Source organism: Camelus ferus, chromosome 6, assembly GCF_009834535.1.
Source record: "Camelus ferus isolate YT-003-E chromosome 6, BCGSAC_Cfer_1.0, whole genome shotgun sequence".
NCBI lineage: Eukaryota > Metazoa > Chordata > Mammalia > Artiodactyla > Camelidae > Camelus > Camelus ferus.
Window position 1 is genome coordinate 90,898,033 of NC_045701.1, and position 228,111 is coordinate 91,126,143.

At 47.9% G+C, this 228,111-nt stretch overlaps 1 protein-coding gene and 1 long non-coding RNA gene across 9 annotated transcripts; one reads left to right on the forward strand and one right to left on the reverse strand.

Annotated features, from left to right (window-relative positions):
• Positions 1 to 80,709: 80,709 nt before the first annotated feature.
• Positions 80,710 to 201,407, forward strand: PPP2R5C (protein phosphatase 2 regulatory subunit B'gamma). Of its 8 annotated transcripts, XM_032482659.1 has the most exons (16): positions 80,848 to 80,981; positions 81,916 to 81,981; positions 97,047 to 97,209; positions 152,047 to 152,246; positions 170,407 to 170,517; positions 171,540 to 171,632; positions 171,712 to 171,842; positions 175,932 to 175,991; positions 177,964 to 178,072; positions 179,312 to 179,365; positions 184,571 to 184,741; positions 185,571 to 185,698; positions 186,340 to 186,441; positions 188,250 to 188,322; positions 193,112 to 193,228; positions 198,656 to 201,407. In XM_032482659.1, exons 1-16 carry the CDS (start codon positions 80,955 to 80,957, stop codon positions 198,785 to 198,787), a joined length of 1,737 nt encoding a protein of 578 aa, XP_032338550.1. In that variant the 5' UTR covers positions 80,848 to 80,954; the 3' UTR covers positions 198,788 to 201,407. The 8 variants fall into 8 exon arrangements, with proteins under 8 accessions (XP_032338551.1, XP_032338550.1, XP_032338553.1 ...); XM_032482660.1 differs by lacking the exon at positions 193,112 to 193,228 and having other exon boundaries at positions 80,710 to 80,981; XM_032482661.1 differs by lacking the exons at positions 80,848 to 80,981; positions 81,916 to 81,981 and adding an exon at positions 117,976 to 118,099 and having other exon boundaries at positions 97,096 to 97,209.
• LOC116664412 lies at positions 87,172 to 113,147 on the reverse strand. Its single transcript, XR_004320948.1, has 3 exons — positions 112,655 to 113,147; positions 96,590 to 96,592; positions 87,172 to 87,182 (listed from the first exon to the last, which is right to left on the reverse strand). It is a non-coding gene; the product is annotated as an uncharacterized LOC116664412 (long non-coding RNA).
• Positions 201,408 to 228,111: the final 26,704 nt, after the last annotated feature.

Below are 228,111 nucleotides of genomic sequence, written 5' to 3' on the forward strand. Positions count from 1 at the left end.
GTTGCGGGAGGGAGGAAGATAGAACGTTCTGTGTTATTGCTGTTACCATCTCTCGGGGCTGTTCAGACACCAGCTAATTTGTTTCAATCCTGCCCCTCCCTTATTGATCAATGCTTTAACCAGAGCGTTGTGTTACAAGGCTTGTTCCCATAGCAACCATCAGATTAACGCACGGATCTGATGTGTCTGTTTCCTGAGCCAGATCTCTTCCTAAGAGCTCGCAGGGAACAAATCTCCTTTCATAACCGCCGCTGTTTTCTGAAAGCACGGGATATTCTTCAGAACAAGTCATTTTTAAAAACAATATTAAAAAAAAGAACTTAACCAGGGTTCCCAACAGATATAAAGTTGTTTCATAAGGTGCATCACACTTAAGAAATATGAAATTAGATTTTTTTTAAAAATCTTTGACCAAGGTCATCTTTCTTCCGAAACTCTCTCCTTAGGAAATAAGCTGAAATCTGTAAACAGCTCTCTGCATAGAGGTATCAGCCCATCATTTATAAAGAGAAAAATTGAAAACAGCCTGAAAGTTCAACAGCAGAAGATTCAAATAAACTGTGGTTCGCTCACTGGCAAGGATATTATTGAGACGTTTAAAATGTTACCTGGAAGAGGAAAGCCTGTGTCAAATGATGTGAAATGAAAGAAACGGGATAAAAACTGCGTCTGCCCGAGAGACCATAATGAACGTAAACAAACCTCAACCATGTCGGGAAACAACACTCGGAGAAAAACACACCAACATGTGGGCAGAGCCGGTTCCTGCTGGCGGACTCGCTGCTCTGCTCCTCGTGCCTTACTAACAGAGACTCCGGGAGCACCTGTTCAGGGCACTGGAAACACCGCAGTTATTTCTACTTTCTGCAGTTTCCTAAATGTGTTTAATAAGGATATGCTGCTTTTTAATAGAAAAACCGTGACTTTTTTTAAACACAGGGTTTATGTTTCATCTATCAGGTTATCATCAAAATAAAGATAATATATTCCCTTGGCAAGGGGAGGGTGTGGGGACACAGGCACCCTGCTGGCAGAAGTAGGAATTACAGCTACCTATTTGGAGCGAAATTACCCGTCCCCCCCACAAAAAGGCATCTCGGATTGAAGGGTCCCATTCTTCACTTCAGGTAATGTGGAGGCAAAGCACCCCAAATTGGCGTTTACTTCTCTCCCTGGAGAGCCCCCAGGAGCCCCCTCTGCAGAGGAGGAGAAGAAAGGGCTGGAGAGGGGGCTGCTGCGTGTTTAACCTCAGGGTGCGGAGGCTGCAGAGGTGGGTTTTGGCGGATTCCCATCCCAGCCTGACTTACCTGGGTGTTCCTGGGCATGCCCCTTCGCCTCTCTGGCCTCAGTTTCCTTACATGCACAGGGAGTGCAGTGACGCCTCCTTGGCAGGCTCCCGGTGCGGATTACAGGACATATGGTGAGGGACATGCCTTCCACAAGGCACTCATTTTTTTTTTCTCCCTGGGATTGGAAACAGCATTAAAAGTTAATTCCCGATCACCCACGAGCTCCTTCCAAACTATGACCTCCCTCCTCTTTCCCAGCAGACCTCTCAGGAGCCTAGCAGGAGGACCCCAGATGAAGGGCTTTCCCTGTGAGGGGCTCACAGAGCCTGCCTGGTGCTGCTGGTGGTGGTGTTTTTGTTTTACAGCCAGCGAGCAACTTAGCCTGGCACTTTCTCATTTTGACGTACAGGATCTCAGGGAAAATAGTGCCTTTTCATTTCCAAGGCTGCCTTCTTTTCCTCGGGTCCCAGATCCCAAGCCCAGCAACTTCCACCCCAAGCCTCTGTCCCCTTAAACCCCACCAGCAGGGGCCACCCCAGGACCCACTTTTGTGCTGAGTTTGTTCAGCTGCTCCATGGTATTTTAAAACTGATAAAACCTTTTCTTTAAAAGAAAAAAAAAAGCGAAGTCCTGTCTTTAATAGGAATCTAATGTTTTCTTAAAAGCCCTAACTCAGCAGCCAGAGGAATTTTCCAGATCTGAAAAAAGAGAGGAGAGTGAAAGCAAAAAAAAGCAAAAAAAAAAAGCTCATTTCTGGTTTCTGACAAACATGCTTAATCCTGGCTGGATTCTAGAGTTAGAGCAATCGAGAAGGGGGGAAAGGAGAGACATTCCGGCTTCTGTGCCAATGAGCCACCCTCGAAGTCGTAGGACAGCCTCCTGAGCCTGGCTGCTGGCCTCAGAGGGGACCCGCCTGGGAGGGACAGCATGCGCATGGGCCTTGGAGGAAGATGGGGGAGGTGGTTCTTTGCAAGTCTGTTCCACATACCTGCATGCCAAAGATGCAACCCAGATGGGTGGGGGGGGGGGGGTGCCAGATGTGGACCTGACTTTGCACTTGGAGGTGATGTAAGTCAGCAGGACCGGAGTGTGGGTTCCTCTGCCCCTCCTGGAGGGCTCTGGCACCACCAATCCCAGGTCTTGCACGCCACCGGGCTCTGCAACTCCACCTCACAGGAAGTAAGTATAGACGGGCAGAGTGACTTAGCTCCTGTGTTTGTTGCTACAATGTTGTGACCAGGTAAAGCACACCATGCCTTATGTTCACAAGAGGGGCTGAGATGAGCAAATTGCCGTTTGCTACACCCTGGAATATGAATGCAAATATTATCATAGATGATACTTTGAAAAGATGGTTTCCAGTGAGAAAAGCAGATGATAAAGCACGATGGATAGCATGTTGCCAACTGTGTTCAGTAGAATAGTCGGGACATCAAAATCTATAACTTACACAGTAGCATGGAAAAGGGTCTAGGAAGAAATACACCAAAATGTTAATGGTGGTCATCTCTGAGTGACTTCTCTCTTTTAATTCTGTATTTTCTGATGTTCCCTACAATGAATAAATATATCTTTTTGCTTATCGCTGTTCATGACCTGGGGGATAGACTGCCTGGGTCCAGCCCTTCCTTGAGCAAGTTCTTTAACCTCTCTGTGCTTCAGTTTCCTCTCCTAAACATGAGGGCTGCACCTGCCTCATGGGGTTGCTGAGGTGACAGCAGAAGGCTTAGCTCACTGCCTAGAGGATAATAAATACCCAAAATGCTAGCTGTTTTTATTATTCGCTTGTTTTTCTACATATAAACATGTCACTGTGCTGGGTGCTGAGAATTCAGCAGAGACAGCTGAACTCCAGTAGGGAAGAGACATTAAGCCAACACTCACACACGATTAATTCACTGCAACAGGGCAATGATTAATTCATTACACTGAGGAGCGATGTTGCACAGGCACTTGGAGAGCACTTACCAGGGGGACCTTGTTGAGGATTTTGATCATTATCTTAAGAGCAGTGGGAAGCCTAATATTGAAGGGTTTCAAGCAAGGTGGCAAGATGAGAAGTATTTGGTTTAAAAACTCCCCGTGTTGTCCCTGTAGACTGAGAGGGACCCAGGGGAGGTGCCTTCCCACACGGCTGCTCTGGGGGTGCGGCCCAGGGAGAGAATACTTTTTGGATTCCGCTGGAGACCAAGGCAGAAGGAGCCAAATGGACCAACTATAGCACTCCTGAGGAGGTGGTGTCTGAAAAACCTGGACACAGACCTTGATTGATGCCTTTGATGTGGCATGATGTTGGGGTGATCCCAGGCTTCTGGCCTGAGGGACTGCGCAGATAGTTCCCAGGTGTAGGGGACACTGGGGGAGGAGCAGGTTTCCAGGCTGCAGAGTGTCGTGATTCTGGAGACACTGAGTTAGAGTTGGAGGGGTTCCGAGGCGGGGAGGTCCTGGAGGCAGTTGCTTTGAACTCGGGATTCCACGAGAGGCCAGGTGCAGTCACCGCTGCAGAAAAGAGAAAACCCAGGTTCTGGGAATGCTGCCTCGCCAGAGCCAGGAGGATCATGATCCCAAGTCAACTGGCCGCGCAGAATCTACTAGGGCAGGTGCGGCCGGGCGGGGGCACAGGTGGGACCCTTCGGACGTGGCAGGGGGCCGGGGCGAGCGGGGCAGGCTCCAGGTGCGCAGGTGCAGCATCTCCCTAGGCCTCTAAGCCAACCAAGTGGGTCCCTGCAGGTCCAGACCCCTGGGAGGAAGAGGCTGCCTCCCTCTAAGGCAAGTGGCCCTCATCCCACCTATTCTGAGAGGCTGTCTCCAGAGTCCCTGCCCTCTGCGCACCTGCGTGCACCCTGGGAATCCGGTTCTCTGCCCCCCCCAGCCCCTTCACCATCTCTCCCACCCCCTCCCCCTTCTCCAGGCACGGGGGCGCTTGCTGCCCCCCAACCGCCAAGCGCATTTGCTCCTCAGGTCCTCTGCCCGGGCAGCTCCCTCGCCCAGGACTCTCTTCTCTCAGGGCCTCCCATGGCTCCCTCCTGCCCTTCAGATCCTGCCGAGACGCTGCCTCCTCCGACTGCCTGCCCCACTCGGAGCAGCCCCCCGTCGCCCACCCCCACCCTACTCCGGGGCGTGCCTGTGGACCAGTGCTGTCCCTGTCCCTGCTTCCGTCCCCTCCCTCTCCAGCCCGAGTCCAGGAAGGCATCAGGGGAGTCAGCGTCTGGGACACAGGAGGTGCTCAGTAAACGGTGGGTCAGCGGAATGTGGTCGACCCAGGAGGGACCCTGAGATGGGGCGAGAAGAAAGCCGGAGAGGAGGCAGCGCACAAGGCCCCCACACGCCTCTCAGGGATGTGATGAGCAGTTCTATGTTCTAGCTTATCCGCTTCAGCACCTTCCAAATTTTCCACAGTGAACTGGCATCTCTGTTGGTGTCAGAAAAGGTGATTTTTCAACCATTCTTTTGAATGTGTGTTGAATACCGACTGAGTACCCGAGGGCTCTGGGGAGGGGCTCTAGGGCCACACCGTCAGCGTGTGACCTCCCGTTCTGTCCCTGAGACATTAAGAAACATCCCTGTAACCCCCAAGTCTTCTTGTCTTCAGAAGGGACCAGCCCCCTGTGCCGCCCAGAGTGGTTATAAAAATGAAGAGTCAGATACTGACTTGTGTATATAAAACAGATAAACAAGTTCATACTGTACAGCACAGGGAAGTATATTCAATATCTTGTAGCAGCTTACGGTGAAAAAGAATATGAAAATGAATATATGTCTATTCATGTACGACTGAAGCACTGTGCTGCACACCAGATACTGACACAACACTGTAAACTGACTGTACCTCAATTTAAAAAAAAGGAATGGTTGGCAGAAATCACCAATAAAAACCAAATTAAGTTTCAAGAGCTCGGCAGAGCGCTGGCACACAGTAAGCGCCCAGTGTGGGCTGGTTGTTATTCTTGGTAAAGTTCTAGAACCAAGTGAATGAAACTGGATTAAGCACTGCCCGTCCTTTCTCCCCCGGTCCCCGCTCTCAGGGTCTGTGTGCCTTCACATTTTGGCCTGGCCAGTTTGGAAGTCACTGAGGGTAGCATATATCCCGTGGAAGGACGTCTGTCAGGCCCTGAGACGGCTGTGACAAGTTAATGAATTCTGCCGCGGTTACCCAAGGCACACGGCTGGGCCACGAGGCCCGCCTGTCTGTGTACTGACCTTTAAAGGTGAGCTTTTAATACCTACCGATCATTCATGATCTGATCGAATGTTCGGATGATGAAACCTGTCTCGGAAAAGAGTGATCACTCATTTCTCTCCCGCCCCCACACCAAAACACTGCCGCTCTTTTCTGAGTCACAATAAAACTTTGCAAAACTGTTGGGTTCTCTCACCAGCCCCACTGTGAAAGCTGAGGCACTTTCTGACACACCGCTGCTAAGTGCCGGGTGGGCAGGGCCCCGTCACCCACCAGGAGCCACTCCAGCCTCCTCCTGGGGAAGGGGGACTCGAGCCCTCTCTCTCCATACAAAGCTTATACTTTAATCCCTTAATAATCTTCTTCTCATTCACCTTCCCATCTGTCTATTGGAAAAACATTCATTGAGGACCACCTCCATTTAAGATGTCTTTGGCTACAAGGAACAGAAAACACCCTGGCTCAAGCTAAGATGACCAGAGCACATGTTGCTTCACAGGAGAGTCCAGAGCTTGAGCGGGTTTTGGAGTGGGTTGATTTAGCAGCTCAGGGCTGTCTTCAGAGACCCAGGTGCTGTCCATCCCTCTGCTCTGTGTTCCCATCTCTCAGCATTGGTTTGGTCTGCAAACTGGAACCCAGATAGTGGTTGCCACCCCAGTCATTGTACCTGGACCTGACATCTATTTCAGCAGCTCCTTTTCTTTGGGAGAAATCGAGGCTAGATTCAACGTAGCCTAACTTCCTACTTCAGTCCCTATTATTCTGGAACCTAAGATTGTATATATAGCCCCTCCTCCTGAGAGCACCCCTGAGGCTACACCCAATGGCATGACCGTGGCCATCCCATCAATCAATCAACAGGTCAGATTATGACTTCGGTCACCACTGTTTATCAGTGAATTTGTTTGTTTTGCAAAGGTATGAAAGTATTTAGTTTTCCTTTTTGTTTTTGCTTTTTAAAACAATTTTACTGAAGTACTGTTGATTTACAATGCAGTGCTAATTTCTGGTGCACAGCATAGTGATTCAGTTATACATATACATGTATTCCTTTTCATATTCTTTTTCATTATAAGCTATTATAAGGTATTGAATATAGTTCCCTGTGCCATACAGGAGGACCTTGTGGTTTATCTAATTTATATGTAGTAGCTAGTATCTACAAATCACGAGCTCCTAATTTATCCCTCCACCCCTCCTTTCCCCCCGGTAACCACAAATTTCTTTTCTATGTCTGTGGGTCTGTTTCTGTTTTGTAAATAAGTTCATTTGTGTCATTTTTTAGATTCCATGTACAAGTGATATCATATGGTATTTTCCCTTCTCTGACTTACTTGACTTAGTATGACAACCTCCAGGTTCACCCCTGTTGTTACAAATGGCATTATTTTATTCTTTTTTATGGCTGAATAGTATTCCTGTGTGTGTGTGTGTGTGTGTGTGTGTGTGTGTGTGTACCACTTCTTTATCCAGTCATCTGTTGATGGACATTTAGGTTGCTTCCATGTCTTGGTTATTGTAAACAGTGTTGTTGTGAACATTGGGGTGCAGGTATCTTTTCCCATTAGAGTTTCCTACAGATATATACCCAGGAGGAGGATTGCCGGATCATATGGTTAGTCTATTTTTAGTTTTTTAAGGAATCTCCATATTATTTTCCATAATGTACTTATCCTTTTAGTTTGCTTTTATTTGCACAATTTTTAATTCTATCATTGAAGGTCTACATGATTTTTTCCATTTACCTTGATGGAGGTGGATCTTGGTGTTAGGTTGTTTCCAAATAAAGCATGATCGGCTTTGCCAGTTTTCCCAGTTGCTACTTCATTTTTAATTTACCTTTTTAAGCTGATATCTACAACTGGCCAAAGTCTGATTCTTACTGATATTTCATAATGAATTACTAGTTGGTTTTGGCTATTAAGAAACAATGCTTACATGTTTAAAAAATAATACTTTAACAAACTTTAAGCAAATCAGTTCATTACAGAAGATGATGGGCATTTACAGGAACAGGAAATCTATCTTTTCAAAATGTATTTTATTATACATGTATGTAGATAATTGTCACATTTTGTGAATTTCTTTGAAGTTCAATCCCTAAATTAAATACAAATCAACATTTTAATACATCGTATTTTGTTTATCACATGCTTAAGTTTATTTCAATTTTTGGTTTTTAAACATTTAATAATGGCAGACAACATTTTTTTTAAACCCTTGGAAAATTGATTTTCAGAAGCTGCAAAGGCCTCAGGTCTCCTTATGCATTTCATATCTAAAGGGATGTACTTTAACAGATATTTATATTTCCTCCATAACTGACAACTGTTTAATTAAAGCCGGGAAGTTACCGTAGTCACAAGACAAGCGCTTATTCCCCACAAAAGTCTGAATCGTTAATGAGGCAACATAATGAGAATTGTCGCACATTGGGATGCGTGTGCCCTGACAATTATCGCCCCCTCGGCCTAAATGTCTTATTTGGCTGGAAGAATTATCCAGTGAGGAAGAGAGCCAAGCAGACCTCGCTAGCACCTCACCATGCACCAGGGGTGTTGTGCAGAAAAAAGCTGTGACCTTTTATCAGCATCCGCAAGCACGGATTAAGGAACAAAGTTCTTTGCCGAGATCGATTGCCCCGGTACCCGATGGAGCCCAAGGAGCTGGTTACAAGGTCGAGCAATTAAGAGCTAAAGCCGAAATGACTCACATAATTGCAGAATCGCTCATTTTAACAGCCTGATTGGAAATTGTCAACACTGTGTCTGAGACTAATGAAGCAAAGGAAATGGAAAAGGTGACATTTTCGAATAATGTTATTAGTAAACGAATTGACGACATGTCAGATGACAAAGACAACTCTGATCCAGGGGTTTATTAAGACCAAAAAAGTTTTCATTGCTGATTGATGAACCTGTATATTAATGCATTACTAATTGGACTCAGTTAATGGCATTAACTGGAATCCCTGAAGGAAAGAGATGAGGGAGACAGGATTTGCTCTTTAAAACAGTCCCAAAACAGATTACTGGGAATGAAACATTCAAACTGGTAAACTGAATACTTTGAGACGGAAAGCTCATTCTGGAGGCCCTGCTGTGTCGTGCACAGATGTGCTGTAATGATGGAAGGTGTAACAGCTCCACACCAAAAGTTTGTTCTGGAAAAAAGCCCTGAGATTCAAGTAATGCACGGAATTACTCGCAGCCTCTTAGATCAAAAGTTTGCATGCAGATCTGACTTCCACATTAAATGACATGATCAAACGGGTGACACTAATAAAATCCCAGCTGTGACAGCTCTGTCTGTTTCAATGTTATGTCGGGGGAAAAAGAATGGCATCAGAATCGCAGGATTGACTGTTGCATATCGAAGCGGCTGTCCAAAGAATGAGATTGTCAAGAGTTTAAGAGCTAAGAGAGGAAATGGAGGCGGAAAAGTGTAAATGACTCACTTAGCAGATCGTACTTGGCATCAAAAAAATGGTGTACTTAACCTGACATCGCGGGACACCTGAATGAACTTAATGGGAAATTGCAAGGATTATCAGGCTGAGCTGTCCTTCAATCATCCAGGCTATGAAAAACAGTTTCGAATGGCCAAGAATCCAGGAAATAGCATGCTCTCAAGCTCTCCCCCAGGGACTCTCCTAGAAGGCTGGTGGTGAGCATTAGATATGTTTTAATTGCATAGCTGAGACTAACATCAAGACAGAGACCAGAGTGGAAGGGTACCCAGAGATGTCGTATGTCCTGACAAAATAGAAACAATGCAACTCAAAGGGGGAAGAATAGGGAGAGCAAAAGGGGGAAATGGAATAAACTCATTGATTGTCACATAAATAATGGGTGGGAGACGTAGGATGTCACTTAACGCTGACAAACCAAATAATCTTGGTTTGCACCACCTCAGATGACCAATATCTGACCATTTTTAACCTACAGAAATACCAGTTCTGTGTGACTCACACTAATTAAATATTATAAAAGATACTAGGATAAAGACAACCAACCAAACCAAAACACAGGCTCCCCTGACTTGCAAAGGAAATGCAAAAATAGAACCATGTTACGATGAGGATAAACCTGGGAAAACAGCACGCGGAATGAAATGAGGCAGACAGACCAGGACACATTCTGTGCGATTCCACTTATGAGAGGTAAAGAGGGCGGCTGCAGCCACGGGGACAGAATTTCCTTTCAGGGTAATGAAGAAGGTTTGGAAATAGTGGTGACGGCTGAACAATATTGTAAGTGCAGTTTATGCCACCGCCACACATTTTATACATTTTGAAATGGTTACAATGATCCATTTGGGGGGGTGAGTATAGCAGAGTGGTAGAGCGCATGCTTAGCATGCATGAGATCCTGGGTTCAGTCTCTAGTGCTCCATTTAAAAAAATGATAAATTTTATATTCTATATACTTACCACAAATTTTAAAAATTACTAATGTAAGATACCAGAAACCATTGAATTGCACACTTTCAATGGCTATATTGTACAGTGTGTGAAATAGATCTCAAGTAAGCTGTTTACAAAAGGGAAAAAAATATACAAATAAAGGAAGGTGTGCTTAAGAAAAATAAGAACAAAGAAAACAGAACACAGAGAGAAAGAGATAGAATAAATGGAACACCTTACACACAGTAAATACCACACACAGCAACGCAGCGCCGTGGAGACCAGCCTATCAGTCACGGCAGCGAGTGTGAACCGACTTAACTCACCTATTAAAAGAAAAAAGGGTTTCAAGTCGGCTTGCAGAGCTGCAAGCCGTGACTCCAGACAGGGTGCTTCAGAAAGACTGGAAATCACAGGACAAGCAAATGGAAACAATAAACAAGCAGGGGTTCGATTCTGGTGTTAGACGAGGTAGAATTCAGGCCAAAAATGCATTAAATGCGACAAAGGTGGTATGTTATTAGGCCAAAGGGGATTTAACAGGAATGTCTGTGCAACAACTAGCACAGCGACCACCTCTATAAAGCACAAGCTACAGGAGATGTAAGAAGAAATGGACAAAATCGCAGTGCTCACAGGGAACTGAACACACCACTCTCAGTCAAGTGAACAACAACAACAACAAAACAGGAAGGTTATGAAATAACTAAGCAATGTAATCCATAAGCTGACGGTGAAATAAAGACATTTTCAATTTTCAGACAAACAAAAGCTAAGAGATTTTGTCTGCAGCCAACCAGCAATGCAAGAAATCATAGGCAAGATTTGCTGTTGTTTTTTTTTCAGGCCCAAGGGAAATAGCCCCAGATGGAAGCACAGAATCATGGGAAAGAAAGAAGTGTGTGGGAAAAGCACATAAGTAGTTAAAAATGTATTTGCAGTGTTTTTATGAATGTGTGTTGACTGCTTAAAACAAAAATAATAATGTGCTGTGGGGGTTATAAAAGAGAAGTAAAATTAGATGTAAACATTAAAATAAAGGGCAGAAGGGGATAAATGTAGCTAAACTTTTGTAAGATTCTTGCACTGTTTGGGAAATGATCAAAGAACTAAGGTGAGGCAGATTGTGATAGATCAGGAATGCACATTGAAATCTCTAGTCCACAGAAACCACTAAAATGATATTAAAACGTCTAAGTAAAGAGCTAAATAGACAAACGTACAAATACTGGATTATTCCTAAAATAGGAAAAGTCAGCTAAGGATCAAGAAACAGACGGAACATACAGAAAACAGAGCAGGATGCAGCCTCACACCCAACAGCATCAGTTCATTTTATTAAATACAATGGAATAAACATTCCAGGTAAAAGACAAACACGACAGAGTGGATGAACATCAAGACCCGCTGTATGCTGTGTACCAGACGCACACTTTACGTATAAGATAACTGACGGACGCAGAAAGGATAAACGTGAAAGGATGGAAGAAGATGCCCTGCCGTCACGAACCAAAAGAAAACTGGAGTGACTGTAGCATCAGGCCAGGTAAAGTTTAAGGCCGGAAGTATTACTAGAAACAAAGAGGGGAAATCCATAATGATTAAAGCATCAATTCAACAGGAAAACCTAAAAAATCCTAAATGTGTATGCACCTAATAATGTAACTTCAAAATAGACAAAGCAAAAGTTGACAGGAAGAAAAAGAGAAAAAAACCTCTGCAATCCTAATAGATGATTTTACCACTCCTCTCACAGAAATTGACAGAACAAGCAGACGGAAGAAATAAATGCATAAGAAACAACATGACTAGTAACCTAATTGACAGACACACACCACCACTTCCTGGAACCTCCAAATAGATGTTGTTTTTAAGGAACATGTGGGATATTTTTCAAAATAGTCCATATATTGGGTCATAAATCAAATCTTTATAAGTTTCAAATGATTAAAATGTTACAAAGTATGCTGTCTGATCACCATAAAACTAAACCAGATATCAACAACAGAAACATGACTAAAACCCACCAAGTGTTTAGGAATTAAGCAGTGCATTTCTAAATAACCCATGGATCAAAGAATAAACCACCCTGAAAATGAGAAAATACTTGAAACTGAACAATAATAAAAGTGCAAGCACAGAACTTTTGGAATTCAGCTAAACCAGGGCTTACAGGCTTTCAGTGTATATTTTAGAAAATGAATGATCTAAGCTTCTCAAAGTATAGCATCAAATTAAATCAAGAAATTAAAAAAATAAAATTCCAAAAGTAAGAACTGAGATCAAAAAATATAAAACAGACATACATACAGAACAGACAGCAGACATAAAACAGAGAAAACCAGCAAAGCCAAAAGCTGGTTCCTTGGAAAGATTAAAAACAAACCATTAACAAGGCTGAGTTTCAAAAAGGGAGAAAACACAAACAATGAATTAAAGAAATGAAAAAAGGACACCACGGCAAGCCCTACACAAATTAAACAGATAGTATAAAATATTGGGAACAACTCTGCACAAACTTGAAATTTTAAATTAAATGAATAAAATTACACAATTTGATTGCTTCTCGGCCTTTTGGCTAAGATCAAGTGTAAAATTACACAATTTGTAAAACACAACTTATCAAAAATGACCCAAGAAGAAATATAGAATTTTTATCTATTAAAGAAATTGTATCCATAAAAAAAAAAAAAAAAAAAAACTTCCCGCAAAGAAAACTGCAGTCAAGAGGTTTCACTCCAGAATTCTTCCGAACATTTGAGGGAGAAAACACCAAAACTGGACAAACTCTTCAAGACAATAAAGAAGGAGGAACATTTCCTGATTCTTTCTGAGGGCAGCATAGCCTGTATACTAACACATGAGAGGGATATTCAAAATGAAACTCACAGCTCAGTACCTCCCGTAAAAACACATGAAAGAAACCTGCATGTGGCTCATGGTTGTAGATCCCAAGCTGCAATTCTTTGCTGACCTCATATAAACCCATCTTTGCTGGAGGAAAAAAAAAAAAAAAAAAGGAAAGAAAAGAATTCTAAAAGAAATATTAGCAACCCCAAAAAACTACTATGTATTTTTAAAGGGTAATACATCAAGACCAAATGAGACTTATCCCAGGAATGCAAAGTTTGTTTAACATTCAAAAATCAAACAATGTAATGTGATTCGTTGCATTAACAGAAAGAAGTTGAAAACCATATAATCATCTCGATAGAAACATAAAAGGATTTGATAAAAAACCAAATACCTCTTTATGATTAAAAAAAAAAACTCTCAGTAAACCGTAAGCAGGAAGGAATTTCCTCATCCTGATAAAGACTATCTACCCAAAAACCTATAGATAACATCACTCTTACCAGTGAAATACTGAATGTTTTTCCCCTATGGTTGGAAACAAGATCTGAGTATTCACTATTGCCACTTCCGCTGAATGTCATTCTGGAAAGCCCACACAGTTGGCCCTAAACCAGAGCTGAAGGCTTGTAATGGGCTGAAGAAGAGCACCCAGATGTTATATATGTAGCTCCAACCCCAGAGCAGTCTGCCAAGCCCATCCAGACAGAAGGTAAACCAGTGGGTAAAAGATCTGAACAACACGGCAAACCAACCACACTGAACGGATGGACTTCACAACACTCCACCAAAAGCAGCGGAATACACATTCTTCTTGAGTGCACGTGGAACATTGTCCAGGATGGGCCGTACGTTAAGGCCATAAAACAAACCTCAATCAATCTAAAAAGATTGAAATAATACAGAATATGTCCTTTAACCTCAATGGAATGAAATTAGAAACCAGTGAGAAAGAAATGTGGGACCCTCACAAATGCATGGAAATTGAACAGCACACTCCTAAATAACCAACAGAAGAAATCACAGGGGAAATCGGAAAACACTTTAAGGTGAAAATGAAGACACAACATGCCCAGACTCATGCAATGCCACTAAAAGAGTGCTTAGAGGAAAGTGTACAGCTATAAATCTATGTTTTTAAAAGAAAAAAGAAAGATGGCAAATAACCTTCCACCTTAAGACACTAGAAAAAGAAAAGCAAACTAAACCTAGAGCAAGCAAAAGAAAGGAAAGGATAAAGATCAGAGAAGAAGTTAATGCAATAAAGAATAGAAAAACAGAGAAAATCAACAAAACCCAAAACGGTGTCTTTGAAAACATTAGTGAAATTGACAAACCTTTAGCTAGAGTGACCAAAACAAGAAGAGAAAAGACCCAAATTCTGAAAATCAGAAATAAAAGAAAGGACTTTACTACTGGCACTACAGAAATAAAAAGGATTATAAAGTAATACTATGAACAATTGTAAAGTAGACCAATTTGATTAAACGGAAATTTTTCTATAAAGGTACAAACTAACAAAACTGACTACAGAAGAAATTTTAAAATCTGACTATTCCTGTAACAAGCTACGAGATGGCATCAGTAATCAAAACACTATCAACAGAGACCAGCCCAGGCCCAGAAGGCTTCACTGGTGAATTCTACCAGATATTTAAAGAAGAATTAATACCGAGTCTTCCCAAAAAAGAGAAAAGAGAACACTTCTAACTCATTCTATGAGTCTAGTCTTACCCAATAGTAGACCAAAATCAAAGACATCACAAGAAAATTACAGATTTATATCTCTTGTGAATATAGATGCAAAATATCAACAAACTGAATCCATCAATATATGAAAAGGATTATAAACCATAACCAAGTGGAATTTATCCCAGGAGTTCAAGATTGGTTTAACATACAGAAATCAATTAATGTAGTACACCATATCAAAAGAATTTTTAAGACCATATGGTTATCTCAATAGAGAGAATAAAAGCATTTGACAAAATCCAACACCCTTTCATGATTAAAAAAAAAAAGCACTCAGTAAACTGGGAACAGAAAAGAAGACGCTCAATCTGGTAAAAGGCACCTATGAAAACCCACCTCATACCAAGTGCGTCACACCTAACGGTGGAAGACTAGGTGCTGGCCGCGAGCTCAGGAATACGACGGGGTAGCCGCGCTCACTGCATCTACTCAGCCTTGTGCTGGGCGTTCCAGCCGGGCAATTCCGCGGGAAAAACAAACCAGAGCGCTCCATACTGGAAGGAAGAAGTGAAACTCTCTCTAGTTATGGATGACATGATCTTGCACATAGGAAATCCTAAGGGACCACTAAAAAAAAGAAAGTGGTGTTCTAAAAGTTCTGTTGCTATGTACTTGCAATGAACAACACAAAAATGAAATTAAGAAAACAATTCCATTTACAATAGCGTGGAAAAATAATTAAATGCTTAGAATAAATCTGACCCTAAAAAATGCAAAATTTCTCCTCTGAAAACTACAAAACATAGATGAAAACCATTAAGCACAGTCTAAATAAATGTTCATGGATCAGAAGACTTAATACTGTTAAGATGGCAATGGTCCCAAAACTGATCTACAGATTCAATGACATCTCTGTCAGAATCTCAACCGGCTTCTTTGTAAAACTTAAGCTGATCTTAAATTCCATATGGAAATTCAAGGGACCCAAAATCGCCAAAACAATAGTTGCATATAGAATTATGGGCAAGCATGTATTTTCTTTCAGCTATGTAAATATGCCTTTCTTTTTTTCTTTTCTTTTTTATTGACGTGTAGTCAGTTTACAATGTTGTGTCAGTTTCTGGTGCACAGCACAATGCTTCAGCCACACACACATACATAAATAGCCTTTCTCTTGTCTCTGGTTTCCATCATTTCTGTGGAGAATTCATATTTCAGTTTCACTGACGCTCTTTGGAGGTAGTTGGTCTTCTGTTCTCTCACACTTGGCTTTTGGAAGTCTTCTATGATTTGCCTAGGTGTAATTTTTTCCTCTTTAAGATTTGCAAGCTTCTTAAATCGATGAATTCTGTCTTTCATCAGTTTTAGGCAAATTCTTAAGCAGTATTACTTCAAATATTACTTCTTCCTCGCTCTCTCTTCTGGGACTTCAATCAGTTTACACCTTTCATTCTCTCTCACATGCCTGTAATTCTCCTTCTGTTTTCCTTTCTTTTTTCCCTCCTCTGTGTGTTTCAATTTCAGTATGTGCTATTGATCTTTTTTAATTTATTAATTCTGTCTTTTGTTTCATCTAATCCTTTGTAAAATCCTTCTAGTGAGTTCTTTCATTTCAGATACTGTATTTTTTTCAGTTCTAGAATTCCTGTTTGATTCTTTCGATGGATTTCATTTCTGTCTTGAAACTCTCCACCTTTTCATGGGCTTTTTGGATCTGTTTTTCTGTTTCCCGGAGCATACTGATGATGATTATTTTAAAGTCCGTATCTGCTAGCTCCAGTGTCTAGATCAAGTTTGATTCTGTTTCTGTCCAGGTTTTGTCTTGGTTCCCAGTTTAGAAATATTATAAATAATGTTTTCATCAGTATATGTATACATGTGTTTAAAATGCTCTTATCTTTCTGGTTTAAGGTAGAAGCTAAGATTACGGATTTGAGACCTTTCTTCCTTCCTAATTCATATGTTTACTACTATCAATTTTCCCCTAAGCTGTGCTTTCACTGCGTCCCACAAATCTGTTATTTTCGTGTGCATTCAGTTCTCGGTACTTTCTAATTTCCGTTTTGATTTCTTCTTTGATCTACAAATTATTTACAAGCTATTTTGTTTCCAATTATCTGGGGATTTTCCAGAGATCTTCCTGTTACTGATTTCTAATTAAGTTCCATTCTTATCAAAGGGCATATTTGACGACTTGAATCCTTTTGAATGCGTTGAGATTTGTTTTCCAGCTCACAATGTGGTCAGTCTCAGTAAACATTCTGGGTGCACGTGAAAAATATGTGTGTTCTCCAGTCGTTGGGTAGAGTGTTCTATAAATGTCAAGTAGGTTAATTGATAGCACTGTTCGAGTTTTCCATGTCCACACTGATTTTCTGTCTAATTGCTTTCATAAATTATCGAGAAAGAGGTGTTGCAATCTGAGTTTCACTGTATCTATTTCTTTTTGCAGCTCTGTCAGATTTTGCTTCGTGAATTTCAGATCTCTGTTATTAGGTGTATAAATGTTTAGGATTACGTCCTCTTGAAGAATTGAAATCTTTCTCATTATGAAATGAGCTTCCTTATCCTTGGTAAAATTCTTCCGTCTGAAATCCGCTTTGTCTTCTACTAATTTAGTGACTCCAGCTTTCTTTTGATTAGCAAAGGCACAGCATAATGCTTTCCATTCTTTTCCTTTAATCTATTTGTGTCTTTACATGTAAATGAATTTCTTATGGACAGGAGATAGTTGGCTCTTGCTTTTTTATCCAGTCTGACATCTCTGACTTTTAGTCAAGTATTTAGATGATTAAGATTTAATGTGATTAGAGTTTTGATTAGGTTTAAGCTTACCTGTTGTTTGTTTTGTTTGCTCCGTCTGGTCTCTGTTCTCTTAACCTCTTTTCCTGCCATCTTTAGGCAGAAATACTTGAGTATTCTTCATAATTCCACTTAATCTCCTTTTTTTGCTGTTTAGGTCTCTCTAGTATTTTTGTGGTTGCTTTAAATACTACAGATGGATCTTTAGCTTCCCATGATCTACCTGTAACGATATACTGCTTCATGCATAAAAATAAGAAGCAACAGTAACATACTTCCATTTCTCTGCTACTGTTGTCACACATTTTTCCTTTGTAAATGTATAAAACCAACAACATATTGTTATTATTTTTAAGTTGTAAGTAATTTTTTAAATCTTACATATTTACCAATGTCATTATCATTTCAGAGACTATTCGTTCCTTTGGTTGAGGTGCATTTCTATATGGTACCATTTACCTCTGACATTTCCTGTAACATTTTCTGTAATACAAATGTGCTGCTCGTAAATTTTTTCAGCTTTTGTATTTTTGAAAAGGTCTTTATCTCACTCTCATTTTTGAAAGACATTTTCTGTAGATAAAGAATTCTAGGGATTTTTTTTTTCCTGTACTCTAAAAAAATGTTACTCCACTGTTTTCTTCCTTGTTTGATTGCTTCTGATGAGCAATCTCATTTTTAGCTTTCTATCTCTGTACGTAACATGTCTTTTTTCTCTGGCTGATTTTCTTTTTACCACTGGTTTTGAGCAATTTAATTATGATGCACTTTAAGGTAGTTTTACTCAAGTTTGTTGTGCTTGGAGTTTGTTGAGTTTTGTAGGGGGTGTAAGTTTATAGTTTTCATCAAACCTTGGAAACAAGTGTAGCTATTATTTCTTCAAATATCTTTTATGTCTCCCTCCCCCTCCTCCCCTTCCAGGATTCCAGGTACCCATAGATTAGGCCACTTGAAGTTGTCCCACAGCTCTTCTACAAGGTCCAAACTTCTGTGAATACCATTCAGTGTATTTTTCATCTCACAAACTGTTGTTTCATCTAGGGAAGTTGGACTTGAGCCACTTATATCCTCGATGTCTCTACTTAAGGTTTTGAACACATGGATACAGTTATAACCGCTCTCACGTCTCCGTCCGCCGGCGCTCACACCTGCGCCCGTGCTGGGCTGCAGTCGCTGCTTTGTCTCTCCATCACAGGCTGTATTTTTCTGCTTTTTTGCACCCCTGGTCATTTTTGTCCTCTTGTGTCTTCCCTTTGAAGATCTGTTAGGTGGGGCTGAACAGTGCTTGGCCTGGGATTAATTATTTCCCACAACTGAGACAAAACCCCCAGTGGAGTCTACCCACTGCCCCGCGCGGCCCTGAGGTTTTCCAGCAAGGCTGATTGAAACGCGCTCGGAGGCGATCACCGAGGACTATCGCCTCTAATCCTTCGGTAGCTCCTTCCCCAGACTTCAGCTTCATATGCCTGCACTGCTCACTACTAAGCTGAGCCCTCGAGGGGGACCCTGTGCAGCTCTCTGGGGGTCTCTGTGCGTCTCTCCTCCCAGGTTGTCTGTCTTGCAAACGCAGACTCTCAGCTCCATCTCCTCAACTCAGGGCGCCACCAACCTTCACCTCGGGAGCTATCAAGGCAGTGAGCTGGGGCAGCAGGGGCTTCCCTCCGCTGCTTCCCGGACCGCGGCTCCTTGCTGCCTGGTTCTCTGCGTCTTAAAACCCATTGTTTCACATATTTTGCCCATTCTTTAGTTGATTCAGATGACAGAGCATATCCGACCTGTTACCCGTGTTGGTTAGAAGTGGAAGTCTCCAGCCGCTCCTGTAGAATGTAATTCCTGACGTCCTGTAATTATTGGCATATTGACATATTGATGATGGATGTATTTAAGTTCACTAGTCATGCTGACATATTGGGCTTAGTGAGCCCTTAATGCTTGCTCTGTATTCCTCTCGCTCTGTTTTATTCTCTACTTCTGGATGCATTATTTTTTATTATTCCTTTTTTTTTTCCACTCTATGAACTTAGAAATCATGCAGTCTTTTATATTCTTTCAGGAGTTACCCTAGAGATTATAACATGCTTCCTGAACTCATCAATGTCTAATATTAAATGCTGTTTTCATGAACACTGCAAAAACCTCAGAACATTTAACTCCATCCACCGTCTCGCAAACCTGAGACCAATGCTGCCGTGCATTTTCATCCTGTCTGTATTTTTAACCCGAAGAGATGCCACTGCTGTCCTGTACGCTCCACACGGGGCTGTACTTACCTGTGTACTTGCTGCTCGGTTGCTCTTTCTCTTTATACCTTCCTGTGCCTCTAACCTTCCTTCTGAGTCCATCCTTTTGCCTGAAAAATACCTTTTAGTATTAATTTTCTTTAGTCTGAATCTTTTCATGCCAGACTCTCTGTTTTGTTCATATGAAAATATCTTTATTCTACTTTAAGTCTTTTTTTAACTGAAGTATAGTTAGTTGACTTACAATATTGGGTTAGCTTCAGGTTACCTTTAGTCCCGAAGGATAGTTCCTTTCCTAGTTCGGCTGCTGTTTTTCTATTGCCTCCGACTTCCTTTCTTCTATTGAAAAGCAGCTGTAAGCTTACAGGAAAGGGGCAGAAGTCCAGGGCCCACCAGGGGTAGGGCTCTGGGACCTACTCCCTTGCTTTGGGTGGGGGACCGGTGGTGCGGTGTAAGGGTAACCCAGAAGCGTTCGGCCTTTTTCAGGTGGGGAGATAAAATTCACATTTCCCTCTTACTCCCTGCAACTAGATTAAGGTGCTCATAGAGTTCTGGTGCCCCCTGGTGCCTGGCAGAGGCAAATCTCCATCACATGGAGGAAGACCTCCTATATCTTAAAAGTATTTCTATCACATAGTAAATACAAGGTCCATAATAAGCCAACGAGGAGACAAGACAAAATACATGGGAAAAGAAGAGAAAATGCGCCAACAGGCACCCAGACATTTAAATTATCATGGATTATCCTGTACAGATCTCAAAATAAATATGTCTTCTCTGTTTAAGGAGGTAAAAGACAAGAGTGAGTATTGGGGCAGAGATCTGAAAACTGGAAAAAGAAAAAAATAGAATTGTTATCACACACCTCAAGACCAGTGCATTACTCTACACCAGAAGTTGACACAACATTGTAAATTGACTATACTTCAATTAAAAAAAAAAAAAAAAGACCAGCGCAGGTTCTCTTGGCCTCCCCCCTCCCAGAGTCGTTGGCCATCTGCCTGGCTTCAGCCAGCACGGCTGTCACCGGTTCTAGGTGGCCCCTGCAGCACTGCACCTCAGGCCCATGCTGGGGCCACCTGCTCTGGCCCAGTCTTCCCTGGCACCACCGAGGCATGGAAAAGCCCCAGGACCTGCTCAGCACTCACATATGTGTGGGGAGTTAATGTTCCCTGGGGAGAACCATTGATGAACAGGATTTGGGAACAGACAGGTAGATAAACTGTTCCCCGAACCTCCTCCTGAGCAGAACGTGCTGGTGCCAGGCATTTTGCAGGAGTTCTTAATCAAAGATCACCGAGCATGTGAGGAGACATGGGGGTGAGAGCAGAAGGAAAAAGCAAGCAGCACATTCAGATTCCCAAAGACACTGGTGTCAGTTATACCAGCACATAGAAAAACACGTGCAAAAGGTCTAAAGCAATCAGGGTGTCGTCACAACGAATCAAGAATACTTGAACACAATAAAGGTGTTTACAAATACTAAAAATTAATTAAGTAATTAAAAATTTTAAAAATAGTGAATTGCATGAATGTGCAAAAAATAAATAAATAAAAATAAAAGTGAATTGGGGAAAAAGGAGTAATTGGTGGAGAGGGAGCATCTCTGCGGCAGCGCTCATGGTCAGTAGCAGGCACAAGGTCCTGGGTTCGATCCCCGGTACCTCCGTTAAAAAATAAACAAATAAATAAACCTAAATCAGTAAATAAACCTAATAAACCCACCAAAAATTTTAATCAAGAATAATTGCAGAAATATCAACACAAGGACCAGGGAAAGACCGCCAGCAATGGTACCTCAGTTACGGTGAACACACCAAGCATCCAGACCTTGGTTTCTAAACACCATTTCCCTCCAAAGGGAACCTCCTCCAAGCCGTGACTGGTTGGAGGTCTAGGGTGGGGAATGGCAAGATGAGGCTGGGACATCTGTGCTAAAACCAAGGAAATGCTCGAAGATTATTAGATTCCTGCCAAAAGACAAGGAAGCCAGCTTCACACAACACTTAATTAACATTTTGAGTCAATAAAAAGTTTATGTGTCCATTTTGACATTCAAAAAAAAAAATAAGAAAGAAAGAAAGAGGAAAAATGGGAAGCAGCTTCTTACAGAAGAATGCCAGCCAATCCATCTAGAAGAAATAATGGGTTTCGGAAATCACAACTTTGAAACCACCAATAACTGATAAACGATTCACTCATTGGATTAGGAGTAGTAATGACTGATTCAGGTGAGAGTCTTCAATGAATAATAAAACCACTAGGTGAAAGGCTGCTGAGTGGAGCAAACCTCATCATCGCCCATCCGTTTGCCGCGGACGTTGCATTTCACCACGCTGCAGGGGACCTCCACTGCCACTTCCTGCATCTTCGCCCCAGGGGCCCTCTGCCCACACCTGGGACAGGCCAGGAGTGGAGGCACATTGGAGCCAGGATTCTCCAAAGAAGAAGAACCAACAGGTGATAGAGGGTCACTCCTGGGATCTTCCCACCAAAGATGCATGACCCGAATGTAATCATGAGGAAACATCAGGCAAACCCACACTGGGGACATTCTACAAAATGACCGGGTTTAGCGTGCAAAAGCGCAAGGAAAGTCTGAGGAACTGCTGCAGACTGAAGGAGACCAAAAAGACATGAAAACTAAATGCAGCGTGTGATTCCGAACTGGCTCTTTCTACTTTATTAGGAAAACCGTCAAATGGGTGGGGGTCGGGGCAGGGAGTAGACGGCTACAACATACCTGCGATCACTTCCTGATTTTAATTGCTGCATTGCAGTTATGTAGGAGAATGTCCTGGTTTGCAGGAAATGTGCACTACGCGACTGGGGTGATGGGGCATCGTGTCAGCAACAGACTGAAACGGTGCAGAAAACATTTAGAACATTCGTATTGCACTATCAGCTGGGCACTGAACAAATGTCTACCTGCAGAAGGGTCAATACATCAGTTACGCTCTGGTCACACAAGGCGATACCACACAGAAAGAAGAAAGAACAAAATGCAATGACACACAATATGAATGAATCCCAAACCAATGGTGTTGCAAGAAGACAGATGTAGAAGAGTATGTAGAAAACGGTCCTATTTAAGGAAGGTTCTAATCTGACGAAACTAATCTGTAATGTTCAGCATCTAGAGAGGTCACCCTTTGTGGGGGTTAATAACAGAAGATGGCATAAGGAAGGCTCTGGAGGGTTTGGTAATGTTACCTTTTTTGATCTGCATGCTGTTCGGTTGGTGAAAATTCATCGGACTGAGCTGAGCACGTCTGACAGGTAGCTTTTTGTATGCAACACTTCCATAAATACTTTTCTCAGGGAGGTCCTTGTGTTTAATGTGTAATGACTTCAAGAGAGGTGCCCCAACGTGATGATGAGACGCACACGCCCAGAGCTGGCCTCTCTAGTTTGAAACCTCAATTCTGTCCATTTCTAGTCACATGACTATGGAAAAGCTTCTTAAACTCTGCATGTCTCACTTTTTTCATCTTGTGTGTGTGTGTGTGTGTGTGTGTGTGTGTTTTAACCATTTCAAACATTGTTTCGAAGATTAGGTTAGGTTTCCCGAATGATACGTGGCACGTATTTGTTTATTTGCTAACATTTCATTATTTCTAAGACCAATTTTGAATATTCTCAATAGGGAAAAAAGGTGCCGTTCTTCCTGACTGCTCAGCAGCTGGTCCAGAAAGGCAGTATTCATGAGTTATAGGGCCATTTATTCATTCACAAATATTTTTCAATCATTGGTTATTGATCAGACACTGGACTGGGTCCAGGAGGTCCACAACTACAGGAGTCAAGCATAGTAAAAATTTAAACACTCCTGTTCATTTTTTAAAAACAATTTAATACACTTCTGAAGAGCTTGTGTTTCCAAGAAATGATCATGGAAATTTTAAAAATTAATATTGAACTGTAATTACAACACTACATAGCAAAACTTGTGCAATGCAAAAAAAAAAAAAGCAGGAGAGAGAAATTTAAAGGCTTAAGTGCATATATTAGCAGCAAAGAAAGACTGTCCGTTAATGAGCTAAGTGTTCAATTTAAGGAGAAGAAAAGGGACTACAGAATAAGCCAAAACAAAATAAGGGAAAATAATAAACATAAGAGATTAAATTAAAAAGAAGGAAAAAGCCAAAAATTGGTTCTTTGAGCAGATTAATAAATAAGACAAATCTATGGTGAAAACAATATCAAAGAGAAAATGAACAGATTTTTTTTAATGTTTAAAAGGTAAAAAGAGCCAGCCAAGCTAAATAAAAATGAAATACAACACATCAGAGTTGGTGGGATATAGTTAGTGCAGTGCTTTAAAGGAAATTTATAGCATTACATTCTTTTATTAGAAAAAAAAAAAAAAAGAAAGCCCTCCAATCAATCATCTAAATCTCTGCCCTAAGAAACAAGAAAAATAAAAGCAAAAATAAAGTCAGAGTAAACAGGAAGAAAGAAATAATAAATATAAGAACAGAAATCACCTAAGTTGAAAACAGAAAAAAATGATAGGGAAAAAAAAATCAATGAAACCAAAAGCTGGTTCTTTGAAAAGATCAGTAAAGTTGATGTAGCGGTACTCAGACTAACAAAGAATAAAGCGGATAAAAGATACAAATTACCAGGATCAGAAAGGAAAGGGGAAGCTGCTCCACCCACCACACACGAGGGGAAGACGAGAGGGACAGACAAACAGCTCTGTCCAAACGAGTCCAGCAGTTTAGACACAACAGACCAGTTCCTCAGATGACACAATCTACCAAACCTCACTCAACAAGACACAGGTGTACGGAGCCCCATCTTACATATTTTAAAGCTGAATTTGCAGTTTAAAACGTTCCAGCAAAGAGAACATCAGGCCCGGTGCTGTTTCACCGGCAAGTTCGACTGAGCTTTTATGGAAGAAATAGCAGCCATCCTACAGCCTCTTCCAGAAGTCAGAGAAGAGAGGAACACGTTCACATGCACCTTATGAGGCGAGCCGTTACCCCCAGTATAAAAAAAAAAAAAGGAAAAACCAGACAAAACTGGTACGAGAATGGAAAACTAAAAACCAATAGCCCTCATGAATACAGACACAAAAATCCATAATGAAATATTAGCAAATAGATTCCAGCAATATATTTTTAAAAAATCACAACCAAGTCAGTTTTATCCCAAAAGTATAAAGCTGGTTCAGCTTTGAAAATCTGAAAATCAGTCAGCGTACTCTGCCGTATCGTCAGACTAAAGAAGACAAATGACTTGACAAATATCTAAGTAGTGACATCAATCAGACTGTGTCCTCCAACCACAGTGGATTTAAATTCGAAATAAATTATGTAATGACAATCAGAACATCTCCAACCATGGGTTGAACAACATTTTAAAATAACCCTTGGGTCAAAGGAGACATCAAAATAGAGATTAGAAAATGCCACGGGTGAGGAGGGCAAAGCTCTGAGTGCGTGCTTAGCGTGCGCGAGGTCCTGGGTTCAATCCCCAGCACCTCCATTTAAAAAAAAAGAGAAATTAGAAAATGTCTTTGAATTAAATTATAATAGAAATAGAGCATCTCCAAATTTGGGGAATATAGTTAAAGTAATATTTAAAAATAAATGTATAGTTTAATTGCATACATTATCACTTTTAATGGGCTCAAAGGCAGTTATTTAAGTTTTAATCTCAAGAACCTGGAGACAGAAAAACAAACTGAAAGAAAGTAGATCATATGAGCAGAAATCAAGGAAATAGAAAATTCACATATAATCAATTAAACCAAAGTTGATCTTTTGGGAAAAAACAAATAAAATTTTAAACCCTATGAAAAGCGATTTAAGAAAAGAGGGGAAAAGTCAAACTGTCAATATCAACAAAAGGGAACACCTACAGACCATACAAACGCCAAAAACAAAATGAATACCATGAACAAAGTGCCAATAAATTTGACAAGCTAGATTAAACATATTCTTCAAACAATTCACCTAATGGGAAACATTTCTATTTACAGTAAATATAGTTAATATGTAAATAATGTGCATATATACTGATTTCTGGAGTGTGTGTTATTCTATGTATATACTCTCACAATTTGCATAAAGAAATATCCTGTATCTGTTGATATTTTGTTGTAAAGTGAATAGTAAGTAAAATTGGAGGGTGTACGGCTGTCAAATTGCAAATACTGTGTTCATTAAATAAAAACACATTGTTAAAACCAAAAAAAAGTAAAAGAAAATAAAAAATCTGAATAGTCCAAAAAGAAATTGAACTCATTCAACCTTCTAACAAAGAAAGCCCAGAACCACGTGGCTTCACTTGTGAATTCTCCCAAATGTTTAAAGAAAAACTGACACTAATATTACCCAGTTTATTCCAAGGAATAGAAAAGGAGGAAGCACTTCCCAGCTCTTTATGAGGCCAGCATAATCCTGAGAATGATATTAAAGGAATTTTTTTAAAGACATAAAGAGCAATTATTTTCATGAACAGAGATGTAAACATTTTAAGGAAAGTTTTAACAAACCAAATCCAGCAATAAATTTAGAAGGGGCAACATGTGGCAACCAACCAGCAAGGGATAAACTGTGACAACAAAGCAGTGTTCATGCCAAAAAAGCAAAAATGTTTCAACGTCTTTAAAAAAGAGTGATTCACCCCTTGTGATGATTAATTTTATGTGTCAATGTGACTGGCCCGCAGGTTGCCTGGTATTTGGTTAAACATGACTGTGGGTGTGTCTGGGAGGGTGTTTCTGAGTGAGATGAACATTTGAACTGGTGGACCTAACATGCCGGCCCCTCATGCAGTCAAATGAAGACCCAAATGAAACAAAAAGACTGAGGAAGAGGAAGCGCCTCCCGCCTGTTTGAGCTGTGATGTGGGTCAAGGCTGCTGATTCTCACACTGGGACTTACTGCCGGCTGTCCTGGTTCTCAGGCCTTTGGACTCAGACGAGAACAAGACAGCATCTCCCTGGATCCCCGGCTGTCAGACGGGAGAGCTTGTGACTTCTCAGCCTCCATCACCACATGAGTCAATTCCTTATAATAAATCCCTTCCTATCTATACATTCTACTGCGTCTGTTTTTCTGGAAAACTCTGACTAATAGAGCACATTACAGGAACAAAAAAAAAAAAAGAGAGAAAGAGAGAAAGAAAATGCTATGGTCACCTCCGTAGATGCAGAAAAAGTACATAACAAAGCAAACAATGAAGGCCCACAACAAACTCAGAATAGACTGAAACTTCCACAGTCTGAGAAAGAACTCTGTAGAAACCATCACACAAATCGGTAAAATTTTGACAGCTTCCCCCCAAATTCAAGGACAGGATAAGGATGGCCACTGTCACCACTTCCATTCAACACTGTGCCAAAGGTCCTATTCTCAGCAGCAGTAAGTCATGGAGAAGACAAAAGGCATCCAGACTGAAAAGGAAAAAGAAAACCTGCCATTATTTGTGGACAACGTGGTCGTGTATTAGAAAACCCAAATGAACCTACAGACAAAGGACTTTGCCTATTCAGGGAATTCAGTGATGGTGCCGATACAAGGTCAATGCACGAAAATCAGCTGTGTCTCTCTACGCCAGCAACAAACAGAACATGGTATGTTAGGAACATTATCTTTTTTTAATTTGAAAACATAAGACACTGAAGAACAAATGTAACAAAAGATGCACAAGATTTCTGCACTGAAAGCTTCAGAGCCTCATCAAGAGAAACTGAAGACAAACAGACAGAAGAGTATAACCATTCATCGGTGAAGGGCGACATGCTAACTAGCTGGAAGTCTCCATTTTTTTTAATGTCAGTTCTCACCAAAATAATCTAAAGGTTTAATACAACCACAGCAAAATCCCAAAAGAAACCATTTTTGGTGGAAAATGACAAGCTAGTTCTGAAATGTATATGAAACTGCAAAGGGCCAAGAACAACCAAAGTGGCCTTGAAGGAGGAAGAGGAGGAAGAGGAGGACGAGGAGAGAAGGGAATGTAGTCAAGACACTGATGCCTGTGCACGGAGAGAAGAACAAAGCAGCACAGACTCTAGAAGCAGATTCGCAGCACGGTGACACAGAGACGCAGCGGCGAGGCGGCATCGGATGGTTCTTATCAATAAATGATGCTGGGTTAACTAGATATTTACTGGGGGGGAAATTGTCTTTACCCCCTAACTCAATCCATGCCCAGCAACCAAGTCCAGAAGGATGGCAGATCTAAATGTTACGGATGAAATAATAACGCTTTTTTTTAAAAGTAGACTTTCTCTGTTTCTTTTCTGTTGTCCCTTTAACTGGTTTCTACATTTGCATGATTTCCTTCTTCCTGTCTGATTTGGATGTAGGTTATTCTTCTTTACATAGTTTCTTTTCTGTTTTTTTAAGTTGAAGTAGAGGTGACTTACAGTATATTGTTAATTTCTGGTGGACAGCATAGTGATTCAGTCATACATATATATATTCTTTTTGCATATTCTTTTTCATTATAGGCTATTACAGGTGTTGAATATAGTTCCCTGTGCTCTACAGTAGGACCTTGTTGTTTATCTATTTTATACATATTAGTATGTATCTCAAAATCCCAAACCCCTAATTTATCTAGTTTTCTTAATGCAGAAGCTTAGATTATTTATTTGAAACCTGACTTTGGTTTTAATCGAGGACTTTAAGGCGATACAGGCTCGGAGGGAAATTTATAGGAATAAAGTGTCATGATGTCTACAAATTACTTTCCAATGGTTTGGGGGAAACGTGTGTGTCTAAAATGAGGGAGCAGAAACGCAGCACAGTGTGCAGAAGCTAACGATCACAAAGAAGTATGAAGGGCATCCAGGCGTTCCATTTTTCTGTGGATTTAGAATTTTTTGTACAGTCCCCAAACATAACATGTGGCACACACACCTTTCCCTGTGCAGGTGGCCTGTGCTCATTCATTCACACAACAACCCTTCAGGGAGCAACTAGAGCATCCAGACCGGGTTGGGCACTGCAGAGAGGGTGGTGCACAAAGCAGGACCAAGTCAAAAGCGGGGCGCAGAGGGGCCTCAGACTCCGTCCCCGCAGAGAGGGGGACTCACAGCATCTCACCTGCAGCTCCCAATGGTGCATCCGCAAGCTCGACCCCAGAGGCAGAACATTCACTGCCAGGGACTCCAGGAGCGAATGTGGCCCCAGAGGCCCAGGGGAGGAGCCGGGTCCTCAGCCCACAGGGCCACCATCTTTTTCATGCCTCCTTTGGAGGCCCTGGCCCCTGCCCCACCCTCAGTCTCCTCCTGCAGCCGGTCCCCCAGGCACCACCGCGAGGCTTCATCCACCAAGTCTGGGGCCTGCACCCCTGGCTCCAGCTCCAGAGGGGCCACCTGGCTCCAGAGACACAGCCAGGACCAGCAGAGGCCGCTCATACTGCCCACCTCTGCCTGCTCACGTGCCCCCGAGATGGCGACAGGAACTGGGTCGCTGGAGAGGACCTGGCTCCTCACAGAGACAGTGGACAAGGGTGAGGCCTGGCTTCCCAGCCTGGCATCTTCCTCTTCCCACACTCAGCCCGGGGCTCATCCCCGATGCAGTGAGGCAGTGTGAACGCCAGGAGTTCTGCTCCTGAATGATGCCAGAGGCCAGGACAGGAGGTTTCCAGCGAGTAGGGAGGGGCAGGAGGGGGCAGTGGGAAGAGCCCCTGGGACTGAAAGGTCCGGCCAGGGGCCAGAGGGCAGAGGGAAGAGGGCCTGGCCCCTACCTCCCTTCCGCCCGGGTTCCATACCCCCAGAGCCAGGGCCCCTGTACTTGCTGCTGCCTCCGGCTTTGCCCACCCCGGCCCCTCAGCCGTCTCGGCCCCTTGGCCTCCCCGCCAGCCCTCCCCCTCCCCAGGACCCAGGCCAGCATCTCCAGGCCCCACCCCCTCCCTCCCAACTTCGCACCTGCCCCCACCTCAGCCCTTCTCACCATCATCGCCAAGTCACACCCAGTCCACAGTCCTACACCTGCAGTCTGCAATCCAGAAGAGTCTGAGAATTAAGAAGTGGTTCCTAAGTTTGACACCCAAACTCATTTTTGATAAAATCTGACCTGGTGTGAAACCGTTCATAGGTGCTGCTGGTCCCGTTTAGCACAAACAGTCACACCTCTGTGCTGCGCTGGGGGCCCCAGGCCTTGCGGAGGGCCGTTACACTGTCCAGGCAGGGGCTTCAGGATGAACCTGACTGACTGAAAGGAGGCCCCCTTTTACACTCGGCGCGGCGCTGAGCCTTTGCACTGCACGATCTCGCTTCCTCCTGATGGCCCTCTGAGCAGGTGCTGTTCTAAGCCCATTTCACAGAGGGGGAAACTGAGGCACAGCATGAATGAGTTGCTTGCCTGATCTCACAGGGCTAGTGTGCAGCCAGGCTGTGCCCCGTCTGCCCCATAACCTGCTGGCCTTTCACTCTGTTCTGTCCTCTGGCGTCTGGGTTCTGCACCACGCAAGTGGTCATGGTCACGTTTATCGTGCACCTACTGTGGGTCTGCCACTGTTTACACATGTTCTGTGTCAAAGCCAACTTCTCTGAGGAGCAAAACCCCACCTGCCCCGCCCGCCCCACCGCGCTCAGCCCCTTTGTCCCCCCAGACCACAGATCACGGGCCGGACGCACTTCTTTAAAGGCAGCAGTGGGCGCTGTAGGTGGTGAGGCCTAGTCTGCCCAGGCCGGTTCAAGTTAGACACGCACCAACCACATAGCCCAAACATCCCACATCTAGGCACTTACTGAGAGAAACGACAGTACACGTCCACACCGAGATTTATACACGGATGTGCAAAGCAGCCTTGTTCTAACAGCCCAAAGAAGGAAACAGACAGGACCAGAATGGCTTCACTGGTGAATTCTAACAAACACTTAAAGAACTAACATCAATTCTTGCTCTCTTCCAAAAATCTGAAGCAGAGATAACACCACCAACCTCATTTTACAAGGCCAGCGTTACCCTGATACCAAAGGCAGATAAAGACACTGCACAAAAAGAAAACTAAGGCCAATAATCCTGATGAATAGACACGCAAAAATCCTTAACAAAGTTCTAGCGAACCAAATTAAATCACACATGCCAGTACTGTACTGTGCCATGACCAAGTCGGATTTATCACTGGGATGCAAGGATGTTTCAACACATGAAAATCAATTCATGTGATATACCATATTAACAAAATGGAAAAAAATTTTAAATTATACAATCATGTCAATAGACGAAAAATAAGCATTTGACAAAATTCAACACGTCTTCATGATAAAAATTCTCAACAAACTAACTATAGAAAGGATTTGCCTTAACATAATAAAAGTCACATATGAAAAGCCCACCGCTTATGTCATACTCAACAGTGGAAACGTGAAAGCTTTGTCTCTAAGAGCAGGAAGAAGGCAAGCATGCCCACTCTCACCGCTTCCACCTAACTTCGTCCTGGCAGTCCCGGCCAGAGCAGTCAGGCAAGTGAGAAAAATCAAAGGCATCCAAATAGGGGAAGAAAGAAGTATCTGTTTGCAGTTGACATGATCTTCTATGTAGGAAATCCTAAAGACACCACACACACACACACACACACACATGCGCGCACTGTTAGAGCTAATCTATGAATTCAGTAAAGTTACAGAACACAAAAATCAACAGGGAAAAAAATCAGTTGTGTCTCTGTACACTAACAATGAACTATCCAAAAAGGAAATGAAGAAAACAATTCCGTTTACAATCGCATCAAAAAGAATAAAATATTAGGAATACATTTAACTAAGGAGATGAAAGACTTGTACACTGAAAACTGTAAAACATTGATGGGGGGAGGGTATAGCTCAGTGGGTAGAGCACACACTCAGCATGCATGAGGTCCTGGGTTCAATCCCCAGCACCTCCTCTAAAAACTAAATAGATAAACAAATAAATAAGTGAACCTAATTACCTCTCCTCCCAAAAATAAATAAAATAAAATAAACTTTTAAAAATTGATTTTTTTATTTTAAAAAATAAAATATTGATGAAGAAAATTAAAGAAGACACAAATATTAGGAAACAGAATAGAAGGTGTCCATGAAATAGAAGATTTAGTATTGTTAAAGAGTCCATTTACCCAAAGTGATCTGGAGACTGCATGCAATCTGTATCAAAATCACAATGACGCTGTTTACAGAAATGGAAAAAAAAATCCTAAAATTCTTATGGAACCACAAAAAACCCTGAATAGCTAAAGTAATCTTCAGGAAAAAACAAAGCTGAAGGCATCACACTTCCTGATTTCAAAATATACTACAAAGCTACAGTAATTCAGACAGTACAGTACTGGCATAAAAACAGACATCTAGGTCAACAGATCAGAATAGACGTCCAGAAACAAACCCATATGTACACAGTCGCTGATCTTCAATGACGAGGCCAAGAACACACCATGTGGAAAGAACAGTCTCTTCAACAAATGGTGTTGGGGAAATTGGACAGCCACGTGCCAAAGAATGAAATTGGGACCCTTACCGTCCACCATTCACAAAAGTCAGCTCAAAATGGATTAAATTTAAAGGTAAGACCTGTAAAACTTTTAGGGGAAAACTTCATGACACGGCCTGGCATTGATTTCTTGGATATGACACCAAAAACACAAGCAACAAAGGCAAAAACAGACAAGTTTCATACATCATGAAAAGCTTCTGAACAGAAAAGGAAACTCAACAGAGTGGACAGGCAAGCTACGGAACAGGAGAAGATATTTGCAAACTAATGTCTGATACGGGGTTGACATGCAAACTATATAAGGAAGTCCTGCAGCGCAATGGCAAAAAGAACAAACAGCCTGATTAAAGAATGGGCACTCCTCCCAAAAGACACACCAGTGGCCAACAGGGGTATGTGAAAAGACGCTCAGCGTCACTGACCATCATGGAAACGCAGATCAAAACCACAATGAGATACTGCTTCTCACCGGCTAGAACGGCTGTCATCAAATAAACAAACGATGACAACTCTCGGCAAGGATGTGGGGAAAGGGGAACCCTTGTACACTGCTCTATGGAAAACAGTATAAACTTCCCTCAAAAAATTGAAAACAGAACTACCATGTTATCCAGCCATCCCACCTCCGAGCATATATCTAAAGGAATTTAAATCAGTATCTCAAAGAGATGTCTGCACCCCGTGTTCACTGAGGCATTATTCACAATTGCCAGGATGTGGAAGCAATCTAAACGTCCATTAATAGATGAACAGGTAAGGAAGAGGTGGTATACACCTGCCTTAGGACACCGTTCAGCCTTTAAACAGAAGGAAATCTTGCCATTTGTGACCACACAGACGAACCTGGAGGAAGTTATGCCAAGTGAATAAGCCAGTGAAACACTGCATGACTCCATTTATATGAGGAACCGAAAATAGTCGGACTCAAAGAAACAGAGGGTGGAACGGTGGTTGCCGGGGGCTGGGAGGAGACGGAAGTGGATTCACCAGGTATAAAGTTTTAGTAACAAAAAATGAGGAAGTTCTAGAGACCTGCTGTACGACGCTGTGCCCACAGTTAACAATGCTGTGTTGTGCATTTAAAAATTTGTTGCAAGTGTAGCAATTTTGTTCTTATCAATTTTTTTTTTTAAAAAGCTCCCCCCCACCCCCGCCCAAGTCTCAGCTGCTGGTGGACCATGGACTGAAGAGGCAGGACGGAGCCCACGCGTGCAGGTGGTGAGCGTGGCAACAGGGAAGGTTTGGGAGGTTGTAACCAGGGAACGGGGTGGGGGTGGCCCAGGAGCCTCACCTAGCGTCACCCCATCCGCCTCTGCCTCCACTCTGACACAACCCCGGTTCCTCTGCCTAAGAACAGCCTCTCCCTGCTCAGCCCTCTTTCCCCCATCCAAACACACACACACACACACACACACACACACACGCATGCACACGCACACGCACACGCACTCACAGCCTCTGCAGCCTGCAGCTTCTCCCCTTAGATACTCCTTCCTTTGTGTTCAATTCTCAGCCCCTCTCAAGCACAGCTCTCCCTGGGAGTGGCCCACATTCAGGCTGCCATTTGCAGAGCTAGGGGTGGGAGGTGGGGTAGAAAAGCAGAAAGGGCCCCCCAGGGGACCCAGGGAGGTCAGGGCACCTGGAGGGAGAGTTTCCAGGCGGTCACAGGTCCCTGGGGAGAAGGCCAGCAGGATTTGGGGCCCACAGTCAGGTTCCCAGGTGGTTTGGGGCTTGGGAGACACCCCATCCCCTGCACTGCCCCCGCCCATACCACCCGGACCCAGAAGAAGGGTGGTTGGGGTCTCACTCTGGGACTCAGAACACGCTCTGGACGAGGGGGCAGGTTCCCGAAAGGCCCAGCTGCCTCAGGCCGGCCGCCATCCAGGAAGCCCTCTCAGCATGGCGGCCGCCAACCACGGGGCAGAAGGGGGCATGTCGGCCTCAGTGAGGGGAGACCTCCAGGCCCTGGTGGGGTCACCGCCCTCCCCCGGGACCGTTGGCCGCCCCTGCCCTCCCTCTGCTCCCTGATCGGCCAGGCTACGGCCGAGCCCCTCGTTTCTCTGCCCCACCCTCTCCCCAGGGTTTCCTCTCTCCTTCCCTCCAGCCCCTGCCTGACCTCCCTGGGACCCTACCATTTAGTCTAGACCCCCCTCCCCCGCCACTCCAGGGCAGGCCCTCTGTCCCATGGGCAGGATCTGGAGGTCACAAATGGAATCCTGGCCCCCATCAGCCTGGGGGTGTCCTCCCGAGGGAGGCTGTGGGCCTGGGGTCCATGTAGGAGGCATGACTGCAGCAGATGGGCAGGGGTTGGGGGTAGTGGGACAGGGGAGACTGGAGGGAGGGGTACCAGAGCACCTGGGGAAACTGAGTCTGGGAACAATAAGGACGCCCCTGCTCACTCACAAAAGTTCACTGACAATTCCTGGGAGCCAGGCCCGGGATTGAGTGATGGGGACAAGGCAGGGGAGGGTGTCATCAACAGGGAGGGACAGACTGGAACACAGACTTCCCTTAAGGTCAGAAGGTCCAGAGGAGGATTGCCCTGTAGGGAAAGCAAGGAGGTCGTCCTGGAGGAGGTGGCACCTGGCCGGACTTTGCAGGATGAGAGCAGTTTGGCCATGATTATTGCTGTTGTCGCTGTTGTTTGCCAGGCACCGGGCAAAGCACTTCCTCCGCATTGCTGTAACCAGTCCTTCTGATGACACTTTGGGGGCACAGTCACTGCCCCATTTTGCCAAGGAGGACAGTTTGGCATATGCAGGACCACAGAGCCAGAAAGCATGAGCCATGGACCAGGTCGCTGCTCCAGGGCCCATAGTGGATGGGGGCTTCTAGAATGTTCTGCCCACCCAGCCACTCTGTGAGCAGTAAGGGGGTGTGTGGTCTATAGAGTTTAAAAACAGTAACAAAATTGACTAAAAGTCCCTCCGAATTCTAATCCTCCAGCCCCACTCCGGCCCTCAGGCTGCATCGGATACAAATGGTCAGAGCAGAAACTCGGGGCTCAGGGTCTCCGTCCGTAGCTACCTGCCTGGCAGGTAACAGTGATGATTCTCCCGTCTCCACAGAAACTTCCCTTTCAAAACATAAGCATCAAGCCCCACGTCCCCTGCTGTCCCTCCCAGCACCCAGCGCAGTTCCCAGCGCACAGTAGGACTGTTGCACAGTGCAGCACAGTAGGGACAGGGTGTAGGGAACCCACAGAGATACAGCAGAACTGCAGGTTAGCCTCACCTGGGTTTAGAAAAATCAAGAAGGAGGGCCATGCCAGAGACATGAGGGCTGGGTCTACCACACACACACGGACCCTCACAGCAGACCCCCGTCTCTAAGGCCCCTTAGCCACCCGCAGTCCTGGCCGGGCCGCTGCAGGGACCCACTTTGTTAATCAGCCCTGTGAGGACCTCACCGAGGCATCAGGGAAGGGACAGAAGTTAGTTCTGAAGAGCCCAGGAGAGGGTGGGAGAGAAGAGGCCTGTCCAGTCAAATCCTCCTCTTTCCTAAGGAGGCTTCCTCTTGCAGGGGCCAACGTGTGGAGATGTGGGGAGGAGGACAGAGGACCAGCAGCTGCTGGTGGGTTCATAGATCACAAGTGAAAAATTACCCTCCTGTGCACAACCTAGGGTGTAATGATGAACTTTGACCACCAGATGGCGGGCAATGATCATCTTTGCTTTTAGTATCACAAAAATTATGGTGTATGTACATGGGGGCCAAAGAGAAACAAGGTTTACTTATTGATCATTCAGCTCACGCAAGACACTAAACAAGTGTGTTTCTTTATTAACTCAGTCTTCACAACCACCCTATGAGATATTGTGCCATTTGACAGATGAAGAACACAAGACTCAGAGAGTTTGAGTAACCTGCATGAGGTCACACAGCAGTGACTCATGGAGATGGGATCACACCCAGGCCTTGTCTCCAGTCTGCACTCTGCATCCACTAGACTGTTCTCCATTTGCCCTGTATGCTCTTTTGGGTGTTCAAGTTCATGTTCTAGCAAATTCTCTCCCTAAGATGCCAAACTTTAACTTGAAATGCAAAAGGGCAAACATGGTCCAAACCAGAGGAAGGGCCACTGTGCCCTGGGGCACACAGAACCCTCCAGGCTCCCTCTTCCCCACCAGTGTTTGCAGGTTCCTGATTGCGAGGAGAGAGCAAGGAACAGAGGCAGGGTGTCCGGGACAGAGGGCAGCAGGAGCGAACACAGCAAGGTCCTTTTGGGGACTTGCACGTGGTTCCAAGGAGCTGGCCCCAGGAGTAGCAAGTTTGGTGGGAAGTGTCTCTGTGACCAGCAAGGAGCACAGGGGGAAATGAAGGGGAGGAGTTTGGGGTTTTCCTCCAGCTGTGGGGTGCTTGTCCCAGCTCTTGACAAAAGCTGACTACAGCATTTTTAGGAATTTCGAAGACAGGTTTTTAACCTACACATTGTTAAAAAGTAAATTATATAATAAAATAGATAAATAAGGATCCACTGTATAGCACAGGGAACTATATTGAATTTCTTGTAATAACATACAATGGAAAAGCATGGGAAAAAATATATATCTATACGTATGTGTATAACTGAACCGCTTTGCTGTACACCTGAAACTAACAATGTAAATCGACTACACTTCAATAAAAAAAATAAAAATACAGAAAGAGAGAGAACTCTGAGGCAAATAATGGGGGCTTACTTTAGAGCCTTAGGTATAAAGTGAATAAATTTTGGTTATTAAAGACTAACTTTTTTAAAGTAAATTATGTAAGCTTACAAGTAAATTACATTGAAAACAAAAGTAATAAATATCCAGAACATCACCTCGTCATTTCACTACACTTCGCCGCGTTCTGTGCTCTTGAGGTCCCTGCCGTCTGTTCATCTGTAGACTGGAAACACCATAGACCAGTTTACTGCTGTGTCTCCCTGCCCCATCCCAGTTCAGTGACTCCAGGTATGTCGTTTGAAATTGGCCACGGCCGGTGTATTGACGCCAGGGAAGCTGGCAGACGCTACAAATCAGGGCTTGCCACACATTTACGCGCAAGCGCACCCCTAAGAGCGGCACTTCACAAAGATCTTTAGGGCAGGACAATGAGACACGAAGTTCAAAGAGGGAGCGCAGCAATCAAAGGGTCAGCCGCTTAGCCAGCGGGCAGGGACACATTTGAAGTCCCCAGCACTTTATGAGAGCCACTGGCCGACTTCCAGACACGGGAAACTAGGCCACCCCAAATCAGGGCTGGGCGCCAAGGAGGCAGTTGGGACAACTGGTTGGAGTTTGAAAGACACGTGTCCCCACCATCCTCTGGCCCCACTGTCCTCAGTCTGCAGCTTCAAAACACAGAGCTCAGCCTGGGGAGGGTGCACTGAGCACCTGCGGGCAGCGGCACAAACCTCTGGGCAGAGGTCCGAAGCCCGTGAACGCTTCCTTCTGCTGCCCCGATGTGGCCACCTGTGCTGGCCAGCAGTCGCAAGTGGATGCCAGGGTCTCCGTTGCACAAGGACACCTGCCAGGTGCCCACGCTGAGATCCAGTCCGCCGCCCCGGAGGGCAGTGCAGTGGGGTCACCCCAGCTGGCTTCCCCCAGGGAAGCAGATGGCCATCGTGTGGAGCTGAGGGAATGGCCAGGACCCCAGGGCGCACTTCTGGGGTGCAGGCAGGCCCTCGGGGGCAGTCACTGAGTCCCCTTGTCCCCATGGAGACTGGAGGCTAGAAAGGGCAGCCAGGCAGGGTGGGACTTGACCCCCTCAAGGAGAGAGCAGAGATGTGGACGGGGCATCATCTCCCCAACTTTGGCCCTTTTTTTAAAAACAGACTTTATTTTTTACATCAGTTTCGGTTCACAGCAAAGTTAAGCAGAAGGTACAGAGATTTCCTAAAAGCTCTTCACACAGGCACAGCCTCCTGCATTATAAACGTCCCACACCAGAGGGGCACGTTTGCTACAGTTAATGAACCCACACCGACACCGACCCATCATAATCACCCCTAGCCCACCGTTGACATCAGGGCTCACTTCTGGTGCTGTGCATTCTACGCGTCTGGGAAAGTTGTAATGACACGTACCCATCATTACATTATCATCCAGAGTGTTTCTCTGTGCTAGAGGCCCTCTGTGCTCTGCCAGCCCTTCCCTCCCTCCCCCGAACCCTGGCAGCCACTGATGTTTTTACTTCCTCTATAGTTTTGCCTTTTCCAGGATGTCCTCTAGTTGGAATCATACAGTATGTAGGCTTTTAAGATTGACTTCCTTCACTTAGTGAGGTAAATTTACATTTCCTCTGTGTCTTTTCATGGCTTCACAGCTCATTTCTTTTTAATGCTGAGTAATATGCCAGCATCTGGATGTACTCAGCTTATTTATCCATTCACCTACTGAAGGATATCTTGGTTGCTTCCAAATTTTGGCAATTATGACTAAAGCTATTGTAAACATTGTGTGTACATAAATGAAAACTGTGGGTAAGTACCAAGGAGCATAACTGCTTGACCGTAAGGTAAGAGTATGTTTCATTTGTAAGAAACCAAACCATCTTCCAAAGTGGCTGCACCATTGTGCACTCCCACCAGCAGTGAACAAGAGTTCCTGTCGCCCGCGTCCACACCAGCACTCAATGTGGTCAGCGTTCTGGATTTTGGCCTTTCCACTAGGTGTGTAGTTTATCTCATTGCTGTCTAAATTTGCGTTTCCCTGGTGACATATGATATAAAGCAACTTTTCATAAGCTGATTTGCCATCTGTGTATCTTCTTTGATGAAATATCTATTAAGACCCTTGGCCCATGTTGAATTAGTTTGTTTTCTTATTGTTGAGTTTTAAGAGTTCTGTGTATATTTTGGATAACAGCCTTTTATCATATATATATTTTTGCAAATGTTTCTCCAGGTCTGTGGCTTATCTTTTCATTCTTTTGATAATTTTTTTTAAGTATAGTTGATTTACAATATGATGTTAGTTTCAGGTATGCAGCATTATGATTCAGTATTTTTACAGATGATACTTCATTAAAAGTTATTACAAGATAATGACTATATTTCCCTGTGCTATATGCTATATAATGTATCCTTGTTGCTTATTTATTTTATACATTGTAGTTTTTAGCTCTTAATCCCATCTTCTGATTTGCCCCTCCCCCCTTCCTTCTCCCCTTTGGTGTCCACTAGTTTGTTTTCTGTTGTCTGTGAGTCTGTTTCTGTTTTGCATGTATATTCATTTGTATTATTTGTTAGATTCCATATGTAAATGATATCATACAGTATTTATCTTCCTCTGTCTGACTTATTTCATTAAGTATAATACTCTCTAGTCCATCCATGTTGTTACAAATGGCAAATTTCATTCTTTTTATGACTGAATAGTATTTCTATATATATATATAAGCAAATATATAGATATATAGTATCTTTTTTATTCATTCATCTGTTGATGGGCACTTGGGTTGCTTCCATATCTTGGCTATTGTAAATAATGCTGCTATGAACATTGGGGTGCATATATATTTCTTGAAAATGTCTTTTGTTTTTTAATTTTAACAAAGTCCAACTTATCAATTCTTTCTTTCATGGAGCAAACCTTGGTGTTATATCTAAAAGTCATCACCAAATTGAAAGTCATCTAGATTTTTTTCTGTGTTATCTTCTAGGAGTTTTATAGTTTTGCATTCTACATTTAGAATCATGATCCACTTTGAGTTAATTTTTGTGAAGAATGTAAAGTCTATGTGTAGATTCATTTTTTTTATATGTGGACGTCCAGTAGTTCCAGTACCATTTGTCAGAAAGACTGTCTCTGCCTTATTGTATTGGTTTTGCTCCTTCGTCGAAGATCACCTGACTGTATTTATATGGGTCTATTTCTAGGCTCTCTGTCCTTTTCTGTTGACCTATTGGTCTGTTCTTTCCCTAGTGCCACACTGATTACATAGCTTTATAGAAAGTCTTGAAATTGGGCAGTGCCAGTCTTCCAACTTTGTTCTTCTTTTTCAATATTGTGTTGAGTATTCTGGTGGGGGGTGTTGCCTTTCCATATAAACTTTAAAATTTGCTTTTCAATATCCACAAGATAACTTGCTGTGATTTTTATTGGGATTGTATCAAATCTATAAATCAAGTTGGGAAGCATTGCTAACTTGCAGTATTGAGTCTTCCTATCCATAAACTTGGACTATCTCTCCATTTAATCATGTGATTTCTTTCATCAGAGTCTTGTGGTTTTCCTCATGTAGATCTTGTACCTAATTTTTTAGTTATAAACCCAAGTATTTCATGTGGAGGGTGCTAATGTAAATAGCATTGTGTTTTAAATTTTAAATTCCATTTGTTCGCTACTGGTATATAGGGAAGTGAGTGACCTTTGTACATTGACTTTGTATCCTGCAACATTGCTGTAATAATTTATTCCATTTTATCAATTCTTTCATACATTCTAAGTAGATAATCAAGTCATCTGCAAACAAAGACATTTTTGCTTCTTCCTTCCTAATTTGTATACCTTTGTCTTCTTTTCTTGTCCTACCGCAGCGTTAGGCAGGACCTCCAGCACGAGGGGAAGGGACGTGAGAAGGGATAGCCTTGCCTTGTTCCTGATGTTAGTGGGAGAACTTCAAGCTTCTCGCCATGAAGTATGATGTTGGCTCTAGGTTTTTGAAGATATTCTTTATCAAGTTGAGGAAAATACCCGTCTATTCCCAGTTTACTGATTTTTTATCATGAATAGGGTGTTGGATTTCGTCCAGTGATTTTTCTGCAAACATTGAAATGGTCGTGTGATTTTTCTTCTTTAGGCTGGTGGGGTGATAGATTGTATTAATTGACTTTCAAATGTTGAATTAGGCTTCCATTCCTGTAACAAATCCCGCCTGGTTGTGGTCTGTAATTCTTTCTGTACATTGTCAGATTTGATTTGCTACTATTTTGTTGAGGATTTTTGCGTCTATGTTTATAAGCAATACTGGTCTGTAATTTTCCTTTCTTGTAATGTCTTTGATTTTGGTATTAGGGTAATGCTGGCCTCACAGAATGGGACAAGAAGTATTCCCTCTCCTTCTGTCTTCTGAAAGAGATTGTAGAGAATTGGTGTAATTTTTTCCTTAAATACTTGGTATGACACCAGTGTACCCATCTGGGCCTGCTGCATTCTGTTTTGGAAAGTTATTAATTATTGATTCAATTACTTTAATAGATACAGTCTTTTTTGAACATTTTTTATTGAGTTATAGTCATCTTACAACATTGTGTCAAATTCCAGTGTAGAGCACAATTTTTCAGTTATACATGAGCATACATATATTCATTGTCACATTCCTTTCCCTGTGAGTTTCCATAAGATCTTGTGTACATTTCCCTGTGCTATACAGTATAGTCTTGTTTATCTACTCTACAATTTTGAAATCCCATCCATCCCTTCCCACCCTCTGCCCCCTTGGCAACCACAAGTTTGTATTCTATGTCTATGAGTCTGTTTCTGTTTTGTATTTACGATCTGTTTGTTTTTGTAAATCTCTGTTTTTTTAATTTTTACTTAAAGTGGATTTCTTACAGAAAACATATAGTTGGGTCTTGTTTTTTGATCTGTTCTGACAGCCCCTGTCTTTAATTGATTCATGCAGACCACTGAAGTTTAAAGTGATTGCTGATATGGTTGGACTAACACCTACCAAGTTTGCTGCTATTTTCTACTTATTGCTCTTTTTCTTTGTTCTTATTTTTGTCTTCCATTCTTTTCTGTCTTTTGTGGTTTATTTGAGCATTTTATATGATTCTGTTTTCTCTCCTCGTTTAGTGTATCAGCTGTACTCTTCTAAAACTAATTTTAGTGGTTGTCCTAACATATGTAATATACATTTTCAACTAATCGAAGTCCACTTTCCAATATCACTACACCACTTCACAGGTACTGCAAGCACCTGTAATAACAAAATAATTCTAATTCCTCCTTTCCATCCCTTGTACCATTACAGTCATTAATTTTGTTTATACATAAGCACACATTATGGCAGAGGGAGGGGAATAACTCAGTGGTAGAGTGTATTCTTGGCATTCAAAACGGTCCTGGGTTCAATCCCTAGTACCTCCATTTAAAAATATGCAAAAAATATACATTATGCATCAATTAATAAATTAGGAAGTAGATCAATTAAGAATAAGAGAAATAAAAGATTTTATTTTCACCTTCACTGTTCCCTGCCCCACACTCTTCCTCACTTTATGTACATCCAGGTGTCTGACCTATATTATTTTCCTTCTCTCTAGAATTTCTTTTTAACATTTCTTGCAAGGCAGGTCTACCGACAACAAATTCTCTGTTTTGTTTGTCTGAGAAAGCTTTCACTTCTTCACTTTAGAAGGATAATTTTGCAGGGTACACAATTCTAGGTTGGTTGTTTTTTTTTCTTTCTGGACACTTCGGAGTATCTTTTTTTATTAATATTTTTCATTTATTTATCATCATATTATTTAATTATTTTATTTTGGCCTGGGTGTGGGGTAATCAGGTTTGTTTATTTTTGGAGGAGGTGCTGGGGATTGAACCCAGGACCTCATGCGTGCTAAGCATGCACTTTACCAATTGAGCTACACCCTCCCCCAGACACTGTAAATATTTCACTCCACTCTCTTCTTGCTTGTGTGGTTTCTGAAGAGAATTTGGGCTTAATTCTTACCTTTGCTCCTCTGCAAGTAAGGTGTTTTCCCCTTTGGCTTCTTTCAGGATTTTTTTTTCTTTATCTTTGATTTTCTGTAATTTGAAAATGATACGCCTCAGCATTGTTTTGGTTTTGGGGGTTTGGTTTGGTTTTTTGGGGTTTTTTTTTTTTTTTTTTTTTTTTTTGGTATTTATTCTACTTGATGTTCTCTGAGATTCCTGTATCTGTGATTTGGTGTCTGGCATTGATTGGGGAGCTTCTCAGTCACCACTGTTATTTCGGGTTTCTTGTCCCCTTCTCTGTTCTCCCCGGTGTGGTGTTCCTGTTATGCATCTGCTGCACTTTCGTAGTTGTCCCGCAGCCCTTGGATATTCTGTTCGATTTTTTCCAATCTTTGTTTTCTTGGTTTTTCATTTTTGAAGGTTACTATTGAGATACTCTCAAGCTCAGAGTCATAAGCCCTCAAAGGCTTTCTGCATTTCTGATGCAGGGTCTGATCTCTTGCATTTCTTTTTGGTTCTTTCTTAAGACTTCCATCTCGCTGCGTACATTGCACACCTGTTCTTCATGCTGTCTGCTTTACCCATTAGAGTCCTAGCGTATGGCTCACAGTCATCTTAATTTCCTGGGCTGATCATTCCAAACTCCCTGCCACATCTGAGTCAGTTTCTGATGCTCACTCTATTTCTTCAAGTCCCCCCCCCCCACTCTCTTTAGTGTGTCTGGTCATTTTTTCTTAGCAGCAGGACATAATGTCTTGGGTAAAAGGAACTTCTTGTAAATAGGTCTTAAGTAATGTGATGGAGAGGTGTGGGGGAGGGGAAGTGTTCCACAGCCTGTGAGTAGGTCTCAGTCCTGCAGTGTGCCTGTGCCTCTGGACTGCGAACTTCACGAGTGCTTCTCAGTTTTCTCTGCCCCACCCTACCTCCCCACCCTTAGGTGGGACAGGCTGGCGAGAGTGGGCTGGAACTGGGTGTTTTCCTTCCCCCAGGTCAGTTAGACTCTGATAAAGCCCCGGCAGGTTAGGGTCTTGTTAGCCGTTTCTCCTGAGGGCAACGCAGTGTCTGGCGTATTTCAAGATGGTTCACCTTCGCCTCCTCCTGCCAGAATCATGAGGGACTTTTCTCTGATATTAACTGTGAGAATCAGTTCAAGCTCCTGGAGGTAAAACTTACAAAAGAGTAGGGGTCCTCCTATGACTGGGTGGTCTGGGTTTCAGCTCTCAGATCACCCACACAGAGCTTCCAGAAACCCATGCATCCCCGTTCAGGTTTTCCTGCCCGGCACTGGTCCTCTTGGAGGTGTCTGCTCACAGGTTTCTGCTCTGTGAGTCTCTGTATTTACCTGTCCGTGGTTTGCCCTGTGACCTCACTTCTCTGGCAGATCAAGAGTTGTTGCTTTTGCAGGTTTTTTCAGCTTTTTATTTGTTATTAAGACAAAGCGGCAACTTCAAGCTTCTTACATGCCAGACCAGAAACCAGAACCGTTTTCTCATTTTTTATGCATTCTGACTGCCCCCTGTGTTTATTTGAAGAGTGTGGAGTCAACTAGGGGTGCTGACACCCCTAGAATCAGTCATCTTATTGGTTCCAGAAGGATAAATATGGGGGCACCCATTCCCACCTTCTTCATCCCTTCACACCTTGGTGTCCTTCTGGAACCAATGATATGACCAATTCTGTTGTCCCCTAAAAGTCTGAAATGCATCAAAATAAGGCAACCATTATCTTACTTCTAAGGCACACCAGAACCTCGTCTCCAGTCTTACCCCCACCCATTCTATGTCCTGTTTGAGTGATGCTCAGCCCCGGGGCCAGGCAAGCTCATGGAAGAGCCGGAGGAGAGCCCAGCCCAGATTGTTCCAGATCCAAAACGATGCAAGATGAACCCCTGTGAAGCCCTTCCCACTGGTTAGTTACCATGAAGAAGTTAAAAGCCAAAAATCTCCCATAGGAATTGAAGTTTCAGTGGAATGAAAGCCCCCTACCCCTGCCAAATTCTGGCAGACTCGCCTGTCAGACTCTGCATGTGGCCAAGGCCAGTCGGGGCAGGGCCTCCCCCAGCATCACTTCCACAGGAGGAACTGACCAGCCTTAGGAGTCATACACTCCCCGAAGGTCCGCAAAGTGGCCAGGATGATAAAGGCAGACCCTCACACCGCAGGTCAGCCGAAGGAAAGGCAGGGTCTCCCCACTCCCTGCACCATCGCCCCCCCACCCCCTGCAAGGGGGACCGGGAAGCCGCCTTCCTGTGGCTGCTTCTCCCGGAAAACAGGATTCGACACATTCCTCCTTCTTGCCACCTCATGTCCTACTTTATCTCAAGTCCTGGGGGAGGAGCGAATCTTCTGCTTTGTACCCCAACGTCCATCCTCCCAGCAACTGGACCTCATTTTCCTGGGAGGAACCCCCCTCTCAGCCATTCCTGTGGTGAGGCCACCCCCAGACTACAAGGGGGTGATGACCCAGGGATGACAATCTAGAACATCCTGTTGGTTTGGGAAGAGAATGGGCACCCTGGGCTTCAGTGTGTAAGAGCCTGAAGCTCCAGGACCACATTCCGGTGGCAGAAGGAGCCCAGCTGAGAGCTCCGCTGAGCTCAGTGGGGCCAGATCTGGGCTTTCCAGCTCTTGTGACCCCTTTTCACCTTAGTAAGGCTGCGTCAGATTTTCTGAACCTCATATAACTAGTGAAGCTTCTTCCTCTCAGAGTCCTGGACATTTAAAAACTCCTTGTTTTTATTTCCACTTTGACCCCACCCCATGCAGAGGGCACCACATACTAGTGCACACACAACAGGAAGGTCTCCAAGGGAAGTTCTAGACGTCATGGGCCCTGAAGCAACGGCCTGCTATAGCCCAGCTCTGCCCTGGCCCTGGGGCTGTTGCCACATCCTCTCTAGAATGTTCCTTTGTGGATGGGACTGCTCCCAGGCAGAGTCCTCCCAGCTCCCTGAGCTCATCCCAGTTAGGAATGACCCTCCGTGTATGGCTACTTACTCCTCACAACCTGTCTGGTCCTCAGCTCCAGAATGTCCCTTGAGTCTCCCAGGGGCCACCAAAGCCTCTTCCCTCCCCTCCTTCTTCCTGCAGCCCTGGGGCTCTTCCTCTTGCTGTTTGTCCCCCTCTGTCCCCAGGCCCCCTGGGGTCCACTGCCCATCCTCCTTCCACCCCTGGGCCGGCAGAGTGGGCAAATGAGGTTGGAGGGAACAGGGTCTCGCCCCTCTGTTCCCGTCCCTGCTTTGCTTGCTGGAGTAACTCCTGTTTTTAAACTCAGCCCAGGTTCCCTGAGGGGCTGAGGTCCTGCTCCCAGCCTCTTGGGACACCTGATCCAGAGCCCACAGGCTCCAGCTTTGGGCCTTTAAAATTCCTTTCTTCTTTTTTTTTTTTTTTTAATCTTTAAATATAGACAACTTTATTTGTCAATTATATCTCACTAATGCTACAGGGGGAAAGAGTTTCCTAGTGCATCTCACATTTGCACAATGATTTGTTGTTTTTCTTTATCAGTGAAAATAGGAATCAATTGCCTTAGAGATATTCTTGTTACTAGTTTGGCTGCTCGCTGCTCAAAAGCCAATACTGGAGAGACACGTGCTGACAGGAACGGAAAGGTCGCTTTGTTCGGGAGGCCGGCAACTAGCAGCCGGCAACCTGGGGAGATGGCAGACTGGTGTCCAAAACTCAGCGCTGAAGATTCTGCTGCGCCTGAAAGTGTAAAGGGAGTAGCATCTGGGGAGGGGGTCAGAGGCTTCGTTACCTTCCACCCTGCGCAGACTTTCTTCTGACTGGTTGGTAGTGAGGTGCTCCAGGAATCTTAGGCCCAGCCTGAATTTACCATCCTCATCCTAAGTGGTGGCCTGAGTTCTTGATTCATTTGGCCATTCAGTCAGCATTTCCTTGTGGCCCCGCGTTCACAAAGAGCTGGGAGGAAAGAGCACAGGCAGCCGCAAACCAGGAAAAAGCTCCATTTAAATGCAAAAACCCGCCGAGGGTCTGGTCGCTGCCGGCCAGCCAGCGGAGGCTTGCTCAGCAGAGCTGAAATTCTCTTCTTATCTCCTGAGATGTTCCTCCGTCTCAGCCCAGCCCGAAGATGAAGTGTCAAGGTTGTCTTCACCCGGTCCTTAAACTCCCACCACCACTGTTGAGAAGTGTCGAGGGGCAAAGGCAGAAGCCAGGACCCCAGGGAGGGGGCTGCTGTGGGGCTGCAGGCGGAGACCACGGCGGCAGGACCTTGTGGGGGCTGCAGGGCCGGTGAGTCCTGGTCAGATTCTGGACCTATTTTGAAAGTGGATCCAGTGGGTTTCCTGGTGGCTTCCACCCAGGATGTGAGAGAGAGAGCCAGCAGGGTGACTCGGGGTTTGGGCCTGAGCACACGGTAGGGTGGGGTTGCCATCCATTGCCCTTCACTGTCAGAGAGCAGGGGGCTGCAGGAGAAATGGGTGGGGGGAGGCAGGGGCAAAAGACAAGGGCTGCGTTCGGGGCTGGAAAGTTAGTGACGCCGTCAGCCACGTTGAGCAGCCGCAGGGGGTGGCCGGGAGGTCTGTCTGGGCCCAGTTGGCACGTGGATGAGACCTCCAAGGGAGTGAGTGTAGGTGAAGACAGGGACCAAGGATTGAGGGTAGGGAGAAGCTGGAGCATGTGCTGAGGACACGGCTGGGAGCAGAGGACCCCACACACACACAAAAACGCAGCGCTGTCCCTGACTGGGGACGGGCACCAAACAGAAGGAAGGACTTAACGGGGGGGGGGGGGGCAATCTCACGCCACTTACACTTCAGATTCCAAAAGCCCCAAATCTCTTGTTCTTGGGCCCACAGATCACAGGGAGAATGGGGCCTGAGGGTAAAATCACAGCAGCTGTGACAAAAAGTTCCACTCAGCAGACAGCCCACACTCAAGCTCTGCCTGTATTGAAATTATGTGACATGCCTCCCCCACAGTCTCCACTACTCTGGTTCGACCACCGGAGGCCGCAGCCGAGGGCTGAGTGGGAAAGGATGCTCTGCCCAGTTCCGCAGCCGCGCTGGCCCGGCTGCCAGGGCCTGCCCATAGCCCTCGGGAGGGACGGCAGCCTGGCAGAGCTGACAAGTGGGAAAGGCCAGGCCAGCTCTCGGGACCTGCTTCCCTTCCACCTGTCAGCACGGGATCCAGGAAGTGAGTGACACCACGAACTGCAGTGTGACCAGCCCTCACTCCCACCAGTGTGGTCAGCATCTGCTCCCCGCTGGGAGGCACTGGGGTGGGGGAGGTCGGCTCAGAGCTGAGCTGGAATTAACACTTCCGCCTGCGCCCTTCCCTTCCCTTCCCTGGGCACCCACCCCCGCCACCCCCACCACTGCCCCAGACACCTCCGGTGGGACCCACACGCTCAGAAGAGACAGAAGCAGAGCTGCTCTGGCTGAAAGGGTGGGGGGCCCAGAGCCCACCTGTTGAGCCTTCCCCTCACTCACTCAGACTAATAGGTGTGCCCTGCCTACGAGAAGGCTGGGAGCCCACTCAGTCCTTAAAATCACCCTGTGAGGCCAGAGCCATCATGGGGCAGAAAAGGAAACCAAGGTTCGGAGAGGACCCAGGGCCCTGGAACAGCGGCCTCCCCAGCCTTCCACGTGGGGGTTGTTATCTATGTGCTGTGGTCTTACTGAGCCTCCTCCGCTCCCAGGCTGGGCCAGAGCTGCACTGTACTCGTGTGGCTTTCCAGCCGGTTCTGAACCGAACTGAGCTGTAGATACAAAACACATCCTGGAAAGTAAAGAAAGTTTAAAAAAAAAAAAAAAAAGAATGCAGAAGATCTCATTAGTATGTTCTATACTTATTGCATGTTGAAATAATGCTTCAGATGTATTGGTTAAATCAAATATATATTAAAATTAGTGTCACCTGCTTCTTTCTACTTTTTCAGTGTTGGTAAGGGGACATTTGAGGGGGGTCCTTGATTTTTTTAATTTTATCTTTTTTTAATGGAAGTACTGGGACCTCTTACATGCTAAGCACCTTTTATCACTGATCTATACCCAACCCCTATGGAAACATTTTAAATTACATATATGGCTCTCACTCTATTTCTGTTGGAGGGCACAGGTCTAGAGAGCTCCGGGGCCCTCTGGTGTGAGTGCTCTGCGGGCGCTGTGAGACCTCTCCCCTCCCCCATGCACGCCAGGCTGGTGGATGAGTTACACAAGTGTGACACCAGGTGGGGCGGGCCAGGCCACCTGCGGAAGCAGGGCTGAGAGCCAAGTTTCCGGAGGCTCTGGCTTGGCTGGGATGGGCCGGGGCTACTTGCCTTCTCTCCCAGGTTTTCCAAAGCTTGTCTGGGAAAGAAGGGGAAGGGCTGGGAACACCAGTGAGGCTGGAGCAGAGACAATGTCCAGTTCTGGGGAAACTGCCGCCCCCAACAGCCCTCACTTTTCTCTGGGGGGCGGGGGGGGGGGGTCAAATGACTTCCTCTTCCCAAGATTCCAGAGAAGAAGGGGAGTTCCAAGAAGCCACATCCTTCCTCGAGTTCTAGAGCGGGGACGCTGCCAGCAGCTCCGGAGTCGCACCTGGGCTAAGCCGCTGCCCGGCCAGGGCCAGCCTCACAGGGGCTGCAGGTTGCGGCCCATTAGCCCCAGGATTCGTTCATCCCAAAGGAGGCCGGCGGCAACGCTTGACAGACACACATCCCCAGGTCACAGTGACCCAGGAGTGCTGGCAGGAAGTGGATCCATCCCTGGGGAAGAGCCCCCCCAGTGCAGGGCTCAGGGACCAGGGTGTGGGAGGACCCTCTGTGAAACAGGACTGGCTAGGGAGGGGGTCTAGGGAGGAGGCCCAGGGAGAGGCTACAGCCTGTCCTCTCCATGCAGGACTGTGGTCCTCTCCACCTCTGGAGCTGCGGAGTACTGGATTTACAGCAGGCTGCGTGGAACCATTAACAGGTCACTTCCCTCCCAGACCCCTGCTGGACTCAGCCCCTCACCCCCTCACGGGAGCTGTCCTCTCCCCCCGTGGTGCTCGGGTCCGCGCCGTGTCTCCTCCACCCCTCCAGAGCCCTGGTCCGACCCAGGCCTTCAGCTCTCCCGCCACCCCTCCTTCCTAAGTGCCCCGTCAGCACCCCAGCTGCTTGCTACCACCGGGCAGGTGCCCCAGAATGAGACTCAGCCCAGGGCCCCCCCCTTGGGAAGCCTCCCTCAGCTTTCAGAATGCCCTCCTGGCCCCGCCCCTTGGCTGGCCTACTCCGAGTCTCTGCCCATCAGGAAAAGATGCCCCCTGGATGGTGGCAGGTGAGGGGTGTAGAGGAGGGTGGGCTGGGTGTCAGCCCCACACGGTGCCCTCTGGCAACAATTACCACACCATCTGCGATCTGTTCTTCACTTGTCTGACTTCCCTCTCAGACCGTGAGCTCCACCAGGGAGGGATGGGTCTGCTGTGCTGAATCCATAGGTGCCCGATAAGTGCTTCATTTATCATGGACGTGAGAAATGGGGACGGGCAGGCACCTGTGCGTGGACCAGCCTGGGAGGGGCTGGTGTGTGGCGGGGCTGAAGGGAGAAGCTGGGACGGAAAGGGGCCCGTGGCAATGGGGGGACAGGTGGACAGCTGCCCGGAGGTTCTGAGTGGAGTGGAGACGCCAGAGAGCCCTGCTGGGACTGCACACAGCTGGGACACGTGCCAGCCATTGAGATACACAGGTAAGTTAGAGACCGTATTCTTTCCGAGGGCTGCTGTAAAAAGTGCCACAAACTGAGGGCTATTTGGACTGAACTGTGTCCCCTGAAATCCATATGTTGCAGCCCTTACCCCAACGCCTCCAAAGGTGACTGTTGGGAGACAGGACCTTTAAAGAAGTGATTAAAGGTAAATGAGTCCACACGGGTGGGCCCTAATCCCTGTGCCTGGTGTCCCTGTAACTAGAGGAGATCCGACCTGCAGAGAGACACCAGGAATGCTCGAGAACAGAGGGGAGAGGACGTGAAGACACGGGAGGAGAAGGCGGCCGTCCACAAGCCAAGGAAGGAGGCCTCGAGGGAACCCAGCCCCGCCAAAACCTTGGTCCAGGACTCCCAGCCTCCAGAACTGGGAGAAATAAACACATGTCGTTTAAGGCCCCCAGTCAGTGGCATCTTGTTACGGGAGCCTGAGCAAACCGACCCAGTGGCTTAGGATAGAAACGCCTTGTCCCACAGGCCTGGAGGTTGGAAGTCGGAAGTCAAGATGTGAGCAGGGCCGTGGCCAGGCCTGCCCCCAGCGCCTGGCGGTTCCCTGCCTGTTCTCTTCTTCGCATGGTGCGCACCTGTGCTCAGCGTTCCCCTTCTTCTAGAGACCTCAGTGAGAGTGGATTCAGGGCCACGCTAATGCAAAGACCCTCCTCCTAAGCAAGGTCACACTGAGGAGCTGGGAGTAAAGATGTCAGCACGTGCGCTTGTGGGGAGACACGGCTCAGGTCCTGGCTGTGGGCTGCGCTGTGCTCCCTTGCCCTGACATGCATGTGTTGCATCCCTAGCCCCAGCATGACTTTATTTGGAGTTAGGCTGTTAGGGAGGTAACGAAGGCTAAACGAGGCCATCAGAGCAGGGCCCTAATCCTACGGGGCTGGTGTCCTTAAGAAGGGAAACAGAGACCACCAGCCTCTCTCCACACCCAGAAAAAGGCTACGTGAGAACACAGCAAGGAGGCAGCGTCTGCAACCCGGGAAGAGGTGTCTCACCAGAAACCAGCCCCGGTGGCACCTTGACCTCGGACTTCGAGCCTCCGGAACTTAGAGCAAATAAAATTTTGTTGTTTAAGCCAATCTGGGTATTTTTTTTTTTTTAATGGCAGCCCAAGCAGATTAAAATACAGCCCATAACAAAGCCTTACTGGTTAAATCATTTTGTTATAAGTGGCAGAAACTCAGATAAAACCACTTTAAACAAAAAGAAAATGTCTTAGGTTGATAACAGAGCAGTCCAAGATCTGGGTACCACAGGACCCAGGAGTTCTTTCTTTTTTTCCGTCTCTGCATCTGCCTCTCCTGGCTCCTCTCTCCACAAGGTGGTTCTGTCCTGGCTAATTTTCCTCACTGGCACGGGTGCTGCTGGCCACAACAGCAACTTCCATGGAAGGGGACCATCTCCGGCAGGAGGTCAGGTCCAAGGTGCTGAGGGGCTGAGGCCAAAGTAACACCTGGGGTGAGGGGTGGCCAGGGTCACCCCACCCGAAGAACACAAGGCCTGGACATGAAACAGGGAGCTCAAGAAAAAAAAACCCAACAATCACAACAAAGGGACCCTGGAGCCGAGTGAAAGCACCCAATGGCCATTGCTCGAACAAACTGAGCAAGAAAATAAATAACCTAGCATTGGATTATGGCCCAAAGGAGAACATAAAGACCCAGGAGTCCATACGGATACAAATGATTGAATAAATAAATAGAAAAGGAGCAGGAACTGGGGAGGGTGTAGCTCAGTGGTAGAGTGCATGCTTAGCACGCACGAGGTCATGGGTTCGAGCCCCAGGACCTCCATTAATAAAAAAATAATAACAAATAAGCAGGCCTAATTACCTCCCCCTCCAAAGAAAAACAAAAAATATTTTTTTTAATTTAAAAAAAGAAAAGATGTAAGAATCCATAGAAAAGAGAAAATCACAATTGGAAACTGATTGAGATCTTGGCTACAATGAATAGCAAAAGAAAGATATCAGAGGACAGGACATCAAACTTGTAAAATGTGGGCAAGGGGAGTGAAAAATACTGGAGTGGACAGCGGGCTCAAAACAGCAGGGAGAACCGTCTGACTCACGCAGACCCACAGTGTTGGCTCAAAGCTCATGATGTTCCCAGAAGGGAACGGCTGGGAAGCCTGCTAGGTTGTTACTTGGCCTGTACACGCAGAGCATTTCTAGGTCACGTGAACAGAGTTCTGCCCACAATCATGAACACAGAGTCACACCCCTCAATCCACTCCTGGTCTTGAGCCAGTTTACAGACTCAGGGCCCCTGAACGAAGGGGAGGCCAGGTCCCCGTGAGGAAGGACCCCGTGCACTGCTGGTAACGTACAACGCGAGTCCTCCTCGCAGCCTCCCCCCAGGTAACGGTCTGTGGGGAAAGGGGGAGAATCAGCTCGTTCGAGGACTGCTGGGTTCTGGGTCTGAGCTGACACTGGTTCCAGCGGCCCCCGAATGCCACTGTGCCCTCCAGTCAGAGCAGGGGCTTGTGGAGGTGGTCCATGGAGATTTAGCTCCAGTCTGTCTCACAGTGGGTCCAGAGGGTTCCCTAACCCACCCTGTGGTTATTCTCCCGGTCCCCCGCATCAGTGGAAAAGACACATTCACCAGCAGGCAGAATGCCCAGGTTGGTCCCCTGACCTGCTGTTAGAATGGGAAATGCCACGTGGAAGCCATTAGAACTGCCCCTCTCTAGGAAAAGAGTGAACGAAAGCAACACCACATCCCCAGAGGGAGGCAGAGACTGGTGCCGTTAGCAAAGACGGAAGAGCCGTCGGAGGGGAGATTCCCACCTCATCCCATGTGACTCACCTGTTTGGCCTGTGCGAAGACAGATGGACCTTGAGAATGGCAGTGAATTATTGTTCGCTTAACCAGGCAGTGACTCCAATGGCAGCTGCTGCACCAGATGTGGTTTCATTGCTTGAGCAAATGAACGCATCCCCTGGTACCCGGGATGCAGCTGCTGATCTGGCAAGTGCTCTTCCCTCCATCCCCGCCCAGAAGGTGTAGCAGAAGCCAGATGCTTTCCGCTGCCAAGGCTGACAACACACCGCCCTGTCCTACCTCGGGGTGTGTCAGCTCTCTGGCCTAGATCAGAGCTTAGTTCACAGGGACCTTGACTGCCCTGCCTTCCACAGGACATCACATCGGTCCATTTTATGGATGACATTATGCTGATTGGACCAGACTTACTGGTAAGACATTTGCACATCAGACGGTGGGAAATAATTCCAACTAAAACTCAGGAGCCTTCTACCTCAGTGAAATTTCTTGGGGTCCAGTGGGGTGGACCATGTTGAGATATCCCTCCAAAGGTGAAGGATAAATTGTTCCATCCGAGCCCACCTACAGCCAAGAAAGAGGCACCATGTCTAGTGGGCCTTATTGGATTTTGAAGGCAGCATATTCCTCATCTGGATGTGCTGCCCATTCACTGATGGACCCGAGAGCTAGTTTTAAGTGGGACCCAGAACCACAGAAACCTCTGCAGCAGGTCCGGGCTGCCATGCAAGATGCTCTGCATCCTGGGCCACATGGTGCAGCAGGTCCGATGGCACCAGCACTATGTGCAGGCTCCACCAGCAGCGGGCGGCCGCACACTCCAGCCCTGCCTGGGACACCCTGCAGGACAGTGGTGAAGGGGAACCCTCCAGTGGGCAGAGCCTCCGGCAGCGAAAGCACCTGGCTATGTACTTCTCTTGGAAGGAGAGCTGTCCAGGTGTGTGGTTATATTCCAATTCCTGGGCTGTGGCCAGTGGTTTGGCTGGGTGGTCAGGGACTTGGAAGGAATGGGACTGGAACATTGGTGACAAACTTGGGGAGGAGGTATGGGCAAAATGCATGAAGACACTTGTATCTTCTGGGAATCTCACCAAAGGATGCCCTCAGCGACATCTGTCACCCCATCGATCACCAGAGTTGATTCGGCTGACCTGGCTGGCTAGGCGAGGGTCCCATTCCTCCCTCACAGCTCCATGTGCATCCCTCCTGAAGCTGCGCGCTCGGTCAAAGAGGACAGCCACCCCCGAGAGAGGAGGACCGTTCTTGTAGGTCAAGGGTATACGAGTAGCTGCGCTCCCCTGCTGGAACCTCCAAACAAGCTCTCAAGGGTGCCTCAGCAGAGTTTTCATTATCAAGTGGACAGACTAATAACCAAATGGCGGTCTCTTTCCCCAACCACCCCAGCCATCACCCAACAGGCTCGTGAACAAAGTGGCTGGGGTGGCAGGGATGGCGGTTCTGTGTGGGCCCAGCAACACGGACCTCACTCACCAAGGCTACAGTCCGGGAGAATGCCCCATCTGCCGGCCACTGAGCCCAGCGCTGAGCGCCTGATCTGGTCCTATTTCCGGGCGGTCAGCCAGCTGCTACCTGGTGGCCGGCTGACCACGCTGATCACTTTCACTGTGGAAGGGGCAGTGCTTTGTTCTTACTGGAATACACCCTTACTCTCAATATGGATTTGCCTTCTCAACTTGCAGTGCTTCTGCCAAAACTACCCTCCGTGGACTTACAGGGCGCCATATCCACTGCTGCGGACTTCCACCCAGCACTGCTTCTCATCAAGGAACTCACTTCATAGCAAAGAAGTGCAGCAATGGGCTCGTGCTCCTGGAAGTCACTGGTCTTCCCGTGTTCCCCGCGATCCTGAAGCAGCCGGCTTGATAGTGGGGCGGAATGGCCCTTTAAAGCCTTGGTTCCAGGGCAGCTAGGTAGCAGTACTTTGCAGGGCTGGAGCGAAGTCCTCCAGAAGGCTGTCTGAGCTCTGAATCAGAGTGGTGCCGAGCCTCTGACAGCCAGGATCCACGGGTCCAGGACTGAAGATGTGGAAATGGGAGCGGCACCACCCACTAGACCTCTCGTGACCCACCAGCAGAAGTTTGTTCCCTGTTCCCTTGACTTCACGATCTGTGGGCCGAGGGGTCTTACTTCCACAGGGAGGAAGGCCTCTGCTGGGAGACACCATAATGAGGCCATCGAACTGGAAGTTAAGACCGTCGTGCCGTTGCTGGGGCTCCTCCTGCCTCTGAAGCAGCAGGTGCAGGAGGCAGTGTTGGTGCTGGCTGGGGTGGCCCACCCTGAGCTCAAGGGGAACTTGGACTCCTACCCCGCAAGGGAGGTGGGGGAGAGTACGCCTGGAATGCAGGAGACCCCTAGGGCGTCTCTGGGATTAGTGTAGCTCATGAGAAACTATGACAGCCCCACCCAGGCAGGACTGCCAGTGGCCCAGCCCCTGCGGGAATGAGGGTTTGGGTCACCACATGAAGAACCATGACCAGCCAAGGGGCTCACTGAAGGCAAAGAGAATACAGAGTGGGTGGGGGAAGGAGGCCATTATGAATACCACCTACGATCGTGCGACCAATTATGGTGACAAGGACTGTTACTGTCATCAGCATTTCCTCCATATTTTGCTGTGAATGTGTATATGTGTTTTCCTTCCTCTCCTACGCCCTTATCACATAATGTAAGATATGTTGACTTTGCATCATGGCAGTTAAGTGCTGTTCATTCTACATCATGGTTTTAAGTTACAGGATATCAAGGAGAAGAGTAAACATGATTCAAGGACTTTACCTCCCCTCCTAGGGAAGGAGTTAGTGTTGTTCTGTTGTACGCAGGGTAGCTATCTCGTGTTAGGCAGAATTACGATCTTGTGATTGTGTATCTGGAGCTAAAGTGTGATTTTAGAAGGTTTGTATGGTGCCAGGTTGACAAAGATGGGACTTGTGATGGCTAGCTCTGTGTCCGCTTGGCTGGCCATGGGGTGCCCAGATTTAACATGATCTCCAAGGGTGACATGAGGGTGTTCCTGGGTGAGGTTAGGATTTGAATCAGTGGACTCGATAAAGTAAGTTGCCCTCCGTTCCGGGTGGGCACCTTCCAATCCACTGAGGGCCTGAACAGAACAAATGGTGGATGAAGGAGGAAATCCTCTCTGGTTTCCCTGCCTCGCTGTTGAGCTGAGACGTCTCCTACCATCTCTTCCTGCCGTCAGACTGGGGTTTACACCATTGGTTCCATGGTTCTGGGGCTTTCAGATTCAGACTGAGCTGCACCACCAGTTCCTTTCCTGGGTATCCAGCCAATTTGGCGGTTCCTAGTCTCCAAAATTAGGTGAACCAAGTCCTCATAACAAGTCCCCTTTTATATACACAATTATCCTACGGTTCCATTCCTCTGGAGAATACTAATAGAGATCCTTAAAGGAATGTTGGGCAAGAAATACGTGTCTATACACAGTCTTAAGCCTCACATCAGAATACATTCTGGATTTTGGATGGATGTGAGATTCAAACATATGCATACGTAAATGAAACAAAGTACTAAAAGGAAACAGTAGTAAATACTTATATAATCTTGAAGTTCTTCCTGAATATCACTCCAAAGGCAAAATCCACAAAAGTTAGCTACATTTTACTGCATAAAATGTAATTTCTATGTGGCCAATCAGAAAAATATATATTAGATACTAATAAAAAATCAAATAATTACCTCATATTCCAGGCACTGTCCTTAGCATGTTATTCACTCATTCAATCCCCATAATAAGCCTAAAGAATATTAGTTTTATAGATGAAAAAATAATCGATGAAAATTACAGATTTCATCTATAGATGAAAAAACAAAGCCTCTGGTAGGTGAAGGAATGTACCCAAAGTCACAGTTAGGAAGCAATAAGGCTTTGTGACCGAGTCTGAACTCTTAACCACAAAAGAACACACATCACAGACTGGGAATCTTGAGAATATTCTGTGAAATGTATACGGAAAGCAAAGATGAATATCTTTATGACTGTAATACACATAGGCATTCTTACCAATAAGAAAAAGACAAACACCTTAATAGAAAAACAAGCAAAGGAAGCAATTCAAAAGGCAATCCATAAAGGAAGTAATTCAGTCAATGCCTATAAAAAAAAAAAAAGGTTCCACCCCAACAGTTATCAGAGGCAAATTCAAACAAGGCACCTTTCCACGCTATCAAACTGGCTCTTTTGAATTTGTCTCCTTGGGGTAAGCGTTGCAAGTTGGGTTCTTTAGGAAGTGGTATGAGATGGAATTAGTGACAATGGGATTGTTTATTAGGGACTGGCCTTGGGATCGACACCTGTGGAAGGGAGGGGAGGGAAGCATAGGGCAGTGGGAGGAGGGAAACTACAATCCAGACCCAGTGGCGGTTCCTACAGGGTGTGCGGGACCTGGTATCATCCTCGAAGAGTTGTCCTGAGTTGGGTGGAGTTGGCTGACCTTATCACCCAACACGGATGTGTCCTGTCATGAGGCTGCCACGGGAAGGGTCATGACTTTGGGTGAGGTGGCTCTGCAGCTGAGCAATCCTTGAAGGGGCTGAGCTGAAAGCACTCCCAGCAACTGGGGCAAAGGTTCTTCCCAGAAGAGGGATCTGGGTGACTCATAACAATGATACAGTGAAATGCATATTAAAATCCTATTAAATATGCGACCCCTTTCTCCAAACTCCACAACAGAAGTTAAAAGGCTGCTCGAGTTCTCCAAGTTCTCCATCCTTCTTATAAGACCTCCATGTCTCCCTCCCTCACCTCCAGTCCCTGTTCTCACAGCCCAAGTCAGGGAGAACCTGGAGAACATGTGTGGACCAGAGGACCCCTTCTTCCTGGCTACCGAGAGGACTCGGAAATCCTACCACTCTTCCCCCATACACCAGCCACAATCTCAAGTCAAGTGTTTTAGCCTAAGAATGATGAGTTTCTCAAAGAACTCCTTAAATTATCATTAGACTACGGTTGCTAGAATGGACTCCTGTTCTCCCCTCTTCTTATTACCTAGCAGATGGTACCTCTTAAGAAAGATCAGATTAATTAAGTAGAAAAATTAAGGAGTTCTGTTTTCTTTGCACATCTGATGAATTGTGAGTGGTTTTGTGACCCTGCTACATGCACACATATGCACAGAATAAAAGATGACAGAATACAGACCAAAATATTAACAGTGTTTATGGATAAGTGAAGACATTAGGAGCAATTTTTTATTTCCTTCTTTATATTTTTGTTATTTTCTGATTCTTTTCAATGAGTATGACCTAATTTTATAATTGGAAGAGTATTTTCAATTTTAAAAGAAGATGGAAACTTTCACTCCCAAACAAGATGGAGTAATAGAGACTGGATTTACCCTCCTGCTTGAAAAAAACAAAATAAACTCGACCAAATACATGAAATCAGAGTTCTCAACTCCTTGGATTTCAGGCAACAAAACACTGTAATCCTTGAGAATGTGAAAACAACTGAAGTGAACTCCACAATTATGCCAGCTTACTTCCTAGAGAAGGTTTCCAAGCCATGGCACAGAGAGGGGTACCCAGGTGGAAAGAGACAGACTCCTTGAGTTGAGAAGACAGAGTTGAGGGCCAAGGGAGACTAAGATGGTAAGAACTCTTAGGACAGAATATGAAAGAAGAGAAAGTTGCATATAAACCAAACCCAGAGATCTGCAGAGAGTCTCCCTTAAGCATTCAGCAGGGAATTGATCAGCTCATGCTTCTGAGGAAATGACCCAAGGCTGGGGAAAGAGCCATCTGAAAGAATTAGTGGTGACAGTGCCTGGCATAGGGCTAGGAATAGTGTCTGTTCCAACCAGCCAGCCTGGAAAAGCTCCAATTCATGGGGCATTGATTAAAGTACTCAGGAAGATCTCGCCTCAGTAGGGGGAAATAATTAATCCTAGAATAAAAGCTACTATGCACTCATCTACCATATCATAAAAGCAAGCCCAGAAAGGATCAAACTGTATCTAAGCAACTTAACTGTATTCCAAAGCAAAGCTCAAGAATGTTTATAGCAATACAAAGTATCTAGCACTCAACAAGATAAAATGGACAATACCTGGCACCCAATCAAAAATTTCCAGACTTGGGAAAAAGCCAGAAAATATAAGGAGAAGAGTACTTAGGCAACTGAAATCAACTCAGAACTGAGATGTTAGAATTAGCAGACATTAAAACAGTTATTAAAACTGTATTTAAATATTATGTAGAGACATGAAAGACACACTCAAATCAACTTTTTAGGGATGAAAACTACAATGTGTGAAATAAAAAGAACACTGGGTGAAATTAATGGAAAATTGACATTTAAAAAGAAAAGATCAGTTCACTCAAAGACATAGCAATGGAAACTACCCAAAATAAAACACAGAGAGAAAAAAACACAATTTTCATGTGGGAAGAACATCAATGAATTGTGGGACAACTTCAAGTGGCCTAACATACATATCATTAGAGTCACTGAAAGACAGGAGATGTTCCAAAAATATTTAATAAAATAATGACCCCAAGTCTTCCAAATTTCATAACTATGAACTCACATATCCAGGAATCTCAACAAATCCAAAGTCCAAAGAACATAATGAAAACTCTATCAAAGCACATCATCATCAAATTGCTCAAAACCTGTAATAAAGAGAAAATCTTACAGCAACCAGAGGAAAATAAGCACAGCATGTTCGCAGGAACAAAAATAAGAATGGCAGCAGACTTCTTGCCGGAAACAATGCAAGCAAGAGGACAGTGGAGCAACATCTTTAAAGTACTGAAAGAAAAAACTGCCAACCTGGAATTCTACACCCAGCAAAACTAATTCTTAATGAAAACAAAATGATCAGATGTACATACAAGTTTAAAGAATTTATGAGCAGGTATGCATTCTAGGACATGTGAAAGAATGTCCTTTACACAGGAGGAAATGATATTAGACAAATATATGAATCTACAGAAAGAAATGAAGACTACTGGAAATGTTAATGATGTGGGTTCATAGTTAAGTTTTATTATCATTTAAACTACATTAAAATGTAATTTATTATCTAAGCAAAACCAAAATGATGTGCTGTGAGATTTTATAACATAGGTATAAATAAAACGTTTGACAACATAAAGACCATGAGGGGAGATTTGGTGGTATATTATTAAAAGCTTCTTATAATATATGTGAATATACAAGAGATAAAATCACATGAAGGTAGGCTGTGATAAGTTACATATGTACACTGAAAGCCCTAAAACAGTCACTAAGATAACAAAACAAAGGCTCATAGCCAAAAACAAATCAACAAAGGAATCAAAATGGACTTATAGAACCAGAAACCAACCCTAACAGCACCTTGATCTTGGGTGTCTACCTCCAGAACCTTGAGAAAATAAACTTCTGTGTTCAAGCCTCCCCCAGGCTGTGGTATCTTGTCATGGCCACTTGAGCTGACAAATACACCATCAAAACAGTACTTTGGGGAAAATTTATAACATTCATGCCTATACTGGAAAAGAACAACAACCTCAAATTGATGACCTCAGCACCTACTTTAAGAAACCAAAGAAGAGCACATTTAACCTAGAAAAAAAGGAAATAATAATGGTTAAAGTGGAAGTCCTCAAAACAGAAAAAACAGTAGATAAAATCAATAAAACCAAAAGCTGACTCTTTGGGAAGAACAATAAAATGAATAAGCCTCTTATCAGACTGCTCAGGAAAGAAGAGAAAAAGAAAGAAAAGAATGGGAAAGAAAGAAAAAGAAGGAAAGAAGAGAAAGAAGAGAAAGAAGGAAAGAAAAGAAAGAAAGAAAGAAAGAAAGAAAGAAAGAAAGAAAGAAAGAAAGAAAGAAAGAAAGAAAGAAAGAAAGGAAGGAAGGAAGGAAGGGAGAAAGGAAGGAAGGAAGGAAGGAAGGAAGGAAGGAAGGAAGGAAGGAAGGAAGGGAAAGAAAGAGAGAGGAAAAAAGAGAGAGAGAAAGAAAAAGAGAGAGAGGAAGGAAGGAAGCAAGAAACAAGAAAGAAAGAAAGAAAGACACAAATTACCAAAATCAGAAATAAGAGAGATGATATCACCAAAGACTACAAATATGAAAAGGATAAAGAGGAAACATTATAATACCTTTATGCCCAGAAATTAAATAATTCAGATAAAAATGCACAAACGCCTTGACTGACACAAACTATCAAAGTTGTCTCAAGAAGAAATAGATAACCTGATTAGGTTAATCTATTCTCTATCTACTAAATTTTTATTACCTTTATCTATTAAAGAAATGTGCTTATAGTGGAAAACCTTCCCCCAGAGAAAACCCCAGGCCCAGATGTCCTCACTGGTGAATTCAACCAAACACCTAAGGAAGAAATAATACCCATTCTCCTGAAACTCTCCCAGAAAATTGAAAAAGGGTATTTCCCAACTTAACACTCATAGAAGTTTTGTATTACAGAGAAGATCAATATTACTTTGATACTAAAACCAAGATATAAAGAAAAGGAAAGAAGAAAGAAAGGAAAGGAGGCAGGAAGGAAGAAAACTACAGATCAGTATTTCTCATGCAAAAAATTCAAAGACCAAACTCATAGGCCAAAAAACTCAAACAAAATTGTAGCAAATACAATCCAACAGCAAATGAATGGGATGGTCCATCGGGACCAGGTAGAGCTTATCCCTGAATATTAGTTATATTTTTGATACATGTGGCAACATGGATGAATCTCAAAATCATGATGCTGAGTGAAAGAAAGCAGACATAGGAAGGGTTCACACTGCGTGATTCCATTTGTATAAAATTCCAGGAAATCTATGTAATGTGTAGTAACAGAAAGCAGATCAGACTATGCTGTTCACCAGAATTTGACACATTGCAACCAACTATACTTCAATTAAATAAATAAATATAAATAAATAAATAAAACCACAAAGGTTAAGTAATAAAGATTTTTAAAAAAGAAAGAAAGCAGATCAGTGGTTGCCTGGGGGAGGAGCACCAGGGAAATGTGAGGGAGGATTCCTCACAGACACAGGAAACTTTGGGGGTGCCGGGTCTGCCTGTTCCCTGGATTATGGTGATGGCTTCACAGTTGTGTGTCTGTGTCGAAACATATCGAACTGTACACTTTAATTACATGCAGTTTATGGTATGTCACTGGATTAAACCTCAATACAGCTGTTGCAAAAATAATATGAAGACTCCCACACGTGAGGAGGTGCCCTTCCCTCGTCCTGCTCCCCTGACTATGTGCTCTTGAATGTTGATGCCCTGGACAGGCTGATGTTGAGACACCCACCCGTCCCCTGTCCTGAGGATGCCCGCCCTCTGAAAAGTTCAGCGTTCCCTGGGGGATGGGCTTGGGGCGGGGGACCCCTTGGGACCCAGCTGCAATTTGGTTTAAAAAGCCAGGGTCACTTGTTTGTAAGAGGCCCCGAGTGGAAGGCTGCCCTCCGCTCCTTGCTCCCTGTGCCTTCTCCTGGTGCTTTGCACTTCCTCCCAGACGGTGCTTTTTGGGTAGGAGGAGCCAGAGGAGGACAATGCTCAACAATAAAAGAAAGAGCTGCTTTCACGGAGGCATTTCAAGCACGATCCATGGACCAGGGGCGTGGATGGGGAGGGCGTGGGAGGAAGACGGGCTTCCCCCGGTGCCCGTGGTGCCCAGTGGGGACCAGACAGCCTCGGCCAGGCCAGATGGAGCCTGCTTCTACTTTCAGAAGGAAGAGAAGGCCACCTGTCAACAGCAGAACCATCACGTTGTCCCTACCTTCCTCGTGTACATGCTTTCTGAGGGCTGGGAGGAGAGGACTAGAGGCTGGAATGAATGTCCTTTGCCCGCCTGTGGTAGCTGAACCCTGGGATGGATGTCAGGGGAGTAGCTGGAGCAGTCCCCAAGGGGAAGCCACCTACCAGAGGGCCCTGATGATGGGGCACGTGCCCTGGAGCTGCTGGGATGCTGGCAGCAGCCGGCCCTCCTGCAGCAGGCACACTGACAGCCAGACAGCTTGCACTGACCTTCCTGCAGCCCTGCTTCCTTAGAAAGTGATGCATTCCTAGTTTGGATTTGGTGGCCTGCTGTCCCCCATCATTCAGGAAGACTGTCGATGCACAGAAATACCACGGACTTTGTGCCCAACAGACTACGGTCCAAATTCCAGTATTATCATTTATAAGCTCAAAGGTACATTTACTGGGAAGCTAAACCGCTTACCTGCAGGGCCCCTGGCTTATATGCGGCCTCCCAAGGCTCTGGACCTCACTTTGTATTCTAAAATGTATTCTTTCCCTTCGAGGAGCCATCCTAACTTAAAAGGTTTAGGATTCACAAAACTGGACCCACCCCTAAAAGGGGCCACAGTGACTAAAACAACCATGTTATTGTCTAGGGATTTAAAAAGCCATGGCTGTGCACCCAGGAGGTACCTGGGTGCTGGTGCCTGGAACCCCCACTGGATGGCATCACCCCTGACCACAGGGACCTGGGTCATCTGGATTTCTCTCTAAAACTGAGGGTTCTTGGGAGAAAAACATGTTGCCAGTACATCTTAGCAACTGTTTGAAGCAAAGCATCTCAATATTTAGACAGTGCAGTTTTCTGATTGGTGCTGGGATCAAAATTTAAAAAAAAAAAACACACAGTCTGCAAAGGGAGAAGAATAGAAATCAGCAGATTTATTGTTTCACAGGGTGTTCCTCTCAGGTAAACACACTGAACAACATCTTCCCCACTGATGAACACTGCGTTGCCTCTGGGCGCTCCGGCCCACCGCCGTCCTGCATCTCTGCAGCAGCCCGCGCCCACGCATCCCGGAGAGCTCTGCCCATAATTACGTGGCAGGTGTAATCACGCATCTGATGTCATGTGTGCACGTTCAAGGATGTCAGGTGTGAGCAACAGGATGAAATCAGTTGTGTTATCTGGGTCGGCTCGCTTTCTACGCCATTTTCATCTCCCCCAGTTATTTATTGCTGCCTAATGAATTACCCCAAAACCTAGTGGCTTAAGCAGTAACAATCATGCCTCACTGTACAAGTGTCGCATTATCAGCCCCCCGGGGCCGGTGGCTCCCTGGGCGCAGCTGGGCAGTTCCTGCTGGTGCGGTCCCAGGCAGCGGCTTGGGGCGGGGCTCTCTGGCCGCTTCCTCACTCACACAGCCAGTCGTGGTGCTCCTGTTGGTGGCAGCTGTGTTCTAAGTATGAACGTCGGGACAGAAAGCCTTTTATGACAGTGCCTCAGTGGTCACACAGCATTACTCCCACCACAGTCACAGACTCAGCCCGTTTCCAGGGAATGGAGCATATATCCCACCTCTGGGAGGGAGGCATGTCATTGTCACATTGTCAAAAATAGCACGCGGGCCGGGAAACCTTGTCGGGGCCCCAGTGGAACAGGCAATCTGCAGCACATACCTTCCAGGTACAAACAGTCAATCATTCCATTTCCCTTCAGTTTGGTCTCTAAGGAGGCCCGCTGGGTGATTGTTTGTGAACCTGGGGGTCATCATTATCCATATTATGAACTTACAACTAAGGAGCATGAGTTTCTTTGAATGATAATAATCTGTAATTCTGACTTTGCACCATCCAATTTATCTTCTTCCCACTATTTCCAGAGAGAGCAGTTTTGTCATAGTTTGGGGCAGATTCATCCCCCACATACCCGCCCCACCCCAGGAGCTGCTGCTGCTTCAGAGGCTAGTAGATTTGTCCCACATAAGAAGGCTTTTCCGCCATCACACAGGTTAGTGCTAGTCTGGACACCTGTCCCTGGAAACATGGGAAACAGACCACAACTGGGATTCAGTGGCAGCAGCACTGGGCCTTTGCCTATTTGAGAGTCAAATCAGCAGAGATGGGAAATGAAAGAAAAGCAGGAGGGCCGACGGCGAGCCCTGCGGCCCCGAGGCCGACCCGCTCCAGCAGCAGCAGGTGTGGACAAGAGTTGCAACACGAGCTCTCCCGGAAGCAGTCTCGGGACTCTCACGTTGATCCCACCACCGGGCCTCCACTCCACGAGGGTCATGCTCCCCACACACACAGCCTTCTCCCTCCTCGTGACCTTAGCTGGAGATCGGGTCTTTGCAGAGGTCATCACGTTCAAGCAAGCTCATTAAGGTGGACCATAATTCTTTACAAGCAGTGTCCTCTGAAAAGGAGAAAATGGGATGTAGACCCACAAAGGGAAGACAAGACGAAGACACCATCAGCAAGCCCAGGAGAGAGGCCTGGCTTCCCTCACGGCCCTCAGAAGGAAGCCACTCCGACTCTGACATCTTAATTTCAGATTTGCGGCCTCCAGACCGTGAGGCAATGACTTCTGTTGTCTCTGCCTCCTGGCGCGCGTTTCTTAGGACACTAATAGGCCTGTCCAGGCGACTTCCCAAACAGAGATAGGCCCACGGAGGTGCTGTGTGAAGGGCAAGTGTCCTGATTCATTCATGCCATGAGCAACTATCAAGTGCTTACTGTGTGCCGTGGCCTACTGAGTGCCAGGGGTCTGTGTGACCACTGTTCGCCAAGTTTTCATTTGCTGCCTTTATATGAGTCTCATTCCGGTCGTCACCTTTTCAGTGGAATCTGTCTCCAACGCCCACAGTCCTCACAGCTCCTAGCTCACCACTAAGCACACAGTAGGTACTTCATAAATGCTGATAGGATGCATTTCGTATAGATTTGTAATAGCTGCAAATTATTTAATGTACGAGTTTGTACGTGGGCGTGCTGAATCTTATCTTGTCTTCAGCAACATCCTGAAAACACTTATCACAGTTTAGGTCCAAAATAGCCTCCTATTTCTCAGCACGACAGGCCTACTTTGTTCTGGGCGGGTGGAGGATATTGGCCCAAAGTGATGTTGTCTCCTTTGCTTTCCCAGCCTTATCCCACCTTGCATGGGTGCTGATCGTGGCTTTGGAGGGGGTTTTGAAATGAGGTTACATTTTCTGGGGGTAGCCGACTGTAGATAGAAGGCACTTCATGCAATGCATCATTCAGAATTTTAGTTTTTATAACCCTGTAGGTCATTTAAAACTGGCCGAAGGAAGGGAGGAAGGAAGGAAAGAAGAAAAAGTGCACAACAAATTTGGGGCAAAAGCAGCCTCGGCAGTGTGTGGATGTTGAGTGACGCTGGGCAGAAGGGTTTTCAGCAGGACAAGGAGAATGCCAAGCGCATAAATTAGAATGCCATCTTTTCCCTGCAAACACTGAATAATTATAGATGCCAGTGTCTCAGGGAGAATCTGCTGGGCATACGGCCCCTTTGTGCCTTCGTGCACTTTTCTTTGTTTCTCAGGGTCCAAAGAAACCAGCATGAATTAGCAGCTGGCCACAGCATCCTGAGCCATGAGAAGTAAATAAGGACACAGTTTCAAGTTCAGTCCAAAAAGCATTTACTGAGTGCCTACCATGTACCAGGGCCGGTGGAAACACAGGAAGGGTCCTTCACACAAGAAGCATACAACCTTGCCTGACAGTCCAGCTCCATGATCGTATTCCAGGCATTGCGCTCAGCTGGGGGCAGGGAGGAAGGGAGCACTGAGGAAGGGGGCACCAAGGTAAATACACCATGATTCCTGCCCCTAAGGAGATTATAGATTCACGGGGAAGAGAGATTCATAAAGAGGCAGGTATTTTCTCTTTCACTCACAAGCAATCTATAAAGGAGGCACAATTCCTACGCCCACTTTACAGATGTGGCAACTGTGGCGTGAGGTTCAGCTGCTCCCCTGCGGTGGGCGTTAGGAAGTGGAGGAGGAGGAGGGCGGACCTGTCTGTGCTCTGTGCACCAGGCTAAATGGGAATCTCTACAGAAGAGATAGAGGACATCTCAGGTAAGAGAAGAGGGGGCTAGACGGGTAAGGAGCCAGCAGGAATGCTGGAGGACGAAGAAAATGTTTCTCTGGGGGTGCTGAGACCGTGTCCTTGGAACCCAGAGAAGAGAGGTGGACTTTGCGCTGAGTTGGCAAAGCGAGGAGGATTTCAGTAGGCAGGGAGGTCGGGGAAGCAGAGAGCGGATGGAGGCAAGAGCAAAGGCAGGGTGCAGGGGAAGCAGAGGCAGGGGCTGAGCTCAGAGGGCCTCCCGGCACGCTGGGGAGTCAGATTGGTCTTGTTGGTTCCAGGACAGTCTCTAAGGGGGAATGTGATCTGATCCAGCCCATGTTTGAGGAAACAATGGTGTGCAGAATTGAAGGTAAGAAAGTTGGACATCTGGGGGCCATTTAAAAGGCTACTGATGCTCCAGCTCCTTCTTACAGGGAGAAGATGACCCAACCAGGACACTGACCAAGGAGGCGGGGGCCAGGCCCCAGGGACCAGGAAGACAGCGGATGTTCCACCCAAGGCAGCCAGTGGTGGAAAGACCCAGAGGGAGGGCCCAAGGTGAGCTTCTCAGTGGCCACCAAAAGTTAGTCAGGGAACTCACATCTACTAGTCTAAGGATGAAAAGAGGAGCCCTGGCAGAGTCAAAAGACAGGCAGGGCTGGAAAACCTCCCTGGACAAGATCCCCACATGGGCTGGAGGGTCTTTGCCCTGTGCTTACCGGTGCTCGTCAGCAGCAGTGGGAACCCCGTCAGGAGTCCAGGAGAGAGAGGGTAGGGACTCAGACCAGGGAGGGGGATGAAAAGGGTGGCAGTGACTCTCACATGGGGAGGGACTAAACAGAGAGACCAATTTCCTGGCAGGAGCATCCAAGAGATATGCACAGGAGCAAGTTAAGTTGCCACGACTTATAACGTGGTATAACATTAAATGAAAATCAGTTATAAAACTGCAGGTTTCAGGGAGGAGGGTATAGCTCAGTGGTAGAGCACATGCTTAGCATGCATGAGGTCCTGGGTTCAATTCCCAGTGCTTCCATTAAAAAAATAATAATAATAATGAATAAATAAGCCTAATTACCTCCCCTCCAAAATAATTTAATATAAATAAAATAAAATAAGATTAAACATTTTTTAATCTTTTAAAAAATTGTTTAAAAACTTTGTAAAAAAGATACATGAACCCCAATGTTCGTAGCAGCACTATATACAATAGCCAAGACATGGAACCAACCTAAATGTCCATCAACAGATGACTGAATGAAGAAGTTGTGGTATATTTATACAATGGAATACTACTCTGCCATAAAAAAGAATAAAATAATGCCATTTACAGCAACATGGAAGGACCTAGAGACCGCCATTCTAAGTGAAGTAAGCTAGAAAGAGAAAGAAAAATACCATATAATATCAGTCATATGTGGAACCTAAAAAAAAAGAAGAGGACACTATGACTTCATCTACAAAACAGAAACAGACTTGCAGACTTAGTAAACAATCTTATGGTTACCAGGCAAAGGGGGTGGGAGGGGATAAATATGGGAGTTTGAGATTTACAAATGTTAGCCACTATGTATAAAAATAAATTTTTTAAAAAATGTTTCTTTTGTATAGCACAGGGAACTAAGTTCAATATCTTGTAATAACCTTTAATGGAAAAAATATATGAAAATGAATATATGTATGTATATGCATGACTGGGACATTGTGTTGTACACCAGAGATTGACACATTGTAATTGACTGTACTTCAATTAAAAAAGAATTCTTTTTAAACCTACAGGTTTCATTGACCCTATTTGTGTCAATGAAAAATATAAACATGTATGTATATGCATAGAAAAAATGGAAAGATACACCAGAAACTAATACATTGTAAATCAACTATACTTGAATGATATATATTATATATATGTATATGCAAGGATATAAAAAATGGAAAGATATACACAAAGCTGAACAATTGTCTTTAGAAGATGAGATTATAATTTTTTAAAAACTTTTCTTTCTTTTATTTACCTGTGCCTGCTAAAATCTGTGCCATGAATATTTTACCTTTGGACTGAGTGAGATTTTGGAAAATAAAAAAAAAAGGAGAAAAGACACACACCTGTCACCAGGCCTTCCCCACCCTGTCAAAGCTGAGTCAAATAACCATCTGTGAAACACAGTATTATCATGCTGGTCAGTGTCCTGTCAGGAGCAGAACAGCCCAAAAAGTAAGGAGAATATGTCATTATCCAGGTCAGTACAAGTGGCAATTTGTGATGGAGGAAAAAGCCCAGGTCAATTTTATGTCCAGCCAGGGCCACTGTGAAAGCTGCCAACTAGCATCTGGCTTCCTCTGCCCACCCCACCCTGCCCCTACCCTTGCATACATCTACCCTCATCCATCAGCCAGAGCAGTCCTTCCACAGTCTAAGTCAGACTGCATCACCAATGTTGATTTATGCCTCAGGGCCTTTGCACCAGCTGATCCTTAGGCTGCAATGCTCTTTCCCAAAGTTTTACATGGCTAACTCCCTTGTCAGGTCTCGCTTCAAATGTTGCCTTCTCAGAGAAGCCTTCCTTGATCACTGTAGCTAAAGTAGCCACCACTGCCCCCTGACAGGCACTTAACTGAGTCTAATCTAGTTAGCACTGTCCATAGAGCTTTCTGGGACGATGAGAATGTCCTGTATCCATGCTGTCCAATGTGGTAGCCACTAGAAACATGTGGCTACTGCATCCTTGACATATGGCTGGTGTGGCTAAACAGTTGAATCTTCCATTTTATTTCATTCTAATTAACTTAAAAATAAATGCCCATGTGGCTAGTGACCACTGTACTAGACAGCATGGGCTAACCCATTCCTCACTTTGTTTCGGGTTTGGTTTCTTCATAGCCTGTCAATATCTGAGATGGTCTCACTCATCTGCTTGCCTGCAAATGTGTTGTGTGTCTTCCCCCATTAGGGCGCAGGCTCTGCAAGGGAAGGGCTTGTTTTCTTATCTGCTGTAAACTCAGCTCCAGAGACACAGACGAGGAGTGTAATAAATGATGAACAAATAGTAGCAGGAAAGGTGGACTCGGAAGGTTATTATATTTCCTTTGATAGTTTGGTTAGATCTTGTATCATGTAGCTTTGCCAAATGGGCTGTGTAACAAAAACATCCCAAAACTCAAAGACTTAAACAAACATCTTTTCATCTCAGATCTGCGGGTCACCTGAGGGTTACAGGATAGTCAGCTGATCCAGGCTGGGCTCGGTGGAGATCACTCCCACACCTGTGGCTGCCTAGGGGTGGCTAATGCAGGTGGAGTTGGCAGGGAAGGCCTTGCTCCAAGGACAATGTGCCACCAAGAGAAGCTGGTCTGGGCACATTTACCCCAAGGCGAAGGCAGAAGCACTCCAGCCCATTGAAGCTTAGGCTTGGAACTGAAACACCTTCACTCTGCCTCATCCTTCTGGCCATCACAAATCCTTGGCAGAATCCAAGGTTACAAGGCTAGAAGCATGCTCCACCCACAGAGGGAGGGCCCTGCAAAAATCACATGATAAAAAGTGTGAGGAGGGAAGAACTGAGGCCATTAATGCAATCTACGTGTATTACTACTGCGGCAGTTTGGGCTGCTACAATGGAACACCAAAGATTGGGTGGTTTAAGCTACAAACTTATTTCTCACCGTTCTAGAAGCTGGGAAGTCCATGATCAAGGTACCAGCAGATCTGGTGTCTGGTGAGAGACCGCTTCCTGATCGACTGAGTGGTCACATGGCAGAGACAGGAAGAGACACAGAGAGAGACGCCACAAGCTTTCCTGTGCTACTGATTAGAGCACTAATCCCAGACCGAGGTCCCCACTCTCCTGCCCTAACCACCGCTCAGCGGCTCCATCTCCGGACACCGTAAGTTGGGGATTAGAGTTTCAACATATGAATTTGAGGAGGATACAAACATTCAGTTCACAGTGCTTCCATGAGACCTTTCGGCTGACAGGACAGACACTCAGACTAGCCCAAAGCACAGTCCACTGTAAGGCTGCCCAGAGGTCAGAACCATAGGGAAAGCCAAGGGCAGGAGCTCTGATGGGGCCTGGCCTCTGGGAACTGGGGGCTGGAGGACAGGGGAAGCTCTGAGCCATCTCTGACCTCTGCAATGCTGTTTCCAATGTGTCTGGGGTTTTCCAGTCCCCCTGCCCCTGGCTTCCTTGATCTCTGATCTCTGATCTCTGTATCTTTCCTCTCACTTCCGTCCCTCACAAGTTCAGCTTGACTGCGACCAACATGGCCTCCCCAGCTCCCCGTACTTCCTAAGTCTTCAGCCACAGCCCTTCCGACTTTGCCGCATTCTCTCCAAATCACTCAGTTCAGATGGTCCAGCAAAACTTCTCACACCAGGATGCGTCCCACACTGCTGCCCAGACTGCAGATCGGCTCCCCTTGTGTGGGTCCCCTACCTCTGGGCCAGCTCGCTGTGGCTGCAGGGAAAGGTGGTACCAGACGTCTCTGAGAACAAGGCAGGCCCCGTGGAGGACAGGCCCAGCGCTCACCGTCAGCCAGATGAGCGCTCTGGGTTCAAAAGGCCAGGAAAACGGCAAAGTGTGGCCCTGGGTATCTGTCGCTCTTTCGTTTGTCCTCTGATGAAATTCTCCCTCCCTAATTTCATGTAATTCAGGGGACTGGGGACTGGCTGTCAAACACAGCCCCCCTTCCCCATCCCCCAACTCTACAGAGTCTGAGCACCTGGGTGGAGAAGCAGGAGCTGGGTCCTGCAGGGAGGGGGCTGTCCCCAAAAGACTGCCCAGACCTCTTAATGTGGGGGTGCCAGACTTGCTCTCATTTCGTGTTCATGCTCCCCAGAACCCTGCCAGCAAAGCTCCAGCCTTCACTCAAGTTAGCATGGAGTGGTTCTTGTTAGCTGAAACCATGGAACCCTGAGCAATACTTTGCGCATGCTTGGGACAGAGCTCATTTAGAATGAAAGAGGCAAAGCACAGAGAGAGTTTTAAGTGGTCATACTTCTATCTTGGTGGGAACAGTTATAAATCCTTCCCATAGATCAGGTTTGCATTAGGGCCACTTAGGTAGGTAAGAAAGGAGCAGAAGGGAGACTAGGGTCACCCAAAGAAAACTTTCTCAGCAACGTGGATGGACCTAGAGATGATCATACTAAGGGAAGTGAAGTTGGACAGAGAAAGACAAGTATCATATGATATTTTTATCTTGTTTTCCGTGTCAGTCACTCACACACACACACAATTGGTTAAGTGGCAGCTGATCTTATTGATATTGTGACTGAGTTCCTTAGGCAACTCCTAACCATGCGCCAGGCATATATCGTTTAAGCCTGACAGCAGCCTGGAGGGGTGGCTATGATCATTTCCATCTCACATGGAGCAGGAGGCCTAACTTTAGGATAAGTCACTGTGATACTGTGGTTCAGATGTGCTCCCACAGGCTCAGACCCACAGCCTAAGGAAAGTAACAATCAGAAATGCTTCTTCCCAGATTGTGAAAACGAATACATGTATGTGTATGCATGACTGGGACATTGTGCTGTACCCTAGAAATTGACACATTGTAACTGACTGTACTTCAACTAAAAAAAAAAAAGAAACGCTTCTTCCTTAGAATCACTGTGAGATCTGAGGAGCCCCAGGCAGAGAAGCAGCCCTGCTCTGAAACTGGGGAGCAGGAAAAAGGGCAGTGAAAAGAGGGGGCTGGGGTTCTCACCACCCCAGGCAGGGTGCAGGGGATCCAGGACCCCAGGGCATCCAACGTCTGGGCGTGTACATGTCGTGACTCAGAGGGCAGGTGCAGGCCACGGCAGCTGGGGGATGCCCTCTCATGTGCCTCCCAGGAAGCCTCCCAGGACTCTGAGGGCTCCAAGGGGAGGGGCAGGAGAGGACATGGAGGTACCAGGTGGTTCAGAGAGGGCAGGAACAACCACCATCTCCGTGGCCACACCCCAGACACAGGACTGCGATGACTTGGGGAGCCCAGTGCAAAATGAGCACATGGGTCCCCTTGTTCAGAAATATTAATAATTTCAAAACGATAATGTCTGAGCATCAGACAGCGTGAGGCCTTCGGCACATGGGCCTCATGTGACCACACAGGCTGCAGGCCTGTGAAGCCTTGAGCAGACCCCTTCCTGGGAACTTTATATAAATGATTTCTCATCTTACAAAGCTACAGTAAACAAAACAGCATGCTGCTGGCAAAAAGACAGACATAAAACCATGGGATAGAATACAGAGTGGAAATAAACGCTCACATATTTGATCAAATGGTTTCCTACAAGGGTGCCAAGACCACTCATGGGGAAAGGCAGTCTCTGCAAGAAACGGTGGTAGGAAAACTGGACAACCACATGCAGAAGAATGAAGCTGGATCTCTATCTCACACCATATACAAAAAATTGATCAAAATGGATCAAAGACCTAAACAGAAGAGCTAAAACTATAAAACTGTTAGAATGAAACATAGATGACAAACCTCATGACATTGGATTTGTCAATGATTCCTTGGACATGACACCAGAAGCAAAGGCAACAAAAGGAAATAAAGGATAAACTGGACTATATCAAAATTTAAAATTTCTGTGCATCAAAGGACACAATCAACAGAGTGAAAAGGCAGTCTATAGACAGGGAGAAAATATTTGCCAATTATATCTCTGATAAGCGGTTCGTATGCTAATTTTATAAGAAACTCCTACAACTCAACAGCCAAAAACAAAGCACAACCTGATTGAAAAATGCCCTTGACTAGATATTTTTCCAAAGAGGATATACAAGTGGCCAACAAGCATATGAAAATATGCTCAACATCACTAATAATTAGGGAAATTCAAATCAAAAGTCTAATGAGATACCATCTCACACCAGTTAGGTTGGCTACTGCCAAAAAGGAAAAACACATGGGTGGACATAGACATCATCAAACTGAGAAAAGTCAGTCAGACAGAGAAAGACAAATACCACGTGGTATCACCTACATGTGGAATCTGAAATATGCCACAAATGAACTTATTTACAAAACAGAAACAGACTCGCAGACATAGAAAAGGAAGTTACAGTTACCAAAGGGGAAAGTGGGTGGGAAGGGAGAAATTAGGAGTTCGGGATTTGGCGATACACACTACTATATATAAAACAAATGAACAACAAGGTCTTACTGTATAGCACAGCATTGTAAGTTACAATGGAAATGAATCTGAAAATATATGTGTATATAGTATATATATATATGTGTGTGTGTGTGTGTATAACTGAATGACTTTGCTATACACCTGAAAGTAACATTGTAAATCAACTACACCTCAATAAAAAATAAAATTTTAAAAAGTAAGTTTTATTTTTTAAAAATCTTGTAATAGCCTCTAATGAAAAGAATATGAAAAAGAATATCTATCTCTAACTGAATCACTACGCTGTACACCAGAAACTAACACAAGATTGTAAATCACCTATACTTCAATAGAAAAAATAATTTTAAAAATTAAATTAAATTTTTAAAAAAGTGTTGGTGAGGATGTGGAGAAGTTGGAATCCTTGTGCTCTGCTGGTGGGAATGTAAAATGATGCAGCTTCTATGGTAAAAGTGTAACAGTTCCTCAAAAAGTTAAAAATAGAATTATCATATGATCCAGCAAGTCTACTTCTGGGTATACATCCAAAAGAAATGAAAGCAGAGTCTCAAAGAGATATTTACACATTCATGTTCATAACAGCCTTATTCACAATAGCCAAGAAGTAGAATCAATCTGTGTCCATCGAGGGATAAATGAATAAATAAAATGTGGTCTATCCACACAATGGACTATTACTAAGCTTTAAAAAGGAGGGAAGTTCTGGCATATACTGTAACATAGATGAACCTTGAGGACATACTGCTGAGTGGTTTCACTCTGATGAGGTAACCACAGTAGCCAAATTCATGGAAACAGAAAGTAGAATGGTGCTTGCTGGCCAGAGACTGGGGGAGGGGACAATGGGCAGGTGTATCAGGTTTGCAAGATGAAAAAATTCTGGATGTGAATATGTGAGTATACATAACGGTACTGAACTGTGTATTTAAAAAGGGTTAACATAGTAACCTTTGTGTTGTGTGTCTTTTCACAATTAAAACAATTTTTTTGAGAGGCCTCGTTACCTTTCAGTTAAAACTTAGATGGCAGTTCTTTCAGAAAGGCAGTCTTTTCAGGTCTCCAGGGGAAGGGTCGTTGCCTGGAAGGGAACTCTGCTCACTAGACAAGGCTGAGTGAGCTCATCTTTCTAAGACATAGTTGAGGTTTTTCTCTTTTCCACATAAAGGGCAGAAAGATGATGGCAACGTGTGTGTGTGTGTGTGTGTGTGTGTATTTGTGTGTATGTGTCTGTAAGTGCATTCAGCAAACTGTAGAGTTCTGTCCAGGTGGAGAATTTCTTAAGTGACATCTGTGGACTCAGTTCTGGCTTTCACGCCCACTATCTTCCGTGGTGCTCACAGTACCCATGGAAGGAACAGGGCCGGCGGTATCATATCCCTTCTACGGGGATTTAGACCAGGGATTCTCCACCCAGCAGTGTCAGCATTTGGGGCAGGAGGATTCTCCATTGTGCACGGTAGGATGTTTAGCAGGATCCCTGGCTTCTAACCACTAGGTACCAGGAGCACCCCCCACCCAGTTGTGACAACCAGAAAGGTCTACAGACATTGCCAGATGTCCCTGGAGGAATGTGGGAGTGGAGAGTCAGAATCATCCCTGTTTGGAAACCGTTGGTTTAGAGGATCTGAGCCAAGATCACATAGACCCGAGTCTTCTGATTCCAAATCTCTTATTCCACCAAGATACAGGGTTATTCTCCACTTAAGACCCCTCCAGAGATGTCCCACCCCACCCACTTATCTGTCCCACTCCATGCCCTGGAAAAGGACATTCAAGGAACACATCACCATTCCCCGGCCCTCTGGTCCCAGGTGGTTAGGCCAATGGGAAGCACTGGGGAGAGAGATTCTGGGGGCAGGGTAGAGGCGGAGGAAAGGAGAGGAGAGAGTTTAGAGCATTTACTCCCCCTCCCCAGCCTCCCTCCCTACACAGGGCTCTGACAGTGACTCTACCAGGCTCTGGGAGCACCACTGCCTCCCTCTGCCCGGGTGGGCGTAGGACAGCTCCCAGGGCATCCTCCCAGGGGTGCTTTGCTCTGCCTCAGCCATTTGCTTGGCCCCTGCATGTCTCTATACATAGAGCTTTCGGCTTTTGTTAATTTATTTCTAGTAGACCTACTTGACTGGGCCGTCTGTGTCCTGCCTGTTAAAGCCAATAACCCCAAAGTTAGGACAAGAACCCAAATTCAGCACTTGAGTGCACTCCAGCTTTCACCAATGCCCTGCCTTCCAGCAAGCTTCCTGCTTCCTGCCGCCCCATGAACGCGCCCTCCTCTCTCTGAACCCCCTCACCCCGGGTCTCTAATGCTCTGGTAGCATGCTCTCTCCAGCTCAGGTTATCTCTGTCCTGTCTGATCTCCCCCACTAGACTTAGGGATTTGGGAGGAAAAAAGAAAGGGATTGTATTCACATGAAAATGAAATTCTATTTTGTCTTGTTGCCCATTTTCCTTCAATATTTAGATATGAAATTTACTAAAAATATTTTTAGAACTTACTTTATTTTTAGAACTTTCACAGATTGTTTTAGAGCAATTTATGAAACTTCAGGTTTTTAGAACCTACAGAAATTTCTCACCTTTTGGCTTTCAGAGGGTAAGTACTCTGGGCATGCGCTGCAGGATTGGGTGGTATTTATTCCCAGATGGTGGGACCAACTGGCCCGCGGCATTTATCAAAAGCTCTTTGGGGGCTAAGCAAGAGGCTTTCCTATTTGCACCTCTTGGGGAGTAGTGGAAGTGTTAGCTATCTTGACTGTGGTGGTGGTTTCATTGGTGTATACATCTAACAAAATTCATCAAGTTGTATAGTATGAAATATGTATAGTATGCTGTACAGGAATCATACCGCAATAAAAGTGTTAAAAATAAAATAAAATAATAGAATAGAATAATGTTTTTAAAAAGAGGCTTTCCTTAGTCTCATAGAGTGCTTGGGGTGCCCTTGGGCCTAAAGTTGGTAACTTTGGGGTGTGTCCTTGGATCCCCAGAACTGAACAGCACCTCACATCAAATCATTGTCCACGTGGTGGCGATTAAACTTACTGAGTGCGTTATACACCAGGCACCGTGGTCAGTACTCTACGTGGGTATGTCCTATCCACGTAATCTGACTTAAATGTAGACCCCACCCTCCACCCCAAATCTGCAGGCAAATTTGCAGTGCATGAAGGAATCAGATCCAAGCTCAACAAGAAATGAGTGTGTAATGACATACCTGTGGAAATGAACTGAGGAAAGGGTGCGGGCAGTAAGTGAGTTGAGCTTTTAGGGTGGGGAAGGCCTCAGGGTGGCCTTGAAGACATTACTTCCAGTCCGGGCCAGGCCGTGGGCAGTCCTTCGCCAGAGAGGTGAGGAGTGGGGGCTGATAGGCATACGCCAGGCTGAGGGGGAGACAACAGCCAGAGAGAGGCAGCAGGAGACCGTGGAACAGTCTGAGATGGCAGCCAAACCACAGAAGCAGGGCAATCCGTCTCTTCCACAAGCACGAGGCACTGGGAAACACAGAAGGCCTACGACACGCTCACCGCCCCAGGAAGCTCAGCCAAACTCCAAGTGCGCAGCACCGCCTCAACATCCAGGAGCCCAGAGGGCAAGACGGACATGCAGAAACTCAGGCTAATGTCCAGAGAGCCAGGAGATGGGGCTCTGGGTCAGGGAGGTCAAAGCTGCAGCCTGGCAGGCAGGACCAACTTGGGACCAGCCTCAAGAGGACCTGGTGAGGGCGGGGCCACCGTCATGGACACCTTCCAAGACAAGCGAGTGAGCAGAGCTTCTGAGGGTAGACGGCCAATTCCAGGTCAAGGGCCATCTTCTCTCTGCCCTGCTAATCTGCACCACCTACTCCCCAGAGTGAGTGAGGCCACAGGACTCTGTGCCCCTGTGGCTGGTGACTGCAGTGCAGCCAAAGACCTATGTCCTCTGGGACCTCTCTGAGCCTCAGAGAGACCTCAGGGGCACAAATGAAGCAATCCATTGTACAGAGAAGCCAGACGTAGAAAAAGCAATTCTCAGTTACTACGGGCCATCTCAGAGAAGTGCTCCAGAAGGTGGGGTCTGAAGAGAAGGCACTGTGTGTAACACGGGCAGGGCCTATATGAACATGGAAGGAAGGTGGGGCATCGCAGAAGAGGTAACCCTCAGGCACGTGTGCACACACTTACAACACACACACACATCTGAGTATGAGCACACACACACACACGATCTCTATATCCCATTGACAGTCTACTTTGAATCCCTTCTTCTGCGAGCAGAAGCTACATGTACCTTAGCGTTCCTGTAAATGCTGCAGCAGCCAGGACACCGCTCGGTACCCAAGGTCCCCTGTGAACATTCTGTAACCAACTGCTGGTTAACACTGGATCTGGGATAGCCCTCGTCAATGTGGGCAAATGAAAACCAGTTCAATGGCCATTGAGGAACACATGTGCCAGGCGACAGTGTTGATTCCAATTTCTCTGTTTACTACGGTTTCAAGGTCATTGGGTGGTAATGAGGCAGCTTTTCTGGTATCTTGTCCTAGACTTTCCCTTAAAGTCAAATTGAGCTGATAAATACCTTCCCAGACATGCACTGACCCTCTGAGCGTCAGATCTGCATTTCTGTTTGCCAGATAAGACACCTTGACTGGTAGGTAGCAGATGCAGCTCAACTTGACATGCCCCACGACTGAAATCACACTCCCTCAAAAGCTCACGGTCCACTCGTGTCCCTCATCACGATGTTGCCCCAAATACAAACACGGGCATGAGCCTCTTATCTCCAATGCTGGCTCCCTCCCACAAGGAGCAAGTCGGCCTCCTGAGTATTTGTGATCCTTCCTCCTGTTACTGCCACACATCTGGACCACAGTTAGATGCTGGTTGCTCCTCTCCCCCAACATTCCTGCCACGGATGTCTTCAAAAGCACAAATGTGAGCAAGTCACTCCCCAGTGTAATATCCTTCGGTGACCTTGAATTGCATTCATTCAAAAAGAAAGCCAATTCCCCGCCAAAGCCTAGGAGTCTTAATTGGAAGTCTTTGTTCCTTCACTCTCATCTCCGGCCATAACAAAATAATCCCATGTTCTTTCATGCTCCCAAGCCAGACCACTCTCACCCCAGTCGTCACAGACTTGTCGTGTCGTATGTCACGTCTTCTGATTCCTGACTTTCTTCTGTCTCCACCCCAAGGATGTGTTCTGATTCCTGACTTTCTTCTGTCTCCACCCCAAGGATGTGGAATGCTTGCAGACAAGGGTAGTGCCTTGTTCACCATGGAATTCCTTGCACCATGCTTTGCACACAGTGGGCGTCCAATAAATGTTGAATGAATGAACGATGCACAGCACTGCATTAAGGGCTATGATATAAGGATATTGGCGGCAGAGACTCATCTTGGGGGAGCTCCTCAGCCCCCTTAGAACTCCTTGGCCATGAACTAATAGTTTGAAAATTATCCCTTTTGATATAGGTTGATACTGGGTTTATTAAATTGTCAGCAGATATTTTATTTGCAAAATGAAAAGTTATTGCCTAGAAGCATTGCTCTACCCTCCTCCCACGGTTTTTTAAAAAACTATTTGTTTTGGAGAAACTACCAACCCACTCAAAAGACTAATCAAAAACCATTTCTTCTGCACGAATAGCTGAGGCTGTGCAGTTTACCTGCAGATACTCATCTAAAGGCGCACATTCAGACACCTGCAGGCAGAACTTACTTTCAGGACCTCCCACGATACACCTCACTTCAGATCTTTTTTTTCTTCTTCTTGTCTTTTAGCTTTTAGCAGAGCAGCACAGAAAAATCGAAAATGCTTTGCCAGGAAACTTTCAAGAGTGAAAACCGCGGCCTAAGAGAAGCAATGCTTCCCACACCTGAAATTCGCTCACATCTAGTCTTAATACCTAATGTATTTCTGCAATAGCAAGACTGGAAGTAGTATATCAAAAAGTTTTCTTCCCTTGAAAAACTTCCCTTCAATAATCTCCCCAGAGCTACTAGAGAGGGGAAAGAAATCACGTGACTCCTGGGCATTATGCAGCGGATCCCTCATATGCTTATGATCAAGCCAAATTAAAGAATAAAACAAAATCCCATTGGCGTAGCTGGAGCCTGATCTGCGGGGCGGGAGGAGGCGGGGCGGGCCTCGGTGGGCGGTGCCGACGCGGGAGGAGGCGGGGCGACTTCCCCAGTGGGCGGGGCCTAGCAAGGACGCGCGAAACCGCTGCTCGCTTGGCTCCTGGGCCCCGTCAGCCGCCACCACCGCCTCAGAAGTCGGCAAGTGCCGCGGCGGCGAGGGGACAAGGCCAGAGGCTGCCGTTCGCGCTGGGCCGCGCCCCGCCGGCTGCAGAAGTTGTTGCCATCCGATTCAGACGTGCCTTTTCCACGCCTCACTTGCCCCCTGCTCTCTTCGTCCCGAACCTCCACAGCGGTCACCGGCCTGTCGCCTTAGGCTCAGCCCCACTCTCGCTCCCCAGACTCGGCTCGTCTCCCCCAGCCGGTGCCTCGCCGCTGCTGCCGCCACCGCCGCCGCCGCCGCCTCTGCCCAGCCTGAGACGGACTCGAGCCGGAACGCGGCGCGGTAGAACTAGGCCGCGTGCAGGGACTGGGATGCAGGAGAGCGTTAGGGCACGTGAGGACGCCTCGGCCTATGGCGGGGCGTCTGGGGGCGGCGGGGCGGGGCCAGAGCGGGGCGGGGCGGGGCTATGACGGGGCGGGGTCGAGGGCTGGGGGAGGGGAGGGGCGGGCCGGGGGAGGGGCGGAGAGACTCCGCCTCTGCCGCTGCCGCCGCCGCCGCTGCAGCCGCCGCCGCCGCCGCCGCCGGCGCCGCGGCTGCCGAATCCTCAGGGAGCCTGGTAAAGGGGAAGCGCGAGCGAGCGAACGACTCAGTCCCCGGGCGGTGGCGGCGGCGGCGGCGGCGGCGGCGGTGGCGGCCGGGGGGGCGCGACGGCCGGGGCGGGGGCGCTGCTGCTGCGGGGGGCGGGCGGTGGGGGCGGCGGCGGCGGCGGCCCGCACCAGCCATGCCGAATAAAAACAAGAAGGAGAAAGTGAGTCGGGGCCCGGGCCGCCGCACGGGCCGGGCGGGGAGGGAAGGGGCCGCGCGGAGGGCGGCGGGAAACTGCCCGGGAGCGGGGCCCGGCGGGGCTCCGGGGTCTCGCGGGCGCGGGGGCGCTCCCTGCCAGTTCTGGGGTGGGGCGGGGGCGGCGGGTCGCGCCGGGGCCGCGGTGCCCCGGCCGGGACCCGGGTCCTGACGGCCGGGGCGGGGTTAGGGGGCGGAGTGGGCGCCCGCCCCCGGGCAGCGCGCGGTGGGCGTGAGGGGGCAGGTGGGGCCGCGGAGGTGGTTGACCCAGCTTCACAGATGCCTGGGCAGGGGCTTGGGACGCGGGGTGCACACCCTAGCAGGGACCCCCCGGCCGGGGAGAAAGGGGGCAAATGGACCCCCGCTAAATGCTTAGGTAGAATTGTCTGCTCCCCAGAAGGACGTTCTGGGGCTCTGAAATAGTATTGTTATTCTGGGTGGCAGCGGCGGCGGCGGCGATGGCTGAGTGCGCTGCGTTTGCATTGAGGGGGAGCGCGGGGATATTTTTTGCTTCAGGTGGAGCTCTGTAGCGTCTCAGAACCTCCCCAGAAATCCTCTCTCACAGGGTTTAGGATGGGAAGGAAAAAAGGCACGTATGTGGATCTTTCGAAATGCCAAGAGCGCTGTATAAATGTGGGTGTACCTGTTTCTGCTTAAAGTTTTCAACGTCAAATAATGCAGACGAAGAAAACGAGGTTCTGAATCGGGTGGGTGGGGCGTCACATCACAATATCGTTCCTCTAACTAAACAATGTGATGTAGAATTTTTTAATGGTATTGATTACGACTGTCAAAAGTCATAGTTAAATTGTATCCGTAATTTAAAAACTGCATTTTGGTTTATCTGATGTTTAGCAGTCAAAAATTGAGAAGCCTATTTGATTTTGCTTGATCTTTCCCAGGAATCACCCAAAGCAGGGAAAAGTGGGAAAAGTTCAAAAGAAGGACAAGACATAATAGAATCAGAGGTAACTCTTACTAAATATTCACTTTCCATTTTTTCATGAACACCTTTTAATTTTGGGGGTAGGGAGGTGCTGGGGGAGGTAATTAGGTTTATTTTTAGAGGGGGTACTGGGGATTGAACCCAGGACCTTGTGCAGGCTAAGCATGCGCTCTCCTACTTGAGCTACACCCTCCCCTTCATGAATCCCTTTTAATGGAGGGTGAGAAAACCTGCGGTCTTCTAAAATGTTTCTATGAGATTTTTTTCCCCTAGTGTCTTGTATAACTCTCCATTTTACTTCTTTAGGTGTTCATTATTCATCTTTGGGGCAATATGAATGTTTTTGCAAGAGTTGTGCCTGTCTGGGTAGCTGGTATTTTCAAGTACATCATCCCTCTCCCCAGCCTCACCCCTACCCCGCCCCTTAAATCTAGCAGCCCTCCTGTGAAGACTAGTTTCACAGGCTCTCTCCAACTGGAGTGAGTTGTTCAAGTTCCTTTTCGCTTTCCCACCTCCCCCTTCCTTTGCAGGCTGCCAGGTCCGTCTGCATCGCCCTCCTCCGATCACCCTTGCTTTCCTGGGTGCAGCCTTTGCTGCTGGTACCCTGCGCTGGCTCCTTTTCTCTGTTGATGTCTGATCACCTAAGACTCTTCCCCCATAGTGTTGGTAGATTTTGGTTTATCTAGTTTTGGTATTTTTATGCAATCTTCTAGCCTCTTTCACCTTTTTTTCCCCCTCTATGTGCATTGGCCAGTTCTGACTTCTTTTGCTTCTTGACTTGGATTCACCGAGGAACAGCTGGAATGCTTCATGAGGGTTGTGTCTACCTGGAGGCATTGTGTTTTGAGAGCATTTGTGGAGCCAGGACTAGACTCTGCCTTTTGTCCCTTGTGCCTAGTTCTTGACCTGGAGCATCTCAGGCTAAGGGTCCGGGAGCTGCATGGACCCAGGCAGAGCTAATAGGCCCTTTATCAAATCGATGGTGGCAGAGAAACTGCTGGATTCGGTGTCGTAGTTCTCCATAGCTAGATCATTGAGGTCCCTGGTCTTATCACAGATGACAGTAATTTTCAAGTGTCAGACCTTTTCCTGTAAGCCAAATTAGAATAGAGTTCATTCAGTTTCATCTGGGAAATAAGTTTAAAGGCCGTTATCTGCAGTTGCCTGATTTTTTTTTTAGCCCCAGGTTATCTTTTCCTTATCATTTGGTACATCCTAAGCCTCCCTCCTCTTCAGCAGGTGGTTTATTCCAGCAGATCTGTTGCCCTCCCCGAAGCAAAAAGCAGAAATCCGAAAGGTTCCTTAAATATGAATACTTTTGTGCCAGCCTTGCCCTGCCCTTTCTTTGTAGCAGACAATCAAGATTTACTGTGGCATCTTGCAGTTGATTTGCTTATTTCTGTGTCACTCTTTTGACTAAATTGATTTAAATGAAATTTAGTCACTGTGCAAATGTGTACCTTTTCTTTCTTTTTTTTTTTTTTTTTTTTGGTTTATTGATCTTTCCTTAAAACTGCTAAGACTTCCCAGTGCGCCCCCAGCCTCTCACCATTAGTGTCACACACACAACAAAATTAAGGTGTATGGTTCGTTTATTCCTGTTTTAGGGGCAAGAACCTGGCTGGCTGTAAGGATGGGTAATGTTACGTTTGAACTGAAAAAAATCTGTCAACTCAAAAGATACCACAGCCACTAATGAGTAAATGTGTGTTTCAGGTGGATTGGGGTCTTAGACTGTCAGTTGCGTAAGACTCTTGAAGGGTGGCCTGCAGCGTCTGAGTGTGACGCCCCGCTTGTCTTTCTGTGTTTATTCTAGCGTTACTGTCTAGGAGCTGGAGCTACGGAGCTTGAAATTACCACTGCCATGTTGGGCCTCTTACCCCGTCCTCCTAAGGGTCCCAGGGGCAACATGGCATATTAAGCATGGCCCTTGGCAGGTCTCTGTGTGAATCATTTTGCAGGAGCACAGATCAAGACACTCCGTCCCTCTGAACTTTGAGTTCATCCTTGCTTCTCCATTGTTGTCTCTCTCCCCTTGGTCTTCCTCTCCCTTCTTCACTTCTAGTCCCACTCACTCACCGAACACGCTTGAGTCAGGCAAGTGAACTAAACTACTAGACCCAGTCTCCTCCTCACCTGTCTGCCGACATCACTCCAAACTTGAATGTGTTCACCTGAACCATTCAAATAGGTCTGCAGTTCACCTGCTGCTTTTTAGACCTTCCTGATGTCACGTCACCATCCCAGACAGCATCGGCTTAGGTGACACTTGGGAGGCACCTGTGTGAAGACAGCACATCTGGGGCCTGAGAGAGGGGCCGAGCAGGTGCTTGTCCAGGGCCGAGCAGCCAGGTTTGGGGAGTATTCCCAGCAGAGAAAACCTTAAAGAACCTGGCCTGCCCTTCATACACCACTTCACATGTGGGGAAGTCCTTGTACAAAAGTCCTGGCCGGCAATAATCTGGCCTCATGGAAGAGAACAGAGCAGGTGGCCCATGTTGCAGACCACTTTGTGGCTAGAACAAGGGAACGTTTGATGGCATGGGTTTTTAACAAGAGGATGAAGCCCTGCAGTAGCGGATAGAGTGATTAGGGGGAAAGTGCTCCAGCCAGGCGGGTGGCTAATAAAATGCTGACCCCTGATTGCCCTGCACGATGGCCCCTAACTTCTGTGGCCCTGTTCCCGCATCTCTGCAATGACCCAGGGAGTTTCGAATTTGGCCATTTTTGACTATATGGGATAGATTAGGCACGATCCCCTTGGAAGGAGCTTTCCTTGCAAGGTGGATGGCAGGGTGTACCCTTCCACGTAGCAGAATATAACCAGAGTCAAACTGCTGTCATGCAGCTTTCGTCTTTTAGCAGAAATTTCTGCTTCTTGAACAATGTGCATTAATACATCTTTCTTTTCTTCACTTCTGTTTCAAATGGAATGTTTAAATTTGACTTGCTTATCCACAAGTGTCCTGGGAATCCGGGTTTCCACCCAGTACTTCCTGCTGATTTATTTCATAGCACATTTTAAGGAGTGAGGCTGCCGATGGGCTCACGGTAACTGGAAGTGAGAGAACTGTGGAGGTGGTCACATCTCTGAGCAGCTGTTCTCCGTGCAACGTGCAACTCTGTAGAAACGTAGCTGGGCTCATTGGGTGAACATTTAGAACCTTAGTACATCGCTCAGTGATTGCTGAAGTCCGTTTAGGAGGGTCGGACATGCCGTCATGTTTTTTGTTATTGTTGTTTTAATTTATGTGCTGTGTCCACAGTTATGTTTTTAAAAGTGCTAATGCTTTGTCTAAAGCAGTTTTTTGTTTTAAGCACATTAAAGGCTGTTGGAGTGTTGTTCTCCAGTTGTGTGTCTTACTTCTCCTGCTTCAGTGTAGTTTTGTTTGAAAGTCCCTACAGCAACTCTTACGTAACATCTGTTGCTGAAAGGAAAGCTGATCAACCTCTCTCCAACTCGGCTGATTTTGACACCGTCCACCTTTAGTAATAACTTTTCTTTCTCTTGATAATCTGTCCCTTTACGTTCCCCTGCCCTCTCCCCCGGGGCTCCGGAGACGGAGAGCCAGGCTTGCTGTGGTCCCAGAGGTGTAGGTGGTGGAGTCGTGTTTTAGAAAGTAAAACTGAAATTTTGGAAATATTTATTAATTCATCTAATAATAACAATAACACCCCTCACATGTTTTTATGAAAGTTACCTTTACAGGAAAAATTTTTTGGCCTTCTAGTCACTTGACTGTAGCGGAGTTTTCACCTGAGTAAGTTGGAGGAGGACACTGGCAGTGGTTTTGTTGGTGCCTGTTTTCTGGGGAGGCAGCCATGATTGCCCCCTTCTGAGGAGAAAGTCCCCGATTCCCCTCCCCAAAACAGCAAAGCTGCTGTCTGTAGGCTGAACCCTTCCCCTGGGGCCTCCCGTGCTACACTGTCATCACTCTCTTCTCGACTTTTTCCAGTGCAACCCTAAACTGGACTCAGTGAAACTCAGAGAGGACTCAGAGGAATAGCACTTAAAACTTTTTTGAAATTCATGTGTAATTATTATGTAGGAAATGGAATTTCCTGCTTTTAACTGCCATTCTTCCCAGTCACAGCGCATTGTCTTTGCTTAGAGCCCCAGTGTAAATTTAGGAAGGATGGAGGCTCTGCAAAGAGAAGGGTCTTGAGGTTAGGAGGTGCCCTGAGTTCACTGCCCTCCGGGTGGGGGAGTGAGGTGGCAGGTGGTTGTTCTGAGCTGTCCCCTCGCCGGCGCCCACTCCTGTCCTGTTACAGGCTTGATGCCCGATAGACCCTGAGTGCCTCCCACCTGAGACCCACTACCCTGAGCGGGCAGCGCACCCTCGGCACCAGGGACGTGTGGAGCCAGGTGCCTGCTGTGGGGCTGCCTTGGGTTCCCCGCATCCTTGGCCTTCCCCACTGGTGTGGTAGCTTCCCATCCCCACCAGTGGTAACAACCACAAGTGCCTCGGCGCCACCCAGTGTCTCCTGGAGGGCAGAGCGACCGCTACTCTAGAAAGACCCTCCACAAAGCAGGTGTGTCTGCTCGCGAATCACACCTGCACACGTTGTGAGCGAAGTGGTCCCTTTAGCACAGAAGGGACATCAGCACTGCTCTGCGCTCTGAGAAAGTCCTGGGTCTCAGAGGGCTTTCACTTAGGTGGACTGTAGCTCTGTGGTATTTTCCATGTTAGAAGCTAAAATTGAAAATTTTAAATATTCGTTAAATCATCTAATAATAACACACCCATTATGTGTTCACATAAATAGATTGTTTTTGTGAGAAATAACTATTTACAAAAATTCACTGAGAAAAATGGCATAGGTCTATGTTTTTGCAAATCTCTTCAACGTCTGGCCCAGCAGCAGAGTCCGTGCCCGCATTCAGTCCCTTTTGATATCACGTCTGGTAGCCTGTGAAAAATCATCATAATGATGGTTATAAAGGCAGTGTGTGTCTTAGTATAGCAATAAGTAAATAAATAATACATAATCAATCAATAAATAAAACAATAGACCCAGAAGGTGCCTGAGGGACCCCACTTTGAGAACCATTATGGAACACTCTCCATCCTCTCCTGCTTCTCCGAATCCTTTCATCTGTTTAACTCCAACTCGAGTTGATTTATTCTGAAACTTACGGGAAGCTTTTTCTCACCATCTTGGAACATATATATTTTTTTTTTACCATCTTTTAAATTTAATAGTGATGACTTGCTCTTCCAACTCCTTAGAATATCTTCACTTACCTGTGGCTCACCTCCTGAGCTGGAAGGCGCCTGAGGACAGCACCTCAGCCTGACCCCTCTTTGCACTTGCCGTGTACGTTAGGGCCTGGAGTCGAGAGGCAGTAGTTGTTGGATTTTAAAAGTGCCCAGCAAGGAGCAGAGCTCCAAACCAGTCAGCTTGCTGGTTTTCCTGATACTGTCAACTCGAAAGAAAAAAAAATCTCTCTTTGCTAAGAGGCTTATTTTATTGCCTCTCTGATCCTCTAAGAGAATTTTAATGCAGAATTTTCATTCAGTATAATTTATTTCAAATAAATAGCCTTACACTAAAGCAGAAGATGATAGCCTTATGTCTTTCTCTAACGTTTTGTGATAGTTTTTTTTCAACATTTGAAAAACTTTTTTAAAAACATTTAAAATTGTTTTGGTGGGGGGCCAGGGGGAGGTAGTTAGGTTTCTGTATTTATCTTAGATAAAGGTAGTGGGGACTGAACCCAGGACCTTGGGCATGCCAGGCATGCACTCTACAGTGAGCTACACCCTCCCCTTGTGAAAGCTTGAAGCAGAGTACGGCTGACCCTCGGGCAGCACGGAGGTCAGGGTGCTGGCACTCTGTGCAGTCACAATCCGAGTGTAATTTGCGGTCAGCCCCTCCTGTCCAAGGTTCTTCCGTGTCTGTGGTTCTGCCTCCAGGCGTTCAGCCCACCTTACTCGTTGAACACCTTTTTGTGTTGTCCTTACTCGTTGAGCACCTTTTTGTGTTGTTTGTGAAGTGTCACCCCTTTTGCTTCTGGATACGCAGGGGACTTGGGAGTAACTTGGCCCTGTTCAGCCGTCCCCATCCCTGCGGAGCAGGTGGGACAATGTGGACCAGGTTCTCGGCTCTCACAGGTCCTTGTGCAGAGCCCTGGGAGCTGCGGGGGAAGAGACGGATATTCTAAAGCATCTAAGCAAACAGAGGTCACGTTAAATTATGGGGCTCCCGAATGCATGCTGAATGTGGGGGTGTGTTGTGGGTAAAGCCAGCAAATAAGATCAGTCATCTTCCTCTCCCTCCTAAAAAAAAGCTCCATTTCACAGTGTGTAATTCTAGAGAGACCTCTTCAGGCGACTTATGTGCAATAATCTAAAGTGTTGCCAGTTCATGAAGGCAGCAGAGAGTCCCCATGGTACCGCAGGTGCGGAGTGAGTGCAGGCCCAGAGCCAGCCCGGTGATGGGGCCACCTGCGTGCGGCGAGCTGGGCCAGCCAGCCCGCAGCCACATCCATCACCCACGTCCACCATGAGGGTGCTTTCCTGAGTCACAGGGAGAGGCCTCCTCGGAAAGATTGCAGCTATAAACAGTCTTCAGTATTTCCTTAGATCCTGGGTACCTGCCAGGGTCAGGGCTGGTGCTCTGGTTTGGCCAGCCCTGCGGTGACGGCCCTGCTTTTTCTGGCTGGGTGCTGTGGTGGGCACAGGCTTCGGGGTCGGGGGGCTGCTTCTTGGTCAGATCTGAGAACAGCCGCTGTGGGGAAGTGCTGCTTCCCGGGCCCCAGCCACCGTGTCTTCCTAGTTCTCTCCACCTGGGGGCGTGAGAGAGCAGGCGAGAAGGTCCACTCTCCATGGGGGAGAGACAAAGCTTTATTAGTTTGAGGACTTTGCATTTTCCTTCACCATCCGTGTTTTTAGAGGTGAGCTTTAGCAGCGCTGCAAAGGGGTGTCAGCTCCGACCTAAAGCAGCTTCTCCCAGCGGGAATATCTAAGTACCTGGCAGCCCTGAGCCGGACCTGCGCTGTCCCAGATGCTAGCCATTAGCCACAGGTGGCTATTTAAGTTTAAATGAATGAAAATTAAGTTGGGTTGAGGAATTCAGTTCCGCATTTCAAGTGCTCAGTAGCCACATTGGACAGCAGCTAGAGAGCATCTCCCGTTTCACAGAAAAGTTCTGTTGGACAAGCTGCCTTGGACCCTGGCAGTGTTTTTCAAAATAATTCTAACGTGAGTGCATTTAACTTAACTTCGTTAGCTATCACTCTTCTTAATATGAAATATCAAACTTCAGATTAAATTGAAGGGGAAAGAAGACATATAGACTGGCACAAAAAGAAGGAAGTGGATAAAATTAGGGAAAAGAGGAAGGTGAGAAGAAAAGGGAATTCATTGGTGAGGTGGGAGGAGGCCCCAGTGACCACTTGTTCCCAGACCTGCCCAATTCCTGCAGACCCATGCCCAGAACAGACGAGGCCACGCCGCCCCCTAGGAGTGGGCCCAGAGAGGCTCCAGGGACGCAGCAACCTCATGTCCCTCCTGTCTTTCTTTTTAGACATTTTATGTTTATTTTGGGGGAGATCAAAACGTACATAGTTAAAAAATGAAACAGTTCAAAAGTCTGTGTTTCCCTCTTTACCTGGCCCCCCTCAGCCCTGCACCCCGGGACAGACCTCCCGGGGCTGCTCTGATGTGCCCCATAGCCCAGACCCAGGGGAGGCAGCACCAGCATTCCGGGGAGGACGGGTCTGGAGGAGGAGGTCTTTCTGCTCCGGCCATGGACTTTGTCTGTCCTGGGTCGCCTTCCTCCCTTTATCTTGGCCACTCTCTTGCACGCTGCCGGCCTCCCTGCCGCAAGTTCACGCGCTCTTGGGCACCTGGCTGTGTGCTGAGCGCCGCCCGGGACACGGCGGGGCCCCTGCACGTGTGCGCTGTGCTTTCTGTGAGTGCTACGTGCACTCGTGTTTCTAAGGGGCCCTGGGAGCATTGGTGTGAGATCGTCTCAGAGGAGTGGGCAGAGGAGTGGCCCTGGGGCTCTTTGTCACACCAGAACTGGACTCACACGTTTCCAGACACCCCTGGTGAGGCAAGACCAGCTCTGGCAGCCCCCATGCCAGAGACCAGTAGGTTGCTAGCGCAGAGGCCCTGAGTCAGGTGTGAGCTTGGTGTGTCCTCCAGACAGAAGGCCATTTGGCTGGAGGGAAGTGAAGCGTGTCGAGTTGGAGGGATGAGGTTGGAGAGATGCTTGCGGGCCAGGCCCAGCGGGGTCTCAGCTGCCATCGGCAGGGTTGGGGATTTTCACTCTAAGGATGATGGAAGCAGGGAAGTGAGACGATCTGACTCAAGTACAGGGCCTGCGAGTAGGGAGACAGTCTCCGCGGGAGGCTCTCCTGGACGCGCCCGTGCCCGCGGGCCTGCTCCCGGTGCGCTTGTCAGCCCACGCTTGCTTTTCAGGCCTGCGCTGAGAGCTGGCCCTTGAGGCTGCCGACCCCTAAAGGCCAGAATGCAGCCGGCTTTGCTCTGAGGGCCGGCTCCAGCACTTGCCACCTTGGTTTTTCCCAGACAGTCTGGTTTCTTTGGCGCATACCTTTCTTCCCTCAGACACCTGATTCCCCGGTGTTGTGCAGACACGGTCAGTGGCTGTGGACAGGTCAGTGTTCAGACCAAAAACTAATCTCCTTTTCAGCCGCATATATTTCTCCTGCTGCCACTGTACCCAGAGTTTCCTAGTCCTGGGCCTGCTGGGGACCCAGTGGAAGAAGGTCGCCTGCCCTCTCCCTCCAGCCTCCCTCTCTTTGTGGTTTCCAGATGGAGGTGGCCTCTGTCTTGCTCCGTGGGCCCCACACCTCTGTCTGCTTTCCACTCTGGAGACGTCTGTTGAACACTCTTGTCCTCAGGTGCAGCAGCGACTCCCGGTGGCGCTCATTGTGACTGGAGGGTGTGACTTTCCCATCCTTCACCGTCGCTTGTAATGGAGGCTCAGGAGTTTTGCTGATAATGTGAGTGCATGGCTGACCGCAATCCGGAAAATCTCTTCTGTTCTTCCTTTATTTTCACTTCTTAGCCAGGGATTGATGGCCCTAGGACAGGGGAAACTTTTTCTGTGACGGGTAGTTAGTAAATATTTTAGGATTTGGGGACCACATGGTCTCTGTCGCAACTGCTGAATTCTGCTGTTGTAGCAAGTGAGCAGCCGTAGACAGGATGTCTATGGGCCTGGCTGTGTTCCAGTAAAACTTTATTTGTAGAAACGGGCAGGGGGCCAGATTTGGCCCGTGGGCCGTAGCTTGCAGACCCCTGGCTTAGTGGAACCCAAATCAGAATCAGTACTGAGAGAAGCCCTTTGGCCAGAGACTGGGAACTTTTGCTGTCCTGTGGATCTCTGGGCTCTTCTCCGAAATCGGCAGTGGCTGTGCTCCGGGAAGGAGATATTCCTTTTATTGACCCCATTCACCGTCCTGAAGCTGCTGAGAGACCAGCGATTGGCCCTGCGCAGCTGAGTACAGACGGCGTGCCTCTAGCTGTGAGCGTCCAGAACCACAGTGTTCGGGTGGAGGGAAGGAGGCGCGTGTTTCCTGAGGTCCCTCATGCGGGAGAACTTCTAGGAGAGAGGCTTGGTCACAAGTCCAGTTACCTGTTTTGTTGCTTGAATGAAATATCTCAAAACACAGAGAATCTAACAAACACCCATATATCTGCTGCCCAGATTTGTTTTCCACTCTGGGCTTGTAGGGGTGCAGTGTGGCTCAGTAGGAGGTTGGGGTCTGGGGTACCGCTGGGCACAGGGACTTTCAGGCTCGTCGCACTGCATGTTGGAAGCCACCGAGGGTGAGGGAGGCCGGGCAGTCTTGCTCTGTCTACCTTCCAGGGTGCAGCCATGGTCACGGCTGCCATGGAAGAGCTGGGGGCCTCTTCTCTGCACCTTCCTGTGGGGGGCCGCTCCACACCCTGGCGCCCGACACGGGCTCCAGACTCCCCCTCCCAGCCCTCCCAGACCCCACTGCCAAGGCCCTAGGATCCCAGCGCCCCATGGTGACAGGCCCGCGTCGAGAGCCCACACAGCCCTGGGAAGGGCAGAGCACGGCACCTGCTTCACCGACAGGGTTTCAGTGAGTCTCAGATCATCCTGAACCCCCCGCCCCAGCTCCCACCTGGAAATGCAGCTTTCCCCAGATGCTGGGGTGGGGGGCACACACTCGCTTTGAAATGTCTAGGGGCTGCCGACTTCCAGGGGCTGCCGGTGGAAGGCAGAGGGCAGCACTTTTGACAAATGATACTGAGTTTGATCACTTCCCGCCACTGAGCCAAAAATAAAGAGGCCTGAAGTAAATCCTGGGGACATCTCTCCCCTCGCTGAGTAAATAGATGAAAACAAAACCATCCAGGGCCTCCATTCCAGGAGAGACAAGAAAGGGAAGCAGTAAGTCTGTCTGAGGTCTTACCCAAGTCAAGTAGCTAGATGGTGTCATTCTTCTTTACAGAAATTTCTTGTAATCACAAGACAGAGAATCCATTTGTTGTTTTGTGAGTTAACACCAAACCCCTAAACCAGGAAGCACGCCCCTTGTTTGCCCCTCACCATTGGGCCAGCATTACCGCCTTCCCGTCCCAGAGCGCAGGCAGCCCTGGAAGGGACAGTCAGCCTGGAGGGGCCAGGGCCCTTCAGGAGCCGGTTTAAGCAGTTGTGGCCTGGATTTGTCGTTCTGCACTGGGTCCTCCCTTACTGCGTGCCCGGCACCGTTCTTGATGTGAACCCAAGTTCATGGTTAAAAAGACAAGCTCTTTCAAAATGCTCCCAGTCTTGTGTTGGAGAGAGACCCGCCATCCCAGTGCCAGGCTCCGTTTAGAGGTCTGTGGGGTCACAGGAGAACAAACTCCGGGTTCTGCCTGGGACAGCAGGGCGAAGGTGGGGAAGTTCTCCCTAAATAAGCTGAAAAGGAACAGATGAAACACTTTCATGTGCAGTAAAACGTACATGATACAAAATTTGCCATTAGTGACCTTTAGTACACTCACAGTGCGGTGCAGCCATCACCTCCACGGAGTTCCAGAGCGTTTTCCTCACCCCAAAGGGAAACCCCTGACATCAGGCTGTCACTTTTCACTTCCCGCTACCCCGGGCCCGGCAGCCACTCATCTGCCATCTCTCCCTGTGGATTTTCCTGTTCTGGTGATTTCATGCAGACGGAATCACATAATATATAGTCTTTTCAGTTTGGCTGCTTTCATTTTGCAGATGTTTTCAAGGTCCGCCTGGTGTCTTGTATCTGTGCGTCGTTCCCTTTTCATACCCCGTTGTTGGGATCTGCTGCATTTTGTTTCATCATCTGATGGGCATGTGGGTTGTTCCCATCTTTGGTTATTTTGAATGGTGCTGCTTTGAATACTGGTGTACAGGTTTTTGGTTCAGCTCCTTTGGGTGTACACCTGGGAGTGGGCTTGATGGGCTGTGTGGTAATTTTGTGTAACTTGCTGAGGAATCGCCAGGCTGTTTTCCGCAGCAGCTGCGCCCTTTTGCATTCCCACCAGCAGTGTCTGAGGGTCTTCGTTTCTCCACATGCCCCCTAACACTTGTTTTCCTTTTTTTTTTTTTTAATTATAACCACCCCAGTGTGTGTGAAGCAGTAGGACACTGTGGGTTTTATTTGCATTTCCCTAATGGCTAAAGATGGTGAGCCTCTTTCCATGTGCATATTGGCCATTTGTCTTCAGAGAAATGTCTGTTCAGGTATTTTGCCCGTTTTTTTAAATGAGTGTTTTTCTATTGCTAGAGTTCTTAACACAGGCAAGGCACACCTCGATTTATTGTGCTTCACTTTGTTATACTTTTGCACAATAGTGTTTTTTATTAAAAAGTTGAGCTATGGAACCCTTGTTATCAGATGATGGTTGGCATCTTTTAGCAGTAAGTATTTTTTAATTAAGGTATGTGCATTTTTTAATGTAATGCTGTTCCACACTTAATAGACTACAGTGTAGTGTAAACATAACTTTTATGTGCACTGGGAAACCAAACAATTCACGTGACTCGCTTTATTGTGGTATCTGTGTCATTGCAGTGGTCTGGAGCAGAACCTGTAATATCTCCTGTATCTCTGAGCTCTGCCTGTATATTCTGGGTCCTAGACCCTTGTCAGATGTATAACTTGCAAATATTTTCTTCCATTCTGTGGATTGTCTTTTCATTTTCTTAATAGTGTCCTTTGATGCACGAAAGTTTTCAATTTTTATGAAGTCCAACTTAGATTTTTTTCTTTTGTTGCTTGTGCTCCTGGTGTTATATCTAAAAAACCATTATCAAATCCAAGGTCATGAATATTTATCTCTGCGTTCTTCTATGAGTTCTATGGTTTTAGCTCTTGTGTTTAGGTTGTGAGCTGATTTTTGTAATGTGTGAGGTAGGAATCCAGCCTGACTCTTCTGCATGTGGTCATCCAGTTGTCCGAGCACCGTGTTGTCTAAGAGACTGTCTTTTCCCATTGAGTGGTCTTGGCTCTCAGTTCTGTTCCCCGTGTCTACATATCTGTCCTCATGCCAGCACCACATTACTGTGATGAAGTGCTCTTTTAAAGACCTCAAGAGGCATGCAGAAACGGGTGTCCATAAGCAGCGCATCACTTGGTGTCGCGGAGTCTCCGGCATGCAGTCATGGTAGTGTGGTCCATCCCTCTTAAGGTCGCAGAAGCGGAGAGGTCTGCAGGACACCGGAGAGGAGAACTGCTCGGGTGTGGATGAGGGAGGTGGTGTCTAAAGTCCAGCGACCCAGCAAGGTCCGGCCCCGTCACTCGCTGCACGATCCTGGGGATGGCCCTGTGCTCCGAGCCTGGGTTCCCTTGCCTGGAGAGCAGGGCCCTAGGGTGCCCTGTGGGACTGAGGAGGGTCACAGCTGCTCCCACTCTGCTTCCCACCTGGACACTGCTTGGGACAGCTGGCTGTGGGTAGGTTGGGGGGGTCACAGGGACTGTCAGGGGACATCTGGAGAGTTCCGTGTGGGCAGTGCCCCCCTTTGAGTGCTAATTTACTCATCCCAGTGGCCGCTGATGTTTGGAGCTGGAGAGAAAGATGTCTTCAGAGCTTCTCCATTTCTCCAGGCCCCTCACTTTTCTCTGCTGCTCCACGACCCCTTTGGGCCCTCAGTTCCTCAGGCCTTGCCTCCCACACATACTCGGAGGCCATCGGATGCACAGCCCTGGCCTGTCAGACCCGTCCTTTTCTTCCTCTGCTTTGTTGTCCCTGCAGGTGGGCCCAGTTCCCTCCCCTGTGGCCTCCCAGTCAGCATTCAGCGTGTTTGGGCCCCTCGTCTCCCACCAGCCAGAGAGCCCACCTCCACCTGCTTCTTCCCCCGACGTTCCTTTCTTCCCAAGGAGTCACGGATACTCCGGGTCTTCCTGCTTCATCCTCAGCCCAAGGGCCTCCCTGTGCCTCACCCGCCTCCAGACCTGCGCAAGGCCGAGTCCAGCAGAGCCCTGCCCTTGGTGGCGTTAGACGGGTGGGCACTTCTCCTCCCTGGAAGGCTCTGTTCCCTCAGCCCGGGTGATCCCCCATCCCACCTTCATCCTGTCCTGCGTCGCTGGCTATCCCCCTCTTCCCCTCCCTCGCCTGCCTCCTCTCCCCCTGCCCTCACTCACTCGTTCCTTGATGTCGGTAACCATTCGATAGGTTGACAGTCCCTGGGTGCCAGCTGTGTGGACACCGCCTGTCCAGCCCTGGGTCCTGGGCTGAAGGACAGACGGGACAGGCCACTCACTGGTCTCACTGCATGCAGGGCCGGGTGGGACAGGCAGTGACCAGGAAAACAGAGAGTTTCAGTTGCTAGGAGCGTGATGCAGAGACAAAACTGTCCTGGAGGGGTGGAGGGACTGGAGAGGCGGGACTTCAGGCTCTTCGTCTCCCGCGTGTGGCGTGGCCACACGGGTACTGCAACTCAGTGCTTTCTCAGTTGAGCTTCCTTCCTTCCCGTGTAGATGACTCATCCCACTGTCCACCCTCTGCAGAGGCCGGGCTCCAAGGCTCGCCATCCCACCTGTGGGCTCCGTCCGCCCTCACCCCAGTCCCCCTGTCCTAGCCTCCATTTGATTCTCTGTCTTCCTGCCGGGGTCCAGGGGAACATCTTCACTCCCATCTGGACAACCAGGAAGGCCTTCCTGTGCATCTTGGGCTTCCATTCCCCCCACAGTCGCCAGCCACCCTGAGCCTGTGGGCCTTTTAAAGAGGAAAAATCACTTTTTGTGTCATCGCCCTACCCAAACCCTCTCCTTGGCTTCCTGTCCCTTCAGATAAACATCAGACTCCTCAGCTGGGGCACCTGGGGTCGAAGGCAGGGAGAGAGGCTGGAAAGAAGAGCCTCTCCTGAGGCTCAGGGGAAGCTGTCACTCACCAGCCGTCCAGTTGTGCTGGCGTCCTGTTGCCGCCGCTCAAGCGGCCACAGACTGAGCTGCTTGAGAGAGCGCAAACTCCTTACCTCACACTTCTGGGGCTCAGAAGTCTGAAATGGGGCTGAAATTAAGGTGTCTGCCGGGCTGGTTCCTCCTGGAGACTCAAGAGGAATGTCCGTGTCCTGGCCTTTCCCCGGCTTCCGGGGGCCACCTGCACTCGTGGAGCAGGGCCCCTTGCTCTGTGCTCCAGCCGCGTAGCATCTTCCAGTGTCTCTCTGACTCTCTTTGTCACCTCACTGCCTTTTCTTGTCTTGCAAAGACCCGTGTGATTACCTGGGGCTCCCCTGACAGCCCAGGATCCTTAACCTCATCACACGGGCAAAGCCCCTTTTGCCAGGTAAGGAAACATCCACAGCTCCCAGGAATGAGGGTGTGAACATCCCTGGAAGGTCACTGTCATCACATACACATCAGCCCGATATTCAGAGGTTTGAAAGAAGATAGGAGATTAGGTGTGTCTGTGAAATACGTCGGAATCTAGCACGACTAGAAGTGGGATGTAGCCTCGGACTCCAGCAACTATAAGGAGTTAAGTTGTTCACAGTAGAATGAGCGGGACTGTCCCAGAGTACAACTTTTATGTTTATGTGTATTTTTTCCTGTTCTAATGGTGCTATGAGGTACCATATGTTGACATTTGACGTATTCATTTGTTTTTGTTTTCATTTTGGAAACAGATTCCCAGCAGGAAAAACAGCCTTGTTGCTGCCCCGTCTGCAGTATCTAGTAAAATAAAAGTGCCAGTCCCTCAGCCTGTAGTGAAGAAAGACAGACGGCAAAATTCTTCCAGGTTTAGCGCCAGCAATAATAGAGAACTTCAAAAACTACCGTCTTTAAAAGGTAATTTTTATTATTTGTCTTTTAAAAGTTCAAGTTTGCCCTTTTCGGGGGAAGGAGTAATGTTTTGATAGTTTGCTACCTTCTTATCTCGCTGTATTTAAATTCTGTTGGCTTCTTTTTTCTTCTTTGTTGAGTTTTTTTTTAGATTGAATGCCACTAACTTACCCTACTAATATTTCAAATTCCAGAGCTATTTAAGATAAAAATGTAATCGTGAGACTATCACAGGCATAAAACACTTTAAAAAAAACAGAGGAAAGACTTAAATCTTCTCATGTTAATTGTAATTGCGCTAGCCGGCTTTCTCTTAACATGATTCTAGTCTCTCCTTTGTCTCTGCACTCTAACAATTCAGAAGGAAGTTACTACAGGTAGAGCAACTGTGAAAACCGCAGTTAGAGCCTCTTGGGTTCGCGGGAGTCGGAGAAGCCAGGACTGTGACCAGTCTTTCGTGGGCCTCCTGCTTAGGAGTCTGTGGGGGTGGCCTCCACCCAGGGTTCCTATTTGAGATTAGTCAGGGAGCACTGCTCTGTGCTTCAGATTTCCCCCAACACAGCACAGCCACCCCTTTCCACCTGAGGGTGTTCAGTCCCACTGGGAGATTTTGAGGTTGAAGTACATAAAACCTTATCTGGGGAAAAGAGGAAGGACCCCAGAATCAAATGTGAACCCCTGAAAACCTTTACATTTACCAAAGTGTAAGACGAGTGTAATGAAACATCAGACATTTTGCACACCTTACATTCATGAGAGCGGGTCTCTACAGTTAATTCTCGTCACGTGTGAGCTCGGAGCAGGTGTGGGCGGTGTGTTCCAGCGCCTTCCCCGCGGCGGGGCAGAGCCCAGTGTGCCGGCCAGCACGGCCCGGGGCTGGGAGAGCGGGTGCGAGGAGGCATGAGGGCTTCAGGACCACAGGCTCTCCTCTCGCTGCCTTTTACAGAGCTTGCTTCTGGCCTGTGTTTGGTTTAGCTTGTGTGTAGGTAACACGCACACCAAATTGTGTTTGAGGAGTCTTCCCCTCCCAGGTGGTCTGTACCTTCCCGCTGTTGGGGAGGAGCACCTGCCCCGGGTTCTAGGGGTACCGCCTCAGGCCAAACCAGGGGCCTGCTCTGCTGGCGCCAGCATCCCCCGTTCCCGCGGTGGGGAGACCACCTGTGAGCAAGCAGAGGGTCACCTGCCTGCCGTCACCCCTCCCAGTGCCCTGAGGGCGCCCGGCCGGAATACGTGAATGTCTGGGGTGGAAAAGGCTCCCGGTAACTACCGCTGAGCCTTCGTGGCGCAGGTCCATCCCTCGTGCCCGTGCCGGCGGCAGCTTGGCCCCTGCCTGTCGGAGGGAGGTTCTGTGTCGCACACCCACACAGCCGGGGGGTTCCACGCCGTCGGGCCGGCCCTCGCTGCTCTCGCTGGTGCGTCTCTCTCGGCTGTTCTGAAGCATCAGAGCGTCTGATGCACACTCGGTAATTTCAGCTAGCCCAGAAAAAGTGGGAATCAGTTGGAATTACGTTAAAGACATATTAATTTGGGGAAGACTGATCTTATTAATACTCTTTTCCCATCTAGGAAGAGGAAGCATTGCCTTCATTTTTCTAGGTCTTGTTTCCTGACTTTCTGTAAGATTTTATGATATTCTTGGGAGTCTTCACCTTTGCAGTAAATTTATTCCTAAGTGCTTTATAGTTTTTGTCACTCTTGTGACATGGTCATATTTTTTCCATTTCTGCTTCTAAGTAGTTCTTGCTAATCTAACGGTTGGTTTTTTAATGTTCTCTTATTCTATCACTGTTACCAAATTTCCTTGTTAGCCTTAGTACCTTTTTTACTAGAGTCTGCGTATATAGTCCTGTCCTTCATAATTAGACACTTTTATCACTCTTCTAATATTTATACCAGCATGCGCTGGTTATTTTCACTGTATTACACCGTTAGACAGGACCAGTGAAACAGGTGAGAAGGTGAGAGCAGGCCTCCCTGGCTTCTCCCATCCTGGTGAGAGGCTTCGGCCGCCGCCGCTGCACGGACCACCTTTGCTCGGCTCTGACCCGCACCGCCCTGACTGGTTGGTGTCGTGTTAGCACCACTGCTGACTTTTATCAGATGCCACATGATTTTTCTCCTTAAGATGTGGCTGTAGTAAGTGCCGTGTTGATAGATCTTGTGGCTTTGAGCTATCCCTGCATTGCTGGGGTAAACCTCAGTATGGTCACAGTATATTACACTTTTATATGTGCCAGGTTCAGTTTATTAATTTTAGTTCGAGTTCTTTTCCATACTTACTATGTGAAGCTGGTCTGTAGTTGTCTTCCTTTCTTGTACCCCTGCATTTTATAAACTCTAAGATGTGCTGATACTGGCAACTGTGGTCCTTCCTGAAGGTGGTCTATAGGTTTTTATGCTGCTCTCTCATGCTCCCATTTGATGACAGATTTTAAGGTGCACCTGGATTTTTAGCAAAAGTCAAATGTGGAATAGCGTGCCGTCTTACAGTCCATGACGGGGTTACAAGGTTGACTTAGAACCCAGCTGGGCCTCGTGCTTTGCTCAGTGAGTAAGTCTGCAGATTCCTTCCACGTTGGGTCAGCGTAGAGTAGGTCATGTACTATCACGTTACGTTCTTTGATGAGTCTTTAATTTCTTCCGTACCTTTGGTGGCAATGTCTCCGTATAAGTTCATTTATTCTTTTGATATTTTGTTCTCAATATGTTTCATTTCTACTTTTATCTTAGTTACTTAGTCTGTTTTCTTTTGTTTTTTTCTTCTCCTCATTTATTGAGTTAAATACAGAGTTCACTTAATTTCAAGCCATGTATTCCTCTGATATAACTTCAGCTTTATCAATAGATTTTTCTTTCCCAAATCATAGACTTTTCTAAAGAGTTTTATTGAGTTATAATTTTCCTACTGTAAAATTCCCTCATTGTAATGGGAAAATTTGATTATTTTAATAAACATGCAACCATTACCATAATACAGTTCTAGGATGTTTCTGTCAACCCCCACAAAAAGTTCCCTTATGCCCATTTGCCATCAGCCCCCACTCCCACCCCTAACTCCAGGCAGCTGCTGATCTGCTTCTGTCTCTGGATTTGCCTTTTCTGGATGTTTTATGTAAATGAAATTGGCAATATGTAGTCTTTTACATCTGACTCTAAAATTAATGTTTTTAAGTTCATCCACGTCGAGTAGTTTGTTTCTTTTTAATGCTGAATGATATTCTCTGCTGTATGAATATCCCACATTTTATTTATTCATTCACCAGTGGATGGACACTTGAGTTGTTTCTTAGCTATTATGAATAATGCTGCTCTGAACATTCAAAAACAAGTCTTTGTTTGGAGGGGAGTGTATAGCTCAGTGGTAGAGCACATACTTAGCATATGAGGTCCTGGGTTCAATCCCCAGTACTGCCATTAAAAAACGAAACAAAACAAGGCTTTGTTTGAACATACATTTTCATCTCTCTGGGGTGGATACCTAGAAGTGGCGCTACTTGCCTGGGAAGTTTATGTTCACTTTTTAAAAAACAGCTGAACTGTTTTCCAAATCATTTTATGTTCCCAGCAGCAATGTGTGAGGGTTCCAGTGAATCCACATTCTTGCCACTGCTTTCTATTGTCTGTCTTTTTGACTATAGCCTTTCTTACGGGAACGTACTGTTACCTCCTTATGGTTTTGTCGTTTCCCTAATGACTGCAGGTGTTGAACATCTTCTCATGTACCTCTTAGCCATTTGTGTGAAATGTCACACTAGATCTTAGGCCTATTTTTAAATTGGCTATCTTCTTATTACTGAGTTACAACAATTCTTCATATAGTTTGGATGTAAGTCTTTATCAGATATATTTTTAAAAATTTTTTATTGAAGTATAGTTGATTTACAATGTTGTGTTAGTTTCTGATATACAGCATAGTGACTCAGTTATACATATATATTCTTTTTCATTTATTATAAGATACTGAATATAGTTCCTGTGCTATCAGTAGGACCTTGTTGTTTATCTGTTTTATATATAGTAGTTAGTATCTGCAAATCCCAAACTCCTAATTTATCCCTCCCCCTCCCTTTCCCTTTTGGTAACCGTTAAGTTTATTTTCTATGCCTGTGAGTCTCTTTCTGTTTTGTAAATAAGTTCATTTGTATCATTTTTAAGATTCCGCGTGTAAGTGATATCATGTATTTGTCTTTCTCTTTCTGACTTACTTCGTTTAATATGATAATCTCTGGGTCCATCCATGCTGCTGCAAGTGGCATTGTTTCATTCTTTTTTATAGCTGAGTAGTATACCATTGTATAAATATGACTATATCTTCTTTATCCAGTCACCATTTTATCACCTCCATCTGCATGCCTGCTTTATGCCAGTACCACACTGTCTCCTTATTGTTTTAGTTTCCATTTCTGTGGTGAGGTCAGGTACTTTACAAATGTTTATTGACCCTTTTCCATTGGACTGCCTGACATTTTTAATTTTTGTTTAAGAGTTCTTTATTCTGAATGTGAACTCTTTTGGTTATTTATATATGTAATGGAAAACCCCTTTTCCGTTACAGTTTGTCTTTCATTTTAGCCATTCTGGCGAGCTGGTTTCAGAGTTAACTAGTGATGAATGAAGTTAAGCATCTCTTTGTAGGTTTATCGATTGTTCAGATATATTCTTCTGTGAAGTGCCAATTTAAGTCCTTCTTTCTATTGAGGTTGTAGGATTTTAAAAAAAATAGATATGTAGGAGTTCAGATATAGGTCCTTTGTAGATATGAGAATTACACATTTTCTTCTACTCTGTATCTTGAATTTTCACTCTCAGACGTTAGCACTTTGAGAGAACTTTGCCCTGTTTAATAAATCTTTGCTTCCCACCAAGTAATGAAGGTGTTAGCCTAGGTCTTTTTTTCCTAAACCTTTAGTTGACCTTTCACCCTGAGCTGTGCAGTCCACGTGGAGTTAAGTCTCGTGTCTGCTGTGATGTCAGAGGCCACAGTTCGGTTCCCCGTGCGGTTCCCCGTTCGGCACAGCAGCCTTGTTGAAAAGACCTCCCCTCGCTCGTCGCCACACCCCTCTGTCATAAATAAGGAACCGCCAGAGTGCGGGTCCACTTGCGGGCTCCGGCTCACCCCATGGCTGTCTGCGCTGTGTCCGGGCCACATTATATTTTCAGGAAAATCATACCAACATTGTGACCAATATAATGACTGAAAGGTTAAGATGTCTGCGTTTTTCGTTTCCTCCCTTTCTTCTTTTTTCCTGGTTTTCTGCTCTCTCTTCATTGTCGGGGCCCTGGACCCCCGCATCGCTGCCCGCACTAGCCGCCCACCTCCAGGCGCGCTGGTGCGACGCTTCCTCTCCCACAGGTTCTACGTCAGGCTTCAGAGATGTCTGGACAGAAAGTCCTGGGCTTGTGTTGTCTTTCCACGAGCACCTTAAGATTGTTGCCCCACTTCCTTCTGTAATAAAGCGTTACTGTCAGGCTCCAGGGTCAGTTCACTTTTCCTTCCCCTCCAGGCTGCTTTGTCTGCTTGCTTTGATGCCTAAATAGCGTTTTTTCTTTAAAGGCCCATCATTTCAGACTGTGTCGTTCTGGGCTGACCTTCCCACGTGCGTGCTGTGTTCTCCCAGTTTGCAGTGCCAGGTCTCCTGTTCTTGGGCTGTTGTTTGGAGGGTGTGTTCTGCTCCTTGCTGTGGCTGCCTCCTGCACAGACTCCTGGTGCATAAATATTGACTCTTCTTTGCCTGTTTTTATATTTGTTGTCTCTCTCTGTGTTTTTATCATTTCTTTTTGATTTAATTTTTTTCTCTCTTTCATGGACTGTTCCCTGTAAGGCATTTTATGTTGTGATTATTTGCTCTTGTTAATCTTCATTTCTGAAATCATTCTTGCTTTTATTTTTAATTCTTTACAGAGTTACTCCCTATTTCTGAGTTTTTCTATTTATATTCATGTAGTCCTTTGACACACTGTGTTACTCCTTTAATGCCTTGTGTCTCATTTTGAAACTCCAGTCGTGTTGTCTTTGCGGGGCATGTCTGTCCTGCTCCCACAGCCGTGGGGCTGTCATTGCTCCCTTGCGCGTTTTCCTTGGAAGAACTCTGTGGGGCTCAACTTCCATCCTTCCTTGTGCTCGTGTGTGTGAGATTACAGAAGAGAGACTTGGGCTCTAGTTTCAGTTATTTTTGTGAAATTTTCAGAAACGTGTCACTCACCTTCTGAGCACCCTGATCCTCCCTCTCCCTGCTTCTGTTTTCCTGTCCCCTTCCCCTGTCCCTCTGCCGTTCAGTCTGGGCCCTTCCCACCAGTTGCCCCGCAACGGGACCTCCAGGGGCCCCTTCCGCTTCCTGCCGCCGTGCTCTGCCCGCTGCTCCTCTGCCGTCCTCCCTGCGCCCCTGAGAGCACACAGGTCTGTGCTGCTGATGGTCCGTCCCCCGTGCCCACGTGCCCGTGGGGACACATTCCACCTACTTCTGCTGTAGGTGTTGGCCATGGGTGTTTGGTTTTGCCATCTTAGTTGTACTGCATGATTTTATGCAAGAATTTGGAGTAATTAAAAAACTATGGCACACTTTTCATAATATCCAAAACTTGGAAGAAATCAGGGTGGCCTTCAGTAGGTAAATGTTCCTTTTGCATCTCAGACTGTCCATCTGAGGTCAGATTCTTCTGTTTGAATACATGATTTAGAATTGTCTTTAATAAGAGTCTACTGGTGGCAAATTATTTATCTGGAAAATGCCTTCGTTTTGTCCTCATTCTTGAAAGATAATCACCGAATTCTAATTGTAGATTCTTACGTCCCTTCAGTACATTGAAGATAAGGATTTCATTACCTTCTGACTCCCACTAGGGTTGAGAAGCCACCTCCATTCTTTCTGAAGGTGCCGTCTGTGATTTCTGACCCCTTTTCTGACGGCGCTCCGACACCGACGTATCCGTGATTCCACTGCTGGGTGTCCAGGCGTGGGCTTCTTTTGTGTCTGTCTTTTTTGCAGCTCTTTTTGAATCTCTGGGTTGTCACGTTCCCTCGTTTGTGGAAGGTTCCCAGCCATTGTTTCTTCAGTTATCTCTGTATTAGTTTCTTTTTCTTCTGTTTGGCTCTAATCAAGTGTGTATTGGACTTTTTCATTTTCTGTCTGTCTTTAATCCTCATCTGTATTTTCAGCCTTTTTGTGACTTACCGTGCTGTTTGCTTGATCAGAGTTTCACGTGATCCATGGGGAAGGGCCAATTTTCTTCTAAATTTTCAACCCTTCATGGACTAATACTTTAATAAAATACAGTAAAAATTAATTACTATAAAAATGAAATATAAAATATAGCCATAAAATTTTAAATTTCAGATATACTCTTTCATTTATGGAAATTCTATTTTTAATCTGCAGTGATTTTTTTTAATGTTTTACTCTTCTCTTGAAGATACCGTCAAATTTATCATTTCTTTAAGTATAGTAAACATAGCCACTTTATAGTCTGTATCAGAAAATACCAATATCTGAAGTCCTTGTCATATTTTGCTCATGGTGTCTTATTTCCCCGTGTACCTATTTTTTTAGTATGTGCTGGTCACTGTACTCAAATATTTTAAATCAGTTGAAACCTAAGATGAAAGCATCTTCTTCCACAGGGATTGGTTTCTGCTTCTGCCAGACATCTGGGGTCACTCCTAGTCTGGGAGTGCATAGCCCACAACATTAGTTTATGACCTGTTAAATAAGCCATGCCATTGTCCAGTTAAATATCCCCCGATTCCCTGTAGTTCCTGAAAATGGAAGCTTTCTTTGGGTAGAACATGTCAGAGGTGATGCTGTGTGACTCAGGAGGTATTGTCTTTCTTGTGAGATGCATCCCATCTGGTAACTCTCATAAGTGGCACTGGATTTTACTGCAGTGTTGTATCAGTGTGGTGGTGGGTTGATCTCTCCATTGTCCAGTGACATCCCCTTTGCAGTTCAGAAAGCACCAGTGGTAGTCCTCAAGGATGGTGGTCCACAAGGATGGTGGTCCACAAGGACAGTAATCCACAAGGATGGCGGTCCACAAGGATGGCGGTCCACAAGGATGGTGGTCCACAAGGACGGTAATCCACAAGGATGGTGGTCCACAAGGACAGTGGTCCACAAGGACTGTGGTCCACAAGGATGGTGGTCCACAAGGATAGTATTCTATAAGGATGGTAGTCTAGTCTACAAAGATGGTAGTCCACAAGGATGGCAGTCCACAAGGATGGTGGTCCACAAGGTGTATTTTGGCACCCTACCACTGTCTGTTCCCCATCAGCCATATGCTAATGCTTTGAACACCACCTGATAATCCTTACCTGAGTCAGTAGTTTTGATAGAGATTTCAACATTTAATCTGGCATTCTTCTAAGAACAGAGAGATTTCTTACCAACTGGAGATATTTGGTTATCTTGACATATAGCTCCTCCTGGAAAGTGAGGATAAGCTTAAATTCTTTGCCTTTTTGTTACCAATTTCCTTCAAATGGTGAAAACTAAAGGTTTTGGGGGTCTCCTTTTTGAATATCATGACTAACTAATGTGTTTCATTAATTTCAGTTGTTTTAGTCTACTGAAATCGTCGTCTTTCTGATGTGCAGGTGCATGGTTTTAACCTCGGGGTGACATTTGGGCTAGCTCCTGTTATCTTTCGGCCTGGCCACGTGTATTTCTGATTCCTTGACTTATGACACAGCAAGATGTTCCCCAGGCTTGTTTGTACCTTCCCTGCCTCAGGCTTGGAATCAGCCATTTTTCAAAGAGCCCTGATTCTTCCTGGTAGGGAATGATATTAGAGACCAAAATCTGGGTGCCAGGGGTGCTTATTGCTACCGGACTGATGTTGCTTTTGGGTGCTTTCAATGGAGAGGGCTAGAATATAAATATATATTTGTATGGATATTTTCAGTTCAACCTCAACGTTATAGTGTTTTCACTTGTTTCTTGAATTGTCGTAGTTTTATCTATCTTACATTGAAAATTCTTGATTTCTAATATCAGATACAATTATTGCTGTATTGTATTAAAACAATTCACAGCAACAGTGATGTTATTATAGGCAGCAGGAACTTTGAGTTGGCTCATTTCATTGCGAAAAAAGAGCTGTTGGTATATTTGTTGAGATCCCATCAGATTTTTTAATGTCCAAGGACATTGGCATCTTCAGGATATTCTCATTCCTTTTCTAAGAGTGTGCTGGCTTTCTGTTTGTTCAAAGCCACTTTCATTTCCTTTTGGGGTGTTTTTAAGTTTCCCTCGTGTGGGTTTTTGCACATTTCTTTGTAAGTGTGTGCCCAAATATTCCATTATTGTTACTGTTGTAAATGGGGTCTCCTCTTCTGTTATGTCTTCTAAGTCGTTGTTTATTGTTTGTTTGAAAGTTGTTGGTTTCTCTGTCTTCGTCTCCTTTACTGAATTTCCTGACGGTTTGCAGTAGTTTTCACCTGATTCTTTTGGGTGTTCCAGGTGTCTACCTAGATCCACACGTAAAAGTAATCTCACCTCTTTGTTCCCAGCTCTTATCCCTCCAGTGTCTTCCTCTTGAGTCGACTGCAGGTTCCAGTAAGATGTTGTGTGTGGTGGTGTAAGCAGGCATACTTGTCGTGTTCCTGACCTGACTGGGAATAGAAGCGTGGTTTAAATGGCATCTATTACTCCCCAGATCTTCAGCTCTTACAGACTGTGCTGTAATCTAAGTCTCTTATTGTTCACATCTTTGAACCCTTCTTTAAGCAGAAATCAAGGAAGGGAGGTGCTGATCAAAGACCACGCATTTTCAAGAACCCTTCACAGATGCTGTCCAGAGAGGGGCAGCAGGTGCACGTGCGCCCAGAGCGTGGGAGGCGCCTGTCCCGTTGCGCCTTCCCAGTGCTGGGGCTGTTTAAGGGCTTTAGTCGTTTGTCAGGTGGAAAATACTATTTCCTATATTTATTTATTTAACCATGAGGCTGAATATAGTCTTCAGGCCCAGTTCATTCAAACATTTCTCTGAATGAGTCCCTTCTTTTCATATTTTTGGTCTGGAAGATAGAAGCGTTAAATGAAGAGACAATTTTTTAGTTGACTGATGGATCGTGGACGTTGTTTCTTAAGGCCGTTCTCTCTGTTTTAGAGAAGAAAGGCCTGGGGAGAAGTCAGTTATAGTGAAACCACTAGAGCTTAGTAACAACAGGCTAGAGCCCCTGGGGCAGGAATCTGGAGCTGCTAAGTGTCAGGGCTTTTGCAAAAGAAGTTGTTATGTTGTTGTTAGGAGAACTCACATGAATTTTTAAAAATTGGCTTTTGAATGGCAGTTAAAATTTTATTTTATATTTGTTGCCTTCTTTGTGAAAATACAATACCTCGGGCTCATTCAGAGCAGTTCATTTTCTGATACAGTTGAAAGTCATGCCATACGAGCGGGTCGTTTTTACTGCTTGAAGGTGAATTAACATCTGTTTAGGGGAGCTTTGCCTCTTGCCCTTTAGTTGAAGAATAAAAATGGAGTGTGAGAAGTTAGCAGAGTGCCTGCTCTCCTCCTGGTTCAGGACCTCTGCTTTCATCAGTCTTCTCTTCTGTGGCGAGTTGGACTCTGTCTTCTGCTGACTGCCCACGATAACAGGAGGAGACAGCTTGGTGAGGCAGGCACCAGTTCACAGCAAATGTTTACTGACCTCCTGAGTGGTCTGAGCATGGGGAGGCAGTCAGGGTGGTGACGATGACACAGGTGGCCCTTGCTCTCAGGGAGATCCCAGACCCAGACCCACTGAGTTTCCCAGCTCCAGCCCCTCTTGGCTGCATTCTTTCTGCAGCTGGGCCAGAGAAGGCCATGGGGAGCTGCTCTCCTGGCAGCCGGAACCCAACCCCAAGCTGCAGCCTGGTCCCTAAGCTGCCATCCCCTCTCCTCAGGCCACAAACGTGGCTGCTACCCCAGGGTTTGTCTCGGGCCTCTGCCTGTCATACCTTGCGAGTCCCTTCTGACCAGAACCGGGCTGTGTGGTTTGAACTGCAGCTGAATCTCACATGTTGTGTGAGCTCAGGCCTCCCCAGCCCTCACCTGGGTTCTTCCCAGCACCTTACATTCAGCTTATCACGCACACACACTCGTGCACACTCACGCTTATCCCAGGCCCAAGTTTTCTCCTTGCTCTGCCTCCGGGGCAGCCCCCATCCCCTGCTGCCTCTGCCTCCTCCAGTGTTTCCTGAGTTACCCCTGGCTCAAGCCTACCTTATCTTTTTTATTAAATTGTGGTAAAATATACATAGCACAGTAGTTATCGTTTTAACCAATCATAAGTGTAAAGCCTAGTGTTGTTAAATCATGCAGTATCCCCACTGTCTGCTCAGCACCCCAGCAAACCCCGTGCCTGTCATCCCTCCCTCCCCCGCACACAGCACCCACCTTCTCCTTCCTGCTTGTGGTTTTGACTCCTCCAGGGACCTCAGATGAGTGGAAGCATACTGAATTTGCCCCCTCAAGCAATGTCTTCAGGGTTTGTCCATGTTGGAGCATGTGTCTGGTCATTGAGGCTGAGGAACATTCCACCATGTGGATGGACCACTGCCGATTGATCTGCTCATCGTGATGGACACCAGGTTGCAGGACGTGTTACAGGTGGCTTCACCCACTCCGGGCCACTGAGGGCAGAGGCTGTTCACACGTATTTCATTGCCCAGCCCAGCATCTCCCAGGGACCCAGGAGACACAGGCTTGCTGAAGAAATCAAAAGCCCCCTTCCTGTCCTTCCAGCCTCCTTCCGTTTTCTTACTGAGAAATCCCAGCCTCGCCCCACCTGCGCCACAGGGTCTTGATGAAACAAGCTTCGCTGCTGACAGGTCACCTCTGCTCCGCACTTTGTGTGGGTCTCCTGCCTTCTCAGAACGGGGAAGGGCGGTGAGGACTTGCTCGGGCTCTGAAGGTCTTCCAGCCCAGCTGCGGGGAGAGCAGGAGTAAGCCAGGGCCCCGGCTGCGCTCGGGGCGGGCTCTGCCCCTCCCAGGTCCTGGCCACATGCTCGCCAGCCTTCCCAGGACGGGCTGCGCCTGCCCCTCCGACCTTGCCCTTGGCCGCAGCGGCGCTTGGCAGCCTCTGACTGCTGAGTAGAAACTCTAAGGTGCTGAAGGAAGAAGTCTGTTTTAATCTGTAAGTGAAGCCAGATTTTTTAGGTTATGTTTCTTACCCAGCAAAGCACATGACTGGTGCCTGCGTGTGACGGGTGCCCACTCGGTCTCCAGTTAAGAGTCTACTCTGCCGACAGCATCGCAGGCAGGTCGTGCAATTCTCTGTGTTCAGAACACAGCCTTCTTTTAAAGAAAGAAACTGCAAAACGTCTGCACCAAAGTATGAGCATATTTAACTTGCCCATAAAATTGCCTGGGAGATGAGAAATAAAACCTTCAGCTGAATTTAGAAATGAAAATTTGAAAATTTTATTCTGAAGTGCTGCCTGCACACGGAATGTATTTACAGGTGGTTTGTTTTTAAATAAAGACCCAAACAAAATGGTGGAGGAAGCAGACAATAAAGAGTTAACTCCTTTTTAAACCATGGTCTTTGTGCGGGACAGCGATGCTCCTGTGTATGGTCCTTGGTGGGCCCACGCATGGAGAGCGGTGGTCTGTCCGCTGTCAGTTCTGGGAGGAGCCTGCGCAGCGGTGGCGGGGGTTAGGGGGCTGGTTGTCAGGGGAGGGTCTAGAGGCCATGGAGGCAAGTCAGCCATCCGGAAGGTACTGGAGGGCGTGGTGGGGGCTGGATGGGGCTCCGCATTGTGGGTGGACAGTGTCGTTCTCCAGGTGATGGTGTGGCATGTCCCTCTTAGTCCAGGGAGGAGTTGTCTAGCAGTGCGGAGCTCTGTGGGGTCAGAACTGGGTGTTAACTGCTTGTCTCGGCCACTCACTCAGTAGAGTTGACAGAGCCCCGCTGGTGCATCCTGTCCAGGGAGGGAGAGGACGCCTGCCCGAGGGGTGAGTCAGGGCCGTGTTCTTCACTTGTACCATGCGGGGGGCCCCGGCCTGGGTCGCAGCTGCGCCCTCCTGAGCTCCCCTCTTCACCAGGGGCCTTTGCGCCTCGGAAGAGCTAGGAGTTGGGGAGATCGCAGACGCCTCCTTTGCAGTGAGGAAAGAAGAACCAGCCTGGGGTTACTCGGGGCTGCCTCACTGCAGCTTACGCCCAGGCCGGTGAGGGGGCTGCGCCGAGCCTTTTCCGGGTGCATTTGCTGAGTGCTTACTCCTCGGTGAGTAGAGTCCTCCGGGGCTGAGCTGAGCCTCAGGGCTTAGATGAGCCTGTAGAGCGGTGCAGGCTCGCAGCAAGAATTTTCTTTTGCCCTTAATGAGGCTCTGGGGATTGAATGCAGGACCTCGCACACACCGAGCCCCGACTCCACCACTGAGCTGCACCCCCACCCCAACAGTGAGAGTCTGAGTTAGGACACAGCTGATTCTTTGAGGCAGGGAGTCAACATCCTCTGATTTGGTGGTTCGGTTGTCTTACCTAATTGAGGGTCATTTTGCATGCGTGTTCTTACGTGCTTGATCTCATTTACACACCACGCAAACCTGTTGCATTGTATTTCCTGGGTTCCCATCACAGCCCTTTCCCTGTTCGTAGCCTGTGCCTGAAGGGCAGCACTCAGGGAGGGATTCTCCCTGCTGTAAATTAATCTTTATGTCTTTTTTAAATTGTTACTTTTAATTTTCATGAAAGTATTGTGTGCTTATTTAGCAATACCAGAAAATACAGAGAAGTTCCAGAAAGGGAAACCGTCCACCACCCATAGCTGCAACCGCAGCGGTGATCACGGCTGACGTTTTGGGAATGTTTCTTTTTTTTTTTTTTTTCTTTCTTCCCATTTATTTGTTTATTTATTTAACTTTTTTTTCATTGAGTTATAGTCATTTTACAATGTTGTATCAAATTCCAGGGTAGAGCACAATTTTTCAGTTATTCATGAGCATACATATGTTCATTGTCATATTTTTTTTCGCTGTGAGCTACCACAAGATCTTGTATATATTTCCCTGTGCTACACAGTATAATCTTGTTTATCTATTCTACACATGCCTGTCAGTAGCTACAAATTTTGAAATCCCATTCTGTTCCTTCCCACCCCCTTCCCCCTTGGCAACCACAAGTTTGTATTCTATGTCTATGAGTCTGTTTCTGTTTTGTATTTATGTTCTTTTTTTTTTTTTAGATTCCACATATGAGCAGTCTCATATGATATTTTTCTTTCTCTTTCTGGCTTACTTCACTTAGAATGACATTCTCTAGGAACATACATGTTGCTTCAAATGGCATTATGTTGTCGTCTTTATGGCTGAATAGTATTCCATTGTATAAATATACCACATCTTCTTTATCCAGTCATCTGTTGATGGACATTTAGGCTGTTTCCATGTCTTGGCAATTATAAATAGTGCTGCTGTGAACATTGGGGTGCAGGTGTCTTTTTGAAGTAGGGTTCCTTCTGGATATATGCCCAGGAGTGGGATTACTGGGTCATATGGTAAGTCTATTCCTAGTCTTGAGGAATCTCCATACTGTTTTCCACAGTGGCTGCACCAGGGAATGTTTCTTTTTATAGTCATACTGTATATGAAAAATTATATACTGTCCTATTCACTTATATTTTTTACAAATTTATAAAATTTTTTGATGGACATCTAATATTTCACTGTATGGGATAATCCCTTTGACTTTAAGATAGTTTCCAGTATTTTTAGAATCATAAATAAAAATGTGATGCTTCAAAAAGAAAAAAGTGCTTAGGAATTAACATAGGAGGTGAAAAACTTGTATGCTAAAAACTACAAAACATGGCTGAAAGACATTTAAGTAGATACCAATAAACAGACAGATATGTGTTCTTGGTTTGGAAGACTTAATAGTATTAAGACATCAGTACTGCCCAGACAGATCTACAGATTCAATGCAATCTCTATCAAAATCCTAACAATTGTTTTCCCAGAAGTAGAAAAATCCATTCTAAAATTCACATGGAATCTCATGAAGGGACCCCAGATAGACAAAGCAATCTTGAAAAACAAGAACAAAACTGAAGTCTTACATTTCCTGGTTTCAAAACTTACTGCATAAAAGGTATGTTTAACGTTTTTTTTAAAACTTACTGCAAAGCTACAGTAATCAAAACAGTGTGGCACTGGCATAAAGTCAGACATACACCAATTGAGTAGAGTAGGGAGCCCAGAAATAAACTGTCACGTATATGGTCAAATGGCTTTCTACAAGGGTACCACCCATTCAGTGGGGAAAGAACAGTCTTTTCAACAAATGATGCTAGAATAAAGGGATTTCTACATGCAAAAGAATGAACGTAGACCCTTATTTTACTCCATACACAAAAGTTAACTCAAAATGGATCAAAGACCTAAATATAAGACTAAGACTGTAAAATCTTAGAGGAAAACATAGAGGATAAGCTTCATGACATTGGATTTGTTAGTGATTCCTCAGATATGACACCAAAAGCACAGGCAACAGTTACATCAAATTTTAAAACTTCTCTGTGCCGAAGGACACAGTCAACAAAGTGATAAGGCAACCAACAAAATGAGAAAAAATATTTGGAAATCGTTTATCTGATACAGGATTAATATCCAAAATGTATAAAGAACTCCTGCAAGTCAACAAGAAAACTATCCAATTTTAAAATGTCCAAAGGACTTGAATAGACATTTCTCCAAAGATATACAAATGGCCAATCAGCACATGAAAACATGATTAACATCATAAATCATTAGGAAAATGCAAATCAAAACCCCAGTGAGTTACCACTTAACACCCATTAGGATGGCTATTGTCAAAAAAACAACCCGATCCAAAAATGGGCAGAAGACCTAAAATAAACAAGCAGTTCTGCAGTAAAGATACACAAATGGCCAATCGGCACATGGAAAATGCTCAATATCACTAATTATCAGAGAGATGGGTATCAAAACTACAATGAGATGTCACCTCACACCAGTCAGAATGGCGATCATTAAAAAGTCTACGAACAATTAATGCTGGAGAGGGTGTGGAGAAAAGGGAACCCCCCCCCCATACTGTTGGTGGGAATGCAGTTTGGTGCAGCCAATATGGAAAACAGTATGGAGATTCCTCAAAAAACTAAAAACTTACCATATGATCCAGCAATCCCACTTCTGGGTATATATCTGGAGAGAACTTTAATTTGAAAAGATAACATGCATCCCAACGTTCATAGCAGCACTATATACAATAGCCAAGACATGGAAGCAACCTAAATATCCATCGACAGAGGACTGGATAAAGAAGATGTGGTATATTTATACAATAGAATACTACTCAGCCATAAAGAAGAATAAAATAATGCCATTTGCAGCAACATGGATGGACCTAGAGATTGTCATTCTAAGTGAAGTAAACCAGAAAGAGAAAGAAAAATACCATATGATATCACTCATATGTAGAATCTTAAAAAAAAAAAAAAAAGAGCTGGGGGAAAGAACACTATGAACTCACCTACATTTTAATAGAAACAGACTTGCAGACATTGTAAACAATCTTATGGTTACTGGGGAAAGGGGGTGGGAAGGGATAAATTTGGGAGTTTGAGATTTACAAATGTTAGCCACTAGATACAGATTTTTTTTAAAGTTTCTGCTGTATAGCACAGGAAACTGTATTTAATATCTTGTTATAACCTTTAATGAGAAAAATATGAAAATGAATATATGTATGGTATATGCATGACTGGCACATTGTGCCGTACACCAGATATTGACACATTGTAATTGACAGTACTTCAATTAAAAAAACAAGACAAAACAGAAAATAACAAGTGTTGGTGAGGATGCAGAGAAATTGGAACCCTTGTACACCTCTGGTGGGAATGTAAAACAATGCTGCCGCTATGGGAAACAGCATGGCAGTTCCTCAAAAGATTAAAAATAGAATTACCATACTTAGCATTTTGGGGTATTACCAAAAAGATTTGAAAGAAAGGACTTAAATAGATATTTGTACACCCGTATTATAGCAGCAGTATTATAGCATATTATAGCAGAAATAGCCCAAGGGGTATTGTATATATATATATCAAGGGATGAATAGAACAGTGTGCTGTATCCCCGTACCATACACTTACTACTCAGCCTTAAAAGGGAAAGAAATTCTGACATCTGCTACAGCATGGATGAACCTTGAGGACATTACGCTGAGTGACGTAATCCAGTCACAGTGTGATTCCACTTACATCAGGTACCCAGAGTGGTCATATTCAAAGAGACAGAAAGTAGAATGGTGGTTGCCAAGGGCTGGGGGAGAGGGAAGGGGAAGAAGTGTTTAATGGGGGAAGTTTCTGTTTTGCAAGTTGGAAAGAGTTCTGGGGATGGATGGTGGTCATGTATGTACCTAATGCACTTAGAGCTGTACACTTAAAAATGGTTAAGATGGTAAATTTTATGTTATATGTGTTTTAGCACAATGTTTAAAATAGATGTTTTAAAACACGATGCTCACTTATGGCTAGTAGATTCCCAAAAGTAAACATCCTTAAACAAAGAATCTTGGTACATAGTCTCAAATTATTTTTCGAAAGGATCGGAACAACTTACAGATTTGTTGGCAGGGTTACAATATGCCTTTCACCAGTACTGAGTAATTATCATTTTAAAAATTATTGCTGATTTGATAGGCAAAGAAATATTTTTTTCACTCAATTATTGAACAGTTATAGTCCTTTTGTAAACTGAATCATTTAAATACAGAGGTCTCAGTTTTTTTCCCTCATTACAGCATAATATTAATTCGTACATATAACGTTTATGTTTCCTTTTGATTTTTGAAGGGAACATAGAGAAATTCGTAAATTTTTTAATGTGAGGAATATCCCTTAAGGGTTTGCCCAGTGTTTTTTAAATGGCCTTTTCTTGCTTGAGAATTTCCACTTCCCTCTTCTAAAAGCTGTGGGGATTTGGGTGGGGGTGCGGAGAGGGCGGGGCATGATTTTGACTTTTAAAAATTTTAACTATTTGTCTTTTTTTTTAACAACTTTATTGTGGTATAATTTCTGTGCAGTAAAGTACGCATATTTCAGATGTACAGCTGATGAATTTTGATAGATGTGCACACCTATGAAACCACCGCCACAATCAAGATAGCTAACATTTCCATCACTCCGCAAGAGGGGCAAATTTCGGATTGCATTTCAAACTGTATTTGTCTTTTATTTAACCCACCTCAGGTTTTGTTTTGGTGTGAGGTGAAGACTTACATTGACTTTTGCTCACGTGTCGCCAGCCAGTTATCTGACTGAAGCTCCCTTCCCATCAATTGGAGTTCTCTTCGTTACGCTGTTACACTTGTGTGAACACACTCACTGGTTTGGGGCTGTTGCTTCTGCTCCGTGACGTGCCTCTAAGCCCCTGTCACACTGCCCTTCATTCATCAGCTTTATAGTTGGTAGGACCTGCCTTTCTCATAAGAAGTGTTCTCGTTCTTCTTGCCTTTTATTTTTCCAAGTGAACTTTCAGAATTATTTTGTCAGATACTCAGAAAAATAAAGTGACTCATCTGAATTTTGACTAGAATTGCTTTAGAACTATAAATCAATTTGGGGAAATATTAACATCATCATACTTACAGTATGTGGGCTTCTAGTCCAGAAACACACCTTAGCTTTATTTGTTCAAGTCCTTTTTTTCCTCCATATTATTTATCTATTTGTTTGCTTATTTTGTATTTTAGAGTATGTTTCATCAGTGACTTCCAGATCACAGACTTTGAGTTCTTTAAAGAACTACTTTATATGCAAAAGGCTTCAAAAGAGCAGGGGGCGAAAATCACTAATAAAGTTGAGAGCCTTTGATGTGAGATCATTAGGAAAAATACATCAAGAAGTGTCTTCACTTTTTCTTTGACTTTTATCTCTATATTTTATATAAAGATTCTAGGAGTCTCTCCCTGTTATTTCGGCATTCCACTCATCAGCACAGTCTCAGGACAGACACGTTTCCCATCCCATCTCCTATGAGACATTAAATTATTTGAAGGCAGCTCCCTCTCTCTTGTTAAAGCACAGATCTGCAGCGAGCACTTGCTTCCTGACCACTTTACCCAGCCCCCTGCACGCCTCGTTCTAACTGCACTTAAGTCTCAGTTCTTCTGGCATCACTCCCTGAGTAAGATGATGGGGAGTCCAAGGAGAGCCCTCTCGAGCACCTGACGAACTCATAGGGTCGGCGGCCAGGATCCAGATCCCCAGTACCTGACCCAGAGCCCAGGCTGTTCAGACAGCAGAGGAGCCAGGCAGGTGTGAGGCCAGGCGTGCTCTGGCAGTGAGAGCCCACTCCCCTCCGTTGTAATTAAATTCATGGCCAGCTATGGAACCCAGCAGTGTCCTTCAGCTCTGTGGAAGGAGGGGGTGGGGTAGAATTGGTTTGCTTTTATTTGATTATTTTTTAAACGGCTATTGATACACATAGTAAAAACTACATTCTTTCTAGTGCGGGGGACTGAGTTCATTCGCTCACTGAAATGTGTCGAGTGCCAGCCACAGATGTACCTGCCAACCCCGCTCGTTTCGGGTGTTTCTTATTCTTGTGAATTATGTTTGAGAACCAGAGAGCTTTTGGTTCTTGTTCACAAGCTGGGGAAGTGAGGTGTGGGGGTGGGGGGTTGTGTGAGAAATTATAAAAAGAGGAGATGTGGTTTGGACAAACTTAGTTGTGTGTGTGTGTGAAGTGAGGAATTTTTTCAGTTCTCTCGGGCAGAGCTGTTTTTCTCAGAGCTTACTCGTTCTCTTTTAGAGATGGTCATCACTCTTCTTTCTGTGGGGAGTCCGCTCTCCAGCACACACTTCCGCCCCCCAGGATATTCCAGCTCAGAGATGATGTCCTTCTCCCTGAAACAGCTTTTTACATTAACCTTATTGAAGATAGGAAACTAAGATTCGAATAATAGCTTTTAATACCAGCCCCATAAAAATAAGTGAAATATCTCTTTTTAATTAAAAAAGTTTTAATTTAAACAAAATATGAAAAATTAAGGTAATATGTTGACACCGTAAACATTTACATTTCATTTTATGGCTTTTTTAAAATTTTTCCCAGCCAAGTGGGATAAAGACTTTAATCTGTAGCACTTTAGCTATTAAAGAAGCTTTCATTTTCAATACAATTTTTTAACTGAATATTTCCAATAATAAAGTTAGACCTCGAGAAAAGCCAGTGTTTGAGGATCATTAGTTTGTAACTGGGTAGTAAGGAGACTGAACGGGAGCCCAAACTAACAAATTGGGGTTGTCATGTTTGAATAGCCATTTACTTAAGAAATACTGGGGTGTCAAAATGCTAAGTATGATGCAGGCAGCACTTGCAATAGAATGTCGGAGGTGGCCGGGTGGGTATAAAGTACCATTGAATTTGGGGTACCACTTAGGGAAATGCTAAAATTTAAAGTTCACATAGACACATATGCACACTTTTTTTTTTGGTGGCTTTCTGAGAATCATTTGTTTACAGTCTGGCCCGGGTTGTGGCCTCAGTCCTGCCCCTTCAGAGACGGGATCCTTGCCTAAAAGTTATTGAGAAAGGAAGACTGCAGAAAGCCAAGAAATGTCCAGGCTTTCAATGCACACTGACAGCCAAACAAGAGCGCTCTTTCCATTTGCAGTTTTTTAGTGTCATTTTAAGTTGCAGCTTTGGGCCAATCAGCGGCTGCGTGCCTGCTGACGTCACGAGGCGGCCAGCTCCCTCCAGCTGCAGAGAGCTTCAGTGTGTCTTTTTTTTTAACTAAAATGGAGGCTGGTTTCTTGCCTTAAGGAGTACACTGCCCTTCCCGCTGGAGTCTAGATGTTGACATGTAACAGAGCGGGCAGCAGGATGGTGGTGGACGCGGCCAGCTCCAACGGGCCTTTCCCGCCCGCCGCCCTTCTCCACATTCGAGGTAAGTTATTGTGTGTGTCACTGAGACGGAACCTTCTGTGGTTAGTTAATAAATGGCTATTGTGCTTCAGATAAGAAAAGCAGGAAGTCCTTTCCAGCAGAACTCCCCCCGCGTGGTGGCCGAGCTGACCCAAGGAGGTTGGGTGTGTCGCTGCAGTTTGGCATTTTACGAACTACTTACAGAATTTGAGTCTTGAGAGAGGCCTTGCATGCATAGTTGAAAGCTGGTTTTTCTGCTTTCTGCTCGCTCTCCCATCCCCCTTTCAGAGCCGTGCTGATGTCAAAGGATGTGAAGTCACTGCCCGGGGAAGGTATTGGGTGGGGGGAGGAAGGAGAGGCGGGCCGCCGGCGCCTGGCCAAGTTGTCCGCACGCAGAGTTTCTGTTACATCTGCGTTGCTTAACACCCCGCAGGTTTCACCGGGGACACAGCTCTGAATTAAAGATGAATCGCAGCCCGAAAATATGCAGAAGTGCTTAGAGGAGAACTTCCTTTAGGAGGATTGTTTTCATTCTTGCCACGGAGCCTGAAAGAAATATACTTCTGCTTTGAAATATTGAAATCCATTGTGGGTCATAATTTCTGAGATGTTAGCGGTTTCATGGAACAGTAGGAAACAGTTGGCATTTAAATAGGCTCTGTATTGACATTTGATTTAAAATTTTAGTGGCAACAAGTTTTCAATGTATATATAGATCACTTTTAATTATTACAGTTTGCTGCTTGTAGTTTATACAAAATTTGGGTTCAAAATTTAGTCTAAAAGCACAATTACCATAGTAATTAATAATTATATTAAAATATACATATCAGGGTAATCATATGCTTATTCTTAGCGTTTAAAAATATCTGTTCTACAAATTTTTTGTTCACAATTGGGTGAAATAGAAAATGCATGTTAAGCTTCATCAAATCACTTTAAAATTTATATCATCATAGCTCTGCCCTGTTAGAATCTCCTTTAAGGACCCATGTTCAGGAAGGGTGGGGGCAAGATTTTTAGGTGACTAATAGTCTGTATGACTAAAATGCCAGACAAGATTTTTCAGATCCTAGGGTGTACCCAGGGACGATAAAACCACATGAATGCCCAGTCTCTTGGAATAAAATGGGTGTTGGTTTTCTCTCCAAACCCTCTTTAATGAAGCTGGTGGAAATTAATGTCCACGATGACCAACCTGTAGGTCAGGCTACAAATTCATTGTTTTGCAGCGCACCCAGGAAAAAGCAAATGTTGACCACAGATAACATTTAGGTATTTTAGTCGCAGGAACTGAATAGACCAAAATAGAATGTAATTGTTAACGTTTAAGTTGGTTCTTAAACACTAACCAGCTAGGAATAAGAAAATTTTATTGCATGTAAGATGTATACTTTTATACTTCTAAGTTATCTTCTTATAAAAGATTTTTTGTGCATTTTCTGATTTTATTAGACAATGTACTAGTCATTTTCTGAACTATGAATTTATTCTGCAGTGGAATCAGTTGATTTATATCTTATACCACATTTTTAAAAATTTTAAGGCTTTATTATGACCCGTTTGGATTTTTTTTTTGCTGTCGGTTGAGTGGTTGGTTGGTTGCTATCTAATTAATTCTGGAGGGAAAAAGTAGGGAAGTGTATTTATCTAAAAGAGCCTTGAGTTTTTAAGAAAGGGCAACCTTTAGGGCCTAGAGCTAACTTCTAGTTCAAACAGTGGAGGTAATTCCTAATTTTTGAAACTTGAAGAATGCTTGATTTACTCATAAGGACTTTTTAGAGCAAGCATGTTAATGTGCAGTTCAGCAGAATTTATTTTATTTATATTGGCTTTTTAGAGTCTTGATCAATTTAATATCCACTCAGCAGCTCTGCTGTGTGTCCCGTGCTGAGGGTCCCCGCCCCAGAGAAATGGATGGTTTAGTGAAGAAACCCACACAGGGGCCCTGGTCCAGGAGGCCCAGGAAGAGCTGCCCCCGGGCAGGTGCTGGGAGAGCAGGGCTGGTGTAACAGTGATGCTGAAAGGTGGGGGTGGGCAGCACAGAGGCACAGACCCATTTCTGGGACACTGAGTTTCCACTCAGGGAGGAGGGGCCTTCCGCACAGGGGGAAATACTGGCCCAAGGTCACACACTCTGTAAGTGGTGGGGCCAGAACCCAGACCCAGGCAGTTGTGTTGTTTTGTTTGGAATCTTTAAAAAAAAAATCATTTTTAAATAGAAATTTTGGCTGTCTGTAGAACCTTTGCCACAGGGTTATGTTAGCGGTTTTTCACCAGTGCCTTATCAACATCCATCTGTCTCAGTGGCCTCTCGTGTGTGACAGCTTTTGTGCCTAGGGTGCAAATTTTTACAAATTTTTGTCGAGTCCCTACCACCACATGCCAAGCAGGTTCCTAATTTGGAACATGAAGCAAGCACTAGGCCCAGCTTTCAAGAGTTTACGTCCCCCGGGGGGTGGGGCAATCAAGTAAACAAACAAACCAGTAGGCTCACTCAGCTGGTCAGTGGTCCTTGGTTTGATAGTCATCTTCTATTAAACAGTCTAGAGTTTGCAGTTAATATAGTGAATTCCCACATCCTAAAAAGTTCAAGTGCAAAAACGGCGTATTGTTGAAACTTGGTCTGAACTCCCCCTGTGGAAGGAGAGCGAGTCACCTGGAACTTGATGGCTGTAAATTTAGCTCGATGACTTCAAGCCTGTGCTTCCAGTGCCGTCCAGGACAACTGCCTGCGATGGCGGGCATGTCCTCCATCCTGTCCGCTGCGGTGGCTCCTGCTCACGTGTGACTGTTGAGCACTTAAGATGTGGTCAGTGCAACTGAGAAACCGAATTCTAAATCTTACTTCATTTTAGTTATTTTAAGTTTAAATAGACACGTGTGTCTAGTGGCTGCTGTACTGGACAGCACTGTTCTAGACCAGGATTGACAAACTTTTTCAGAAAAGTCTGGAGAGTAGATGTTTCTGACTGTGAAAGCAGCCACCAACAGTAAGTAGATAAATAGGAATGACCATGTTCCAGTAAAGCTTTATTTCCAAAAACAGGTGGCGGGCCAGACTTGGCTCATGGGACATAATTTGCCAAACCCTATTCTAGACTATTCCTTGAGTTTTTTAATTGCCTGTTAAGTAGAGTAAAATAAATGTCACTTCCTTAGCCAGGTTTAAGGCTATAAGAATAGCCAAGCCAGAACGATGTTAATGGCCAGAGAGGAAGAGCGCGATCTCCATCCTTTTCCAGCTGGCTTTTATTCTGGCCTTGAGAAAGTTGACTGCTCTGATCTTGCAGTCGTTAGTAAACACACTCGGCTGATAAGTCTGTCTTTGGAAGACTGAATAGCAGCTGCAGCCTGGTGGGGAGCTGGAGAGCAAATTCTCCTTTTCCTGGGCCCCTCCTGGACCAGGGCCCCTGTATGGGTTTCTTCAGCTTTCCTGGGCTAGAAGGTCTGTTGATAGAGAACTTGTTTCTCATGAGTATTCCTGAGTCACCAAGTCAATGAAAGTCTTTACCTTTCCAATAAAAATGTAGGGACCAGCCTGCAGGAGGCCGTGGGGAAGGCAGACCCTAAGGGCTCCTCTCCCTCCGCCCATCCAATGCTTGGCCAGTGCCACCAGGCATGCCTTTGTGCACGCGCACGTGGGCCACCAGGCGTGGGACGCTCCTGCCTGATGCACATCTGTAGATGCCGTGGGGATTGAGTCTGTCCTCATCCCCCAGAATTAGGAAGGAAAAATATTTCAGTGACGACCAGAAATAAAAGTGCCCTCAAAAGATCAATCCGGGGACTCCTCTCCAATAGGGTGTCAGCGCAAGTCAGGGATTTTACTTCACTAAAACTCCTGTGTGCTGTGTACCTGTCCCTCTGCAAAGTGACTTTTTAGAAATACAGCTTTAAAGCCTACATGGAGGGATCCTCTGTGTGAAGTTGTCCCTCATGTCCCCACGGTGAGGAATGTAGCCAGGGTAACAAGAACACTCTGGGGACGCAGCACACCTTTGTTAATGCATCTTCCCTGAGCTGATCAGGACTCCTGCCCGGCAGCAGAAGCTAAACTCCTAGAATTTTTTCATTAAAAGATGTTAATTGTGTAGAAGAATAAGACAAAAATAAAGAGGTGAGGATAGTAGCCAAGAAGAGGGGGTGTGTTTTTAACCCCGGGGACAGGACGGAGTCCTGGCAGCCGGAGCAGTTGGGGTGCCTCACACCGGGTTCTGGTGATCCTCTTGCAGTGGGTCCTGCAGCGCGTGTGACGAGCCCTCGGGAGCCCTGCCTGACGTGTCTGTCCCCCCAGCACCTGCCTGGGGGGTGAGCAGGCTGCGTCCATGTCTCCGGCCCCGCGCCAGATACGTGTCCCCAGGCTGCAGCTGGTGGCCATCCCAGACGGAAGGAGGGGCCACATCAGGCTGTGAGGGCCGAGCCGATCCCCCGCCTCTTTTCTCGCACTGAATCCGCCCTGCACCGTGACCTGGTCATTCCCAGTCAGTTCTGGAAGAGGAGGGGGCCTCCTGGCCTGGCCCCAGGAACGAATGAAATGGGTCTGAGGCCCTGTGCTGTCACCTGGGCCCAGTGCTGGGAGGTGGCTTCCACGTCCCGTGAACCTTCTGACCTGCCCCGTTTTCTGTAGCCTGTGTGTTTGAGTGTCTGGAGTTCAGTTCATCTCGGGGTTCCGTGAGTTTGCTAAACTCCATGATGTGCTCTCGGTGTGGAAACAGTTGATCGTCTCCTTCCCCGCTGCCCCAGTTCACTTACCAGGTCTGCCAGGTGTTAGCTGTTGGCTAATTTTCTTGTCTCCTCCCTGAATCGTAAGCTTGCTGAGGAAGGTCATGGTCAGCTGGGTTCTCATGACATCATCCCTAGAGTGTGAGCACGCATCGCCGGTGGTGAGTTGAAAGTAAAGTAACGTCCCTGAATGACCACTCAGGTGGTAGTTATTTGGTGTGTTCCTGGCTAATCACTCGATCGGTCAGTCGTCCTGGTCAAGCTCACAAACACAGGTCACCGGTTGAAAACATGGACACAGGTAACCACTCTGTTCTGGGCCTGGCTTCAGGCTAAGTCTCCTCTTCCTGTCGGATGGAAGTAGTACCACCAAGGGTGTGAAGAACTCAGAAAAAAAGAAATGGGGCAAAATAGTTTCTCTCACTAATGTGCTTAAGGAAGAGAATTCTCATTAATCTCAAGAAGACATTATGGCTCAAGTCCACAAGGACAAACTACTACAGCAAGTAAAACCTGGCTTTGTTTTAGGCCCTTGAATTATTCATAAATCAAAAGCCGTTCTGGTTATTAAAAAAAAAAAAAGAATAAAGAGATGTAGCAAATATAGCAAGTGAATCTGTATCAGATCTTTGTTCTTTTTTTTTTTCAACTTTTTTTTGAGTTATAGTCATTTTACAATGTTGTGTCAAATTCCAGGGTAGAGCATAATTTTTCAGTTGTACATGAACATACATATATTCATTGTCACATTTTTTTTCTCTGTGAGCTACCACAAGATCTTATATATATTTCCCTGTACTATACAGTATAATCTTGTTTATCTATTCTACATATGCCTGTCAGTATCTACAAGTTTTTGAAATCCCATTCTGTCCCTTCCCACCCTTCTCCCCCTTGGCAACCACAAGTTTGTATTCTATGTCTATGAGTCTGTTTCTGTTTTGTATTTATGTTCTTTTTTTTTTAGATTCCACATATGAGTGATCTCACATGGCATTTTTCTTTCTCTTTCTGGCTTACTTCACTTAGAATGACATTCTCCAGGAACATCCATCTTGCTGCAAATGGCATCACGTTATCGGTTTTTATGGCTGAATAGTATTCCATTGTATAAATATACCACATCTTCTTTATCCAGTCATCTGTTGATGGACATTTAGGCTGTTCCCATGTCTTGGCTATTGTAACTAGTGCTGCTATGAACATTGGGGTGCAGGTGTCTTTTTGAAGCAGATCTTTGTTCTGAAACAAAATCGAACCTGCAGAAGACATTCTTGTGGCCTCTGGAAAGTTGAATACAGAACGATGTGGAATTATTCTAGTTTTACAGGGACTGTGGCAGTGTGGGAACTGTCCTCATTCTTGGGGACTGCAGATGGAAGCATCTGGGGGCGAAGTATCATGATGTCTGCGACTTCAAATAACAAAGAGAAGAACCATTGCAAAGCAGATGTGCTGATACCAGAGTAGTCACTGAACCCAGGGACACGAGTGCAGGTACAAAAGCTGAATCCAGGGATTTAGCTTCTAATGTAGGTTTAAACTTTTTCGTAACGTTTGAGAGAATCATCTTTAAAATGTTCCGCTTTAGAAAAAAATGTGCAAAGGAAATGTGATTACTTAGAAATCATTTCCTAAATAGAGAGTAGTGGTCTTTTATGTTCAAGTTTTGGCTTTTCCTTTGTTTTTCCTTTTATTCCACTGTTGACAAGTTAGTGGCCATTGGTGAAATAACCTGGCGGGGGCTTGGTCGTCATGAGTGGGGTGAGGTGGAAACCCTGCAGCCCAGTGCCTGGTCGGTGGCCCCCTGCCAGCCAGCATGGTCCCCTCGCGGCTAACTCAGTGGCCGCACAAACAGCTGCACCATTTTACCAAATGGGATTTTGGGGGTGTACACCTTTTTTGATGTTTATTGCCATTTTTATTGGTCTTTTAAAGTGTAACAGCCTTTGAGACACACTCTAAGGTGGAAGCAAGGTTCTCTCTGACCTTGAGAGACAGGATGCTTAGTGGTTAAAGGCGGGGTCTGAAGCCACAGGGCCAGGGTCCGATCCCGCCCCCACCCCCACCCCACGCAGGCTGGCTGCGCCTCCTCGGGCAAGGTTGCTCGCTTCTGAGCCTGGAAACGGGAATGGGGTGGCAGTAAAAGGACGTACCCCTCTGGACTTTATGTGGGTTGACTGAGTGAATACATATAAAACGCTTAGAATGGTGCCCAGAATGTCGTAAGACGCTGGCAGTGTTAGCGGTCGCCGTGGTTATCGGCCCCTTTCTAGGTCACTGTGGTAATTCCGAGCCAGCATCTTAACCACAGCTTGTTTTATTTTTCTGACGCTGTGCTCCCCGTGTTTGTTCCTCTTGCAGCTCACCTGTCTCTGTCTCTCTCTCTGCTCTCCCTCCCCCGTTTACCAAGCCTCGCAGTTTGCTTGTCATTTCACCACCTGAAAGAAACCGGCATCGTCTACGACCCGGAGCGCACGGGGTCCCGCTGGTGCACTGTGCACAAACTCAGCGAGTCACACTGTCCCAGGCGCCGTCTCCGGGCCGCTCGTTCAGCGTGCTTACCGAGTCCCGCTCAGCCCTGCCGTTCTCATGGACCCGGCTGTTCAGCACAATAAGAAATCAGCACTTTTATACATCCTCACCCCCTCTTTAACTCTTTACATAACATTCATAAGGAATTCTATTTTTAGAAGTTAGAGATTTCATCTGTGATGAGTCCTAGATGGGGCGACCTCACTTGTCATTTCCCTGGAGTTGTTTTTAAGTGCAGGTGCTGCTTGGTGAGGCTTCAGCCTTTTGACTTCTAAACATTTACTGTCTTATTGTCAAATCTCATGACCTTAAACTCCTCTGAATTCCTTTTTTGTGTTGGGGTTTTTTAATTGAAAGAGTATTTGAGCTATAACTTTGTTATAAGTTTTAATATTGTGGTATTTTTAATAGCATTTGAGCGGTCACTCTTCGATTAGGATTTTCCCGTCCCCTCTTTGTCATCGATGTGTGTGAGCTGCTTACGCTGCACTTGGATTTTTGTCTGCTGGGTGTGTTTTTCATGAGCAGTGTGTTCTAGTTACAGTATTTTGACTTACAAAGTTATGAGAAGAGTGATGTTTCGCTCTAGGGAACAAACCCAGTTTTTCCTAAACTCCCGGTCCTTTGTTCGTGGTAGGCTTCAGGGAGGAACGGGTGGGGAGAATGTGTGTGTATGTGTGTATTGGCGTTTGTAGACCATTTTGGTACACAGACAACTAGAAATTGTTTTCTTCCCCTCCAGGTAGTAAGCCAAGCTTATCAAGGCTGACATATGATAGCCATGTTTCTAGAACTCTGGAGCTGTGGGGGAGTCCTCGGTCTTTGCACAGGGCAGCCTTCACAGGTGTGGTCGGTGGGCCCCTGGAGTCCCTGAGATGCTTTCAAGGGGCCTGCAAGGCCAGAACTGTCTCCTTAAGAATACAGGGCCACCTCTGCCTCCTCCTCTGTGTGGCCCTTTGCCCAGTGGTGCAGAGGCAGCGGTGGAGAGCCGCTCCTTCAACCGAGCAGACAGGGTGTCAGCTGGAAGCCACCATGTGCTCCACCACATCACGCCATCTGATCTTAGAGTGTCCCTGATGGTGCACGAGATGGTTGGTTTTACTAAGTCTCAGTCCTTGCAAACACTCCCTTCATCCTCCTGTGGATGACCTGCAGGGCGCACGTAAAGCCCCTGGCCAAGCGCTGTGTACAGGGGCCTCCCCAGGAACGCTGTGCGGTTGTGTGCGTTGCAAGCCAAACCAGCCACTTTTTTTAGGAACATCATTTTTACTTGAAGGAACAAAAAGCAGACAGATTGAATTATTAAGACCTGAATATCTGTCAGACGTTTTCTCAAAAAGGAACGAGGGAACCCTGTTGATTCGGGGGGAAACAGCAGTGACACTGTTGGCCATGGTAAAATTCAAATTGCAGGCAAAAATGTGGGTTTTGGAAAACATGTATCTGCCAGCATGAGCTAGACAGCTCCTTGTGCTGACACCGCCTGGTGAGGTTAACAGACCGGGCGTACTGATGAGTCCACCGGCAGGTCACAGCCAGGGTGCTGCAGACGCGCGTGGCAGGGGGACATTCAAGGTGCAGGGCGCACCACGGGGTGTGCTGTCACCAAAACACCCACCAGGCTGACTTCAGGTTGCACATTGCCGCCAGTCTTTTAAGAAATTACCACTTATTGGATGTTAGCATAGAATCAAAGAAAATTATCCACAATTTTTTGAAAGTCATTGAAACACCCTTCTTTTTCAACTAAACAAGTCAGGTGAGGTTGGACTTCTCTTCATATATTTCAACCAAAACAGCACAGCAAACAAACTGAATGCAGAAGCAGAAATGCAGATCTGCCTGGCCTCTGTTAAGTCACACCTTAAAGAGGTAGGCTAAAATGTAAACCAGCATATTTCTTCTTGCTAATTTTTTTAAATGCAGTTATTCTCGTGATGATATTCAAGTTAACATGACATGAGCCCATTCCTATTTGCTTCAGTGGATTAGTAAGCAAACATTTTCCGCATTCTCTTACCTGGTCAGTATCAGTAGGTGGAACCCACGTGATCCAAGCTCTCTGGGGTCCTCCAGATGTTTTTAGAGGACACAGTTCTGACACCAAAAATAATTGAAAACCCTTGGCCTAGGAAATCTCTCCCACATGAGCTGGATACTTTTTACCAAGCATCTGTGTTTTTTTCTCTTCCTCCATCCAAAAAAAAAAAAAAAGCCACTTGTAAATTTTTCTAAATAAATGTAAATTTTTCTAATAAAACTAGAATTCTCCATAGCTTATCCCCCAACTCAGTCTTCTACCTTTTCTGGCGTCTCCGAGTGAATTGTTTTGAGTTTGCTGTATGTCATTCCACTCCTGTGTGTGTGTGTGCACGTGTGCGTGTGTGCACCCACATGTGTTTATGTAAAGCCAAATATCAGCTTACAAAAACCATTTCAGTCTCATCTTGTTATTTAGTATATGGGCTTCATCATTGGCTTATTTGAGAAATTTCTCTATTTTAAAAAAGGAGGAGAGCCTTTAAGTGAAATGTAAGCTAAACTTGGAGCCCCTAAAATAATTTTTAACACTATACATCATGTTTAAATGTTAAAAATAGAAAGGGAAGTTTAAGGCGCATATTCAGTGCAGTGTTCTTTGGCAGGAAACGGGCCTGCCAGCCAGGTAATAGCCTTAACGATGGCATCCATGGTAACCAAACACGCCGCCCGGGTAAATATTTGTACCAGTCAGGAGTGTGCAGAGCCCGGGCAGAGCAGCCCAAGAGCTAGTGGAGCTCGGGCGCCCGCCATGGTGCATGCATCCCTGCACACGTCTGGTACACCGTGCGCCGCTGCCCTTCGTTTCTTCCAGAGTTTGTCAAGATTGTGAGGCCTTAAGAGAGGTCGTTTAGGAAGACCAGTTTGCTCGGGGCGGTTTGGTCCTCCCCGGCTACCGCGTGGCCGATACCCAGAGGGGGATGGAGACTCCTCGTTTGTCATTAGCGCCCGGAACCTTTTTCATCTCAGAGCTCTGCACAGGTGTTCATTAACCACCTCCTCCCCACCAGGCAGTGAACACGTATCATTAGCCCCATTTTTACAGCTGTGGAAGCCAAAGCCGAGAGGTTCCCCGGCTTGCTGGAAGTCAGAGGACAAGCCTTTGGGTTTTCTGACTCACAGCCCTGGGCTCACACCTCCCTGGACGCGCACAGGCCGCGTGGGCCCTTTATCACAGGGATCTGTCTACGCAGAACTTTCTGCTCACAGGTGTTCACAGTGGCGCAGAGCGCAGTGCAGCTGAAACCAGGTTAGTTGATCTCATGGTGGCATCTAGAAAAACAGGAGATGCAGATTCTGGGTCATGAAGGTAAGGCTGTCCCATGGGGCTTTGTGGGTGTGGGTGAGAGGAACTCAGCGGAGCCTTGAAGGGCCCCCCGCCTTCCCCCAGCAGAGCCCGGACGCGGCCTCCAGGGCTGCTTTCCACTTGATTTCAGGGCCCCGCACATCCTGAGGGGCTCACGCTGAAGCTGCATTTTCAGCATAGTTGACAGGAGTATTTCAGCGCTAAACATAAACTTACTGCTGGTAAAGATTCCTCGTGAGTAATTCTTAGAATTTAGAACAAAATGAGCTATATTGTTGTGTTGGTAATACTAGAACACGGAGCTCTCGGGCGGAGAGGCAGACTTTGTCCGAAAACTGGCTGTTTTCATGCAAGCGTTTGTCCGAGAGGGAGCGGTAGCGAAGACCGCTGCCCCGTGGTGATGTGCACAGTTGAGGGGATGTTTACTTTGCAGTTTTTAAAAGCCTGAATCCACGTTCCTGATTTTCACAAAGCTCTGTGACGTTTCCCTCCCTGTCCCTGCTCAGAGCGCCCTGCCCACGTGCGCCTGGCCTCAGCGCCGGTGGGGGGCAGCCCTGCATCCTCTGTTGTGCCAGATAAGGTTGAAATCAAGGCAAAAACTTCTTAGTTAATTGAGTTCATTTCAAAAAGAAGGAAAACTTTATGGAATATACCCAATAGAAAGGAGAACAAAATTTAGTCTCGACCTTCTGCCTTGCAGCCACCTAAAGCTTTGTTTCCTTCCTTTGACAAATATCTGGAAGTCACCGCCTTGGTGACTGGCCCTGTGCCGGGTGCTGGAGGTGCATGTCAGCTCGTCCTCAGAAGGCACCAAGGAGGAGGGCGTGCCTCACGGGAGAAGTCAGACTGGAAAAGCTCCCACTGATCCCGGGACGCCAGCAGGGACCGGGGGTGGTCCCTTCACATGCTGGGGAGCGTGCTGTGGGTGGGGCGTGGCGGTGTGCTGAGAGAGATGCTGGGAAAGTGTTTATATCGAGTCAGTAGCATCTCTGTGTGGACTGATGAGTGGAGGTTGTCAGAGAGCCCTCAGGGGAGAGGCAGGGAGCACCTGCCTGGTCACGGCTCAGGGACTGAGGGCCGGGGGCTTCCATCCTGGTTTCCTAGTGAGCCTCGAAGACCGGCGGGAAGCTGGAAGTGACACCTTCCGATGGGAGGGGCAGGCAGGGTTTTTACCGTGTGTGCATGTGTGTGTGCGCGTGTGTTTGAACTGTGAGAACATATTACCTATTCCAAAAAGTGACAGAAAGGCATAGCATTAGAAGTGGCGGGCACATACAATGACAGCTTCGTAGTCAGAAGAGGGGTACTGCTGCCTTTCTGCATCTTTGAAGTGACTGCTCTTACTCTGCATGGCTAGAACACAGTCCTGAGAGCACCGTTGTGGGCCTGGACCTGAGACATGATCAGAAATTCACTTTGCCAGTCCCTGTCCAGCGTGCGCCCTGCAGCCCTCACCCAGTCGGGGTGACTACGTCCTCACTCGCCAGGGCAGCGGGCAGTGTGCAGGAGGCAGGCAGCTCATTCGCCCCCACTTCCCGGCCAAGGCCTCCTTCACTCACACCGTTGGGTTCTGGTTGAACTGACCTTCGTTGTCGTCTTTCCTTTAGTTGAAGGAACCAGTTTTGCTGTATTTTGAGCACTGTCACTGTGCGGTCGGCCCTCTTGCTTTCTGCTGTGGGAATGGTAAGGCTGTCAGAACCAGACCTGCTGAAAACCAGACGTTCCGTGTCATCCTCAGCAGAGAGAGAGTTTTCAGAAATTTCCGGGGCAGGAAGGGGGTTTAACAAGGAGGTTGGGGAGGGTGAGGCCCAGTGACTCTGGTTTTCCTGGTGACACACGAGGGGAGGGGAGGTCCTGCAGAAGACTGGAGGCTGTGGCGAGCTGGGAGCTGAGCGGGGTGAGAGGGAGCCACAGGGCCGCTGAGTGTGGGGCGGCCTGCAGGGCAAAGTCGGGGTGGCATCGTGATCCACTAGCACAGGCAGCTTTGCAGACGTCTCCCAGGCTGCGGGCTGTCCTTTCACTTTCCAGCCAGTATCACTTGCAGCACAGGAGTTTTTACTTTGGGTGACGTCCAGTTCATCTAATCTGTCTTTTATGGCTTGTGCTTTTTGGTGCCCTGTCTCAGAGATCGTTGCTTAACCCGCAGACTTGTTCCTGTTTTCTTCTAATAGTTTTACCATCTTAGCTCTTAAATTTGGTCTTTGAGCCACTCCGAGCTCAGTTTTGTCCGTGGTGCAAGGCAGAGGTGCACCTCCGCCCTCTGGCATGTGGATGCCCAGTTTTCCCAGCGCTGTTTATTGAAAAGACTGTTCTTTCCCCGTTGAGTGGACTTGGCAAGCTTGTTGCAAATCAGTGGACCATAAACGTGAGGGTTTATTTCTGGGCTCTCTGTTCTGTTCCGTTGGTCTGTGTGTCTGTACCGCCATCGTGACTGCTGTAGCTGTGCCAGAAGCTCTCCAGTCAGGAAGTGGGAGTCCTCCAGCCCCGCCCTTCCTTTTCCGAGTTGTTTTGTATTCCGGTCCCTTCATTCCCATGCAAAGTTTAGGACCAGTTTGTCAGGCTCCCGGCCGCCGCTCTGCGTAGCCCTGTCGGGCTAGAGTCGGTTAGGTCAGGGCGGCGTGCTCCACACTGCTGGCAGCGCCTGTGACAGGGAGAACCCGCCGTGTTGGGAGTCTGGGGCTGCGGCCTGGTGTAGTCTAGAGAGAACCCCCAAAATGTTCAAGTTTCTGAGGCCTCGGATTTTGTCACAGAAAGCTGTTTGAATTTTGTATTCTTCTTCATAATAATCACAGTTCAAGGTGTATGTTTCACATGACTCAGTTGCTTTGTAAAACTGATATTCCAGGAAGTGGGTTGTGTTTATTCTGTGACTCCCCCAACCCGGCCCTGCTCAGAGTGCTTGCCCCAGTTTAAAAGGCCGAGTTGGGGGAAGCATGCCTGTTTCAGCTCTGGTGTCTGTAAAGGTTGTTTCTTGGACCATCTGTCGTGTAACCTCCCCAGATCCGGGGCTGGCCCTCACCCACCTGGGTGTAGTGGAGTTACCTGGTTGTCAGTACGCGGTGTCTCTTGCAAAGCTGCCGTCCTTTTCTGTTGGTTCTTGGGATAGGTGTAGACCTTGTCAGTCCTGGCCATCAGGAAGAGTCCTACAGGGTGAAACCCCTTTCATCCCTAAGTTACCTTTGGAAGGTCAAGTTCTTAGCCAGGAGCGTACAGCTTAGTATTTCTAGGTTCAGAGGTGTTGACACTGACCGCCCGGGGTCATTTTCAAATGCCTGTGCTGCTCTGTGGCAAGGCTTTTACCTGTCCCGGCAAAAATAAAGCTGATGTGGTGTGAGTTTTTCATAAAGCTAAATTTATTTGATTTGTAGGACTATCCTTATTCTCAGATTGTCCTTTTTGGTATTAAAATATCTTTTATGATTTTTTTTAATGTTCTTATTTGTCACTTAAGTAAGCCAACCTTAATCTTTAAGATTCCTTGTGAAATTTTACTGGTCTGTCAAATCCTGACTCCAGAACATTATTTTAAGCCGCAAATCCCAGATTTATACCTTGTTTACATTTGGAATTACCACATAGTATTTCAGACAATTTATGTAACTTAAAAGCCTGTTTTTTATTTCTTTTATATGAAATGTCCAGAACAGGCAAATCCATAGAGACTGAAAGCAGATTAGTGGTTGCTGAGGGCTGGGGGGAGGGGAGGGGGAGTGACTACTTAAAGGGCGCCGGTGTTCTTCTAGGGCATTCTCTAGGGCGGTGAAAAGGTTTTGAAACTAGAGAGAGAGGTTGGGTGCACAACACTGTGAATGCACTGAATGCCACCGAACTATATACTTTAGAATGGTTAATTGTATGTTATGTGCATTTCCCCTCTGTTTTTGTAAAAGTCTATTTTATTCAATGGTATAATTATATATAAGGCTAGAAGAGGGGGTGTCTTATCAGGTTACATGAATCCAAGTGAGCACAGGATATATGCTTACACCCAGGTATACATTATTAGTTTGCATCTCTAAGCATAATCATTAGAAGCTAATTAGGTAGACAAACTGTCTGCTCTGGGAGAGCAGAAAAGTTTGTTTTAACCCTCCCTTGAAACTCAAAGATATTCTTTATTCTCACCTCACAAACAGTATACATTCACCAACTTTTCCAGCCTGGAACATTGGAAGGTTCAAGTTTGAAGTCACCTTCAGGAGAAATCTGAGTAAGATTCCTCTTCCTGCTGTGTCCCGTGCCTCTGTTGCTAGTGTTCACCGGGACGCCGGCCACCGGCTGCGGGCCGTCCCTGGACTTCTGTCCTGTAAGCCTTGGAAGGGGGGCGTGAGCTTGTCCTCCCCTCCCCCCGAAGAAGAAAGGAGGGGAAAGGAAAAGACTCCACGTAATTTTTAAGTAAGAACTCTTATTATGGATTCTGAGTACAGCCTTGGGTCTTGTTAGACGTTCTGTCCTGCTGCTTCGAGAAGGAAGCCCACAGGAGGGAGAGGCCTGGTTAGGGCCCCGCCTGGACTTGGGGTTCTGGGTGCCCTGCACGATCAGCACTGTTCAGCTTCCAAAGTCTCCTGAGGTAACTGAGCTCAGCTCACCTTCACGCATGTCCTGATTGTGCTTGTGTTTTAACAGAACGTCAGGCTCTCGTATCCGCGAAGGGGTGTTTTCAAGAAGGCAGTTTTCCATTTAACTTTGACTCTGTGAACATGTTGCGTTTTGTCAGCGCTTGGATGGTTTTCTGTGCGTCTGCCCTGATCACAGAGGGAAGGTCTCAGCACACAGGGGAGGATGAGACCCAGCGCCACGATTGTGGGGCAGGTCCCTCCAGCCCCCACCATCACCCTGCAGTGGCACCTTCCAAATCCAGTTCCTCGCAGGCTAGCTGCCCAGACCCACTTGTTGTCTGCTTGCTGCTGTCAGGGTTGTTCTCTGCTTTGCAGCATTGAAATTGTACTCGAAACTGAACACTGATTCAGTGTCCCTAGTGACAAAAAAGAAAAGTTTCAGAAGTCGTTTCTGTTTTGTCCTCTGCTGCCACAGCTCAGCATCCTTGCCTCTTTGGAGCTAGAACTGAAATGAGGGCATGCTTGGTGGTATCTGAACCTCAGGGTCTGTGAGTGTCATTCTGTAAAAAGAATGTTACTTTTGTAAAGAAAACATCTGCTTTGTTCAGGCCTGCCGTCAGGGCAGAGGTCTTAGCTAGATGGCTTTGTGACTCAAAGGAAAACTGAAGTGTAAGCCCTAAAAATGCCACCGCTGCTGCCTCGTCCTCCCAGTGGGCTGCAGTCCCCAGGACAGGGGGTTTCTGCACCCATCAGCTCAGGTTCTGTTAACAGGTCGTATTTTACATGCCCTGTAACCATGCACGTCAGTGACGACTGCAGTTATCACAGGTGGAATTGCATAGGGTTGATGCGCTGCTGTCTCAAAACCAGACCAGGGTTTCGCCTAAACTGATGAGGGAAGGTCTGCCTCGGAACGGTGCCCAGTTCTCAGCTGTGGCGTTGGAGGTTCTGACCTGGTGCGCTGCTGCTTTGAGAGTTGGCCCAGATCAGCGGGAGCAGCAGGGATAACCAGACAGGAAGTGGGGGCCCTGCCTCGGCCGAGCATCCGTCCAGTGCGATTCGTTGTGTCTAGTGAAGGAGCTCAGTTCAGGTTTATCACGGCTGTGCTTGATTTCTATCCAGTTGGATCAGATTATAGCTCTTGTACCTGAATCTTGAGTGGAACGGCGTAAATGGATGAAGCAGGGTACCCCAGATCCACACAAGGGCCTGCGTTCAGCGCGTCTGTGGTCCCAGAGTGATGGGAAGAGAGCTGTACACCTCGGGGGGTCTGCGGGGGGACGGTGGAGACAGACAGAGTGAGCCCGGGGGCGTCTGCCAGCCGGCTGGGCTCGAGGCAGCATGGGATGGGGGACTCGGCAGAGTGAAGGGCAGGAAGGTGAGGAAACGCAGGAGTGCGGGTAGGGGTTGGGCAGACGGCTGCGGTGGGGCCTTCTGGAAATGCGCTCACCCAGCACAGGTGCCCAGGCACTTCTGTGTCCCCCCATCGTCCCGGCTGAAGGTGACAGTCCCCGTGGGAACCGCCTCAGGGAGTGCACCATGTCCACTTCAGTGTGTTTTGTTGGTTTTACCACAAATGAAGTATGACCCCTCCTGTTGGTATTTATGCTAGTTTAATGTATAAGACATGCTTGCATTTTATATAGACATTATATTGTTGATATTTTTGCTGTTTCCAAAAAAGAACTGGATATGGCCTAAAATATTAGAACACATACAGCAGTCTATTAAAGAAAAAAAAAGTATTACAAGCCAGTTTTGAGGGCCAGTTCAACCTTTGAATGGAGCTATTCAGCACAACCTCAGAAAAAACTTCGTGCTGCTAGTGGGCCAGTGGGCGTGGCAGCCTTCTCAGCAGCCTTCTGGCCTGTGATTCCCAAACCATTGCAGCAGGTGCAGAGGAAGGTGCTTGCCTTCCTGCTTGTTCTGTGAAGTCGGACGTGCCCCCCTATTGTAGCACATTCCTTAAGTAGAAGAATTCATCGTTATTTCCACTGGTTAAAGTTGAGTTAATTTGTCCAAAGACGTTCCTATTTTAGCAGCAACATTATGATATGGATTTGAAGGCAAAACCTAGAAGAACTGATAGCCCAGGATCCGTGGGGAGGTTCTAACACTGGGTTCCTAAACAGTGATTTATTTATAGACCACAGCCTGGCCACGGGTCAGTGGAGACCGAGAGGAATTGTTTATTCTCTCAGTGAGAGAAGTAGACTGTCGGGTTGGGATTGAATGATCTTGCTTCTCGCTGCACGTTGTTGGGTGTAAGAGCCCACATGGAGGGCGTGAGCTCGGCCACACAGGAGCTCCTGCTGTGTTCTTTATACCGTGTGCAGCCCAGGATCCCTCCAGGTGCAGTCGGCACCCACCATGGGTGGCACGAGAGATGATTTTAAGTGATTCAGAGCTGATCATCCTTTAATAATTATGTATCGATGAACATTAAAATATATAATTAGCCTGTCAAATCCACGATGCCTTGGGTTGTCATTGCCTAGGACAGGGCTTCGTAAAAAGTGTATCCAAGTGGATGACAGCACGACCGCACAGATGCAGCAGCGTCCGGAGGTGCTGGTGAGTTTCTGAGGCCCCGCAACCTGGGATGGGCCCTCTGAGTCCAGGAGCCCACCGAGAAGGCCCTTCTCTCAGGTTCTAGCTCCAGTTGGAGACAGGGTTTGGGCCACGGCCGCAGCTGTCTGCTCACTCCCGTCCACGCTCCGGCGCGCGGGCCCGTCCTATCCGGCCTCTCCGGCGCTGCCGCTTTGTGCCTCATCTGCCAGGCAATTCCTCTGAGTGTCTCTGAGCTTCTGCTTGGGGGTGGAGCTCAAGCAAGTTACTCACCCCGCCAAGTAACTGGTTCTTCACTTGCAAATTGGGGTAATGATATGTTGGCCTCACAGAGCAGTTGTGGGGCCCAGGGAGGTGAGGGTGAGAGCACCTGGCCCAGGGTCTGAGACATGCCACCATCAGTCATGTCAGCAGTGGCGATCGGGTCATCAGACTTGCCCGGTTCTTCCCTTGCTTCCAAATTCCAATTCCAACTAGTGAAAACTAATGGTTGGTACTTCAGTTTTCAGGAGAAAAGCTTTGACTTGGCAGAAGGTCACCCTGGGATCAAATTGTTTACTTCTGGCCCAGGCTGCCCAGAGTGGGGTCCGGGTGTGAGAGAGGTCAGCCCACGTCTGCCCCTCTGGCCGACAGTGGGCCTGTACCAGGGTCCCCACTAGCCCGAGACGGCGCCCGGCCCTGCTGGTGACCCAGCCCTGCTTGGCCAGCATGGTCTGTCCAGAGCAGATGTTTTAAGGAGATGGGGTTACTGTAAGTTGGCGAGGAGATTCTTACACTCTCTAAGTTTGGCACAAGTTGTTGTAGGATCGCAGAGTTGCCTGGAGTGCCTGATCTAATAAGTCTGTGGCATGGTGGAAGCTACCACCATGGGTGACCATTGTTAATTTTACAGTCATTCCCGGCTCCGATAATCTGGCCTGAGACCCCTTCCGTATATTCACTTGCTTTCTGTTTGCGAGGACACAGTGTCCTGAGTAGAGGGCCTGGGTTCGAGTTCTGTCTCTCCCCGCCGATCGTCAGGGCGAGTAACTCATCCAGAAGAGATCCTGTGGGATTGTCAGGGGCCAGGCAGCATAATGTCTATAAATAACTGTCAGAAACATCAAAGCACTATAAGTATGTTTGTGTTTCAAATTTTCTAATACGGTTTGGAGTGCTTTGGTTTTGATTTCCATCTTCACTGAACCCAAATTTTGTTCCTCTGTTCCTCCGATTGACCACATGTGGCCCAGCGAGGACAGTGGTATCCCTTTTTGCAAAGGGTGGGCCTGCGAGCCTAGGCAGGGTGCTTGTTGGCATGGCCCCCGGAAGCCTTTCTGGGACGGGAAAGCCTCATCTCCGTGCTCCGGCCTGAGGTTGTGTGTGATGACAGCAACATGGAGGCCAGTTTCAGAAGGAAGTGGTCTTTGTGGTCTGGACCAAAAATAGTCATCTCAAAAAAAGGAGAGGAAGAAAGATGGTGACATTAACTGATCCCTTAATTAGGCATCTGAGTGTGGCTGTTGACATCCCACAGGCTGCCAGTAATTGATCTGAGTAAGTGTTTCCCTCTCAAGCTCAGGAGGCTGTTCCAGAGAAATTCTCTTCCCAGACTCGGGTCCTGTAGGTGAAACTTCAGAGCCTTCGCCCATGATGAGGTCACAGAACACACACTCAGTGCCCAAGGGCTGTCAAGTTGCTTGGCAGCATTTGTACAAGGGATTTATGCGTTAAGATACCAATTTGGTCTTATCGGGACTCTGGTTGGAGATTAGAGCAGTGAATCTTTACCATATGCTGGGACAATCAAATAAACCCTCCACTTGACCACCTCTGCCCTTTCCTTTCCCAAGATGACTCTGCCAGAAATCTGTGAAAAAAAGTGCTCAAATCTTGGAGATTCACTTTCTTAAACACAGCTCACTTGTAAGCACAAGATATTAAAAAAAAAAAAAGACTCAGGGAAAGGTTAGACGGTCTGGCAGGAGCTTCTATTTTGCCTCCCTTTCTTGCCAGATTCCTGGAGAAGCATTTTACTTTCAGGAGTGTATTCAGAGCACATTCACAGTAACAGGAAAATGCAGCCTCTTCAGGGCTCGGGTCTCCGATTGCAGCCTGACTGGTGGCCCCAGAACTGTTCCTTGGACAATGTGAGGAGCACAGCTCCTTAGCCAGGGCATCTAAGGAAGACTGGCAGGTGCTGTGACAGCGATGTTTCCTGGCCACGAGTGGGCTGCGGGATGCGGGGGTGCCTGAGGTGTGGGCATGGGCTGAGAGCTTGTGGGTGAATTACAATAAGGAACTGAAACGCTCTGTCCCCTTGGTGACTTCCAGCTTGGGGCACATTTTACACTCAGCTAAGTATTCAAGAGAAGGAAAAGTTGATGATTTGGATAGTTGGTCGGTGGTAATGTTACTAGGTCAGACTTGGAGTTAAGGCAAAAATCCCACATTTGACAATTTGTTTAAAGGATTCCTTAATTACACCCCTGCCCACCTCCCCCCCACCGCAATCTAGGATATTAAATAATGGGGACCTTGGCCCACACCAAAGTTATTTATATTAGGCACCACTGACTTTTTAATTTACATATTTTTTGAGGAGCTTTTAAGGTCTTAGAAATAATATTTTGTTAAGGTTTTGTTACGATTTACAGGCTGGGGGACAGATTATCCTTATCTTGACCAAGGACTGCAAGGCCACGCTTCACCCTGAAAGGAGAAGGTGGCATGCGGGGAGCCAGCCTGGGAGGTTTGGAAGGGCTCCTGGCCAACTGGACGGTCCAGCGTGGACTGGAACTGTCCCCTCACAGGCAGGCTGCTTGTTCCCACGGGCCATCGAGAGCCTCTGAAGCCACAGTGTCCAGGCTCAGACAGCAGCCCTGTCACTTCTGAGCTGTCACCTTAACCTCTGTGCATCTGTCTCCTCATTTGTGTAGCAGGATTTGTGGGCTTAGAAGAGTTACAATAATACCTAGCGTATAGGAAGCACTCAAGAATGGTCAGCATTCCTTAAAAGAATTAAAAATGAAGATAGTATGGAAAATTAGCAAGATAAAGTACAGTAGGAAATTAGATTTTCAAAGTTGTTTAAGGAAATTCTTCAGTCCCCAAGGGAAAATAAATAGGATCAGATTTCCGGCAAAAACGCATCTGAAACGCTGTATGCAATGGAGGCCAGCAAGTGGACGGGGTTTCAGCTGAGCTGCGGACGGGGCGCTCAGGCTGGGCGGCCCGGGACCTGCGGCCGCGGGGACAGGGTGGCCCCAGGCGCAGCCTTCCCTCCTGGGCTCCCGACCGGCCAGTTTGGGACCAGAATTACAGCTTCTAGGATCACACACGTTTACAGCTAGTTTTATTGTTCCTGTAAGTGAGTCATCCTGTTATTCTGAAAAGTTATATTTCAAGGATTTTATCTCAAGGGTCTGAAGGTAGTTCTTTTCAAAATGCTACGTAAATTAAATAAATTTACTTAAATATACTATTTCATGTTAAACATCTGGCTGCGGTGTTGCATACATTTTTCTAGACTAGCAAAATTTAAGGATTATTTCTGTAATTTTTAAAGTTACATTCACCCTTATATGGGTACTACTGTATGTAACAAATTGAACAAATTTGATTCTTCTGACTTCCACTTTAAATCCTAAAATGTGATGGGTAATACATAAAAGGATATTTTTAAAAAGAGAGAGTAAAACTACGTTAGGCAGATACAAAAAACAAGGGTCATGGCGGTAGTGGTTCAGTGAGACGGAGCTGCTTCATCGCACCGAAGCACCGTCGTGGGTGACAGACCTGCCATGGGCGTGTGTGCTTCTCCCAGACGATCTGGCGTCCAGGGCTAGAGGGACAGCAAGACAGAGCTGAGAAAGCTGGTGGGACGGGGGGCCCGGTAGGGGAGCCACCCCCAGTCGGGTGATGACCACAGGTTATCTCCGCGAACCAGAGAGGCTTAGACGACAAGTGCTCAGGAAGCCCTTACATCTCACATGTAAGGGTGCATGGGGGACACCTGCTGAGTTTCCAACAAGATGAAATAGTAGAAGCCTTATTCTCTCCTCAAAATGCAGTAAGAACAAGGATAAGTATGAAGGTAGAAGCCAGGCCTCCCCAGGAGGCCCTCAGGGCAGAGGGGGCGGTGCTGCTGGCCTGGACCGGGTGGCGTGTCCCTGGCTGGTGTGGCCTAGCTGGATCTTGCCACCGCTGCTTCCTCCTTAGCATGGCCAGGCCTCCCCACCCATCTATCCCATCACTAGGGTTTCTTCTTTCCTAACATCACTTTGTTTGTGGGATTTGGGGTTTGGGGTTGTATTTGCTTGTCTCCCCAACTTGAGTTAAACCATGAAAGAGGACCTTCCAGCCTCTTGGAAGCTCCATCCTCAATGAACGGCCATCGGTAGTAGTAAAGCCTAGCTGCAGGACTGCCCTGAGTGCATCCCATCTGTCACCTGTCCCTCCTGACGCCGTCGCTGTCCCTGGTGATGTCCTCGGTGACTGCTGGGGCCAAAGCACAGGCTGGGCCCAGGGAGGCAGCCAGCGGGTAGGAGGAGGGGCCGGCCAGGCTGGACCAGGATGCCCTCAGGGAGCCAGTGAACGAGACGTGTGACCACTTGCGGAGGTGACGCGTGACGTGGTTGTTAAATGAGGATGAGAGGGAATCATCAAAACACTTAAGAAGAAAGAAAAGGACCAAAATAAAGAATCCTGAATTCTGTAAACATAGAAGCAGAAACGGATTAATTGGGCAATTGGGGCAGGGAGAGGGATGAAACCTGAGAGCAGGGTTTGGAAGGGCACCCAGCAGAGGAAGGAGCAAGGAAAGGGGAGAGACACCTCTGGCCAGCCTGGTGGGAAGGAGAGGGGCGAGGTGTTAACAGGTCAAGGAAAAGGAATGCAAGCATCTGGACAGACCTGAGATGGCATTTGGTAAAACTCAGCTTCCATTCCTGATTGTGCTTTGTTGACTTTTAACTTTCTGAAATAATTCTGAATTTATAGAAAGTTGAAGAGTGATACAAAGAATTTTCTTTTATCACATTTCACCCACAGGTCAGCGTTTTGCCACATTGGCTCCGCCGTTTGTCTCACGTGTATGTGTTTATCTGGTGAGCACGGGGGTCTCGCCAGCCCCTCCCCGCCTCCCGGGCCCTGGGTCCAGTGTTGCCTCGCTCCCCCTAGGAGGTGACCCCTGGTGCAGGGCTCATCTCTTTGGGTTTCAGTGGTCCGTCCTTGCTGGTCCTGTAAATCCTCGCTATTTTATGAGCTCATTCATGCCCTTAAACAGGTTTTTAAAAAATGTTTTCTCAAGCTTTTTTGCTGCCACAGTGAGAGGTTGGCTATTACTACTCTGCTGATTCCAGAAGGAAAGCCCAGCTCTGCAGAGAAGAGACCTGTAGTTTTTGCGTCAAGGGCAGAGGGGTCTGTGGAGGACGACATTAAGCACCTTTCCACCAATCCCCCAGTTCCCCACTGTTGGCCCATCTACACCCCTGCTCTGTGGCACCTGTGGCCGTCCTTCCTGGGGCCTTTCGGGCTCCCCCACCGTCCCACAGCCATGCCACTGTCCGCCACCCCTTTCTCCCGGGCATCCGGCCAGAGCCCTCCTCCACCTGCTCTCCAACCCAGCATCCCTGTTGCCCTGAAGGCGTTAAGTCATTACAAAATTCACTGTCCTTTCAGTGAGCCTTCAGAAGGGAGCAGAACTAGATGAATGTGTTCTGTCTTTAATCATAAATTAAAGCATTTTTTATAATGTTATTTTTAAAAACCACCATGAGAAGACTTATTCTTATAAGGTTTGATTTATTAAATTATAGCACACATGGACAGTGGAATACCAAACAATTAAAGATATTGGTCTCTTGATCTACGGGACATTCTTGACAGAGGGTTGAGTAAGGTAAAAAAAAAAAAAAACAGAGAAGTGAAGAAAGCACAATTTCAGCGGCTCGTTCAAACGTTTCAGCACATCTGTGTGCACAGAGAGACCCCCCCCCCAGGCAGGTGCGCATCACAATGCCAACAGTGCTGCTCTCTGAGTTTTCCTTTCTTATGTTGTTTGGGTTTTATTTATTTTACAGTAAGTATGTATTGTTCTGAAAACAAAATTCTCCAAAAATGTGTAATATATGTTAGTGCATCATTTGTTTGCAGTTGAAGACTGTGAGTTTCATTTAAGGACCTTGTCGTTGGTTTTCGCAGCACATTTGTCGACCACCTGTTCCTTGCGGAGGGTTCAGCAGAGGTGGAGGATGCTGTGTTCCCTCTTCATCTCCCCCATCCTCCCCAAAGGAGGCCAAGTTCAGGGTCAGACGTCAGAAAGCCCCCGAGGGGAGCGGTCAGCTCCCTGTCCCTGGGAGGACGTGGGCCACTCCCGTCTTCAGAGCGCACTGGGCCGTGGAGACAGAGGAGCGGTCGCTCTTCACTGGCTGCTGTCCTTACTGTGACTGGCCTCTTGGCAGGGATGAGGTGGTGGGCAGGTGAGGTGAAGACCAGAGCCGCGCATGGGTTAATTATTAACACTAGTTAATTAGTCCTGGACCTGAGGGATGGGCCCTGTGAGCAGACGGGAGGCCGGCAGCCCCGAGGAGGGGACCAGCGGGGCCAGCGCCAATCTTTGCTCAGACTCCCCAGAGGGTGGACGCATGCCTGCACCCAAGGCCCCCGGTATCTGGGTGCCTGTGTCCCCTTAGGGCCCTGAGTCCCGGACTCGCTGTCCAAGGGTCCTGTGCTTCCTGCTGCGCCCTGAGCCAGACGCGGTGAGGAGCCAGAGTCCACCATAAGGGAGCCCGTGTACGGAAAGAGCCACTCCTGTCTATCCGAGATGCAGAGCAAGGGAGCTGAGAACATAAAATTGGAAAAAACTATACGTATTTTTTCAGCATCTCCTTCTCCCAGCTCTGTTCTGTCTGCAGGTAAACATATTAAAAGTTCTGGAACCTTCCTTTGGCCATCTCTTATTTGTCAAGTGTAATAAAAGCAGTTGTTTTTCCTGAAACGATCCCTGCCCTTGGGCTTTAGATAAGAGCAGCTTTCCGTTGCTGGAGCCGGTTGGGCACCAGGTGCGGTAGCGCTATTTAGTATTTCATCCGAAACGCAGTCTGAGTGAAGGTGAAGCAGCATGACCAGAGGTGTCGGGCGCTTGCTAACTTGTACTGACGGTGAGTCGATTCATCCCCGACGGGCGTTCTGGAGCTGCGTTCCTCAGCGGGAAATGTGGCCCCTGTCCTCATATCACACCGTTTGGGAATTTGTGTCTTTATTCCTCGGAGTTTGACTTGTCTTGGTCTTTCCTGGCTTTAATTCAGCCGGCACCCTGTGTGTCCCCTGCACCAGGAGGAGGCAGACAGTCCTGAATATCCGTGTGTGTGCGTGTGCGTGTGTCCACCGGAGGTTTTGCAGTTGAGGGAAGCTGAAGCTTAGAACCACGTCCTGACTCCCCTGCGTCCTTACGGTGGAGCCCAGGCTCAAAATCAGTTTGATCCTTCCACGTGGCTTTCTTCACTGAAAAACTCACTTGCTGTAGGCAGGAGCTCCTCTGAGGAAGCTGTCTCTGTCCGCCCGCTGCCATCTGTCCCCGCCCAGGCCCTGCCGAGGCTGCCAGTTCTCAGGGCAGAGAACTGAATGAGTGGACCGTGGCTTCAGCCGCCGCTCACTGAGATGAAAATACCCGGCTCCCAAAATGACACTGTAGCTTCAGGAGGGAGGGGTGGTGGGCTGGGGTGGGTGACGGAAAGTGAATGTTTCTCTGTGCGCAAATAAAGGAAGCAGAGGAATCACAGACCAGCCAGAGGAGGGAGGATCTCAGGCTGGAGGGAGCAGTGCCCCAGGTGTGTGGGGAAACCAGAGGGGGTGGAGGTGGAGTGATTTACCTACTTGTCCTGAGCAGACTCCCACCCCTGACACAGCCCGGGGTGGCAGGTCCTTCCTTGTGGGAAGGAGCGTGTGAACTTGTGATGTGTGCAGCCAAGCCCATAACCTACGGAATTGGGATTTGAAAAGGGAGCGTTCATACTGGATTTTGAGCTACAGCTTGTCACTAGCAAAACGTGTAAAACGAGAGTGTTGGTGTTGTGGCTGCTGGGCAGTCTTAGGTCGTCACCAGATTCACACCCAGGTTGATGCAGCGGGCAGTGCTCCGGTTTTGCCCGAGCACTGGAACTCCACGCAGGACTGGGGGGGGGGGGGGGGGCAGCACTGCAGACAGGGGCTAGGGCGTCTGCCTAGCGTTGTCACCCTGGGCCCACCACCAGCCAGGGGAGCTACAGGTGCGCCCACTGGACGCTCTGCCCCCTTCGCACTACCTGGTGGTTACTCAGCTCCTTGTGTTCATGTAGACGGAGCGTGAGGCAGGGATCGCGTGGGCTGTGTTTGAATGAAGCACTGTCCACCAGGAAACCTGACCAGGGGCACAGGATGGGTGAAGCTAAACTACCACGTCCCATCAAGTCTAGGACACTGGTGATTGTAGGTCAAACCATGTTTTAAGGATGGCCAAGAAAGAAAGAGAAAACCACTGAGAGACCTGCAGACTGCTTTGTGGGACATCAGGTGGGAAATCTGATATTTACACTGGAAACCTTGAATACAACAGATAAACTGTGATACTTGCATTTTGGCATTCAGAAAGATTTATTGTAATTTTGAAATTCATCAACCAGAGAAAGAAAGAGAGGGTGAGGGAGAAACTTTGTATCATTAGAAAAAAATTAGAGATGACTTAAAACTTCGTCTTGGTTGGGAATTTTTTTCGATTAAAAAAAGAGATACTCAGAGCTTAAATTCTTCAACATAAATAGCACGTGGAGGGACGTTAGAAAATGCGTTGGGATCGTGCGTGTGCGTGTGCGTGTGCGCGTGCCAGTCCCAGGTAGGTCAGGGTCAGTCTGGAGGCTGTCCGTGTTGACTCCTCGAAGCCGTCGGGGAAGAGGCATCCCTGTCTGCATGCGCGCAGGGCGGCTCGGGGCTGCAGGCACTGGCCCCGGTGGCTGCCTTTGGGAGGAGAGTTGGAGGCAGAGGATGGGTGTAGAGGGTGTGGAGGGAGGAGGTTCACGTCTCACTCTGTGTTCTTATGTGCCCTTGAGGTTTTGTTGGGGGTTTTTTTTGTTTGTTTTTTTGTTTTTTTTTGGTTTGGTTGTCTTAGCCATATGCATGTATTCTGTAGCCTTTTAAATTTGTATTGTAACTCACAGAAGCATAGACAACAAATATAAAGTGTAATGAATAATTGCAAAGCAAATACTCATATAACCAGCCACCCCCACCGAGCAACCCCCAAGATGACCTGCAGGTCCTGTGTGTGTTTCAGAGACACCGGTTTCTAGATTCTGCGTGAATGGAGTCATACTGAGTCAATCCTTTCTGTCTTGCTTCTTTCGCTCAACTGTGTTTTGTGAGGTGTGCCCGTGTTGTGTCGCTGTATTCCGTTCATCTCCGTTGCTTCGGAGTGTGATGTCGTACCCACGACTGGTGGACACTTGAGCTGTTTCCAGCTTGAGCTCCAAGTGCCGTGGGGCGGTGGCGGGTACGTGTGTGTGAAGTTCACGGGTTCGGGGCCCACGAGTGCAGTTCCCGGCGCGCAGGGCAGGTTTGCCTGCGGCTCTGCTGGCGCTCGGGGTGGTCAGACTCTCCGCCCGTCAGTTGGGTGCCGCAGGAGCCTCGCTGCGGCTTCGCCTTGCGCTCCTCTGGGCGTTAAGGAGCAACGGTCCTTTCAGGAGTGATGAGCTTTCGAGCGAACTACTGAAGCGCCTGGTGAAGCCTGTTGCCTACTTTTCTGCTGTTCCACTGGGTATTTCTCACTGATAAATTAGAAATATATGTATTTACTGGACATTAATTCACTGGCTATACGTATTCAATAGTGTTTTTTCATTCTTTGTGGTGTCTTGATGAAGAAAAGCATTTGATTTTCCTTAGTTCATGTGTCTGCCTTTTAACGATGACTGTTCTTAGGGCTCGAGAGGTCCTTCTCTCCTCTCTCTACCCGAGTCTTATCTGCCAGAGTCTTGTCTTTCAGGTTGAAGTGCTAACCTTCTAGGAGCTGATTTTTTATTTTTGTATACAGTGTGGTCCAGTTCCTTCTTTCTTTCTCCTTCCACCCTTTCTGTCCCTGGGCACCTGCTTGTCCCAGAGCTGTATTGTTGAAGCTGACCTCTCCTCGCTGTTCCATAACCGGGTTCTGCAGGAGTCGGGTATCCACACCTGCACAGGCCTGTCCAGCCCCCGTTCTCGGCCACAGTACTGGCCTGGACTGTTCTCACTCATGAAGCTTTCCAGGGGGTCTCGATACTGGAACAGCGAGTTCCCCCCAACATTGATCTCCTCCAGGGGTCTTGGTTCATGGCGACCCTTTGTATTTCCACATACCTTGTAGAGCCCACGTACCCAGTTCACAGACGTCTCTGTTGGATGTGGGTTCGGATGGCGCTGAGTCTGTATAGCAACCCGGTTCCTTAACCTAGTCGGTGTTAATGAGGGAGTCCAGCAGAAGCGTCACACTGGGTGGTGACCCACTGAGGGCCTCCCCATCCCCCCAAGGTGGAGGGAGCAGGCGCTGCACTCACCACTTCCTAGCAGCCTTGCTCAGGCGGGAAGAGCAGTGTCGGAGCTCCCAGGGGAAGGGATGGCACAACCGGAAACAGGAGGGACTGACAGATACGTCACTAGAATTAATAAGAGGTAGCTAGGTACAGAAGTAATGCCCCGAATCATTCTCTCTGTCACAGTGGCCATTAGAAAACTCTTGTGTCTTTTTAAGGAAACCATTTGCAATAACACCAGAACATAACAAATACCTAAGAATAAATCTAAAAAATGATGTGTAATACATTTTTAGGAGAAAATTGTAAATTTTTACTGAAAGGCATTTAAGGAAAAGAGTAATTGGAGAAATATTCCATATTCATGGATTGACAGAGTCAGTATCACAGAGACATCCGTCCCCCCCAGTCAATAATGGAATTGAAAAGATCCGTGAAGAGTCAGATAGGAAGCAGCACAGGGTGAGGGACTCCGTCTGACGGGCACCAAGGCTCATTCGAGGCTCTGAGGCTCCGGGCTGTTGGCGCCTTGAGAGGCGCTGGTGTAGCAGAGGGGCCCTGGCCCTGGTGTCTGTGGACACTTGATCTGGGACAGAGGAGATGCAGGAGGCACTGGGGCAAATGGTCTTTCAAAACACGGTGCCTGAATTTTCTCCCTCAAAACCAGCCAATGTTGTTGAACTTTTGCTGGTGGGGGCACCGTGCCATCTATTCAGTGTCCTCGTAGGGGACCCAGAGCTGAGTGGAATGGAGTGCGCCTTGATGATGAGTCCCACATTTACTCCAGACCGTTGGTCGTCAGAGTCAACATTAGTCCTGCCCACTTGGCACCAAGAGTAAATACTTTAGAAAGACAAGAGGACGCCACAGCGGAAGGTTTGGCCCTTTCCTCTGGGGGAGATCACTGGTTTCCATTCTGGATAGGGCGTCTCTTGTCTGGGGGCGCAGGCCCAGCCATGATCATAGGCGCCGGGTCCCACCCGCTGGGCCGTCAGGATGCGCCAGGGTCTCTGAGCATCAGGCTGCTGTATGAGCTGCTGGGTGGGTGTCCCATGGGTGACCTCAAAGTACCCCCACCCTCGTGGCTGTGCCTTGGGGGTCCTTCCTTGCAGTGACCGTCTCCAGGCCTGCAGTCTGTGCAGCTCTGCCTCTGTTTCCTTGGGGTTGAGTTTACTTGGAAAAAGCCATCATCAACGTACCAGAAAGGCCTGGTTCTGTCATGTCTGCCACTGCCAGGGAAGCTGGTCCTCTTTGTGTCTTGGAGTGTTTCTTCACCGCCAAGATTATCACGTAGAAGTGGGCTTGGCTTTTTTTTTTCCCTTTAATAATTTTTCTTCCCACAAACAATTCACATGCTGCCTGTTCGCACACAGTGACAGCTGAGTGGTTCAGCCTCGTGTCCTAGCCGGTGGCTCGGTGGTTACCGTTCATCTGGCCCTCCTGTAATTGAGGGGCGTGTGCCGGAGCCACCTCTGAAGCTGGCTGCGCTGCGGTCAGTGGCTCAGGGCTCTCCGAGGACGGCCGCAGGCCCTCCCTGCCCGGCAGGGGCCTCCAGACCCTTGACCGCACTTGCCCAGTGGCAAAGCAAGTACACGCCTCCAGTGTGTGTCAGCCCCTGTGTTCAATATCAGTGCATCTTACTTCTCTATTCTTTGTGGAAGAAAATGCAAGTAAAGGTTGTATTGCTATCACCTTGGGTGCCCCCAGGGCTCAGCCTCACTTTGGAGGCTGGGGTTAGTGGAAGGTACCCCCCCATAGCTTGCTCTGGGGCCACTGGAGTAAAAACACTGCCCTCCGTCACTGTGGGACCAGGAAGACTCACAAAGCCAGAAACAGGGCCCCCGCCCACTCTGACGGTGGCCTTCCTTAGGCATCTGTACTTGTCATGAGCTAATGACAGGCTTCTCTGTAGGAAGTGTGCTTTCAGAAGAGTGATGGATTCTCATCTCCAGATCCATGGGGTAGGGTCTTCTCTCTGCCCCTCGCCCCTGCAGGTTTTGCACAAGTGAGTCCATACAATTAGCTTCTGGTATCATCAGGGGCTTACCTTGAAATCGTTGGGAAGTATCCCAAGTTCACAATGACGCATCAGTGAAAATACTTGCGGAGGAGGAGGGGGCGAAAAGATACACAGACATGAGATGCTTGTGATATTGTATGTGTGGAAGAATGTGATAGCCCTTAAAAAACAGCAAAAGGAAGCAGTAATAACACTAAGAGTGTTCTCCAGCCAAACCTGTGACTGCCTCTTTCGTGTCCCTCTGTCTCTTAAGCCAGCAGTTTCATCAGGGTTGGGCGTTTTGGTGGTGTCCAGGGACTTGTACTGGGCGGCTGTCCTCTTCACACCCCTTTCTAGTTAACGAGGAGCTCACGGGGGGTCCTGGCAGCACCAGCAGGCTGCAGGGTGTTGCCTCATGTCATGCCGTTCAGTTGATACTCTCTGTTGGGCTCAAGACTGCTCAATAGGACGTCCTGAAACAAGTGTTATTAGTCTGTACATAATTTAAAATTAAAGTCAGCCACTGTTATTCATGGGCAGAATTCAAAATCCATTCTTCTTCTTTTTTTTTTTATTCTGCTTCATAGAAGTAACTGTAAGATTTGGGTCAAGTTCAGGGTCGTGACTGATCACTTAAGAGCCCGGCGATCCTGAACGCTGAGTGCTGAAGCGTGGTGCACAAGCATCAGTCCTGGTCGGGCTTTAACATTTGGCTCCCATTAGGTGATGATCAGAGAAATCAAGTCAGGCACGGGCTGTGTTCTGTCGGACCTTTTTTCTCCTGAAAGGATCAGCAATGCTGACTTCGTAGTTTTTAAAGACTAACAGACATAACTCACACTGTTAAAAAGTCAGAGTACATGAGGTGTGAAGCAGCCTTCCACCCCCACTCATTTTTATCCCCCAGTCGACAGTCCTAACACAGCAGAAAATTAAAGACATTTCCGATGTGCTGACCAATAAGAAACTAAACTAACTTGCATTCAGAAAACATGGAAATGTTTGATCGGGGCTGTGGATGCAATATTTTTACTATTATACTCAATTTGACTGGTGCACCAGATTAAAAACAAAAAACAGTGAAATTGTAAAAATAGCCAAGTGAGGTTTTAAAAAAAATTTTTAAGAGAGTCCATGAGTCTATACTCACAAACTTTTTTATAAACTATAAACAAAAATAGTACGGTAACAGCCGAACTGTCTGGAACTCTGGCGGAATTGACATAATTTCTGGAAAGGTGAGATCTTCTTGCCTTTTAGAAGAATTTTAGGTAGAAATTTTATGGGAAAAAAAGGATTTTACTGTGCTCTTCCTTCTTAATCATAGTAGGTCATATCTAGGCTCTTAGGGGTAAACGCGGGCTTCTCGGGTCTCTGCAGCACCAAGAACATGAGAATGCCAAAAGGTTCCAGATACACAAGCTGTGACTACACGACCCACTCATTTAAGGTGATCCTGGCAAAGTGGAGGGTGAGCAAAGGTGTAGAATTGAGTGAGGACTGAAGTCAAGCAAGGAGGTAATTCAGAAAATGAAAGCTTTTCATCAAAAAAGGCTGGATATTTGAATGTAAAGGGGCCCAAATATTGTAGTACCTACTATCCACTTAAGTAACTGGGCAGTCTCCAAGGACACAGAATGTCTCTGGACCGCATCTCGGTCCCCGTGGTCCCGAGTCCCCTCCAAACAGCAAGTCCATCCTGTGGCCCAGCTGTGCTCCACTGACCTCTGCACGCCTTACGGAACCAGACACCTTCCCAGGAAATGGGCCATTTGGGTGCTGTGCTCAGTGCCTGCTGTTTGCAGGGCTCACCCCTCGGCTTCAGGGGGCACAGAGAACCAGAAAACCATCTCCAGGCACCTGCCCCCAGAAAGCAGCTAGTTGGGGAAGAAATGCTCAGCAAGGGAGCTAACTGTTTGAGGCAGCAGGAGCACTAACCAACCACCGGGGCCGGCCCCATCTGGCCACGACGTGAGGGGCCTGAGCTAGAGCCCCCACAGGAGGCGGGGGGCCAGGGAGGAGGAGTGCGCGGGCAGGCGGGCCCCCGTGTGGAGAGAGGCCAGTGGAAGCAGGGGAGCCAGGGGCTGCGGTGCCAGTGGTGCAGGGCAGGGGCTCAGACGCTTTGGGCTCCGGGCCCCTTCACACCCCTAGAAATGATGTGGGACCTGGAGAGCTTTCGCTTGTATGGGTTTGGCCACCAGTATTGTCCACAATCAAAACTAAACCAGAAAAATGTGTTTATTAATTCATTAAAAATAATAAACCTATTACATGTTAACAGACATAACACATTTTTTATAAAAGTCATATTTCCTAAAACAAAAATGCAGTAAGAGGGTGGCGTTGTTGCATAGGTCTGCGAGTCTCTTTCGCGTCTGGCTTGGCAGGAGACCGGCGTTCCTGTCTGCCTCTGCGTTCCGTGTGCTGCCAGCTGCTGGGCTGGCGTGTAGGCGGCACGTGCTTGGGGGAAAGAGGAGTGTTTCTACAGGCTTTCCAGGTAGCTGTGGACATCTCGCTTGGCATTACACCAAAGCTTGACAGATGAGAAGTTTCCTGAAGAAACCTTTAAGGTAGAGTTGGAAACCAGGCCATCAAGCCGCCTGTACGTGTTACAGCGTTACCGTCCAGTGCGCGGTCTGGCGCTCTGAGTGGCTCTTTTGCCTTCGACTGATACTGTGACACCATTTGTTGATCACATGGAAAATAGTGGTTCACTGAGTTATGCAAATCTCCTGAAGCATTTCACAGATCTTGGACACGTTTCAGTCAATGTGTCAGTAAAGCCCAATCCTTGATACCACCACTGATCTCCTCCTCACCCAGAAAAGCTGTCAAGCTCACCCTGGCAGAGGGAGGCTTTCAAACTCCCCAGAGTTCTGGAGAGTCATCCAGAACTCCACCACTTTCTGGCTCCACACTGAACCTCTAGCCTGTCTTGTCCCTGATGTGTCATTGTGAAGATGACATGAGAAGTCTGTGTAAATACATGTAAGGCTTTTAGCACAGTACCTGGCCCAGGCGAGCACTCCCGGAATCACACTGAGTGTGGTCCCTGTTTGTACTTTTCTTTATTGTTGTCGTCCTGTGTGTTGACCGTAGCCCAAAGTGAGAGATGAAATGTGCTTCGTGGAGGACCACGTGGAGACCTGCACTGTGCGTGGATGACAGCACACAGGCTGGTTCCACTTTCTGCTTGCTGGCCAGCCGGGCACGGCCACCGTGTCCTCCCCTGACAACTTAGAGCAGCAGCAGACTGGAGCGAACGTCCTTCCCGTGCCCTCCCCTGACCTCGCCTGTGCCTCTGGCCGCAGCTGTCACGCGGTGCCTGTCCCTGCCCCTCACCCCGCGCTGGGCCGTGCTCTGCCTCCTGTTCACTCCCAGCGCAGTGCCGGCGCATGATCGCTGGTGCTCAGATGTGTTTGTTGAATGAGTGCACTTAGAAGGGGTTTGTTTGGAACAGTACTCTCGACGTGGCTTTGGAGAGTTAAAAAGTATAGAAACTTTATCATATGAAGCATATGATCTGAGCAGCGACTGTTTTTTTTTTCCTTTCGTTTTCTTTAACAAATTATTAAACCTCTGTTCACTCCTACCCCTTCTCTTGTTTCTTGAATCTCCATTAATTTGAAATAAAAATAGTAGAAGTCTACACATGTCCCACAGTAATTCTGGGTTAAGCATTTTCGTAGTCAATATACTTTGCTTTCTCCTCTTCAGATGTTCCTCCTGCTGATCAAGAGAAGCTTTTTATCCAGAAGCTACGTCAGTGTTGTGTCCTCTTTGACTTTGTTTCCGATCCACTAAGTGACCTAAAGTGGAAGGAAGTGAAACGAGCTGCTTTAAGTGAAATGGTGGAATACATCACCCACAACCGGAATGTCATCACAGAGCCTGTTTACCCAGAAGTGGTCCACATGGTGAGTGGTTGCGGTCCAGCCCGCGTGTTCAGCCCTGACTTCCAGACAGGACTCTGGTGTTCTTAGTTAGCGTCTGCTGAGACATTTGAGCCTGACACTTGCCACAAAAAAAATCCTCCTGTTCAGAAGTTTGTACTTGCACCTTACAGAACGCAAATCTCTGTAACATGTCCTGGCTTACAGAGATAATACCAGTGAGGGAAGTCAGTGCCTTCCAGGGACCAGAGTGCCCCATGTGTGTTAGTTCGTTTAATCTGCACAACTCCTCTGTGGGGTAGAAGTGTTACAATTTTCATTTGTTCTTTAAATTTGTTTAAGATGTATAACATTAATATAGTGCCCGTACGTAATTTAGAAGTAAACATGTTGTTCATACATGTAAGGGGAGATCGTAATGATGAGGAGGAGTTAAAACAGTGGTGGGACCACGCTGGCGTCAGGACAGGCTACCCCAGTTGGCTGGGGCACCAACCCCGTCATCCTGCAGGTAGTTCGCAGCTGCTTCCATTCAGCCCCCAGGTCTCTGTCTTCTTCAGGCTCACCCTTCACAGTCTGTGTCACGTCCGTTGCAGGTCCCACTGTGACCCCAGTCAGTCCCACCTGGAAACGTTTCACGTGATGCCATCACTAAAACATTTACTGTTTGACCCTGAGCTCCAGTTTCCTGTCGTTTGAATTGCTGGTGTTTTATCTGCCTTTGAAACTAATCCCCCTGTCGTTAGGCAGCCCTTGTCGCCTCAGACAGGAAGGTAAACCTTGATTTCCATTGATCTCAGGTTCTTGATTTTTTCCCCAAAACTACATATTTCAGAATTGACTAGACTTGTTGACCTAAAATATGTTAATTTCTTCCCTTAGTATGTTTTCTTTGGAAAAAGAAGTGGAAGTCGTGTTAATTTTGTTAGTCCACAGCCTGTTGCGCCAGAAGTTGAGATGGACTTGGTTATCGCTGACTCTGGAACAGCAGACTGGGGCTGTGAGGGCCCTGAGGGTTCCCCCCAGAGTCCCCCTGAGGAACAGTCACAGGCGTGTGCTGGGCAGTGAACGTTCTAAAACCTCCCCATTCAGTCCCAGGAAAAGTGGGACGTATCTTTTTTTCTTTACTTAATTTCAGCTCTCAGTTATTCCGGAAGGCCTTCCAAGCCCCAGAATCGCAAAGAAAAATCTCTCATATTTTCTCCTAACATTCCCGTAATGCTGTTGCTCACAGTCCACTTTGTAGCCCTCCTGCAATCCACAGGGCAGGGATATAACTTTATTGTCTTCTGAAATTGAGAAGTCGTTAGCCCCTATATCATGTGTTGAATATTCCATTTTCCCCATTGACTTTAAATGTTTCTTTATTACATATTAAATACATCCTGTTTTTGAATTCAATTTATTAATATGTTATCTATTAACTTTACAGACACATAAATTATTCTATATTAAATAACACTTGTGGAAGGTCTTTCTGCTTCGAAGGAGGCTTGGCTGCCGAAGTCCCCGAGTCCCATCCTAACCTGGGAGGGAGGGGCCGCAGAGAGCAGAGACCTGGGCTGTCTGGGTTTGGATCGAGCACCTGCCACTGAACCAGCCTCTCCTGTGCTTCACAGAGGCAGTGCACGTCACCAGAGCCACTTAGAAAACCTACCGCCCTTGAGACTTTTTAGATTAAATAATCCTAACTTCTCATCTCCCTGTTAAAACCGTGTGGTAACTGCGTTCTCCTCCCGCCATCTTAGCTTTGTTCTGGAAATTCAACCCGTCTTCCGACTACTGGGCTTCTTTCCTGTGAAGCTCGCAGCAGACCACACTGTGCGTCCTCTGAGCACTTTTTAGGCGAGGAAATGGAGTGTGAACAGGACCTCCGCCCGGCCAAAGCTCCCACCAGGAACGCGTCGTTCTGGGTTACGGTGATGCGTGAAGGAGGCTGAAACGGGAGGCGGGTAGAGGTGCAGGCCTGCCGGGTGCCCACGTGGGGGAAGGAGGCGCGGAGAGACGTCCAGCGCGAGATGAGTTCGGTTGTCCCGCGCAGCTCCGTGCGCGGCGCTGAGAGCGCAGGGACAGTGCGCTCCGTCCTCTGCTCCGCGGCAGCGGGTGCCGGAGGGCACGGCCTCCCCCTTTACCTCGAGTTTGGATGAGGGGTTGGGGGGCAGACAGGATTTTTGTTTTATGTTTTATTTGCTTTTGTTTTGTTTTATAGACAGAGGGCTTTGATGAGAGGTATAATGAAGAAGAAAGAGTGTGGTGGGGATGGTACTTGGCGGTGGTTTCTGACCTTCTCCAAAGTGGGGAGTGGGTGCAGAGTTCCGGCCGCCGGTGCGAGGCCTGGACCCAGCGGAGCAGGTGGAGATGTGGGCCCTTCGCGGTTCCATCCAGATGTCCCTGGTGCGCCTACCACCGAGGCCACACGCGGCCGGCTCGCTTGAAGGACTGGTGTGTGTGTGTGTGTGTGCGCGCGCATGTGTGTGGGTGTGTGGGTGTGTTTTGTCGTAGTATTTTTAAAGACATTAATTTCCACTTACTTTGAAGAATCCAAAGCGGTACAGATGTTATGCTCTTTATATTTACTTCTTTCAAATAATAAGCCGTCATCACGTCTGTCTTCCTAACACTGTCGCCCCTGAAAGAAATCCCCTACCCAGAACCAGTGGCCGCCAGCCCCTGGTGACCACTCATCCGCGTTCTGCCTGTAGACTTGCCTGGCCTGTCTCACAGAAATGGAATTATACCACGTGTGGCCTTCTCTCACTTAGCAGAATGTTGTCAAGTTCCATCCGTTTTGCAGCACGTGTCAGGATTTTTTATTGCTAAAGAATGTTCTACTATATGGATAGAAACCACGTTTATCCTCTCGTCCACTGGTGGACGTGCGGGTTGTCTACTCCCTGGCGGTGCACACTCACAGACGAGCTTTTGTGCGCATCCCCGTTTCTCTTGAGTGTCTGCCTGGGGGCGCAGCTGCTCAGCCGCGCATCCACGCTGTGCGCCCCGCGTTTGGAGGAGCCTCCAGGCTGTTCTCCAAGGAGGCTGCACACCTCACGCTCCCGCAGCAGTGCCTCTTCTTCAGCACTTGTTACCGTCTGTCTGTCTGACAGCAGCCATCGTAGGGGGTGCGCAGTGGCATCTCCCTGTGGCTCTGATCTGCATCTCCCTCTTGACTAACGACGCAGAGCTTCCTGGGTGCCGTCTGTTTCTATGCTTCATAGACTTTAGTCCTGGAAGTTAACAGAACGGCACAGATCATCAGCCAGATTACAGAACTTAGGTTCAGGAAGATGAGGGTGAGAAGGAGCAAAACCCAGGGGAAGCTCCTGGCTGCTAGATGCTCAGGCCTAAATCGCATAACCTCCTTATCTCTTAATTTCTGCCATTTTAAAAAATATAACCAGCCATCTGTTTTTTTCAATTAAATTATCTAATTAAACTCTTTTTCAGCCATTGGCATTTTTCTTACAGTCCAAACACTGATAGCAAAACCAGGTGAACAGCATAGCCACTTTTTTCACGGAGCACCGCTCTTACTTGAACAGTGACTGACAAGCAGGTTATTCAGACTGGACTGTTTAGCATTTCCTCAGAGAATAAACAAAATGAGAATGTCACTTCAAGGAGAAGCACTGACACTGCTTGTTGTCAAGGGTAAAATTGAGGTTTCGGGCAAAATTTTGAATCTTGGAAAACTAGTACCTGCCAGGGCACGCTTGAGCTTCCCGGTGCCCAGGCTTTCCTGGTGTCGGTACAAACGCAGTGGGTCTCTGCTGCACGTGGTGACATGAGCCCACGCAGGCACAGCCGCATGACGCGGTGCACCGGTGACCACGCGTGGTGTCACAGAATCATCTGGGGGCCGCAGAGCCTTTCAAAGTGCAAGACACACCACTAGGGTAGCGACCCCTCATTGATAAGCCTGGAGATTTCCACCGAATCGCTAGCCCTTAGTAAACTACCACTTGCCCGGTGTGGGGTGCTGCCAGAGAGGCCCACGGTCACCTGAAGGGCTATTAAGCACTCCTCGCTTTCCGCCCGCATGTCTGCTGCAAACGGTTTTCTTCATGTATTTCCACCAAACCAACATTCTGAACGTAGAGGCTGTTTTTTATTAAGCCGGACAGTAAGGGCATTTGCAGAATGTGAAACAGTGCCGCTGCTCGCTGCATTTGTGTTTGTTTTGGGAGAATGAGTTATTTTATGAACTGATATTCATTATTATGAAAAATCAGTTGTTTTTTATACATTTATGTTGTTTTGACATAGTGGATTTATTTTTTTAATGAATGAATGTTTTTTAAATTTCCCTGATTTAATTTCTGATAGTCATGTTGATAGCTGTAACTCTCATAAATGAAAGTTCTTTGGGGTCCTCAATAACTTTGAGGGGCATAAAGGGGGTCCTGAGACCAGAAAGTGTGAGAACCACTCTTCGCAGAGTATGCTCCAAGATGCAGCCCCAGCACCGCCTGGGAGCAGGGCCGGACGGCATTCCCTGGGTCTCAGCACTGGGCCTGCACCTGCTCTCCAGGTTCTGAGCGGCCTGCCTGCCCTGCTCCTTACATTAAACCCTGACACACCACCCGACACAGCTCTAACTTCCCACACCCACCTGATGGTTCCCTGCGCTTTTGGGGGCACTGAGACTCGTCTCGGTCACAGACATACGACCTGCACGTCAGAGAAGGAGGTGGTGAGGGCCATGGTTGAACGAGCTGGTGCTCAGAAGTGCTTCATGTCAAGATGGACCTCTTCCGAAACACCCATGTCTGTGGTGCTGGGTTACCATGTAGAAGCTGATGAGAAAGAGGCAGCCTCTGCCCTAACACGGTCTACCCCTGCTCGTCTGCCTGGGGGACCGCGTTCTAGAGGAATTCAGAGCAGACCGTTGATGGTAGCTGCCTTTGAATGGTGTGATTATGCAGACTTTCCACTTTTGCTATATTTTTGTAATTTTAAAAAATCTTAATAATGATCATGTATCACATTTGCCATCATCAAAAATCAATAAACATGTTTTCCAAGAAAGAAAGAAAGAAAGAAAGAAAGAAAGAAAGAAAGAAAGAAAGAAAGAAAGAAAGCAAGCAAGCAGAGCCGAGCAGAGCCGAGCAGAGCTGAACAGAGCTGAACTCTTCGTGTGCAGCATAATAGCAGTGCTGTGCTCCTCGAGACCCATGCTGAGCCTCCAGGAACATGAGTTCCTCACATTATTTTCATCTGTGCTGCTTATAACTGACTAGACAGTTTGCCTTACAAGTTTCCTTTTCTTTTCTGCTTAGGTTTCAAGTCAGTGTTTTCTGTTAAGGGCAGAGGAGTTTTTCTTGGGTACTTGGGGGAAGTTTCATGGCCAGATCCCCGGGGTGATTGTCCTGTGCTTCACTGAAGGATTGACATTGAACACTCTCTTCTATTTTTATATCTGATATTTACAGTGTGCTCTGGAAAGTATTACTTGTTTTAAGGGTAAAGATAGTTCGGAAGTGAGAGAGGAAAGAATGCTTTGAATTAAAGAAGGTAGTATATTAACCAGCGAAGCTTCAGATAGTCTACAGATTTCTTTCAAGTGCTGATTTAAACCACACACTCCCCTTTTCACTTAGTTGTTTTTGTTTTGCCGAAGTCACAGTCACGTAGGGTAAAGATGCACTGACATCACTGATGAGCTAAGGGATGATTAAAGTGCTTTTTGAAATCCAGGGAATGATTTTTCTTTTTTTTTTTAAATTGAAGTACAGTCAGTTACAACGTGTCAATTTCCCATGCACAGCACAATGTCCCAGTCACGTATACATACATGTATTCATTTTCATATTGTTTTTCATTGAAGGTTATTGTAAGATATTGAATATAGTTCCCTGTGCTGTACAGAAGAAATTTGTTTTTTGTCTATTTTTATATGTAGTGGCTAACATTTGCAAATCTCAAATACCCAGATTTATCCCTTCCCACCCCCTTCCCCCCAGTAGCCATGAGACTGTTTACTATATCTGTGAGTCTGTTTCTGTTTTGTAGATGAGCTCATTAGTGCAGGGAATGAGTTTTCTACTTTAAGTATCAGTGAGCTATTTCTTGGAGATTTGTTCTTATTATTTTGAGAGAATTTCCCTTTGTTTTGTTTGGTGTTTTTAATTTATTTTTTAAATGCATGCTTATTTTAAATAAGTGAAATAAATACAAAAACACAGAAAGGAAAAGTTCATCTCCTTCCTTACTCCACTTCTCCCCAGATCCACCTACACCCACCCCTACCTCCAGCCAACTAACATATATGTACTTTTTTTTCCAAAAGTCTACTAAGAAAGTTTGGGGATGATGGATGTCTGTTACCTTGATTGGATGGTGGTTCTGCAGATGTGCACGGATGCTGAACGTATCAATTGTACACTTGAAATGCTTGCAATTACATATGTCAGTTATACCTCATTAAAACTCAGGTTTTTCAGGCTCCTAAATTGATGAGTATTTCTTCTGGTCTAGGAGCACAGTAAGACACAAAGGGCATTGTGAACCAAGAAGGTTTGAAAACGTACAGCCTAGTAAATATCCTTCCGTAACATTTTTAAATCAATGTTTAATCGACATATGGCAAAGTTAACTTTTTAGTGAACAGTTCTCTGAGGTTGGATGAAAACTTACAGTCATGTAACCACCACCACCACCAAGACAGAGAACAGTTTCAGTACCTCCCTCCTCAAAAAAGTGTCTCATGCTCCTCCTTTGTAGTCAGACCTTCCTCTCCCCCATTTCTCTGGCCACCACTAATCTGTCCTCTGGTGCTTCATTCGCCTCTTCCAGGGTGGCATGTAGGTGGACTCATACAGTATGTAGGCTTTTGAGTCTAGCTCCTTTAACTTAGCAGGATGTGTCTGAGAGTCAGCCTGTCATTGATGTGTCAGTGGTTTGTTCCTTGTAATTGCTCAGCAGTTTCATTATAGAGGTGTCATGATTTATCCACTCCCCAGCTGAGGAATATTTGGATTGTTTCCAGTTTTTGGCAACAAAGCTGCTATAAATATTCATGTACAAGTCTTGGACGTGGGTTTTTATTTACCCTGGGTAGACACGTAGGCATGGGACTGCTAAGTCGTATCGTGTTTAACTTTCTAAGAAAGTGCCAGACTCTTTTCCAAAGTAGATGTGCCCCTTTTTTGCACTCCTACCAGCGTGTGTGAGAGTTCTGGTTGCTCCACTCTCTGTCAACATTTGGCGTCCTCATCCTTTTATCTCATTTTGACTTTGTTGCATTTGCCTGGTGACTAATGACCCTGAGCACTTTTTCCTGTGTTCATTTGTCACTTGTATAGCTTCCTTGGTGAAGTGTCTGTTCAGATCATCTGCCCATTTTTTATTGGGTTATTTTCTCATTATTGAGTGTGAGACTTCTTTACATATTCTGGATACAAATGCTTTGCCAGATGTGTGATTTGCAAATATTTTCTTTCACTCTGGGACAACATGAAGCACACTAATATTCGCATTACAGGGGTCCCAGAAAGAGAAGAGAGAGAGAAGGGACCTGAGAAAAATTTTGGAGAGATAATCACTGAAAATTTCCCCAACTTGGGAAAGGAAACAGTCACCCAAGTCCAGGAAGCGCAGGGAGTACCACACAGGATCAACCCAGAGAGAAGCACGCCAAGGCGCACAGTCATCAAACTGACAACGATTAAGGATGAGGACAAAATACTTACATTAGAAAACACTTACAGAGAAAAGCAACAAACAGCACTCGGGGGAGCTCCCATCAGGTTATCAGCTGACTTTTCAGCAGAAGCTCTACAGGTCAGAACGGAGTGGCACGACATATTTAAAGTGATGAAAGGGGAAAACTTAAAACCAAGAATATTCTATCCAGCAAGGCTCTCATTCAGACTTGACGGAGAAATCAAAAGCTTCACAGATAAACGAAAGCTAAAAGATTTCAGCACCACCAAACCAGTTCTACAGTAAATGTTAAAGGACCTTCTCTAGTCATCAAACCATAAGAAAAGAGAACAAAAAGAAGAAAAGGGGGGAAAAAAGACCTACAAAAGATTGCTTTGGCTTTTCAGGGTCTTTTGTGGTTCCTTACAAATTTTGGAATTGTTTGTTCTAGTTCTGTGAGGAATGCTGCGAGTGTTTTAATGGGGGTTGTGTTGGATCTGTGGGTTGCTTTGGGTAGTGTGGCCATTGTGATAGTGTTGATTCTTCCAATCCAAGAGCACAAGAAATCTTTCCATTTGTTTGTGTCACTTCAGTCTTCGGAGTATAGGTAACCTCTTGGTTAAGTTTATTTCTAGGTATTTTGTTGTTTTTGATGTAATGGAAATGTTTACGCCGGTTATAAAATTCTGGTTTTTGAAGTGGGGGAAAAAAAGTGAATGAAGGGCCACATGTGGCAAAATATCCTTTCTTATGGGTGAGTTGTATTGCATTATACATATATATGCTGCATCTTCATTATCTATTCAGCTACGGATGTGCACTTAGGATGCTTCCATATCTTGGCAATTATAAATAATGTTGCTGTTAAAAAAAACTTTTTTTTTCAGTTTGTGGCTTGTCTTTCTATTTTAACAGCGTCTTTACAGAGTATTTCATTGAGATGAAGGCTAATTTGTGTTTCTTTCATGGATGGTGCTTTTGGTGTCATATGTAAGAAGTCTTTGCCGAGCCCAAACTCAGAAAGATTTTCTCCTGAAGTCTTTATAGCTTTACATTTTGTCTGAGGTTCATTTTTTGGCATATGGATGTCCAAGTATTTGTTGAAAATCACTTGTTAAAAAGACTAACTGTTCTCCATTGATTTGCCTTTCCACCTTCATCAAAAATCACTTTGCTATACTTGTGAGTCGATTCCTGGGCTCTGTGTTGTGTTCCACTGGCCTAGGGTTCTGCTTGTCTACACCACACCGCCTTCATTATTGTCACTTTATGCTAAAATTTGAGTCAGGTAATGTGAATGCTCCAACCTTTGTGTTCTTTTTCAAAATTATTTGGCTTTTCTAGGTAATTTACCTTTCCATATAAATTGTGGGATCAGCTTGTCGTGGTCTACAAAGCATCCTTCAGGGGTTTTGATTGGAATTTTATAGAATATATGCATTTGGAGAGAATTGATATCTTAACGATATTGACCCTTTCAAGCCGTGAACACAGTGTTTCTCCCCGTTTTGATCATCTTTGCTTTGTAGTTTTCAGCATGGTGATCCCAGATGTATTTTTTTAGTCTCATAAATAAGTATTTGATTTTTTGGTGCTATTGTAATTGAGGTTTTTATTTTCTGTTTCTGTTTGTTTATTGTCTGTTTCTTGCAGTTTTACCAAATGCTTCATGCTATTCAGTGATACATTTCAGTAAAATAATAACTTAATAAAAATTAGTCAGATGGACTCCTTTATAACTGTAAGATGCTCCTTTTGTCACTGGTAATATTATTTCCTCTGAATCTGCTTTGCACGATATTAAGAGCCACTCCAGTTTCCTTCTACCTGAAGGCCTTTCCTTAATATCTCCCGTAGTGCAGGTCTACTGGTGATGACTTCTTTTAGCTTTTGTCTCTCTTCTGCTTTGAGAGCTCTGCAGGCACACCTGGTTTTATCATGCTTCACTGTAATGCACTTTGCAGATACTGTGTTTTCACACATTGAAGGTCTGCGGCAAGCCTGCATCGAGCAAGTCTGTCGACACCATTTTTCTGACATCATTTGCTCACTTTGTGTCTTTGTGTCACATATTGGCTAGTCTCGAAATATTTCAAACCCTCTACCAGAAAGAAGATCTTGATTTACTGAAGGCTCAGATGATGGTTAGCATTTTTTAGCAATAAAGTATTTTTTAACTGAGGTATATACTTTTTTTTTTTAAACATAATGCTGTTGCATACAATAGGTTACAGTATAGTGTAAACATAACTTTTATATGCACTGGGAAACCAAAAGCTTCATGTGACTTGCTTTATTGTGGTACTCACTTACATTGCAGTGGTCTTAAACAGAACCCACAACACCCCAGGGTGTGCCTGTGCTTGCTAGGTACAGAGCGACAGGTCGAAGTTTTATCCCTTAAAAATTCTGCTCCCCAGCTTCCTGCTCGCATTGTTTCTGATGAGAAATCGGCTGCCATTCCTCTGTCTGTTCGTCCAGGCAGAGCGTGTCTGGTTTCCCTCTGACTACCTTTAAGAGTTTTTATTTTGTTCTTTTTAATATGATGATGGCGTGCCTCGGTGTAGTTTCCTTCTTTCTCTTGTGTTTGGAGTTCGTTTATAGCTTTTATCCAACTGGGGAGAGTATTTGGCCATGAGCTCCTCTAATGCTTGTTTCTGTCCCTGCCCCATGCCCCCCAGAGGCTCCAGAGACATGTGTGTAGGCTTCTGACAGTTGTCCCGCGGCTCACTGGTGCTTTACTCTCTGCAGTCCTTTCCTTTGTGCGTTTCATTTGGTGACTTCCTTTGCCATCCTCAAGTTCATTCATCCTTCTGCAATGTCTCATCTTGTGTAAATTCCCGTGCAGTAAATTTTTCGTCTCACACATTGTAGTTTTCATCACGTGTAGTTTGTCTTGTTTATATCTTCACGTCTCCTCCACCTAACTTTTTGGACAGAGTAAGTCTTAGCCTTGTCTGTTAATTCCACCATTATGTCAGTTCCAGATCAGTTCAATTGATTGGTTTTTCTTCTCATTATAAATGATATTTTCATGCCACTTTGCATGTCTGGTCATTTTTTGTCGGATGCCTGACACTGTGAATTTTGCCTTGATTGAGTGCTGCATACTTACTTCTGCTGATGTTGTTGAGAATTGTTTGGGGATGCAGTTAAGTTACTTGGAAACAGTTTGATCCTTTTGGTTCTTGCTTTTAAAATGTCTGAGGAAGGACCAGAGTCATAGTCATTTTATGGCTGATTATCACCCATTGCTGAGACCAGACTCTTCTGATTATGCGCCCCGCGCTCCATGGATTACGAGTTTTCCAGTCTGGTTGGTGGGAAGAGGCACTGTCCCAGCCCTGGGCGAGTACTGGGTATGTCTGATCTCTTTGTGGTTCTTTCATGCAGCCTCCAATAGTTTTCTCACACAAATATGCTGATCAGTGCTCTGTTTGATAGTTCTCTGTGCAGCTCTCTCCTCTCTGGGACTTTGCCTTGCAGATTCTAACCAGCTGTGTCTGCTGGGCTCACCTGGGTTCTTCCTCCCTGTGCTGCCACCTGGACACTGTGTGGAGGCAGAAAACTGGGCAGCGGTAGGGCTCAACTCAGTTGTTTCCCATTTCTCAAGGATGTTTGTCTTTCACTGTCCAAAGTCCATGTCTTGCAAACTGTAATTCTATATATTTTTCCCTGGTTTTTTTGATTGTTTCAAGAAGTAGGGTAAATCCCATTCCTGTTAGTCTGTCTTGTCCAGAAGTGTAAGTCTCTGCTCCATTTACAGTAGATACACAATACTTCACTCCATCCACATGGGTGATCCAGTATGTTCTAAAAGAAGTACTGATCAAAGGTTATTTGCATAATTTATAATTCTGTAACTGTGTGATGGGGGAGGGGCATAGCAAGAAAACGGTTGACTGTACACGTGACCAGGAAATGACAAGCACTTGAGCTGTGAAGCTTCCCTTTCCAGCTTATTACTGCCATGTAGGATGCAGAATACAGAGCATCCCGAAACTTTCTCACAATTGTCTGCAAAAAAAAAAAAAAAAAAAAACCAGAATATGTAATAAAGCAAATGTATAAGAATATTAATGGTAAATCTGGTTGGTGGCTATATGGTTATTGACTATAAAATTCCATTTTTTTGCATTGAGGTATTTCATAACAAGATATTGGGGAATACATTATTCAGAAACTGTGTAAAACTCACCTTTGGCCCAGAGTAAATAACTTAAGAGAGACTTCCAGACCCAGTGTAATCTTTAAGGGACACTAACTGAATTGAATCATAAGTATTACAAAATATTGGTTGTCTTGTGTAAGTAAATTTTCTATTCTCAAACTCAAAAATAAAAATTAAAGAATAAACTCATGCATAATTATAAATGACAAGTATATTTTCATTTGAAGATGGTAGTGAAATAGTCATAAAACTAAAACATCCATTGTTTGAAATTTTGAGTTTCCTTTACTAAACGTTCTACAAAAATTTATAGGTTTTTATTTCCATATCTTTAACTTTTGGCGAGGGAGGGTATAGCTCAGTGGTAGAGTGTGCGCTTAAAATGCACAGGGTCCGGGGTTCAATCTCCAGTACCTCTATCAAAGATAAATAAATAAAAACTTAATTACCCCCCACCCAAAAAAAAAAGAAGCTCTCATATCTTTAACTTTTATTAAGAACATATTTGAGCTTAAAAATAGCAAGCTATTCAGAGTAAGAATTTAGCTTGTAGTTCTTTCTCTGGGCATCTGTTGGGAGGTAAAGCTGCATTCTTTGAAAGCACCTCTGGCCTTAGAGAAAGCAGCGATGCTGATTAGTGGAACAGGAGACCCAGCTTTGCTCACCTGGTGTCTTTATTAAGTGCTTGCTCTGTGCCCAGTGGTGTGATAGGCCCTGGGGAGGTGGCACCGGCAGGAAGGGGAGGGCCTTAAACCAGGAATTACCTGACCATCCAGTTATATTTGAGGCAGAGATCACAAAGGAAGTGGTCAGGTTGCTGGAAGAGCTTGAAATCAGGGACCGCCTGGAGCTGGGTCAGGGAGACTCCCTTTCCAGCTACACCGCAACTGAGAGCTGGGGTTAATCAGGAGGTTTTCACAGTTTTCAGGGTAACTTCTTGGTGTTGCAGCCAGTGAGGTGACTGATGGTGCCTTTCCCAAAGGATACACTTGCTCTCAGCTTCCCTTTTTAGTTTATTACTGCCCTGTAGGATGCAGAATTCTAGAGAATTCCTAAACTTTCTCACAGTTGTCTGCAAAAAAAAAAAAAAAAAATCAGAATATGTAATAAAGCAAATGTATAAGAATGTCCTCTTTGAGGACCTGCTAGGTGCTGGGCTCTGCGACAGGTGCTGGAGATTCAGCAGTGAGCAGGTCGCCGAGGGAGTGTTCCCCAGGTGACGCCTGAATCTGCCGTGAAGCCAGAGTGACCTGACTTCACGAGGGAGGAAACGGACAGGTTCTCCCTTTAATGTTGCTACTAGGATTTTTATTATCCACCTGAATTTTAAATCACATTCATTGAGTTCATCAGAAATCCAATGAGAGTTTAAGATTGCTTTCAAGGTATAAATTGCTTTGTGGAGGAGTTGCATCTTAGTGACGTGACGTACCTCGCTGGAGCAGGGAAGGTCCCTCCTTGCTCAGGTCATCATCAGTGCCTTTCTTGAGGCTTCCATGTGCTCGCTGAGGCCTTGTGACTGGGCCGTGAGTCTCTAGGCCCGTTGTCATTTTGTGGCCGCGTGCCTGGGGTCCTTCTGCCAGTGCTGCTTCCTGGTCGCCTGTCACTGGTGGAGAGGGGGTTGCTGTGGGGTTGGTATTTTTGGTTTTTGTATCGGTGGCCCAGCTCTGATGGTCTGACTGTTGTCTCTTGGTTTTCCCAGATACATTATACCATTTGGAACCAAAAAACAGCTTTCTATTTAAAATACAGTGTGGATGGACCCCTCCCTGCCTCCCCCTGAAATGTGTCTCTTAGCGATATGACCCTCAGAAGCCAGCGCTCCTCTTGCAGGAGGAGGAGCTGTGATTTGGCCTTTGGTGGACTCACCTTTATAAATCCTACTCACGTGAGTAAAGCAGAACCATCACATAGCAGAATAACCCATGTGGTTTTAAACAGAGAGGTGAATAATCAACCTTTCTTTCCTTGTCTCTGAAATTGGATTATCAGTGCTTTCCTTTGGAGTGTATCCCTTCCTGTCTTAAACCTGTATGTGTTCTCCGGTACTGCGTGAATATTTTATTACTTCACCCCCTGGTACAGGTATAGAAAGACAGTATGTTATTGCTGAATTGTGAGAGTTTTTCATAGTTGTTTCTCAAGCCATTTCAGTTTGCATTTGTTCAATAAATTTAGCAATTGGAAGAACATGTACAGGGTGATTTGCATACTGAGAGTAGAAACGTCAAGAAAGCTGTAAAAGCAGGTGCTTCCTAACGGCACAGTCAGTCCACGCCACACTCGGGCGCGTGGCCACACACATGTGGGCCTGCATCCGCGGTGACGTCTCCGCTTCCCACGGGCCCAGTGCGGAGGACAGATTTACCCTCCTTCAGCCAGGGAGAAGGGCGAGGCTTGAGCAGTTTTTCGGTCTCGGGTCCTGCTCTGGGTAAGGAGAGGGCCCAAGAAGGCTGTCCCCACGAGGCCACCCTGCCTCCCTCTGTGGGAGACCTGATTCTAGTTCTGTGTCCACGGACTGGGGGGGACTCTGAACCAGTGTCTCAGCTGAAACGTAAATGTTGTAGTGGATCTGGGTGACCCTCACCAGACCTGAGGCTGCCTGGACCTACAGTCCAAGCAGGGTCCCTTTGGTTTCCGTGGCATGGTGGTGATGACCACCGCCTTCCGTGGCCCTCAGACTGAACCCCGCTGTCGAGGACACTGACGTCAGCACCACGTGCGCCGCTCATTTGCCCCCCGAAGCTCTTGTGCTTAGAAGCGGTGGTGGGTGGGAAGCCAGCAGTGTGAGGCGGCCTGCGCTTCACCTTACGCGCTTTCGTCTCCTTATTAGTTTTAGTGTCTTGGCCTTTTCTGGAGATAAGCATCAAGTTAATGTGATGTGATGTAGTTGGAAAGGAGGGTAGAAATTATGGTGTGAGATTTTTGTTGTTGCATGAAAGAAATAATTTTTAATAAGTTTATCAGTTAGAGTTGGCCAGTAGTAAAACTCTTGTGGAACACTAACAGGGGGACCTTAGCATTGAAAGCAAGTTCATCTGTGTCCCCTTGCAGGCCCCTAACTCAGCACCAGGGATTTGGTGACTGTGCCACACTGGGGACGGGCTGTGTGGCTGACGGAGCTCTGGGCAGTGGGGCTTCAACTCAAGACTGGAATCAGTAGCTTCACTACAGCAGATCCTTGAAGAATCTTAGCTGACCAGGTAGATCAGAATCTTCCAGAGAAACAGAACCAGTAGGATAGAGACAGAAACAGAGAGAGAAGGGGATGGATGGATGGATGGATGGATGGATGGATGGATCAATCGATGGATTTTTGAGGAACGGTCTCATGCCTTGCAAAGTCAGACGGGGCAAATCCAAACTCCATGGGGCAGGTGCTGACACTGCTGTCCACAGTGGAATTGCTTCTTCCTCCGGTAAAGCAGTTTTGCTCTTAGAAGACTTTTCAACTGATTGGATGAGGCCCACTCTCATTCTGGAGGGCCATCGCCTTTACCTAAAGTCAGCTGATCATAGATGTGACCATAATTACTAAATGCCTTCACGGTGATGCTCAGATGACTGGGTTAAATCGTGGATGCTCTAAGACTAAGCTGTCACACAGGTCTTTTTCAACCATTGCCTTTAACCATTATCTCCCTTTCGTGCCCCTCTCTTTACAACTGGTCACTTGATTTAACGCTTCAGTCCCAGACTCAGAACCTCATCTGTCGCCTTGTCCCCGAGGGCAGTGTGGCCAGTGGGGGACCTGACGGGGGCAAAGAGGGACCAAGGGTTGGCGGGGCCCCCTGTGCCTCTGCCCCGTGGCAGCCCCTCCTGGGGGGCATCTGTGCTCAGCTTCACAGAAGACCCTCCCTGAGGGGCAGCTATGTCCCCATACTTCCCAGCCTCCAGCTCCTCTCCTGGAGGGGCGCTGACTGCTCCTTGGCTGTTCCTAGGCGCCCACTGCTCCTGCTCCCCGCTCTGGCCTCTGTGTCCCTCGCCTACAGCCACGGGAACCTCACAGGAGGCGGCCTGTGTGCTTCCCTCCAGGTACACTGCAACTCGCCATCATGGGCGCTCCAGCAGGTCTCCCAGGGCAGCAGCACAGCCCGTGCTCAATGCCTTCACCTTCAGGGACCCGTGCCTGTGCCCCTGCAGTCCTGATCCCCAAGGACAGCATGTACCCCTCCCTCTCTTTAAGTGGCCCCCTATCTCTGGGTGATTCTTTTGGTGCCCCCTGAATGCTTGACTTTGATAGGACAGCCCAGCTCAGGGATGCCACACCTCGACAAAGGTTCCAGGCTCCTTTCTGACCCTCTCCTCCCCACTGCACAGCCCAGGGAGGAGGGGGTGGCCGGTGGTAACTGGGCTGGTTCTGCTGCTCTCCCCCATCTGCCCCCTGCAAGCCAGGAGGAGACAGTGGCCACCTGGGTGTGGCCTTTCCTGAGTGGGTGGGCTCCTAGTATCCCCTTGCTCTGTTCTGTGGGCTTTGGGGTCAGGGGCCTGGGGGCAGCAGCAGAGGACGTGCCCCTTCTGCCTGGCAACACCCATCCCAGCCTCTCCTGTCCAGTTACCTGTGATCTGGGAGGCCTCTTCGCGGGCCCTGAGCACACACCGCGTTCACAGGTCCCGGACCTCTGCTTCTTTCTACTTTCATCTTAGGACCATTTCTTGTATTTTTACTGGAAGATTTTTTTCAGCTACTTGTTCCAGCCATTCTGGTCCCTCCCATTCCTGGACTGTCCGTGTCCAGCGCTCTCACACGAGGCAGGGAGCAAACATTTGGTGCCCGGGACTTCTAGGGCTTGGGGAGGGGGTGTTATTCTTCACGGAAAATAGTGGTTCAGTATTAATAATGGACAAAAGGAGGCAAGACAGGTGACGCGGAGTCTCAGTTTGGTCTTTACGAGACTGACACTGAGCAGCCGGGTCTGCCCGGGCTCTCTGCAGACCCTCCCTGTCATCGTGGACAAAGATTCTGTCTGGTGTGTCGCACATTTTGGTTCTCTGCTTCTGGGCTGGAGGGGCAGAGGGCTTTTTTTTAAATTGACGTGTATTTGATTTACAGCGTTGTGCTGGTTTCTGGTGTACAGCATAGTGACTCAGTTATACATATGTGTATTCTTTTTCATTGTAAGTTATTACAAGATATTGAATATAGTTCCCTGTGCTATATGGTAGGACCTTAATCCTTATCTATTTTGTATATAGTAGTTTGTACCTGCTAATCCCAAACCCCTAATTTATCCCTGACCCCCTTTCCCCTCTGGTAACCATAAGTTTGTTTTCTATGTCTGTGAGTCTGTTTCTGTTTCGTAAATAAGTTCATCTGTGCCATTTTTTTAGATTCCACGTGTAAGTGATGTCATATGGCACTTGCCTTTCTTTCTCTGGCTTATTTTGCTTAGCTTGATAATCTCTGGGCCCATCCATGCTGCTGTGAACGGCATGATTTCTTTCTTTTTTGATCACTAGTTCTGTAACCGCGTGTGGCAGGTTCAGAGATTCAGCGATACAACTGATCATAAACTGACTGGCAAAGAGATAGGTGACTGTAAATTGACGAAACAGGAAAACGAAACTGCTGCGTTTTTATCAGGAACCTGTCCACATATGTTGTGCTTTATCAATATGAACTACACAGGCAGTAAAATGTACCTGCGTTCCAAAGAATTATAGATTTTATACAGAAAACATCTGTTAAAACACACTGATTTTTATGAAATCAAAATTACCGGAGCCTGGGGTAGGGGTGGTAGTAGGGGGAGTAGAGAAGAGGTCTTGAGTCCTGCAGGGGAATTGTCCAGACCCCAGAGGAGTGTCATCTCCACGTGTCCCCTCTCTGTAGGTCTTGGCCAGTCCCTGGCTGTACGGGGCTGGGATGTCCTGCAACATGATGACCCCTCTCCTCTCTAACATGCACTCTTTCTCTGGAAATGACCCTCTCGCCGCCCACCCAGAAGCCACTGTGTCTTGGCTGTGGCCATCCTCGTCACTGTCCCCATCCCTGACCCTGCAGAGGACACGGTGTGGCCTCTGCCGTTTCCTCAGTGACCCTGCAGTTCTTGCTGTCTCCCCTTTGACCTTTCTCCTTGCTCTGCACTAACCACACACAGCAAGGCCTTGGGGGGCCTCCCTGCCCACCGGCATCTGCCAGCCCTAGTTTGTCTGAAGAGCCCGGCAGGAGCCTCCATGTCCCCTGTCCACAGCTGGGGGTCTGGCCACGGCTTTGACCTAAGCTCTCGGGACCCACCTTTCTTCTGAATTTTGAGAATAAGAACCAGCCAGAGCACTGGAAACAGCTATCATTACAATTAAGATAATTTTAAGTGCTCTCTGTAAATACGGTAACGTCCCGGTTGTAATTATAGAATATGTGGATTTCAGTTTGCAGTTAACATGTTTCGAACGTTACCACCTTCCTCCAACCCAACGGGAGCAGAATTTGACCCAGAGGAAGACGAGCCAACGTTAGAAGCAGCCTGGCCTCACCTCCAGGTACTGGACTGGGAGCGGGTCAGAGGCAGAGGGCGGGAGGGGGCGCGGAGCTCTTCCCCAGAGCAGGTGTGCTGGGCCTGGGCCTCTCTGCTGGTCGCACACAGGCCTCTGAGCTCTGGTGTCATAGACCTGGCAGACCTGTACGTACGAGAAAAGTGTTCCAGCAGAAGAGAGAACATTTGATGGTTGTTTGTTTGGACACTTGACATAAACTACAAAGATATGGAATTGTCTCTGTGTTTTCAGTGGAAACGACCGTTGAATTGAGGTCGGAGGACGCATGCAGACATTCTCAGTTTTAGTGCTTAGACTTACTGGGTGCCCACTCTGCGCCCCAAGGCTCACCTGCTGACTGAAGCCTTCTTCTGGTGCATTTGTAAGGGGAAAGGGAGATTGGGCAGGACGCCCAAGAGGCACTGAGACCATGTGCTCGATCGGACAGTCCAGATCTGCTGAAGGAGGGGAGACGGGGAGGTGGGAAGCCTGGGGAGGACCTGGAGGGGGAGCAGATGGAGGGGCCACCTCAGCAGCAGAGCAGCCCTCCCACGGCGTCTGGGACGCTGTTGTGACCATGGCAGCCTGCAGCCCACTCGTGAAGGGGGAGGGACGTCCCAGCCCCGGTGACTATGTCTGTGATCCGCTCACCAGGCAGGCCCACCTTCCTAGCTACCTGGCTTTCTGCCAGGACACTGGAAGGTGACAGGCTGCAAACCCACCTGGAATTTGGTCCCAGCCAGGCTGGTGGCTGCTGTGCACTGTGGCCTCCAAGCACTGGTGACGTCAGCCATGGAAGTCATTTTTTAAATGCCATTTAAGGGTATAGTCTGTGGTTCTTAGCTAAATACAACAATTGCTGTCATCAGTTATAATAAAGCTTTGTAATTTGGCATAATTTCTATAGATACATGCTCTTACTTTTTAAGGCTAATATTTGCAGACAAAGATTCAACTTACGGTATATTTTTAATCTCCACTTAATAAACATGTTATTTGACTCATTGTGTTTTTTTCTTTCCTCCTAGCTTGTTTATGAATTTTTCTTAAGATTTTTAGAGTCTCCAGATTTCCAGCCTAATATAGCGAAGAAATATATTGATCAGAAGTTTGTATTGCAGGTAAGGGACAAAGTAGCTGAAAAGCTCTAGTCTGCAGAGGGACAATACTGAGTCACTGAGTGTCTTTTTCTTCTTGAAGCTTCTAGAACTGTTCGACAGTGAAGATCCGAGAGAGAGAGATTTTCTTAAAACCACCCTTCACAGAATCTATGGGAAATTCTTAGGCTTAAGAGCTTACATCAGAAAACAGATAAATAATATATTTTATAGGTAAGTCAGTGTGGGGGGACGCCTTGCTTTCTGCAGGTGGTAATCGTGCTCACACTTCACGCTCCCCCCACCCCTTCCTTTGGCAAAGTGACCAAGGGGGTGCGGCCATTTCTGAGCAGCCTGCTTGTCACTGCGGGTGCCCGCACTCCGTGCCTCGCGCACCCTGCCCTGGTTTTGGCTCCCCCTCCCCCTGCCAAATGCCCGCTCATGCTGAGTGTGGTCCCTATGGGTGTGGAGGAGTCGGTCAGTCGGTCAGTCAGAGCCAGCAGGTTCCCTGCCCCGCATGCTGCTCCTTGTTCCCCTCGGAGTCTCCACGGAAGGAGGGAGGAGGGAGGAGTGAAGCGGGGCATCTTGAGAAGACCTGGAACTTTCATGGAGGTTTGGAGATGCCCGCTGAGCAGTCACCGTGCACCCGCTGGCCGTGGCGGGTGAGGCGGCAGGGCTTCCAGCAGTCCCGGTGGAGGAGGATGGCGCCCAGGGCTCATGGAAGAATGTCCCCTGCCAGCCAGCCCCATGGTCCCTTGCGCCCTCAACCCCTCTCTGAGTCTCATGGTCTGAACACCTGCGACTGGGCGAACCCTCGGGGGCCCCTCGTGCTCTGGGCTCCCCCCACACTCAGCCTAGCCTGGACCATCCTCACTGCTTCTCCATCAGCCCGGCTGCTCTCCACCCCAGCTCGAGGGTTGTCACACAGCCCCCACCCAGCCTCCCAGGATGTCAGGAGATGCAGTGGTCAGTGTCATTTCTTTCCATCCCTGCAAAGCTTAATGCTGAGCAGTGTCCTCTGAGTTTCAGCATCTCAGGACAGCTTGCCTCAAAGGCCCCCGACTCCAGGCCTTCTCTGTCAATGACTGATCCCCGCAGGGAAGGGGCAGGTGATGGTGCAGGTGCCTGCAGCGGGGAGAGGGTGGCCCGGAAGCATCACCAGGGCACTGTGGGCAGGCCCAGCAGGAGCCGTCTTAGTTGCCATGACCAAGCAGGGAAAAGAAGAGGGTGGACAGTAAATGGGGTTCTACAGCTGAGGCCAACAGACATCCCGCCCTGGGGGTACCCACCCACAGCCGTCAGGGCCCAGCGCCTCCCCTCCCCCTGCACTCCGTGCAGCATCTCAGGCCAGAGCCCCCAGAGCCATCCGGCTAGGGTGTGGCGTCCCTTCAGCTCCCCCCAAGCTCCCCACATGCTGCTCGCCTGACGAGCCCTGGCTGGACACACCACCATGGGGGCGGCGTCATGTTTCCTGGGTGTCCCCATTCTAACAAGCCCGTCCCCAGACTGATGTTCTCGCTGTCCAAACACAGCATACTGTTCACTCAGCAGAGAATGGGGCCCTTAGTTCCCGTCTCCAAGGCCAGAGTCAGGGCCCTGCCTGAGGCAGGCGCACTCCCGCGCACGAGGCCTTGTTCCGAACCGCCAGCCAGCACGGCTGAAAGATGGAGATGCCTCGTACCTTGAGGAAGTATGACTTCATAGCTGAAATACCTCAACAGGTTTCGTTCAGAAGTTATCACAGAGTCTGGCTGGGCCCCCGCTGAGCTCTCAGGGCCAGAGTGTGTGCTGTTGCCCTCTGTTCTCAGTGGTCTTCTCCGTAACAACTCGTCCTGACATACACGGCCAGAAGGAAGCGGGTTCTGTGGCTCCCACGGCCGGCCTGGGCCTCCGCCTTTGGCACCGCCCCCTCCAGCTCAGTGAGGAGAGCTGAGAAGGGCCTCAGGAGCGGCGCTCCCGTGTGCTCCCCGGCGTGCGGCTGCGTCTTTAAGACTGTGCTTCAGGCGCGTTTGGTTCACCCTGCTGGCACTGTCGGTGTGAATGCTGCTGTTTTCTGTGGCCTCTCACCTGGTCAGCTTCCCCGTGGGTGAGCTGAGCGGCGCTCTGGCCAGCAGTGGGGCCTGCCTGGCGGTGCGGGGCGGGTGGAGCCGGGCTTCCTTCTCTCTGCCGCAGCCCCCCTCCCCCCATGGCTTGGGGGCTTAAATCTACCTTGTTATGTCTCACATCCTGTGACCTGCCCCAGGCTCCAGGGACTGTTGGTGCCATGCGGGTCCAGGAGGGCCCAGGCCTGGGCAGCCTGACTCCTTCCCTCTGTATCGGTCAGAACGAGTCCCGGTGCTGAGGGCAGCCCAGCTCCAGGCGGGGTGGCTTCTGCCTCTTCGTGGGGGGCGCAGGACACAGCCTCGGGGAGGGAGGAGTTGGTGGTGTCATTCAGGAGACCGTCCATGACGGGCGGCAGGTTCCCGCTCAGGTTGTGGAGAGTCCTCGAGAGGGAGACTGGTGTCCTCCTATGTCTGGATCTTTGTGGCGCCCTCTCGTCCTGCACCAGCTTTCTTGTTGCCCCCGGAGAAGGAAGAAGAGGAATTACACTTGCTTTCTCTTTTCTCTGCCTACTTCAAATGGTGTTAGAATAATCAGAAACTAAGAATTTAGTGATGTTGGTTTAGGAAAACAAAGTTGATTCTAGCTAAAGGTCATCCTTCTTTTAAGCGTCAGAGCTGGTGGAAGAGATCACAGGTGGTGCGGGGTGGGGGGCACAGCCCATGCCTGCAGGAGCCCCCGCCTGCTGCCGCACAGCCCTCCAGGTGCCACATTTTAGATAAAACGAGGGGAGCAGAGGGAACCTCAGGCTGAATTTTGTAAACTAATGTGTTGACCCCGTAGGGGCCGGACCCCCCCCCCCCAACCAGGCCAGCTCTCCATCTCAGGGCAAGGGCAGCGGCAGGCGCCCGGGTCCCGGGCTGGCATGGGGCTGCCCCACCCGCAGCGGGGCCCGTGCCCTTGTTCCTGCCACCCCAGCAGCCGTGATCGTCATGGCACCTCCCTGCCTCGGCTCTGTGCGTGGTCACCGTGTTTTGCTTCTGGGGCTTCTGACCCCTGATGCCTGTCAGCTCGAATCGAATTGGCCTAAGCTGGTGTCCAAGCCTCGCGTCCACCTTGCCCGCCAGCCTGCGAGCCACCTGCGCCAGGTCACAGGCCTTTGTTCTCTCCCCCTCCAGCCCCCTGCCCTTGTTTTTAACAATTTGTCAAAACCTCCTTTAGGGCTGGGTCATTGGAGAATGTGGAAACCGGGCCCTATCCCGGCTTCGCACTAGGCTTTTTTTTTTTTTTCAGTCAGTTTACAATGTTGTCAATTTCTCACACCTGGGCATTTGACCTTACGGGCACTAATCTATTCGTGTCAGACAAGGGCAGTGAAGTTTTTTAATCATCACAAACTCTAATTTTCGGCTCAGAACTGTCTCTAAACCAGTAGTTCATCTGATAGGCAGGACCCTTGTCGGAAGCCTCTGGGTCAGGCAGAGCGCACAAGGTGGGGTGGGAGCCGCTGGTCCCCAGGGGCCCTTGCAGAGCAGACCTTCCCTGTTCCCTGTTCCTGTTCCCTCTCGCGGCCCTAGTTTAGTCAGCAGATGTGTTTCAGGTATTGGACAGATGCCAGGGGCAGTCCTAGCGCCCAGGATACGGTGATGATGAGTCCTCGTCCCCATCCTCAGATGACACGGCTGCGGGTGCTGGGAGCCCCAGGGGGCACGCGATGGGTGGGGGGGCAGCTTCTGGGGGACGCGCATCGAGCCCCAAGGCCTTGAGCCCCAAGGCGGGGGTAGTAGTGCTAAGAGGACCGCCCTGGAGACAGTGCAGGGAGAGCCTGGGGCCAGGGAGAGGGAGGGAGCTTGTCCCTCTGCAGACTGCGCCAATATTGGAGGCTTCAGAAGTGAGTACGAAGTCAGCGCAGGTGGGACTGGGCAAAGCAGCAGATCGGTTGGGGTGGATGGAGGGTGTGTGTGTCATAAAGCACACGGCACACTGTCCGCCCGCAGATCTGGGAGGTTGAATGCAGTGCTCAGCTGTAAAAATCTTTCCACGTTTCTGCATTTGAAACTTTGAACATAAAACATTCGGGAGAGACTCGAGCATGCCCACCCTCCCGTCCCTCCGAGTGTCTGCGCGTCCAGGCTGTGCGGACTCTCTTCGGTGATGATCGGCGGGGTCCCCAGGACCAGTTTTCACAGAGGAAGAGCTTGGTGTTGCCCAGCTGCGTGTTTTCTAGTCTTTTCGAGTCATTATTTCAGTGTCTAATTCTAAGTGACAAATTGCTTTTTCTAGATTTATTTATGAAACAGAGCATCACAATGGCATAGCAGAATTACTGGAAATATTGGGAAGGTAAGTCATCTCTCTTTGCTGGTAGTGAGTGGCCTTAGATGGAATTTATGCTGAAATGATCCAGCTTGTTGTGTTCAACCCACCCCTCCCCAAAGGAAGGCAGTTTAAACCGTTCTCAAAAAGACCTTAAATAAGAGCTCACTTAGTGCCAGCTCTTGACTCAGAACATGCTAACTGACAAGTCTCTCGGGTTCGTGATTCCATGTGTAGATTCTCTTTCTTATACCTCAGTAGCATTACTATGGAAACAATTTCAATTATTTCCTCAAGAGCAGTGTTAAAAATAGTTACATTAAAAAGGTTTATGTTTGACACTTAAAAGAATAGATCGTTTATTGTACCTTAGGGTATTAAGTGCTAATATTTCAAATCACTTTGATTTTATACATTTTTCTTATGTATATTTATAAAATAATAATAATTTCAAAAATCTCATCTTAATAGAAATAGAGTTCTTGCTATCATTTTTTTAATTTTTAAAAAATTTTGGGGGGGTAATTAGGTTTTTATTAACTTATTTATTTTTTAGTGGAGGGACTAGGGGTTGAACCCAGGACCTGCTATCATTTTTTTTTAATCGATGACCTGTAGGTTTTATATCAGACCTCCTGACTCCTGGTTCCCAGAGTTCCCTGGGGCTCCACGGCTGAATGAGCTTGGAAGTGATTTTTCCCCAACACCTTGCTTGGGGTTCAGTGCACCTTAGTAGCTAAAGGATCTGAGGGGCCCTGTGGGAAGGAGACTGTACTCTCATCTGACCTGGCAACTCCCAGGACGGTTTGAGCACAGTCAGCTTTTCAAAGGAATCTGTTGTCATCTGGTGGACGTGTGGTCCAGGAGTTCAGACTCTCCTCGCTGAGTCAGCCGCCATGTCCAACGACCGTCAGTCCGCGTGGAGAACCGGACCGGTCTCCATGCACTCTGGGTTTCTGTCTCCCAGCAGGACGTAGTGAGTGCTGGAGTAGGAGCCTTCCCTGCTTCCCTGTACGGCCTTAACCACCCTCACCTTCCGTTTCCCTCGCTGTAAAGTGGGACGATAATCACACTCGCGTCCGAGGTAGTTGCCAGGCCAGGGCGAGCTGAGTAAAGGGTCCGGACAGCCTGCCACTCTGGGCACAGGGGCTCCGTGGTCCTCCACTCCCAGGACAGACTGTTTTACCCCCACGTGGTCCCCGATGGCCACGTAGACTAACCCTGCCTGCAGCGCCACACGCCCGCAATTGAGCAGTGCGGGACCAGTTTAGAAATCACTCTGATTGCCTCTGTGGCTCTCGGGAACTTGCCTGAGTATAAATCCAAATAGATCAACTACCTGATGTTACAGACAGAACTTCAGTTTGGAGGTTCGGAGTAAGGGACCCAGTTTCTTGTTGATTTTGAAACAGTGTCCATTCTGCCCACTCAGACCGTTCTGCTGGCAGGAGAGTACTGGGGCAGCATTCCTCTCTACCATGACAGCACTTAAACAGGGGCTTGGACATAATCCATGAGGGTGCCGGTACACATCCCGGCATCTGAGGTGCTTCAGTCTACGTGCAAACGTGGAAAGACTGAAATCTTTGACAGGGAAACAGTACCAACCCAAGATACGATGTTTTGTTTGGGGAAGTGGGAGTCCCCAGAGATGGAGAAGATGCTGACGTCCCAGCCAAGCCATCTGGTCTCCGTGTCTCCGTCCAAGGAAGGAGGTTTGCCCCCAGAGACTCCTGCAGTTCCAGACAGCGCCCTGTAAACTCAGAACTTTAAAAATTACCCTGTAGTTACAAAGATAAAAATGATGCTGCTTCCTCAAAAGTATTTAACGACCTCTTACTTTCTCCTGATGTCCTCCCTCCTTTTTTCTGACACACATCCTTTGCTTGCTGGGTTTCATGCTAAAAACAAAAACTGAACGAAAAACAGCAAGATAGATTTTTTAATCTGGAATTTGTAAATAGTTTGAATAAACTTTGAATCAATTCTGTTTTCACAGTATAATTAATGGATTTGCCTTACCACTAAAAGAAGAGCACAAGATTTTCTTACTGAAGGTGTTATTACCTTTGCACAAAGTGAAGTCTCTGAGCGTCTACCATCCTCAGGTAAGTAGGGGCTCCTCTCGTGATGTCGGGCAGGGGGAGCTCGGTCATCTCTGCTTGGACATCAGTGAGCTGAGACGCTGAGACGCTGAACACCAGCCCCTTAGTTGGGGGTGTTTGCTTTCTTACGTCACATGGTGGACTGAGGTGTCAGGGTTCTGGTGATGATGAAAGGAAGAAGAGTTAAAGGGAGATGCCTTTTAAGAAAAATCAAAAATCTCAGGAACGGAAAATTTCAAAGTTACTTTTAAGCATCAGGAAGGGAATGGCCAACTCGATGAAGGAGTCGAGGAAGACTTCTCAGGAAAGTCCCCTGTAGTGTAATTTAAAATCTAGGGCATTAGAGAAAAATTCTGTATGTCTGTGGCCAATAACAGGCTTAAGAAAAAGTTTTGTTTTGTTTTTTAAGCTGTGGGCGTTTTTAACTCTGTGAAAATCTGTTTACAGTTATACTGGAAACTTGTCCGTAAGTGGTTTCTAGCCGGTTGGTCAGCCACGTTTACCAAGGAGATCTGGTCCTTCCTTCCTCTTACTCTTCTGCCTTCTGCGTAGACAGGACTGACGCTGCACTGACGGCAACACAGAGAAGGTTTAGGGAGACAGCCCCCTTCACTGCGGGCGGGTGTCGCTTCTCTCGTCAGTGCTCGCGGGCCGGGCACCAGCCCGTGTCCGGATCCACGAACCAGGAAGCCCCCTCGGGGAGTCTGCCTGTGGGGTCAGCAACAGAACGCGTGTTCTTTACGTGATTCTGAGGACACTGGCTTCCTGGAAGCTGTTTTGCTTAGAGATTTTGCTCTGACTGCTGTGAGCTGGTAACATCTTTACATTCAGCCAGTTTGTTATCTGTTAGTTGTTCTATCTTAGAAATTAAGAGTTTAGGGATATAAGATAGAAACCGATTTTAATTTTTTTTTCCCAGCAGTTACATTACTTGTCTATTACCATCTCCACAAAGGCCAGAGAAGTCCCCACCCGCCCGGCTGACCTGTTGTGTTGGTCTAAAGGACTGTCCCTTGGTTTTCCAGCTTTCCCGTGTTCCCTTTACAGATGGTCTGTGCACGCTGGTCCTGGGGTCCTCCTGAGTCACACGCAGGGCCTCCGCAGGGCCTGTGGGGGAACTCATGCCCACCTCGCGGGGGGCACACACATCTGGCCCTGTCTCCTCGAAGGACGGCATCTACCAGCGACCCAGCATTTCCTTGTTAAAATGGAACATTAATGCTCTGTCTCCTCTTCCCGTAGCTGGCGTACTGTGTCGTGCAGTTTCTAGAAAAGGACAGCACCCTCACTGAACCAGTAAGTGCGCCCTCTCTGCCCGGGCCCTGGGGTGGGGAGTGTATCTCCTTGGGTGTCAGGGTCACGGTCTGACTGCTTGGACAAGTAGCTGTTGTAACACTAAAAATCCAGGCCCAGCTCATTCCTGTGTCACAACGGCTTAAGCTACAGTCATTTCAGTGTCAAGTTCATCGTTGCAGTGAGTATTTTAGGTAACAAGATGCCATCTCGCCCCCTCCTGCGTTTTACTCCTTGAGCAGAGAGGCTGCTGAGGCACATGCGGGTTAATGTGTCCCTGGTGCTTGGTTTCGCAGCGTATTTTCTGTAGTGAGGACTCAAGCACTTACACTAAAGAGGTTCTACTGTCTTGAAAATTCCTTCCAAGCTAGAGTGTAACTATTGTCTGGTCATTGCATCATAAATGAACATTAGAGTGCTACCAGTCAGTGCTTAGATTTCTAAGTTGCTTGTCATTTTATCTTTACTAAGAACAGAAAGGCTGCTGTAGCCCAGATTTACGAAGTCGGCCATGTCAGGTGCCGGGTGAAGCGCTGGATGCGCTCTCTGTTAACAGCTTTCGTGAGATGTGCCTCACGTGCCACATAACACACCCACTTAACACGTACCACTGCGTGGCTTTGGGTGTATCATGCTGCTGCTTAAATGTGGTGAAATATCCTGTGTAACGTAAGCTTTACTGTTTTAAGTGTACGATTCATCAGCATTAATTACATTCATAACATGCAGCTGTCCCCACTGTTTCTAAGACTTGGTCATTGCCCCGAACAGCAACTCTGTCTCTGTTAAGTTCTAGCCCCCCTTGCCCCCCTGCCTGCCCACCAGTGGCCTCTCAGGTCCTTTCTGTCTCCGAATCTTACCGGGGACCTACGTGAGTGGGATCTACACGATCTGTCCTTTTTGTGACTGGCTCATTTCACTCAGCACAACGTCCTCAGGGTCCATGCGTTTCGCCCCGTGTGCCAGAACGTCGTTTCTTGCTATGACTGAACAGTATCCCATCGTGCGGGGCCCCATTTGGGCTGTCCTGAGTGGTACTGTACGAGCACGTGTGTGCAGATGTTCCTTTATGTCCCTGCTCTCCGTTCCTTTGGGTGTGTACCCAGGAGTGGGACTGCCGAGTCGTGTGTGTGGTAGCTCTGTGCTAGCTTTTCGAGGAAGTGCGGACGGGTTCCCGCAGCAGCCGCAGCGCCTCGCAGCCCCAGCGGCCGCAGCAGCCGCAGCGCCTCGCACCCGCAGCCGCGGTGCACAGGGCTTCCAGCGCCCCCACCCTCGCCGGCACTTGCTGTTTTCCATGTGTCTGGCGACGGCTGTGCTAGTGAGTGTGGAGTGGCCACTCCCTGTGGGTTTTGACTTGCAGTTCCCCAGTCACTGGTGGTGGTGGGCATCTGTACACGTGTGTGTCAGCCATTTGTGTTTCTTCTTTGGAGAAATATCTTTAAATTCATTTTTTAATTGAGTTTTCTTTAATCAAGTAAAAACAGAGCCAGTAACAAAGCAAAAAGTATTAGGTGCCAGTTTAAATGTTTGAACACTCTTTTAAAAGTCGTTGTTGGACTAGAAAAGGTAAATACTGTTAATTCCTGAGTCTTCCCTCCCCTTCATAGTTTTTCACAGTTTTCTTGTGAGATGGTAATTTTTATAGTAAAAAAAAAAGAAATTCTTAATATTGTATTCTTGAATTAAACTGCTTCTGATCTCTGCTTTCTTTTGAGCTTTTAAATTCTCCATGTGGGTCTCCCCATCTCACCCACAAATTCAGGGAAAGCCTGAAAGCCCCTGGTCCCATCCCTCAGCTACTGCCATGGAGGTGACCGGGGCTGCCCTGCACCCTCCCTGGGGTCTCCTCCTGTCCAGCATTCTGGAATCCCCCAAGGAGATGCACCACGTCTTCAGACCTCAGGGTCACACACAGTGTTTACTCCAGCCTGGGGTGAGGGTATGTTATTTTATCCTCCTTGACTAAACTGAAGACACGTTCAGATAGGGAAAGAAAAATGACGTGGCACGGATAAGAAACAAAAAGCCTTTTGAGCATCTCTCCAGTGGTGACACGTCCTGAGTCCTGTCTGTATTTGAAGGCCTTCTCCAAGCGGAAGGGTGAGAGTTTTCACTGGAGAAAGTACCATGTGAAGAAATCCTAACACGCACGCCGCCCTTTTCCTGCTTCAATAATAAAAAGGGGGAGAAAAATACAGAAAGAGGAGTGTGCGGTTTTCTTCCACGATTTTTCTCTGTGCGTATTTCTCATACTCTCCAGAGGCTGGAGAGTTCGCCGAGCATCACTCTGCCTTCGCCACAGACTAGGGCTCCTCCCGCCGGCCACCCCTGCGCGTCCCCGTCCCCGCCGTGTCCGTGGGAGCCTCGTCCTAGTGCCGCTCCGGCCTGGCCCAGGAGCGAGCCCAGCTCCTCTCTTTCAGCTGAAAGTGGCCTGAAGGCTGATAAAGCATATGAATCCGCATTCATGCAGCTAATACAGCTTTGCAGGAGCGAGAGCCTCTAACTGCAGTTGTCTGAAAGAAGGCAGGAGACGGTGTACTGGCTTTGCTTGGGCCCTTCTGGCTGAAATAGTAGGCAGAGGTCTCTGACTTGGCACGAGCAAAAAGCTGCTTCAAGCCCCCACACACCCATCCTCAGTATTTCCACCCAGAACCGCTTCGTTTCTTAGTTTCCTGTAACCCAGATAATACACTAGGACTCTTGACCACAGGAGGATTTCATTTTCTGTGCATTAAAAATATTCAGACCCTGGCCTCAGTAAATCCCTTCCTTTGAAATTCACGTACCATGAAAATTCAACGGCCAGTTTGTCTCACTTGGGCGTAGAGCACATGTCGCGTGAGACAGTGGTGTAAACACCAGGGAGGGAGCTCAGCGTCCGCGTGTGTCCCGCAGCTCTGCACCCATGGCGCCCCCGAGTCAGTGCACGTTTGGCTCTGGAGTTTTTGTTTTATTTATGTATTTTTTTTTCTTAATGGAGGTACTGGGGGTTGAACCCAAGACCTGGAGCATGCTGAGCCCACGCTCTACCGTGGAGCTATATCCTCCCCTCAGGCTCAGGAGATTTTAAAGTCTGCTCCATTTAAGAGACGTTTGTTGCTCCCATTTATAATCTGTGATTAATATTTTTATTTGAAACCTGTACAGTGCTTTCTGGTCATGGGGAGCATGTGCACTGTTGTTATAAGAGGGTCAGAAGCTCATCAAAGAGCAGAGGGAGGTAAAATCATCTTCCGCTCCGGCCCACCTGTCTTGTTAAGGGGACGGAGTTTCACCCGTGGCCTGGTGGGAGCTCTTTTCCCTGGTATTCCAAGACCTCCAGGATGGAGCGGGGCTCCCCAGGGTGCCCGGCGGGGCTGCCTGCCCTCCCCAGCCCTCTCCAGGGGGCGGGCAGCCCATTGAGTTCCCCCAGGAAAGCTCAGGGTCGTGCCCCCAGCAGCCAGCAACGTGGTTGGCTCAGATGAGCACCCCCAGCAGACACCCACTTGTGCAAAATGCCTCTGTCACCCACAGAAGCCTGAGACGGTTGGGGATTGGTCATAGGTCACTCCAGACAGCATGCAGAGTTAGCCCAGCACGTGACACCGATACCGGAAGTAATCCCTTTCCAGAGACACGAACAGCTGCATCAGTTGGTCCTGTAGCTCACAAGTTAACGTATTTCTTCTAATAAAACTCCATTTGCCAAATGACAAGGAATGAGAGACCTGTGAAGCGATTTGCCTCTGCTCTCTCTTAGCAGTGGTTTCAGAACGCAGAGTATAGTAGACACTCGTGTCTGTTACATGATTTTAGCAAAAAATAGGAGGAAAATCATTAAATGATGCATTTTTTAAAATAATTCCTTTTTAAAGACATTTGTGTTTTAAATTTTTACATCATACTTCCAAACTCAGAGCACTTTTTAAATAAATTTTGGAGTTTTATAAAGTGTAATAATATCATAAAAGATTATCCAGGAGCCTAAAGACCAAAAGCATCAAAAGCAGTTTGCTATTAACAGATATTGTTCAAAAGCCCCTTGTTTTTAACCACATGAGGGCTAACAGGCCGGCCTGTAAGCAGAGTGGTGTGATCTGCGGGGCTGGAGGCGACCACCGAGTGGGGACCACCAGCCCACCCAAGAGTCGGGAGTTCGCGGTGACGTGCGCCACAGTCCTGCTGCTTGGCCGGTGGTGGTTCCAGACATCGCTGCGACAAGGCTCAGCGGCTGCTCTGAGTGCCAGGTGGCCGTTGTGGTTACGTGTGCAAGTGTGTGTGTGCTTTACGTACCCGCACAGAAGTGTTTGGATCGTTGTGCTGGCTTAGACTTAAGGTAGCTCCAGTCTAGGAGAAGTTCTAATCTGCATTCCAAATCTGGTGTTTGGGGTGAACAGCCTTTACTGATTTGGTTGTGGGAGGAAGTCTGGGGGCTGCAGGAACATGGTAAAGAAAGGCAGAGACTCATGGTCTGCGGTGTGACGGGCCAGGAACGGGACGCCCGGCGCTCACCCCTAGGAGCTGTGGCCGCCCGGCTGGACGTGTCTCACAGGGATGGGGGGTCCTAGCTGGGGCCGGGCTGCCACCCACTCACTGCCGGCTGGCTCTCCTCAGGCCCCTGCATGGGTTTAGTAACAGTGTCTTCTCGGCAGCCCCTCTTTGAGGAGGGCTCGGGGGCACCAGCCACGCCACGCACAGAGGGTTTGCCACCAACATCAGTTGGCTTTACGTCTCTCTTTTGGGTGTGTTTTAGCACAATTGAAAGCACTGTGTGCACACACACTCTGTGTGTGTGGGTGTGTGAACACACCTGAGCGGCCGGTTAGCCTGAGAGAGAAGCAGAGTGTGCGGTGCGCGTGTGCCGCCAGCCCGCGCCGCAGAGCCAGCCCGCGCCGGGGCGCGTGTGGACCCTCACCTCTGTGTCTCTCCGCTCGTCCTGTTCTCTCCGAGCTCGCCTAGCTGCCTTTTTCCTGTCTTTTTTTTTTTTTTTTTAAAGAAACTGACTCTCACTGAAATTGTGGTTCGTCAGAGGGGATCACGTAAATTAAAATTGTGGTTCTGAAGCACACAGTATTAGGCCTACCTCTCTAATTAAAAAAAAACCCAAACCCGCGTCCTAATTACTGAGTCACTGTTCCTTCTGCAAGGAAAAAGCTCCACTTCCCCTGTCCTTGCCGAGAGGACCCCTCAGCAAAGGCGCGGCCTCACGCTCTGCTGTCCCTCCCGCAGGTGGTCATGGCGCTTCTCAAGTACTGGCCCAAGACTCACAGTCCAAAGGAGGTCATGTTCCTGAATGAGCTGGAGGAGATCCTGGACGTCATCGAGCCGTCGGAGTTTGTGAAGATCATGGAGCCCCTCTTCCGGCAGCTGGCCAAGTGCGTCTCCAGCCCCCACTTCCAGGTACGGGCCGGGCCGGGGGCTCGCCTCGGGGGTCCCTTTGGAGGGGGTGGGTCACAGTGTGTGGCTGGTCCTGTGTTGCTTCCTGTGTAACCTGGCGGCCTCCGCTGCCCCCGGGTTACTCACTCTGCTGTCATCTCACGCCCCTCCCCGGGGACCCTCTGCGCAGACATGCTCCACCACCACTGACTATTTTGTTTTATTATTATCATTATTAATGGCAGTGCTAGGGATGGAACCCAGGACCTCCTGCATGCTAAGCATGTGCTCTACCACTGAGCTATCCCCTCCCCATACCACCAGTTTTAAATCAAAGCCACGTTTCCACACACTCCCTCCCTACCCTGCTGCTGTTCGCCACAGGACTTAGCACTTACAAGTCAAACAGCCCGCCCATCACTTGGGTAGCCATGGAGTGTAAGCTCCACAGAGACATGGAGGTCTGCCTCTCCTGGTTCACTGCGGAACCCTCAGGGCCAGGCGGCACTGCCTGTGGTGTAGACACCTAACAGGCAGGTGGGGGATGGGTGGGGAGGATAGCTTGCGGCAGGGGCGGGTGAGCTCATCTGGCTTGTCCCTCGGCATCCAGCCCACGTCCAGCAGAGATGTTTGCTGGAGTCGTGGATAAATGAGTGATCGTGATCTTGACACACAAGAGGTCATCTGCCTCTTTGCTGAAGACCCTTCAAGGTTACAGTCTAGGGTACTTTGAATCTGTAAAAATAATAATGATTTTCCAGTCCAGTGCAGTTCGTTGCCCCCTCCCGCGTGTGCGTGTGGCGGGCGCTAGCCGGGCACGCAGGCGTCACACGCAGGCGGGTGCTGTCCCCAGGTGGCGGAGCGCGCACTGTACTACTGGAACAACGAGTACATCATGAGCCTGATCAGCGACAATGCAGCCCGGATCCTGCCCATCATGTTCCCGTCTCTGTACCGCAACTCCAAGACCCACTGGAACAAGTAAGGCCCAGCAGCCGCGTCGGGCTGTGCGCCCAGGGGCTTGCCATGTTCTGCTGGTGCGCCGGTTAGGGCTGAGTGTGAGTCTGGATGTCAGTTAGAGCACTGACTTCTCCGTGGGCTGCAGTCAGGCAGGAGTGTGCATTGTGTCTTGGCCTCTTGTTTGCCTCCTCACCTGGGTCAGGCCGCTCTGGGCATGTTGCCTCACTCCCAAATCCTGGCCCCGGCCCCTCTTAAGTTCCCTCCAGAGTCGTGGAAGGTCACTGCACGTCCTCGGGGCTCAGTGAGGAAGAGTGAGAGAAAGCTGACATTTGTAGGAAGAAAAGGTTTCCGTTGTTGTCCGCTATGTAATCAAGTTTGCCTTAACCGTGTTCATTCGAGTCTCAGCATTTTTTATTCGTTTTCTGAGTAGGGTGGCTTTGGGCTGCCACAGCCAGCCCGCCAGCGCTGAGCTCGGCGGACGGTGTGGCTGTCTCTAGGAAAACGAACGAGTCAGAAGTAACAGGCGTTACCTCTAAGGCTCGGGAGGCTCGCGAGGTGCAGGCAGGCTGTTGAAACAGCCCGATGGGCTTGGAGGGGGAGCAGCTGCGGCCAGGAGGGTCAGGAGCCGGTGGGGAGGTGTCAACACAGAGCTTCCGTTTCAGGACGATACACGGCTTGATATACAACGCACTGAAACTCTTCATGGAGATGAACCAGAAGCTGTTCGATGACTGCACCCAGCAGTTCAAAGCAGAGAAACTGAAGTGAGTCGCTCCTTTCAGAAGTTATTCTTTCAAGGATTTTTTCCCCCTGAGTCCTGAATAAAGCTCTCCCATCGGTTTGCCCTAAAAACTAATTCTTCACTTTAAAGCAAAATCAGCCCTTCCATACTTGGAAAGCCAATGGAACCTTTGTGACGAGAACTTATTTTCAAAGAGCACGTGTTCCAAGTCAGCGCTTCTCTCCATGGTGCTGCTGGCTTCGTCAGCGCTGCAGAAGGCACACGTGTTGTCAGGAATTGAACTTTCAGGCTTTTTGCACCTCAGGATACTTAAAGGCAATAATGTGTAGTCATGTTTCATGTCGATAAGGCAGGAATTTGGATTTGTCCTGTAAGGTTCCTATGAGAGAGCAGGAGTCTCCATCCAGCGTGGCTTCACTGTTCTCATTTGTCCATCTCCATGAAGACAGGCCTCCTCCAGAGTCTGGCACCCGAGTCCTGCACAAAATCAGGGCCCTGCTTTCAGGCTGTGCGGGATCCTTCTAGATGACTGACCCTGGGCTGTGCTGAGCCGTGTGACTCATTAATGATCAGAATCACGCCCTCAGGGTCCATATGGACTACACAGAGTCGATTCTGTGCTGGTCACTTGAAGCTGCCTGGGGTGGACGAGCCACACGATGTAGGTCAGGTCACAGCACATGTGTGACGAGGGCCATGCCCATTCCTTACACAGCATGTGCTGACCTAGATGCCAGGCCCGTTTTAGGTTCTGGCAACACAACAAACAAACAGAAATCCTTGCACTCATGGGGCTGACATTCTAGGCAGCATGGAGAGCTGATACAGTGAAGCATGGGTGACAAGGAGAGTGTGAGAGACCACGGCAGGTCTAGAGCGGGGGCGTCGGAGCCGCTCGGTGACCTCATTCCACCTGCCGGTGGCCTGGCCCGTTACCGCCCCCGCCAACTGCAGGGTTCAGACATGAGGCAGTGACCACCGGGCCTTTCTGATGGCAGGACCTCCCTCATGGAACATCACACTCTGAAAGGGACCTTAAAGATCATTTGCACTTCTGGATTTTAAAAAAAAGAGTTGGGTCCATGATAAGTGAGTCACTGCAGGTCACGTGCCTCACTGGCGAGGCTCTGACAGCCGGGCCCCGTGGGCTGCGCCTTGTCCAGATGCCAGAGCCGGGACTTCTGTTCCCCTGGTCCCTTCCCACTGCGGAGTCGGCTCACTTTCCCTGGACACGCAGCCTTCCCGTCCAGGTGATGTGCGTCCTGTGACAAAGCAGGAAAACGAGGGAGGAGGGGACAGAGACGCACTCGTTCTGGTGCTCCTGAGAACAGATTCCTGGGCCGGCCACAGTCTTGCCATCTTTATATTTTTAACTCTTTTCTCTAAGTCCTGGCTGCTTTTTTTCATTTTTTTTTTCCTGTTACATACCTTGCTTTTTTGTTGTTTTTTTTTTAATTTTTTATCGATGCTTAGTTGATTAACAATGTTAGTTTCGGCATACAGCAAAGTGATTCAGTTTTACGTAGACATACACACGTATACACATTCAGGTCCTTTTCTGTTACAGGTTATGACAAGAAGTCGAATGTAGTTCCCTGTGCTGTACAGTCGGTCCTTGTTTATCTATCTTAGACGCAGTAGTGTGTATCTGTTAACCCCCAGCCCCTAATGCGTACCTTGTGACCACCGCTGTGACCTGCATGGAACAGACCAGACAGTGACGGAGGAAAAATCAGGGTTGCGTTGCTGGCCATGTCCGTGTTTCCCCCCAAATGTTTTCCTGAATTTGATTCGTTTCTCTAACACCAACAACATTTTACTATTTTTCAGAGAGAAGCTAAAAATGAAAGAACGAGAAGAAGCATGGGTTAAAATAGAAAATCTAGCCAAAGCGAACCCCCAGGTACTAAAAAAGAGAGTAATGTGAACACGTCTGGGGTGTGACTTGACTGGTTTATGAGACAGGATGTGGCCCCCTCGTGGCCGGGGAGGGTTGGCCTCACTGACGTTGTGAATGAAAACACCTGCAATAAAACACTTCCCAGCTTTTGTACAAGTGCTTCCTTTGCCCCACACAGTTTTTACCAAGAATTGACATCGTTTTTCTGCTTTTTAAGTGAGATATGAACCTTACGAACGTGCTGTGGTAAAAAGACCGCCAGGACGCAGCCTCTGGTGTGGGCCAAGATGGTCGTTTGCTCTCTCACTCGCTCGCTCTCTGTCTCTGTCTCTCTCTCTCGAATGTCATAGCTGCTGTAGCTCAAACGATGTTTTCCTTTTTTTTCATATCAAATTACTTCTAAAAGGAAAGCAGTGAGATCTGGAATAGATTAAGGATGAAGTGGATGTCCTCTGTCCTAAAACGAGGACTCTGTGGGCCGCGCCTTTTGTCACTAAAAACTGACCCCTGCCCTGTTAGCACCTGACTTCCCCCCTACCCCATCCCGGGCCGCCCAGCAGGTGGGCGCGAGGCCGTGTCCCCTGGAGCTGCGAGCAGCGGGGTAGGGGGCCGCATAACAGGCGGCCAGGGCCCGGGGGCTTTGAGCTGCGGTCTCGCGAGGCTGCGTGGTTGGAGCCTAGTCCAGGCAGACGTTCTCTGGTGCTGTGGGCCCGTCTGAGCGTCGCTGAGAACCGTCTTTGTGAGTCTTTGCCACACTAAGAACTCTCAGGCTGTCCTCAGCTCCCCAGAAGAGATTTTACTCCCTGAGGTTGAGCAGCGCAAGCCAGATCACGAGCGGCTGTCGATTTCCCTCGCTGAGAGGTGTTGTGCGTCATCATCTCAGCTGCCCCACAGGCTTCCGGTCTCTCTGGCATTTAATAAAAACCGATCATGAGCACAGAGTTGAAAGTACGTGTTTCACCTGCATGATAACACATCGGTATGTGTTCCTTTGATAAAACTACACTCGAGACAAAGTGTGGGAAACTGACATCCTTAAGTGTGTGTCCTCAATTTCTCCTGAAACAAGTAACTGGCATTTCTCTAGTCCTTTTTATTCCACGCTCTTACATACAAGTGGTATTTTAAGATCACTGTGAAACTGTAGTAGTTAATTTACGTAGAGAGCTGTGGGTATATACTTTCAAGAACAGAATTCACGTTGAAAGTGAGGTGAAAATACAGACGTTTGTTGGAAAACGCAGTGAAACCGTCCATCTGGGGCGCTGTGGGCAGATGGGCTGCCTTGGGCCCAGGCTGTCTTGTTCTGTCCTGGTGGCCGTGCCAGGGGCCCCGTCACCCCCCCCCCCCCCGCAAAGTCAGCTCCCTTGAGAAGTCTGTAAAACATACCCAGACCAGAGGGCCTGATTTTATCTATTTTACTAGAACGTGGGAACAACGTCGTGGAACATGGCATCAAACTTTACACTGCAAACAAAGAAGGGCTGGCTGGTGGTTCTGGCAGGCGTGGCCTGGCCTCACTGCTGTGTGCTGCGCTGCAGCAGACGTTCCTTCCAGTACACATCACCCTTGCCTCCCCTCTTCTGAACTTTTCCTGCACGTTCTTACATCCCGTCCTTGTTGCTTTGGCTGTTCTGTTTCCCGGGTCTCGAGTGGCGGCGCAGGTGGGTGGGTCCTGCCTGCGCGTGCCCCTGCGTTGTGTGCGCTGCTCAGGTCCCTCATGTCTGTGTCGAAACCACCTGTGACTCAACCCCAGCAGGTCCCGGCCGCCCGCCCGGCTGCGGTGCGCTGGCCGGGACAGAAAACACTTCCTGGGCTGCCCGTCTTGGGGCTGGAACTTAGGGCCTTGGTACTTGCCGTCCGTTCTCTCCAGGGAAACTTTTCTGAATTCTAGTCACTGCTTGCCACTTACAGCAGCAAAAGGTGAATAATCCTGTGGGTGATACCGTTTGCTTCCTATTTCTGTAACGAAAACACGCAGTTGGACTTTGGAGGCTTGGTTCTCCGCGTCAGATTCGCCTTCGTGAGAGATGATTAGGTAGCTTCCTTCTTTCAGGTGGGTTCCAGGGCCTCACTCCTGTTCACCGGCGTGTGGCTGGAGGCCCTCCTGCCGACAGCCCTCCGGCCCCACACCCCAGGGCTTTCGCCCTGGGGGACGGGAGGGCCGGCCCGCGCGGCCTGCTGGGGCCCGGCGCGCTCCGGCCCTTCAGGAGTCCGCGTGCGCACTTCAGCAGCTCTGGCCGCGACGGTTGGGCTTTTTTAATGTCAGGCATGATTTAGTGTTTCTAAGTCGTGAGACACTGAGGATTTCTAACGTAACTGTGTGTTTCCTGGTCCACCAAAGGAGCCATGTGACACTTCCACTCCCGTCTCCCTCCATGGGGACCACGTGAAGACTAGGCACCACTGCGTACTTGACGTGTGGCCCTGGCTCAGCGTTTCTGTCCCCTTGCAGTGACGAGACAACACCGTAGGCGGCCCAGGGCACAGAGTCCGGCCACCACCTCCCCCAGGAGGGGAGCCTCGCTGGGGAAGGAAGTGGGTGCTCCTTCACCTGCTGTGAACTCAGCCTCCAAGAAGGTTTTTACTCCTGGTCTGACTCCGCTGCCCGGGCTGTTGGCAACGTGATGTCCCGCAGACACTTTGTACCATCCTCGTTCGTGCTTCCTTTGCCCGGAGCCCCAGCAGGGACTAAAGCCCCGGCCACTCTCAGCCCGGTGGGTTCTATGGAGAGCTTGGTTTTCTCTTGGCGTGGCCAAAAGCTGGCAGGCTGGTTGAAGCCACCCCTGCACCACCTTATGAGAGCTGCAGTGATGGTGCCTCTGTCTGCCCCTCCCGACCCTGGCTGAGCCCCTGAGGACAAGGCGCCGTGCACGCCCCCAGCTCCCTGTGTTCAGCGGGCAGCCACCCCTCTGGGCAGATGGGTCCCGATCTTGGAACTTTCCCAGGATTCAGAGATGAGGCACAGCCCCCGGCCTCAGGGAGCTGGCCGTCCAGGAGGGGAGCCAGGTGGAGGCCAAGAGAATTCAATCCACACAGTCAGGTGACGGCACACACTCGAGGGATGTGCTGGCGGGAGGCCGGGTCCTGCCTTTAGAGTCACGGGAAGGAGCGCTGGGGCTGTGGGCTGGCCTTGGCGAGGTATCGCCACTCACCGGGACCTGTTGAGGGGCCGCCCCTGCAGTCTCCACTGTGGGGGGCTAACCAGCCAGGGGGTTGGGGCAGAGAGGGGAGAAGGGAGGCCGGGCTGTTGGGGAGAGAGTCTCAGTCCTGGGGGCTGGGTGTGGTGTTAGAGGGAAGCTGGGGAGAGAGTGGAGACATGGACTTTACTCCCAAAACCATACGGGTGTACAGCATCACCCAGAGCAGTGGCCCCGTCGTGCATTTCGGGTAAGCTCTTCGGGGCCCGCCCGTTTCTTGTAGAAACATAGGGAAACCTGCTGCCAGGCAGGGCTGATGGAAAAGGTAGGCGGAGGGCGCCAGGGGAGCTGGGTGCCTGTCCATGCTGAGTCAGGGGTGCGGCTCCCGCAAGTGATCAGCCCATTTCTGAGGACGGTGAAGAGTCTGGGCTAGGGTCGGGGACCCACAGGAGAGGGTGGCAGAGGGGAGAGGAGCCAGGATGGCAGGAGGTGGGGGAGGAGCCAGGAGAGGCCAGCATCACAGAGGCTGGGGACGGTGCAGCTTGGGGACAGTTGTGTTCACTCCATGGTGCAGGAGAGGTCCAGGAGGATGAGACCCAAAACAGCTTAGCAACTGAGAGGTCATAGCCTGGTGCCCGCGGTCCCACATAGAGGCCAGAGCCCGAAGCAGGCGGTGACGAGCCAAGAGGTTGGGAGGAGACAGCTGCTCTTCCTGGACGCTTGCCTGGTGGAGGGGGTCACAGTGGACAGGACACCCTCCCACTGAGGCAGGAGGGTACCAGGGAGGCATGTGGGGTCAGTGGCGGTGGGGTAGGGGGGACGAGGCTGCCAGCTCTGAGTCCCATCTACCCCGTTCCTGGCCTGGGGCCTCGTCAGGGAGCCCATTAGGTGCCTGACCCGTCTGTGCCTCAGTCCTCCTGTTGGTCGAGTGCAGTCATAGCACACACTTTATAGGTTGGTTGCAAGATGTGCGGAGTACTTGGAATAGTGGCCGGCTGGTGGCAGGCATGGAGTGGATGCTGAGCACCGCGGGCTGTCAGGCCACCACGTGCACCTTAGCCCATTTTAACCATCACAGCTGCCTCTGAAGTGATCTCCCGGTGTCACCTTGGGGAGAACAAAGCCAGAAATCTCTCCTGCTCACGCAGAACCTGACTGGCCCCGGGGAGTGGGGAGCAGAGGGGACCCCACCGACTTGTGGGCGCATCAGTTCCCCAGATGGGCCAGCAGTTTGGGATGTGAGCAGTTTGGGATGAGAGCAAAGAGAGTGTAGATGAAGGGTGTAATGGGTGATGCGGTTTAAGCAAGTCTCAAAGTGGAGAGCAGGAGCAAGGGGTGGAGTGGAGGAGAGGGAAAGGCTGTGCGCCAAGGTGGGAGGTGGCAGTTTCCACGGGGAGCAGACCCTGTGACCAAATCAAGGGCGGGGTGTTGCCTGCTGAGGGGCCAGCCCTGCTGTCCCTGCCCGAGGGCCCAGGGCTCTGGTTGTCTGGAGACCGCAGGGCCCACGATGTAGGCCAGCACCTTTCCCATCACAGGCTTTCTTCAGGAGGGGCCCCGGGGAGGGCGTTGGTGGGGAGCCCTGCCGGCCAGGACAAGCCCTGGAGCTGAGCCCCGGGCGCTGACCAAGAGTGACTCCGCGCTTTGCATTGCAGTACGCGGTGTATAGCCAGGCCAGCACCGTGAGCGTGCCCGTGGCAATGGACACAGATGGGCCTTTGTTTGAAGATGTGCAGATGCTGAGAAAGACAGTGAACGAAGAGTCTCGCCAGGTAACCGTGCACACAGCCCCTTGGGGCCCACGGGGCCCCATAGAGGTTTGCTTAAGACATGCGTGTGGCTCCAGTGATGACAGACACCATGCCTCCGTGTCAGCCACAGCGAAGACGTACGGTCACCTGCCAGGAAGCGCTATCCATGCATCTTAGGGACCACATCAGTAGGAACAGGTTTTAAGGATGAAGTGTGTGCCTGCAGGTGTCTCTTCGGTTATTTTCACAGCAGCGGCCCCAGGTCTTAACTGTTCCTGACATGTTAGCCAGAGCAAAAACTCAGGTTTGCAGCTGCGTCTTCCCTCTGGGCCCCTCTGCACCCCTCTGACTTCTGCTCTGGCCCTTCTACTCCACAGGGTGACTGACTGCCAGTCCCAGGCCCCAGGACCCCAGGCAGAGCCCTGGCCCTGCCCACAGCTGGGTCGCGCGGCCTCTCGCGCTGTGGTAGGGCCAGGGCTCTGTCAGGACCCTCCTTGTTTCCCCTTTGTGGAAATACACATTAGGATCACCACTGATCTAAAGAAAGTCTCCTGTCACTAAACTGGGAATGTATTCGATTTAGGCTTCACAGAGGGTAGTGTACGGAGCTCTGCCCAAGGGAGGACCCTTGTGCTGTGCGCCCCTGAGCGCACCCGTTCTCAGTCCACGCAGACTGTGTAGTGCTGGCTGGATTTGGGGACGTGGCCCTTTCTGACTCTGAAACTTTAATCCCCTTTGAGCTGTGGAAAGGTTCTGAAAGACGTCCAGCGCTACAGCCCCGAAATGTAACAGGTTAGAGAGGCCAGAGTCCTGCTGCAGGTTGAGTGCAGAGGGGTCATAGATGGTCGCGTCGTTCTGAGCTCAGTTAAACAGAGAGAGGTGGCAGTGGACACAGATGGGCCTTTGTTTGAAGATGTGCAGATGCTGAGAAAGACATTTGTCTTGTCTGTTTTTAATTCAAGTAAACTGTATCCCCCACCTGATCAGACAGGTTCAGGCGTTGCCAAGAGCCCGTGGTCTAGACCATGCAGACGGCGTTGCCCAGGGCACACGGGACACAGCCCAGCCTGTGTGAGGAGGAGACCCCGGGAACGCCTCCTGCGTGCTCTTCTGCTCGTGATAATGTGTCAGTGCTGTTTTGGATATGCCAGGTTGAATGAAAAACATTCTTAAAGTAAATTTCTCCTGTTGCTTTTCACTCTTTTAACGTGGCTGACTAGAAAGTTTAGAATCACACCCCCGGCTGGCCTTGTTTTCCGGCCGGACCGCACTGGTCCAGGCACCCTTTGTGCAGGAGAGGCTGCCCGGACTCATCCGTGGCTGTCCCCACCCAGCTAGTTCTTGGTCTTAAGTTAAAGCAGAGACAGGTGGATGCAAACACTAAAAATGCAGTGGGAAAACATCAGTGTCTCGCTTCTTACTTAATCCAGTTGATTCCGTAATGTCCTCACAACTAATAGTCTTAGCAATGAACTGATTGGATCAAAAACATGACAATCTTTGTTTTTCATTCTTCTGCTTACAGGGGTGTTACTGTTCCCACTTCTTGATTTTTATTTAACTTGGGAAAGAATTTGAGGTCACCTCTTTGATTAACATTTTGATTTTATGGCTTCAAATGTGCTGGACATGAACGCCAGCCTCATTACTGCAGACAGAGGAGCTCAAAACCAGTGTCCCTCCTCCCAGCAGGTCTGCCTGTGAGCTTGTAACCACACGTCAGTCTTTAAGTCGCTCAGGCCATACGGAGAAGAAAAGGAAATCGGTGGTTTTCAAGCCAGTCCTTACACAGTAAATAATTCAGTGCTGAAGGATTTTCTTTTTGGTACAGACTTTGACTTGATCGTTAAAGACAGGAAAAGAATAAACTATGCCCAAAAGGGCAATGAACATATTACACAATTACGTGGTCTGTGGACGTGTCAGTGATTCAGGGCCTGCTCTGGGGCACCGAGAGCACAATTCCAAACAGTGTTCTCGTCTTAAGTAGAACTGCCTTTGAAAGTCGGCTCTAGTGTGCACGTGGTGGCCACTGCCGGGGAGCCTCCAGCAGCCCGTGGAGGAGGGGGGGAACGTGTGACGAAGGAAGCAGTCTCTGTGGTCACCTCCTCGCTGGTTCTGAGCCACAACATGCAGACAGGATGTTTCTGGAGAACTCTTACAGCTTGCTGGTTTGTTCTCATGACTTTTTTTAACAGCTTTATTGTGGTATGGTTTCTGCACAGTAAACTACGCATGTGTCAAATGTGCGATTGGATGAGTTGTGATAGATGTACACACCTATGAAACCACCTCCACAGTGTTTCCATGACCCTTGAAATTAGATCCTCTAACTGAGTTTTCTGTGTCCCTGACATTCTCACAACAGTTGTTCCCCCAGACTTACCTTTGGATTTCTGCGGCCAACGTTTCTGGGTCGGAAGACCACCACACTGTTAAGATACCACTTCTCCTCGAGATTAACTCAATCCAGTCAGAATCCCCAGCAGGCTTTTTCTTTTTTTAATAAGTTAGCTGATCCTAAAACTCACATGGAAATGCAGAGGACCTAGAATAGCCGAAACAACTGAGAGAAAATAAAGTCAGGAGGCCAAGAGCCCCAAATATCCACCCCTCTAGACGAAGATATTTATAGCACAGTCTCTGAGGTACAATATTTGATATGACAGACTCTTCTTAACTTGAAGACATTTGGAGTCATTCCCTGAAACTCTCAAAAACACTGTTAAAGCAAAAAGAAGGTACTGAGATGCAGGGAAAATTTATGTGCATCATATGGAGACCAAATTGACATAAGTTATAGCTAAAAAGTGGGCTTTTCAGCTTTTATATTTAGTAATGTGAACATTTTCGATGCCCCTTTATTTTCAACTAATTTTATTTTTCAGAAATAATTCCACATTTCTTTGAAATGGTTCAAACATTGGCTCAGGACACATGTGAGGTAAATGACAGTCTTATAGGAGAAGCTGGCAGAGGAGACCCTAATGCTGGTAGAATGTCAGTGGTAGGAATTTTGTGGAAGAAACTCAACTATGTATTTACCTGTCAGAACCATAATTTGGGTTTCTTTTGAGAACCATGTAACCTTACGTAGACCCTCCAAAAAAAAACTATAGTGCATTTCATGTGAATGACATTTAAATCAGAGACACTGGAAGTGTTTGCATTCCTCATTTTTAACAGTCGTTCGGGGGAAACACCATCAGCCACGCAGATGAGGAAGGGGGAAGTGAAGGTATTCCTCACTCAATATGCAGGCGTGTATTTAGGCTTTTATGTTTTGGGAAAGAGCTGACGGTGTTATGTACATGAAGCATTCTCCCTTTTTTCCCCTGTCACTCTAGCCTGTGGTGGTGAAGACAAAGACATCTGGCCCCTCAAGAGATGTTCATGAGTTCTGTCCTGAATTAAGCAGTGAAAGCGTGCGGTCTTACACACGCCCCAGCCCTGGTGGCGGTTTCCCGCTTGCCGTGTGAATTCAGCCGTTGGGAGCTGCCACCGCGCTGCAGGCGGAGGCCGAGGCGCCCCTGCTCGCGTCACCGCCCAGACGTCTGGGGCATCGTTTCCGTCTGTCTTGTGTGCCCCACCGTCCACTGCTTGTCTGCCCGCACGGCCCTCCGCCAAGAGTCACTCACTCGGGGTGCCCCCCCACACCCGTCTCTCTCTCTCCTGCCTCCTGTTTTCCTGATCTCTCTTGTGGTCTGTGAAATTGCTCTCTGCTTTGCACACCGCTTTGAAACGGCTACACAGATGCTCAGGCGGGTTCATCACATTCTGCCCTTCGGAAGCTTCCGGGGTCACGTCTGCTTTCTCAATCTGTGTCTGTTGGTTCCAGCTCCTAGGTTGCTGCTTTTGCCTTTTTCTATCAGAATGTCTCTCTTTGGAGCACCTGTTGTGGCAGTGCTGAAATGCCTCGGGCACATGAAAGCCTTGGGTTTTGTTCTGCTTTGCTTTGCTTGTTCTAAAGCTCAGAATGGGGCAGACGTAAAACTCAGGGCAGATTTTCCCTCTGAGTTTCTCGTGGCTCGGAGATGAGAGGGCTCTTGCAGGGACTGTGACCCTGACAGCCTGCCCCTCAGGGTCGTCCTCCGCAGTCTCCCGTCGGGGCGGTTGTCCTGAAGCCATGTTATGCTGGTTCCCAGGGGGGAAAAATCAGAGAATTCCTGCCTTTACCAGGAGTGACCGTTAATGTTCAAGTAACATTTCTGGTAATAATCCTCAAATGATGACACCCAAAATTCTTTCCAAACCTTGACATTGTTGCGGTTTTCTTAGATAAATCTGCAAAGGACCCTGAGAAATATTAACTCTGCGGAAGTGTGGGCTTTGTTGCGTAGGGCTTCTGCAGGTCCTTGGACTTTTCATTAAAGCAAAGAGAGGTGCGCTGTGCACATCACACCGAGGACGTCGGACGCGCGGGGCAGTCGGTGGGGACGTGTTCTTATTGCCGAGCAATTGACTTAGTGCGAGTTCTTTCCAGTAGACGTTGGAGGACCACCAGGGAAGCCTTCCTCTCTTTGAACGTTGTCTCTCTTCTGCTGGAGACACCAAGCAGAAAGGAGGACGTGGTCTGGTTGCAGGTCCTCACGACCTGGCGTCTTCTGGTCGCACGCTGTGTGTTGGTGGCTCAGAGGGCCTGTTGTTTTGTTTCAGGGATACTGGTGTTAATGTGGTGGTCCTACTTCAAAACTGAGCAGCTTGTTTCACAGTTATTCATGGAAATGGGCACTTCCGGGGTATAAATGCCCCTTATCAGGCCCCTCCTTTCTTTGCAGACACAGTTCACTAAATCTTCATACAACAGGGGATTCATTTAATTTTTTTTAAGTAAAACCAAAATGTCCAAACTTTAAGAAGAAAATGGGCTTGAGAGGGGAGTCTTTTATTTCTTACCCTTAATATTAGGAAATTTTATGTAAATAATCAAATATAGTTTTTCTGAGTTCCAGAGGGTTTATTTTCCTGCACGACCCATTTAATACTTTTCATTTTTAGTATCTTTTTTCAAATTTGATAGAAGTTTTAGGACTGTTATTGGCTTTGAACGCAGTTTAAATATGTTTGTCATTTATTCTTTTTATTTACCTCCAAGGAAAATTTCAACTTCCTGAAATGCCTCCCTAATGGACATAGCCATACAGTGGCTTTGGTAACATTTTATGAAATAGGAAGGTTTTACTGTTTATGGGATTTATCAGAACTGGTGAATGTGCCAAGTAGAGGCAGCCAGTGCCCTGCACAAAGCTACACACTTTAGGAGAGCAAAATGCCAGTATTGTGCACACCATCCTTTCCACGAGTCAGCAGGTGGCTTCTCACGGACAAGACAAACTTGCCTGCTTGACGGGATGGTAAGAGGTACCAGGGCCGTGTGCACCGCGGGCTCAGGCAGAGCGAGTGCGCTTCCCGAGGTCAGTAGCCAACACCGCTGCGTTTTCATTCCAGGCACACAAGGACCTGAAGAAGGACCGGCCCCTGGTGCGCCGCAAGTCCGAGCTGCCCGAGGACCTACACACCAAGAGCGCCCTGGAGGCCCACAGCCGAGCCGAGGACCTGGTGCCCCAGGACGGGCGCTAGCCCCCGCCGCGGCTCCGGTTCCGTAGAACCCCAAGCTCTTCGTGCCATACCGATCAGTCACACTCAAAGTCCAGGCTTTCCCCGACCCTGTTCTGTGCGCAATAACGTCCCTCCGCCTCAGCTCAAGACTAGGAGTTCAAACAATGGTGACCTCCCGGGGCTGACCCAGGGCCCCGCGACCCTGCACGGCCCCAGATAAGATGTGTCCCCAAGGCAGAGCTAAGGAAAGTTCCCAGCTCAGCATCTTCCCAAACGGAATTGGTCATCATCCCAGACAGGCGGCCCTGTGCTGTAATACCCCTGTTCTTCGAATCAAAGGAACACTTTTAAAAAGTATTACGTGTTTTTAAAGACTTTACAGCCTTTGAGACTGCATCCCAGTGGTTGTCACGCCAGCCGTTTCTTTCTGGGTTTTGGGGGGGGGGGGAGTTTTGTTTGGGTTTGGGGCTTTTTTTGGTTTTTTTGGTTTTTTTCTTTTTTAATCTCATTGAAGTGGTTCTTTGCTGCCATGTTTCTGACACAGCTCACGGGGACGGTGGCGCGGCCACCTCCGCCGCTGCTCCCTGGCTCGGGTCGCTCTACACCACGTCCTCCTCCTGGTAGAGCTAAAGCCATATCCCCACGTCTGGGGTCCCGCGCCCGGACCCCAGGAGCAAGCTCACAGGAGAAATCTGCTTTAAAAAGAGCTTTCTCTTGCCTGGAATTGGAGTCTTTCAGTGATGTTTTCCTGGTTTTGCTTGCAGAATTTTTTTTTCTCTCCGCTCACATGTCATTGCCCTTGAACCAGGCTCTTGGATTAGTAAAAATTATCTTCTCTGAGAATCCCACACTTTGTAAAAGTTAGGAGGAGATCATTTTGAGCGAGGCCATTCCTGGTCCCAGTGGGCGGAAAGACGGAGAGACGGCACTGCCCCGACCCCTCGCCGCAGCCGGGCTCCCCAAGCTCAGAGGCGGAAGCCGCGGGGGTGGCTTCAAACGAGTCTCTTTCTGTTGAAAAGAGCACACGTTACAGACACCTCAGACAGGAAACACAGTGTCTGAGTTCTCACCAGTTTTCAGATGCTGCTGTGTATTTCAGACTTCCCTACATGTATGGAGTTTTTCGTTTTTGACGGGACAGCACTAGGAGAAGAATCTCTAAACTCAGCGCTTGGTGTGTTCTGTATTTCTCTCAGGGTGGCCAATGTTTTGACTTCTTTCTCCTGCTTGGAAGCGAGCTGAGATGTGCACCACTCCTCTAACCATGTGGGTCTAGTTCCCTCTGTCTCCGGCATAAGATGCTATAACTTCACGTTAAATGTCTTGATGCATCAAAGATAAAACGTGGCTTCTTTTAGGATCTGTTTTTCAGTCGAGGTCTCGGGAAGCCACTGAAACATTGTGAAAAGCAGACGTGGTTCCCGGCGCAGCCGTGGTGCCTGCCGCCCGGTGGTTTCACTGAAATCCGCTGACAATGTTTATTTCTTTGTGTCTTGGAGGAAAACCATTTTGGGCGGAAGGGGGTGGATTTCTTGTGTTAAGAGCAAGCAGTTGACGAAAAGGCTGCCCCGGCAGAAAGCAGAGAAGCCCGCCAGGTGAGAAGCACTTCCTGAGAAACTTGACAAGCACCTGTCCACTTTACCATTATGAAATTTATCATTTAAAAGAAGTTTAGATGCCTTCTCCTTTTGAGGGAAAAAGGGTGCTTTTTATTGTATAAAGCAGTGTCTTACGTATTTTGATATACCATTGTTTGAACTTCCGTCTTTAGCTGATAGATTCTCAAAGATCCTTGACTTGGATGCTCAGCGTATTTGGGAGCGAGGTTTCTGGGAAGCCTCTCCTTTGGCCCCGGGGAAAAAGCAAATTGTCGCTCTTTGGGTGATGTGTAAAGCTCAACGTATAAGAACATCTTTTTGTCTAGGTCTTACTTATGCTCTTTATTGAAGACAAACATTCACCAAAAAGGGGGGGGGGGAGTTTTGAGAGAAACAAATTTTCTTTGACAAGAGACACTGTTTACTATTTTGGCCTTTTACAGGCTCCCAGTCAGTACTCGGAGTCCCTGCGCTAACTGTCCAACTTGCGTATTATTATATAGATACACTGTTTATTCTGCACCAAACTGATTTCAGAAGTACTACATGGAAAATAAACTGGTGACTGTTTTTCTTCATAAAGTTCTGCATTTGGCATCTTCACTCTTTCCGAAATGTATCTGTACATCAGAAACGTCACTATTCCGAGTGTCTTTTTAGTGCGGCTTCAGTATGGTTTCCTTTTAATATTGTACATACATTGTATCTTTGTTTTATGGTAATGAATAATAAAAATGTAGACTTCATATTTTGTACAAAATGTCCTATGTACAGAATAAAAAAAAGTTCATAGAAACAGCAAAAATAGGTAAGTGGCATAATTATTTTTCTTTAGAAAATATCTGTAACCTGATGCTTTAGTGAAATGTTAAGTACCGACGTATTTTTTAACATTTTGTAATTCAGAACTTTTTGTTTTGACACATTGTTTATGAAGAGAAACTTCATACACTTGCCATTTAATATGCTCTTTTATCTAATTTAAAAAAAAATCTCTAAAGATGGTGTATTATACAGACTAAATAAAGAACCTGTGAATTTTATTGCTCATCATGACACTAAATGTAGCCATGATGTCGGGCAAGCTGGTCCTGACCGTTAGCAGGTGACAGTCAGGGGCAGGGCAGCCACGCCAGGGGCACTGGCCGGGGGCACGCGTCCCTTACTTGACCCAGGCCGGGCGCCCACTGGGCTGCCCACTCCGGCGAGGTCTCTCCGGAGCCTCCCACAAGCTCCCTGTTCACTCCTCTGATGGGGACAGGAGAGGTGACTTGTTATCGACCACCTCTCTTTTTTTATTTACTTTTTTTTGGAGGGGGAATTAGGTTTTTTTTGTTTGTTTGTTTGTTTTTTTATTTAATGGAGGTACTGGGGTGAACCCAGGACCCCGTGAATGCCAAGCACGCGCTCTACCGCTCCCCTCAGCCGCCTCTCGTTTTGCAAGTAGGCAAGTGTGAAGCAGAATACAGTAGATAGAAGTGGAATTATTTGAGCCCTAACTGTGGTGCCTAAAATTGCTCTTGGAGAGACATTAAAGTCGTACGAACATGGGCTCTGAGAATAGGAGTTTGGAATCCTGGTTGATCCACCCCCTTACTGGGCAGCGTGCGATCCTCACCTACACTGTTAGCGCAGGGTCACTGAGAGCGGGCCCAGAATAAAGCCCCTCCGTCATCGCGAGGACACCCTCCCCACCCAGGTGCGTTTGGTTGGCTTTCCAGCAGGTGGGCTGTGATGGTGCCCCTCGCTTTCCTTGCTTGTCAGACGTCCCTGTGACTAGCCCCCCCACCGTGGCAGAGGTGCAGAAGTTGTCCTTGGAGCTGGGGTGCAGTGGCGCGTGTCTGGTGACGGGGTTTGAGGAACCACACACACCCCATTCCCTGGGGGCATCAGGAGACACTTCAGCTCTGGTGCAGCCCAGAGTCTGCTGTGTCCTTAGCCGGGCCTCCCTTGTCTCCTGTCCTGAAACCGGGGAGAAGCTGCAGTGTCCAGCAACTTCTGACGGCGTGAGAGTTCTGGCGAGAACTTAGGGGACAGAGCAAGGCCAGCTTCATGCCTCTCTCGTTCCAGGGTGGCGAGAGGCCGCAAAGCAGAGAGGAGCGGGCCGGCGACTCCCTCCCGGGATCTGTCAGCCGCGAGCAGCAGTGACATGACAGCGACTGACTTCTTGCCCCATCTTCAAGCCGGGGCTGTCGTGGGGGCCTCGCTGGCCTGTGTCAGCCTCCTTCATTCTCACGACCCACCGCGGTCTTTGCCTCTGTCTTCCTCTCCGACAGAGGAGGGAATAGGCAAGGCTAAGTCGCTCGCCCGGGACACAGCAGGGACAAAACCAGGGACACAACCAGGGCTGAGTGGAGCCAGATGTCAGTCCAAGTGGTGAGCCTGGGGTCCAAGCCAAGCCCCACCGCGCTGCGCCGCAGAAACCCCGGGACGTGCTGGGGGCGGCCAGGAGCGCTAGCAGGGGCTCCGGGTCACTGGAGAACCACCAGGGCCTTCAAGGTCAGGCATGGGGCCCGAACACGACTCCAAGCTGGAAGAACCCCATGTGTGGTTTCACATGAGATTTCACTGGAGGGGGAGTGGCTTCCAACTGCCACTGAGGTGAGCTCCTACAGGTGGAGGGACAGGGGTCCTCCCCGCTCCGTCTGGCCTGTGTGTCTCACGTCTTCCTGCTGTTTACTCAGACGGTAGGTAAATCCCCAGAACTCGGCGGGAAGGACCCAAAACTCCCCCCTCACCGTTTTTTCCATCCCAGGTCCACCTGATCACTCCCCCAGCCTGGTTTGGTTTACCCCTCTGGTGCTTTCAGAGAAGTAACTATAAACGGGAGCTGAACTGGGCCTTACGACTTGTTGATTTTTGTAGCCTGAAGCGTTACTTCCCGTCCCTCACAAGGATTTTTTGACCCATCTTTTTTTTTTCCAGTTAGTGGGTACAGTGGACTCACAGCTCTGTACAAGTCTGTGTCCTGCGGTGATCTGCCACTTGTGAATAGTGAAGTGGTTCCTACAAGAAGTTTAGTTAACATTCAGCTCCTCCCATAGTTACAAAAAAACTTAATCCCTGTAATAAAAGCAGCCAATAACAGACACGTTTTTTTCACTTTATTTTTTATTGAGTTATAGTCTTTTTACAATGTGTCAAATTCCAGGGTAGAGCACAATTTTTCAGTTATACATGAGCATGCATACATTCATTGTCACATTCTCTTTCTCTGTGAGCCACCACAAGATCCTGTATATATTTCTCTGTGCTACACAGTACAATCTTGTTTATCTATTCTACATTTTGAAATCCCAGTCCCTTCCCACCGCCTGTCCCCCTGGCAACCACAAGTTTGTATTCTGTGTCTATGAGTCTGTTTCTGTTTTGCATTTATGTTTTTTTTTTTAGATTCTGCATATAAGCGATCTCATATGGTATTTTTCTTTCTCTTTCTGGCTTCCCTCACTTAGAATGACGTTCTCCACGAACATCCATGTTGCTGCAAATGGCGCAATAACAGACACTTTTGTTGAACACTCAGCACGACTGGGACGGAGTGAGATTCCTGAGGCCAGGAAACCAGTTAAGCTTCAAGGGACCCCCTGGAGTGATGTGTGTGGTCTGCTTTTATCACGTAGGGAAACAGCTTTTATCAAACAGGTCTGAGTCCCAGAAGTGTCCCCACACACACCTCACCCTGACACGCTCGCACTGGCTCCACACAGTCAGAATGTGGACACGACCGGGCACCAGGCCGGGGCAAGGTGGGGCAGCCCCAGCCCTGAAATGTAACACTGAGAAGTGGGTCCATGGCTGACCTCTCCGGGGTGGTGCCCTTATCAGTGCCTTCATTTCTGTCTCCGGATGCACCTTGTAGAAATCTGCCTCAAACTAGCTATAAGCGAAGGGGCCCCCGCGGGCCCGAGAGTGCGCAGTCTGGTCTCGGGCTGGGCGTCCTGCACGAGGCGGGGACAGAGCCCCAGGGAGCCTGCGTCCAGGCCTTCCTGAGGACAGGCTCCTCGTCAGAGGTCGCCCGCGGTGAGCGTCTCGGGCTTCGGGGCCACGAGGCCTGGCTGCCCAGGGCGGCCACGCTCACCGGCTGGTCCGGAGCCCAAGCTGATAGCACATGTGCTTCGTGTTGCTCGTGAACGAGTTGTTCCAGGCGTTCTTTTTTCCGGTGTCAGAGTCCAGGTGATTCCACAGGGAAAGTTTTGCTGGGGAGCCTGGGGGGCTGCCTCCAGGGCGGTTTCTTCCTGAGTTTGGATACAAAGCCCGCAGCGGAGGATGAATTCCAGCAAAGCCCAGCGCCGGGCGGGCAGGCCATCAGTACGGCTGGTGGAGGAGAGACACCGGCTTCCTCGGCCGCTGTGCTCAGCCTGGCGCTTTGGAGACTGATGGTGGGAGGGCTGTGTCCCCTGGGCCTCCCTTGGGTCCAGCGGTTCCCTGGAAGGACTCACCGCAGGAAGCAGAGCTATTGTACTCGTGGTGACAAGTGACGTCCGCAAAAGGAGCCAGGTGGAAACCAGCAGCAGGAAGAGATGCTCACGTGGGCGAAGCTCCCACTGCCCCTCCTCCCTGCCACGGGGTGTCCATGACCTTTACGCGGCTGACCTGGCGCCCAGCCCCTCCAAAGGTGGAGCTGACACTGTGCGGCCCAAGCCCCCCACCCAACTCCCACTGGGGGCGCAGACTATCCAGCGAGGCCCCAGGCCCCCAGTTAAACACAGGCACCCTGATCAGGCAGGACATTCCGGGGCCTCGAGGCGACCCTCCGGGAGCTGGAAGCGAGGGGCAGACGTCTGTGCGGCGGCGCGAGGCCTCGGGGACACAGCGCCTCGCCCGGCCCGAGCTGGGAGCAGAGGGCTTCGTCGCCCGGCCGGCCGCGGTGGGCAAGCGGCCTCTGACTACGAGCTGCTCGCACCGCACCACACGCCTCCAGTGAGAGGAGGGGGCTCCCGGCTGAATGGGAGGAGGCCTGCTTTCCGGGAGGCCTGCTTTCCATTTACCCTGCTTAGAAACAGGGGCCTCCAGACGCGAGACGGGGCAGCGCAGAACCTGTGGAACCGGGACCGGCCTCCGTCCCCCAGGAGCAGGCGGCTCCGGAGCTGGCCGTGGCTGAGAGGGGCGCGACTCAGGGTCGGAGCGCGCGGGCACCGTGTCCCTCGCTCCCGAGGCATCTGGAAGGGGCCGGCGCGTGAAGGGTGTGCTGCGGGGGAGCGAAGGTAACCGGCCGTCTTGGCTGCCGGCCTCGCAACGCAGGGGCCGGGCAGCGCCTCCGGGGCGGGAGCCTCGCTCGCTCGTCCGGAGGCCGCTGAGCGCGCGGGCGCGTCGCCGCCCCGGGGCCCGTCCGCGGCGGGAGCGCAGGCCTCCTTGCCTCCCGGGGCCTTCTGCCCGGAGACGGACGCGACTTCACCCCCTCGCGAGCCGCTTCTGGGTGAGGATACCCGGGTCCAGGGAGGCCCGCCGAGGTCCGGAGCGGAAGCCGCGCCTCCCGGTTCCTGGCCCCTTGCTCGGGCTGACCTGGTGCGGCGGCGAGGCCCCCAGTCTGCCCCACCTGAGCTGACGTTGTCGGGTGTCTGACGGCTACACACGGTCCCCGCTGCCAGCCTGCACGCCGGTGCTGGGTGTGACAAAGTGTGCACGACCCCGTCAAGATTAAAGGGCAACAGGGCCGGTTCCTGTCCAGGAAAACACTGTCCCTTACCTGACAGGCTCTTCCTCCACTCTTGGCATTAAACCTTCGTGAAACGGCAACACAAACGGCAGGGAGACAAAAATGTGTACCCGCCCCGCCCCGGAAAAAAGTGGTAATACGGCCATCTGCCTCCCGACCTGTGGAATCTGCAGTTGTAGGAACCCCTGGTCTAATTCGAAATCCTTGTTTAAGGAAAATGGAATAGACCCAGAGAAGGGAGCGGACAGAACTAGCGGACGCTGGCGCCCGCACCCTCCACTGTGCGGATGTAATGAGGTCTCAGTTGGGGGGGGGGTCCTCCTTTGTGGTACCGGCTACTTGAATTCTTTCTAGGTTGTCAAATTTTTTAATATCTCTGGGAAAATGCCCACATGAAATAGTTACTTGAGATAGGCAACAAGCTTCATGTGGAAATGTTTTTACTTTAACACGTAAAAATGTAGGTATTCCCTGAACAGGAAACAATTCCCCATATTAACGCCTAAGTTTCTCAGAACGTTTGGGAAGAGCTTTCTGGAATCATCTTCAGTCCGTTGTACAGGATGTACCAGAGATGCTCACTTATAACCATACATTTTCTATTTTAAAAAAAAAAAGACATATTTTTCACCAGTTGACTTTGCAAAACGTCGGTATTAAAAAAAATAATCCAGATCAAACCCAGGCCCCCAGTGAAGACTTGACCCAAGTGAACAGCGGGCAGAATTCTGAGGACAGGTGTCTGTGGGCGTGTGGGCGCCAGGGCCTCTGGGTGCCTGGGACGGTCCTGACACCCCCAAGCAGAGGGGCCACACCTGCCTGCCACCTCCCAGCCACGGTCCTGCAAGCGTCTTCATTTTGGCATAGGCACTGCCGCCGCCACCGGTCTAACCTGGGCCCCCCAGCGTGGATTCTTCCCTCCGCTAAGATCCGTGAATCCTAGAGAACGCTCCTCCCAGAGGCATCTCTGTCCGTCTGCCTTGCCCCAGCCTCGCTCCCCGGCCAGCCCTCAGCTTCCATCATCCCCTGGACAGTGATGGCCTTCTCTCCAGAGCATCTTGAATCAGTGATCACGTCACCCTCTTGCTGAAAACCCTTGAGTGGCTTCACGTGGCACTTAGATAAAGCCTGAGCTCCTCGCCATGGACACAGGAGTCTCTCATCTGGCTCCTGCTGAACTCTGTGCTCCTCATGGTCAACGTGTTCCATCGCTGGCGTCCCTCTCTCACCTGACAGCCTCTTTCCCACCTCAGGGCCTTTGCACAGGCTGTCCTTGCCCACCCCATCCCCCACCCCCAAAGGACCTGGCCAACTTCTTTTTATCCTGTGGGTCTAAACTGCAGCGTTTTCTCCTGCAAGGGATCTTCGCTGATCACCGTCCAGGGGGGCACCCCGTGACTCTCTCAGCCCGACCCCCGGTTTCCTTCGGAGCCCTAATACAACCTCAGTTAAGACCCTCCACCATCAGACAGGGACCTCACCTGCTTTCTCATGCGTGTCCCTGGTGCAGACAGGACACTTGGCTCACTTTGTCAAGAGAATGGAGGCACAGAGGGCTGCGATACAAGCGGGGCAGAGCCGTGGGGACAGGAAACCCGCTTATCCCATCTCAGTGTTTACGGGATGTGCCCAACAGTGACGGAGGTGATACTCTACAGACACCCTGCTTCCACAGAACTGAGACGGTCCGCCAGGTAAGGACCACGCCCGGGAGAGGGTGGGTGCCGCAGGGGGAGCTTCGCACTGGGCTTCCCCCTAGTGAGTGTGGAGAATGTCCTAAGCAAAGCAATGTGTACAAAGACCCAGGGATGGGGGAGGCTGAAGTTTTGCTGGAGCTAAGGTGTCACTGGAGGGGCCGTGGAAAGTGGCCACAAAATGAGACTTTTGCCAGGCCAGCTCACCGAAGAATTTGGTGAGACCACGGAAGGCACAAGCCAGCTTCTTTGGGGTGACGGGGAAACTCACTGACTTGTGATAGTGACTACCCAACTGTGTATGTCTGTCAAAACTCACAGAACAGTAAACTTTAAAAGTGCAAATTTATTTAACCCAATAAACTTGCCTTAAGTAAACAAGCAAAAACAATTTTACATTATAAAAACATAAAATTGGGTCCAGTGACCTGATGGTAGAGCACGGGTTAGTCTAAAAAGAAAGCAGAGTGTCACCACAACAAGAAAATTCTCATCGTTCTGAAAGTCATAATTTACTTGAAAATTTAATTTTTTATTGAAGTGTAACTGACTTACAATATTATATTAGTTTCAGGTGTATGAGACAGTGATTCAGTACTTTTATACATTACAGAAGGATCACCAGGGTCTGTCAGCATGCAGTGATTACAGTATTACTGATTATATTCCCCATGCTGCACAGAAATTAATTTTGAATAGAAGTTTTTAAAAGCCAAAAGTAGGAATTAAGAAATCTTTAAAAAGTAGAAATTAGTGAGTTAAGGGGGGGGGAGGGATAAATTGGGAGTTTGGGATTTGCAGACACAAACTACTAAAATAGATAAACAGCAAGGTCCTACTGTATATAGCACAGGGAACTACATTCGATACACTTGTAATAGCCTATAATGAAAATGAACATGAAAAGGAACATATTTGTGTATCACTGAATCACTATGCTGTGCACCAGAAATTAACACAACATTGTAAACTGACTATACTTCAATTAAAAAAATTTTAGTAACATTTTAAAAAAGAAATTAGTTAAGTTTGAAACCAGAAAAAAAAGTGAAAGTGACAGATTACTTGTCTTAAAAATCAACAAATAAATGAATCACCAGCCAATCTAACCTTTTAGAGTGAATCCCCAAATATCCAAAATAAAAAATGACAAAAGAATAACCATTTATACAGATGAAATGTTTTAAAGTCATAAGAGACTGCTTTGTAGGAAAGTCAATTTGAAACCTATTTTAAATGGATAATTATATAGGAGAATATACCCCAAACTGACCCCAGCTAAGATAGAAAATCAAAAGGGAATTATTGAAAAACAAATTTTTGAAGAAATTCCCCTTAATAAGAGAACCATGACATGTTAATCAGGGTTCTCCAGAGATACAGAACCAGCAGGCTGTGCAGAGGGAGACAGAGAGGCAGAGACAGTGGGAGAATGTGAGTGAGTGAGATGGATTTGGAGGAACTGGCTCATGTGAATACGGAATCTGGTAAATTCAGACCTGCAGGGGGAGCTGGCAGCCTAGAGACCCAAGGAAGAGCCAGGGTCACAGTGAAGCCTGAGAGCCACCTGCCAGCAGAATTCCCTCTTGCTTGGGGGAGGTCAGTCTTTGATTCTATTTAGACCTTACACTAGTTAGACACGGCCCACCAGCCTTATGGAGGGCAATCTGCTTTACTCAAAGTCTGCCATTTAAATGTTAATGTCATCTGAAAACACCCCAACTGCAACATCTGGAATCAGTTTTGATCACATACTGGGGCACCGTGGCCCAGCCACATTGCATAAAATTCACCATCACTCCCTTCCCTGGCCAACTTGGCTCCCACGTTGTCTCCTTAACCCAAACTTTGTCTCCAAATTAGGACAATAAAAGTTTGTAATTCCACCAAACACAATACCACTCTCCTCCATGCAGTCTACCAGAAAGCAGGAAAGTGCTCAAAAAATGAGGGGGACATGTTAAAAGGACACCAGAGCCAACTTGAAGGGACTCTCACTGCTCAAATCCACGATAATCAGAGCACCAATGTAAATAGTGAGATATCAGATTACAACCCACTGAGTAGGATTCGTGAGTCCATACGAATGAAACGAATGGATGAACAGAAAACTCTCTCAGGGAGAAGGGAAAGCTCTTCCTGCAGTAGCATGCCACCTAGTAGGTGTGGAAGGGATGGTGGGAATAGATCACTCCTGTGAGGCAACCACCATAGTGGTTTCTGATTCGCACAGAGGCATCAGTGGGCAGGAAGGCATGCGGGTGGGTGTTTGCTGGTGTAACAGTGGAATCTCTCCACAAAATGCTGTTCAGTATGAAGCAGGACATGGTGGCCTGGCTGGTGACTGAGCTTTCGTGGCCATCGGTGGACCAGGAGGACACCAGGAATGGCACCTGGAGAAAAACCCACATCAGCTCTGTGGTCTCTCTGCCGAGAATGCAGGGCTGCATCTGGTCACAAGGAACCATCCACTGGGCCCGGGTGGAGGGTCGTCTTATGCAACAGAGGCTCGGCTTCTGCAAGACTGGTAAGGACCCAGAGGAACAGAAAGGCTGAGGAATGGCTCCAGACCCACGGGGGTTGGTGGGACGTGACTGCTAACTGCAGTGGGTGTTCCTGGACCAGGAAGGAGAGGCCTGAGAACAGGCTGGTGCCGTGTGGGTGGGCTCTGACTTCGGCTCAGTTGTTACCATTTTTAATTGCTGGTACAGGTGAAGTGGGATGTGTTTTGTGCAGGCATCCTCAGTGAACTTGTCTATTTTTTAATGGAAGTATAGTCATTTTACAATGTTGTGTCAGTTTCTGGTGTACAGCATAATGTTTCAGTCTTCCATATACACACGTATATTCCTCTTCATACTCTTTTTCATTATAGGCTATCACAAGCTGTGGAATATAGTTCCCTGTGCTGTACAGTATAAACTTGCTGTTTGTTTTATATCTAGTAGTTAATCTCTGCAAATCTCAAACTCCCAATTTACCCCTCTACCCCCACTTTACCCCCTGGTAACCACAAGTTTGTTTTCTATGTCTGTGAGTCTGTTTCTGTTTTAATTTGTATCTTTTTTTTTTTTTTAGATTCCAGATAAAAGTGGTATCATACTTTTTCTTTCTCTGTCTGACTTACTTCACTTAGTATGACAATCTCCAGGTCCATCCATGTTCTTGCAAATGGCATTATTTTATTCTTTTTCATCTCAGTGAATTTAGAAGTGTTGGGGCAGCATGTCAGGAAAAAATGATGCAGACCAACATCTGGAAGAGAGGGTGCATTAGCAGACGTGATACAGCGTCAGCATCGGGGGAACCTGGCCCATGAGGTGGGAGGAAAACACAGAAGCCAGAAGCAGCGCGTGTTTCAGCTGAGAGAGGGAGGAGGTAGGCGGCCAGGGAAGGAGCACCCACCGTGGGGCCGGGCTGTCGGACGTGGCTGTGACATCAGATAGAGACCCACGGGGTGTGGTAGAAGCAGAAGGGAAGGTGAGGACATGGAAAGGGAATGTCTCCACAGAGACATTTTGATGTTTAGGAAACCAGGAAACAGGACCTGCCACAGGTGTCTGGTCAATGGAGTTCTTACAAGTATGTTTGGGCACCGATGGACTAAGCCCATCCCAGTGTTTGTGGAGGAGACAGGGGCCTGGAATCCAGAGCACAAGCCAGGAGGTCTCAAACAGGAACAGGATAGATTATCCAAAGTAGTTGTCATATATATACAGTGGACTACCATTCAGCCATAAAAAAGAATGAAATCATGCCATTTGTAGCAACATGGTTGGACCTGGAGATCGTCACTCTAAGTGAAGTAAGTCAGACAGAGAAAGAAAAATGCCATGTGCCATCACTTATACATGGAATCTCAAAAGTGAGACAAATGAACTTATTCACAAAACAGAAACAGACTCACAGACATAGAAAACAAACTTATGGTTACCAGGGGGGAGAGAGGGAGGGAAGGGATAAGCTGGGAGTTAGCGATTAGCAGATACCCACTACTGTATATAAAATAGATATGCACTACTACTGCGCAGCACAGGGAACTACATAATACCTTGTAACAGCCTATAATGGAAAAGAATATGGAAAGGAATGTATGTATGTATAAGTGAATCACCATGCTGCACACCAGAAACTAACACATTGTAAACTGACTATATGTCAGTTTTAAAAAAGGCCAGATTATCTGTTTCAACAGAATGAGGGAAGGGAGGGAGAAAGAAGGCAGGGATACAGGTGTGTGGATTTGGGGTGGGTAGGTAGGGGGGTGGCCCTCTGCCTCTGTCAGTTTTCTCAGTGAATTTGCAATGTCCAGATGAAGCTGTGCTGGTGAACCTAGAGTGAAACCAATGCTGTGATTCTCTCTGGCCGCGCCTGGGTGCGGAGGCCCTGGGACCTCCCTTCACCTGCCTGCCCCCTCCTGGGTGTGGGGTGTGATTGGCCCCATTCTCCACGAAACCTACTCTCCCAAGGATGCTACAGGTGGTGACCCAGAATTCACAAGACGTAGCTGGACTTTCTGTCACTATAAAGGAGGAAAAAGAATCTGTTTCCTCTAACAGGGCCTCCCTTGGATTGCGTCCCTCTAAGTGGTGAAGAGACATCAAACAGGTCATGACCAAAATGCTCCACGGAGCTGCAGCTGGGACGGCCCACATCCACCTGTGGCAGCTTCCAGCTGTCCTGCAAAGGTGGGTTCTGGAGGTTTCCTGAAGCCCGCTGGGCTGGGCTGCAAGTCTGGCTCTATCCTCCTCCAAGCTCTCATCTGTGAAATGGAGATAGTGGTCTGGTCCTTGCAGATGTTTGGGAAGATGAAAGAAATGATCCTCTAAAGCAGGCAGAGAAAGCCCATCAGATGGCACCTGCTGTAATGATTGTAAGTGTCCCCACCCCATTTCACATCAAGAAAACAGGGGCTCCGAGAGGGAAGGGGGCTCGTCCACTGAGAGTTAGCCAGCCTGGTGGGATGAGCTCCACCCCACCGACCTAAGAAAGAAATTCAAATCGCAGTGGGGAGGCTGGGAGGAAACAGCACTTCCGTTGATTGTTGATGGCTATGCAAATTTGTATGACTCTTTGCAAGGGCAATGAGGTAATGTTTCAAATACTAAATATTAGAAACAGTTCAGTGGGTAGGGTATAGCTCAGTGGTAGAGCGCATGCTTAGCGTGGTCGAGGTCCTGGGTTCAATCCCCAATCTCTCCATTTAAAAAGAAAGGAAGGAAGGGAGAGAAAGAAAGAACTAAAACAAAAAAGAGCATTAAAAAAGAAGAAAAATGTTTAAAAATTTTTTTCTCTCCATCGACACTGCGAATCTGCTCCCAGGAATTTAGGCAACAGTAACACTTGCTGGAGAGGATGAGGCTGCGAGCTGGAGCCTGCGAGCTGCAGCGTCATTCTCCACGGTGAAAAGTGGTAAAAGCCACAGAGACATCACTAAATAAACAAAAGGGCATCCCGGGAACTGAGAGCTCCTGGCAGACACTTCTATTGCACCCTAAAATAGAATATGTGTACCATACACCATATATAAGGTCAGTGTGTGCATAAACTAGATAAATATTCCAAGGGCTTATATATATCTGGAATATGTGCAATGATTTTACAAGTGTACAGTCTTTTTTTTTTTTTTTTTTTTTCTTAATCGTGAGTCACGCGGCAGTGCGACCTTTGGAATCAGCCATGTCCCGCTGGCCTCTCTCAGGCCGCCACGCCGGCCCGCAGTCTCCCGCCTCGCCACCAGAGGGCGCGCGGAGCCCCAGCAGCGACCTCACCACCACCTCCCGGCACAGGGGGTGCCAGCCTGGAGCCTCCGCAGGCTCAGCTGTTTTTTCAGTCCCTGGCCGGACTGTTCTGTAAACGGAACGCTCTGTGCTTCTTGACATGCTCTCCCAGCATGTACATTCTAAAAGCCTTTAAATGAAGTTAACCTCTTGTGGGATGAGACACATAAACATGAACTGCGTTACATTTCCCCAGCCGACAGTCCTGGGTTCTTCAAAGCTAACGGAGGAGGAAGAACGGAAGTGACACTTCCTGAGCCCCTACAGCACGCTGGCTGTCCCTTTGCACACAGCATCTCGTCGAATTCTCTACAATTAGGTCGGTGTGGTTAACTCCCATTTTTCAGATGAGAACACTGAGATTCTGAGGGACTAAATGATTTACCCAAGCTCATGACAGAGTCACTGATTGAATCAGAATCCAAATGCAGGCCAGCAGGGTCCTAAGATTTTGCTTTGCCCTCTAGAGAGCCCGCACTTGTCCCCAAATTTATGGATGAAGAACATAAATCCAGTGTGTGTTGGCGGAGACCCTCCATCTGAATTCAGTTGTCCAGGCACCCAGAACATGCCCTTGCTAATGCTCCTCTGCCTTCACATCTGGTAGGTGCCCGGCTGTGACCAGTGCAGAAACACCGAGGCCTGGCAGCTCTCTCTGACTTGCCATGTTGTTCAAAAAAAAAAATAATAAATAAAGTTTAAAAAAAAAAAGCTTCCTCCCAGTCCTGTGCCTTCCCTGCCCAAAACCATCCAACCACCCAGTTCCACTCCTCAGAGGCAAACTTGCTTACTTTTCCAGAGATTATTTTATATGTATGTAAATCAACGTTTTTTCAGAGTTGCCATTTCCTACTATGGTGTCCCCTAAAACCCAAAGACAATGTCACCTAGCATTATTAGTACTACTATTACCCCCATGTCACAAAGACAAAACCTGAGACCTTGGGAGCTGGACTGAATTGCCGAAGGTCTCACAGCAGGACAGCCGAGGGTCTGTATCTAAGGATGGCTCTCTGACCTGGGCAGGCCCCTGGGTCGTGCTCTTCCCAGTGCCCCCTTAGTGTCTGTGTCACTCTCTCCTCAGTCTCCCCTGCCTCCCTTCTTTCCTGTTATCTTTCTCCTGGCTGCAATCACTTAGAAATCCTCACCTGCCTGGAGTGTTGCTAAATTTGAATCACAGGTGGGAGGACCTTAAAGACAGAGTCCAACCCCTACACTTTACAGACGGGCAAACTGATACCCAGAATAGCTCCTGCACATGGTCAGATTTCTACATCCAGCCTGGCTCAGCTTTCCGGCCTGTCTGCCCAACTCCCTCCCGCTCTTGCACTCTTCGCATAAACAGCCAGCCAGCTCTTCATGTGGGAGTATCGCTGGTTTTGCATCTTTCAAAAACACTCATCTCACAGGTCCGCACCTTCCTAGCAACACTCTTAAGGGTCAAAACGCTGGCCCTGCTCCCTTCTCTACTCTCCTCCTGCGACAGGCGGAATCTTTCCCACGCTGTTCCAACCCGCTGTTCCCCCTCTCACCCTGACTTGGTTATTAGTCTTTATCCTTCAGTCTCAGCCCTCCCTGGTGACCAATCCAGAGGTGCTCGCAGCTTTTCCCTCAGCTCCAACCTCACTGTCTCTCCCAGCTTCTATCCTGGGCTCTGTAGGAACAGTGCCTAGGCCTGTCTTGTTCACCACTGTCTCCAGTGTCCAGCGCTGTGCTCCACCCCTCCACCCCTAGTATATAGGCTCAATCAACGTTTGATGAACAGATGAACGAATGAACGGTCCGGCAGAGGGAAGTGCGTGATCCCAGGAGGGAGGTGTGCAATCAAAAGTTGTGCAGCGTTCGTTCCTGTGGAAGTAGGTCGAGATGCCTGCGGGGGGTAATTGGGAGAAATAAAGTTAAGCTTTTCTCTTCCATCTAATAAGCGCCTTGGGACATCTGCACCAGGCCGTGTGCTGACAGAGAGCACCCAGACGGGACCAAGTGCCACCCCGTCAGTCCTGTGAGGAGTTCTCAGCACTTGAGTCCGATGAAAGCCCCCCCTCCACAGAAGCACCTGCACAGCCTGTTCTGCACATAGTCCGGCGGGGAGCACAGCTCTCACAAGTCCACTCAAGGACCACGGCTTAAGCACCCCTAGTCTAGGTGGAACCAGCAAAATCAAATGAGTGCTTGGAGCACGAGCCAGCCTGCGACAGAAGTGAGGAAGGAACCCAGGGCTTCAGAACACATCGCGGGGACAAGGCCTCAGAGGCAAGGAAGGGACGGCGATGGGAGGCCCTCGGGTCCACACTGAGAAACTCGTCCCATTCTCCAGACAGAGGGAGACAAGGAAAACTTTCAGGCGAGGAGCACCCCAAACTCCAGGCCGGCTCAGCAAGATGACGCAGGCGGCGCGCGAGGCCGCGCCTACACGCGCCTACCCCGCCCGCGCCCGGTGCATTGTGGGGCTTACAGTCACCATCCGGGCACCGGTCTCGCGAGCGAGCGAGATTCACGCGGATGACAGAGATTGGGCGGGCAGGGGATGACAAGGCTTCCACTCCTGGGAGCAAGAGTCCCGCCCCCCGACCGGGATGGACCAATCCCAAGGCCTCTCCTTCCGGGCCTCGGGGATTGGTCCGAGAGCGCACATGATCCAGCGCACGTGACCAAGGCGGCGGCGTCTTTGAGTCGAGTTAGTATCCGCGGCGGAGAAGGGCCTTAGAGACCCAGACTCGAAACCAGGGTTCCGGACAGCGAAGCTCGCGGCCTGTCGGCCGAGTCTCGACCTCCACACGGGGCGACAGCAAGTCGGGTTCGAATAGTTGCTAAATTAAAAGCCCGCCTAAAACGTGAGCTGTACCTCAGTTCCCTCGCCTGTGAAATGGGTACAGTGTTGGCAGAAGAACAAGGTTGCCGGAGGCCCATGTGAGGCTAGGGGCGTGGAAATGCACTGCCCAGTAGGAAGCGGGCCGAGTGCCTGGCGGGACTCAGCGGCCCTGGGGAGCGGGCACGCGGTTGCATCTACCCAGAAAGGTGACCGTGGTTCGCGGGTTGAGCAGAGCAGAGACCCCTGCCTTGGCTGACTTCAGCGACCAGTCGTCCATGGTGGGTATGTGGCGGACCTGCGCCCTCTAGGTGCCGACCGCTTGACTTTTGTTGTCTTAACTAGATCTTTACAACAGCGGTGAGGGGGTCAGTGTCATAGAGGGCGAGACTTTGCTGAGGCTGCACAGCCTGAAAGTGAAGGAGCCACCCTTGGTTGTAGGCGTCAACCTGCTCAACCGCAGACCTTCCATGAGATGGCTCTTGCGCCCTGAGGGGGCGTATGCAGCACCTCCAGAAGGGGCTTAGCCCTAGTCCGTGGGACCCCCACCTATCACTCCTGTTCCTAGCCTTGAAACGGGGTTCCGTTTTCCTGATCAGACCCAGTGTCTGGAAAACCTTAACGGGTTCGTGGCCTTATGGGACCATAATTAGGATGCTGGTACCGCGGGCCTAGAGATGCGGTTTTCACCGCCCAGGGAGGGGCTGCCCCTGAGCTGACTAGGCATGGCCGCCGCCTCAGAATGCTCCCCTCGCCCCCACCCCGAGTACCAGAGCCACCCACCGCCCCAGCAGGATGCCTGTTCCTCCAGGAGGAGGGGCTTTCCAACAGATGTCGTCACAACAACCCCAGCCTCACTTTCTTTTTTAATACTTTTTGGGGGTTGGAGAGTTTTGGATTTACAAAAAAAATGAGAGTACAAAGTATTCATACTCCCGGGGCACACACGCATACACAGTTTCCTTTATTATTAACATCTTACATCGGTGGCCCATTTGCTACAATTGATGAAACAATATCGATACGTTATTGTTAACTAGAGTCTCAGATTTTCTGTTTTTCCCTGGTGTGTTTCTTCTGTGTCAGGATACTGTCAGGGATACTGCATGACAAGTGATTTTCCACCTCACTTTTTTTTCATTCTGAAGGTGCAGTGCTGAGAGAGGAGGTTAAAGAAACACAGAATTGCTTAACATTTCCTTGGCTTTAAGTCTGAGTAAATGCTAGGGAGGGGGATGCCGCTTGTGGCTGCATTTTGGTGGTGTGGCTGACAGGTGACAGCCCAGTGGGGCGCTGGGTCCTTGGACAAGGTGGGCCCCTAAGGAGGAGCTTCCCCCCAGAGTGCTCCTTCCCAGAGCTGCCCCTCAGGCTGGAGTCCTGGGAGTTAGTTTAGAGAGAGAATCTCTGTGTGGGGTGATGAAAACATTCTGGACGTGGATAGTGGTGATGGTTGCACAAATGTACTTAATGCCGCTGATGGGGGTACTGGCAGTTCCCCTGTGCTTGGTGCTACACTGGGGACTGAAAAAGGCAGCCCACGCCCTCCTGGTGGTTAAAAGGCTCTGGACACGGGCAGCATCTGAGTTTGAACTCCTCCTCTGCCTCTTGCTACCTGTGAGACCTTAAGCAAGTTATTTCTGCTTTCAACTCTGTTACCCCATCGTCAGTCCACACCGGTCACTGCGGGCCCCCCGGCCCCATGGTGTTGTGCCGCTGCTCCCATCCTCAAGAGCCTTTCTGGCCAGCCTGCCTCGGGGACCCTGTCACTTGGCTGCACCCCCTGTATTGCTCGCTGGGGCCTCACGGGCAGCTGGCCCGGGACCCCATCACCTGCCTCTCCACTCCAGCCCGGGGGTCTTCCTGTGGCCCAGGATGTCTCACCACACCCTGCTTCTCCAGGACACTTTGCCCCCAGGGGAGACTCCAGTCCTTTTTTCCTCCTTGTTTTCCCGAGGGCTTGGACTGTGGGGAAAAACTAAAGCCCAAAAGACCCACAGGCACCTTCTGCTCTCAGTCCTAGGGCATCGGGCCTAGGCCAGCTCCTGCTTGCCGGGGGGCAGGAACAGGAAGACAGAGGGAAGATGTCAGTGCAGACGGTCCTGCTCTGCCCGGTTCCCGCAGGCAAGATTCTAGTTAAGTAACACCAATCCCCCAGCACAGTTCTGATCCCAGTGACCGCAGCGTGTTCACCTGAGTAACCGTGTCAAGTACCAAGTGCTGCGGGCTACTCAGCCCGCAGACCGATAGCAGACGTGCCAGAGCCACCTCCTGACGCGACGCTGCCTTCAAAGCCATTGGTCACCCCGCACCTGCTCCTCAGTTCCCAGGCAGCCGTGATCAACCCACTTTCCATGCTACGTAAAGGCATCACTGGCCAAAAGGTGAACGTGCAGGAGAGGCACAGAGCGCTAATAGCGCTGAGAGGGCCGCTCGGGGGGAGCAGTGACTGGGCCCTGGGAGGAAGCGCTGACAGAGAGGTCGCAGACTCTGCCGCGGCTCCAGAAATGGACACGCGTGGCCGGAGGAACCTGGTGACGCAGCGTGTGGACATGAGTGAGGACGGTGACGAGAAGGATGAATATGCCTCGAGGAGGTGGTCCCAGCAGAAAACTTCACGGTAAAGGGCTCAGAGGTGTTTCAGTCACTGACAGTGCAAAGATCATGGTGGAGGCTGATCCAGACCTAGGAAGGAGAAGACCCTTCACCGCAGGGGAGGGAAGACATCGCCCCTGTTGTAAGTTACACAGTGAGCAGAAGGCGAGCTCTGTTCCAACTACTGTTGACAAGTTTTTTTTTTAATCATAGAATACTATTATTGGAGCATCTGCACCCTTAAAGAATTTTATTTTAACTTAAAATATATAAAAGAAAAGTATGTTTATATATAAAACCTTATTCATGTATTTGCCAATTGTACTAGATACATAGCTGCTTTCAACCCTCATTTAACCCCTTATCTATTTGCAGAGCTTGGAAAACTTAAGGAAAAAAATCTATGTTTCCCAGACTCTCTTGCAGTATAGTTGATTAAAATGTTTCTGGTGTACAGCACAGTGATTCAGTTGTATATTCCGTTCCGTATTCCTTTTCATTATAGGCCATTACAAGGTATTGAATATAGTTCCCTGCGCTCTACAGTAGGTCCTTGTTGTTTGTCTATCTTATATATAGTAGTTAGTATCTGCAAATCCCAAACTCCCAATTTATTCCTCCCCACCCCCCCATAACCATAAGTTTGTTTTCTATATCTGTGAATCTGTTTGTTTCATAAATAAGTTCACTTGTGTAATTTTTTTATTCCACATATAAGTGATATCGTGGTATTTTTCTTTCTCTGTCTGATGTACTTCACTAGTATGATCATCTCTAGGTCCATCCATGTTGCTGCAAATGGCATTATTTTTCATGGCTGAGTAGTATTCCATTGTATAGATATACCACATCTTTATCCAGTCATCTCTCAATGGGCATTTCGGTTGCTTCCATGTCTTGGCCATTGTAAATAGTGCTGCTATGAGCACTGGGGTGCATGTGTCTTTTTGAATTAGAGATCTCTCTGGATATATGCCCAGGAATGGGATTGCTGGAGCATGTGGTAAGTCTATTTTTAGTTTTTTAAGGAATCTCTGTACTGGCTATACCAAAGAGATTACATTTTGCCATTAAACACACCCATGCAAGCCTTGGGAGGTAATCGTTCCCAGGAGATTAGGAGAATGGGTGGCAAGGAGGCTCTGGCAGCAGCTGGAGCCACATCCCACTGCCTGGTCACCTGCTTTGGGCTGCAGGCAACCAGACAGGAGCAAGCCCCTGACTTCTTATGACAACTGTGGCAGTGGAGCCTTAAGCACTGTTCGGAGGCAGCCCCTGATGTCTGTGCCTCTTTGCATCTGACTCCCTCTATGAAATCCCTTTCTACTTGAGATACCTGGAATCTTCTGGGCAGAATGCTGAATGAGCTAGTCAACCATGGCTTTTATATAAAGCCTGGAGCCTTCCGTTCAGGGAAGGGTCCCCTAATAGAAATGCCACACGGTCTTTCCTGCACAGCCCGCACCCCCATCACAGATCACGTACCATTTCCAGTCTCAGTTTCTTTACGTGGAGCGAGAATAGAAAGGCACTACGGGAGCTGTGGGCACGCTAGATACTTATGGTCCTCCCCACGCCCCCGCCAGCGTCTCTGCTTGTCTGACTCAAGCGTAGATCAACAGTGCTTTTTAGTGACGGGCGTTTATCCAGCCTTCCCAAAGAATCCAACTTCGTTTTCATTGGAAGAGCAACTCCTTTTGCGTTCAGAGTTCACTGACCTGCTATAGTGGTTTCATCTCTCCTCCCTGTGAGTTCACACCTCTTTGTCCGCAGACATCACACTTGGCCAAGTGACTTACTTCGGCCAATGAAATACGAGGGGAATTGACGTGTTATTTCGGAGCAGAAACCCACGAGCCAGCAGTGGTTCTCCACATAGCCCTTTCCTTCTGCCCTAAAGCAGGTGCCATGGGCTGGATGTTTGTGTCCCCCCAGAGCCACACGCCAAAGTCCTGATCCCCACTGTGACAGAATTTGGAGAGGGCGCCGTGGGGAGGGGATTAGTTCACAAGAATAAGCCCCCGTGATCGGGATTAGTGCCCTTACAGAAAGAAACGCTAGACAGACGGTTTCTCGCTCTGTCAAGTGACACAGCGGGAAGGCGGCCAGCTGTAAACCAGGAAGAGTCCCTGCCGAAACCTGCCATTCTGCTTCCCTGACCCTGGACTCCAGCCTCCAGAACTGTCAGAAATATGCTTTTGTTGTTTAAGCCCCCCCCCCCCCGTGTACGGTATTCTGTTCTACAGCTTGAATTGACTCAAACAACAGGCCGTGCTCCAGACAGAGGCTGTTCCATGAGTCGGTCTTAGAATGAGATCACACAGGGCAGAGTCACAGCCAGCCCCTGATGGACGCGTAGCTGGGGCAAGAAATGAACCTTTATTGTTTGAGCCACTGAGACTTGAGCGTCATTGGTCCCTGAGGTATAACCTAACCTCGCATGATTGATACAGTTACCCTGACTTTCTGTGAGGTTGTGTGTTGGAGTTTGCTCTACTGGCTTCTGTGACTGCAGCGCGAAGATCACTTCAAAAACCTTCACCTGGTCGTAACATTGATTGCTGGTACAAACCGATGGAACAGAAAGGGCACAGAGCAGACACGTGCGTCAGAGGAAGTCCCTGGAAACTGACGAAAGAGCTAGCCTGGTGCTTGCCATCCGTCAGCTCGGGGTCTGGCTGATTCTTCGAGAGGGGCAGAAAGGGAAATCTCACCAGTTTCTGCTGCAGGTGTCAGTGCCTGTAAAGGAAGCTCATTTTGCAGGTCCCTCACGTTTAATGACAAGACCACGTCATCGTGAAAGTGGATCACGTGATGCTGCACACAGGCGCTGAAACCAGCGTGTTGCGACCGTGCACATCAGGGATTTGTGCCACATCAGACACAGGGGTCTTTGGCCTGTTCTGCTTTGCAGAGGATACAGTGACAGGCCTGCAGGGGAGTGATCGATCCCACATTCATAGGAAGTCCCCGACAACTTCACTTTCTGGCAGATGGAATCCTGTCCCCCTTCCATCATGTAGTCTTGAAGTTTCCACAATGCAGGATCACGCTGTCTCTGGAACAGGGGCATGAATTCCCGAGGGCTGCTAGGGCAGATGACTGCCAGTTGGGTGGCTAGAACAATGGCAGTTTGCTCTCACACAGTTCTGAGGGCTAGACATCGAAAAAGCAGGAGTTGGCTGGACTGGTTCCTTCTGGAGACTCCGAGGGGGTCTGAGCTGTCTCTCCCAGCTCCCGGTGGTGGCCGGCAACCCTCAGTGTTCCTGGCTTATGGTTACCTCCCTCTTACTCTGTCTCTGTCATCACGGTGTTCTTCCTGTGTGGGTCTGTGTGTCCGGGTCCAAGTTTCCCTCCTCTTAGAGGGACACCAGCATTGGACTTCGGGCCCACGCTAATCCGGAATGACCTCATCTTAGCTCAATGGCATCTGCAAAGACCTTATTTCCAAACAAGGTCACATTCACAGGTCCCAGGGGTTAGGACTCCAACACATCTTTCGGCGGACATAATTCAGCCCACAACAAGTGGCCTCTCAAATCCCCAGACAGCCCTTCGAGATGCATGGAGAACTTTATATTTGTGTCACCTCTTCTCAAAGTCTTGAGGAAACGAAGAGATGACTTTAGAGCTGGGGTTGACTAGTGTATGCCTGGAGGGGTGCCTGGTGCAAAGCGTGACATCATAGAACCAAGCTGTGAGGGTTTCTTTACAACTCGGCTTTGACGTGTTTGTATGTAACAGTGGCTGAGGAATACTTTTTATTTTTTAACTAATATTTTTAGGATCGCCCTGTAATTCTCCTGGAGGGAACAGAAGCGCTCTGTGCCTTCGCTCAGGCCTCAGAGTTTCCTCCCCACTCACAGCAAGCAAGATGCAGTTCCAGCTACCCGGCCGCACTCAGATGCGCTGTTAACCAGAACGAGTCCTTGACCTGGTGGAATCACGTCCTAGTCTGGGGCAAGGACCACACACAGGAAGCCCAAGTATATGTCATGCAGAGAAACATGCTCGGAAGGAAAATGAAGCAATAAATAAAGTGGCGAGCGGTGGCCTCTCTACAGGGTCACACTTGATCGGAGGTCTGGGAAGAGAAGGACCCTAGAGGAAGAACATTTTAGAAAGAGGGGAGGGCCCTCGGGCTGGGGCTGCCTGTGGCACGGGGACAACGGGAGGTCAGCGGGGCTGCGGGGCTGCGGGAGACGATTGGAGGTGAGTTTGAAGGGAGAGCAGAGGGCCAATCCCTCGGGGCCTGAGCCATCCAGTCACAGGGGCGCTGGGCAGAGAGCGACCACTCTGATCTCTGTTTACAAAGACTCCTCCCCTCATTCCTGGAGGAAGCCACAGGCAGCCCTTGCAGTAGCCCAGGTGAGGCCAGAGGGGTTGAACCAGGGCGGCAGTGCAGGTGCAGAAAGGAGATCAGATTTTGCAGACATCCGTGGAGAGTGGCAGGGTTTGTTGTTGGACCAGATAGAGAGGTGAGTTGTCTGAGAGGCACCAGGGGAGCCTGGAGCACAGGGTGAGTGAGGCGGAGTGCACTGAGATGTGGAGTTCTGGAGGGGAGGGTGTGTGGGGACTCGGGACTTCTGGACAAAGAACAGGTGGGACCAATAGGAAACAGATAGCAAGATGGTGACTAAACCCAGGCATATCGATAAACCCCATCCCCCCAGATAAAGCACAGAGATTGTCAGGATTTTTACAAAACAAGAGCCAACTGACCTAAACCAGCAATTCTCTGATGAAGACATACAAATAGCCAATAGGCACATGAAAAAACGCTCAGTATCGCTAATTATCAGAGAAATGCAAATCAAAACTACAATGAGCTATCACCTCACACCAGTCAGAATGACCATCAGTAAAAAAGTCCACAAACAATAAATGCTAGAGAGGGTGTGGAGAAAAGGGAATCCTCCTACACTGTTGGTGGGAATGTAGTTTTGTGCAGCCATTATGGAAAACATACGGGTTTTCCTCAAAAAACTAAAAATAGACTCACCATATGACCCAGCAATCTTGCTCCTGGGCATATACCTGGAGAAAACTCTAATTCAAAAAGGTGCATGCACCCCAAAGTTCACAGCAGCCCTGTATACAATAGTCAGGACATGGAAGCAACCTAAATGTACATCAGCAGATGACTGGACAAAGGAGTTGTGGTGTATTTATGCAATGGAATACTATTCAGCCATAAAAAAGAATAAAATAATGCCACTTGCAGCAACATGGACAGACCTGGAGATCATCATTCTAAGTGAGGTAAGCCAGAAAGAGAATACCATACCATACCACTTATATGTGGAGTCTTAAAAAAAAAAAGACAAATGAACTTATTTACAAAACAGAAACAGATTCACAGACATAGAAAACAAACTTACTGTTACCAGAGGGGGAAGAGGGTGGGAAGGGTTAAATTGGGAGTTAGAGATTTGCAGATACTAACTAATATGTATAAAATAGGTAAACAACAAGTTTATACATATAGCACAGGGAACTGTATTCAATGTCTGAGTATTGTGAAAAATAATACGAAAACGAATACATATATTTCATGTATGAATGAAGCATTATGCTGTACACCAGAAATTGACACAATATTGCAAACTGACTATACTTCAATAAAAATATATATATACAAAAAAAGTAAAGGATGGTCAACAGATGATTGGATAAATAAGGGGTGTGTGTATATATATATATACACACATACATACAGTGAAATACCACTCAGCCATAAAAAGAATGAAATAATGCCAATTGCAGGAACATAGATGGACCTAGAGATTATCATACTAAGTGAAGTAAGTCAGAAAAAGACATGATATCACTTATATGTGGAATCTAAAAAAATGGCACAAATGAAGTTATTTACAAAACAGAAACAGACTCACAGACATAGAAAACAAATTTATGGTTACCAAAGGGGAAAGGGGGGAGGGATAAATTAGGAGTTTGGGATTAGCAGATGCAAACTACTATATAAAGAATAGATAAAGAATAAGGTCCTACTGTATAGCACTGGGAACTACATTCAATATCACATAATAACCTATAATGAAAGAATATATATGTATGTAGATATAGCTGAATCACTGTGCTGTTACACCACACAACATTGTAATCAACGATACTTCAGTAAAAACAAGAGAAAAAACAAAGGATGGAAAAGACATACCACACTAACACTGATCCCAAGAAAGCTGGAATGGCTATGCAACTGTCAGACAAAACACATTTCAGAGCACATGCTACTACTAGGAATAAAGAGGAACATGTCACAATGATAAATGGACAGATTTATATAAGGTATACAACAGTGGTCCATGATCAGGTACCTAATAACAGCTTCAGGATGCAGGGAGCAAAGCCAGACTGAACTGCATGCAGAGAGACAAGTGCACAGTTATAAGCTGGAAGTTAACCACCTCTCTCCATAGACAGAACAAATAGATAGAAAATCAGCATGGATATAGAAGACTTAACACTTGCAGCCAAGTTGGCCTGATTGGCATTTTCCGAAACACCCAACAACAGCAGACGTACTGCCTAAGGTTAGGAATGGTCAGTGTGTAGAGGTGCTGAGTACCCAGGGGCTGGGGGAGCGGGCTGGGAGGGAGTGTTGATGGAACACAAAAGCCCCGCTGTGTCAACGACATCCCAGGGGCAAGAAAGACAAGGACTGAGAACTGGTCACTGGATCTGGCCACGCGGAGGCTGCTGGTGACCTTGACACCTGCAGCTGCCCAGGAGTGTGGGAGTGGGCTGGGTGAGAGATGGTCCCCACCTTTATGAATTTTCAAGGAGTTTTGGTGAAAAGACGTGAGAGGGGCTGGCGGGAAGGTGTGGCAGGGGGTTCTCTTTTTTAAAAGGATGCATTGGAGTAGATTGGACACAGGTGGAAAGAATCCGGGAGGGAGGAGAGAACATTTGAGAGCGAGGAGAGAATTTCAGAGGCATGTCCATGAAAGAGGGTAGGGTCCACCGTCCCCAGGGAGCTGTGGCCTTAGCTGGGGACACAATTTTCAAGAAAAGGGAGCAGCCAGGGCCCCGGGCAGGATTGTCTACATTAGAAACCAACTTCTCTTACTTTACTAGTGGGCGGTGGGATGCAGGCTGGGCCACGGGCTGGCACTCTCTTCCTTATCACTGCTGTGTCTCGCTTTGTGACCCCGGACAAGTCACCTGGGTGACCTTGGGAAGGCCAGCCGGGCGGCATCACCGAGATGGACCGGGCTGCGGGGGAAGGTTTGGGTGTGCGCCCTCTCCTCTACAGCACTAGAGGGCGCCAAGAGACCGCTCTGGTCCTTAGGGGCGCTTCCCCTCCCGTCCCCCAACCGCGCCCAGCGGGGGCTCAAGCCACCAGGATCTGGTTTGGGTTCCAGCCTCACCCCGAGGCTCACTAGACAAGGAACCGAGCTCGGATAGGGGCTGGATGCTGGGACGAGCTTCATCAGAAGGTGTCCTGTAGCCCCCTGAGCGATAGGTGGGTGGGGTCCCGCGCTGGCGACGGAATGACACTGCCAGGTTAAAGCAGCTGGAAAGTCAGAATCCAAAATGTGCCCCGTGGACCAGCCACCGCCAGCACCCCGTTCCCGGGTGGAAGGCATTGGTTTCCAGCCGTTAACCAAGCACCTACGTTGGGCCAGGCCCTGCTGGTCTGGGAATGAGCCCATGGAATGAATGAATGAATGAATGGGCGAGCCCAGGGTGGCATTTCCAGGAAGAAGAGGCAGATTCCAGGCACAGAGCCTGAAAGCGCTGGGCCAGCCGGGCTTCCGCCACGGGCTTGGTGCGGCCCACGGTTGGGAGTGGGAGAGGAAGAGAGAGGATGAGGGTGAGAGTGAGCCCCTAACTCAGACGTGAGGGGCCCTCCAGGGCAGTACTTTAAAGAGAGGGGTGGGGAATGGACATGTAGACAGTTAATCACCAATTTCTCATAAAATATAGGTGGCCCAGCAGCCACTGTGATCCCCATCAACTTAGAACGAATCCTCCCTCCTGCACCCACAGCCCACAGCCAAGTGAAAGCAGATTCTACTGTGGATGGGAGAAAGCTGATGCCAACCAAAGCAAGGGATGAGAGAGGCCAGGTGTGGGTGGAGGACCTCCGCCCCTACCAGATACAGCTTGGGGCATGATGGGAGGCAGGGGCAGGAAGCCAAGGGGACATCTCACAAAAATATCTCCTTCCCTTTCAGCCCTGGCGCAGTCCAGCCCCCAGAATAAGGAATTTAGAGTGCTTGGCACTCTGTGTACAGTAAGCACTCAATCAGCGTTGACTATTCTTCTATGTATTTATTAAACACAGCAAACATCTTTAGAAAACAGAAATGCAAGCACTTTTGATCAATGTGTGGATCTTTGAGGACTGATTGTTCAAATTCTTCTGATTTCCATCCTCTCAGAAATAACAAGCACTTTACATTTTAAGCCTATAATACAGGGCTGCAAATCCAGAGCCTGCTGCTCTGTTGCTCTGGCTTGGGGCCAGGCTGCAGATGTCTGAGTCCCTTGGATGTCTGAGTGACTGCATCTCTGAACCAGTGCTGACTCACGGTGCAGGCTGCAAGCAGCCCTCTCCATCTGCCAGGTCGCTGCTGGGTTTCTGGGTTTCAAGTGGTGTGTGGTCAATTCAGAGTTCAGTAACCTGCACCTAGTTAGTGGAAGATGGATTTTCTCCCATTCCATACCGGTTCCTACGCTAAAGGACACAGCAAGGGGGCAGCCCTTAGCAGAGTGCCTGGTATAGAGCGAACTTTCAGTGTTAGTTGTTGTTGGCGTTACTATTATTCATTACCATTATGATCATAGTACAAACGCATTGCAGTTGCTTTATATTTTTCCCAGAAGGTTATTTAGATCTGTAATGGGCATACAATATAAGAGTGGAGGGCAGGAGGTTGGGATATTAATCTACCCCCTCTGCCATGAGCTTCTTAAAGACAAGAATCATCTGATTAGTTTCCAGGTCCCAGCGGCTCCTGGGGGTTGGCACCAGGTAATTGAGCAAGAATAGGCATACTGTATGTTTCGCAGTTTTCCAAAGATGATTTGGGGAAATCAAATCATCCTATCATAATTCCACCAATCAGGGCTCAGCTCTCTGTGTACTTTGATATAAAAATATCACGTTTGGCTTCCCTGCCTCCACTCAACTTAAGCAAGTTATGAGTTTGAACTTTTAAAGACAATTAATGCTACTTATAAGAA

Coding starts and splice junctions, on each gene's coding strand:
- PPP2R5C (XM_032482659.1), top strand. CDS start 80,955: ATGCCGAATAAAAACAAGAAGGAGAAA. Junction 178,073..179,311: donor TGAGCGTCTACCATCCTCAG/GTAAGTAGGGGC, acceptor CTCTTCCCGTAG/CTGGCGTACTGTGTCGTGCA. Junction 193,229..198,655: donor TGAACGAAGAGTCTCGCCAG/GTAACCGTGCAC, acceptor TTTTCATTCCAG/GCACACAAGGACCTGAAGAA.